The sequence below is a fragment of the Triturus cristatus genome, chromosome 5_2 (genome assembly GCF_964204655.1).
Source record: "Triturus cristatus chromosome 5_2, aTriCri1.1, whole genome shotgun sequence".
Lineage (NCBI taxonomy): Eukaryota > Metazoa > Chordata > Amphibia > Caudata > Salamandridae > Triturus > Triturus cristatus.
In genome coordinates this window covers 364,081,030-364,369,387 of record NC_140588.1, presented here as the reverse complement: position 1 = coordinate 364,369,387, position 288,358 = coordinate 364,081,030, and the positions used below count along the sequence as shown (strand labels likewise).

The following is a 288,358-nucleotide window of genomic DNA, read 5'->3' as shown; positions in this document are numbered from 1 at the left end:
GCACTTATAAAATCACCAAGGCACTACCGATACACTTGTCTAATCAGTCAGACACTACCTATGCACCCCTTCAATTACCCAGACATTACCCCTGCACTCATACAATCACATAGGCATTGTCGATGCGCTCCTTCAGTAACTCATGCATGCACTCCTCCAATCAACCTAGAACTACACATGCAGTATTTCAGTCATCCTAGCACTAGTGTTGCACTCATGCAATCACTGTGCTACTATGCATGCACTCCTCCAATCACCCAGGAACTACCCATGCAGTCATACATGCAGACAGGCACTACCCGTGCAGTGTTGCATGCACTCAGGCATTACCCATGCACTCCTTCAATCTCCCAGATATTATCTCTGCACTCATATATTCACACAGGCATTAGCCATGCACTTCTTCAATCACTCAAGCACTAACTCTGCAGTGATGCAATCACCCAGGCACTACTTATACACTCATGTAATAACCTAGGCACTACCCTTGCAGTCCTCCAGTCATCCTGGCACTATCCATGCACTCTTGCAATCACCCAGACACTATCCATGTACTTATAAAATCACCAAGGCACTACCTATAGACGTGTCTAATCAGTCAGACACTACCTATGCACTCCTTCAATCACCCAGACATTACCCCTGTACTCATACAATCACATAGACATTGCCCATGCACTCCTTCAATAACTCATGCAGTGCCCATGCAGTCATACAGGCACTAAGGCATCTCTGTGGCACTTACACAATCACTCAAGCACTACCCATGCAGTATTCCAATCATCCACACACTACTACTGCACTCATGGAATCACCCTACTACTACTCATACACTCCTCCATTCACGCAGGAACTACCCATGCAGTCCTACATGCATCCAGGCACTACCCATGAACTCATCCATGCACTTAGATATTACCAATGCAGTCCTTCAATCACTCAGACATTACCCCAAGACTTATGCAATCACACAGGCATTAGCCATACACTCGTTCACTAGATCATGCAATACCCCTTTAGTCACACAATCACCCAGCCACTACCTATGCACTTATAAAATCACCCAGACACTGTGAATACACTGATCTAATCACTCAGGCACCACCCATACACGCCTGTATTCACCCAGGGTCTTATTTATGAGGCTCCTTGCACCTCCAGAACCGCACTTTTTGTGACGTTCTGTGGTGCGGAAGCCTGTGTGGAATTTTTCAGGCAGCACTAAGCTACTATTTTTGGCTTAAGGCTGCTTGATAAAAATCAGTCCCTTTAACGCAGTGTTCTGTGTTGAAGGGGCGTGCATGGGGTGTTACTGGGGGCATTCCCAGCAATATCCATGGCTTTTTCACATTGTCACAGATTTACAAGAAATCGTAATTCTGAGGCAGGGCCAAAAGCGTCAGTGAGGCGCATCAAGGAGAAATATCTTTATTTCTCTTCATTTTTCCTCTTTCTATGTGTGCTGCATTTTGCAGCACACATAGAAACAGGAAAAAGCCTCTTGTGATTATTTTTGTACAGAAAGGTTTCCTTTCCTGTACCAAAAAAATCATCCCCTCAAAGCAGGCACCATGGTGCCAAGGTGCCTGCGTTGGTGCACTGCAGCCCATTGTGTACTGGCGGAGGGGAAAAGGACAGGAATGTGCCGTATCTTATAGATACGGTGCATTCCTGCCCTTTTGTTTGGCTATAGGGCAGCACAGGAGGAAGTCCTGCTGCACTGCCCTACGGCAAAACTTCATAAATGAGGCCCCAGACATTACCCTTGCAGTCATGCAATCACCCAGGCACTACCCATGCACTCTCCCAATCACTCAGGCACTATCTTTACAGTCCAATCATCCAGGCACTACCCATGCACCCATGTATTCACCCAAATATTATCCATGCACTTTTTCATACAACACATACACATTTGTCTTTTTTTAACCAAATAGGCGGTTCTAACGAGAACCCTTTTTTCTTCTTTTTTTGTTTTATATTTGTTTGTGTTTTTCTAACTCTTTTTTGCACTTTTTTGCTGTTTAAAAAAAAAGAACAAACAACAGAATAAAGTGATAAAACAGTTGTCTAAACTTTTGCAATTTAAAAAATCATTGCAAAAAAAGAAAATTAGCAGTGGTGGCTTTGTGCATCAAAAACAATGGTGTTGATGGACTATTCGCCATAACAGAGAACTTTCTTGCATTTCACGCATCTTTGCTTCAGACCAGCAAATTCAGGCCTAATATCAGGTCCTCTGCTTGAAGTTGTAGAACCAGTTGAAGTACTAGGTCCTGGTTGTTGGTCATCTTGCTGGGCTTGTTCTTCCAGCTCTCGTCTTCATAGCTCACGTGCCAGCTGACGAGGATTAATTGTTTGAAGGTGTTTCAGCATAGAAGTACCACACGAGTATTTTTTCTCGGCGCCCCGAAATAATATATGCTTGCAAATGCTGCAGGTCACCTTTCTCGCATTGACCTTCTTTTCTCCATCTGGAAAAGTGAAGAAGGCCCACACGACACTCTGCTTTCTTCTTCTTGTTAGTTCCTCCAACTCATCTTCTTCACCATGGATGTCAACAGGTGGATTAGAAGATGCCATTTTTGTTGTTTATGAAAAAACACCAAAACAATAGAGCAAGAGCAGTAAACACAAAAGGTGTGTCTCCTGCCAATGTTCTTGAAGGAATGAGAAATTTGGGTGGGGTTCTGTAACTTGTAGATTCAAAAGCTTCTTAACCAATGAAAGTCTTTCTTTTAAAATCACATGGATTCGCGCACCGAGCTCGCAACGAGCGACAAGCGTGCACCCGTCGTGAATAAAATATATTTAACAATAATGTATCTTTTTTCCAGTTACAAATATATGATTTTTATAAATAAATAAAATAATCTCTTGCTATAATATACATATTAAACTAATATACATGTACTTTTAAAACTTAGAAATTTGCGATGGATTCGCGCACCCGGCGCGACCTCCAGAACTACATGCGTGACATTACGTGGGGTCGAAATTCACGCTCCCGTCGCTTACCGAGCATGCATCCTACACGACTTTACCAATATGGCAGCTTGGATTCGAGCACCCACTGAGATAGGTACACGAATGGTACGCGAATCCACTTTTTATAAAATAAATGAATAAAAATGTATATTTATATTTTAGAAAATATTACATTATTTTTAGAACAATTAAAAAACTAATAAAAAATATTTTTGGGACATTTTCTTAGAAATTAGCATTTAAAAAACCTTTGAAATTCACTGAAAAAAACATAGGTTTCAGGGAAGTTATAGTTAGATATTAGCATTTTAAAAAACCTTTGAAATTCACTGAAAAAACCACAGGTTTCAGGGACGTTATAGTTAAAAATTAGCATTTAAAAAACCTTTGAAAATCACTGAAAAAAACATAGGTTTCAGGTACGTTATAGTTAGAAATTAGCATTTTAAAAAACTTTGAAATTCACTGAAAAAACATAGGTTTCAGGGATGTTATAGTTAGAAATTATCATTTTAAAAACCTTTGAAATTCACTGAAAAAACCATAGGTTTCAGGGACGTTATAGCTAGAAATTAGCATTTAAAAAACCCATAGAAATTCACTGAAAAAAACCAAAGGTTTCAGGGACGTTAGAGTTAGTTGGACATTTCACTCGTACAAAACCAGAGAAATTTGGCCGTTAAAGTTAGTTGAGCTAACTATAACTCGCGTTCCCGCAATGCACTGCTGATGACATTACATATTACATAATTCATGACATGGTCAGTGACATCACTGCTGACATCTCTGATGACATCTCAAATGACATCACTGATGACTTCATCCATGTGATAATCTGATGCACATCCTCATACCCTAATATAACCTTTGATTCACCCACTCTAAAATACAGACTACCATTTTCTAAACCATAGACACACCAATACCAGTTACTTCATACCCACTCACTGATTCTTCGGTCTTAATACACATCCACTCATTCACCCATATAGTCACTCATACATGCAGTCACTCATCAATACAACACTATCATATGCACTCATATACTTATACAGACACTCACACCCCACCACTCATCCATAGAGTTACTCACACACCTAGTCAGTCATGCAAAGAATCAATCACACTCCCATTTGCTCACCTATACAGTTATACACACACCACCTCACCATATAGATACTAGCACATACTTACTCTCTTATACAATCACTGATACAAGCACACACTCATCCATACAGCCACTCTCACAATCACTCACTCTCACATATAGTCATTTATATACTCCAACACTCACATATGCTGCCTTTCACATATCTAGTTACTCACACATGTACCACTGAGACATCCATTCACTCACTAACACACCCATACACACACTCACCCACCCACACAGCCCTTCACACATACAGTCTTCAACCCATACACCCATTGGATCACCCACTCACACATCTATGCACAGAGTTACACGCCAACCACCTACCCACACAGACACTCAGGCACCCATACAGATACTCAGACAAACAATCAATAACCCATATAGACACTCATGTAGCTACTCACCAACCCATGCAGTCGCTTACCCACCAACTAACAGACTGATACAGACATTTACACAGTTTAGTCACTAACCCATGCATTCAGTAATACATGTTTAATCACTCACTTATACAGTCAGTCACGCACCTACTAAATCATCCATTCAGACACTTATACACCCACTCATTCTTTAATACACCTTGTTATATATATATATATATATCAATAGTGCATTCTCCATGCATCCACCTTGCTTTTGCTTTCCGGCGGGAACAAAGGAGAAACGGACCCTCGCGGCTCAGGCAGGAAGATTTTTATTTCAGTAAACTCTCCCTCTGCGACGCGTTTCGAGCACTGAGTGCCCTTGATCACACAAAGAACTTATCGTCCGCCATTGTTTTTAACTATTGCATCGTGGATCACATGACCATCACCAACGGACATAGTAGAAATACTTCCCTTAATACAACATTGATTGTAGCGAGGTTGATGTTACATTCATTTGGTGAATCAATTAATTTTTTATGATCACTTGTTGACATTTCTAAAATGCAATTTTGTGAAGCATATCTTAGCAGGTTATATAAATATATATAAATACTTTAAAAAATATATATAAAATATTTTATATAAATAATTATTATAAAACCATTTCAAATAACATCAAAGGGCATTGCCGCTTGTAAACATAATCAATAAATATGTAAACAGACTACTGTGCAAAATATAGCAAGATGTGCAAACTTTTCCAAATTTAAATTGCCCCTATCCCTGCTTTTGTGCACCAATATGCTTCCTTATTTTACATAACTTTATTTCTGCATAAATGCTTAACAGATTCGACCTCGTTAATCAACTTAATGTAGTGAATTCGAATTTCTAAATAATGTCCGATTTTGCTTCTTCTAGCTACTATCAAAACAGTGAGTTAACTTTTTTATTTTCTTTAATATATTTTTATGTGTGATCAAAATTTAATTTGTACACACCACTCACTGTTTATTGCTATATCCCTTTAATGTGCAAAAAACAATTTTTATGGATCATATAAAATACAAAAAATATATATATTTTTTTTTAAAAGAGTGAAAAAATTATTATTATAGAGGGGAAGGATGATGCAGTGCTTGACTTATAAAATGCTAAAAAGATAAACAAATAAATGAATAAGTGAAATGTATACCTATCTAGATCCATGACTTTTCGAAGAACTGGGTACTCATCTAGTAAGCTTAATCAATTAGAACTTGATGCATCAAGGTTATCTATTCCTAGACATGTTATTACACCAATATCTCATTTATGTATCATTTATAAGTAGTTGTACATGTCTTCAGTGGTATTCAACCCATTTGGACTTTTGCTGTCCAGTTCTAGAATCATGCGCGTTTCTAGTTTTCTTAAAAGTTTCTCTCTATTGCCTCCCCTACGCAGGGGGCTTACTGCATTAATAACATAATATGAGAGACAACTCAACTCATTGTTGTGAACAGATTTAAAATGTCTAGCGACTGGATATGCACTGTCATTGTTCACGATTGCTCTGAGATGCTGTAGAATTCTGACGTGCACCTGCAGCTTAGTGCTACCCACATAGCGCAAGTTACAAGTGCACGTCAAAACATACACAGCATACTCAGTCTTACATCCAAAACTACCTTCAATCACGACAGGGATATCGGAAAAAGGAGTTTTGTAATGAGTTGTATTAACGCCAAATTTGCAGGCGCGACATGATGAGCATTTATAAAAACCTGCTTTGGGTTTAAGCCATGTTTTGGCCATGTTGAGTTCCGGACTTACTTTTACTATTTCAGTTCTCATAGATCTAGATTTCCTATATGTGATGGTAGGTAACTCAGGTAATCTACTGCTGAGAACCCCATCAGTGAGTATAATGGGCCAGTTCTTCTTAATGATTGACTTTACTCTCCTCTCTTGTTTACTAAATGTAGTAATGAAGCGTGGACTCTCTTCTTCATTAATAACAGTTAGCTCTTTGGGGGTTAGTAAAGATTCTCTGGGTCTATCCTCTGGTTTTTTCAAAGCTCTTGAGAGGGTAGAATCACTATATCCTCTCTCTTTTAGTCTCACTATCATGTCTTTAGAACATTTCTCATATTCCTGTTGGGAGCTACAGATACGTTTGAGTCTTAGTAGCTCACCAAACGGGATGCTCTCAATCAAGTGTTTGGGATGTTTACTACTAGCGTGAAGTATACTATTCCCAGCTGTAGTTTTTCTAAACAATGTAGTTTCTAGTATACAGTTGTTAATTGATACTTGTACATCCAAGAAGTCCACTTTGTCTCTACTAATGTTGGATGTAAAATTAAGATTACTACAGTTGTTGTTTAGTGTGTCGACAAACTATTGTGCACTTGCCTCATCACCATCCCATACACAAAAAACATCATCAATAAATCTCAGCCAGTGATGGACATGGTGTATACTGGGTATATTCCTCAGGACTTGTTCCTCCCACCAGCCAACATGCAAGCATGCGTAGCTGGGGGAGAAACAAGATCCCATAGCCACGCCCCTTTCTTGTTTCCAGGTATCTTTGTTAAACATAAAGAAATTCCTAATCAAGCTTTCTTCATCGCGATACAGCCTACTAAAGGTAAAAATAAAAGCATTAATTAACAAATGAACTTGAACTTACTCAAAGTGAAGCACTTTTAACATATCACGGACTTCAAATCCCAGTGAACATCTGTGAGGCGCTACAACATGACAACGCCCACAGGGGAGCTTGAAATAAAAAGAGCCGGAAATATATTGATTATGTTTCTCGAGTCATTTGTGCAGCCCTGGAAGAAGAGGTTTCGACCTTGAAACGCGTTGGCAGCTAATTCAAGTTGAGCGTGAAGGCAGGCATGGAAACTTACAGCCGGAGGGCAGAGCGTTGTCGAGTGCATTCCCAATGCTAAAGGCATTTTGTTTGATTCATTTACCCTACACGGCGGCCTGGTCGTGGGGAAAGCACCATCGTCTGCAGAAAGAAGAATGTGATTTTCAGCAGAACAAGGCCGGAGTCAGGGACCTCTTTGAAACTCCGTGGCACAGCGCTCATTCCTAATCAAGCTTGCTTCATCGCGATACAGCCTACTAAAGGTAAAAATAAAAGCATTAATTAACAAATGAACTTGAACTTACTCAAAGTGAAGCACTTTTAACATATCACGGACTTCAAATCCCAGTGAACATCTGTGAGGCGCTACAACATGACAACGCCCACAGGGGAACTTGAAATAAAAAGAGCCGGAAATATATTGATTATGTTTCTCGAGTCATTTGTGCAGCCCTGGAAGAAGAGGTTTCGACCTTGAAACGCCTTGGCAGCTAATTCAAGTTGAGCGTGAAGGCAGGCATGGAAACTTACAGCCGGAGGGCAGAGCGTTGTCGAGTGCATTCCCAATGCTAAAGGCATTTTGTTTGATTCATATATATATATATATATATATATATATATATCTCACAAAAAAGCACCCAACTTGAAGAGCCACGTACAAAGTGTCATGTTTTATTCCATAAGGCAGCTCAGCAAAACAGCTTCCATGCGCCCAGAGTTTAAATCACCAGCAGATCCTTACGCGTTTCAGGCGTCCTCGCGCCCTTGCTCACAGGTGCTGGCAGTGAGGACAGGCTGCATTACAGCTGCGCGAGGACGCCTGAAACGCGTAAGGATCTGCTGGTGATTTAAACTCTGGGCGCATGGAAGCTGTTTTGCTGAGCTGCCTTATGGAATAAAACATGACACTTTGTACGTGGCTCTTCAAGTTGGGTGCTTTTTTGTGAGATATTAAATTGCGGCCTACCCAGGTCGCGGAGAGCCCTCCCGCGGATGTGCGGGTCCGGGCGCATGTATTTGTCTGCGCACAACGGAACAATGTGTCTTCTGTCAGGACATTTCCAGCTCTCCAACAACCTTCATTCGTTGCAGTAACCTACTGAGGTAACATTTTGATGGGGACTATGGCGGCAACACTTACCTTCAACCTGAATTGTCAATAATATTAACTCAATATACCAGCATGCATTGTGCATTGATACGCCCACTATTTGGAACTAAGGATGCTGGGTATATTAGAGGTGTAATGCAGCCTGTCCTCACTGCCAGCACCTGTGAGCAAGGGCGCGAGGACGCCTGAAACGCGTAAGGATCTGCTGGTGATTTAAACTCTGGGCGCATGGAAGCTGTTTTGCTGAGCTGCCTTATGGAATAAAACATGACACTTTGTACGTGGCTCTTCAAGTTGGGTGCTTTTTTGTGAGATATTAAATTGCGGCCTACCCAGGTCGCGGAGAGCCCTCCCGCGGATGTGCGGGTCCGGGCGCATGTATTTGTCTGCGCACAACGGAACAATGTGTCTTCTGTCAGGACATTTCCAGCTCTCCAACAACCTTCATTCGTTGCAGTAACCTACTGAGGTAACATTTTGATGGGGACTATGGCGGCAACACTTACCTTCAACCTGAATTGTCAATAATATTAACTCAATATACCAGCATGCATTGTGCATTGATACGCCCACTATTTGGAACTAAGGATGCTGGGTATATTAGAGGTGTAATGCAGCCTGTCCTCACTGCCAGCACCTGTGAGCAAGGGCGCGAGGACGCCTGAAACGCGTAAGGATCTGCTGGTGATTTAAACTCTGGGTGCATGGAAGCTGTTTTGCTGAGCTGCCTTATGGAATAAAACATGACACTTTGTACGTGGCTCTTCAAGTTGGGTGCTTTTTTGTGAGATATTAAATTGCGGCCTACCCAGGTCGCGGAGAGCCCTCCCGCGGATGTGCGGGTCCGGGCGCATGTATTTGTCTGCGCACAACGGAACAATGTGTCTTCTGTCAGGACATTTTCAGCTCTCCAACAACCTTCATTCGTTGCAGTAACCTACTGAGGTAACATTTTGATGGGGACTATGGCGGCAACACTTACCTTCAACCTGAATTGTCAATAATATTAACTCAATATACCAGCATGCATTGTGCATTGATACGCCCACTATTTGGAACTAAGGATGCTGGGTATATTAGAGGTGTAATGCAGCCTGTCCTCACTGCCAGCACCTGTGAGCAAGGGCGCGAGGACGCCTGAAACGCGTAAGGATCTGCTGGTGATTTAAACTCTGGGCGCATGGAAGCTGTTTTGCTGAGCTGCCTTATGGAATAAAACATGACACTTTGTACGTGGCTCTTCAAGTTGGGTGCTTTTTTGTGAGATATTAAATTGCGGCCTACCCAGGTCGCGGAGAGCCCTCCTGCGGATGTGCGGGTCCGGGCGCATGTATTTGTCTGCGCACAACGGAACAATGTGTCTTCTGTCAGGACATTTCCAGCTCTCCAACAACCTTCATTCGTTGCAGTAACCTACTGAGGTAACATTTTGATGGGGACTATGGCGGCAACACTTACCTTCAACCTGAATTGTCAATAATATTAACTCAATATACCAGCATGCATTGTGCATTGATACGCCCACTATTTGGAACTAAGGATGCTGGGTATATTAGAGGTGTAATGCAGCCTGTCCTCACTGCCAGCACCTGTGAGCAAGGGCGCGAGGACGCCTGAAACGCGTAAGGATCTGCTGGTGATTTAAACTCTGGGCGCATGGAAGCTGTTTTGCTGAGCTGCCTTATGGAATAAAACATGACACTTTGTACGTGGCTCTTCAAGTTGGGTGCTTTTTTGTGAGATATTAAATTGCGGCCTACCCAGGTCGCGGAGAGCCCTCCCGCGGATGTGCGGGTCCGGGCGCATGTATTTGTCTGCGCACAACGGAACAATGTGTCTTCTGTCAGGACATTTCCAGCTCTCCAACAACCTTCATTCGTTGCAGTAACCTACTGAGGTAACATTTTGATGGGGACTATGGCGGCAACACTTACCTTCAACCTGAATTGTCAATAATATTAACTCAATATACCAGCATGCATTGTGCATTGATACGCCCACTATTTGGAACTAAGGATGCTGGGTATATTAGAGGTGTAATGCAGCCTGTCCTCACTGCCAGCACCTGTGAGCAAGGGCGCGAGGACGCCTGAAACGCGTAAGGATCTGCTGGTGATTTAAACTCTGGGCGCATGGAAGCTGTTTTGCTGAGCTGCCTTATGGAATAAAACATGACACTTTGTACGTGGCTCTTCAAGTTGGGTGCTTTTTTGTGAGATATTAAATTGCGGCCTACCCAGGTCGCGGAGAGCCCTCCCGCGGATGTGCGGGTCCGGGCGCATGTATTTGTCTGCGCACAACGGAACAATGTGTCTTCTGTCAGGACATTTCCAGCTCTCCAACAACCTTCATTCGTTGCAGTAACCTACTGAGGTAACATTTTGATGGGGACTATGGCGGCAACACTTACCTTCAACCTGAATTGTCAATAATATTAACTCAATATACCAGCATGCATTGTGCATTGATACGCCCACTATTTGGAACTAAGGATGCTGGGTATATTAGAGGTGTAATGCAGCCTGTCCTCACTGCCAGCACCTGTGAGCAAGGGCGCGAGGACGCCTGAAACGCGTAAGGATCTGCTGGTGATTTAAACTCTGGGCGCATGGAAGCTGTTTTGCTGAGCTGCCTTATGGAATAAAACATGACACTTTGTACGTGGCTCTTCAAGTTGGGTGCTTTTTTGTGAGATATTAAATTGCGGCCTACCCAGGTCGCGGAGAGCCCTCCCGCGGATGTGCGGGTCCGGGCGCATGTATTTGTCTGCGCACAACGGAACAATGTGTCTTCTGTCAGGACATTTCCAGCTCTCCAACAACCTTCATTCGTTGCAGTAACCTACTGAGGTAACATTTTGATGGGGACTATGGCGGCAACACTTACCTTCAACCTGAATTGTCAATAATATTAACTCAATATACCAGCATGCATTGTGCATTGATACGCCCACTATTTGGAACTAAGGATGCTGGGTATATTAGAGGTGTAATGCAGCCTGTCCTCACTGCCAGCACCTGTGAGCAAGGGCGCGAGGACGCCTGAAACGCGTAAGGATCTGCTGGTGATTTAAACTCTGGGCGCATGGAAGCTGTTTTGCTGAGCTGCCTTATGGAATAAAACATGACACTTTGTACGTGGCTCTTCAAGTTGGGTGCTTTTTTGTGAGATATTAAATTGCGGCCTACCCAGGTCGCGGAGAGCCCTCCCGCGGATGTGCGGGTCCGGGCGCATGTATTTGTCTGCGCACAACGGAACAATGTGTCTTCTGTCAGGACATTTCCAGCTCTCCAACAACCTTCATTCGTTGCAGTAACCTACTGAGGTAACATTTTGATGGGGACTATGGCGGCAACACTTACCTTCAACCTGAATTGTCAATAATATTAACTCAATATACCAGCATGCATTGTGCATTGATACGCCCACTATTTGGAACTAAGGATGCTGGGTATATTAGAGGTGTAATGCAGCCTGTCCTCACTGCCAGCACCTGTGAGCAAGGGCGCGAGGACGCCTGAAACGCGTAAGGATCTGCTGGTGATTTAAACTCTGGGCGCATGGAAGCTGTTTTGCTGAGCTGCCTTATGGAATAAAACATGACACTTTGTACGTGGCTCTTCAAGTTGGGTGCTTTTTTGTGAGATATTAAATTGCGGCCTACCCAGGTCGCGGAGAGCCCTCCCGCGGATGTGCGGGTCCGGGCGCATGTATTTGTCTGCGCACAACGGAACAATGTGTCTTCTGTCAGGACATTTCCAGCTCTCCAACAACCTTCATTCGTTGCAGTAACCTACTGAGGTAACATTTTGATGGGGACTATGGCGGCAACACTTACCTTCAACCTGAATTGTCAATAATATTAACTCAATATACCAGCATGCATTGTGCATTGATACGCCCACTATTTGGAACTAAGGATGCTGGGTATATTAGAGGTGTAATGCAGCCTGTCCTCACTGCCAGCACCTGTGAGCAAGGGCGCGAGGACGCCTGAAACGCGTAAGGATCTGCTGGTGATTTAAACTCTGGGCGCATGGAAGCTGTTTTGCTGAGCTGCCTTATGGAATAAAACATGACACTTTGTACGTGGCTCTTCAAGTTGGGTGCTTTTTTGTGAGATATTAAATTGCGGCCTACCCAGGTCGCGGAGAGCCCTCCCGCGGATGTGCGGGTCCGGGCGCATGTATTTGTCTGCGCACAACGGAACAATGTGTCTTCTGTCAGGACATTTCCAGCTCTCCAACAACCTTCATTCGTTGCAGTAACCTACTGAGGTAACATTTTGATGGGGACTATGGCGGCAACACTTACCTTCAACCTGAATTGTCAATAATATTAACTCAATATACCAGCATGCATTGTGCATTGATACGCCCACTATTTGGAACTAAGGATGCTGGGTATATTAGAGGTGTAATGCAGCCTGTCCTCACTGCCAGCACCTGTGAGCAAGGGCGCGAGGACGCCTGAAACGCGTAAGGATCTGCTGGTGATTTAAACTCTGGGCGCATGGAAGCTGTTTTGCTGAGCTGCCTTATGGAATAAAACATGACACTTTGTACGTGGCTCTTCAAGTTGGGTGCTTTTTTGTGAGATATTAAATTGCGGCCTACCCAGGTCGCGGAGAGCCCTCCCGCGGATGTGCGGGTCCGGGCGCATGTATTTGTCTGCGCACAACGGAACAATGTGTCTTCTGTCAGGACATTTCCAGCTCTCCAACAACCTTCATTCGTTGCAGTAACCTACTGAGGTAACATTTTGATGGGGACTATGGCGGCAACACTTACCTTCAACCTGAATTGTCAATAATATTAACTCAATATACCAGCATGCATTGTGCATTGATACGCCCACTATTTGGAACTAAGGATGCTGGGTATATTAGAGGTGTAATGCAGCCTGTCCTCACTGCCAGCACCTGTGAGCAAGGGCGCGAGGACGCCTGAAACGCGTAAGGATCTGCTGGTGATTTAAACTCTGGGCACATGGAAGCTGTTTTGCTGAGCTGCCTTATGGAATAAAACATGACACTTTGTACGTGGCTCTTCAAGTTGGGTGCTTTTTTGTGAGATATATATATATATATATATATATATATATATATATATATATATATATATATATATATATATATATATATATATGTATGTATATATATATATATATAACACACAGTCACTGGATGATGTCATCAGTGATGTCATTTGAGATCTCATCAGGATGTCACTGACCATGTCATGAATGATGTAATATGTGACGTCATCAGCAGTGCATTGCGAGGGCGCAAGTTATAATTAGCTCAACTAACTATAACGGATGAATTTCTCTTGTTTTGTACGAGTGAAATGTTCAACTAACTATAACGTCCCTGAAAACTATGGTTTTTTTTGTGAATTTCAAAGGTTTTTTAAATGATCATTTCTAACTATAACGCCCCTGAAACCTATGTTTTTTTCAGTAAAAAAAAGAATATATATATATATATTTAAATATATTAACTAAAAAAACAACAATCACTGGGACATTATAGTTAGGCTCAGATTTCACTCATATAAAACAAGAGAAATTCAGCAGTTATAGTTACCTGAGCTAACTATAACTTACACCCCCAAAATGCACTGTTTATGACCTCACATAATACATCACTCATGACATTGTCAGTGACATCACTGATGATATCATTGATGACATCTCTAATGACATCACTCATGACATCATCTAATGATTCTGAGTGTTTTCTAAAAGTTTATGAGTGTAAAACATATATACTAAGGTACCACAAAAGCTAAATTAGTATAGTTTGTGTACTACTAATGAGTGATTCCATTTTTAAACATTGATTATGGGAGTGTCTGGGTAACTGTGTGTATCTGTGTGTGTGTGTGTGTTTGTGTGGCTGTATGTGTGAGTGTGTGACTGGCTGTATGGGTGAATAAGTGGGTCTGTGAGTAGCTGTATGGGTGAAGGAATTGGTATGTGAGAGACTATGTGTGAATAGCTGTATGGGTGAGGGAGTGGATATGTCAAGGGCTGTATGAGTACATGAGTGGCTGTATGGGTGAGTGAGTGACTGTGAATGATTGTGTGGGTGAGTGAGTGAGTGGGTGCAGTAAGTGGTGTATGAGTGAGTAGGTATGTGAGAGACTGTATAGGTGTGTGTGAGTGGCTATATGGGTGGTTGAGTGCATGAGTGGTGTAAGGGTGAGTAAGTGGGTGTGTGGTTAAGTGAGTGTGTGAGAGAATGTATGGGTGAGTATATGCGCATCCCAGCGACTGGAGTACATATTATTATCTGTATGAGTAAGTGAGGGGGTATGTGAGTATTTTGCTGCATGGGTGAGTGAATGGATGTGTGAGTAGCTGCATAGGTGACTCAGTGTCTGAGTGGTTGTTTGGGTGTACAAGTTGGTGTGTGAGTGTCTGTTTTCATGAGCGAGTGGGTGTATGGGTGAGTGGCTCTGTCAGTGGCTGTAGAGGAGAATATGTGAGGGTATGAGTAGCTGTATGGATGAGTGTGTGGTTGTGTGAGTGGCTTTATGAGTGAATAAATGGGTGTGTGAGTGCCTCTATTAATGAGTGAGTGAGTGTGTGAGTAGTTATATCAGTCAGTGAATGGGTATGTGAGTGAGTGTGTAGGTGAGTGGGTGTGTGAGTGGTTCTGTTGATGATGTCATGAGTGATGTCTTTGAGATGTCATCAGTGATGTCACTGACCATGTCATGAGTGATGTAATATGTGTGGTCAGAAGCAGTGCATTGCAGAGACGTGAGTTATAGTTAGCTCAGGTAACTATAACTGTAGAATTTCTGGTTTTGTACGAGTTTCTTAGTGCCATTTTCTAACTATAACATCCCTGTAACCTTTGTTTTTTTCAGTGAATTTCGAAGGTTTTTTAATTCTATTTCCTAACTATAATGTCCCTGTGTCAGGTCCGTACCTCCAATTAGGATGTATCCGCACAGGAGCAGAGTGACGCTAAGTTCCAATGCCCTTCCCAGAACTGTTCCTGCTAGGTTATATTGGGATTCCGTTACAGGCAAGTTCTAAGGGGGGAAAAGGGGTAGGGACAGAGAAGAGACAGCTCCAAACTCCGCCTGCTCTGCTTCGTCGTCTTCTTCTCTTCACTCGGTCAAGGCTAATACATATACAATTTATCAATAGCTGTCAAATACCTTGAACCTTCTTATTTTAGACTAAGGGTTACTTATCTTATCAGGAAGGTGTTTGGAGCTTGCCCCTCTTCTTACTTCTCTAGTATATCATATGTGTGTGTTAGAGAAGTCTTCACTCAGCTCACTGCTTTCTTTTTCTTTTTTTTTAGATTTCTTCAGCTCCGGATTCGGCACTATGGTGGAAGAGAGAGATTTGGTGAGTATGAGCTCTTTATATCTAATAAATGTGTGTGTGTGTTCTTTTCTTTCCTTTCTACCAATTCTACTCACTGAGACGAGCTAAAGTGGAGCCTGATATTAAGTGACAATTATTCTTAGTTCCTTCGTTAATTTAGCAGGCTCTGCATCACCAGCAACTGTATCGCCTTTCTGGAAATCAGAGATCTTTTTTTTGTTTTTTTTGTTTATACTTTTGGGCAGCAGAGGGCGCTACAAGTATGTGCCGGTAATTCTTTCACAAATGTGGGGTTTGGTTTATGCCCGCGTTCTGGGAACTCTCGCGGTTAAGCGGTTCGAAGTGAGAGTGAGCTCGCAGTAATATTCTGGCAATAAGGTGATTAAATTGTAGATGCATACAGAAATGCTTGCGTCTCTTTACTTATTTTCACAACGAGGTTGCTTTACGTACCTCAGAGTGCTTCAGAGCGTGCGTTAATAATTTGACCTAAACTTCCTATTTAACGCTACCGGGAGATAGTTGGTGCTGCGTTTGATATATCTCTTTAGCTATCAGCCCAGCAGCCAATCATCAACCAGAAAAATCTACACAAAAACAAGGAGAAGCAAAAGTGCCAACGAACGAAACAGAAAAGAGACCTCTTCGGAGCAAGACGAGAGCAACCTAGTGGTGAATATCTCAAAAGTTGACTTAACAAAAGCACAAATTGCAGTCTTGAATAAAGGCACATCGTATGTACCAACGTATTACAGTAATATTGCAGAGAGTGAAATCGCTTTTTTCAAATTTGTCAGAACATTGAAATTGAAATATTTCTTCAGTACCATTGAATCTCCTATATCTACAATGGAAGATAGTTCTTTAAAGGAATTCAAACCCAAAAGTTCCTTCTGTTCCCCGATTTCACACAAATCTATTGACACTTTTGAAAGATTGGTGAAAGCAGACATGAACAAAATCAATTTTGGCAAGAAAATCAAACAAAATTTCAGCAATAAAGAATGGAGTACTCTTAAACAACTATCCAACAATCAAGCTCTGATGTTTTCCAAAGCCGACAAAGGAGGGGCTCTTGTGGTCCTTGATACAGATTTTTATGAACGAAGTGTAATGGAACACATCACGGACAGTGACATATACACCAGACTTGACCATGATCCTACTTTGAGTTACCAAGGTCTTCTTAATCAAATCCTCACACAGGTGCTAGAGAAGGGCTGGATCAACCATAAGACCAAGAAATTTTTATACACTATGTATCCTAGACGTCCAAAGTTGTATATGCTGCCAAAAATACACAAAAGTTTGACAAAACCACCCTTTCGACCTATAGTGTTAGCATGTGGTTCTCTTTCTGAATCCATTGGCAAATACTTGGACTATTTTCTACAGCCTATCGTGCAACATCAAGTATCGTATCTCAAAGATACAACTGATCTTTTGAATACTCTTCAAAACCTGAACCTTGAACACATCAATGAATGGCACTTATGTACCGTGGATGTTACCGCTTTGTATACCTCCATACCACACAGTGATGGTCTTGATGCTATTGAATGGGCATTATTGCAGCATGACAATATTAAGGCTGAAAAAGTGTTTCTTTTAGAATTGCTGCATTTTGCGTTATTCCACAGTTATTTCGAATGGAAAGGCATATTTTATGCCCAGAACAACGGCACTTCGATGGGCTTTACGGGGGCACCCTCGTACGCCAATATCTTTATGTCCAAACTTGAACATGATCACATCTTACACAATGAAACATGGTCTCAACATCTGATCTTATACAAGCGTTACATTGACGACATATTGATAATTTGGAAAGGCGACCCCAATCTTCTTGAAAACAACATTGGCGATCTCAATTATATTCACGATCGTATTAAATTCACCTATACGATCAACAAACTTCAAATCAATTTCTTAGATGTATTGATTCAAATCCACGAAGGTCACATCAAAACCAACGTATTTATCAAAGCCACAGACAGAAATAATAGTTTGCACTTCAGAAGTTTCCATCAATTTGCACTCAAAAAGCACTTGCCATATTCTCAATTCATTCGGCTAAAGAGAATAACTTCTGATCCTCAAGATACTGTAGACATCATTCATAAATTTTCCGATAAATTTCGAGTAAGAGGATATCCAGATCACATTCTTGAACAAACTTGTCAAAGATTGGAAACTGTTGGCCGTACTGATTTATTAACATCCACTGAGAAACCATACACCAACCGCCCTGTTTGTGTCTTAAAACATTCTACACAATCGTCATTGATCAAATCAACCATCATAAAACATTGGGACATCATACAAACCGAACCAGATCTCAATCATCTCTTTCCGCAGCGTCCGATTTTTGCAATGCAACGATCAAAAAATCTCAAAGAAGTCTTGTCAGAGAAATCCACGGATCCTAAAACAACATTCAAAGGCATGCAAAAATGCATGAATTGCATACACTGCAACAATGTAATGACAGGCGCCCTTTTTTATCATCCAACGAAAGGGTATAAAATTAATTTACAGCACTCAAGCACCTGTGACACTAAGAACGTGATTTATGCTTTGAAATGTCCTTGCGACAAAATTTATGTAGGTCGAACTGAAAGAAAAGTCAAGACACGAATAGGAGAACACAAGAGCAACATTCGACTGATGAATGAGAAATCGTCAGTAGCATTGCATTGGAAAGAAGCAAGGCATAACATAGCGCAACTGCGTTTCACTATTTTAGAAGTGCAAAAACCCACAGGAGAGCATGATCCCATTAAATCATTGGCACGTTCTGAATTTTTTTGGACCAAAAAATTGCAATCTCTCCAACCATTGGGATTAAATGACAGGATTGAATTTAGTTGTTTTTTGTAAATAGAACTTGTACGTGACATACATTTGCTGAACTTCTTGCTACTTTTTTTCATGATGAACTATCAGCATCTTTATTAGTTTTAGGCTGTTTGATCCTGCGTTTCTTTCAGCGTTTCTACTCATTTCCGCTCTCTATGTTCATCACAAATCACGGTGACCCGTTTTCTATTTTTATGGTTATGGGATCTTTAAATAGTCACGTTAATTCACGCTACGTAAACGTCCCTGGCTGAGAAGCCATGCACAATGATTACACTTGGTAAGTTCGCTGCGCTCTTTAAATTCTTGGCGTTTTTGCGCGTAACCTCACTTTACTTGGTGAGTTGGCAGTTTAATTGTGATTTGCACTATATTTAAGCCGGTTGAGCCTCAGTAGCAATCATCTTTTTTACTTCGTGTAATCTATGGTAAACACTCCGTGTTTTCTATGCTTGAGCCACTGTTTTTTATGATTTCCATGTCTTTATTAGTCACGTTTTGCTCACCGAGTTGTAAGATTACATCACGCTATCGTGTTTCTTATCACTCATTTAAACGTTTATTAAGGGCACATTTGTATCTTCACGCACACATCAATGTTAATAATGGTTAGCAGCAAGTACAGACTGTCATTATGATGTGAGGACCGTTTGGTAAATTGCCTTTTTTGTTTATTTTTCAGTATGGATGAAATGACCCCTGACGAAGGGTCTGGATTTGACCCGAAATGCATTGGGTTTTGATGAATTATGTCATTTTCGGATGATTTGTGTTTGTTTCACACAACTTGATTCCAAATGAATCAGATTTGCATGGAATTAATGCAATAAAAAGTTTTGAAAGACTGAATACCCGCTCACGAGCGTTCATAACTAAACTCCAATATTGGTTTATCTGAGTGGTAGCAACATTGTTTGCTGTGTTAACGTGCTCACACCAGCAGGAGAGACCTTCTCTTCATGCACTTTCGTTCATATTCATCTATGTGACGCTTTGGACAATCGTCTTGGTGTTTAGAGCACAAGGATAATATTATTTAAAAACGTTTTAACAAAAGAGTGCACGTTGGCATCTATATAGTATATCTCCCAAAGCCTCTGATACACTTCGAGCGTGGCCACGGAAGGCTCCGATAGACGCGCTCGAGTGTTTCTGTCAGTTCTTAAACCTTGGTTTTTTGGCGGCTCGAATGATTGAGGAGCCAGCGAATTTCTACTCTACTACAATATTACAGTGCTGCATGTAGAATGCTCACGCACACCCTGTCAAGTTCAGAAAAGGCTTCCCTTAGCAATTATCTTTTGGCTAGAGGAACGCCTAAACCTTTAGTAGAGTTCTTTTAGGATTTCTTTTTCTTAATTCACTACTAGGTGTTTACATCTTTTCCTTCAGAAATATTCCTCACAGAATCTTTTCTCTTTAAATAATTCAAGAATAAATGTGCTAACCTGGTTCTGAGAGTGTAGGTAGACCGGCGAAACTAACCCCGTTAATTCACGACTACCCTGACTAACTTCCACGACGCTTGGGTAACAGGTGCTCTTCCAGTGAATTATTTGGTGAAGTGCGCAGTGGAATGTTGAAGCACACTTCTCAGGCAGTTAATGCTTGGAAGACTAGACTGCTAAACAGCAGTGTGCTGTAGCAGGGTCAGGATGTTTGGCAGCCATGTTGAAATTGCTGCGGTGCCAACAAGCACTCCAGCTAAAGGGACTGCTTGCTCTTGGGTGCTTTTGCAGCGGGAAAATAGTAGCCACAGTGGAAGTAGAGGGAGGAAACCTCCCGTGATTCCTGACAGTACCACCTCCCAACGGGGTTTCCTCCTGTCTGGGTTTGGTAGGGAATTTGGCATGGAAAGCTTTAATTACTCGGGGGCATGGACATCAGAACTCTTTTCCCAGGAACGTTCATCAGGACCATAACCTTTCCAATCAATGAGGTAGAAAAGTTCATTGTGAATGAGTTTAGAATCTAGGATTCGTTTAACTTCGTACTCTGCCTCACCATGAAGGGTCAGGGGGTCAGGAGGGGAAAGTGTACACAACCCCGGGTGAATTGGTTTCAGAAGAGATACATGAAAGGCAGGATGGATTTTGGTAGAACCGGGAAGGGAGAGTCGATAGGTGACTGGGTTAATTATCTTCTCAATTGGATATGGGCCCATAAAACGGGGTTGGAATTTACGGGGGCCCTTAAGTTTGAGGTTTTTAGTACATAACCACACTAAGGGCCTCATGTAGGAAGCCAAATACCGGTCGGTAACGGCCGAAATTCGGTAAATATCCCGTTACCGACCGGTATTTAGGCATTTGCTATGTAGGGGGCTGATTTCTGGATTCGGTATTTACCGAATCGGAAATTAAGAAATCGGTAAAATACCGATTCGGTAAATACCGAATCCAGAAATCAGATGTAGGGAGCACTCTAAAGAGTGAAAATCAGTATTAGAAATTCGTTATTTACCACCAAATACAGGTTGGTGATAAATAACGAATACCTTGCAAAACGCAATATTTTGCAGATTTAAGAGTGCCATGTGGCAGACATACATGCCCTTAGGGCATGTATGTGCGCCACATGTGCACACATGCAAGATTCAGGGGTGCAACAGGGTGTCAATGTGACACCCTGCCACCCTTGAATATGCTCCCCCCATTACCGAATCGGTATTTACCGAATCGGTAATGAGGCATACCTTCCCATTGATTCCTATGGGCCTCCAGGCCCATAGGAATCAATGGGAAGGTATGCCTCATTACCGAATCGGTAAATACCGATTCATAATTACCGATTTTTTCCGATTCGGTAAACTTTACCGAATCATTACCTACATCACATTTACCGATTCATAAATACCGAATCGGTAAAATTCGGTATTTATGAATCGGTAAATGTGAGGCTACCTAATTATGGCCCTAAATCCCCTACATGAAGTCCAGGGTGTTGTCTACGTTTTCCGTCAGCAAAGTGTTTGTAACAAGCCTTCGCAATTGACAAATTCTGGGTCACAGAGTGATGGATTTTAGATAACTGACGGGCAACATCTTGAACAGCAGGGATGTTAATATCATCAAAATTCGCATAGGAATTAGGATGTCTGCCTGAGTTTATAAAGAAAGGGGAGAAACCTGTAGATACGTTAAGGGCGTTATTATAGGCGTACTCTGCAGTCCATAAATGGTCAGGCCAGTCCCCTTCCTCATCTAACAAATATAGTCTGAGATGTTGTTCTAGTTCTTGGTTAAATCGTTCAGTCTGACCATCAGTTTCTGGGTGAAAACTAGTGGAGTAAGCATGATAAATATTGAGACCATTGACATAAGCCTTCCAAAATCGTGAGAGAAACTGGGAGCCCCTGTCTGAAATTAGGACTTTTGGAATCCCATGAAGGCGGATGATGTGTTGATTAAAAAGTTGGGACAGTTGTTTGGCAGTAGGTGTACCCTTGAAGGGAACGAAGTGTGCCATTTTACTAAAGGTGTCAACAACTACAAGAATGGTGTCATAGCCATGGGAGGAAGGTAAATCAATAATCAAACCGAGTGAAACCGTGTGCCAAGGATATGGGGGAGTGGGCATGGGTTGCAAGAGACCTTTAGGGGGTTGCCTATCCGATTTTCCCCGTGCACAAAGTTCACAGCTCAAAACATAGTGGCGAGCATCCCGGCACATAAATGGCCATCAAAAACTTCGCTTGAGTAAATCTTCGGTTTTTAAAATTCCCTTGTGACCAGCCAGAGGGTTATCATGACATTCCTGCATAGCTTTTAACTGAAGTTCCTTGGTGGGTAAATATAGAGTGCAACCCTGGTAGGGAAGGCCATTACGGATGAAACGTTGCAGATCTTCTGAAGCCCAAGTCTGCATCTCCAAGTCCGACATAGAATTTCGAACATACTGCTCAAAGGGTTCCAATGAGATTGTTCCGATGAATTTATCGTCGGGTATGATTTGTTGATTTGCGATGATTGGAGCTTGATTTTCCGTATCCAGTCTAGAAAGAACATCACCTTTCCAGTTTTTTGATCCCGGACGAAAGGTGATAACGAAGTCAAAGTCCGCGAAGTACAGAGACCAACGTAATTGACGTGGCGTAAGTGTACGGGCAGATCGCAAAAATTTGAGGTTGCGGTGATCTGTGAATACCGTTACAGTGTGTTTCGCCCCCATTAAGTAATGCCTCCAATCTTTGAAGGCATCCTTGATTGCCAGGAGTTCTTTTTCTGTAATTGTATAGTTGCATTCCGCAGGATTGAGTTTGCGTGACCGATAAGCTACCGGATGCAACTGTCCCGTGTATTTATGCCTCTGAGAGAGTATGCCTCCGATGGCTATGTCTGAAGCGTCGGTTTCCAAATAGAAGGGCTCAGAGGGATCAGCATGGAGTAATACTGGTGCTGTAACGAAACTGTTCTTCATCAACTGGAATGCCTGTTCAGCCTCTTCGGACCACTGGAACGGAACGCCTTTCTTCAGGAGACGAGTCAGAGTTAAAATCTTAGAAGAGAACCCATGAATGAATCATCTGTAAAAATTGGAAAATCCGATAAAACTTTGAACTTCCTTGATACAGGTAGGAGATTTCCAGTCAGTAATTGCCTTCACTTTCTGCGCATCCATTTGAACGCCATTAGGTGATAACACAAAGCCCAGAAATTCCACTGTATCGGTGTTGAACAGGCATTTCTCCAATTTTACGTCTAGAGAGTTCTCTCGAAGACGTTGTAAAACTGCTCTGACCTGATCATGATGTTCTTCTGTCGAGTTCGAATAAATCAGAATGTCGTCGATGTAAACTATAACACATTGATCGATGAATTCACTTAAGACATCGTTGATGAAATACTGGAAGGCTGCGGGTGCGTTACAAAGACCATACGGCATTACCAAATACTCGTAAAGTCCGAATTTGGTTCTGAACGCGGTATTCCATTCGTCACCTTCTCGGAGTCTAATGAGATGGTACGCTCCTTGTAGATCTAAGCGAGTGTAGATTTTTGCTTCCTTTACTTGGTCAATCAGAACTGAAATTAGAGGTAATGGGTATCGGTTTTTGACGGTTATCCTGTTGATTGCCCTAAAGTCAATGCAAGTCCTGAGATCCCCCCCTTCTTCGGAGCAAAAAAAAGGGGGGAAGAGACTGGGGACTGAGACGGTCTAATAAATCCATTCTCCAGATTTTTTGTTAGGTATTCCTTCAAGTGGATATTTTCCTTCTCTGTTAAGGCGTAAATTCTGCTGCAGGGTAGGTTCGCTCCCGGCTCCAGGTCGATTTTGCAGTCATAAGGCCTATGGGGCGGTAGGGTCTCGGCCTTGATTTCATCGAAGACATCTGCAAAGTCTTGATAAGGTTCAGGTATTTCAGTCAGTTGAATCACACATACAGAACTGCCAGTAGAACATAACTGCGTAACCGCGCTGGTTACTGTAGGGTCAGTCAAATTTTCGAAACAATGCCTTGCACAATATTCTGAATTTAATTGAATAGTTCGGGCTCCCCAATCAATCAATGGGTTGTGTTCAGTCAGCCATGGAAGGCCTAAGATTAGTTGAAATTGAGGTGCGTCTATTAAGTCAAACTGTAACATCTCTTGATGTCCTTCAATTGTAGTCATAAGTATTAATTCAGTGTGACTGGTAATAGGTCCTGAAGTTAACTCTGTGCCATCCACTGCATGGACCTTTTCGCTTTTCTCTTTTTGGACAGCTTGTAATCCTATTTGGCCAGCGAATTTGTGGTCGCAAAAGTTTCCTGTAGCCCCAGAATCAACCATGGCATTTACTCCATTTAAAATTGTACCCCTGAACGTTAGCTTTACAGTCATTACCAAATGGGGTGACGAAACTTGTAGTGTGTTTGCCAATTGGTGACTTAGTGGAGTTGTTGTTCCATTCGCAACCACAGGTCCAACTCCGCTTACCTGTGGTGCCTCTAGTTTCCCTTCTCCTTTGTCGGCAATTTTGGTCTTTTTAAGCAGCTCTTAACAAAATGCCCACTTCCGCCACAATATAAACACAGCTTATTTAATCTTCTTTTTTCCTTTTCTTCCTTAGAAAGTGGACCTCTGACTACTCCAATCTGCATTGGCTCAGTTCCTGAGGTACTCTCTGTGGTCCGTGTAGTTTCAGTTTTGACGCGGTCGAAGCGAGGTACACTTGGTCTAAACTCCCTCTTTCGATCACCTCTCCATTCACTTTGCCTATAATCAATCTCTAGGGTTAAATCTACCAATGCAGAAATGTCTGTGGGACGATTTGGAATTTGTGATAGAGCGTCCTTCAGCTCCTCTCGCAATCCCCTATAAAATACTGCTGCTTTTTTATCTTCGGGCCAGTTGGTCTCTACTACTAGCTTGTTAAATTGGGCTAGGTAAGCCACGAGTTCCCGATTTCCCTGTTTCAACTCTAACAATTCATTGTCAGATGCCTGAGAGGCTGTCCTTCGGGCAAAAATTCGAAGAAATTATTTCTTGAAATCTTCCAAGCTATATAATATTGGGTCATCCTTGGTCACCAATGGCATGGACCATGAGGCGGCGTCTCCGCTAAGGTAGGATAGGATGAATGCCACTCTGGACTGAGCATCGGGGAAAATCGTGGGGCGACACATAAAATGGAGCGAACATTGCGTTAAAAAAATGTGGGCCTTTTGTGGGTCGCCATTAAATCTCTCAGGAGGGGCTAGAGGAATTACTGGGGACAAGGAGTGGATGACTTGAGTGGGGGCAATGGTCGAAGTACTTGGGTTGAGATTCTATGTTCCAAAGGGTGTGGTACCTTGACTTGTACCTGGAACTGAGGCTCCTGTTTTAAATGTTATGATCTCCTGTCTTAATATTTTATTTTACTCTCGGACTGCCTCCAAGTCTCTTTGTATGTTGCTCAATATCTCCCCTAATTTCTTTAAATCTAATCCTTCCGTCATTCTGCTCGGGTGCTTATAACAACGTGGGCACTTCACTCTGTCAGGTCCGTACCTCCAATTAGGATGTATCCGCACAGGAGCAGAGTGACGCTAAGTTCCAATGCCCTTCTCAGAACTGTTCCTGCTAGATTATATTAGGATTCCGTTACAGGTTAGTTCTAAGGGGGGAAAAGGGGTAGGGACAGAGAAGAGACAGCTCCAAACTCCGCCTGCTCTGCTTCGTCGTCTTCTTCTCTTCACTCGGTCAAGGCTAATACATATACAATTTATCAATAGCTGTCAAATACCTTGAACCTTCTTATTTTAGACTAAGGGTTACTTATCTTACCAGGAAGGTGTTTGGAGCTTGCCCCTCTTCTTACTTCTCTAGTATATCATATGTGTGTGTTAGAGAAGTCTTCACTCAGCTCACTGCTTTCTTTTTCTTTTTTTTTTAGATTTCTTCAGCTCCGGATTTGGCACTATGGTGGAAGAGAGAGATTTGGTGAGTATGAGCTCTTTATATCTAATAAATGTGTGTGTGTGTTCTTTTCTTTCCTTTCTACCAATTCTACTCACTGAGACGAGCTAAGGTGGAGCCTGATATTAAGTGACAAGTATTCTTAGTTCCTTTGTTAATTTAGCAGGCTCTGTATCACCAGCAACTGTGTCGCCTTTCTGGAAATCAGAAATCTTTTTTGTTTTTTTTTGTTTATACTTTTGGGCAGCAGAGGGCGCTACAAGTATGTGCCGGTAATTCTTTCACAAATGTGGTGTTTGGTTTATGCCCAGGTTCTGGGAACTCTCGTGGTTAAGCGGTTCGAAGTGAGAGTGAGCTCGCAGTAATATTCTGGCAATAAGGTGATTAAATTGTAGACGCATACAGAAATGCTTGTGTATCTCTACTTATTTTCACAACGAGGTTGCTTTACATACCTCAGAGTGCTTCCGAGCGTGCGTTAATAATTTGACCTAAACTTCCTATTTAACACTACCGGGAGATAGTTGGTGCTGCGTTTGATATATCTCCCAAAGCCTCTGATATACTTCGAGCGTGGCAATGGAAGGCTCCGATAGACGCGCTCGAGTGTTTCTGTCAGTTCTTAAACCTTGGTTTTTTGGCGGCTCGAATGATTGAGGAGCCAGCGAATTTCTACTCTACTACAATATTACAGCGCTGCATGTAGAATGCTCACGCACGCCCTGTCAAGTTCAGAAAAGGCTTCCCTTAGCAATTATCTTTTGGCTAGAGGAACGCCTAAACCTTTAGTAGAGTTCTTTTAGGATTTCTTTTTGTTATTTCACTACTAGGTGTTTACATCTTTTCCTTCAGAAATATTCCTCACAGAATCTTTTCTCTTTAAATAATTCAAGAATAAATGTGCTAACCTGGTTCTGAGAGTGTAGGTAGACTGGCGAAACTAACCCCGTTAATTCGCGACTACCCTGACTAACTTCCACGACGCTTGGGTAACAGGTGCTCTTCCAGTGAATTCTTTGGTGAAGTGTGCAGTGGAATGTTGAAGCACACTTCTCAGGCAATTAATGCTTGGAAGACTAGACTGCTAAACAGCAGTGTGCTGTAGCAGGGTCAGGATGTTTGGCAGCCATGTTGGAATTTCTGCGGTGCCAACAAGCACTCCAGCTAAAGGGATTGCTTGCTTTTGGGTGCTTTTGCAGCGGGAAAATAGTAGCCACAGTGGAAGTAGAGGGAGGAAACCTTCCGTGATTCCTGACACCCTGTAACCTTTTTTTTCTGTGAATTTCTAAAAACTTGTAATTGTTATTTCCAAAGTATAGTGCAACCTGTAACCTTTGGATTTTTTTACTGGATTTCTAAGTTTAAAAAAAAAATTATTTTCTAACTCTAACCTGTAATCTTTGAAAGTAGGTGTGTGAGTGGCTGTATAGGCTGGTGAGTGGGTTTGTGAGTGGCTGTATGGCTCTGTGAGTGGGTGTCTAAGTGGCTGTATGGGTGGTTGAGTGGGTGTGAGAGTGACTGTATGGATCTATGAGTGAGTGTGTGAGTGACTGGGTCAGTGAGTCGATGTGAGAGTGGCAGAATGGGTATATGAGTTGGTGTCTGAGTGTCTGTATGGTTGTATCAATAGCTGCGTGAGTGACTGCATCAGAGCGGAACCTCACCTGCCCTTTTAACCAACAAGAGTCCACAGCTTTGCACAAAAAGCATACCCAACTGGAGCACTTTTTACTGCTTAATTAGTAATTTCTACCTTGTAGATAAATATCTACTGCCTAGTCTACACTACAGCTGTGTAATGGAACACAAGGAAACTTCTCCAGTGACCTTGTGTGCATTTTGGCATTGTGATTGTTTCTCATTCGTCTACATCCAGAAATATGTGATAACATGAATCCTTCAATAGAGAAGACAGCGAGACTAGAAAGAGGTAAATCTCCACCAAACCATGGTACTTCCTCTCTACATGAAGCAAGTGCTTGTTTGTTTGGTGGAGATGTCCTTATGTTCTAGGGCATCAAGTATGCAGCATACATTTCTTCAGCATTAGGATACAGATGTGCCCATAAGGCTTTTCCTTTCCTTTCCTTTTATTTTATTTTTATTATTATTTGCAAATTAGTCGTAAAAAGTTTCGATGCGTATATTCTGCTTCCGTGGATATTCGCAAAATCAGTTTGATTCTTGGAAAGTCTAAAAAACATATATACACATATTGTAATTAACGTTTATGATCAGTAGTTTACTAATATAACATATGAAGTGAGATTTTCCTAATTCATTTTATGGTCGAACACTGTTTTATTCTATTTCCTGTAATTGCAAATATGTCGGCATTCGCGAATACATCGGCCTTCACAAATATCACATGAATATGGAATTAAGAGATTTTACTGGACAACACACTCTTCATTATTCTAGAAGGTAAGTCCCCATCCAGTTTTTTTCTTTTTCACACTTCCAGTGGAGAGATTGGTACTCTCTTCTATTTTCCAATACTGGAAGTGTATTTTGAGGTATATTTTGTTTTGATTTAAAAAATAAAATGGCATCTGATGGAAGTGAGCAGCAATAGCCACACCCTTAAGAGGACAATTCTTCTAATGAGAAACCCTCAGCAAAGCAGCAATCCATCACCTGGGATTTCTTTACTATCCACTCTGGGGAGAGAAAAAACAGTGGCCAAGCACGTGAAATGCTCATTGTGCGAAAAGACTCTTTTCAGGGGAACATCTAAAAAGTACTCCTGTGGGACTACAAGTGTGTTCACCAACCTGAATACACACCACTGCAAGGATCTGAAAAGAGCGCAGAGGGAGCGCAGTGCAGGAGATCCATCTACTTCTACTGTAACTCCAATAACACTGGGAGAGTCAGTTCCCATCGAAGTGGAGCAGCATCTCCCAGAGAAGTCATCAGAACTAAGAAGAATAGGGACAATGTAGAGTTCTAAAAAGTCCTCACAGCGGGGGAAGAATTGGTTGCTGCAGTTCTGGGGCAGCAAACAACCACACCTGTATTTTTTTCATATTTATTATTGGGAACATAACACTTACTACCCTATTTTTGAGTTTATTCAGATAATATTTTTTTCAGTTGCTATTTTACAACCCCCAAAACTAAAAGTAATTCAAAAACTAAAAAATATATAAGTTCTGTTAAAAAAACAAACAACAGAAAGGTTGTTGTTAGAACCACCTTTCATGGTTTAAAAAAAGATAAATTGTATGCATGTATATGTATAAGAAAGAGTGTGTGAGTGCCCGTATGAGTAACTGAGTGGGTGTGTTGGTGGCTGTATGAGTGAGTGACTGGGTGGGTGAGTGTCTGTAGAAGTGAGTGACTGGGTATGTGAATGGCTGTATGGGTGTGTGAGTGACTGTATGAGTGAGTGACTGGGTGACTGCGTGGCTCTATGGGTGAGTGGGTAGTGAGTGAGGGGCTGTATCAGTGATTGAGTGGCTGTGTCAGTGGCTGTATGAGAGAGTAGGTATATGGTTGAGCGACTGGGGTCATGAACAGCTGTATGAGTGATACTGGGTGTGTGAGTGGCTGTATGGGTGACTGAATGGGCTGTATTAGTGGCTGTATGACTGAGTGACTGGGTGAGTGAGTAGCTGTATGACTGAGAAACTGGCTGTGAGTGGTTCTATTGTTGATGGAGTGTCTGTGTGTATGGTTTTATAAGTGATTGAGGGCTCTCTGAGTGACTGTGAACGGTTGTATGTGTGAATGACTGTATGAGTAATTCAGTGGGAGTGTAGGTGCCTATATGACTAAGTGGATATGTATTTGATTAGCTGTATCAGTCAATGAATGACTCTGTCAGTGACTCTTTGGGTAAGTAAGTAACTGTGTGAGTGCCTATATGGGTAAGTGAGCGTGTGTGTAAGAAGCTGTATGGGTGAGTGACTGTGTTAGTGTATGCAGCAGTGTGTCTCTGGGTGTCTCAGTGTCTGCATCAGTGTGTGTCTGGGTGTGATAGTGTATAGAACAGTGTGCGCCTTGGTGTATCAATGTATACATAAGTGTGTGCCTGGGTGTGTCAGTGTAGACATCAGTGTATGCCTAGGTATGTTACTGTATGCATCAGTGTGTGCTTGGATGCATCATTGTATGCATGAGTATGTGCCTGGATGCGTCAGTGTATGGATGAGTGTGTACCTGGGTGTATATAAAACAGTGCATGACTGGGGAGTCAGAGGGCCTGATTATGAGTTTGGCAGTCCTCCTGTAGGACTGCTACCCACCATCGCTGCGCTACCAGGAGGACTGCTGTCAGGAATCAGTTAAACGCGGTCACCATTACTCACAGGATGAAGAAGAGAAATCGGAGATTTGATTGTAAGTTAATCGTTAAACCTTCTATGATCAATCATTGGAGGGATATATAAATATTGGAGAGGTGAGATTGTTCAAGATGGCCACAGCGTTTCATTGTAGCTGCCATTGTTGTGAACTAGGAAATCTCGTGAGTTTTTATGTGAGAAGGATTGTGTATGAACGTTCCTTGGTGCATTTCAATTGAGAACTCAGTGGAGTAGAGCGTTAACGGTCGTCCTCTTCATGTTACCTAAGAAAGAGGGTGAACCGTTAATTTGTACAATCAGCAAATCGAAAGTTTCTCCTCTCGCAAATACCTCGCTTCCAACTAATCAATAATCCAGTAGTTAGGAGTAGTGCCTCCTTCTGGAGTGAACTCCATACTTCTCTTGCTCCAGTATGAGAAGTGTCTCTTTTCTGAGGAGAATCCAGGCAGTTTGTTATCCTGAGCACGGTGGCAGTGAGTAGTGTCTCACTTCCAAGATGACTCTTGAGTCCAGTGAATGTTTCGTCTTGCAGCAAGGAAGATTCTTTAGTTCCGGTGAGCAGAGTTGAATACCAATGGTCCATTCTCAGCTTATCTGGATTCACCTCAAGGAACCCATGTAGCGCTTATTAAACTGTGACAGCAGATCCCTAAATTTCTGCTGCAGCTTTTGAATATCTCTTCATTGTCAGTAAGAGCGCTTGCTGTTTCTTGTTTCGGCAAGTCAAATTCCCTTATATCCCTTGAGCGTTCTTTCCTCTCTTTTCCTTTCCTCATTTCCTTTTGCAGATTTAGCTCTACAAATGGCAAGCTCTCTCCAAGAAAGATTAAGACATTGACTTAAGATAAGAATTGCTAACTCCAAGTGCATACCAATTTGTTGTTTGAACTATATTCCATTCAGAATTGTTGTAGTATCTACTCCTCACTACAAAAATAGAAGAGAAGCATTTAACTCCTAATACTCTGGTAGGGAAATATTGTAAGATACTATAATAATATAGATTCAATAAGATTGTCATCGCAATTCAGAGTTGATCTATATGCTGTCTCCTTTTTTCTGTGCATTAGGTACTCTCCTCTTACTTCTGAAACCTGCCGCTGTTTCTACCTTCATAGAAATAGCTGAGAATGAAAACCCAAACCAGAAGGTGTCAGAACAGACGGGAGTTGTCTCTTCTCTATCCCCATCCCCTTTCCCCCTTTCTGGTGTGGTCTTGACCAAGAAACCTTTAGGGAGATATACTGGTGAGAGGGCATTGGGAAATGTCTCTTCTGCTCTGTGGAGAATCAAGGTACCTGACAGATTGAAGTGCCCATGGTTCCTCTCCACCTGAGTAGCAGAAGCAATTAGTTGAAAGACCTTAGGGGAAATGCTGGAGGTTATTCAGAGAGAATTAGGGGCAATGAGAGAGAAAATATAAATTTGAAACAAGACATAGTGGCTTCACTTCAAGAAACTATTTTGTTAGCACAGAGAGTAAACATATCAGTTGCAGAAGGTTCCATGACCAAGTCCATACCATCCTCTTCCACCCGTGAATCAAATCCCCAAACTGTAGCACAGGTAGTTCATACTGTTTCCTCACCTATCTCTCTAGCCCTTCTAGAGAGGTTTAGTGGAGATCCACAGAAGGCCCAACTTTTCCTTATGCAGTGTTCATTTCATTTTATCTGTCACCCAACTCTCTTTCCTGATGCTCAGTCTAGGGTGGCCTTTATTTTGTCATACTTAAGTTGGGATGCAGCAATTTGGGCTATGCCTTTAGTGACCAGGGATGACCCCTTCCTTTAAGACTTTGAGTGCTTTAAAACAGAGTTCTTAAGAATCTTTGACAGGCGAAAGATTTCTCAGGCTACTTACAATGAATTATTGGAGCTATGGCAAACCAATCGGGATTTGGTAACCTATTTGACTCAATTTGATAAATTAATAGTAGAAACAAACTGGCTAGAAGAAAAAAGGGCAGCGCTTTTTTATCGAGGGTTACATGATAAAATCAAAGACACCGTGGCACAAATTCCAAATAGGCATACTAGGTTCTCTGCTCTAGTAGATTTGGACTTGGAAATTGATTTTCGATGGTTCCAGCATGAAGGAGAAAAGAAATAAGAATTCAGGCTGAATCTCCCTAGATTTGATCGGTTCAGATCTGATGTTGGGAACAATTCTGCAGTCTCTTCTGAATTAGACACACAGATGATGGACGATTGCAGAGCAAATCAAACATTCACCCCCAGTCAAGAGATCTGGCTTAAATCCATTGTTCTTTTGCTCACCATGCCACCCCAGTTTAGACCCAGCCATATGCAAATAAGTCTTGACCCTGTGCCTCATGGGAACAGTCCAGCCCGAACTGCCAAGCCAGGTCCTCCCTGGACTGGACACAAGCATCCTGGGACCGGTTTCGGGGCATCACCCCTCATCAGCCAGGCTAGCTTTTTAAGTGAGAAGGATTGTGCATGAACGTTCCTCAGTGCACTTTAATTGAGAACTCTGAGGAGAGTAGAGCATTAATGGTCGTCCTAATCATGTTATCTAAGAAAGAGGGCGAACCGTTAATTTGTTCAATCGGTAAATCAAGAGTTTCTCCTCTCGCAAGTACCTTGCATCCAACCAATCAACACACCAGTTGTCAGGAGTAGTGTCTCCTTCTGGAGTAAACTCCTTACTTCTCTTGCGCCATTATGAGAAGTGTCTCTTTTCTGAGGAGACTCCAGGCAGTTTGTTAACCTGAGCACAGTGGCAGTGAGTAGTGTCTCACCTCCAAGATTACTTGAGTTCCAGTGAATTGTGTTTCGTCTTGCCGCAAGGAAGACTCTTTAGTTCCGGTGAGCAGAGTTGAATACCAATGGTCCATTCTAAGCTTATCTGGATTCACCTCAAGGAACCCACTTAGCACTCATTAAACTCTGACAGCGGATCTCTGAACTTTCTGCTGCAGCTTCCGGATATCTCTTCATTGTCAGTAACAGCACTTGCTGTTTCTTCTTTCATCAAGTCAAATTCCCTTTCCTTCCTTGATCTTTCTTTCCTCTCTTTTCCGACCTTCTTTTTCTTTCCTCTGTTCCTTATGCATGTTTGGCTCTACAAGTGGCAAGCTATTATAGAACAAGAAAACCTAGGGATTCAACAACTGTGAGCATCTTTCTCTCCAAGCAAGATTAAGACATTGACTTAAGATGAGAATTGCTAACTTCAAGTGCATACCAATTTGTTGTTTGAACTATATTCCATTCAGAATTGTTGTAATATCTACTCCTCACAACAAGAATAGAAGAGAAGCGTTAATCGCCTAATACTCTGGTAGGGAAATATTGTAAGATACTATAATAATATAGATTCAATAAGATTGTCATCGTAATTGCAAGTTGATCTATATGCTGTCTTCTTTTTCTGTGCATTAGGTACTCTCCTCTTACTTCTGAAACCTGCCTCTGTTTTCTACCTTCATAGAAATAGCTGAGAAGGAAAACCCAATCCAGAGAGTGTCAGAACAGACAGTAGTTGTCTCTTCTCTTTCCCCATCCCCTTTTCCCCTTTCAGGTGTGGTCTTGCCATAGGAACCTTTGGGGAGATACACCGGTGAGAGGGCATTGGGAAATCACATCTCTTCTGCTTCTGTGGAGAATCAAGGTACCTGACAACCGCCAAGCCTGTGGTGCACCCATCCGCCAAATTCTGAGTTGAATCCTGGTCGGGCGGGCGGTGCAGCCGCAGTCTGCTAGGCTTATAGGAGAGCCTAACAAGCAGACCACCACCGTGACTGCGCCTATAGCATGTTCCTGCACAGTGTGGCATGCACCATGTCATGCATGCCACACTGCAGAAGAAAAGGTTCAAATATAGGGGGACACAACGTGTCCCCCCGCATGCACCCCCATGGGCAAATTCGCCTGGGGGCCCTGTTAGGGCACCCTTACATGTATGTTTGCCACCCTTTTCCCGTCATAAACTGGGCAGTGGAAATGATGGAACTCTGAATATGCTTGGCAGTGCTGGCATCAGCACCTCCAGCATATTCCCTGCTTCTTTCCACACCGCCACCGGATCCTGGATCCCGGCGGATGCTGTGGTCCTGTGGCGGTCTGACGGAAATCTCCAGATGAAAATGGAATGAGGGAAGGTGCACGTCAAAGCATTGTTTTTGCTCCGAGAAATGGAGTGAAAACAAAGCTTTGATTTGCAACCCATGGTAATTTCCATCAGTGTTTGTGGTGAGCAAAATCTCATAAGGGCATTATGTGGGATTTTGGAAGGTTTAAAGGAAATAATGCTCACTTCCTCATCAAGTTCATATATAATTTTGGGTGGCATTTTTTAACTTACCCTTGGAGCCTACCATAGATAGGCAATGAATGCAGAAATATAGAGTTTGTAAGGCATTGATATCAATTTCAAGGCATCTGTCTCTGGAATATATCCAGAGATTGTATATACATTATACTAGATGGAGTTTTTTGTTTTACACCTTCCCTCAGAAAAGTTATTAAAGAATTAACTACCATTTGGTCAGTAAACCCGGTCTTCTTTAAGCTAAGGTTACATATACACAGTCTAGTGGAATCTGGAATCACATTTATTTCAATTTCGCATTTGACTCTCCCTAGTCCATCTGGAAAGTTTTGGGTGATTCGTCAAGCAGGAGCCAAGAAAAAGGTGATCCCAAAACGTGTTTTGCCAAGCAATTTCCCATAGGGGTTTGCAACATGACTACAGTACGAACCACTGATCTGAATTACACCAAATTTGACAGAAAGCTTGCTCTTGGTCCAGAAAGAGCCCTTTTTAGGTTTCACCTGCGCAACGCTTGCGCTGGTCTTGTGAAATCTCTTGGATTTAATATATATTAAAAGGGAGCTCTTATCAGCTCCCAATACCGAATTACTGTGTTTATTCGCTTTTGTATGGAACTTTTTTTTCTTGTAAACTTTCCCAGGCTGCACGCATTTACAATACTTCTACTAAAGCTGTTCACACTGTTTAAGCCCAATTCACTGTCAAGATAAGATCTTTTCCTACGGAAAAGGCAGACAGCTTCTAACAGTGTGTTGGAATGCTTGTTTTTTTATGACTTAGTTGTGTAAAGCAGCTGCTTTAGCCTTCAAACGTTTGTGGCATTTCCTATTCAAGCCTCAGTATCTTTCATTGGACTTTGTAGGCATTATCGGATCGATTTTTTTCAACTTAATATATTTGGTAATTATGATCAAATTCTGAATGTTGCAATAAACATTGCACATTGAAAATAAAGTTAATGTACAAGAGCTAGTCTATATTTTACTCTTAAACAGGCAGTCACAAGTGCAGTTATCTAGCAAGCGCTAGGATCATGATTTTAACAGTGCAGCAGGTGCAGTGGCAGCAGGATCAAAAGCTCCAGGCACCCCACTAAACACCATCATTGCTAGATTTTACTACTAAAAAGGCAGTCACAAGTGCAGTTATCTTTCAGGAACTAGAACCATGATTTGAAAGGTGAAGCAGGTCACAATTGCAGTTACCTTGCAGTTGAAAAGGACTTGATTTAAATGGTGAAGCAGGTGCAGCAGCACCGGGGCCAAAAGTTGTAATAGCTCTTCTAAACACCAATTATTGCTATATTTTACTACTGAACAGACAGTCACAAATGCAATTATCTTGTATTCCCTGGGGGCATGATGTGAATGGTGCAGCAGGTGCAGTGGCACCGGGCCCAAAAGTTGTCCCGACTCCTCTAAATACATAATATTGCTATTAGGTCAATTTATTCTATTACTTTCCTCTTTCATATCATTTTTCTAAATGTTGTTATTACTTACCCGCTCTATACCACTATTAATTGCACAATATATTACCTTTTTTTACATAAAAATGTATAACACTTTAACAGACTTTCTGTAACTTATATTGTACAAATACTCAGCAAGCTACAACTTGCAACAAAAAACAGCATATTATTAATCACATAGGCGAAATCTAATGCATTTACAAATGCTTGTTGTAATTTGGTATAAATCCATTCTTTACTTTTGGAGTTATTATAGAAAAAAGATTTAGAGATAATTAGAGATGCGATTCCTCAGCGGATCCAGATAGATCTCTTGGTCACCTCTGATTGGCTGCCAACAATTCAACCAGGTGATGTTGGCAGCCATCTTGAGACTCGGCACTGAGCCTGTGTCCCCCCAAAAATGTAAAAAACAACAAAAGGGGGAGGGTAAGAATAGCCTGACCCCCTAGGCTTGTGGTGGGCTCCATGGCGTCTGCTCCAATATCTTTGGATATTCAAGAGGTTATTTTTGGGACTCTTTTCTGACAAGTTGTCAATAAGTGGTTATCCTAAAAACGCTTTGAATATTCCAGTTGCCCTTAGTGTTTAACAAAGAGCAAACACTAAGAGGCCGATTCTGATGCGGTCGGAACGTCTCTGACGGTTGATTGGAGACGTTCCAACCGCATCGGAATTGGCTGTTCGGATTCCTTTCTGACCGACCCATTTTGTCCAAAAGGAATCCAAACTGGATTTCCGAATGGCTTGTAACGGGCTCGGAGAACCCGGCTGCCATTCCGAAATCCTCCATCAATCCCTCTCTTTCCGACTGACGGACTCCGATGGAAGATTTCCCCAGCCTTTCTGTGCTGGCCTTCCTGACACAGAAAGGTTGTCTGAATCCTACTTTGGGGACCCCAGCAGGGCCCCCATCGGTGCAAGGCCTCCGAAAGGCGGCCTAGGGGCACCTATGTTGCCCCCCTCTTGATCCCTGCAATCGGTGGCAGGCACCTTGAGGTGCCTGCCACCAGGTGCAGAGATGAGCTGCACCTCTGCTCTTTGCAATGAGAACATGCATTCCAATCGGAATCCATGCTCCCATTGTAAAAAAAAAAAGATTGCGACCAAACAGGGTTTGGTCGCATCCTACTTGCGGGGCGGGAACAGACGACAGGAGGTCATTCGGTTCCAGCTCCCAACCGATGTCAGACGGACTCTGGTCCGTCTGACATCGAAGTCGGCCTCTAAGTCCGCTCCCAGTGGGCGGAAGCATGAAATAGGCTCCCACCGACTGGGAGCAGACTTTTCATCTGTTTGCCTGCACGCACTGAAGTGGATGAAAAAATCCTCTCGCACGCAGGGAGCAGCATTCTTAGCTGCTCCCTCTGGGCAGCCTGCTGGGGTTGCGGGGGCATCAAGGCTCCCCACCACAGCCCCCAGCAAAGACACAAATCACTGGGAGGGCTGCAGGGATTAAACCATTTAATGGCCAGGTGCCAGGGATGGGATCCCCGTGGCTAATATTGGGAAGGGGAGTGGTTTAAGGAGCACATGCAAGTGTATCCACTGAGTATTGGCATATTGATTGAAAGCACTTAAGATGTTGGGTGAAGCGATTCCCGCCATTGAAATGGTGGATGCACAATTATGAATTTGGGCGATTCCCTTCTGTATGACTATTTAAAATGTAAGAATCAAAATGAACTGCTCCAACCCGCAAGGTCTGTCAGACTTTTCTTTTCATGGTACTGCAGACAGTTAACTTAACCTGTTTGGAAAGCTGTATTTAATAGATGCCATAAATAGCCTGGAGCCAAAATTAATATGTTACGTGGTAAAAATAATGGAATGTATAGAAAAACAAAATTTAGTTAAAATATGTTTTAGCAATGATGTTAAGCGAAACATTTAAAAGAAAAGAAGTTAACAAATGAAACTATTCTGAAGTACCTGGATACTCTCTCAATGTTGGGCAGTCCAAGCCTGCAGCATCAAATACTTTTACTTCAAAAGGATGATAATAAGAACACACTTAACATGGCAACAAAGCCTGATTAAAATATTAGGACTAGTTTTTGTGGATTATTTTGGAAAGACAAGCACTTTGAATGAAAAGATAACCAATTCTTCAATAGTTAAAACAAAATGATCCACTACATTTTTGGGTCTGGCCTAAAGACAACTTTAGCTGCCTTGCCAGAATCATGCTACTCAAATTATGCTCCCTCCCACCACATCACTAAGTATGGGTCAATGAATCAGCCCAGTTCAGTCACTGGATGCTTTCACTTTGAGTGACTTCATTTTTTCCCTAGCACAGATGTGTACCTAAAAATAATTTCCCAAGAACAGAACTTTTAAAACACTGTACTTCCCAATTACTACTAGTTCTTATGTATAGTAGTGTGCCAACAACTATTTCTGTAACACTCAAGACATTTGTTGTGAGTTACAATGTTCATTTGTTTGTTTATCCCATACAAAACAAGCACAATTCATTAAAGTAGCAAAGGTGTGAAGGACATTTGAAGCAGTGCATCTGACTAGAGAGTGACATTTAGTAACAACTTGTATTACTGCAGCTTTGTGATAGATGTGTTAAGCAGATGCTTTTACCTTCGGAGGGAAACCTTTCACTTCTGTACCCCGTTAATTTTTACTCACTCCCTGATATTGTGTACCCCGCTCTGTTAGGCACTTCGGTGTTTGGCCGTGCTTTTTCCCGCTGCTGCTGCCCCTGCGGCCCCGCCTACCGATCCAGCCCGCTCCCACCCCCTTCCCGCTCCCGCTCCCGCCCCATCCCCTTCTTATGGCAACCGCTGTGCGGTCACGTAGCGGACACGTGCAGTGGGTGCGCCGCTGGCGCACCTAAGGCGCACCTGAGGCAAGCCCGTCTGCGCCCGTCTGTGCCTGGACCGCGCCCGGTGCCAGAACCCCTGGCCCCTGCAAACGCCACAACACCTGACTCCGCTACGATGCCAGCACCCTCCTCGCACTCAACACCGGACGAGAACACACCTGCTTTCAGGCTACCCCAAAACACACCCATGAACCCTTCTCCTGCCGCAACTGCAGCTTCACCTGCACCAGAGCCACCAATCCGCCCACCAGGGCAGGACCCAACCACCTCCGGTGCATACTCCTGAACACCCGCTCCGCACGCAAACACGCTGTCGAACTCTGGGACCTGCTCGACATATCCTCCCAAGATGTCGCCTTCCTGACAGAGACCTGGATGAACGACTCCTCGGCACCCATCACGATAGCCATTCCGGATGGCTACAAGATCACCGGCAGAGACCACACCAATGGAGTAGGAGGAGGAATCGCCATCGTCTACAAATCCACCCTCAAAGTCTCTACCAATGCCAATGACACCCTCAACCCCGCCGAACACCTGCACTTCCAGATCCACACTGACCCCAACACCACCCTCAGAGGAACCCTGATCTACAGACCACCCGGATGCCGACCACAGTTCAGCGACGCCATCGCCGACTTTGTCAGCACGCACGCCCTCACCTCCACGGACTACATCCTCCTAGGAGACCTGAACTTCTACCTCGAAAACAACAACAACACCAACTCCACCACCCTGATCGCCAACCCCGCCAGCCTCGGACTTCAGACAGCTCGTGACAACGCCCACCCACTCCGCCGGCCACACGCTGGATCCCATCTTCTCTGCAAGCTCCTACGTCTCCTTCAGCCACACCTCTGAACTCCACTGGACCGACCATTGCTGCATCCACTTCACCTTCCGGAAACCCACCTCGCACCACCGTACCCAACAGATCCCAAGCTGCTGCTGAAGCAAAATCACCGTAGACCAACTAACCACCACCCTCGCCCGGAACCCACCCACCGACCTGGCCGCCGCCGCCAGCAACCTCAGATGCTGGAATGATGACTGCGCAACACCCTTGCCCCGGTCAAGAACCCCTCTAACAGACGCTCCAACAGCAACGCCAGCTGGTTCACCGCAGACCTCCCAAACAAAACTGCCGAAAATTGGAGAAGAAATGGCGCCATGAACAGACACCGGTGAACCAAGCAGCCCACAAAAACGCCATGCGCCAATACCATCACCTCATCAGATCCGCCAAAAAGACCTCCTTCAAAGACCGTCTCGACAACAATGCACACAACAGCAAAGAGCTCTTCAACATTGTGAAAGAAGTCTCTAACCCCAGCTCCAACACCAACGACATCGCACCATCGCAAGACCTGTGCAACTCCCTTGCCTCCATCTTCCACCGCAAGATCACAGACATCGACGACAGCTTCGACATCCAGAACACCACGGCAGCCAACGACACCTCGGACCCGATGACCACCGCCCACAGCGACCCCCTGCTCACATGGGCTAACATCAACAACGAAGATACCATCAAAATCATGAGCACCATCCACTCCGGCTCCCCGTCAGACCCATGCCGTCACTACATCTTCAACAAAGCCAGCGCCACCATTGCACTCCACCTCCGCAAGGCCATCAACATCTCCTTTGAGACCGCGACCTTCCGAGAGAGCTGGAAACACGCCGAAATCAACGCCTTGCTCAAGAAACCCAAGGCAGACCCAAGGGACATCAAGAACTTCCGGCCCATCTCCCTGCTCCCGTTCCCGGCGAAGGTCATCGAGAAAACCGTCAACAAACAACTGGCCCACTACCTCGAGGAGAACAACATCCTGGACCCGTCCCAGTCTGGGTTCTGCAGCAACTACAGTGCCGAAACGGCCCTCATCGCAGCCACCGATGACATCAGAGCCCTGCTGGACAACGGTGAGACCGCAGCCCTCATCCTCCCGGACCTCTCAGCCGCTTTCAACATGGTCTGCTACCGCACCCTACGCACTCGCCTCCACGACACAGGAATCCACGGCAAAGCACTGGACTGGACCACCTCCTTCCTCTCCGACAGAACACAGAGCGTCCGCCTCCCCCCCCTTCCGATCCGAAGCATCCAAAATCATCTGCGGCGTACCCCAAGGATCATCCCTCAGACCGTCTCGACAACAATGCACACAACAGCAAAGTGCTCTTCAACATTGTGAAAGAACTCTCTAACCCCAGCTCCAACACCAACGACATCGCACCATCGCAAGACCTGTGCAACTCCCTTGCCTCCTTCTTCCACCGCAAGATCACAGACATCGACGACAGCTTCGACATCCAGAACACCACGGCAGCCAACGACACCTCGGACCCGATGACCACCACCCACAGCGACCCCCTGCTCACATGGACTAACATCAACAACGAAGATACCATCAAAATCATGAGCACCATCCACTCCGGCTCCCCGTCAGACCCATGCCCTCACTACATCTTCAACAAAGCCAGCGCCACCATTGCACTCCACCTCCGCAAGGCCATCAATATCTCCTTTGAGACCGCGACCTTCCGAGGGAGCTGGAAACACGCCGAAATCAACGCCTTGCTCAAGAAACCCAAGGCAGTCCCAAGGGACCTCAGGAACTTCCGGCCCATCTCCCTGCTCCCGTTCCCGGCGAAGGTCATTGAGAAAACCATCAACAAACAACTGGCCCACTACCTTGAGGAGAACAACATCCTGGACCTGTCCCAGTCTGGGTTCCGCAGCAACTACAGCGCCGAAACGGCCCTCATCGCAGCCACCGACGACATCAGAGCCCTGCTGAACAACGGAGAGACCGCAGCCCTCATCCTCCTGGACCTCTCAGCTGCTTTCGACATGGTCTGCTACCGCACCCTACGCACTCGCCTCCACGACACAGGAATCCACGGCAAAGCACTGGACTGGACCACCTCCTTCCTCTCTGACATAACACAGAGCGTCCGCCTCCCCCCCTTCTGATCCGAAGCATCCAAAATCATCTGCGGCGCACCCCAAGGATCATCCCTCAGCCCGACCCTGTTCAACATCTACATGGCCCCGCTCGCACGCAACGCCAGACTGCACGACCTCAACATCATCTCCTACGGCGAAGACACACAGCTGATCCTCTCCCTCACCAAAGACCCGCGGACCGCCAAAACCAACATCCACGAAGGAATGAAAGCCGTTGCTGAATGGATGAAGAACAGCCGTCTGAAACTGATCTCGGACAAGATGGAGGTCCTCATCCTCGGCTCCACCACCTCAGCCTGGGACGACTCCTGGTGGCTGACTGGCCTGGGCGCAGCACCGACAGCCACCGACCACGCATGCAACCTGGGATTCATCCTCGACTCAACACTCTCCATGACCAAGCAAGTCAACGCCATCTCATTCTCCTGCTTCAACACCCTCCGCATGCTCTGAAAGATCTACAGGTGGATCCTCACCAACACAAGGAGAACGGTTACCCAGGCTCTCGTCAGCAGCAGACTGGACTACGGAAACGCCCTCTACTCAGGAGCATACAGAACGCTTCCGCACGCCTGATTCTTGACATCCCTCGCCACACCCACATCACACCCCACCTCAGAGTCCTGCACTGGCTCCCCGTCAACAAAAGGATCACATTCAAGCTCCTCACCCACGCACGCACAAGGCACTCCACAACACCGAACCAACATACCTCAACAGACGACTCACCTTCTACACCCCAAACCGCCAGCTCCACTCCGCAGACCTCGCCCTTGCCACCGGCCCCCGCATCCGAAGAACGACCACTGGTGGCAGATCGTTCTCCTACCTCGCCGCCAAGTCCTGGAACGCCCTCCCCATCCTCCTACGGCAGACCGAAGACCTTCTGACCTTCAGGAGGCTACTCAAGACCTGCCTGTTCGAGCAGTAGCTGCACCCACCCCCCCCCCCCCACAGCGCCTTGAGACCCTTACGGGTGATTAGCATGCTCTGTAAATGCCTTGATTGATTGATTGATTGATTGATTGATTGATTGATTGATTGACTGATTGATTGATTGATTGATTGAAACCTAGTCAAGTGTGGAAGGGCTGCAGCCTTGTTAAAGACTTCATGCTGTTGCTTCTGGTTCGAGAAGGAAATCTACTAACTTTGAGGTACAGTTTCAATACAAAAAGCCAGGCCTATTTGCTTTGTCAGTGCTTGTTTAAATGGTGGGGCCATATCAAATATCAAATATGTACAAATGATCTTGATCCGTTGTAGGAAAGTGCCTCTTTTTTTACTGTCTGGGTATACTAGCATGTTTGTAGGACCCCCTCTGTTTCCTCACCAACACACTTTTCATGGTCGCACAAATGTGGCGGTGTGGAAATTCGAAACATGCTTTGCGGGACCCCAGCGGCACCGCCAAGCATATTGAGGCCTCAGGACTGTCGCGCATCTGCCAGGGAATGGTGGTTGGGGTGGTCCCAGGGCAGCATGACCGCCCTAGTTGCAATAGCGTGGTCAGCAGACTGCCGTGGAATGCCAGACTCATAATAAGGCTCTTATGGCAATCTGAAAAGTATTTATGCAGTACAAAAACAGTATTAAACTTTAAATGGAAAACTATAAAAATCGCAAACCAAGTTCGAATACCCGAACGAAATGTAATAAAGAAATATTACATAAAAATGACAAAAAATCCAATAAGGGGAACTGGGACAAAAAAAATTAAAGTTTAAAGAAGCATAAAATTGATAATGATAATCAATGGTTGCGGGTCCTAGGCACAATTTGACACTGGATACACCAACCAGGTTTGTACTTGTCAAAGATTTTACCTCTTGCCTTTCGTCCTTTAAGTCCACCAAAGGAGTACACTTCCAAACCTCCAACTCCCACCAGGACTTCAGAGGAGGCACTTACAGATTCACAGGGTGCCAGACAGAGGCAAAACAGAGGGCCCAGACCAGGTCCACTATCTACTGGTCAGCTGGGCAGTTGCAGGAAAAGGCCTCTTGTAGCTTGTTTTGTACCTGTAGCATTAATAAAAGGTCAGTCTTATGAACCTGGAGTCAACTTAATTGTTCGGAGAGCATGAGAGAGCAGGTTCAGTCTTTCATGGCTCATCTCAGGTTGCAGACAGTAGGTTCAGTCCTCTTCTGATCTTCCTCAGGGCCAGGAGTGTTCTGAAGTGGGTGCCTGGAGATGCCCCATTTCTGCCTAGCACGAGCTAGTGGGTGGAAATAACTCTTGGGCACGCCCTAACCGATGGGGTAAAAGTTCCCAAAGCCCACCCTACTCACTTTGGGCATTTTTAAGATGAAAGAAGTTTTCTTACACATTCCCAGAGACCACTCAACTCACTTTGGGCATTTTTAAGATGAAAGAAGTCTTCTTCCACATTAAGCTTGAGTTCTGAGGGCTAGGTGTGTGTGGGGAGTATACTATGGTTACCCTAATGTCCCCCCACATCTAACCCTAAAATTTACTTTAGGGTCAATCACTGTAACCATAATAAACCAAGAGACAGATGTCCGGTAGAACAAAGCATGGGTTTATCAGCAGCCATACAGTGGATACACAAAAAACTTTTATTTGCCCTTTGAAGTGCACCCCAAGAGCTACATACATTTAACACCATCAGGCCTGTCAATCAGGATCTGACACTGTAATGTCAAAATGAGGCCACTGTGATTGGCGGGTGCCCGGCTGGGGGAAAAGGAAGAGCCCTGCCCAGGTGTCAACTAACATTTGTCTTGCAAAAGGGGAGACCTCTTTGAAGTGTACCCCAAGTGCTATATGTAAAACCCAAATCAAGATTTCATCCATCACTTTTTGTATACTTTAGTGTGTTGCCCTAGGTGGGAAAGGTATGCCCAGGTGTGGGTCCCGTTCATACTGTGTCACTGGAACCAAGCTATACCCAAATGATGAGCCCATATTAAGGGCACAACCAGTTCTGGGTTGCTTGTGTACTGGTTCTGAGAAGACATGGCATGGCAGTTCAGGGTGGGCTGTTCCCACTGAAGCGGGGTCACGACTGATTTGCATATAGCTGGAACCAAACTGAGGTGACATGGTGTGCAAAATAACGATGGACTGGGATACAGCCCGAGTGTTTACCAGTGGCTGAAAATAGCATTCCATCATCACTTTTTGTATAATTTAGTGTGTCTCCTTAAGTGAGATGGGTATACCCAGATGCAGATGTGGGTCCTGTGCACTCTGTGTTAATGAAACCAAGCTATATCCGGCTGTTGAGCCCACAATAGGGAAAACCCGGTCCTGGGTTGCTTGTGTTACGGTTCAGAGAGGACCTGATCTGGCAGTTTGGGCTGGACTGTTCTCATTGGCGCAGGGTCAAGAGTGATTTCCATATGGCTGGGTCCAAACTGAGGTGACAAGGTATGATTACCAGTGGCTGAGATTAATTCAAGCATTCCTTCAATCACTTTTTGTAATACTTTAATATGTAAAGCCCCGGCAGAACTGTTAAGCAGGATTTCACATTCAATACTTTCGTGTTGACGATGAGGGATCCAGTAACGAATTGATATATATCATATGGTGAATAGGTAATAGCACATTGGTAGTGGAAGGACCATCGTAAAGACAAGTGTTTCTGTCCTCCATCTTGTGGTTAGCAGTACACGGTAAGTCAGGCATAGTTTATTCTGTCTGTCTGAGAGCTGCAATTATTCAATTTCATTCATTTGTGAAGGTGTAGGAAAGTAGGGTCTGCTTTCATGGTTACCCCAACTTTTTGCTGATGTCTATATGTTTTTTTGACTAGTCTGACTGTGATACTGCTAATCAGGACCCCAGTCACTGTGCTTCCTCCCTGAATTCGACATGGTAAGTACTTCTGCATCTCCACAATTGGCTACTGGTGTACCCCTATAGGTCCCTAGTATATGATACTGAGATGCCCAAGGCATAGGGACACCAGGGGTCTCCCATGGGCTGCAGCATATATTGTGCCACCCATGAGAGACCACTCAAACTGTGACTACAGGCCTGTCATTGCAGCCTGTGTAAGTTGGTGCTAGCACCACTTACGCCAGATATACATTTTCCTACAACTTAGGTCACTACTCTTAAAAACTGTAAGTCACCCCTAAGGTAGGCCTTTCAATCCTGAAGGCAGGGTGCTGGGTTATAAGTGAGTGAGTGCCCCTGCATGAGCAGGACACCACTACAAACCCTGGAGTCAATTCTCTCGGTTTTGTAAGTGTGATCAACCATTTGATACATATAGTGGCCACCCGTCATTACGCTATGGCTAACTATATAGTGGCGTACCTGGGCATGTTTGATATCAAACATGTTAGAATCACACCCCAACACTGTTACTGGTGTTGGAGGTATGAGTCCATGCACTGGGGGGCTCCCCTGAAAGCCCCCAGTACGGTAACAGACTTCCAGGGTCTGCCAGCAAGCTAGTGCACGATTCTGCCCACCTGCTGTTGAGCTGAACTCAAGCAGGGGAAGGTAGAACAATAGGTTTCCTGTCACAGGGAGGTGTGACCATCTCCCAGACAGGATTAGTGTATTGGGCTGGGGGGGGACTTGCCACCACCACCAGACTGTTCATTTGGTGCCCTACTTGCATACTCCAGCTTTAAGCCAGTTCAGGGAGCCCTTGGATCCCTCTCCGCCATGAAACTGGACAAAGGACATGGCAGTATCCTCCTCTCTGTCCAGCCCCTCCTCTGGGAGGGATCGCTGAGTCATCCTAACCCCTTTCTTAGGGTATAACAGGGCTTACCTGTGGGTGGGACCTCAGATTCGTCCAAGGACAAGACTCAAGCCTGAAACCACGTCACTCTTTGACCGTCTGGACCCTTGTACTTCGCTAGACTTTGCCTGGAACCAAGACTACATCACAGAAGACTCCTGCTGCTCCTGGTCCCGCTGTTCTGCAAGATTTCTTCGTCGTCTGTGTTTCATCCAGGAACTTCTAACAGACCTGTGGGCATCAAGGACACCCAAAGTAATCCCTTGGAGTGAAGGAGTAACTCCCCTGTATCTGCAGGCACCGCAACGTAGTTGACCAGTCTGCTGCTCCTGATGTCCCCCGGACTTTGAAAGGTTCAGCAACACATGTCATTGATCTGCAACGACCTCGAGGCCTGACTTGTCCTCTCTGCAATTTTGAGGCCAGTATCCCTTGTCAGAACCGCTGGGACCGAACCACTGTGCACCGCGTCAACTTGCTTTTACCAAGGCTTGTTGGATCTGCACTCCAAAGATCTTCGGGCTACAAGAAGCTCTAGCATCCAGCATCTCTTCCTGCCAAGATCACCGTACTCTCCGAATCTTCTGCACCGTGGGCCTTCGTCTTTGGTGAGCTTCTTGGGGTCCCCTTGTAACTCCTGTACCTTTGGCCTGTGTGTCCTCTCGAGGATCTTCTCCTGCTTCCTTGGGCTCCTCTGCTTGCTCGGGCCCGCTCTGACACTCCTGCTCTTGGGGAGTCCCTTGGACCTTGCTGGCCCCAACATTGCTCCTTCATCATTTTCCACACCTGTTGCAGCTGCCAAGGCTTGTTGGTGTCTCACTGGACACCTACCCCCTGGTGTTTGACTTCCGACGTGGGACAGCTCATGCACAGCTCCTTTTCTCCCTCAGCATTGCCTGGTCCTCTCAGTTGCAGCAACAAGGTCACCATCATCACTTCTGCACCTTCCAACATCCATGGGTATTGCTCTTCCGTGCCTCCTGGTCACCTCCGAGTGGCGTAGACTCTGTCCCCTCTGCTTCCAGATTCTTCTTTTCAAGAAATCACCCTTATATTCCACCAGACTCTTGCACAGTCTTCGCCAGCGGCATCTTTACTTAAATCCTCCATTGTGGTCCACGGCAGTTTCTGACATCACTTCTCACCTATGCACCCGGATTCCCTGGTGTAGGTATCCTGGGATATCCACGGGTAGGGTGAGTCTCCAGCCTTCTGTCTTCCACAGAGTTTCTCTAGGGCCCACTGGGAAGGGTCCTTCTTCTTCAAAACTGCAACTGTGACTTTCCTTTGATGTATTGAGTACGTGGCTGTGTTTCTGCTCTGCACACAGCCTCCTGGGGTTGCTGGGTACTCACCATGGGTGGTTCCTTGTGTCCCCAGCTCTTCTGAGTCTTTTGGTCAAAGTCCGGACTTCAGTCATAGTTCACATTCCATTTGTTTAGTATAGCCCTCTGGAGACCACTGTGTATTGTACTTACTTACCTTTTGCAATTGAAGTGTTGTTGTGTATTTGTGTTGATATCTTCGGGTAGGAGATATACCAATGTGTTATGAGTGTTGTGTAATAAATAGACATACTTTTATATATACACTGTGTGGTTCTTTATAGTTTAACCAACACTACATGATTACAACTGGTAAAACAAGCTGCTTTTACTCCTTCTGGATAAGCCTGAAGGCTGCTCTCCACAGCTACTCAGAGAGCTTTATATGGTTGTCTAAGACCACTAAAATCACCATAAGGTTTATCTGGATTAGTGCAAGGTGCTTCACTTAAATAAGTGTGCACCATATACTAAGCCGGCCCCCTACAGGAGGTTACTGCGATTTCCCCAATTTGGATTGAGTGCCTCTGGTCAGTCCTCTTGGTATTGTATGCTAGGGGTGACTGTTCCACAGCTCTGTGTTGTGCTGTTAGTAGAAGGTATAACGTTCTGGGTTCTAGCCCAGAGTCAGCAGTTAATGTAATTATCTTGGGAACAACCATGTTTTTATCTCTGTTATCAACTTTAAATCCTCTAGGATGCTTTGAATCTTGGCTGGCAATGAGTTCTAAAGCTTGGCAGCTTTTAACAAGAAAGTAGAGCTCCTGTGGATTTCTTATTATAAGGTGGTATAAGGATCTGTGATGGTAGCCTGGAGTGCAGTGTCCTATGTTGTTTGTACTGTTTAAATGTAATTGTTCGGTGTAGCGGTCCCTGTAGTGGCCCGTTCCCTGCCAAAGTGGTGAGTTGGGCCGGAGAAGGGAGGGAGGTGGGGAGGAGGCGGGGAGGAAAATCAGGGAGAAAAAAAATAATTAGAAACACTTACATGAAAGCCGCCGCCAATGCCGCCGTCTTCTGCTGTATCACACTCTTGATTCTTCTGGGCACAGGCTCCCAGAAAGCACTGCGGCCAATCCTGATGGTACATGAAAGCAGCGTCGTGATTGGCCTGAATGCTGCCAACTTGCACTCCCAGGCGAGCCTGTGCCTTCTCTCTCCAGCCCCAGCAACACAGATGGGGCTGGAGAGAGCTTCACTGCGCATGAGGGTTTAACCGGCCTGAGACAGCCGGTCAAACCCTCATATGCAGTGAAGGGAATGCACTACCACTCCCCCACCAGCAGTGACATCCCCTGGCCCCACCTCCAAGACTCGTATGAGGCCTGGGGGTGGGTCCAGGGGATTAAAATAAAATGATAATAAAACAGGTTTAAAACTTGTTTTATTATTCTCATATTTGAGGTATGTAGCAGGGGGGCGGTGCTTCTTTGCCCTAATGGAGGGGCTGCCGCTGAGCGGTCCTTTTTATTGGAAGGCTCTGTGGATGATGTAAAGAGCTTTCTTTGCACATTGACTGCCTAGCTACAGGTAGACAGTGAAATGTTTATATCACTGGTGTCATTGCTCCTTGGGGTGATGGCGAAGTATTGCAGCATTTTGGATTTGTTGAATTTTGTGTTTAATAAAGCACGGGGCACCAAGGAATAGGCTACTAACGTAATTGAGATTGGAAATCCTAAGAGTGACGATAGACTATAGTTCTTATTGGTATCCAAAGTATGGTAGGTGCTTCACTTTGTTTTCATTGTGTAGAAGGTGCTCCTTGTGACCACATTGGAATGTAGTATCAGGGACAGAACCGAAACCATGGTACCTCCTAGTTTCCGGTTCAGGGAAGACCTGGTTTGGCAGTTTGGGCTGGACTGTTCCCATGAGGCACAGAGTCAAGACTGTTTTGCATATAGCTGTGTCTGAACTGAGGTGGAGAAGTGAGCTAAAGAATGATGATGGATTCAACCCAGATCTGTGAGTGGGGGTGAGCGTCTGAAATGTTTTAGCGCTCCGTCCATCATCTTGCGTTTGCTTTGTTCGCCCTAAGTGAGCAGGGTATGCCCAGACATTGGTCACTTGCTCCCTTTGCCACTGGATTCAAGCTAGCCTGGCTGATGAGGGGTGTTACTCCGAAACCGGTCCCAGAATGCTTGTTTCCGGTTCAGGGAAGACCTGGCTTCAGGGGCTTAACACAGGCCCCCGCAGCACCCGCGGTGCGGGGGGGCCCCCGCGCTCCAGGGGCCCCCTCACAGTCTCACTCAGCAGAACTATCAAGCAACTTGCAAGCTTCAAGTCTCTGCGCCCACACGCACCATTTAATTTATGATTTAAGTTCAATCATGAATTAAATGGTGCGCACGGCGGTGGCCGGCCGCCCACCCTCCCCATAAATTAAATGGTGCGCGCCACGCACGCCACGGCCAGCGGCAGCGGCCTCTCCATTATTTAAATGGTGCCGTTTTTGGTACGCAGCCTCTAATTGGGTGGTGCGCACGGGCACGCTCGGGCGGGGCCACAAGGGACTTTCACTTCTTGCCGCGCGCTGCGCATGCGGTTCGGCAGTGTGGAGGTGGACCATCTGGGCAAAGTACTGATCACTTCAGGGACCAAGAAGTCAGTGAGTGTGAGTGCGGTGCCGGAGCAGCTCCTTCCACCTCGCTGCTCGAACCGCAGTACTGTGTAGTGCAGGTGATCTGAGTAAGGAGGTGTGAGTGTGACCTTTATCAACTCCCCGCCCTGCCCCATCTCCCGCTAGCTCTTCCCAGTGTCAGATTCACCTGTTCACCTGAGCACAGGTGGAGCTGTGGAGGCCGGGGGTACATCTCTGCTGGGGTGAGTCGGTGCCAGGACCCGGGCCACAAGGGCAAATCTGAGGGGGCAGCAGCGTTGGGGCACCGGGGCGAGATGGTGTAAGGCGGAAGAAATATAAAAGGGCAGGTTTTAAAGGTGCAGCCGAATATCTGAACAAGATACAGGTACATGTCTGAAGTGGGTAACTGGGTAGAACTGGGAGAGGCAGCGGGGAGGATTTAAAGTGGCAGAGGGGCAGATCAGAGGAGGTAGATACGCAGATCTGAAAGAGATTCAAGAACCTTATGGAACCCAAAGGGAGTCTGGATGTGAAAAGAGGCGAGGTGTATTGGGTAAGGTTTAAAGGGGCACAGGGCAGCGAGTACAGTGGATGGAATTAAATTGGGGAGTATTTGAGAGTGCTAGGGGTAATACTGATGTACCACAGGGCAGATAGGCAGTGTTACAGAAAAGAGCCCAGTAGTACATGGTGCATCTGAAATGCGCACAATGGCAATTAAAATACAAGGACAGATGTGAAACGGGGTCGGGCCTTATTTTAAGGTGGTGGAGAGGCAAGGACACATTTTTAACGCGGTATTGGGGCAGATCTGAGGGCGCTACGTGACCAGACCACAAATGGATGGATCTGATAGGGGTGAGGTGGCAGCTCTGAAGGGTGCAGGCCCCGATCTGGCTGAAGCCGAGACGTATGAAGAGACCGGGATAGATCTAAGACGGGAAGGGACAAAGCCAGGGGGTGCAGAGACCGATTTCCAAGGGACAGGGCCTCTGGGGGAAGACAGGTTCTCAGGGGTGAACAGGGTAGAAATAGCACTCAGGGGGGCAGGAACAGATGTTTAGGGGGCAGAGACACTTCTCCAAATACCCTGTGGTTAGGGACTTATTTCCAGGCTGAAGGCAGCTCTCGTGGGCAGGAAGAGGTCTTCAGGCTCCGTCAGACACTGACGGAACCCTTAGTTGTTTTGTCCTCACCCCATCTGTGGGTTAGACTAGAGGGTGAAGGGAATGGAGACCGTGCAGAACCCTCCAATAGGGAGTATTCCTGTGAGACAGATGGGGGCACCAGAGGAGTTCCTTGGGTCTCACAAGGGCGATGGCCCTCTCCACGGGCAAGGGAATCAACTTCCTGCTAAGGATCGGCTCTCTGACATTTTTACGGTGACACTTGATGAGGGTTCCGCCCTTCCCAACCTTCAGGATCAGCTCGCCACCCTCAATGTAGCACTTTCCAAACCTGGTACATCTCTACGCACCCTGGTTTCAGTGCCACCTGTGCCTGGCACAGTGTTACTATCCTCGGGTACACTGCTGTCCACCCTGAGTGAAGTGTCACCTGCCCCGGAGGTCCATGGTGGCACGCAGATACCCCTGCAGGAGACAAGCTGCCCAGACCATGGACTGCCACAGAGTCGCTGGTGCCAGGAAGAGTCGCGACCGGTGTGCCTGCAGTGCCCGTGCCAAGACCACCACACCAGGGATCTGGAGTAGAGCGTCAGCAAGATCTGGGTAAGAGGGCATGGAGTTCAGGAGTTTGGCATGGTGGGGTGTTGGCGGTTCTGGGGCAAGGGACATGGGTATGCATGGACAGAGGCAAAGAAAACCCCAGGTTTGAAGCAGACGAAATTAAGAGTGATAAAGCGGCAAGGGGAAAAAGGACAAGGGGAGTGTGCAAGAAGCAGTGTATCAAAGTTAGTGGTTAAACTAGATCACAAGGAGGCTGCAGGGTTGTCTGAGGTGGGACCACACAAGCATCTCAAGTGCAGATACTGGGATTGTAGACTATCGCTTGTGAGTGATGCAGGTAAGAAGACAGCAGGAGGCTTCATAAGGATGTAACAGGGACATATGGGGAAGCTGGAGTTCTAGAGGCAGAATCTTCAGAAGGGCTAAGGGCAGACAGTGTCTTAGTAATGTGGCCAGTGGACGTCTCAGGAGTCACTCTAACTGGGGTTCCCCATTTATTTTATTGAAACAAAGAGAGAGTTAGGATCAACCAATAAAGCCATTCGTTTCAATCGGGATTGTTTTGGAGTGGATCCTGTGTGCTTTTAAATAAAAGTCTATTCCTGATTTCGACTGAACCCGTGCTTCATATTTATTTTTAAAGAGGTCATGCATGGCTAGCATAAAAGGTATTATTTGGCCATAGCACCGTACTTATAAAATTAGGTTATGCAGGTAATATTTAGTGGTTACTTTTAAGATTTTCTTTCTGTTTCTTTTTTTCTCTGACCCGTCAGGGTATCAGAGCGGTGAAAAAAAAAAAGCAGACAAGTCATACGTATAAAATAAGACGCAATCAGTTATAAGTAAGAACAGGAAAACTGCAAGGTAACCATCGGTTAGGTGGATTCATGATCCGGAGTTATCTACATGAGAATCATCCAGCTGCGTTCCTCTGGGTTGTTATTGGAGAAATTTGTTCATTAGAAGCCTTTTCACTTCTTTTTTGAAGGAAGTTGTGGAGGGGTTGGTCCTGATTATGGGTGGCGGTGTGTTCCATATTATAGGGACTAAGCCGGAGCAGGACAGGTTGTAAGTTTCCTTTCTCTTGAGCTTCTGTGAATTCAGCAATAGGGAGTTGGCGCATCTTAAGGAACGACTGCCTCCGACAGTCCTAGTTTATTGACCAGGTACACATGAGTGTTGTTATTTTGTATGCACGATGTGTTGTATGTTAATGTTGTTAAACACTTGAGCACAGAATTTTGACTCAATCTTGTTCATGTTTATTTTTAAAGCCACCATGGCTAGAGTAAAAGGTATTATTTGAACATAGCTAGTTTATTTTCTTGTAGTGTTCTTGCTTATATTTTTGTTTTAATCTGGGAATATTTGGTTTAAGTTACCCTTCAGAAATAGTATTGTACTTATTTTTTTTTTACCATTAATTCACACTCCTCTCCAACACATATATTTTGTGTACGGGATGTGTTAAATGTTAGTGTGCTATATTAATTATATCAATTGTGTTATATTAATATAGGTTTTATCAGGGGCGTAACACAGGCCCCCGCAGCCCCCGTAGTGTGGGGGGGCCCCGAGCAGGGGGCCCTCTCAGCACAGTACTCTGTGGCTGCTCAGAGTTCCTGCATGTCAATGCTTAATTGGTGCCAGTAGTTTCCGGTGCTAAGTAGCACCGACACTTCATTTTCAGAGCCTGCTCTACACTCGATATTGGCTGCTCATTAAATTCACTCGGGTCTCAACGGAGAAGAGCTGATCTCGCACATGATTGTGTGTAAACTATTACAACTTGGACGCTGCAGCAGCCCGCTTTATGAGGCACACACTCAGAAACTGCCAGGGTCCCTGCCTCATTGTAAATTACAGGTCACTCCAATCAAGCGCTCCAATGATGACCGCTTACAAACTATATTATTAGCCCGCTGTGTCCCTACTTGGCAAATCAGCATGTGTGTGCCCTGAGTCGGACCAATGGGATCAGTATTTTCGCCGCGCCCGCCCACGCCTACTGAGCAGCCGCAGCTCTTTTTAACCGATAACATGAATAAAGCAGCGTGTTTCGCAGAAGGCCTCAGAATAATTAAAACGAAAAGGAAGTCCCAGTAAGTAGCGATTTTGTCACATGATTCTAGTAGTAGTGTTTGTGAACTGTGAGGCGAAGCAAGTATGGAATGTCAAATGTATGCTACGTTGCATGTCGCATCATTGTGCAGTAGGTGAGGACTCCCCGTATATTCGCTTGGAAATTCCCTGGACAGTCACAAAGTTTTTTTTGCACATTGTATGTATTATTTATTCGGCCCTCCCTCCGTTTTAAGTCTCTCCTCGCTGTTCGCCCCCTCTCTTTAGGTTGAATCAAAGAGACGTGCGCTTATTTTGTTGGTAATGTTCTACGCGCACCCACCTTTCTGTCTGCGTTCCCCTCTGTCATCCAGAGGCAGTCGCCCACCTGGAGAAATGACACCTTCCCAACAAGCCTCTGAAAGGCTAGAAGAGCTGGGAAGGAGTCAGTCTGGTATTACATCTGTGGTCACAAAACTCAATACTGATATGTGCCTCATCAGGGTACGAGCCCTCAAGTGACGACTATAGTATGTCACCTCATATTACGTAGGATTGGCGGAATCCTACTGCAAGGTCATTAACCTCAAATATTAGTTAAAGAGCCCTACGGTTAATACCAGGCTAAAATGTTATTTTTCCCGCTAAGCTGCAGGGGTTTCGTGTCACCTCACTTGAAAGCCTCAGCATGCAAAAAGCAAAGGCCAACTTTTACTGCCTCAGGTCCAGATGGAGATGTGTGAGGAGAACAGTCAATCTTGGCCACAGAACCACAAGTCTTCCTGAGGCTGTGGCTGAATAAAGCCAAATGTCATGCAGCCTGACTCGGGCTGCGCAGATAGGTAGAACGCAGCAACAACAGATCTGTGTATAAAGTCATGGCTGATACAAACTAAACACATTTTGTTTGCAAACCCAGTGTAAGAAGTGCAGACTTTCCGGGCCTCCGGTTGTTAAACTTGATTGAGGAGCACTGACTGTTGGATATATTGTGCCTCAGGTAGCAGTCTATCAAATGCGTTGCGCTTTAAAATGTTGTTTTCCCTAAGGTGGACTGCCCTGCATGCAAATCGAAAGATTTTGTGATAGATCAAAATGGAACAAGACAGAAAAACTGTGACAAGGGGAAAAAAGCGGGGAGGAGAAGGAACCTGCAAGAGTGAGAAAAAGTGGTAGGGAGAGTTTCGGGGGTGGATTAAAAAGGTATACGGTGGATTCAAGCCTTCATATTCAGATGAACATGTAAAAAAAATGTATATAAGTACTTTTCAAACTATGTAATTTGGCATGGATTTGAGCTTGCTGCAGATAATGTTTGTTTCAATACCAGGGAAATCAACACGAAAAATCCAGCCCGGTAACCATAAAACACTCCACAAGCAGTCACAATAAATGGGCCACACACTGACCTGTCTGACCAGCCCATCGACACTACCTACTTGCCCTGTAGGCTAGTCCCACCCTGGTAGACTTGGCATTCTGCGCGCTGACATTCAGTAGCACCGGCCGTTCTCTTCTAAGTAAAACTTTGAGCCTTGGCACTTACTGTTTTACCGATTGTAATTAAACAATATTTGTATAACCGTGTCAATTGATTTGACTATGCAGTACTTGTATTACGTTTCCAAAGTGCCTGTGACCATTGAGAGCTTAATGGGCCAAGGCTTCAGTCGGTACGGCGGACACAGTAGCCTGCTGTAAAGGGGCAAATCAAAGTAACAGGGTCTCTGGGGTTGCATTGTCAGGGAGTGGGGGTGCAGGTTATTGGAGAAGTCAGGGTCTGTGGACGAGCGAGGGTCCCGAGGCCCTTGAAGTTAGAGAGGACTATGGCGTGTGAGACACCGTGGAACAGTGAGGGTTATAAGAGGAGCCCTTGGAAAGGGGCAGGTGCTTCCTGCCCTTAACACAGAGGCCACCCACCTTCCTCCAATGCAGAGATGGTGTCAAGTGTCCTTAATGCACACATTGTGCTGCTTTTCCATAATACCGATTGGTGGCAGACTACTCTTTGCTACACAGAGTGAGCTGCTTGCCCTTAATGTAAAGACTGCCTTGTTCCCTTTAGCACAGACCTCCATCTGTCCTTAATACATGATCTACATCAAAGCTGCTCAAGCCATACCGGGAGAGTGGAAGGCTGGGGGGGGCACTTTTATAGCAGTGCAGCACTTTTAAAGCACTGCAGAGTTCCTTGTATATCCAACAGTTTTCAGGCAACAATAAATGTGCCAAGATAACTCAGTGGAATGTTGCTTGTGTCACAGAGACCCTTTTGTTACTGTGCAATTAATAAGATACAGTCATGATCTAGCGCAGTGAGCTATGACCTGCCATCAAAGCGCTAGATGTAAACAGCATGGTACAGGTTATAAAGTTAGAGGTCTCACTTGCTGAAATTCAGATCGGGTAATTACATCTGGCTTTCAGCAGTGCCAGTTGAGGATGTGGGTGGAGCCAGTGGAGGAAGTGGATAGAGCTGAGAGAAATGGGTGTGGGCTCCTGGGCTTAATATTTTACAAACTAAGCACTGTCGTGTGTACGCTAACTGTTCAGCTTGGACCATCAACGAAGACAGTGATTTACTTATCAAAGAGGCTCTGTTAATGAATTGATTGTGTCGGTTTCCAGCAATAAGCACGCAGACAGCCCACGTGTCAGGCGACGCTGGTTTTTGTTAGTTTGAAGATTAAGTTCTAACAACCATGCTCTGTAGGACCAGTTGTTTTATGTTTTTTGTTTGTAAAACAAGTCTCTAATTAAATGCTTTTAAAATGAATAGTTATACAGCTCAGATTTATTTGTCTAGGTTTCATTTTAAGAGATGGGTGTAATTAATCGGTCTTGTTAAAACATGAAGTTCATCAGCTGCCGACTCTGGGATCTTTGAATATCCTGCATACCAAGACTTGACTCAATTAAGAAAATAGATAAGCAACTGCCAGGAGATTTCATTCCAACTGCCGCATAAATGACACAGGTGGTCAGTGCGTAGCAAGGGTGCATACGGCCCTAATGCAAGTAAGGAAAACCATCCTCCTGCTAACAGATTGGGTAGTCAAATGCAGCCATTGTACAGTGCAGTGGGCCCCTCACCCCCCTGGGCACTAGTTCCACTGCACCGGCTCCACCAATGATAGCTGTGCCCCTGAGCCTGTTTAAGTCCTCTAGCGCTCTTACAGCCGGCATTGCATACTGCTTGTTTAAAGATGGCTCAGGCCTTCGATACATTTTTGGAAGGTCACTCCTTGTCAACAGGAATGCAGTTTTCCACCTTTAATGTTTGATGTAACAACCTAAGCAATTCCTAGCGTTTTCTTTTATCACATCAATTGACGCTGAAAAAAATGATCTGTATACACTACAGGTGCATCGTGTGCTTTGTAACAGTGGATCAACTAGTAACTTTACCCTTTTGTGAAATTCTGATAAAGTTTGTAGGTACTGTCCTAGGTTGGCATGCAAAGAAGCATCCTGCATTTTGCGTTTTTTGCTGTTTTAGGACCTTTCTTTAATACATGTCTTCTACTGTTACATGCCCATTCTTCTGGGGAAGCTGGTTTGATTTGAGGTGTGTCACATCAGATTATCATATACAGATACAGATTCCCTATGGGTAAGTGGCGTAATGATAGTCCCTGTGGTGCAGGGGGGTCCCCAGAGCTCCAGGTGCCCCCCTACGGCACTGTGGTCCGGAGCATGGGGGGCCCCCTCCATGTAACTTGCAGGGGGGCCCCCTCAAGTTTCGTTACGCCACTGCCTGGCTTGGCAGTACCCATGAGGCACAGGGTCAAGACTGATTTGTATACAGCTGGGTCTGAACTGAGGTAGCGAAGTGAGCTAAAGAACTATGATGGATTCAACCCAGATCTGTGACTGGTGGTGAGCATCTGAAAGTTTCACTTTTCTTGATGGATTTGTGAGTTTTGTACCTTAAAGAGACCAGGTTCATCTGCACTTATGAGCACCTCCTAAGCCTGAAACTAGGTTTGATATAATATAAAGCATCTTGTTGAGCTTCATAGTGGCAAGCATCTAGCAATGATAAGCAAAATGTTTCCTATATGATACACAATTGTTACTCAATGCTTGAAGGTCCATGTAAATTCTATGTATTCTCGTGCATGGCAGATCTTTTGTCATATATTTTTGCTGCAAGAGTTGCTATTTATGAATCTGTGACTTGCTAGTGTGAGTCAATTAGCAAGCGTTGTGGTTGTAGGCTGTGTCAGGCTCTCCAAATCCGTGTCCTCAGGGCTGTGTCGATGCTCAATGGGGGCCCACCTCTGAATCGACCCAAGTCTGGCGTATGTGTATCTACACAGACTTTTGGGGCAATTGAGCGGGGGAAGGAAAGGATGGGGACTGCGGGGAGGGAGACCTGTGGATAGAAACAGAGAAACACTGTGAAGACCTAACTGCTATGCCTATTCTCTATCTCTAACCCCCTTTTACCCCCACCGACCCCCTATAATCCACCCTTTCCTACCTGTAAAGAAAAAGAAGGGTAGACCTGAGCACGTCCCAGGATAAATGAAGGTAACGCCTTCGGAGGCAAGCCAAGGGATTACAGTTTCCTGCCACCTGGTTTCGCTTTCTGCGTATCTTCCTCCTCTATGCGCTCTTGTTCCTGGGTTGTGGCACAAAGGAAACAAAACTACAACAGCAAAGAACACGTTCCAAAATAGGGTATATGGCCAGGAACCCTCGTGAAAGCTCTATGCCCAAAAGAGAGCTGTTTGCCTGTGAGCGCTCTCAATCACTGTCAATGCCACCAATAGTAATAATCAGCGTGTTAAATCTCACACACTCATTCTGTTATGGCTGAAGAAGGTTAGTTGAAGGAACAATAGCCCAATGAGCTGCGTATGAATCATTTTGCGTGTTTTTCTTATTTCCCATAGGTTTCTCAAACACAATCACACCCAATACACAGACAGGGAATAGCAGGCGCAATACCCTCTCTGCATTAAAACCGTTCCTGGTTTTGCCAACAGAGAGAACGCTGCCCATGCGCCTCTACGGGCGACAACACTCCTCTGCACGAGACCGCTTCGAGGGCGCGTCTCTCCCAACAGAGGAGTCAGCGTGACCGGGAACCGCCGTCACCGGTTCGTTGCAAGCAATGGCAGTTCGAAGAGTTTTGTGTCCAAGACACTCTTACCGCCTCAAGGAGTAGCCGGGGGTTTCGATCTGCGTGGGAACAGATACCAGGTATGAATAATCGGCAGCGCCGCCCGGGGCTCGAGCAGCTTTAGTTCCTGCTTCCTGCTCCGCCTCCTCAGCACGTACGCCGTGCCCCGCTATGCTCTCTGGGAAATGTGGTTCCGGGCCGGGAATCCGCTATAGCAGCTAGCGTGACAACCGGCCACGGAATTCCTGACAGAACATTCCCCTTCCTGGGAACGCTAGCTGTCACGCGGTGCCCCAGGGTGGAGGCGGTGGATCAAATGACCACTTTCCTGGAAAATTCTATGGTTTTACATACTTGTCACTCCAGTTTTATGCTCAGGCATTATACAGAGTCTGCCTTGCTAGAGGTCTCGAGACAAAAAAGATGATGCTAAGTGATGGTAATAATGCTGGCTTGATCCTGTTGGATCTATCAGAAACATTTAATACAATCTTTCATTCAATACTCTTTCAGCGGCTCCTGGATATTGGTATCACCAGTAAGGCATGGTCTGGGTGCAAATCTTTTCTGGCAGAGAGGAAACAGCTAGTCTCCACTGGACAGTATCCGTTGGAAGAAAAACCTTCAGTATTTGGTGTTCCGCAGGGTTCATCACTTAGTCCATCATTATTTAATATCTACATGACCCATTTGGTATCTCTTATCAGCTCCTGAGAGATCTCAACTACCTCCTATGCTGATGCTACCCAATTGATTCTATCTCTGGATACAAATTCCTTTGGGTCTGAACAGAATTTTAAGAACTGTTTTATGAACATTATTCGATTAATGGAAAATATCCACCTAAAATGCAGCACAAATAAAACAGATATTCCTTTGTTTGGGAAATCTAATCTGTTCTCCGTCACTATGTAGTGGCTGGATTCCGTGTCCTCAGTGCCCTTTCCTTCATCTCAGTGGAAGTTGCAAAAAACATAGGAGTCAAACTTGAGAGTGCTGTGTCCTTCTGCCCACAAGTACTGTTAGTAACTGGCACATGTTTCTCTTCGATTGAATCCTTTAAAAAGTGTTTTGATTTTCTCTCTCTTGCCACAAGGAAAACAGTGGCTTTTGCACTCATACATTTGAGGCTCGACTACTGCAATGCCTCTGTGTAGGAAATTCAACTGGGTGGTTCACAATTTGGGGCACCAGACTTGTAGTTAAACTTCCCAGGTATAGCTCAGCATCCAAGGCACTCAGAGAGTTGCATTGGCTGCCTATTCATAAGAGGGTTCTACTTTAAAACATTGATACTGTTTTTTTGGGCTTTTCATGCTACTGGCCCCAAATATCTATCTGATCGGTTTTGCCATTATAGGACTCAGAGGACTCTCATATCTTCCAACACTAACTTGCTGAAACTTTCCTCCTTTGAGCTCAAATCCAAAGGAGCTAAATTAATGATGGTCCTAGGATCAAAAAACCTAGACCCATCTTCCTGGTTCGCTCTGGCTCATCACAAATGAAGCCAAGCTGTTCCTTGTCCCTGATGCTTTATGTCATCCTTTCATTTAATTGTTTGATTAGGCCTACTGCCCTTTCTTCTTCTCTGTGCTGTCTCTCCTTTTTCGTCGTTCTTCTTTTTCTGATTTTCATTGAAATTACCTTTTTAAGGAACTGTGACTCAGTCAGCGCCAGGATGCTCTAGTTTGAATGATCGTGGGCTTTAAAAGTACTGTATCCCTTCATTCATTCAGATCGGTCCCCTTTGAAACCATGAATAAACTGGATCCATGAGCAGTACAGGAATAGCGGTTTCAAGGTTAATCCCTGAGTGCCAAGTGGAACGCCCAAGACCCTCTTTTCCATCCCCGAAGGACTCCATTCTTTTAAAGGTTATATGTTTGTTGATTTTCTCAAACTTTTCCACAGCCCGTTTCCACACTGGGCATGGTCAAATATTTACTACCATCAAGGGCAAGAGAAAATCCAAGTCCAGGGTATGAATGTGAAAGGAACTCACCCAAAATTGTTGGAGAGAAAAAGGTTTTGAAGTGCAACTGCACTACAGCATTACATGTACACATGCTTAAACGTGCATTGTATGCAAAAGTAAACACTATGTACATTTGCACACGCAAAAATGCTTTTGTGTGGGCTTTTTTAGCAGGTTCTGCTCCAGGATATATACCGGTTGGATATAATGTAATTAAATCTTAAATATGTAACTTTTCATAGGAAACTTCTGTCAAAATCTAATTTGCAGCGTGTAGGAAACTTGTGCTAAAAAAGTAATTACATTAATTTTCTATTTCCTCTTGGCAGACCTCTGCCACTGTTCATCCTTGCCTTCTGGACCACGTCTTTCCTAGGCAGCGGCGCTCGGAAGAGTAACTAGGATTCCCAAACATAAATTCTATGTGACTTGCTGCGGAGGGCGTTAACACTAACACACCTACGCTTTACGGGAGATATTACTATTGTATCTATATATTTATTTATGTATAGTTTCTATACGCATTGTACTTGAGAAGCACAGTCACGAATGAAATGCAAATAAAATAACGATAGATACAGTAGATACTTCTGAACATCACGGTAAATCATAAGTATACATAAACAATATTTCAGTTAATCAAAAAAGGCCCCAAATCAATGACAATTTCACTTAGAAATAAAAGTGCCAGCCCAAGAGCAAAAACTGAATATTGTTTAAAAATCGGACGCAAATCTAAATTAGGAGAGTGTAAACAAGGGGCAGTGTTTACTGAATACATAACATTCTTATGCCATGGATATTCGCCATCTTTTGTAAGAATCAATGTTATTTTCCCCTTTCATACCGATTGAGGCTCTTCAGCAGATCTACAGAGCGAAATGTATCTCAAAGGTCATTTATGGAAGCGAGATATGGGGTTATACTGGGCAGGAGGCATTACAAATTGTTGAAAATACCTTCTTGAGATGGGTACTCTCTTTACAGCAGATCATCCCTTCGTATGTAGTGCACGAAGAATTGGGGATGGCTTTTCTCTCAGACGAGCTGGCTTTCCGCCCCTAGCTTTGTGGATGAAGATTTGGATCAAGAAAGAAAATGCCGGGGGCGTGGCTAGGCGCCGAGGTGAATGGCCGCCTGATCCCGGAGCTCCGCCGGGACCGTTGGTGTTCCACCGAAATCCGGACCTAATCCGCGCTGCGGGGAGTGCCCTTGGAGCTCCCCCGGCTCCCCCTGACCCAGTGCCCAGGGGGGCGGCTCGGTGACCCCAGGCGACAATTGCACGGCCCAGGAGGGTGGCCGCAGTGGTTGGCGGCGGCCGGACGCCCCGACTCCGGAACTCTGTTGCGGCTCCCGACGCTACTTGAGGCCCCGGCGAGGGCCTGCCCGCTGACGCGCACGGAGCGCTGCCGTCATAGGAGACAGCGGCAACATCGCGGATCGGAGCCGGAGATCATCGGCTTCATCGGAGCAGGTGCGGGATCGCGACTGGGGCCGCGACGGACTGCTTCCCTGGCCGAGAGGAGGACGCCATTTTGCGGCCGCGAAGAAGCGGAGGGAGGCCTGCCGCTGCCTGCCCTACCCTCCGGTGAGACTTCAGAGCGCGCCTGGGACCACGACCCACCTGGCTGCCCGGAGGTGAGACGGAACGCGCTGCTCTTTCTCGGACCCGGCTGGTGGCGGTGGAGACCCTCTTCCCCCTCTCGCTCCCTGGCAGAGTGCTCTGGGCTCCAGCCTCCGTCCGTTGACCCCAGCCCGGATCGAGGGGCGCCTGGTCGCTGCACAAGGAACCACCGGTCGTCCTAGAGAGGGTGCACGCTCGTGACTGGGGCCGTGGCGGAGTGATTCCCGGGCATAGAAGGGGACGCCATTTGTGGACACAGTCGAGCAGAAGGTGGCCTGTTGCGTGGGAGCGCCCGGCCCACTCACCCGGTGAGGCCCACGGCCGCGACTGGATACTGCGCACCGCCTGGCTGACTGGGAGTGGGACGGTGTACTGTAACGGATTCTGGGCCTCTCTTGTGGCGGCGGAGGTCTTCCTCCCTCTGTTGACCCCTGGGCGAGAGCGGTGGGCCAAGGACTACGTCAGTGAAAGCTGGTCGGACCGCGGGACACCTCGGAACTGCGGAGGGCGGTGCCGCTTACGGCCCGCAGGGTGCCCGGACCGCCATGCGACCCAAGAGTGGAGCCGCAACGCAGGCCAACAAGCTTGACCAGTACACAGTAGCCAAGGCGCCACCTTCGGCGGAAAGGGCTCCGAAGGATGATGCGGACCCCGCGGACCCGTCCCTGAAGTCCATCATGGCTGCGATTCAAACCCTGGGCACGAACTTGGAAACCAAGATGGACAAGATCACTATTGAAGTGGCCCTGCTCCGAGCTGACCTAGGGAAAACCACTGACCGGTCAAAGACTAATGAAGTCGATATTAAGGCCCTACAGGACTCGGAGAAGCGGCTTGAGGGCAGGGTGAATGAACTAGTACACCAGCACCGCCTAATGGCCCTGCGGCTCGATGATCAAGAAGGGAGGGCTCGGAGAAGTAATATCCGCGTCGTGGGGGTGGCGGAAGGACTTGAAGGAGACAGTGTGGAGCTTTTCTTGGAGGATTTGATCCTACGACACCTTAAACCCAAGCGTCTCTCGAATCTCTTCACCATTGAGCGGGCGCACAGGGCCCCTATCCCACGACCCAAGCCTGGAGCCATGCCACGGACGATCATAGCCAAAATTCTGAACTTCCGGGACGCAATTCTTCAGGCGGCAAGACAGCACGGTGACCTACGATATGAGGGGGCCACAATCCGGTTCTTTCCCGACTTCACGCTCCAGGTCCAACGGGAAAGGCGCTCCTTCCAAGGGGTCAAGGCGGCGCTCCGCGAGCGTGGGATCAAATATATGATATTCTTTCCCGCCAAATTGAAGATCATCGCCGATGGGCGATCCCTCTTCTTCACCACGCCGGAGGCGGTGCAGGAGTGGCTGGATGGGGGAGAGGCGACGCAGGACTCCCGGAGTGGAGAAGTACAGCGGCAAGATGCGGGCCTGCCTGCACCGGAGTCGGCGTCAGGCCGCCCTGCGGGTGGTGCGCCGAGTCAGCGGTCCTGGCGTTCCAGGTCCAACAGTCCCCGCTGGGGCTCGTCCAGAGAAGGGACGCCACGCTGAGACCACGAGCGATAGCGCTAGAAGACATCAGACAGTAACGTATATCTCACGTGCCTTTCTTTTGAGACTTGTTAACTCCGGGGTACCCTGGCCGCCTCACTGCCTCCATGGGTGGCTTCCCTCTATGGGTGACTCCGTGACAAGGGGGATGAACGAACTGGGACACCGCGGGCGGGCGACCAAGGGGACTAGCCCACGAACTTCCCAAGTTGAGTTTCTCGGTGGGTTCACCGGGGGGGGGGTGGGGCGACAGGCGCTCTGCTAATTGGGGTGGTGGGCAGTTCTAGACCCACGGAGCAGGGGGCAGGGTGGGGGGAGTTGTTTCGGGATGGGGGCCTGGGAGGTCAGGGCCGGCTCCGGGAGGGAGGGGGCTGAACGTCCGGCCTGTTGGGATTGTTGTCATTTGTATGATCTATCATTGTGGGGTGGGACTCAGGGAGGGGTGGGAGTTGGGGATCCTTTACGGTCACGCACATTATTCTCACACAACTGATGCCCGGGTGGTGGGACAAGACACCCTCTTACGACACAGCCATGGCTAGACGGTGGGAAAAAAGCCTTAAGATTCTCAGCTGGAACGTCAACGGTCTAGGGGACAGACTCAAGCGTACTATAGTTTTGCAGTTCCTCAAACGGCACCAGCCAGATGTGGTGCTTCTGCAGGAAACGCACTTACTGGGGAATGTCTGTCACGCCCTCACTAGATATGGGTACACTCTAGCAGCGCACTCAGGTTTTACCACTGGATCGAGAGGAGTAGGTATACTCCTGCGCCGCTCGCTGCCCCTTCATGTAGACACCACCAAGACCGACCCGCAGGGCCGCTTCACGGCTGTGTCGGGGCGCTGGGAGGGCCAGGCGCTTAATCTTCTTTCAGTCTATATCCCCCCAGGCCTACAGGCCCGGGCCTTCGCAGACCTGGGCTCATTCCTGCTATCGCTACCCGAGGGTCGGCTCGTTCTGGGAGGGGATTTGAACGCTGTGGCGTCGGGAGCCCAAGACAGATTACCATCCAGAGACCTGCCCCAGGGGCAACGGTGGCTGCCGGACTTCCTCGAGTCCTTCGGGCTGACGGACGTTTGGCGCCTACTCCACCCCACTGAAAGTAGCTTTAGTTTCTTCTCTGGGGCACACCACTCATTCTCCCGGCTGGACTACATCCTCACCCTGCTCCAGCACGACATGGCGGTATTGGAGGCCGAATTCCTCCCCAGGGGTATCTACGACCACTCACCGCTCCTTGCACAGATTATATTCGGAAGTAGGCGGGAGGGCTGCACTGCGCCAATCAATCCCTGGCACTTGAAACACGAGGTCACTAGAAAACACGTATCCACTTCAATCACGCGCTACTTCACAGAGAACGATGGGTCGGTCGCCTCCCCTGCCACCCTTTGGGAGGCGTTTAAGACTGTGGTGCGAGGCGAAGCTCTGTCGGCCATCGCGGCTCGGCGACGGGAACGTAGCCAACAGACCGTAGCGCTAGAGGAGCAACTTGGGGAACTAGAAAGGGAGGCACCGACCAGCGGCGACCGGGAGCTCAGGCACGCGATGCAGCTTAAGGCGGCAGAGTACAGAGCGCTGGTGTCCCTGGAGGCCCAGACGGTGGCTCGGCATAGAATGGGCAGGATATACGATCAGGGTGACAAAGCCGGGAAACTTATCGCCTGGCTTGAGCGGAAACAACAGGCCAGCAGGGTGGTGCCGGAGTTGCACACTGAATCGGGGAGAGTGCTCACGGAACCCCGGGAAATAGTACAACAGTTCGCCGACTATTACCGGCAGGTTTACAGGCGAGAGTCGGACAGGCCGGAGGAGGACTCCATGGACCTCCTCGCGGACATACGACTGCCTACTCTCTCGGACACGGATCGGGAGGCTCTTGACAGCCCGCTCACCGAGACTGAGCTCCAGAAGGCGATAGGGGACCTCCGTCCTGGTAAAGCGCTCGGTCCGAACGGCATACCCATAGAGATCTACAAACTCCAGCCAGACGTCACCAGTAAGCACCTCAAACTTATGTTCGAGTGCAGTATAACAACAGGGCGGCTGCCCCGGGACCAGCGGTTGGCGACTATAGTGGCGATTCCGAAAGAAGGTAAACCCAAAGACGCTTGCGCATCATACAGACCCATCTCGCTTCTAAACGCGGAACCTAAAATACTTGCCAAGACGCTGGCCAATCGGCTTAAGCCGGTGCTCTCGTCGCTAATCCACCCTGACCAATCGGGATTTATGCCCCACCGCAACACGGCCCTCAATATTAGGAGATTGCATGGGGTGCTAGGGCAGTGCCACAGTCTTCAAGAGGACGCGGTGGTGGTCTCGTTGGATGCCACCATGGCCTTCGACACCCTAGAGTGGCCCTACATGTTCGCAGTCCTGCGCAAGCTGGGCTTTGGACCCCAGTTTATCGCTTGGGTGCGATTACTGTACGCGGAACCCCTGGCGCAGGTGCTGGTAAATAATAAAGTGTCTGAAGTATTCACGCTGGCCAGAGGAACTCGACAGGGCTGTCCCCTGTCCCCCCTTCTATTCGCCCTTTCCCTCGAACCGCTCGCGGCCTGGATAAGACAGGTGGCCACCGTGCAGGGCATAACATGGGCGGAGGGATGGGAGGATAAGATATCTTTATATGCCGACGACATACTTCTCTACCTCTCGAAGCCGCGTGGGTCACTGATCGCGGCGCTGAATATATTGGACAGTTTCGGCCGTAATTCTGGCTTCCGAGTCAACTGGGCCAAATCGCATCTATACGTCCTCCGTGGGGACCCTCCCAGGCTCCCTGATTCTTGCCCTATTCGGGTGGCAGAGGACGGGTTTAAATATCTCGGAGTGTATATTACTGTTGATAAGGCTCTGCTATACGAGCACAATCTCAAGCCGCCACTCCTTCGGCTTCAACGGGAGGCGAAATCCTGGCAGCATCTGCCCCTGTCATTGCTGGGCAGGGCAGCCCTATTTAAGATGCTCTCGCTCCCGCGGTTTCTATACGCACTTCAAAATTACCCGCACCTGGTCCCAAACAGCTACTTCCTAGCAATCGAGGCTGCGCTGCGCGACCTCCTCTGGGCCGGGCAGCCCCGAATCTCACTGGCCAAACTAACACTGGGGTGGTACGATGGCGGAATCGCTCTCCCCGATATTCGCAAGTACTACTGGGCGGCCCACCTATCCGCAATCAACCAAGGGACATACGGGGACGGGAATGACCCGGCCTACGGCATGGATAGATGGCTGCTGCCCGGAGGGAACTATGAAATAGCACTCTACTCTAGACGGGGGGCGCGCAAACTCACCGGCCCGACACTGCATTCGGTACAGCTGTGGCACATCGCACAGAAAAAGCTCGGATGGGCCGGAGTCCTCACGATGGCCACGCCACTATGGGCCTCAGAAGCGTTGGGAAATCTGCGACGCACCAAAGGATTCCGTAATTGGGATCTAATTGGCATCTCCCAAATCAAAGACATGTGGGGACCTGCCGGGGTCCGCTCATTCGCCCAAATGCAGGAAGCCTACGAACTGGCAGATGCCGAATATTACAGATACTTGCAGGTGCGCCACTCCTTGCAGGCGAACATCCCATCGGAGGTCAAGTTGCCGGCAGCCTCCCCGCTCGAGGATAGACTGCTTGACGGACTCCTCGCGGAACATGCCATATCCCTCACCTACAAAAAACTTGTTAACAACCCCCCAGACTTGCTCCTTCCCCTCAGAGACAAGTGGGTCGCCGAAGGGCTGGAAATAGATGAAGAGGAGTGGATGCACGCTTTGGCCTCTCCACGTGAGGTCGCGATATCGGCCAGATTGCGGCTCATCCAATTGAAGATCCTACATAGAGTTTATATTTCTTGCACAAGATTACATATGATGGGTAGGGCTGACACAACGTTATGTAGGAGGGGGTGCGGAGGTGAGGGAACCTTTTTTCACATGCTGTGGGATTGCCCGAAGGTTCAGAGGTACTGGAAGAGGGTGGTGCGGGAGATGGAAGAGGTATGGGAGGTGGAGATTCGCCCGGAAGCCAAGAGGTGCCTCCTCAACACTTGGGAACCAACTGACCTGCCGCCAAAAGGGAGGATCTGGGTGACACTCGGGCAAATGGTAGCAAAAAGGAACATTGCCAGGCTCTGGGGCAGCGCTGTCCCACCGAAACTCTCAGACTGGACCAGCGACATGGACTGGTGCATGCTGCAGGAAAAGACAGTATATGTGGCCAGAGGGTGCCCGCGCAAGTGGGTTGAGGTGTGGTCCAAGTGGAATGATTTTAGGGGGGGAATCTGCGAACCTCCTTCCATTGTGCAAGATGACCCCGGAGATGATTAGACCCGTGTTATCGCGACTCGGGGAGCTGGGAGAGGGGGGGGAGGGTGCTGGCTAGCCAAGGGCACACATGACAACGCAGTGCTGACCGATGTTTCGGGAGGGGGAGGGGGGGGGGAGTTGGAAGTTTCGGCACTTTATGCATCCTGGGCAACCTGACCTAATTTGTGATTGTTCGCTTAACTCTGAGACAAGGGACATTCTTCTCTACCTCACGGTACGTGTACACTCCTTAACGCCGCCATGCCTCCGGGTTGATGGCAGGGGGCTGTGTGATCAGATATACATCCAAATGTGTTTCTCGCGGCCGGCCCGCTGGGTTGTAGGCTCTTTGCTGTGTACCGTAATGTTTCAATAAAGGTTTTCAAAAACTTAAAAAAAAAAATTAAAAAAAAAAAAGAAAGAAAATGCCCTTAGGAAGGACATCCTAAGGGTTTTTACTTCCCTTGATTGCATTAATCGTATTTGTTAGATGAAGTATGTTAGAGAATGTCTATGCAGTTTGGGAAGGACAGACTCATTTGACAATCCACAAGCAATCTGTAAGAGGGATCTAACTTGGCTGAAAGAGAGTTTTTTAAAAAGGCGTATTTGGGATAGAGCGGAAGTAGAGTTGAGAAAGCCCAGCATGCGCAGGTACATTGTATTGAAAACTGTGCCAACTACTGAACCATATCTTTTATGGATTAAAAGTAATCATGATCGCATTTCACTGACTAGATTTCGGCTTGATCCTTTTCATGACCTTTTGGCCCAACCACGCGGCGCTCACAGAGGTCAGTGTCTTCTGCCCTGTGGCTGCGACGGACAGTCTCCACAGGATATGATGCACTTTTTACTGTTTTGTAGTTTTTATGACTTGAACTTCTTTCAAGTGATTCAGTACTGTACATGCTCAGTTTTCTAAGGGCCACTATCAGGCTTAGGTCCAGTTGTGATTAACCTTGATAGTGTGGCCTACTTTTTTAACTCTGTAATTATGGGCCCATAACGGTCTTATCGTACTGTCTTTTGTATATGAGTTTTTATTGACGTTTGTATGACTTTCATTGGTTTTAACTGTAAAAACCAAATAAAGTATAATGATGATGATGATCCCCCTTCATATGCAAACATTATTAAGATGAGTAGCAGAGACAAGGTAATCTTTTGTAAGGGACATACTGCCACATGCCTCAACATAAGGATTTGCGATTCCTAAATAGTGATTTTTAAGGAATCTCTATTTGGGAATCGCAAATCTTTATGCATGTAGGAATCACAAAATGAATTGCGATTCCTAACATTGCCTAATAGCGATTTGCAAATTGTGAATCGCTATTAAGTAATGTTACTCCATTTGTTCCTATGGGTCTATAGGCCCATAGGAATTAATGGCAATGCATTCGCAAATTTTGATTACCAAATTGGTAATCGCAAATTGCAAATGCAATTCCAAGGGTGCCCAGGGCCTAAGGCCTCCCTGATGCACCCCCCCAAAAAAAATAAGTGTACATGTGTGGAGTAAACATATGCCCTTAGGGCATATGTGTGCGCTACATGTCACTTTGAAAAATGCATTTTTGTGCATTTTTCAATGCATGCGCAAATTACCATCAACTTGAAGTTGATGGTAATTAACGTTTCCTAAATGCATAATTCGCATTTAGGAAAGGCTACATGCATCGGCATCAGAGAATCGCATATCGCAATTCCCTAAATGCATTCGCAATTTAAGTAATCACAAAAAATTGCATTACCTAATTTGCAAATTCACAGCTTTTGGTGCCTCAGAAAAGGCCTTTTTGCCCTCCCAAATGGGCCGATTCTGCGAATCGGCCCTTTTGCAAGGGAAAAAAAAGCTAATCAGAGCAATTTGCTTTATCTGAATTTCCTTTCTTTGTGATGTCTCTAGTCTTGCTGTTAATGCAGCAAGATTTATTTCGGACAAAATCGTCAAATACAGTGACTTTAGCGATTTGTTTGATGGCCATACAATGACCTAACGCACACACCAGACAATCAAGTACTGCCAGATTCCTCTGTAGCCTTCATAACATTTTCTTTACTTCAGTCTTCTATCTAGTCGCTAAATATGAGCAGACGAAGGGGCTCAGATCAGGTCTAACAATCAACAGCATTGCATACCTATGGAAACCTAAAGCTATTTTAGATTAAAACCTTCTAGCAATGAAAAGATGATATTCACATCAAGAACCAAGATTTCATAAACATATTGTAACTGGGGTATTATCAGACCATCTATTACTCTAAGTAGCGAAGATAAAGAGTTTCCCCCATATAATGTATAACATTTCATATGACGAGAAATTGCTTTTTCCCTTCATTTTGCCATAGTGATTGGTCCAGGGCAGGGATTTAGAAACAATCATTCCCAAGTATAGGTACCGGCCAACTAATTTAGGTTTTCCCACATTGGGCCACTAATCTGCCCTTAATGTCTTCATTCCAAAGAGCAATGTCATTGTCTTTTCAACATTAATAGTTTAATTCACATGACTGTGTTTTTTAGCTTATATGGTCTGGCTTGACAGCGCAGCTGGCATCAGACAATTATGCAAGAATCACCAGGAGAAGGACTTTGGCTCCACCCACATGCTAGGAGCCAGGAGGATATTTTCATTGGACAGAAGTAGTGGGCTTCCACAAAAAAAAGGCTTCCCCTCATCTGTGATCATTTTGTTTATTTATCTTCCTGCCTGAGCTTGAACTTTCATGGGCACACACATGACATTGAAATAACATTACATAACTTTGTATAGCGCATGTTTACCCTGTCGGGGTCTATTGGCGCTGAATAACAGAAGTTTATTGTTACCCAACTCAATGGTACTCATTTTATTGACCTCAGATGGATGAAATGCTGAGTGGACCCGCCGGGATTTGAACCTGTGACCATGAGGTCGACCACAGGCCCCTGCAGTGGATACATTAGTCCATTGAGCCACCAGACCCAGCTATATAGTGTCTTAGATAACTAGATAATTGATGGTGTTTTTCTCTGGCAGCACCACAGATGGAAGAAGGGTAGTCAATAACCCTACATGGATTTTTAGGTCAGGCCGTACAGTGCAACTGTCACCTGACCTTTCAACCTACACCAATATTATTCTACAGTTATTTTCTTCCACACAAATATATATCCATTCCCATGCTATCTACTTGTAATGCTTCACATTACCATACAACATTCCTTTAAAACCAGACCGATTGGCATTGCCAAATGCTTGTCTTTTCCCTGTAGCCCCCAGTGAAGGGAAGCCTTCACTCGAAGCAGAAACATACAGGTATCAGTCTGTATTTCTTTGGCCACCACTGGTTTCTTTCATTCCCTTGACTGAATGCTTGCCGGGCAGCACTGTCCTCGCACCTCTTGCTTTTGGCTATGGAGATATATAAGTATCAACCAGCTGGGTGTCAACACAGAGGGTGTGTGAAAGGCGCACCCATCTGTGCACCACACACACACCAAGCAGCAGGACCACTGGGCTATTAATCCTAGGAGGATCTCCTTAATTAAAATCTAATGGCATCCAGCCTAGGTATTAATATTATTATTGAGTTCTTGTATAACGCATAGCGACCCATAATGTTTCCCAGCGCTTGGGAACAAGTTCAGCAACCTCGAAATATGACCTAAAATAACCAGTTTTTCAGCTCATTGCTGAAGGTAGCTAAGGAGGTGCGGCCTCTGAGAGATTCAGGGAGAACATTACACAGTTTGGGGCCCAGAAAAGAGAAAGAGCGGCCGCCCAACTGGGCGGGTCTAACTCTAGGCACTGTGAGGCACTGTGAAAAGGGATCGGTTGCTGGAGCGCAGAGAACATTGGGGGGTGACTAGTTTTTGCAGGAACCAAGGTCCTGAGCTTACGTTTCTTTTGTGCATAAAGCAAAGTGTCTTAAAGGTAATGTGCTTTTCCACTGTGAGCCAGTAGAGATCATGGAGAAGACCAGATACGGAAGAGTGTTTGGGAAGCCGGAATATGAGCTAGGCGGCGGAATTTTGAACTATCTGAAGACGTCTGATCACGGTTTTATCAGCCCCCAGGTATAGGATATTACCATAGTCCAACCTAGAAAATATCATGGCCTGGGCGACAGTTCTCTGGGCACAGAAGGAAAGTATCCATAAGATCTTTTTGAGCCATTTCATAATGGCAAAACAGGAGTATGCATTCTTAGCAGGCTGAGGCTTCGTTGACAAGGTGGAGTCCAGCCAGAAGCCCAGATTCTTCACTTTGTTGACAGGTTCAGGGAGTGCTCCCAGTGTAGCAGGCCAGTGTTGGGGACCCCAAAGCTGGGGGTTCCTGTCCAGCACCACGACCTCGGTCTTGTCACCATTTAATTTCAGAAAGTTGAAGTTCATCCAGGTGGAGACTAGGCCAAGGCAGGAATTGAGATCTTACACGCTGGCTTCCTGCTCTGAGAACGTAGAAAAAATAATTTGTGCGTCGTCAGCGTATGCGAACACAGTCAGGTCATAGCTTTCCATTAGGTCTGCCAGAGGGTGGGCATAAATATTAAAAAGCATGGGGCTGAGGGCAGAACTCTGGGGAACTCCTAATGTGAGTGAATTAGAGCTTGACACTGTGTGGAGAAAACCTGGAAAGTGTGATCCATCAGAAAGGAATTTAACCAGGCAAGAGCCATGCCTTGAAGGCCTAGTTGGGCTAATCTGACAGTGAGAATGTCATGAGATACAGTAACATAGGTCGCACTGAGATCCAGCAGAATGAGCGCAGCAGTGCCACCCCTATCCAGGAGACGTCTTAGGTGTTCTGTGACTCCTAGAAGGGCAGGTTCCGCACTGTGCTCAGCTCTGAATCCTTACTGGGAAGGATGGAGGACATTCTGGGCTTTCACTTATGCAGTGATTTGGGAGGTAACATGCATCTTCAATATTTTGGAGAAAATAGGCAGCAAAGAAATGGGTCTATAGTTGGCCCAGTTAGATGGATCCAGGCAGGGTTTCTTTAGCAAAGGAAGCGCTATGGCATGCTTAAAGGCTTTGGGTAAGTGTCCCTCACACAGGGAGGAGTTCAGGAGATTAACTAACAAAGTCAAAAGGTTGGGGGAAGAGGATGTAGAGGGAAACCTGATTTATTAAACTGCAATAGATCCAGAAGACAAGAGGAGTCCTGTTGGAACAAGGATTGTGGTCGGTCCAAAGACTGGGTTGTATTCAAGGGACTTACAGCCTCATGCATCAAGCCAAAATCCAGTCGGTAAAATACCGAATCGCAAAAATCACCCGTTAGCGATTAAAAAATACCTACTTCAAATGCATGAACCCAAAACGTGAGCAAATAACGAATCGCAAAAAATAAATCCGCCAAAATACCGAATCGCTAATAACCAAAATGCAAAATTACCGATTCGCTAAATACAGAATTAGCAGATACCGAAATCACTATTAGCTCCCGGAAAGTGCCAATAGCAAATAACGATTGGCACCCCAATGCAACAACAGTCGCTAATAACGAAAATCCCAAAAATCGCTATTTTGCCAGAGCTAAATAAGGGGAATCAAAACCTGGAGGTAAAGTTTAAAAAAAAAAAAGCGAATCCAAAAAAATTAATTCAACATGTGCTAATGATTGAGGCAATCACAAAACCCTTAAATGTGGCCCAGGAGACCCTGTTGGCTCCCACAAAATGGCTGCCCTCTACGTGCTTGCAAGGAGGATGCGTATCAATGCAGCAGGACAGCGCAGGAGAAGGGTCCAGGAGCGAGTTTTCAGACTGCGCATAACCTTGCTCGGGCAGAATGAGGACGAGGTGTACGAGAAGTATCGCTTCAATCGTGCAATGATCATGCGCCTGATTGCAGACCTGGAACCATTACTGCCGCACCAGACACACCGGACCAATGCAATCCCTGCGCACGTTCAGGTCCTATGCAGCCTGCACCTACTGGCCTCAGGGAGTTTCCAGGGGGTTATTGCGGTGGCCGGAGGCGTATCGCAAAGCGCACTGTCACGCTTCTTCAAGAAATTCCTAGATGCCATGCTGACAATGCTGCACACCCACATCAGCTTCCCCACAACCCCACAGCAGTTGGACCGCACCAAACAGGCATTCTACCAGGTGGCACAATTCCCACATGTAATTGGATGCATCGACTGTACGCATATCCCCATATGTCCACCCGCAGCAAATGAGTACATATTCCGGAACCGCAAGTCATACCACTCAATCAACGTGCAGGTTGTGTGCGATGCCAATAACATCATAACGGACCTAGTGGCACAATTCCCGGGGAGCACACACGACTCCTACATCTTCGGCCACAGTGGAATGCACAGGCGACTAATCAATGGAGAATTTGGAGAATGACTCCTGCTAGGTACGTAAAAATTACGCTTCCCCACACCAACACCACACATGTATGTACATCACCAATGCTAAGTCTATGCTTCTATCTTCTAGGTGACAGTGCTTACGCCCTGCGTGAATACATACTCACCCCATACATCAATCCAGCCACCCCACAGGAACATCGCTACAACGCTGCACACATCAGCACTAGGAATGTCATAGAGAGGACATTTGGGATTCTGAAGAGTCGCTTCAGAATCCTACATAAGACTGGCGGCGCCTTGCTATACAAACCTGAAACATGCTGCCGGATAATTGCTGTATGTGCAATGCTGCACAACATTGCGACCAGAAGGGGGATACCCATAGAGGTGGACAGGAATGACGACCACCGGGATGACCAACCACCCGCCCAACAACGACAGGCACACGTCCCTAACACAGCAGAGGGCCATAGGAGGCGGACATACATCATGCAAAATCATTTTTGAAACATGTGAGAATGAAACATTACAAGTTTGTTTGGGGTGCAACTGTTTAATGCACAGTAGCACTGAGGTTTGTGCAACAAAACTAGCTATGTAAATCATGCTCCAATTGCATAAATTAAAATCAAATGTGCCTTAAACTCACGCCTGTGCATACTCAGTAAGTGGATGTCCATGGTTGCCCCACCATGGTCCTGTATGCATGTTCAACTGTCTAGTGGCGCTTGCCACGTACCCCAAGCCTCCGCTCAGGTGTCTCCAATGCCTCACCACGGCCTGTCCCCGTGGATGCCCGCGAACTGCGGCGCCTGGTGCTGGCCTCTGCCAGTGACACGCTGCTGACACTGGAGGCAGCCTCACTAGCGTCATCCCCCCCCAAAGCTGCAGCACTGCATGTGCTGCTCTGGAAGTGTTCCACAGCAGTGGTCAACTGCACCAGTGCCTTTGCCACATCCCCGCAGAAGTGCCCAAGGTCGACCTGCAAGGACACAGTGCGGCATGCCAACACTGCGGTACTGTTGCTGTGGCGCGTGATAGCCTTAGTAGCGGCAGCGGAACGCAACAATTGCTGTCGGTGCCTCCTCTTCTGGCACTCCTGGCCCTCCCTCATGGCACTGGTGAGCTCTTGTATATCTTCCCTGAGGTGAGCATTGCCCTCTGCCACCACAGTGCTCATGTCCCTGACCGCCGTGCCCATGCCCGTTACTGCGGCAGTCATGGCTCGCATTTCACGAACAAGGTGCACGATGTTGGTGCTGATGGTTGCCATGTGGCGGCTCTGCACGCGCTGTACAGACAGCATCCTCTCCTCAATGCCAGGAGTGTGTTGGAGATCCAGGTTGCCTGAGGAGACCGAACGTTGACGAGACCTGCGCCGCTGTGTTAGCCTGGCGTGGACAGGTGGTGCATCAGGTGGTGTGATGGCGCGCTGACCGTGTCCCGTTTGTGTGGTGGGTGTTTCCATCACCGGCAAGGGCGCAACCTGGGACCTGCGCCGCGGCGCTTTGGTGGCTGTCGTGGCAGCAGCTGGTGTGGCTGGTGCTGGTGCTGGTGGTGCTGGTGTTGCTGGTGCTGGTGTTGCTGGTGCTGGTGGTGCTGGTGGGGTGGCAGGTGTAGGTGATGTGAGGGCATCCTGCGCTGTCTCAAGGTCTGATTCAACCGGTGTTTCGGAGATTATCAGCTGGCCGCTGTCATCTGAATCCCCAGGTGATGCATCTGTGTGTGAAACAGTGCATGGTTAGTGGGATAGTTAGACCTACGTAGTGTTGTACACATACATGTCCCTCTGTGATCCACTAAATATACTGTCTATACCCAGCTTCTACTGATCTGGTGAATGGTTATTGCATTTACCCCTTTACATGCACACTTGCCTCAGTAGACTACAACTCCCATGATACACTAGTGTTAGGAGTAAAGCTGTGTGTTGCAAAGCTGCATGCACACTCAGATCCTGCTGGGGGCCTGGAATGGGATTTACGCTATGCTGGGTATGGCAACAGGCATGCATCTTACCATGGGCACTTGTGGCTGCGCCGGACGTGTCCATCTGGGTCACTCCCACGACGGCTTCCCGCTCAATTGTTCCTTCCACCAGCTCCTCCAGGGCAGTGTTAGCCTGGACCGTGGAAGGGCCGCCTCCCGTTCTGCTTGCGTCCCGGAGCCTCTCTGCTATCCTCTCCTTCGCACGCTTCCGCAGGTCGTACCACCTTTTTTTTAGGTCGTCGATGCTGCGGGGCGTCACACCTACTGCATTCACCCTCTTGCGGATGCGCAGCCATATGCGGCGCTTCTCCGCCTCAGGCACCTTGAGGGACAGCTTGCCGAAGAGGCGATCGTGCTTGCTCGAGACTCCCTCAATTAGGTGCTCCAGTCCCTGTCGGAGAACTCGCGCTTGCGCGCAGCCTCAGCGCTGGATGGGGCTTCCTTCTCCATGGATGGTGTATTTTAGCAGATGGAACAGTCTGTGTGGCTTCAGTCTGCACAGGCAGTCTGCAGTCAGTGCTCCTGTTTGCTCCTCTGTCGATGCAATGAGGGTGGGGCTGCTGTATTTCCTGGTTGGTGATGTCATCTGCACGTTCCCGGTGCGACGCGGTCATTTGCGATTTCGCTAATACCGAATTCGCTATTTGCTAATTCGGAATTACCGAACTCGCTATTAGCTATTCGGAGTTTGCATGCCCCGCTATTGTATATTCGGTAAAAATAGCGATTTTTAAGGAATCGCTAATAATGACCGAATCTGTTGATGCATGCCCAAAAGCGATTCCTTAATAACGATTCCTTATTTCTCGCTATTAAGGAATCGCTTTTGGTTTGCTTGATGCATGTGCACCTTAGTTCCTTGATGGGAACGTTGGGGTATGAACTGGTATTACCTGACTAGTTCATGTAAGTTCCTACTGTTTTCAAGGAAAAGCAAAGGTTTGTTACTTTCTCGACAAAATATCTTCCAGCTCTTCACCTTGGACCTGTGAGAGAGACAGGAGGGAGCGGAGTTGCAGGGGTCTGACAGGTTTTAGACCAATTCCAATAGGGTTTTTGGAAAATGTGTTGCTTTTGATATTTTTTCACAGTAGAAGGAAGTTTTGGAATTTCTACAGTGCATGTGATAAATCGTCAAGAGTGTTTTATATTACTGTCATAACTGTCTACCATCATCTTTTCTCCCTTAACTCTTCGTCTTCCCCCCACTTCTCATTCTCCTATCATCGCAACTCGTACCACTTCTCTAAAGTGGCTTCTCCTCAATGCCCACTCTTTGCCCAAGCACAATACTGAAGTTAATCTTTTCATTAGTTCTCTTCAATTAAATATACACTTTACAAAAGAGTCCTGGATTAAAGATGCATCTATCCTTTACCTAGCCTTGTCATTTGGATACCCAAACTACCATTAATTTTGATGATCATCATTTTGGATATGGTGGCAGTATTGCCATTATTTTCTATGCTTCCCTTCGGATTTCTCTGATCTCCACCCTCTCTTTATAGCTGCAAAACTTTTTTTATGCACCACTTCGTGCTCCCACTAATTTTCAATAATGACTGTGCTTACTTATTGTCTCTACACACCATTTGATTCATTCTTTAATGACCTCACATCCTGATTGCCCCTTTTATTCTCCGTCAATAATAACTTTGAGGGGGGAGGAGCCAAGATGGCGACCGGGACGGCAGCGTAGACTCCTGGCTCCGTGAACCTCCGTATCCCGCACGGATATCCTGCATTAGATCCTCAGCCTGCGCTATGCGCCCGTGTTTGTGAATGAGAGCGGCAACCGATCGAGTGACTCCGAAGTTTCTGGCGGCGGTACTGCCGGAGAAACGGGTATTTGCAATTTGCGGCCTGTGCGGCCCTGGAGCCGGGACCTCGAGTGGACACCTTGGCCGGGTGGCAGTTTAACAACAGCGGCCTTTGGTGACTGGGTGGAGTCGGACTGCCGGATCGGTGCGACTATCGGCCTACATTTCGCCGTGGTCGCTTCCTACCACTAAGCGGAGCGGAACAAGTGCATGCCCGGGGTGGCAGTTCCACGACTTTCCGGTGATTGCCTCTGCCTTCGACGGTGAGCTGCCCGAACGCCGCCCGTAACTCGCCCTGATTCCTGCGGGCTGCTCCCGGATTTTCGCGGGCGCTGGCCCGTGGTGGGGACGACTGTTGCCTGTGACTACATAACGGATACATTTTTGTCTGCCTCCGGAACCCTGTTTGCCAGCGACATGGACCTTGATGCGCTTGCCCCTGGGTCCCGGTCCCAATACGGGTTGGACCTACCCGGCGGCCATCTTATCACGATGAAGTCTACCATCCTGTCCACCAGGTCACAGCAGGATCGGGAGTGTGCGACTCTGGGGAGCGTAGCGGAGCGATCGCAGAGAGCTGTGCTGGGGTACTGTGACCTTCTCGAGGCTCTCGGTGCCCTTCATTCCACCTTGCTTCATGGCGTTTGGGTATTGGGGAGTAGGCTTGATGGTGTGGCATCAGCGTTGGGACAGTTGCGGCCTGCCTGTCCTCAGATACACAGGGACTTCCTGCACTACACTCAGGACGACAATGTCGTGGCCACCCCTGTGACTAGTGACCAGCTGGAAACTCCGGACAGTCTACTATCGTGTGATCGGCTGGCTGTGGGTCTGATCTGTCCCGGAGGTATTGGACCTGAGTGGGGGGGGTGGCCTTGTCCGGTGCGCGGCCCCCGGCGACCCGGGGAAAACTCAAGCAAAGGTTGTCTACTCTGGCTGATTCCGCCTTCCTGGACCTTGTGTGCAGTGCAGATCCTGGGGCAGCACTGGGAAAGACGTTCCTCCATAATGCTGACTGGGTTGGTACTCAGAGACTTCCACCCCACCGGGGTGCGTCGCTTCCTGGTCGTTTTTGGACGCTCCTTTACCGTGTAGCATTGGACATGGCGCCGGGTCGAGGGGTATGCATGGGCGGATTTGCCAAGAGTGGCCAAGGATAAGAATGATCTTTCAGAGGTGGTCGGCTAATAGGCGGGCGGGCTCGGGGTTGCGTGCTCTCATGGTATAACTGTCGGTATAGTAGGTGCAAAATGCTCCCCATCTTTCTTTGACATGGTCGATTTTGTGTTGCTTACTGTTTGCTTTGGGGGAAACATACTGTGCGGGAGGGAGAAGCCGGGGGCATGTTTTGAAGGCCCTCCTCCAGTTTATTAATACTCTCTCTACCCCCCCGTCTGGTGGGGTTCTTTTCTTACTCCTTTTTCCCTGTTTCTTCTATATTTCGGGTCTGGTTCCAGGGCGACAGGCACACTGCTGGGGGGGGGGGCCGTACTCATCTGCAGAGGTGCAGGGTGGGGGGTTGGGGGAGGGGATTCTTTAGTCTTTAATCTCCTTTTTCCATGGCCTCCTTTTTCTTCTCTGATTCTTCTTGTTTTTTCTTTTCTGGGATCAGCGTGGTACACCTCCTTTGTTGTGAATCGTTGCCTTTTCATGTGTGCCACAATTTCCGGGGTGTTCTCTGGGCTTTAGGGCAGGGGACTGCGGGCGCAACTGGGCATGATATTCTTCCGCATCCTGAATTTCCTGTGTCTGCGCCATTGATCCAATAGATTGCTGTTTATTGCTTACGTTTATTATTCTGCCTGCCTCTTATCGCTGTTGGGAAATTGTTCGGCACCTGATCCTTCTGTCTTTTTCCATTATAAAATGAAAACCCTTTTTTCATCCTGGTGTCCTACCTGCGCTGTTCACTGGCCAGGCTATATTAGCATGAAGATTCTGCTCCCCGAGGTGCTGCCTGTGTTAACATTTGATCTCTGTTGCTCTGACTGCTTAGCGGCCGGCCCCGGGGGGTTGTAGGCCCATACTTGTTATTGCTTGAAATGTCAATAAAGGTTTTTCAAAAAAAAAAAAAATAATAATAACTTTGAGGTCTTAGACGATCTTAACATATGGCTGAATGATCCAGAGTGTACTGAAGCTCATCGACTCTCTTCAAACGCTTGGTCTCCAGCTTCTGGTTCCCCATCCTACTCATATTTTTATTTCCCCATGTCAGCCCTAGTTATCCAATCTTCCCAACCTCTCAGTCAATCTGTTGTTGCCTCTCACTTGGACAGATTACTTTGCTGTTTAATTCAGTCTTTTTTGGAGACATTCTACTCATACACCTGTTAATCTCTCAGCTATTTTTCCATCCTCCTTGAGAATCTAGCCTGGATCTAAATTCTAAAATATCACTTTTTAATGACTACAAAGTTTTGCCTTTTGTCACTCTACTTCCACCGTGGCTTAGTATAGTGAGGATCTAGCCAATGATAAATCTCTTGTGAAAAGCTTGAAGGTAATTGAAGGAGACAATGTCTCCCCTTAGACATATTGATTTATGCCAATGCATTATATTCCTATAAGCTGCTCATCATAGAAACACGCTTTGAACACAATGCTGAGTGCACTGACCTAGCTAAATACACTTCTAAAATATACACTTCTAAAAAACTCTTAAAGATTGTGAAGGAATTTACGGCTCATAGGTCTTGCAGTAAATGGTTACCTCCTTTGCTGCTTTGTGTACTAATCGTTCTACTTTTTACTGATAAGATTGAAACACTATGTACCTCTCTAGTTGAACTTCTGTCTTTGCCTTCTACTGCAACTAAGTTTCCAGTATTTAATCCCCTGTCTATTTAATCCACTTTAAATATGAACAAGTCTACTTGATCTGGTTTGCCTCAGCATCCTTGTACTGCCCTTTTTTCCCATTGCCCTAAATACTATTTGTCCTACCTAACTAATCTCTGGTCTCCTGTACCTTCCCAGATTACTGGAAAAAAGGTATGGTGGTACTGGTGCTGAAAAAAATAGGGGCCGACCCCTCCAGTCTCTGCAATTTCATGCCTATTTGCCCACTTCTTTTTCCTGTGAAAATTCTTGAGATTGAAGTTAATCAACAATTAACAGTTTTTTTAAGACAACCACATTCTGGATGTTGCTCAATCTGGATTTCACCCTTTAAATGGGATCCCTGCCATAACTGACACCAGTCATCTCTGCTTGGATGCTGGGGGCAAGGCTGTTATTCTTCTTGACTTATGTGTAGAATTTCCCACAACATTCTCTGCGGCCACCTTTTTAAGTCAAAATCCAAGGTCTTGCTCATGAGTCCCAGACAATTCCTTTTCCTCCTTTCCACTACTTTGCCATCCTTTACACTGCTAAAAGGGCTCTCCTTTCAGCCCCACTCCTGCCCTACCTTTATGTGCTTCACTTGGCTATCATGATTAATTCAATCTGTTTTTCTCTTCTGGTATACACCAACGACATCCAGATTGCTGTCATTCAATAAGAATTTCAATTGTATGCGAGCTGTACGTGTTTTGAAGAAAAGCAACTCCATAAAACTTAATTATAATAAAAGTGAACTTTCATCTTCAGTATGTTATGTTTTGTGAATTTGTAGTGCACGGCTAATCACACGTGAGGGTATCCAGGCGCTAAGTAGAGCAAACCTAAAGTGGGAGGGGAACATCATACCTGTTTCATCTGGAACAGCCATGTCTTGAGGTTCCTTGGGAAGTCCATGAGGGATCGAGTGATTCTGATGTGTTGTGGAAGGTTGTTCCAGGTCTTGGCTGCAAGGTATGGAAAGGATCCTCTTCTGCTTCTGGTCTTCTTGATGCAAGGGAGGTGTGCTCTTGACTGGGAAGCAGATCAAAGGTGTCTGGTGGGTTGGTAGAAGCTGAGGCAGTGGTTGAGGTAAGATGGACTCTTGTTCTCTTGTTATGGAGGGCTTTGTAGGAGTGGGTAAGTAGCTTGAATTCACACCTTTCCTGGACTGAAAGCCAGTGGAGATTGTTGAGGTGTGGGGAGATGTGCTTATTTAGTGCGATGTTTAGGGTAAGTCTGGTGGCAGTGAGTCTGTGTATGACATGGGCTGGGATTCCAATGTAGAGGGTGTTTCCCTTGTCAAGTCTACTTGTGATAAGAGCCTGAATGACTGTTCTTCTGGTATTAAGTGGGATCCACTTGAAAATCTTGTGTAGCATTCACAGGATGTGGAAGCACAATAAGGTGACAGCGTTGATCTGCCTGCTCATGGAGAGGTTGGTGTTCAGGATGATCCTGAGGTTTTTGGCATGGTCCACAGGAGTGGATGGGGGGCCAAGTTCAGAGGGCCACCAAGAGGCGTCCCAGCCGGAGTGGTTTTTCCAAAGATTAGGACTTTGGTTTTGTCTGTGTTGAGCTGGAGGAAGTTGTTTTTCATCCAAGCAGCAACGTTGTTCATGCAGCTGGCCAGGTTTGTTTTGGCGGTGCTGGTTGAGTCAGTAAGGGAGAGGATGAGCGATGTGTCATCGGTGAGGATACTATGCCCATCATCTCCTAGTGTTTGCTTTGTTTGCCCTAAGTTGGTAGGGTATGCCCAGACATGGGTCCCTTGCTCACTTAGTCACTGGATTCAAGCTAGCCTGGCTGATGAGGACTGTTATTCCGAAACTGGTCCCAGGATGCTTGCTTCCGGTCCAGGGAAGACATGGCTTGGCAGTTCGGTCTGGACTGTTCCCATGAGGCACAGGGTCAAGACTGATTTGCATATAGCTGTGTCTGAACTGGGGTGGCAAAGTAAGCTAAAGAATGATGATGGATTCAACCCAGATCTGTGACTGGGGGTGAGTGTTTGAAATGTTTCAGCACTCCGTCCATCATCTCCTTGTGTTTGCTTTGTTCGCCCTAAGTTGCCAGGGTATGCCCAGACGTGGGTCCCTTGCTCACTTTGCCACTGGATTCAAGCTAGCCTGGCTGATGAGGACTGTTAGTCCGAAACCGGTCCCAGGATGCTTGTTTCCGGTCCAGAAAAGACATGGCTTGGCAGTTCGGTCTGGACTGTTCCCATGAGGCACAGGGTCAAGACTGGTTTGAATATAGCTGTGTCTGAACTGGGGTGGCAAAGTGAGCTAAAGAATGATGATGGAGTCATCCCAGATCTGTGACTGGGGGTGAGTGTTTGAAAAGTTTCAGCACTCCGTCCATCATCTCCTCATGTTTGCCCCATACTATGCTGATGCCATGGGCTCCAACGATGTCTGTGAGGGGCATCGTAGACATTGCAGAGTGTTGGGATGAGCGACAATCCTTGTGGGACTTCACAGATGAGTGTCTTGGGTTCTGAGGTGTGTGGGGGAAGTCTGACTCTGTCTGTGAGGAAGGAGGATATCCACTTGAGGGCCAGTACGCAGATACCCAAATGCTGAAGCTTTCTGATGAGTGAGTTGTGGGAGACCCTATCAAAAGCTGTAGAGAGGTGGAGGAGGATAAGTGCAGCCGTTTCTTCTTGGTCAAGAATGCTTCTGATGTCATCGGTGGCTGCAATGAGGGCTGTTTTTGTGCTCTGATGGTGCAAATGCCAGATTGAGAGCTGTATAGGAGGTGATGGAGTTCTAGGTGGTCTGTGAGTTGCTGTTGATGGCTGTCTCCATGACGTTATCTGGAAAAGGCAGGAGGGAGATGTGTCTGTAGCTTCTGAGGGTGTTGAGGTCTGCTGTTGGTTTCTTCAATAGGGGTTGACTTCTACATTTTTCCAGCAAGACCAGAAGGTGGCAGTGGTTATCGAGGTGTTGATGATAGCGGTGAGTGTGGGGAAGATGATGGTTCTTGCAAGGTTATATATGAAGTGGGGCATAGGTCACCACCCCTCCCCACAAGGCAGGACACACCCTCGACTCCATCTTCGCAGGAGGGAACAACATCCGCTTCAGCCACACCACACAACCCCCCTGGACGGACCACCATTGCGTTCACTTCTCCTTCGATAAAGCCACCACCCACAAACCTACACCACACCCTCGGCGAAGGAACTGGAGCAAGGTCACTGAGGAGCACCTCAACTCCACCCTCAACCACAATCCCCCTCCCACCATGACCGACGTCCACTCTGCAGCCAACGAACTACACAGATGGATTGCCAACTGCGCAGAGAAGCTCACCCCCCCTGCAACTCTGAGAGACAGCGCCTGATGAAAGTCACCTGGTTCCCCACTGACCTCCGAGAATCCAGACGCACCTGCAGACATTATGGAGAAACAGCAAAACCCCGGAAGATCGGACTACCTACAAGAACGCCATGACAGAATACCACCAACGCATCAGATCCATCAAAAGGACCTTCTGCCAACTCCAGCAACTTGAAGGAACTTTTCAGCATCAACAGGAATTTACCAAACCCCCCACCCAAGCCGGGGACGTCACACCTTCCCAGTACCTCTGCAACAAACTCGGCTCCTACTTCTATCTCAAAATCAAGTCCCTCTACAACAACTTCAACAAACAGACACCAGATACTGAAATCACACCTACCTCCAGCAACCCCAGCCAGCCTACCATCTCCGCCTGGACCCCGGTCACCACCAAAGACACCACCACAACCATGAAGAGCATTCACTCAGGAGCTCCCATGTACCCCTGCCCACCGCACATCTTCCACAGAGCCACCGCCACCATAGCACCAGAGCTACGACGCACCATCAACACCACCTTCGAATTGGCCACATTCCCCAATGACTGGAAATGCTCAGAAGTCAAGCCCCTCCTCAAGAAGCCCTGTGCAGACCCAACAGACCTCAAAATCTACAGACCCCTCTCTCTTCTCCCCTTCACGGCTAAAGTAACAAACTTCATCGAAGACAACTCCATCCTCGACTCTTCCCAATCCAGAGTCCGCAGCAACCACAGCACCGAGACCACCCTCCTCACCACCACAGACGACATCTGCCCTCTCCTCGACCAGCGCCACACCGCAGCCCTTTTCCTACTAGACCTCTCTGCAGCCTTCGACACCATCTCCCACCGCACTCTCACCACCAGACTCCTAGCCGTCATACAGGGAACCGCCCTCGACTGGATTCACTCTTTCCTCACTGGCTGAAACCAAAGAATCAGACTCCCGTCTTTCCTCACTGAACCCACACAGATCAACTGCGGAGTACCATCGGTCTTCAGCCCCACGCTCTTCAACATCTACATGGCGCCATCGTCAGACAGCATGGACTCAGCATAGTATCCTACACAGACGACACCCAGCTCATCCTTTCCCTCAAGAAGGAACCTGACACCACCAGACTTAGCTTCCAGGAAGAAGTGAAAGATGTCACATCCTGGATGAACAGCAGTTATCTGAAGCTCAACTCGGAGAAAACAGAAGTCCTCGTCCTCGGACTCGCACCCTCAGCATGGGGCAACACCTAGCGGCATACCACCCTCGGCAACCTCCCACTCCCACAGACCACACCCAGAACCTCAGCATCATACTCGACTCCTCCCTCACCATGAACCGACACATCAACGCCGTCTCCTCCGTGTGCTTCAACACCCTATGCATCCTTCGCAAGACCTTCAAGTGGATCCCCCCTGAATCCAGAAAGACCATCACCCACACACTCATAACAAGTAGACTGGACTATGGAAACCCCCTCTATTCCAGAATCAACAATTCCCTGCTCCACAAACTCCAGACCATCCAGAACACCGCTGCCAGACTTGTCCTTGGCATCCCACGATATGAACACATCACCCAGCACCTTCGAGACCTCCACCGGCTCCCCGTCGAGACGAGAGTAACCATCAAGCTACTCACTCACGCCTACAAAACCCTCCACAACACCGGACCCCAATACCTCAACGAAAGAGTCTCCTTCCGTGTACCCAAGAGAGACCTCCGCTCCACTGACCTCGCCCTTGCCAAAACCCCGCGCATCTGCAGAGCCAGAGTGGGTGGAAGAGCTTACTCCTACATCATGGCAAAGACCTGGAACAAGCTCCTGCTCAACATCAGACGTTCCCCCACTCTGCACACCTTCAGGAAGAGCCTCAAGACCTGACTCTTCGGCTGATTCCGAGCTGCACACCTCCCCCCCCCAGCACCTTGAGACCCTCACGGGTGTGTAGAATGCTTCAGAAATCCCTGGTTGATTTATTGATTGAAGAGGGGTCTCCTCGGTAGATGGTATTCATCAGGGCAGTGGTCTCTTCATTCAAGAGGGGGTTCCAGTTGCTTAGCTGCTGTTTGGAGATTAGGGAGGTGTCCTGCTGGATGTTTGTAGCAGTATGCTGTGGGTCGAATGTGTTGTAGATCTTGGCAAACTCCTGTTTGAAGAAGTTTGAAAAGTCATTGCAGAGTGCTTGGGATGGGATGATGTAGTTATTAGCAGCTGCAGGATTGGAGAACTCCTTGGCGTAATGACCTCAACAACTCCAATGGGTGACCAACAGAACTTATCTCTGCCCCTATCCTATGGACATCAGTCTGAAACCCTGACTTCATCTTCGATTCAGCTCTGCGCTTTTAAATATCAACCCTACAAAGTCACCAGCACTTGCTTCTGTATTTTATGGATAACTATAGACAACCTGTGGTTCGGACCCTCACTTTCATTTATATTATTGTAACACCTTCTATCTGGGCCTGTTTGCTGCAGCATCTTGAACTTGTATGAAATTCTGTCACCTAGCTCATTCTTGGCCTTCCTGCTCATTCCCCGATCTCTTCTTATCTCTTCTCATCTTAAAGAGTTTCACTGGCTTCCACAGGTAAACAAACTCTGTTTAAAGTACTCTACTAACATCCTGGTCAGACCGATATTCTCTTCTTCTTTAACCCTCCCATTTCCTACACAGCCACATTGCAGGGATTTCTTTTTCGTTCCTTGCACCCAATCGCTGGAACTTCCTCCTTTAAAGATTTGTTCTACCACTAATCATCTCCTCGTCCATCGTCTTCTCAAAATCGTTCTGTCCTAAAGGTTGAGAGTGGTTCAACAGCTGCAGTTTCTTACCTTAGTCCCACAGCTCCAGACACGTTTGGGTAGGTGGGTGCTCTACAAATACACATATAATAATAATCATTATTTAACAATAGTCCTGGAAGGAGTTAATTTTTCTTTGCAGAAATAGAAGAAATAGCATCTATAAGGCCTGCCACAAACAGGCAAAAAAGAGCTGTGGCCACTATGCAGCTCTCCTTAAATTATGATCTCATGGGTGAGCTACCGGTTATTGGAAACCTCCACCTCTACCTATTTACGACAATGAAGAAGCTTCAAATTGTGTACAAATCCTGGTGGAATGTCTTATTATATAAGGGTGGCCCAGAGCAAATACTTGTCTTTTAGATGCGACACGCAGGGCAATGAAAGTGTTGCAACGATGTTGATGCGATGACGTTTTTGGTGCAAAGAAATAAAGACGTGAAGATCTTCCAGATGCGTTACGCTTCTCCGATGTTGAGAGAAGACTCGACTCGATGCTTTAGCTGCAGCGGCGTCACCCTTTATGCGATGCGACGACAGCAGCTCCGACGGCGGCACGCTTCTCCGTGGATGTGAGGCGCTTTTCTTGATGTGGTGCAATGCGACAACTACGATGGCTGCGATGGCGACACGCGTCTTCCTCGATGCAAGACTCTTCTCTTGATGCGGTGCAATGCGTCAGCTACGATGGCTGCGATGGCGACACGCTTCTTTGGCGTTGCGAGACACTTCCTGGATGATGCGAGACGCTTCCGCTCAATGCGATGCTGCAGCGGCGACACACTTTACGAGATGCGACGACCACAGCTCCGACGGCGGCACGCTTCTCCTTCTTGAGTCGCGCTTCCAGCTCCTTGCGACACGCAGTCCCTCAGAAGGCCCAACAACAGCAGCAGGCACTTCCAAAGAACTCTGGGGAGCTGGGGGTTGAAGTCTGTTGTTCCTGAGACTTCAGCAGGAGGCAAGCTCTTTTCCAAGCCCTTGGAGATCCTTCACAAGTTGAGCAAAAGTACACACAAAGTTCCTTTCTCCTCTCTTTGGCAGTAAGGCAACCACTGCAGGCCAATCCCCCAGGTTCAGGGGTAGTTTCCTCCTCAGCTTCTTCTGGTTCCTCCCTCAGCAGAGGTTCTTCTTGTTTTCCCAAAGTGAACTAAATTCTTGGGATCAGGGTCCCAATATTTATACCCAGAAAACCTTTGTCCTCTGAAGGCAGAGGGGCCGTAGCCCAGTCCAAACCAGTTCCTGAGCACTTTGTTTACCAGACTTCTCCTTTCCTTTCACAGTGCAGGACAGAAACATTAGACGCCCCACAGGAGGTGGAGCCAGTATTGTGGAAGGCAAGTACAGCTCTGGAGTACTTTGTTGACAGGATTCCTTCTCTTCATTTACTGTGCAGGGCAGAGACATCAGCCGCTCCCCAGGAGGTGGAGCCAACATTGTGGAAGCCAGGCACATCCCTATTCAGATCCCAGGTGCAACTCCTCCCACCCATCTGGATGCAGATCTCTCTATTCACCACTGGGACACCTCCCCCTGTCTCCTGGAATTCCCCAGTCCTGTCACTCAAACTTCCGACAAAGGAATACACACAGCCTAGCAGAGGCAGGTTTGAATGGTTAGACAAGAAAATGCCTACTTTCTAAAAGTGGCATTTTCAAACACAGAATGTTAAAACCAACTTTACTAAAAGATGTATTTTATCATCCTGAGTTCAGGCATACTAAATTCGAATTTCTACCATGTTCTCTGAGTCAGTTAGGATTATAAAATGTAATAACCAAACTGCCCATTCTGGCCTATGGAGAACAGGTAGCCTTGCAATAGTGAAAAACGAAAATGGCTGTAATTCACTATTAGAACATGCCACACACACCAGGGTGCATGTCCTAACTTATCCTTACAATGCACCCAGCCCATGGGCCTACCATAGGGGTGTCTGATATGAAGAAAAGGGAAGGTTTAGGGACTGGCAAGTGGGTGCACTTGCCCAGTCAGCATGACAGTACCAGACTGCACGCAGGCTCTGCAATGGCAGACCTTAGACACATGTTTACAGGCTGCTTCTGTGGCTGGCACAACCAGTGCTGCAAGCCCACCAGCAGTATTTGGATTACAAGCCCTGGGCACTCCTGGTGCACTGTACTAGGGTCTGACAGGTAAACCAAACCAACCAATCATGGAATCACAAATCATACATTAATTTACAAAAGGGAGCACTTGCACTTTGGCACTGGCCAGCAGTGGCACAGTGCCCTGAGCAACTAACACCAGCAAAAAATACATGAGGCACAGCAAAAAATGGAAGGGAGACTCACGCCAATGTGCCAGGTATAACAGTGATGCTCCACGATACCAGACAGTGGTCTACAATGTAGTGCCAGGCTCCAATCCAGCCTGTTCCAGTGAAATAGGTTGCTGAATTCCATTCAACTCTGTTAATCATACAATACTAAATTAATCAGAATTCAGGCAAACATATCCATTAATGAGATGAGTCGGTAACATGCTTGATATTTGTGTGAGCCATCTTAATACAAGCTTTGGTCGAGCCACTAGTTCAAGGGATATCTATCAAGCTTTTGGCTTTGTCAATGCTTGTTTTCTTTTGAAATGGTTTTTGCAAAACTGTATTTTTGGGAAGCTGTTGGGCCCTTGTCAATGTAAAAAGAAATGGCTCAAAGCAAAAAGATTTTTTATTTAAAAAAGCACACATTGCCATAATAATCCCTGCCACTGAAGGGAACTACTTTGTCTGTGAAAGTACTCCATGTGGAAGGGAAGAATGCTGCCACTCACAGTGAAGTCAGCCAATGGCTGAATTGGGCTGACTCATTGCCCCATGCCATATGCTGCAGAGGATCGGACAAAAAATGCGAGTGACACAAAAACAGACCAATGGAGGAAGAGGTCTGCTGAAAACCTATATAGCAGGGCCATTGAAATTACGCAACAGAAGAGGAACAAATTATACATCCAGAAAAGACAATTTATGCAGCTTAACACAGCACATTTTGTAGAAGTGATACTTTACTATTATCTTATTTTTAGAGTCAAGATCGTCTGAGCAGAGGTTTCAGGGCTTAATATCATTTTAACACCTAAATGCAGCAATCAGCAAAAGCATGGTGACCAGTCACTGCGTGTTAAAGGGTGTGCCAATGTGCAGCAACATATGTGCCATCTTTTCAGTCACTTTTGAGCTGATTCAGCTAGAAATAAAGATATTTTTGTTAAAGTTTGCAAATTCTGCATGCCATGAATTATGTGTGAAATGTATCAAATTACCACTTATGCAAAAATGCCGTGAATGCAGAATCGCAAACTTCTAGTGACCATGCTTAGGAGTATGTATTTAATTATATAATTTTAGTAAAAACAACATGTCTTGGCTAACGCCAGACCTGAAAATAGCATAATAGTGTCTGTTACCAGGAGTCCAACACAATCACATTCAACACGGAACGTTTGAAAAAAAGGCCACAGCATTCAGGAGCTGCAGGCATCGCTGTACACTCCATCGTTGTAGATCCTGCTACTTGCTTCCCTGCTCTGCTGCCCACTTCCCCCTTTTACATCACATTCACTGGTCCAGGGCAAAGGCTGGGCGCTGTAATGTGAAGACCGACATCACAGTGTAACATGTTAAGGACTTTGGGGCCCTGGGCAAAACAAATATTTGGAACCCACGGTTTGGAAACACTTTCAATTTTATTACACATTTTCCGCTAATTCTCTATCTGGACCGGAGGCTCAGTTTATGCAATAACTTTCCCCATTTACTCCTCAGTAGCCAAAACCAAGGTTATATCGACAAATCCCATTAGTCTTTGTTTTTGTACTTTCAACAATCCAACCAGAGTCCGCCATGTAAAACATCCACCAAGAAAAGCACTTCCTATTTTTTTGCTGCTCAGCAGCCAGATAAGTGTTTTTTCTTTATCTGCTTTATTGCATGTTATCAGCTTTAAAAAATGTTTTTGTGGCTATTTACAGTATGTATGCCTATTCATTCGTTGTTTGTTGGGGACTGCCATTGCTGAACGTGAGGTGGCAGTGTGTCCCTCAGCAGGAGCCTTGTACGCAGCTCCACGCATTGCGGTTGCCTTCTGTAATGGGGCCTTTAAGCCCACATCAGGGGCGTAACACAGGCCCCCGCAGCCCCCGCGGTGCGGGGGGGCCCCCACGCTCCAGGGGCCCCCTCACTCAGCGGAGTCTTCATGGACGCCCGGCCGCCCTCCCCATAAATTAAATGGTGCGCGCAGCATCGTACACCACGGCCAGGCTGCCTCTTCAGTAATTAAATGATGCCGTGCGCACGCCCGCCGGCCTGTTAATTAATTATATAGTTGGTGCGCACGCCCGGGCCCCGGAGGCTGTTCATAATTAAATGGAGCGCGGCGCGGCAGCGCGCGCACAGTTGTTTCCGGCCGCGTTTGCGCCCTGTCTTCAGGGGTTTCCGGCGGCAGCTGAAGATGTTGTGGAAACCTTTTCCCTCTCTACTTGGAGGCCCTGCTGGTTGCCGTCTGTTGGGGACTCCGTACATGTATGGCCGTTGTGAGCAGAGAGGTGAGGGGGCATGGGTTTAGACTCTGCTGTGCTGCTCCCGGCAGAGAGGGGAGCGGCGTTTTTGTTGTGGGCAGAGTGTATCTCTTATTTGTTCGGTGCTTGGTTTAGAGTTTATTGCTGGTTTTGTGAAAAGTTGACGTAATAAATGGCAGTTGTTTTGCCGAGGCAGCAAGTGGTGCTATGGTGTACTTTTTGGGGATGTTTACTTGGCACAACCATATTACAGTTCTGAATAACCTGCTATGTTGTGAATTGTTTAATTCTTCTATCGTGCATTAATTGAAAAACACACGCACCTCTATTAATACCATATTGCTGGTAATTACAATGTTAGTCATGTTAAACGTTCATTGCCAGAACTTTGCATGCCCATTCATATAGCTGCACTGTACAACTGCATATGCCCAGATACTTTGAGCTGCTCAATTGTTATGACTTTTTGTTCTCCGTATGATTGCATTACATTGGATCCTTCAGACCTTTCAGGGGTCTTATGGGGCGTGTATTCAGTGGCACAAAACCAGTGGCAGCAATAAAGCTTTCTCACACCCCTCTGCTTCACTCAAAACACCTGAATCTGGGGCCTGACTTCAGCGACACACAGCCTCCAAGCAGCAAGCCCATGTATCTAGCCTTCTCACACTTCCTCCTTCCCTCACAACCCCTGAACCTGGGGCCTGGCTACAGCAACACACAGCCTTCAGGAAGCCCCCCCAAATAAGGAAACTAGTTAAGTGCTCTTCAATTTCTGGTGCTTTGCTGCAGTTTGAAGGTTTGTTTAGAGTTTCTCGTTGCACAAATTAGTGTCATTTCTTCTATTTATATGTTTTCCCCGTCTTCAATGCTTGATTTTACTTGCAAGAAAGTGTCACTCATAGTTGTTGAATGTCACTCATAATTACACTGAAATTATGAAAATGTCACACATAGGCAATCTGAAACCTTGGCAGCTATGTATTTTATTTCGGATCAGCCGGGCCGACCGACTCGAGGGCACTGGGTGAGGGAGAAGGCCCTGCTGCATCATGCAGTCCGGAGATGGCGGTCCGGTGAGAGGGCCGGTCCTCACCGGTGAAGAGTCACGCCGGTTCAGTAAGCCTGGGGGCAGAATAACAACAGCACAAACTGAGAGGATTGTGGTTTTGGCTTCCAGGAACTGTGATTCAGGGGATTCTGGGAGGAGAGACGAAACGTAAGTCGTCAGGTAACAGGAAAGTGGTGCATTTTCCAGTAAGGGCACATTAGTGCCACACGGTGAAATGCTGTTGCTGTATTTGTAGCAACAGTTGCAGAATGGTCATCCTCACCCGTAGTGAGGGCTGTGTCTGGTAGAACCATTGGTATGTGACTGTGCTGCTGCTGCATCGGGGTTGCACGCACTTTTGCCCACATCGATGTCTACTGTTGACATTATGTCACTGTCTGTGTCACATCTGAGCTTTACTTGACCATTATAGTGGTTCTGGTGATTACTCGTGCCAGACTGGGTTGCTTTTGATTGCAAGCAAACGCCTACTGAGGTTCTCTGCAGATGGCGCATTGATTATACATTCTTATTTCCCGGTAGGGGTGAGCTGTACGCATCTTGTGAACATGCACTTATCTGAAGGTGGGCATTATGTATCCATAGGTGGCGCGTGTGCACACATCACTCCTTTGGAGGTGAGCAGCTGAGCTCTGCACACATTGCCTCTGTATACGTGGTTTTTCAAATTGACACCTTGTGTATAGAGAACGCTCCTCTGTTTATGGACACTGTGTGTCCGCAGCACCCTCTGTAAAGGGAAAGTGGGGCGCATCCTCTTGCTAACGAACTCCCGGGGACCTTTTGTTATTCATAGGTGGGCACACATTGTACAAATCGTTTTTCCAGATGGGAACCTTCGACATTGCAATCATCTGCATATAAGCATGCTGCGTACACAGCACTTATTCACAGGTGTCCCACCATCTGTGCACAGCGCCTATCTACAACCAGGGCCCCTCTACTACATAAGGTGCATCCTATGTACACCGCAACTCCCCACAGAACAGAACCTGCACCGAGAGGGCTTTAGAAAGATAGGGCACTGTACACAGTTCTTCACTGACTCGGACAACCTTTCCAAGGTGAAGGAGGGCCAAATATGAAGAATGGGCTCTCGGGGTGCCAGGGAGGGGTGACTAGAGAGTGAGAGGGGGTGAACACAACAAAGTGATGGCAGCTACAATTAGTCTATCAGCTGTGGGGCTTCCCACCCTTGGTGGCACTTACACAGACTGGAAGGAAGGTGGCAGCAGAGGAGAGGCAGACTGAGCATTGCCCAAGAGGAGGAGGTATCCCCCTACATGAAGGTCATCCAAACTGGGATAGTACAGGAGGACGGAGATCCAGTCCGGGATTTGGAAGTGTGACCGGCGAGGTCTAGACCATGCGTGCATGCAGGATGGCAATCCATGCTGGTGTGAGTGCAGGCTGGGTTAGTGCATAGTGATGGCACACCAGACGCTGCCGGCAGTGAGTTTCGAAATGTACAAATGTTAAAAGTGGTGAGTAAAGAAAAACGGAATTTTGTAAGGTATGGAACTCGTAGAAAGCTATATGAGGTAGGGTAGTTTGGCTAGAGACTAATGAGGGTCTGTTTGTGCTACATATGTAGGGATACGTGCACATTTGCAGGCCCCGGGGGTCTTTTTAGTTTGCAATGAACGTTTGAAATGCCTGTTTTAATTAAAGCATCAGTGTATGAAGCTAATAGTGGTACCCAGAAATTATGTTTAGCTCTCCAATAAAATATACTTACTTCATTGAATGTCTGTTATGGGAGAAACAGTGCACAAGAGACCGCTATATATTCATTGTCGGGTAGGAGTGTTTCACGCTGGCTTTGAATTTTCTTTGCATTGTGATGTTTGTCATTATTCGTACAAAAATGCAAAAAAGGAGAAAAAACAGACCAAGGCGAGACACAGTGAATAAGTAGAAAACACTTTACCCCCCCCCACCCATTACAAGGCACTAGGGTAGTGTCCTTTCATTTCTGATGCTTTGCAGATGTTTTAAGATCTTCTTAGAGCTTCTCTTTGCTCAAATGGATGCAATTTCTGATATCTATGTTTCCCTTGTCTGCATTGTTTGATTTTGCTCGGGAGAAAGTGTCACTCATACTTGTTGAAATGTCACTTATAATTACACTGAAATTATGAAAATGTCACATATAGCAATCTGAAACCTTGGCAGCTATGCAGCAGTGATGGGGCCTCCCAGGCCTGGCACTGTGCTGATACCCCCACCGGGTCACAGCAGCTGACCCAGTGGTGGTGAGTGCAAAGATGCTGCACCAGTGATCCTCTGCACCTGCGTGGGGTCGTGCATCGCCCAGCCCTGTCCCACTTTGCAAGCGTGTTGAAGCCTGCTCTGGTAGTTCAATGAGATTAGTGACTTCTAGGCGCTCGAACGCAGCCCCCTGTAGCAAAGTCATCGACTCTTACAAAACAAGCCATTAGTTTCAAACCTGCCCTAGATCTCGACTGCCACCCGCGTTGGACATGCAAAGCAAAGTCATCATGCCAAACTGTATGAAGGCTCTATACCAACAATTCATGGGCACTGTGCCAACAATGCATATACAAGCCCGAAAACCCATCTAACAAGGCAACACAATCACTTAGAATCTATTTACTAAGGATGCTTATGCCCATGAACACTAGCATAGTAAACCTATATAGGAAAACACAAAGAACATCTCTGCAAACACTGTATATACGAAAAGCTGCCCCTAAATAGGTACTAAATACTCTGTCCGCCAGTAACGTGCATGCCAAAATGTAGGCCTTTGCTTATAGCCCTATAGGTAGCGTAGAATGGATATTTTCCTTTAGCAGTATATCTGTTTGAATGCGAAGGTCTATTCCTTCATGGGCTTATGGTACATACAGAGGCCAGCTATCCCTAAACACCACCTTCAAGAGACAATAGGGCTTTACACACTGCACATATTCACATACTAGAGACTTCTTCACTGCACAAAAACAATCACTGGGGGGAGTGAGGGTCATAACTGAAAACACCATGGGCTCTCACTTACTTCACACAAATAAACATATGGTGTACGGCAAGGAGGGAGCAACGGGGCAGATGTCAAGGATTAGCTTTTAGCAGTTAGTTTGCAAAAAAAAGTGGCAAAATTCAGACGAATGGATGATTTCGGGATGTTGTGTTTTTAGCAAGTCAATGCCCTTAAATCGAATTTGTTAATGACAGAAGTTTGCAACAACCTCGAATATTTTATGGGTTTGGGAATCGTACGTGTAACAGCGTAAAATACTTTAATGCATAAAAATGCCTGTGTGTATAACTCACACACTGGTATGTCACCCGATAACTTAGCACAACTTTGCTTCTAGCAATATGATTTCCAGCCTATATTTAACTGGCAAATAAAAGTGACTTGTACATTTTAGTTAATCTTATAAACTAGGGGTTCAGTTAGCAATTTCACTATGGCTGTCATTCTGAAAATGTTATACTATTTCAAACCCTAAAATCCCTTTGTGCCAGCATTCCTGCCCCGCCCTACACCCCCTCTGACTAACAATCTACTCCTGTGTTTCTAGGCCTCTTCTCTCAGCCTTGCATACAAGGTGCACATGAATAATACTGCTAGGTTATATCATGAGAGAGGGGTGTAGGTGGTAGGCTGGCATGGAGCAAGGAAATAGACAAAGAGAAATTAGGGGAAACACCTTGATAAAGGGGCACATAGAAAAAGTGATTATGAGCGAAAGAAAAATTAAGGATGTGAAATAGCAGATGGGTATATAAAGAAAAACAGAAAGAAAGACTGGAAGGAAAGAAACATGAAAGGAAATAAGGGAGAAAAGGCAGGATGGAAGGGTGAAAGGAATAATGAAAGAATTAATGAATAGAGTAGTGGAAGAATTGATAGAGGAAATGTTGAAATGATGGATGAAAGAGTGAAAGATCAATTGTTTCAAGGGTGAATGAATTGAAGGGTGAAGAATAGATAGATTGGGAAGAGTGAAGGATGAATAGTTTAAATAATGTGTAGATTGATCCATGTATATAATGATTAATGGATGCATGAAAGAAAGGCTATAAATATGTATATATGAAAGGACTACAGTCTTCCGATTGCATCCACCTGTCAGGGATGGTGCTCAGCAGTGGGAGCATGTCCCACTATAAAAATGCAAACAGCCCTGCATCATGGCCACACACAGAGGAAAGCTCACATTCTCAGATATAGTTGCCGTAGTAGTTTATTCAAAAGTTTATTCAAAAGACTGACGTGTTTCTACCGGAACAGTCTTTGTGGTGTTATTTCTGATATTTATATGTGTTGATCGTCTTCATTGCTTAATTTTACTCGCAAGAAAGTGTCACTCATAATCGTTGAAATGTCACTCATAATTACACTGAAATCATGAAAATGTCACACATGGCAATCTGAAACCTTGGCAGCTATGCCCCCAGCAGCCCCCGTTTTCCAGCCTCCAGGGGCCCCATCAGCGCTGTAGCGCACACAGGCAGCACTACACTCTCTCGCCGGCGTTAGTTGCACCAGTGAGTTGCCTCATAACAGTCCTACTTCATAAATTGTACATTTACTGCTGTAGTGTGAGAATGCATTTCATGAGAAGGAATATAAAGTAGGGTTGCCAAAAGAAAAATGCCAGCCATGTGTTTAAAGAGCCTGGAAAGACCTCGTCTTGGCACTAAATAGGGTTATAAATAAAACAGTTTGTAATGTGACTTTTCTGTCTTTGTTCCCTTTAATTATCAGTCATGGATCTCATCGTTCAGGCAGCCCCAGAAGACCATTAAAGTGCATTCTATTTATATTTGCTGTTAGAGGTATGCACAGATAAGTGCTGAAAATACGGCTTTAGGTGACTGCTTATTTCGTTGGTGGGGCAAAGTGGTAGGTGGTGGTCCGGGCCGCTGGGGGGGCCCCCTCATGGTGCTTTGCAGGGGGGCCCCCTCAAGTTTCGTTACGCCACTGGCCCACATAGCTAATTAATGACCACACGGACACCAAGTGTTATACAGTAGAACTGGCCAGGAGCACGAGTGCTCGGCCCCTTTTATTGACAGGGCACCTGACTGGTGACGCCTGTGATGGATGGGTGTAAAGTGTGGTTGAGGCAAAGGGTTAAACACTAGAACGTGTCCAGCAGGACACTACATCCCTCCCAAACTTTAATGAAAAGAAACAAATGAACGTCCAACCTGTAAGAAGGCAAATCAACAATATTCAGCACCAAATGAGTCTCTTCAGGCGATCTGCTGGATGGTGTTAGAAGTCTGGACCACAAAGTCAGGAAGCTGGAATCCACCTCAGCGGTATCGTTCAGACCAGCCTGGTATCGCTGTGTTGGAGTCTATATACAAAGTTCAACTATCAGTGCATCTGGAGCAGTGATGGAGTCCACTCTGGAGATCTCGCAGGCGCTCAGAGTCCGGTGGACGACAAACCTTAGTTGTTGGAGATGATCACGGTACAAGAGGCCTTTCCTTGCAGGCGCTGTGCTTGATGGTCTTTTCAAGCTCCTGACAGCCAAGCAGCTTCTGACTTGCATTTCTTGCCTGGACTCCTCTCTCACTGGAGTCTCTCAGACTTGCCTCTCTTGCTTGGACTCCTCTCTTACTGGAGTCTCCTGGAGGGCCTCCCTGCTGGGCTGCTATGGGACTGTGTGGACTGTGCAGGCTTTGAGTAGGCTGCGCAAAGGCGTCGCTGAGGAACTGGCAACAGGACCCACAGCCAAGTCGCTCAAGTGGCCGCAGAGGGTGGTGTTATCAGCCTGGATGTTCTCGCCGTTAGGACTTGGGTCAGTGCCTTCCTCGGATTGTCTTTAGATGCCCAATCTTCAACTGTGACCTCCATGCTTCCCTTGCCTGTCGTGGAGCTGCTGCATCTCTCCTATTCGGATTCCCCTCTCACAGGCACTCCGTCGAGGCCCTTGCCCCTGGATCGCCACATGACCGCGTGGGCTGTGCGGGCCTTTCATAGGCGCGCTGAGGGGTCGCTGTGGAACTCCCAACAGGGCCACGGCCGAGCCTCGTGTAACCCCAAGGGTGGATGATCCAATGCTCGGGTATGCTCTTCTTCGGCAGGCTTCAGGTTTACGGAGCACACAGTGATGGAGCGGGTAAAATGTTTTCGTTTTATATACCTAATCCATTTATATAAGTTTATATTAAAACAAATAATAATTAATTTTAATAACTAATTGAATGATGTGATGGTACTAAACCAACCTTATTAACCAAGAGAATACACGTGGGAAAGCATTGGCATGGCTAACATAATAAGTAAACTAAGTTTGTATGCATATTAAAACGATAAGTGTTGCTTAGGCAGTGTTAATGTGATTTGCACTTAAATAAACCAGCATTAACGGCTTTGAATGTTGCATATGGCTAGATAATTGCATACACATAAGGGTATTAGCAAGGGAATAACACTGTTTTAATCATTTCCATGTATTAATTACGATTTTGTGTTTCTTTGTTTAAAGTTGACTATTCTGGCCTACCAAAAGATAGCCGCCGACTGAATCCTAACTAAAGTACATGACTTCATCATTTGAACAATGGAGAAAGGCGCCTGCACTGACTTCGTTCGTGTCCTCTCCATGACCTGTCAGACCATGCCCATGAAGACTACCCTGGGCGAGGTGCCAATGTCCCTGAACGTGAAGCAATTGTTGCCAATGGGAAAAATGAACTAACGACATCCACCTATTTCCAACGGACTGATACATTTTTTGACCTGGGAACAGTCTTTCCCATACGCCTATTGATCTTCATCCACATGAGAAAATTTGAAAATGTTTCCTAATGTATTGAGATGTATTCGAATTCAGCCAATCAGTGGCCTGGGAATAAAGAAAATGTTACTGTTATATGTAAATGTTAGTATAAATATTAGTAGTATAGAAAGGGAAGGGCCACCTACATCGCTGCCACTCTGAGATGCTACTCTATGCGACACCCCATGCTGCTCTTATGCTGACGGAAGAGGACGGGACTTTAGGACTGATGAACTTTCTGAGGACCAGTTTTGACTTAGAAAACGACAATTAGCTAGAATAGGTAAATATGACAAAAGATAATATTGCATTATTAGGATTTAACCTGCATTTTAATTAGATAAAGAAAATCATTATTTGAAGAACTGTGTCGGGTGATTATTTCTCTGAAATGGGTATTGCTTAATGTAAGAGTTTAGCGAGTTATCAAATTATAAAACAACTAAATGATCTAATCGACCTCCGGATGGAGGAACTGTTAGGGTAATTCAGTAGATGTGGTTTCCTCTATCCAAGTGAACAGCTGTAGTTCAGGATCTGAGATCCCTCTGTAGGCACGGATAGTTTGAAAGAATGAATGTTGGTGTTATGGGCCCCACCAGCGTGTTATGTATGTGCGTGTGACCGAGAAATCATTCCGTCCGTGGAAGCAGGGGAAGATTTTGTGTTCTGAACTGCACCAGTATTTCTGGTAGCTAGAGATGGTTTTTATTGTTTTGGTTTGATGATTTTGGCATGTATATAGCTTATCGATTATTGATTGGTATTGATGAATGTACTAACACTATATGTTGAAGTCGTATTGAGTTTTATGTTGTCTGTACGGCTTCTGGGAGGTAGGAAGTCGGGAATTGATGACAGTTCCGTAGTAGAGCAGAGGTAAGTGCTGCTTTCGGGAAAGACGGGATTGTGGTTGCCCGTAGGTACACGGAAGAAACGTGTGACAATTGAAGTTGCACGGCGCATTGTCTGGGTTCGATTCGGCAGCATCATTGTGTGTTGCCATCAGTGAAATTCTCTGTGTGAGGAAAGTGTGAATGATAGCAAAGGGTTACCTGTGAAATTTTAGTCTTAGGTACCAGGAAACCAATTGGCATACCGATAACGCTGATCACTGAAAAGGTAGCAGGTGTTCTCTGAGCTTGTTAGAAGGACAAAGTAGAGGTAAGCGCTGCTTTGTTAACGTATGTTATAATTCTGTAGTAGGACAGACTGTTCGCTGTTCTCGGGAAAGGCAGGATTCTGTGTAAATGAACTATATTTTTCTTGCGTGAAAGTGCGTGAATGAAATAGCATTCGGATTAATTGCGGAACTCTGGATTTATTTCTCAGGAGCATTGCGTTTCCAACTATGTGTCTTAATTCTGGAGAAAACAGTTAATTGATGCTTGATAGAAGGGTGAAGTAGAGGGATGCGCTACTTTGCCAACGGACGTAATGATTCTGTAGTAGGGCAGAGGTAAGCGCTACTCTCGGGAAAACAGAATTCTCGTGGGAAAGGTCTTTTGCTATTCTGTGGTTAGCGGAGCAGACAATGGAGATGTTTGTACGTTGTAACTAACAAGTATTGTAAAATTGAAACAAAGTCTACCGAGTAGTTTTGTAAAGGAGGGGTAGACTGGAGACAGGAGTCAGGAGCAGGAGCTGCTGCAGCGACTGCTGACGTCAGGAGGACCGTGCTGGGATTGGACAGCTAGTCAGTGACGTAGACGCTCCAGGATTGGTGCGTTAGTGTGAGTCGCGCAGGGATTGGAGGTTGTAATAGTGACATAGAAGCGCCAGGATTGGTGCGTGAGTAAGAGTCGCGTTGCTATTGGACTAAAGATCGTACAGTTGCAGAAAAGACTAAAGGGTTCACGGAAGATAGGAAGATGTATTATCATTCACCCGAGAAAAAGAAAAAGTCTTTGTTCAGTAAATTAAGAAATTGGTTTGTGAAAGACAAAGAGATTGTGACTAGGGAAGGACAATTACTTTCTCCAGCAAAGACCCCCGCATCCTTCATGGTTGCAAAATATGGGTACCATACTTGCATCTGGTTAGACAATTGGGCAAAGTATACCAAGGAAGATGGAGTTTTAGCGTTTCCAGAGGATGGTTCCTTTAATTTGGCAATATTAAGGAACTTACGGGAGAGGATGATGAGCTTAGATCCGCGGCCTAGGCCTACGCAGTTTGAGGCGTTGACAGAGTGGGAAGATGAGATGCATGAGCGAGAAAAACAGAGAAATGGCAGTAGGTATCGATACATGTTCGGACGGCCAAATGATCGTGAAACTCACTGTGATTGAATGAGAAGGTGGCGAGACGCAAGTATGACTGAAGGATTGTTTCCAGTGAGGACTGTAGGGGAAAGTGAGGGAAGAAAATGCCTAGAAAAGAAAAACCATGTAGAAACCCGGAGGTATGGGGCAAACGAGACAGATGATGATGTCCTAGATGATATGTTTTTCAAAAGCCCACCTCCGTACAGGCAGGAATCAGAAAAGCCTACCGCAGATACACCAGTGAGGGAGACTCTGAGAATCATTAAGGCAGAAGATGTGACTCCGGAGGTAAAGAGAAGGAATTCTCTTAGGGAACGGGGAAAAGAACATAGGGTAGAGAGTGAAAATTCCAGGGAACTAGCAAAAACCACATTAGAGCTGACAGAGAAAATAAGAGAATTGACAAAAAATCTAGAAGCAGTTACTGTCCCTGTGAGAATAAAAGTCCACAGAAGAAGAAATTGCTTGGTACCGAGGTGGGGAATGCCAAGGCAAGTCATCTTGACCACAACAACTGCTGTGATGTGTGCTGGTTTGAAAAATTGGATACACGCGAGTCACACTTTGAGAGTTCCAAATCCAGCAGATAGCATTGGAAAAGAATATTTTGATGAATCAGAATCAAGTGATGAGTCAGGCAATGAGAATATAAAGTCAAAAGAAAATCCTGAAAGGGGGGAAAATGAGCCGAGACTAGTCCAGACTCCAAGAGAAGAAATTTTGAGGAAAAGATTGCAGATTTCAGATGGTTCAGATTCTGGAGGCGAACAAAACGCCAGTGGTGAGCACAGAAAGAAGAAAAGAAAAGAATGTCCAGTCAGAAGTAACATTTACACCAAATGAGAGAGTAGGAGAAGTTCCACCTGAGAGAATATTGGAAAGAGAAGAAAGGACAGTCACAGAGAGAGAGGGACAGATTGCGTAAAACCCCCGAGGAGGTGTAGGGAACTGCAACACACAGCTAGGGATAAGTAGTCAGCAGGAAGATTGCGTGCTGGAGACCCGAGGAGGGACAGAAGTAGGGCTAACACAAGAGGTGGAAAAAGAGACTGTTGAAAAAGAAAAACCAAATGAGACAGAATTTGAAGACAGTGAAACTGAAATACCAGAGAGTCGAGTTCTAAGAAAGAGAACTTGGATTGAGGAAAGAAACAGCAAAGACGGCAAAACAAGAAGGAATGCTAAAGGAGATCTTTGGCCAATTAAAATTAAGAAACTGAGAAATCGATTGACACGAGTCAAACCCTCAGAAGCTGAACAAGTGAATGAAGTAACCAGTCAGCACCCAGAGAAAGAGGGAGAGACAGAAGTGTCTGAAGCAAACAAACGATCGAGAAAACCAAACCAGAAGTATAAGTCACCTGAATGGACGTACGTGGCACTGCCTGAACAAGGAGGAGAGGCAGATAGTCAAGGAAATCCAGAGGAGACTTTACTGAGAGTGGTAAAGGAAGAAGAAACAGAGGAAATCCTGAGAGTTATCTTATCCGATATCGGAGAAGAAGCGGAAGATCAGGAAATTCTGTATGTGGATGACGAGAAGGAAGTGAAAAACGACGAGAGGCCAAGCTGAGTAATTTCAAATAGGTCCTTGTAGAAATATAAAGGACTGAATAAGAAATTGAAGTATTTGGATCACCTGATAAGGTCTTAGCTCTTGTAGGAAAGCTACAAGAGGCGGAGTAGAAGAGGCTAAGTCAAAAGACACGGTTAATTTTAACAAGATGGCTAACATAGATGATAACAAGAGTAGATGTACCTTTATGAGAAGATGGTGCAAGACATGTTGTTGTACAGGACTATTAATGCTTCTTTGGAGCGTACTTGCTCTTTTGATCTTTCAAAGTAACTTTAGATACACTAGAGGGACATACAGAGAATATGACTAACATAGTGAAGAGTTCACAAAAAGTAATTCCAGTTAAAACAAGCACTGAGCACATGCACAAGGATAGGTCTATAACTGATTTTTCTAGCAATGTTTTTTCAAAATTATTGTATGAATATGTAAAAAAAATGGACGTAAGGGATTGCTACGTATGTATGCAATTACCTGCCTCTGTTTCAGAAGGGGTGACTTATCATCACCTCCCAGCAACTTATGGAATAACATGTAGCGTTTTAACTAGTATATTTTATCAAGTAGGGAAACTAGAATATAATTTGTCTAATATAGATAACATTCTTGGACAATTGCCCATGAATAGTGAATTAAATCCAGCTAAAGTTGCTAATGTATTAGGTGAGATTTTTATAGAAACTAAAGAACTAACTTTAGATTATATTTTTAAGAACAATTTAACTTATAGTTTGAAGACAGAAGAGAAAACATTTCTGGATATGGTTGAAGAGAGGAGATTGAAAATACACAAAAATGCTGATGGACACAAGGAAGGGGAAAACATTTGGGAAATAGATGGAAAGAAGGAGACAAAGGGTGATGCTAGACCAACCATAGCTATAGATTCACCACAGAAGGGCAAATTATGCATTATGAGAGAAAGATCCCAATATGATTATTATTATATAGGGACAAGTGAGTGTCATGGCACATATTTTATTGCATCTGGATGGGGATTTAGAGGCGGAGAAGATCCAGTTGTCCCTGGACTGTACTATATTTGTGGGAACAAGGCTTATTACAGGTTGCCCGACCATTGGTATGGCACATGTTATGTTGGCCTGGTCTTTCCAAAGATCTTTCACATGGATAGAGTAGAAAATAGTGGACCAAATAACCTACTAATGCGTAGCAGAAGAGAGACCTGGTTAGAAATTGTAGGTGATATTTTTGGAGCCTTGATACCAGCAGTGGGAATATCTCTGAATGCAAATAATATTCGGAAGTTGTCCACCATAGTGGATCGCTTATCAACAAGCACAGCTGGAGGATTTCTCTTGGTAAACACTGAACTGGTTGCCATGCGTGCTATGATTATGCAAAATCGACTTGCCCTTGATATCTTATTGGCAAAAGAGGGTGGAGTCTGTGGAATGCTGAAAGTTCAACATTGTTGCACTTACATTCCTGATGAAAGCAGAGATCTAAAAGTCTATATTAAGAATATTACAGAATTGCATGATGAAATAAAACCACTGGCGGTTGAAAGTATCTGGACTAGAATTAGTAATAAGATGGCTGCTATTAAAGCTTTCTTAGGTAAATTAGGTAGTACTATAATAGGGAAAATATTATTTCCATTAACATGTGTGATTTTCGTATTATTAATACTTAGATTAGGATGTATGTGTTGTAGACGTAGAAGAATAAAAAGAAGGTTAAACGAGAAACTTACAAAAAGAAGGAAAAGAAACCAGAAAGCGATCTTAATGAAATAGAATTGGAGGAATGGAAGGAGAGTATGTATGACAAAACCAAAAGAGAAGATGAAAGGGAAACAGAATTTTAATTGCGCAAGAAAACATTTTGAATTTCCGTAAAAGGGGAAATAAATTGATTTTTTTGTGGGTTTTGTTTGTGGTGATAAAATCACCAAAGGGGGGATTTATGGAGCGGGTAAAATGTTTTCTTTTTATATACCCAATCCATTTATATAAGTTTATATTAAAACGAATAATAATTAATTCTAATAACTAATTGAATGACGTGATGGTACTAAACCAACCTTATTAACCAAGAGAATACACTTGGGAAAGCATTGGCATGGCTAATATAATAAGTAAACTAAGTTTGTATGCATATTAAAACGATAAGTGTTGCTTAGGCAGTGTTAATGTGATTTGCGCTTAAATAAACCAGCATTAACGGCTTTGAATGTTGCATATGGCTAGATAATTGCATACACATAAGGGTATTAGCAAGGGAATAACACTGTTTTAATCATTTCCATGTATTAATTACGATTTTGTGTTTCTTTGTTTAAAGTTGACTATTCTGGCCTACCAAAAGATGCCCCGACTGAATCCTAACTAAAGTACATGACTTCATCATTTGAACAATGGAGAAAGGCGCCTGCACTGACTTCGTTCGTGTCCTCTCCATGACCTGTCAGACCATGCCCATGAAGACTACCCTGGGCGAGGTGCCAATGTCCCTGAACATAAAGCAATTGTTGCCAATGGGAAAAATGAACTAACGACATCCACCTATTTCCAACGGACTGATACATTTTTTGACCTGGGAACAGTCTTTCCCATACGCCTATTGTAGATCTTCATCCACATGAGAAAATTTGAAAATGTTTCCTAATGTATTGAGATGTATTCGAATTCAGCCAATCAGTGGCCTGGGAATAAAGAAAATGTTACTGTTATATGTAAATTTTAGTATAAATATTAGTAGTATAGAAAGGGAAGGGACACCTACATCGCTGCCACTCTGAGATGCTACTCTATGCGACACCCCATGCTGCTCTTATGCTGACGGAAGAGGACGGGACTTTAGGACTCTGATGAACTTTCTGAGGACCAGTTCTGACTTAGAAAACGACAATTAGCCAGAATAGGTATATATGACAAAAGATAATATTGCATTATTAGGATTTAACCTGCATTTTAATTAGATAAAGAAAATCATTATTTGAAGAACTGTGTCGGGTGATTATTTCTTTGAAATGGGTATTGTTTAATGTAAGAGTTTAGCGAGTTAACAAATTATAAAACAACTAAATGATCTAATCGACCTCCGGATGGAGGCACTGTTAGGGTAATTCAGTAGATGTGGTTTCCTCTATCCAAGTGAACAGCTGTAGTTCGGGATCTGAGATCCCTCTGTAGGCACGGATAGTTTGAAAGAATGAATGTTGGTGTTATGGGCCCCACCAGCGTGTGATGTATGTATGTGCGTGTGACCGAGAAATCATTCCGTCCGTGGAAGCAGGGGAAGATTTTGTGTTCTGAACTGCACCAACAGAAGGTTCCTGGGTAACTAGCCTCATTGAATTCAGGTTGTCTGGAGTGTTGGGATCCACTCGGGTGGTGCGATGCTCCTTTGACATCCTTGATGCACTTGGATGATGAACATGTTTTTTTTTTCCTTCATTGCGTGGCGTCCTGCCACTCTCTTTCCTTCTTCACGTTCTTCCTTCGTGACGCGGTCTGGTCCCATCTTATTACTTGTCATCACTGACCAGGCCTCTCCGTGTGACGTGCACTTCACATAGACCTCCCTGGTCCGGTCCTACCCCCTAGGACACTGCATTCACTTCGCTCGGTGACCAGACCTGTCATCGCGACCTCCTTCATCCTTACTTCTATCTTCAGATCAATATCATCGGACCCCTTGTCAGGTCACTTCTCTCCCTGACCTCTGGCAGGTCATCTCCTTCCTCTGACCTCTGGCAGGTCGTCTTCTTTGCTACCCTCTGGCGGGTCGGCTTCTTCCTTGCGACCGTCTGGCAGGTCGGCTTCTTCCTTGCGACCGTCTGGCAGGTCGACTATTCCGCGACCCTCTGGCAGGTTGACTGGACAGGGTGAGTCAGGGTGTGACTACCTGGACCCCCACCCTTGCAGGGTGCTGATTCTCGGCTGTAGTTGGTACCATCTATGGTACACCTTCGGCGCAACGTTTTCTCCTTGCGCTCTTTCTCCGTGTGCTTGCTGTGTCGTGCTTCCGCCACTGGGCGCGGATGCTGAGCACTTCCTTTGGTCCCTTTTGAGACTTACTGCTTTGGGCTGTTGTCTTGAACCATTCCTGTTCTTCCAGCGTGTTACTCTTTGATGTCATCAGTCCTGCAATGACCACCCCTGGCCAGTAGGTGTCACTGCAAATCACATACAACCTGGCAGCTTGTCTTTTGAGGTTTCCTTACAGGGTCACTTGTGGGGGTCTTCCCCCTCCGCTTATGCCGTTGCACATTTTCTCGTATCAGCTTTACTGTTCCCAGTGTGTTACTCTTTCCTTTTACTTCACTTGTCATCCTTTTTGGACAAGGATATTGGCTGCCATCCCTGTGGCTCTGAGTGCAGGCTACACCAGTCAGTCCGTCCCCCATCAGCTGTCATCAGCCTTTGCTACTCCCGAGTTGCTGGGTTTGGCCCTTGCACTTTCTCCCTTGCAAAGCTGTCTCTTCTGCACCATGCTTTCTTTCACGGGTGCAATACTCGGAATGGCCACACAATGGCAGTGTCTCTTTATTTCCCAATCACGAGCCTCGGCAGGTTCTCAATGCTGTGGGCCTCGTGCACTCATTCTGGCTATGTCCCAGGCTCATACAGGCCTGCATCGGGACTCCTGTTCGTCTCACACTCACCAGGATTGGACCCCCCAGCTGGGCACACGCTGCAGACTTCACTTCAGTGCCACTTTCACCTCGCAGCCGCTCCGTCGCTTTGGCTCACCTTCCGGTGCTAACTTCACTCCTGCAGTCACTTTGTCTGTGGGTGGGACACCATTCCCAATGGCTGCAGGGTTCCACAGGAGACCTTCCACTTCTCCACAGTGCGTCTTTTCTTACATTCCCTCACTCGCCTGGCGGCCTTCTCGCCGTTCTGCACTTTTATAACAGTTGTTTGGACTGGCATCAGATTGCAGTGATAGGGTCTGCCTCCGCTGTTTTATTCCTGCCGCGGGCGTCACCTCTGACTGGCGCCAGGTATCCCTTCGTCTACCGGTAAGTCTTTGCACTCTTCACTGCGGGTGGCGTAGGGGGAGGGTGAAACACACAGGCTTTCTCGGCGTCCTCGAGTGTGCTGCTCAACTTCTCTTCATTGCTGCACTGGAGCAGCCAGCCCTCCACACTTTCTTCACCATTCTTGCCCCTCTCAGCAGGCACTCTCTCCACCCGGGCTGCGCAGGGGAGGAGGGGGCTGGAACGGCACCCAGTGACTCTTCGGTGCCTCTCTCGCTCTGCACCCGCGTGGGCTCACCTCATGCCACGCAGACTTTCGGATTGTTCATATGCGCGGTGGGCTCCCGCTCCGATTCCCGGATAGGGCCGCGGCAGGTCGATGGCATAGGTCATGCCACGGCTTCGCTGCTGCTCCCACCTTCGCCCACATATACGGCAGTCGCCACCTCTTCTTCCACTTTGTTCACCGCGCTGGGGCATGGGCTGGCGCCGAGGACGGCCAGCTCTCTACCAGGCATCAGTCACTCTTCCTCGCAGGGGGCAGAGGAGTGGGTAGCTACTCCACTCTCCGTCCTCCTTGCAGCGGGCTCACCTTCGGCCTCAGATGCGGGGTGGGCTCCTGCTGACCAGCCACAGCTTGCAACGGCGTTTCTTTTCGCCGCAGCTCCCCGTCCGACCTCCTGACTTCCTGCCCGGTGGGTCGGCATGACCGATGAGGGTGGGCTCCGATCAGCTCGCTCTTCATTCGGGCTTCCTTAGGCTGGTGGCACAGGTCACGCCACAGCCTCCTTCCCTCACCACGCGGTCTCTCCGCATACCATGGCCCGCCATGCCATTGCGGGCACATCAGGTGCGGGGTGGGATCCCGATCACCTTCTCCAACTCACTTTAGGCCCGGGGCTCTTCGCATGCATACTCGCAGGGGGTGCCCTTCCCACGGGAAGCTCTCTCCCCCTTCTTCCCCATCTGCTGGGCTGCTGCACGCACGGGCACAGCCCCCTCATCGCCAATGTAATGTTGGCGGGCCTTTAAGCCCACATAGCTAAATAATGACCACACGGACACCAAGTGTTATACTGTAGAACTGGTCAGGAGCACGTGACTCGCCCCTTTTATTGACAGGTTCACCTGACTGGTGAAGCCTGTGATGGGTGGGTGTAAAGTGTGGTTGAGGCACAGGGTTAAACACTAGAGTGTGTCCAGCAGGACACTACACCTTTTACCACTGCAGGGGGCACAGCGTGCGTGGACTGAGCGTCTGCATTCAGGCATTCTCTCTCCTGCGTGACCTGTCGCCCCATTCCCTGCGAAGGGAACCCAGTCCATTTTGCAGTCTCAAACATACAGACAGTGGTTACTCATTGCTTCTGTCACACTCGTTTGGGCATTTCCCCCGTCAGGTTTCTTTTTTGGCTTCAGCTGAGTATTTGTCTGGCCGCGGAGCGTATTCCATATCGAGCCACAGTAATTAGAGGGTGTATGTGTGTACTAGTCCCAACAAGCACCACTACCTGTAAATGCAAGCATTGATATCGGTACAGGTTTTTCCACCACTCTGCCAACAATAGGCATTGGCCAGTGTAATAATCTGTTACCAATCCTACATGGATGATCAGGGTGTACCTACTCCGCAAGATGCGGTGAGTACACAGGACCTGCTGGTTCCTGACAATATTTATCACCCCCACTCAGTGGACTGGGTTCTCACCAGCACGGTGGTGACCTAAGTGGCTTCCCGCATCCACAAGCCTATGGACAACGAGGTCAGGGGACTGCTAAGGGCGGAGTGCCCAAGACCTTCCTTGAGTGGCAAGGTGGCTTAAACCCCAGAGACTGACAGCGAAATGGTGACCTTTGTCAAGGACCCCAAACAATGGTCTTGATCAGTGCTGGAGATCTGACCAAGACAAGGTCCTTGATGTCCGGGGGCCATTTACAAAGATTTTCAATATGCTAGAGGCAGCCCGTGAATCTGGCGAGCTGATTGACCCCTTCTTCCTTTCCAACTGGGCCCAGCGAGGTCAATGCTTTCTGGGGAATGCCAATTGTGCGTTATCCACAGAGCGCTGATGCTCTTTGTTGAATAAAATTGACCCCAAGCTAGGGGAATTGGCAATCAAGGAGGTCGGGGCAGTGGCAGATGGGGGTCTCTTAAGAGATACTTCCATTAAGGACCTCACAAAGTTTGTTACGCTTTTTTCCTGTCCGGACAGGGCCCATCAGTCTATCTAGAAGGTGTTCAACCAGAAGGTTTTTGGTGGGGCTGCAAAAGGTAGGGGGTGCTCCTCCGGCCACGTCTATAAATCCAACTCTCACAAGTTCCAGAACCGGCGATCCAAGCAAAGGTAGGACCAAAGGAAGCTTGGAGACTTCTACTCCTCACAGGGCAACCATTGAAGTGGTCAAGGTGCCTTCCGAGGAGCCAACTTTGCCCCTGGGGGCTATAACGGTAAGCGATTCCCCTTTTTCCCTACCAAAGGTGGGAGGCACGAAACAATGGTTCCTTTGGACTTTGGCATCGCCCACCAGGGATGCATGGGTACTGCAAATGGTGGAGGGCTTCCACATAGAATTCTGTAGTACCCCCGGCAAGGCCAGGACCCTCGACCCCTAGTTTTCTCACAAGAGGGCAAGCAGGTAATCGAGTAAGAGGTCCAAGATTTGTTACAAAAAGGATGATCACCCCCACAACCCACCATACCAGGGGTTTTCTCGGCAACATCTTCCTGGTGCAAAAGAAAGAGAAAGGGTTCCGCCCTGTCATCGATTTGTGTGAGCTGAACAGATGGGTGGTATACCGTCACTTCAGAATGTAGGGGATTCACATTCTTTGGGATATCCTCTACCTCAATGACTGGCTTGTCAGATTGGACTTGAAGGATGCTTATCTCACGTCTAGATCTTTCCCCCACACCAATGCATTCTGCAATTCATGTGGAGGGAACAGGTCTTCGGGTTAATGTCTCACTTTTGGTCTCTTCTCTGCACCATGGTCCTTCCCCAAGGTGTTCAATCCAGCCATGGCATGGCTTCTAGAGAGAGGAGTCAGACTCATTATTTATCTGGATGACATTTTGCTTATGCATCAGGATCCCGCCAAACTAGAGAGACAGTAATAATTGACAAATATCTCTGCTTCAGCACCTAGGGTTTATTATCAACTGTCAGAAGTCAGAGTTTACTTCTACACAAAAATTGTTTTTCTTGGGATTCAAGATCGACACAGTTTGTCTCCGGCACCTGGTCAGAATTGTTGGACTTCTCTCATCGTCTATTCAGCCAAAGTTTCTGGTGCCTCTGTACTACAGAGTGCTCTAGTGGTTGAAAGCATTGCATCTCAGGAGAGGCTCGACCTATGCCCAGTAGGTCAGTCTTTCCTCAGAAGCGTGGATGGAAATCCGCTGGTGGCTCAACCACATGCAGGCCTGAAACGGCAGGGCCGTCTTTGGTACTAATCCGGATCTAGTCATAGAATCTGACGCAAGCAATCAAGGCTTAAGAGCCCTGTGTGGAGAGGTTACCACCGGAGGACCATGGTCAAGAGACGAATGGGCGCTGCACATCAACTGTTTAGAGCTTTTGGCTTATCACAGCAACTTGCACCGGTTAGTTCAGGACAGCAATCTACACCTGATGGTGTGGAGGGAAGGATTACAGGGGATGCTGAGACATTCCAGGCCTTTCATCACAAGCTACGCTACTCATCAACAGAACTTGGGCCGACTCTACGATCAAGCAATATAGGTCAGCTTGGCGGAGATGGTCACACTGGTGTCTGCGACGGGATCTCAATTCCATGGGGGCAGATGTAGTCCACATTGTGAATTTTTTGGGGGAGTTGGCGGGCTGTGGATTAGTGTAATGCTCAATTAATGCTTGTAGATTTGCCATTTCAGCGGGGCACTTACCGTTGCACGAGGTACTAGCTGGGGTACATCCCCTTGTGTGCAGTTTATTGAGAGGTATTCAGTTGTCTACTCCCCTGGAACCATGCTATTCTGCTCTGTGGGATGTAAATGTGGTTCTGCATCTTTTGTTATCATGGCAAGATCATGAATATCTGTCATGCAGGGAACTGTCTGGTAAGTTGGCGATTCTATTATGTCTGATTTCCTGTAGACAGGTGTCAGATGTGTTAGCGATTGATATCACGGCACACATATTTACTCAGGATTGGGTCTATTTTCTAGATCTAGGAGAACCAAAATGAATTAGAGTGGTGCCTTATCCAGCTTTCCCTCTCACCTCAAACTGTGTGTGATTAGGTGTCTCTGGGCCTATGAGGCCATGTCTGAAGAGTACGATCCTCTGGAGATGAAGCAACTACTCATGGTCGTTAAGAAGCCATTCAAGCCAGTTTCGGTGACTACTATCGTAAGATGGGTGAAGTGGATATTACAGGAGGCTGGCATTGACATCTCCTCCTTTGGCACACATTCTGCTAGGGGGCGATGGCCTTAAAGATCTTCACCTAATGGGGATAATTGGAAGATATCCTCAGGGCAGCAGATTGATCTTCAATCTCTACGTTTAAGACCTTCTCTTTTAAGGCGAAACCTGGAACTGCTTCACTGGTGGTCAGCCAGCTTTAAACTTGCATAATCTGAGCCTCGGGTTCTGACAGAGAATATCACATTTTCTAGCTTTTGTGAAAGAATGTTTCAATTCTATGAAGGACACGGAATTGAGGATTATCCCTTCCAGTTATTCTCTCTCAATCAACAACCCTCCCTCATCTTTACAGATGTGAGGATGAGTATCTTTCTTTGATGTCGCTATTGTTTCATAGCATTGCGCTGTAACCTTATTGTTAGTAATGTGTTTGAGTTTCTCTCTTAACATTGCTTGAGACAGCAGTTTTGAGTCCCTGGTTTTGATTTATTCTTTTTCTATTGTAGGAATGGATCAAAAGCAATAAGTCTGCATTAAAATGATGGAAGGATGTCTATGGCACAAAGAAAGAGGAAGTACTTTTCCTTGGTGGATGTTTTATATGGCAGGCTCTTTGGTTGGATTGTTGAAAATCCCAAAAAAAAAGACTCATAGGATTTGTAGTCTTTAATGTTATTTGATATAACGTTGGTTTGGATGCAGAGCAATAAAATGGAGAAAATTATTGCATAATCCTCGCCTCCATGTCCTTAATAGATTTGAAACTTTCCTTCACGAAAGCTAGGAAATTATATATTTAAACCTTCAAACCTGCATGATACCAAACAATAGTGAACTATACCTTAAACTATTAGAAATTATGTCCCACTAAAACAACCAAAATGCCCTGGCTCGGGCCCCAAAGTCTGAGGCTGAAGTTTGCAGAGGGAAGGCGGTTGAGATGAATCACAAAAGCTGATCTAGAGCGACAAATGTTTTTCCCGGGGGTGGGGGGGGGGGGTCTTGGAAAGCTGGGAGCCCTGATTAATTGCCCTCTTTGCCCATGCCTTAAAACGTCTCTGTGGCACAAACAGCATAAACGTGCACCAAGGAGCACATAAGCAAAAGTGGAGGACATGAGCACAAGTGTTGTAGGAGATGGAGGGAGAACTGACAAATCCAGATTTAACTAGAGGATGAACAGCTTAGAGACAGTTAGTGTGAAAGGACTCAAGAAGAGTGGTAAGGAGGAGAGAGTGGATCAGTATGAGGCAGGGGTAGACAGGGCAAAGACAGAAGCGGAGACCTGCAGAGAGGACGATGGATGGAGAGCTGAGAGGATTGGAAACTTCTGAGAAGAGCAAATCAGCAACAAAGAAAGCAAAGAACTGAATGTCAAGGGGTTTTAGTAGACTGGGTGGAAACAGGCTCTAGAGCAGCCTCGGCCTAGGATTTACTGCAACAGGTGACTAATCTTTGTAGTGCAGTAAACTAAACTGGGATGTCAAGGGGTGGAGGTGGGAAGAAAGAATTAGCGTCACACAGGAGAGACAGAGTTTCTCCACTTAGGATTTTACGTGTACATAACTCTGGGAGAGGTTTGATGCCACAAATAACATATCCAGGAAATGAGCCATCTCACTTTGTTGCATACATCGGAGTTTGAAGTCTGAGGATTTTTTAACATTGGCTAGGTTCTAGGGAGGAATCATGATGGCTGCATAATTGGATGTATTACTTAGCGCCATCAGTCTTGCGCCCCTTTAAAAGTTTTTCTCATCTCCGTAGTTCTTTTGCCCCTTTAAAATGTTAAAACACATCATAGTGGCTGCCAGATGTCCTGGCTGATTTGCTGCTCATTCAGTGACCTGTGGATCAGCATAACTTTGGCTCCTCTCTTTTATGTTTGGACCATGTCATATATACATACACATGGTCTCATGTATTTGTGTGATTTAATATCCTTAACATAATGTAGTGCACTTAAACAGATACAGAAAAAGCATTTACTGTATTATCTCGACATTTATATGAGAGTGTATACTAATGCTTTTCTTACAATGTCATCAGATTGCAGTTCTCATATATATATATATATATATGCACTTCTGTAGTTTGAATAATATTATGAACTTATATTATTGCGTAATGATTTGAATCGTGTTCTGCATTTGTTTTCTAACTGTATATGTATTTATAACCATGCATTGAAACGTGTACTGAGATGCTTGCCACGTTAACTTGAGCAAAGGCCTTAGTATTTGAATTTTATGTTTAACCTTCAACGTGAACGTTTGCTTGGATTGCTGCGTTTTTCTCTCCTCTGCAGGTGCAGTCATATGATCTCATGGATAAAGAAATGCAAATTGTGTATGAGAGATAGTGAGACTCTGGAGGATTCCTTTTGGGAAGGGAGAGAGGCGGTAACGAATAAAGGGAGATTACTGACCATGCTGAATTGAGAGACGCGAGGAGTCTAACGATATTCTGATGTGCAGACCAAAGGAGAAGAGTTTCAAGTGTAGTTGCCAAGTTTAACCGTGTGAAGGTGGAAAGTAATGATACATGTGATATATGATTCTCTAATGTTCTTCTCTGGGTTTCATTGGTGATCACACTTCAGCTTTAGTCAGATTCCCTTTAGACTGGGGGTTACAGACATCTTTGCTTTTCTCTCTTGTGTGCTTTTAGGCTATACAATACTACTGATTTCTGAGAACTGTTACAGAAGTCTCTGTAATGCTGAGACCTTCCTGCTTTACATGATGTAATTAGGGTTTCCCCAATTAGGGTTACCTAGAGTAAACTCAGTTTAGGTAACTTAAATTTACTCATGCTTAGGCAAGAGGAACGCAAATCATATTCTGATCATCAGATCCAGTTTCTCATTTTCTGCGTTACAATTACTGATATTCTTGTATGTTTCCTGTTACTCAGACTTAACTTTGTTATACGATTTGGTCTGCAAATAGTGATTCTGTATTTCTCCAATGTATTTTTGAGATTAGTATACATCGGCTTGGCTTTTAATATGTAAAAATACACACGTAATCTAATTTATCAACTTTGGGCCCTCACTGTGTGGTCAAATTAGTTAGACTGTAAATTAAACTTGTGGATGATGTTAACTCTCTTTTATTTCTTAGACTCCTAAAAATGGTCAGTTGCAGTGACATTAGGACGAAGGGCTCGGTGTTCTAGCACCTGGAAACAGGCAATTACAATGGTTTACTCAGATCTATTCAAAATGAAAATTGGATCACTTGGGAGGAGAGTTAAATTATACTAAACCCCAAAGGAACATGCATACCAGATAAACTTTTTTACAAGGTAAACTTATATTGTTTTTTTGGGGATGTACAGTAACAATAAAGTAGGTATTCCTCGTAATAACATAGAGCAAGTGACAATTTTTATGAGAAAGCAGACCATGTGTCAGTTCAGGCTCTAACATTATGCACAATAATTGTTCAGCCAATAAAGCAGGAACATGTTTTACATTACAATTGCCTTTCACAGACAATGTTGTGTTTTACTTTTATTGTACTAATGTGCACATTCGCTTCTTTTCACTGGTCACCTGCACTGTGCTGTCACGTGGAGCTACTTTATTGTTAATGTAAATCCAATTTAATATACTCAACACAAGTTTACCCAGTCAAAAGGCTAACTTTTATAAATGTTTCTTTGGGGTTTAACACAATTTGGATACCCTTCTAAGTGATTAAAATTTCATTTTAAATAAATCAGAGAGAGAATATTATTACATTATTTCCATTATATTCATTGTTAAGGTGGTTCGTAACCTATATTTAAATAGGACCACCAACACAGGAATAGCTGCATGATAGCTTACTGCGAATAATAATGATTCATACATATGTTGTGCTAGAGTGACAAGTTGCGACTTTTCCTGGCTCTCAGAAATCAACGGGTACTAACTCAAATTGGAAACACAATATCTATTAACACAGACTTTATAGTGGAGACACAGAAGAGAAGGTGCATGTTTGAAAAGGCAAATCACAAGCGCAGAGAAAAGAAGATCCCTAATACACCACCACAATGAACTGGCAAGACAACACACCAGTGAGAAAGGAAAGAAATCCTTACTTGATAGGCTGGAATTTAAGGGCCATACCTAGAGAGGCTAGACCTGTGTGGAATGGCATTGATGGCAAAATGTCATGTGAAGGTACACGAATAGCAGAATGGTGGTATTCAGATAACACATTTTAATAATGTCATGTGGCAGATACTAATTATATAGATAATCTCTTGACATTTATTCCTCTTTCATTGGTATGAGACAGTTTCTGGTTGTGGATAAGGCTTGAAAGGTGCAGGAGCAGGGCAATCGTCTCTGCACTTCAATCTGCTTGCAGCTGTGATACATTACCAGCTGACCTAGGGAAATTCTTATGTAGCATAACAAATTTGTTTTTTAATTTAATGCTGTTTGATAATAACTTTCCATTGTATTACCTGTAGTGTACTGTGCTGTCACCTTAAAGTGACCATGTGATGTTTTAGGGCTTTTTCCACAAAACAATTAAATTGGTTAGGGATACATTAACTTGTCCAGCCTGCAACCACCTGGCAGAGCCTGGACCTACTTCCTCCCACCCCTGTAAGGGTTGATGTGCAGCCTCAAAGTCACACGCTCACAATAGGGTTAGACTGTTCACTTTCCTACATGCATAGGCTGTTTTTTTTACTGCAGTGGTATATGGTTGTTTGAGGTGGTTTGAATACTTCATGGGTGCTGAGTTTGGGGTGGTTTGTATTGTATAAGGGGTGGAAATAGATGTTAGGAGCACAGAATTCGTGGTTATTGAGCCTGCACACAGAAGTAAAAGAAAGATTGCAACGTGATGGTATCAGAGTTATCGGCAATATTTTTTTAGGGCTGACTGTTGTGTTATAATAGAATGAGAAGGGTATTGGTGGTGGGGAAAAGAAATCTTATTTATGTAGGAACAATGCATGTTTGGTGTTACGGGAAACCTTTTTTAGTAAAACCAAATATGAGAAGCTAAATAAGAGATGAGGTGTACAAATGTAGTACAACTCATTTACCACAGCCACAGGAGTGTTATGGTTAGGCCACACTGTACCCTTGCAGGCACACCATACTGTTGTGGATGCAGTGGGGGTATTTTGAAGTAGCCGTAATGCTATTTAGAAAGAGTATATTGTTACCTAGCACATATCTACCAAAAATAGATAATGAGAAGTTCTTTGGAGCCACTGAAGATATTTTACATACATATTTACAATACAGAGTGCTCTGTGTGGGTTACTTCAATTGTAATTATGCACAGAACTAGATAGTTCAAAGGGACATACTAGATCCTTGGGCAAAGCATCACATAAATGATCCACAGTTATGAAACAAATGGGTCTTATGGAAGTATTGAGAATGCAAAACCGGTATGCAAAGAATTATTCATTCTACGCCGGTTCATATAAATCATATTTTTGTATAGATTCTGCCACTGACAGTGAAACACACTAGCGTAGATTTGTAAATGGCACATATTTGGACACAGCACTTTCTGATAACACTACACTTCAACTCCAATGGAAAGAGGAAGGTAGTGTAGTTCTAATACCCACTTGGTGCCTTCAGATTGGAGTTTGGTTGATGCCTCCATTCAGAGATAAAATAGGCAGATCAATCCAGAAATGTTTTCAAACTAACACAGGCGCATTGGGATCGCAAGCAACACTGTGGGGATTCAGGGAGAAATGCATGGACTGAAAAGATCTGAACAATAGGATATCAAAATTCAGTTCTGGGCTCTTGTAATTGAAAAAGAATGGAATAAATGAAATTAGTGTAACTGAACTAATTTGGGAGAAGGAAATATTGTTAAGCATGGACAGATTAGATAAAGATAACTACTGGCAAAATAAAGCACAAAATCACAATGTACGGGGAAAGATTTGGCAGCTGCTGGCCGGGCTGGTTAACAGACAGAGGGTCGGTTGCTAATCCCAGAGATCACATAGTGAGGGTAGCCCTAGATAGATATGTTAGTTTAATTGGTTTGGTTGTTCATTGTATACAGTCTGTTAATAATGTATTACGTTGCTTAGTTGTATTTGTTTACTGATCAGGGCACACTTGCTTCAAAATAGACTACAATAGTTTCAATAACTATACTGTAAACTTCCCTTTTTGTCTTTCTGTTTACTATGGACATTCATCAGTGAGAAACGAAAGGTAATGATCTGTTTCCACAGTTCCCTTGTTGACTAGAGGTTCATGTTCGAGGTTTGCCAAAATCACTTGCTACTCTGTAAAGATTAGGCGTTCAGGTGAGACACTGTGAGCTTGTCAGATTTGGGCCTACAGGTACTGATGTGATAGAGAGACACAGTCGCTATATTTTGACGTCCTGGTGTCCCAAGGAACAGTTCTGCTTCCCAGCAAAATCCCTGCAACAGAGCACCACCAACGATGATCTGGTACTTAGTAAGCGGGTCTACCGAGTAGTACTTGTGAGTGCCCATAGTACCCTTACACCTACCACCGGAGAAGTCCATGGTGTTGAGGATATATCCTCCACAGTATTATAGGAAGCACCTATTTTTTCTGTTAGTTGTTCAAGCTTGAACCTTTAAAATGATTTCCCATATTTGTGTTTGCACTTTGTTTTCATTACTGTTTTCATAATGGCGCGGCCACAGCCGATACCAATTGCTGATAATTACAGATCTGCAGTCTTTGGACATATAACTTTGCATGGCTTTGGCGTTGCAGGCGGTTGAAACCCACTGCAGCTATTGCTTAGAAGTCTTCTATACGTGGGTCAATTTTCCAGCTGTGGATGCTAATACACAAACATTCCATGAATACACTAATTTTAAACCACTGCGACAATACAGAGCATATTTGCTCTTAGATATTCTGCTTTTACATTGGGAACATCAAAATTGACTGCGAGGCATCCTTATACAGGTACTTGCTCCAGTATGCATGGGTCCCCTTAGTAATGAGGGGGTACTTGGCCAGCATTAGCTGGTTATACACCATTCTCTAACTTACAGAATCTCAATGTTATTGAGCTACAAAAATTATACAATGGTCTAGTTAGACTATACAGATGCTTAACTCAGTATGTTTCAGGTACCTTGCTGACTGTTCTGGCAAGGGCTGGCCTGGCAGGGCAAGCACAGTTGCCTGCAGTGCCAACCATACGTCCTGTGATTGTTCATTCAATTATGGACAAAGTTACCACAATTCATGAAGAAACTGCTTTTTGGATTGCCCCAAAAAATTGATCAATTTGAAGCTGTGTTTCCCCTCACGGGACTACAAGACAAGCACAGAATATTGACTATGTGCTTACTCCATGGGATGGTTCCTGTAAAGGTGACTGTGCCAATTGGGGCACAGTCTTTGCTGCAGTCTATATCATCACACATGGTACTCCGTCTATGTCAGTTTTGCCGGAGGTGTTAAAACAAATACAGAACAAACACAAAGCAGCTGCTGCCCTGGATTTTGGGATACAATTAACGACAAACGTTGCTGTAGTCTCCTCAATGATTTTGTCTAACATTAAATAAGATGCAGCTTCAATGGCTTTATGCCAGCAGCTCAAGCAGGTTGCACGAGTCATCCAGGAACGTGAGTTGCCTAAAATTATTGCTGAAGTGTTTACTTCTGTAGGACGCAATACTTTGGGAACTAGACCCAGTAAACTACAACTTGGAAAGCCCAGTTCTGACAGGGATACTACCAAACTGAACTTGGAGTTTGTTAAAAAGCGATGGAACACACACAAACCTAAATAAAAAGTCTAAATCACATGGCGGTTCTGCACCACCGGAGTCTTCTGACAGACGCTATAATTTGCGTGATCGCACACAGTTAAAAGCACCTGATAGGTATCAGCTCTCTGATACTTGTCCTTCTCGTTCCTTTCAAGGCTCATCGGACAAACAATCCGACAGAAGAGGGTGGTCTGACCTCAGGCAGGAAAAGTACGGGAAACTGAAAAGTGATTCACAATGCTCGTCAGACATGAAGATAAAAAATTCCAATTTCAAAAAGTGAAAGTTGCAGCTATAACCACAAAATATGCTACATACACTGAGAACTCTCCTCCTGAACAGGAGGTGAGCGACAACTCTCGTTGACGGCGTGTCAGAGGTCAATATAGTGCACCGGAATCTCCAGGAGTTCCTGGCAACGAGAGCAACTGATAAGTTTGTTACAGTTGAGACTCCAGACAGGGCGTAGCCCCTCCAGAAAGAATATATAATTTAGATGTACATACATAGAGCGCAACATTAAAGTAATATTCTGGGAAAATTTTACTTTATCATACGGAATTCTCTTAGCGGAGGTCGATTGGCCCCCGCAGTTTGTCCAAACATCCCCACAGGGTGAGGATGTAATACTGCCGTCTTTTTCTGCGCTTGTCCCTGATAAAGTCAAACAGGCCTATGCAGCAGAATAGGCTCTTGCCCTAGTCCCAGCTTTATATCCCAATCATATCAGCTGGGATAAGAACATCCCTTATCATATAAAACACATACGGTCCAGCCCACAACTGCAATCACAATATCCCTTTAAATGGGATGCAAAAGCACCAAATATTCACTCTGTTGGAGTACCAGAGAGTAATTGAACGCTGCATCCCTCAAATGAATAATCCACTTTTTTCTGTTTTGAAACTGGATCATACATATTGCATGGTCTTAGACTATAGACATTTAAACAGTTATACACGTACATTTGTACTACAAAATACACACAGTACGGCACTTAGAAATAATATAGTCCATAAAAAAATACAAAACAACCTTGGAAATTCCCAATGTTTTTTTTCAACCAAAATATAGCACTTGAAAGTAGGAATTGGACTGCATTGTTGGCGCTAGGCTATAGGGTATAAAACAGACCTGGACTGTTTGCTGCACGCATAGTGTCAATTCTACAAGAAATTGACTGACGCATTGCCCTATGTAGATGATATCTACCTGACGGTCGATGAGTTCAATACACATTTGGCCAGAGTGGATCGCATAATATTGAGATTCACTGCATTTGGTTCAAGTCCCACTTCAAGAAATCTAATATAGCATTTCTAAGTGTCCTATGTTTAGGTTATGAACTTACACATGAAGGAAAAAGCCTTGCACCACACTTCCTAGAGAAGTGTGCTGTGCTGCAGCCTTCAAACACTCTACAGAAACTGCAATCTTTGTTAAGATTTCTAAATTTTGGCAGAATCTACATACCTGATTATGAACAACACATTAAATCATTGTATGAATTGATTCATCCTGATTTTTCAAGTTCTCATTGGGCATCGGAACACACTCAGATCACACTCAGCACACTCAGATCACTGCAATCCGACTTGCTTGCAACACATCACTTACAAACATGTGTCAATACAACAAACCTGATAATCTGTATAATTGCAGGTGCCATTGGCTTTACTTTATGTCACTTTTACTGAAGGTGAGACAGTGCCTATTGCATATAAATCACATTTATTTTCCAGTGCGGAAATATCTTTTGCCTCAACCGGACAAATACTGACTGCAGTGCAGATAGCTATACTTAAAGAGCAGCCGCTTGCACAAGGGAAATGCAATATTGTTGGTACTCCTGTTACAGCCTTAGAGGCTGATACAAAAGCCATCATTCCAAATGCTAAAGCCCTCCATTCCAGATGGATACAATGGGCAACATCCTTAACAGCTGTTGATGTAGTCTTTGTCTTTGACCCGTCTTTACAGACACAAGAATTCCTTCAATATGGGCATGTTTATCCCATGCCAGCAATATTTTGCCTCTTGAGCAGTATAAATATATGGGGCCCGATTCACAAAGGTAAACTGAGACGAAAGTCTGACTTTACGATTTTCGGTATTCACAAAATGCATTTACGAGCAGTAAAGTTAGACCTTTGTCTCAGTTTTGGTCTCAATTAAACTTAAGACCAAAACTTACGTTTAACTGAGACAAAAGTTTAACTTTACTGCTCGTAATGCCCTTTGTTTTTGGTACAGAGTTTTATATAGCGCGAACTTGACCCAAATCAGGTATCAGAGCTCTTTACATAGCACCAGTTGCATTACATGAGGACAAGTTCCTTTTTGCTAGGCACGGGGAGATTAAGTGATTTGCCTAGAATCACAGGATGTTCAGCGTCATTGCCGAGACTCGAACCCAGTTCCCCAGATTCGCGGTCGACCGCCCTAGCCGTTAGGCCAACTCCTCTCCCAAAAGTCGTATAGTTTTGACTTTCGTCTCAGTTTACCTTTGTGAATTGGACCAAGTGTTCAGCCCAACCTGGTATAGGTACTAAGCAACGATACTCGGCAGCCTGCACCACTGTTCTTGGTGTGATGTTGGACAGAAGATTACTACCACAAAAAACTATCACACAGTCCTTAGGGGACTGTACTGCACAGTTAGCTGAACTTAAAGCCTTGTTACTTGCACTGGAACATACGGATCCCGAATTCCCACACTTATAATGTGTGACTTGTATTATTGTGTTCGGTCTTTATTTTTGTTTAAATTTATTTGTATTGTTTTTATCATACTTTTTCTGTGAAAAATGTCATAGCAAACCAATAGTCATGTCATACATTTCATTTTTAGAGGCAATGCGTTTCAGTACAGATCTGTTTTTAGCGCAGTGTATTACATCATAACTGACAGCTGGTAATGTTCTAGCACAGAACGCAGTGGCATAACAGAATTGCTTGGTGCTTGATGGAGGATCACGTTCTACCATCTGATTACCAAATAGAGCATTTTTATCGACCTCGGCAGCATGAAGGTCTCTATATAGGCCCTGCCAGAGAAAATCTGGAAGTATGCTAAAGTGCCCATTTTTGCCATACACAATCAGTAAATGAAGGCCCACAGGTCTCTTGAACCCCCTGCTTACATGCCTGTGCCAAAGGGCAAAGGTCACCGCCTCATACTAATAAAATCTACTAGGCCCTAAATGATTTTCAAAACATGCTTCTGCTTGCGCTGAGTACAATGAGGTAGCTTGGGCAACCACTTATAGGTCTCCCCCACGTTCGTGATGTTCAACCCCTCCCCACGAATTATCAACTGCTCTATTCAATTTGTGCACGACACTCCTCAGGTTGTCCACAATATTACTTTTAGCGAATTCACTCCCCTTACTGACAAATTCAGGAACAAATTATCCGACGCTTGGGCGATTTTGGGGGTCACCCTCACCCCCAACACCAAGTTCATATCTCTGCGACTTCCCTGACAGACCTATCTGACGCCCTTCCCCATATATCTCTCACCCCGCCATCTCCAGACACGGTTTGCCCCCACCTACTTTACTCTGAAGAACACTCCAATTCCTCCACCCTGTCTGTTCCTCATTTATCTTCTTCTAACCACCCAGGTTACCCCACCTATTTTGCTCCCTCCCCTATTTCTATTAGCGACGGGGAATCTTCATTGGATTCCGTAGTGTTAGTGGCTCCATCTGAGACAGCCTCTCTCCCAAACCTTGAAGTTCCCAATTCCCCCACGCCTTCCCTTTCTGTACGCCCACAGTCTCAGAACGACACAGCACCCCTTTTGAGAGCACTATGGAGTGATTATTTACAAGACCCCGCAGATTCTGTCTCCCGGCCTGATCCTGCACGCCCATCCAATTGTTCCAACTCAATTTTTGGGAATGAACAGTAATCCCCACAATAATATTACGATATACATGATCAACAATCACGTAGTGGGTCTCTCTGACGGTCACCCGTCTTGCTTCCTTCACGTGACACCCCTCACTAGCACAGTTCTTCTCACAATATTTCAGGCACTTGGCATTGACTACAGTCATACCAGGCAGAATACACAATCTATCGCCCCTGCATCTTACACCCCCCTGAGTCATCAACGAGCACCTTGAAACACAAACAAAAATAGTATTCCCTGCTGCACTGCTATATATATAAAAAAAAAATATATATGTATATATATATATTCCAAAGTTGCCCAGAGCTTCAAAGATGCACTCCGAGGAAGATTAGTTCAACCGAACCTTTATTATTCGTCAACAGCATTCCAAGCAGATCTTTTCAAAGTGTCCCTGACGCGTTTCGAGGCAGCATGCCTCTTAATCATAGGGAGAAGCAGTCAGTGCGCGCATACACTACAACCCTTTTAAATGGTTCCTGATTAGCATACCGCTCACAGGTGAGTCTTTTGACAGCATGCTGGGAGTTGTAGTGATTTTAGTCCCTCCAGTGGGTAATTTTCGTGCCTCAAGTGGCTTGCGAGCACTGACCTCGTTATAGCTTCGTTAGTCTTTGTTTAAAACCCTCCAGTGGGCTTCTGTGCGGATGGCTGTTAAATTCAAGACAATCTTCATGCCGCTCACACCAGTACAGTCCTGGCGCGCAGACCCGCCCTTCCTTCACGCGGGTGGTGCATCTTCCCACGGCTGGACGGCCGTGTTAGAAATGTATTCCAAAGTTGCCCAGAGCTTCAAAGATGCACTCCGAGGAAGATTAGTTCAACCGAACCTTTATTATTCGTCAACAGCATTCCAAGCAGATCTTTTCAAAGTGTCCCTGACGCGTTTCGAGGCAGCATGCCTCTTAATCATAGGGAGAAACAGTCAGTGCGCGCATACACTACAACCCTTTTAAATGGTTCCTGATTAGCATACCGCTCACAGGTGAGTCTTTTGACAGCATGCTGGGAGTTGTAGTGATTTTAGTCCCTCCAGTGGGTAATTTTCGTGCCTCAAGTGGCTTGCGAGCACTGACCTCGTTATAGCTTCATTAGTCTTTGTTTAAAACCCTCCAGTGGGCTTCTGTGCGGATGGCTGTTAAATTCAAGACAATCTTCATGCCGCTCACACCAGTACAGTCCTGGCGCGCAGACCCGCCCTTCCTTCACGCGGGTGGTGCATCTTCCCACGGCTGGACGGCCGTGTTAGAAATGTATTCCAAAGTTGCCCAGAGCTTCAAAGATGCACTCCGAGGAAGATTAGTTCAACCGAACCTTTATTATTCGTCAACAGCATTCCAAGCAGATCTTTTCAAAGTGTCCCTGACGCGTTTCGAGGCAGCATGCCTCTTAATCATAGGGAGAAGCAGTCAGTGCGCGCATACACTACAACCCTTTTAAATGGTTCCTGATTAGCATACCGCTCACAGGTGAGTCTTTTGACAGCATGCTGGGAGTTGTAGTGATTTTAGTCCCTCCAGTGGGTAATTTTCGTGCCTCAAGTGGCTTGCGAGCACTGACCTCGTTATAGCTTCGTTAGTCTTTGTTTAAAACCCTCCAGTGGGCTTCTGTGCGGATGGCTGTTAAATTCAAGACAATCTTCATGCCGCTCACACCAGTACAGTCCTGGCGCGCAGACCCGCCCTTCCTTCACGCGGGTGGTGCATCTTCCCACGGCTGGACGGCCGTGTTAGAAATGTATTCCAAAGTTGCCCAGAGCTTCAAAGATGCACTCCGAGGAAGATTAGTTCAACCGAACCTTTATTATTCGTCAACAGCATTCCAAGCAGATCTTTTCAAAGTGTCCCTGACGCGTTTCGAGGCAGCATGCCTCTTAATCATAGGGAGAAGCAGTCAGTGCGCGCATACACTACAACCCTTTTAAATGGTTCCTGATTAGCATACCGCTCACAGGTGAGTCTTTTGACAGCATGCTGGGAGTTGTAGTGATTTTAGTCCCTCCAGTGGGTAATTTTCGTGCCTCAAGTGGCTTGCGAGCACTGACCTCGTTATAGCTTCGTTAGTCTTTGTTTAAAACCCTCCAGTGGGCTTCTGTGCGGATGGCTGTTAAATTCAAGACAATCTTCATGCCGCTCACACCAGTACAGTCCTGGCGCGCAGACCCGCCCTTCCTTCACGCGGGTGGTGCATCTTCCCACGGCTGGACGGCCGTGTTAGAAATGTATTCCAAAGTTGCCCAGAGCTTCAAAGATGCACTCCGAGGAAGATTAGTTCAACCGAACCTTTATTATTCGTCAACAGCATTCCAAGCAGATCTTTTCAAAGTGTCCCTGACGCGTTTCGAGGCAGCATGCCTCTTAATCATAGGGAGAAGCAGTCAGTGCGCGCATACACTACAACCCTTTTAAATGGTTCCTGATTAGCATACCGCTCACAGGTGAGTCTTTTGACAGCATGCTGGGAGTTGTAGTGATTTTAGTCCCTCCAGTGGGTAATTTTCGTGCCTCAAGTGGCTTGCGAGCACTGACCTCGTTATAGCATCGTTAGTCTTTGTTTAAAACCCTCCAGTGGGCTTCTGTGCGGATGGCTGTTAAATTCAAGACAATCTTCATGCCGCTCACAGCAGTACAGTCCTGGCGCGCAGACCCGCCCTTCCTTCACGCGGGTGGTGCATCTTCCCACGGCTGGACGGCCGTGTTAGAAATGTATTCCAAAGTTGCCCAGAGCTTCAAAGATGCACTCCGAGGAAGATTAGTTCAACCGAACCTTTATTATTCGTCAACAGCCTTCCAAGCAGATCTTTTCAAAGTGTCCCTGACGCGTTTCGAGGCAGCATGCCTCTTAATCATAGGGAGAAGCAGTCAGTGCGCGCATACACTACAACCCTTTTAAATGGTTCCTGATTAGCATACCGCTCACAGGTGAGTCTTTTGACAGCATGCTGGGAGTTGTAGTGATTTTAGTCCCTCCAGTGGGTAATTTTCGTGCCTCAAGTGGCTTGCGAGCACTGACCTCGTTATAGCTTCGTTAGTCTTTGTTTAAAACCCTCCAGTGGGCTTCTGTGCGGATGGCTGTTAAATTCAAGACAATCTTCATGCCGCTCACACCAGTACAGTCCTGGCGCGCAGACCCGCCCTTCCTTCACGCGGGTGGTGCATCTTCCCACGGCTGGACGGCCGTGTTAGAAATGTATTCCAAAGTTGCCCAGAGCTTCAAAGATGCACTCCGAGGAAGATTAGTTCAACCGAACCTTTATTATTCGTCAACAGCATTCCAAGCAGATCTTTTCAAAGTGTCCCTGACGCGTTTCGAGGCAGCATGCCTCTTAATCATAGGGAGAAGCAGTCAGTGCGCGCATACACTACAACCCTTTTAAATGGTTCCTGATTAGCATACCGCTCACAGGTGAGTCTTTTGACAGCATGCTGGGAGTTGTAGTGATTTTAGTCCCTCCAGTGGGTAATTTTCGTGCCTCAAGTGGCTTGCGAGCACTGACCTCGTTATAGCTTCGTTAGTCTTATATATATATATATATATATATATATTATCTACTGGCGGTCGCCAGTAGATAGTTATAGTTAGGACCGTGTTTCCATAGGAAATCTGAAAATTCTATTTTGAATAACTTTGGCGCCGGTTGACGAATCCTCGCGAAATTTTCAAAACTAATGGGGCGCTACGCTCCGCTCCTACCCTGAAAGTCGCGGGGTGATTCGTCAAGCGGGGGCTGAGAAAAAAGGGGGGTCCCAAAACGCCTTTTCCCCATGCATTTTTCCATAGGACCTTTAGTCCGAGCTACAGCCCGAACGGCTGAACAGAATTATGTGAAATTTGGCAGAGAGGTAGCCCTCAGGTCAGGGATGTGCCTTTTGCAGGTCTTGTGTAAATCTGTTCAGTATTTCCTGAGAAAATAGCATTTAAATCAATATATATATCTGTGGGCGCGCTCCGTGCGCTTACCGTGCGCTTACGGTAAGCTTACCGTACGCGTACGGTGCCGTGCGCGAGCGCGATTCTGATTGGTTGTTAGATCAAAGTAAACATTCGAATCGGTCGAAACCAGGAAGTATCGGCCGCCATTTTCTGTCTCTCGCACTGAAAAAAAAAGGTTGATAACATGAAAAGGGGGCAACGAAGAGAGTTGCAGACCCCCTAGCGTTCGTCAGGGGGTTCACGAAGGACCAAAAAGTATGAAAAATGAATTTAATAATTTTTTTAAAAAATCGCGGGGTGCGTGTACGGTAAGCTTACCGTACGCGTACGGTAAAAAAAAATTAAAAAAAAAAAAAGAATTAACAATCACATTTAATATATAAATCTAAGGACCCCCAAGAGAGAAAAAACAATTGATATTTTGTAAAAAATGGCGAGGCGTGCACGGTACGAAATGCGCAACGTGGGAGCTCGGTGCGCGAAGCGCTCCGAGTGCCCTCAGCGCGCGCACGGTGCGCGCAAAAATTAAAAATAAATACATAACTTAGCATTTAAAAAACCGTACAAATTCACTGAAAAAACCATAGGTTTCACACACGTTATAGTTAGGAATTAGCATTTAAAAAACCTTGCAAATTCATATAACTTGCGCGACCGCAATCCACAATGTGTCATTTGAGATGTCATCATTGATGTGATGAGTGATGTCACTGACCATGTCATGAGTAAATGTAAATGTAAATGTTGTAGACTTGTAAAGCGCACAGCTGCCCCAGCAACGGGGGGTCCCGGCGCTGTAGACCGCTGGGGAACCCGTCCTGGCTATCCCTGTGAGATGGTCCCTTTCTGGGTATCTCCAAGGTGAAACCAGGCATCCCCGGCATCTGTGGGGGGCCGTTGTAGAGATGAGGCAAGCTTAATGCCCAGAGTTGCTGAGTGTGTTCCTGGTTAGAGTAGGTACCGAGGCGAGAATTATCAAGTCCATTTTGACCCTGGTCCACGACCCTGCCGCGTCGGGAATTGAACCCTGGTCCCTGGCCGATTCTCTGCTTACGGGTCTGCCGCCTCTAACCAGTGAGCCACACCTCTCTGAGTGATGTAATATGTGAAGTCATCAGCAGTGCATTGTGGGCGCGCAAGTTATAGTTACCTGATCTAACTATAACGTGGAATTTCATTGTTTTTTTACGAGTGAAATGTACAGCTAACTATAACATGTGTGAAACCTATGGTTTTTTCAGTGAATATAAATATATATATATATATATATATCACTGAAAAAACCATAGGTTTCACACATGTTATAGTTAGTGGAAATTTTACTGATAAAAAACCAATGAAATTGCCCCGTTATAGTTAGCGCAGGCAACTATAACTCACGCGACCGCAATCCTCTGCTGATGCTAATACTGTATTTAGACACTTATTTGCCCATGTCTTCTTCCATACATTTTTAGCTATACATATATTACAAATATTTGTTTTTCATAAAGACACATATGTCATCAGCAGAGGATTGCGGTCGCGTGAGTTATAGTTGCCTGCGCTAACTATAACGGGGCAATTTCATTGGTTTTTTATCAGTAAAATTTCCACTAACTATAACATGTGTGAAACCTATGGTTTTTTCAGTGAATTTGCAAGGTTTTTTAAATGCTAATTCCTAACTATAACGTGTGTGAAACCTATGGTTTTTTCAGTGAATTAGTACGGTTTTTTAAATGCTAAGTTTTTTTCCCTTATAATAAGCCCTGTACATTTGGTGGCCTACGGCCACCAAAAGCACAGGGGGTGGGGTAAGTGTGGATAGTGTTTTTTTCCATTGTAATAAGCCCAGCACATTTGGTGGCCTTCGGCCACCAAAAGCACAGGGGGTGGGGTAAGTGTGGATAGTGTTTTTTTTATTTTTATTTTTTTACCGTACGCTTACCGTAAGCGTACGGTAAGCGTACCCCGCGAAATTGCCGAAAAAAAAATAAAACCGTTTTTGCACTTGGGGGATGTTTGGGGACTCCCTCAACATGACTATGTGGGAGGGAGTTGTCAAAACAGCCCCTTTACATGTTTTTGGGCTTCCGATTTTAAAAATCTCTCTCAGTGCGAGAGACAAAATGGCGGCCGCCGCTTCCTGGTTTCGGCCGATTCGAATGTTTACTAAGATCTAAGAGCCAATCAGAATCGCGCTCGCGCACGCCACCGTACGCTTACCGTAAGCGTACGGTAAGCGTACCGTAAGCTGGCTCAGATATATATATTGATTTAAAGGCTATTTTCTCAGAATCTACTGAACAGATTTACACCAAACCTACAAAAGGCACTTCCTTGACCTAGGGACTACCTCTCTGCCAAATTTTGAGTAATTCTGTTCAGCCATTCGGGCTGTAGCTCGTTCTAAAGGTCCTATGGAAAAATGCATGGGAAAAACGCGTTTTGGGACCCCCCTTTTATCTCAGCCCCCGCTTGACGAATCCCCCCGAGACTTTCAGGGTAGGAGCGGAGCGTAGCGCCCCACCTATTTTGAGAAATTCGCGAGGATTCGTCGACCGGCGCCAAAGTTATTCAAAATAGAATGTTGAGGTTTTCCTATGGAAACGTGGTCCTAACTATAACTACCTACTGGCTATCGCCAGTAGGTAATATATATATACATACATACATTCTGCACCACCTACCCTTCACCGCCACAAAACCCCATGCAGGCGCTTCATGCAATATATGAGAAAAGAATATTGGGCACTTTGGTGCACAAAACACCAGAGTGGATCTACGTACGCATCCGCCTACTATCCCCAGGCTTAGAAATACCCACCAACTTCACTTCCTCCTGGCCACGAAACCCATTACAGAGTAAAATCATTCTCGCCCTTGCCCGATATAATCTTGAATTCCCTGACTTTCCCCCCGAGGGAATATACAGGGGACCTGAGGAGTTGGATTTAAGGCTACTACTCGCCATTATTATTCTTCATGAGATAGGAGATGAACTTATAAGAGATCGGTATCCCAACTTCCCCCACATTTAGGGTAGAAATACATAAACAGGGCGAGCCCACCCAGTGTATTATATATATATATATATATCAGTGTCCTTCTGAATAGGATACTCAGTTCTACTGTATATAAGGTAACCACTGGCTTTCACATATACTTTATTTTACGACTTGAAAATTGGGACGGCCCAGTAATTTTGTCAAGCTTTTGGCCCAGAAACTCACTTCAGTATAGAATAGCTGACGCCTGCTTTGGTGGCCAGCTCCTTTTCCCTGGGTGCACCCGTATCCAGAACATCGAATTACAAGACGGTATATATGACCGTGTCGTTGAGGGCGTAGAGGGTGAACTCGTACCTGATCTTTACGGAGGCATACGCAGCTACACCACCCCCCAGTGAAATACTTATCTTGCCTGTACACAGTCACAGATCTCATTATGGCGACACCTCTCCAGCACGTCCTGAAAACATTCGGTGGGCAAGAACAGCGCATACTTAAACACTGTAGGGAACTTCATAAACTCACGAAAACCATGCCCCCCCGGCGGATACCCCAGTCCACTATGACAATTGGCGAACAACTACAGAAGTAAGCAAAGGTCTGGAGCATAGCCCGAATGAAAAATTGCCGGCACCCATATTTAATAGAGCAACACCAACCAGCCCCCCCACCCGGGGATGCCCTTCACTCAATCTGATGCACGTCACTGAAGCTGGAGTGACTGAATAACCATATAACTGACACCCTCAGGAGAGTGGCCCTTGGACCTTCAAGCGGCCAAACAGCAGTTCATACCCCATCCCCACCCACATTACGCGCAGAACTCTTTAGAGACATGGAGAAAAATGGAGGACTGTGCCATAATGGACACCCCCCTTTACCGAGACAAACATATACAACTGCCCCAGCAGCTCAGGTCTGCTTCGCAGAACAAGGGACACCCCCACTGAACACTGCCATGATGGATCTATTTGATCCACTACTTCCCGCACCCCAAACCCAAGCAACGACAAATTAATTCCCCCCACAACGCTAGGAATTCCACAATTCAGGCGGTGCCGGGGCAAGGAGGAAGCCTAGGGCAACAGAATTAGAGAGCCTTAGGGTACTGGGGACGCACGGATGTCCAGATGACATCATGTATGATGTCTCTGGCTCTGCTTCCATGCGCAACACCCGAGCTAGCCAGCGTGCCAGCATGTTTCTAAGCAGACCATGCGCCCTGCGAGATAATGGTCTAACACCCAATGAGATAGTGATACTAGGGGAAGGCTCAGATTATGCTGTCAACCCCTTCACAGACGATTTGACAGATTGGACTGAGTCCCTAGCCCCGCAAATGCTCCCATGGCCAAGAGAAGGATCCTTCGAGCCCCAGCATATGGCCACAGCTGTAGAATGCATCCTCCAGGGTGCAGGAGATGAAGATTGGGACTACGGCTACATGAGGGCTAGTCTAAAGATTTGGCAGAAATACGCCAGACAACATGATCTCACACGGCCCAAGGCACTAGACACAGGAGTGACACACCAGATGCCACTATTGTACAAAAAAGCCGGCGACCCACCTGTTTATGTGTCATGGTCCTATGCGTACAAGGAAAACCTCCAAAAACAACTCACCCCCCTTGCGGAGGGTGCGGGCAAATGTATAGCCGCCCTAGAAAGGAGCACTACAGGTAACATCTTAGCGATAGGAGATATGAAAAGTTTGCTTGTATCAATTATGGGCGGAGAAGTGGAGGACATTTTCAAAAGTGTCAGTCGCGGCTTAATAACTATGAATGACACGGAGTATGATGGGGAACCATTCGACAAAATAAGACCACAAGTCTGGGCTAAATTACGGATAAAATTTCCGGATGTCCCGGATATCGGATCCCTCATGTCGCTGACAATGCAAGCGAACGAGGATTCAATTAACTTTATCTCTAGAATGAAGGAAAAGTGGCATCAGGAGTTAGGAGACAAATGGAATGCAACAGGGGGAAATTGCAGGCTCTTCTACCACATGGTTAAAAGGGGACTGCCAGAGGATGTACAAGAAAAGTTAGATGGAGTAGTGGCTATGGAGGCAAAACCATGGCCTGAGATTCAGGACCACATTATACATTTTTGCAAAAAGAGACAGGACCAGGAGAAGAGTAGACAGTTAGCCATAGAGAATGCCGCTGCTAAATTAGTACAACAGAAGCTTAATAAAAAGAAGGACACCCCAGACACCGTCATGTTAGCTGCACCTGTCAATCAGATGACAGCAGTCACCACATTCCCACAGGTTGCCCAGAATGTGCTCACTGCCAACACACAGCCTGCCCCGCAACTAATGCAACAGCCGCCCATGCAATATGTGCAGGCGCAGCCACAACCTGTCATGCATTACATACAGCCGCAGCCCCAGTACAATACATAGCAGCACAACCTGTCTACAGTACAGACCAACAACAGTATTACAACAATAATAGGAATACTGCCAACAGAAACGCAGGCATGCAGGGAAGAGGTAATGGAATGGGACAGCAAAGACTCCAAGTGCAGCCAGGGCAACCCACTTGTTAATATTGCCATAAGGTGGGCCACATACAGAGAGAATTCCGTACTAGACTTCGAGACCAAGGCCAGCAGTCTATGGGTCCCACACAAAGAGCCCCACCATGACCCCAGTCACAGCAAATGTACCCACAGCAACCCCAGATGCTGTATGCCTACACCCAACCTGCCTCACAACAAGTACAGCTTCAAGAACCGGTCATTGCCCAAGCCCAACAGTCGCCCCCGCAGATGCAAGCTCCCATGCAGCCACTGCAGCAGGCACCCACATACCAAGTGGTACCCCAAGCACAAAATACACCACCCCAAGTCCTGGTCACGATAAACAATAAAACATATAGCTTTCTCATTGACACGGGTGCCACGTACTCTTGTATCACAGGCAGACATCGGCCCATTTCAGATCAGTTAGCGGACACACGGGGATTCTCTGGGGCAATAGCAAGGGTCCCTTTCACCAAGCCAGTGCCCATACAAATAGGACACCGTGTGTTGGAACAGCGGCTGCTCTATTATTATTATTATTATTATTAGGAGCTTATAAAGCGCGCTTATACCCAAGGGTGTCCTGGCGCTGAGAAGCTGATCATCCCTGGAGAGCGAGTGTCTAATCCCTAAACAACCAAGTCTTCAAGCCCTTTCTGAAAGAGAAAAGTTCCTCCATTTTTCTCATATGTGCCGGCAGACCGTTCCATGCAGTAGCAGCACCATATGAAAACAACTTTCCTCCCCAGCTGGCCTTTTTTATCCTAGGCACCACTACTAGATTGCCCTCCAAAGAGCGCAGTGCCCTCCCCGGCACATACTGCTTAAAACAGGCCTTAAGAAACTCCGGGCCATTGCCTTTTAATGCCTTGAAGACTGTACACAAGGCCTTAAATTGGGAGCGTTTATGAATTGGTAGCCAATGAAGTTTCTTCATTCCTTCTCGGATTGAGACATGTTTAGGAGTGCCTGTCAATAGTCTCGCTGCCGCGTTCTGCACCAACTGCAGTCTGTACAGGTGTTTCTTTTGCAAGTTAAGGTACAGACTGTTGCAGTAGTCAAGACGCGAGAGGATGAGAGCCGACACAACTAGCCGGAGCCCATCCGTGGGGAGCAATGTTTTAACTTTCCTCAGAATCCTGAGAATGTGGAAACAGGATGAAGCTACACCACTGACCTGATTTCCGAAGTCCAGTTTCTGGTCCATAATCACCCCCAGATTCCTGGCTTTAGGAGTGGGCACCGGTATCTTTCCCAGTACCTCGGGCCACATGGCTGGGGACCAGATGTTGGGATTATTTCCGAATATCATAACCTCGGCTTTTCCAGCATTAAGTTTAAGGCAATTTGCAGCCATCCAACTCGCTATACCTTGCAGACAGTCATGACACCTTACTGTCAGATCGGCTTGGGACCCTCTTTGTACCGATAACACGATCTGCGTGTCATCAGCGTATGAGGTAAGTTGGAGTCCATAGGATCTAATCAAAGCTCCCAAAGGACTCACATATACGTTAAAGAGAGTGGGACTCAAAGATGAGCCTTGCGGGACCCCACAGGGAAGAACAAAAGGTTTAGATCTCTTTGCTCCCACTTCAACACTCTGGGATCTGTCGGCCATAAAAGACTTAAGGAGGTTCCAGGCAGTGCCTTCCACCCCGGCCAGAGCCAGTCGGTCCATCATAACACCATGATGGACCGTATCAAAGGCCGCCGACAGGTCTAACAGAATGAGGATCGCCTCACCCCCTTGATCCACTGCCACTCTGATTTCCTCAGTCGCCTTGACCAGGGCGAGTTCTGTGCTGTGGCCCGCACGAAACCCAAACTGGGTGGGATCTAGGGCCCTCGACCTCTCAAGGAAGGAGGTAAGTTGCTTGTTTAAGGCCTTTTCTAATAATTTTGCTGGTATTGGGAGCCGCGAAATAGGCCTATAGCTATTCGGGTCACACTTATCTAAAGTGGGTTTTTTAATTAATGGTAAAATGGAGGCCACCTTCCATCTCCTGGGGTAGCTCCCTGACGCTATGATAGAGTTAAACAGTGGAGTGAGTGTGTCGGCAATAACCTGTGGACAATTCTGAAGAACCGCCACCGGGCATGGGTCACTGGGGGCTCCAGAACGTATTCACCACACTCTCCGGTTAACCTTTTAGGGCGCGACCTCATGGCGAAGTTAAACATGACTATTCATTTCCATGAGAACGGAACAATGATTTGCTCTGTACCAGGTACACCCTTGGCAAGGATGATGGCACTCACAGTTGATTCCTCCTTGAAGGATCAAATACGAGCTCGCCCTGTGGATGAGCAAGCGTTCTCCACTGCGGTACATATCATTGTAGCTAACACACCAGAACTGCACCACCGCATTGTCCAGCTCCCAAAAGAGTTCCTCTATCGCCCACAGTCCCAAGACTCCCAAATACTAGACAGGATCATGATCTTAGGCATACATGCTCTTGAAATAACACCTACATACGGGGCATTTCTGGCAAGTGACGACAATATGCGCACCTGGGCCTGTGTCATTTTTATTGAGCCTGGACAAATAGTAAGAAGCATTTCAGATGACCAACTCTTTGGCGATCCTGATGAGTTTTCCAAAACAGAGATCATTTACATGAATGAGGTACCCCTCTCAGTGATAGTGGAAAGAAGGACACTCACGGTCACACCCAAATATGACTCCATGCATGAGGCAGACTTAGCCCAAGTCCCGCCACAATTGTGGACCACCAGCCCTAATGATGTGGGCCTCATCCACTCCGCCACCCCATTTAGAATAACAATGAAACAAGGCGCAATATTACCCAGGATAAAACAATACCCACTATCTAGGGAAGTAGAGGAGGGTATTGCCCCTACCATACATGCCTTGCTGGATCAGGGAGTCATATACCCCTGTACCTCTTCCTGGAACACCTGTCTTTTTCCTGTCCGCAAGTCTAAGACCAATCAATGGCGTCTAGTACACGATTTGCGTCCCGTAAACAACATAGTAGTACCAGAGTTTCCCATTGTCCCAGACCCTTCTGTCATCCTCACAAATGTTCCCCCAGAAGCACAGTACTTTTCCGTGATAGACCTGAAAAATTTGTTTTTTAAGCGTCCCCCTCCACCCAGACAGTCAATACCTATTGGCTTTCACATTCAGGGGGGTGCAGATAACATATACAAGGTTAGCCCAAGGGTACTGTGAGTCCCCTAGCGTCTTTAACAGAGTTGTCAAAGAGGAATTATCAAATTTCCAATGTGACAGTACCTTGCTGCAATATGTCAACGACATTTTGCTCTGTAGCACCACAGAACAACAATGTAGGAAAGACACCACTTCTCTGCTTACTACACTAGCACACAGAGGTTACAAAGTGGACAAAAACAAACTTCAATACTGCCAAACAGAGGTACACTACCTAGGCCAATTACTACGAGCATCAGGGAGGCCAGTTACGCCGGATAGAGTTGAGGCCATAAAAAGTACCCCAGAGCCCCAAACTGTAAGAGACATGCAAAAATTCCTTGGTCTAGTCAACTATGTCCGTCAATGGGTCTTTGATTTCTCCACGATAACTGCCCCTTTGCTGAAAGCAGTTAAAGCAGCCAAAGACAGACATAATAAAAATAGATTGGACACCTGAAATGTCAGCATCCTTCAAACAGTTAAAAGATGAAATCACAAACGCACCAGTGTTAGGCTCACCTGACTACATTAAAGAATTCTACCTGTTCACTCACTGCAATGGTCAGGTTATGACTGCTGTACTTACGCAAAAATATCCTATGGGCCATAAGCCCATTGCCTACTTCAGCGGCATGCTAGATTCGGTCATGAGAGGTCATTACCCCTGTGAACAAGCTCTCGCCGCTGCAGCATTTGCCGTAGAGAAAAGCACCCCCATTGTCATGGGGTCCCCGTTGACACTACACTGAGCACGCCGTCTTTGCTATAATTCAGAAAGCCAAGACAACATTAACAACACAAAGAGTGTCAGGATACGAAGTCATACTGTCATTACCCTCTCTGAAATTAGTCAAATGCCACACAGTCAATCGTGCCACATTCTTTGCTAATCCAATTGCAGCCCCAGATGATGACACCCATGACTGTGCCACATATTCTCCAGATGAGTCAGGAGCAGCAAGAGAGGACCTCTTAACAGACAGCACTGTCTATTTTGTTGATGGGTCCTCCACCATTGATCAGGAGACAGGGATCAGGTACACAGTAGTTAGGGCCCAACAACCCGAGTCCTCTGATTCCCTAGATATTGTACAGCAAATTGCATTGCCCCCACACTACTCAGCCCAAGCTGCTGAGCTAGTGGCACTAATTGCCGCCTTGAACCATGGGGCTGACGACCGCATCACCATTTACTCAGACTCTGCATATGTCACATCAACAACACACTCGAGCATCTTGTGCTGGAAAAGGCGCGGGTTTCTCAAACCAGATGGGGCACCTGTATGTCACAAACAATTGCTGGAAGAATTAATAGAGGCACTAACACTTCCAACGGAGGTAGCCGTTGTTAAATGTGCAGCGCACACTAATGGACAAGATTTTGCCTCCAGAGGTAACGCGCTAGCAGATTGGGCTGCCAAAGCTGCAGCCAGAGGCCCCCTACCGGCGATTGAGCCAGATCCTCAAAACATTCCTATCTTACTTGCCCAAGCAGTACCTCCAGCAGAGCAGACAGAAGGAAGCATAGCTCCAACAGTGCAGACAAAAATGCATGAGGATAGTGTAGCCCCAGCACGGCACACAGACATAAATAATGAAACTCATGACACAAATACTCCCTATCACATTGACAACACGCAACAATATGATCACATTGCCCAACTACATCTTAGAGAAATACAAGAAAGTGCACCACCTCAAGAGAAAGAGTTATGGAAGAAGAGGGGAGTACAGCAGGGCCCTGCTGATTTTATTTATAGACAGACCATGTCCGGGAGACCTGTCATGCCACAAGCCTTACTGCAAGTGGCATTAGACCAACTACACTTTTCCGCACATGTTTCCCGAGATAACATGTCCACGACATTGCAGACAGACTGGTCCATTACCAATGCTCACAAATTAATACAGTTCTTCGTTAACAAATGCCCCATCTGTCAAAAATATTCACCAAACCCAACTCTCAAAACAGTCGCTTCCACCATCCCCAAACCCTCTGGCCCCTTCAAGGAACTCCACCTTGACTATGTCGATATGATTGACCGATGCCAAAATTACCGATATCTCATTGTGGTAGTATGCCCATTCTCGCGCTGGATCAAAGCTGGACCATGCGTCCACTGCGATGCCAAAGCAGCAGCCACATTCCTACTCCGCGACATCATTTCTCGCTGGGGAATCCCGGATGCCATTAGGACAGATAACGGAACACATTTTTAAAACACCATATTTTCCTCCCTGACCACAATGCTAGGCATCAGACACAAACTGACATCCGCTTACCACCCCCAAAGTAATGGTATTTGTGAGCGCCTCAACGGCCTGCTCAAGAACAAAATAAGTAAAATAAGTGCCACCATCGGTAAAAAGTGGCTCTACTGCCTCCCACGTGCCCTCTTCTCACTAAGAAATTCTCCAAGTTTGGATCACCACCTCACACCCCACCAGCTTGTCACTGGATGATCCATAAATGTAACTGTCACTCCCACCAGGCCCCAAACTGATAGTGAGTCATCCTCTGAGATTGTTAAAGCAGAGCTCTATGATTTCTTGGGCACACTAACCCGCGCTGCGCAGTTCCTTTCTGCCCAGGAATCCAAGAGGAACGACAAGGGCCCCACCGATCCTGATCTCCCCCCGAACCGTCCTGGGACCCTGATCTTCATCCGGAAGCACGTCAGGCGCTGGAAAGACCCCAAGTTCGAAGGACCTTTCGAGGTGACAGATTCTTCTCCAACTGCCATCCGGATAGCTGAGCTCAAAGCATGGATACACAGGAAGGACGTCCGCCTCAATCCTGCACCTTCACAGCACTAGACAATGGACTAAAACAAGGAAGCGACATACCCATGGTCCCCCTGAATGAAGACAGCGACTTCCCTTCCACTGATGACGAAGACGAGCACACCCACGTGCTGCTCCATGAATATAGCAGCCGTGATGCAAAGCTATGTATTTTTTCAATATTTATGTTATGTATCCTTGTTGGAGTGGCACTAGTAACGTTTAATTGGTATATCTGTTTTCTTGCCGTAAGGAGTTATCCTAATATAGGTAGCATAAAAACTGTACCATCCACTGTTCTATCCACTCTACCAGCGGTCACCCACAACCAGAAGAAAACAACGCATAGCATGTTAGGTCCCAAGCTCCCCGACAGCAGCACTAGCCACACACATACTAGTGGGCATCTCGAACTCTCAGCTCCCACCCCAGGGGACAGAAATATTACAGGGAAAAGAGCTGCCACTATCACAGAACGACAACTTTCCCGCAAACGCCCTTCTCTTCACCACAGAGCCCGCTGATTTGCTATCTCCCCCTACAGAACAAAGCCCCTTGTCCCCTATAAGCCTAAACACCATAAGACATTCCAACATCTTGTAGAGATACAAGAGTGTTTCGGGCCATTACTAGACCTACAGCAGTCAGTAAGAGATCATTCGGTCTACTCCTCCCTAGTAGACAACTCGTGGTACAGGGACATGACAGCAGTAGGGAAATCAACAACGAATGATTCTTGCTACGTGTGTTCATACATCCCCCATGCCGTAGGAGCTGACAGACTACTTTTTCCCAAAGAAGTCCCACCAAGCATTACCAGGTGCCTTCTGCACTTATATCTTTGCCGCGCGCAGGGACAGACCCAGATCAGCAATGTTACAATGGATGGGTATAATGTAAATACCACAGTATGGGACTATACCCCCGTGGTACACGAGGTTCTCACTGAGACAGACGCTTTGAAAAAGGAGGTAGAGAGCATGCGTAAAAAGGACAGCACGGACATGGACATTTATGGACCACAGTTCCTGGAGCAGGGATATATCTCAGTGTCGGTGCCCGACGCTAGTTGTGATAGATCCATACACCGTCGCGGTCCATGTGTCCAAAGACCTGTGCTGAGCCTAGTAGTACAGGTTTACGTAAAGAACAAATGGATCCCTGTTGAGGGCCTAGTGTGTAGAGCAGCCTCCTTAGGCTTTCCCTGCGTGAAACTAACAGATAAAATAGGTAACATTGCCTGGGGTGAGGAGGCGAAGTGTAAACAAATATGGGAGCAGGAATGTGGCAGGTACACTTGGAGTAAGGAAGAGATGTCCGAACCTAAAAGAGCATTTAAACTAAAAAACCCTTCTCTTTGTTACATAGGTAAAGGCTCTGTACCTGTTGGGCGTAACACAGACTGCAGCAAAACTGTCTTCAATAATGATATGCAGTTCGGCACCTCAACGTTGATGGACTACTACTGGGCTTGCGGAGAATGCATCTATCTCCAGCTACCTCCTCAGTGGCTCAGACTATGCTCCCTTGTGACTGTGCATGAAGTCCAACTGGTTGTGCCGGCATCGAACGCCTCCCACATACTGTCACACCCAATGACAGGTGTTGTTACATTCCTCCACCGCCACCGGCGAACAGCTGAGTACTTCGCATCAGAGGCCCTTGGTAATGTTCCTCAGGAGTTCCGCCTCTTCAATGAGGCCCAGTTCTTCTTTGGAGGGGCAACCCCAATATTACAAACTAATGCAAATGCCCGCTGGCTCGAGGTAACCCGCTATGAGGTAATGAAAGCCATCAACAGCACCAGGGATGGACTAAATGCAATCAGGGAAGAACTGCGTCCCTTAAGACTGATGGTTCTGGAACATCGCTACTTTCTCGACATGCTAACAGCTAAAGATGGTGGTCTGTACCATCAGATCGGAAAATCCTGCTGCACCTTCATACCGGGAAACAAGGAGGATAATGGATCAATATCAAGGGCCATTGAGGAGTTGACCAACTTGGGAAAGGAAATGAAGGAGGAGGGAGTTGCCCCTGTGGACATTTTTCCAATGGACTGGTTCGATTTTGGCTGGATGCCCTCATGGCTGACAGCAATACTGAAATTGGTGATACCCATGGTTGGGATTATGTTGCTACTGTAGTGCGTCTTTCAGCTAGGTAGCCATTGCGTCAAAAGGTTTAGCACTAAGATAGTAGGGATGAACTATTCTAGCACAAGGAACTACAAAGTAGCAAAATATGAGGACATGGATCGGGTTCCTGGGGATGGACTGGGTTGCAACTAGAAATGAGCGAGTGACACTAGTCATGAAATACCATCAGCTCCTCCACTCCCCCCAGGTAGAGATACCCTGAGCATAGGCCCTATAGTTGCCCGATATGAATGTCTGCTCGATAAACCAGGTGCAGATTATGCTGAAATACTTGTTAAGCCAGATGAAGACACTGTTGGTCAAGAGGACAGCCCCAGGGCAGCTTTAAGTCTTATGTTAACGACATGCCCTGGATCCCCCCACTAGCGGAAGGGTCTCCGAAATACTCTGTTAAAGATGTGTTCATAAATGAACAAGAGCAGGGAAATGATGGAGGATCACGTTCTACCATCTGATTACCAAATAGAGAATTTTTACCGACCTCGGCAGCATGAAGGTCTCTATATGGGCCCTGCCAGAGAAAATCTGGAAGTATGCTAAAGTGCCCATTTTTGCCATACACAATCAGTAAGTGAAGGCCCACAGGTCTCTTGAACCCCCTGCATACAGGCCTGTGCCAAAGGGCAAAGGCCACCGCCTCATACTAATAAAATCTACTAGGCCCTAAATAATTTTCAAAACATGCTTCTGCTTGCGCTGAGTACAACGAGGTAGCTTGGGCAACCACGTATAGTACAGTAACTTTCCACAACACACTTGCAAGACACCCATACATGCACGTACACAAAGACCAGCTGGAACCAGTTGGTACTTCTTGCTACATTATTATTTTCGAAACCTAGCTTGGCCAAGTGAAACCACAGCCGCAGCTTTGCGATAGGAGCACCAGTCTTAAGTTCCGCTCTTACATATTTTAGGGACATGTACAAGACAAAATGTACAAAACAAAATGTACAAAACAAAATGTACAAGACAAAATGTTCTTTGTTTCAACCACCTGACCAGTTCCGTGTCTTAAGACATGCGGTCAAGCCAACTACGTCAGAAAGTGCGTCAGAACAATGTCATTGTTCTGCATTTTTGGGTATATGAGATCTAGCACCCCAATTAGAAGCCAGAACTCTGCTGCTGTGTCCATCACATGCGTGGGTTCTCCGGCCGGCCGTTTATCTGATTTGGGACTTCAAAGCCTCTTGCTCAGGTGGTACATCCCAATCGAGATAACCTTTTTGCCTTTTTTAATCCTTGGTTGTTCTCGATACTTTCCATCTACACCCAATTCCTTGCATTTAAGGTCTCTTGAAATGTTAATCTAGCATGTGTAGCTCTCTTTAGAAAAGCTTGCCTCTAGGGCTACATTTTCATCTTACATCTTTCTTCCTTGTTTCTCAGTGAAGGGTTGCGCCGGTGGCATGTGCCCACAAGTGAGGTGACCACACCCTAAAGGGACATCAAATATCTCCCTTTATCATGCTTGAAACTGAACAACGTTCAACATTGCAACAATATCAAATAGCTTGCACTCCGTCTACCACGAATCACACAGATCATGCATCTATAGCAACTGTAATTGGCACCTCAAACCTGCCCCCATGCCACCCCAGGCCACCCCCTCCGGTGCGTGTTGCGTGTTCTATGAGTTCCCATGCCCGCCGCCGCTCAGAGGTGCAGGAGGTCCGCCCAGTGTGGCCCAGAGCCGCATTGCCTATTATGTTACTTGTTCGCCATCACTCATAGGTGTGCCTGCCGCTGCCTCCGGGCCCCCCTGCCAGGCTTTGTGAAACTCTGTTAGTACTGCATCCCAGGACGGTGCCAATGGCTGCCTCTGCAATCCAATAGCATCCTCCCGTCGAAGTGCCACACTTTCTGCCTACGCCCAGCACAGCAGGGATTGGTACTAGGCCTGTGTCGCTGGAGGAGTGAGAGACTTCCATTGGTGCGTGAGCAGCCGTTTAGCCACAACGAGACCCAGATCTATGTATCTGAACGTCGTCTTGTGTTTTTTGGAGCTAGGATAGAGCCCCAGTATACAAATCTCCCGTGTCCAGCCCAGCGCTCGTATCGAACACTGGGCCAGACTTCTAGGGACCACCACCCAGTATGCTTGAATAGTTAGGCACGACCACAGCATGTGTAGGAGGTCTGCGCCTGCCTCATTACATCATACGCACTTGGCATCTGCGTGGGCAAAATACTTATTTATTTTCTCTGATGTTAGGTAAGCTCTGTGTATTATGTATGATGTATTATGTATAATGAGCTGGAACTTGGCGTTGCGAGGAATCCGCGTTGGGCTTTCAAGTATACGCCGCCATTCTTTGTCTGTGATTGGTCTTTGTAGGTCTGTTTGCCAATGGGCCCACAGAGTGGATAATGGTGGCAGTGTATGAAGTCTGAACCATTTGGTGAGGTGGCGACCTGTGCCCAGTTCGTGCAAATATTGAACAGTCAAGTGGGTGGTGGGCTCCTGCACTATGCTCCCCCAAAGAGTGCTCAGTGTGTCGGTCACCGCAGCGTAGAGAAGGAAATGACCCTGCGGCAATTCTGTCTTCTACCAGGCTTTCGAATGGAATGAATTGCCCGTCATTGAACAGATCTCCCATTGTGGAAATGCCTGCCCCCTCCCACAGTACAAGTTCGGCACTGGATACTGCTCAATGACGTATGGGAGTTCCCAGCAAGGGGAGAGATGGTGCATATGGTCTGGTCGCACGTGTGATACGGAGACAGTGACGGTAGCATAGATATGCCACGCGCATCGAAGCTGTGAGGGTATGTTCCCTTTTCCATTGGGATGAAAAAATTCCGCTATCTGGGGCTTGGTGCATGCGGGTGCTTGTGTAGCCATGTCTTCGAGGTATCGCGCACTTAACCAGTGTGCCACCCATTGGAGCTGCGCTGCCAAGTAATAGTGCTCCATATTGGGCAGTGAAAGGCCTCCTCGATTGGTCGGTGGACACGTTTTAGCCATCGTCACTCTGCTCCGCGATTCATGCCAGATGAACCGTTGCATGCTTGATTCTAAGTACCTAAATAGCGGCGGGTGGATATGCATTGGTAAGTTTGTGAAATGGTAAAGCAACCGTGGCAGGACTACCATTTTTAGCAATGCAATTCTGCCCATAACCGCTAGCAGCAGGGCGCACCAGAAGGACATCTGTGCCCTTACTGCTGTGATGGGGCGCGTCAGGTTACCTTCCAGGTGGTCTTGCTGGTCCCAATAAATATGAATTCCGAGGTACTGGAATGCTGTGAGCTGCCAGTGCACAGGCGCCCCGCCGATGATCAACAGTGGGTTTAGAGTAGTTTCTGTGAAAGGTATAGACAGGACTTGTCCCAGTTCACTTTCAGCCCTGTAACCGAAGCAAATTCAGACAATATGCTCTCAATTACCCCAAAGGTCTGCCCGACATCTCTGAGGTATATCAGGAGATCTTCGGCATAGAGTGAGACCGCGTGTATGCCGTCCCCCAAATGGATTCCCACTCATCTTGGGTACTACGTAGCACCTCAGCCAGAGGTTCAACATCCTGCACGTATAGGAATAGGGAGAGCGGGCAGCCCTGCCTGGTGCCTCGTTCGATGGGGACCTGTCCCAACATGTGGGAGCCCGTCTTAATCCTGGCCAACAGACGCATGTATAATAGCTGGACCAGGCCATGAACTCGTCTCCCAAATCATATTTATGTAATACGGCAAATAAAAATCCCCATTCTAAGGTGTCGAATGCCTTTTCGAGGTCTAAGACCAGGCATCCAGCATGCGGCCAATGATCCTTTGACTACTGCGCTACCCGGAAGAACTGGCGCAGATTCAATGACGTGCTTCGAGCTGGCACAAAGCCATTTTGGTCGGCATGCACCAGCTGCGGTACCAAAGGGGCCAATCTGTTTGCCAATATTTTGGCAAGTACCTTGTAATCGGTCTTAAGTAGAGCCAGGGGCCTGTAAGAACCGATCAGCTCCACATCTCTATTAGGTTTAGGCAAGGACACAAGCAGGCACTCACAGATCATATCCGGTAATATGCCAGTTTCTTATGCGTTCTGATAAACCGCCAGGAGTCGCGGAGCTAATGTCTGCTGGTAGGTCTTGTAAAATTCACCCGGATATTCATCCGGTCCCGGTGCCTTGCCGGTGGCAAGCAAGCTCATGGCTGCCTGTTCTTCCAGTAATGTAAGCGGCTCGTTCAGTTCAGCTTGCAGTTCTGGCGTGACACGACACAGAGTCAAAGGAGCGAGGAAGACGTCTGCATCCGCCGCCATTGCACACTCTGGTATAATGCGCTGTGAAAGCATCATGGATATCCCGCTGTATAGTGAGCACCGGTCCATTTGTGGGCCGTAACTTCAGAATCAGCATGTGTGCATGTTTTTGCCGGATCATGCGCGCCAATTATCTGCCCGCTCGGTCCACCGCTGCATGTGTGCGCGTGGCATGAGACGCATAATTTAAACAACGCAACCGTTCTAGTTCCACTGTGTGTTGCTGGCACCGGTCATCTATGCATGGCTGCACCGCGTTACCCCGCGCCAGGGCAGCTTCAAGATTAGTCAGGTCGTCTTCGATGTGTTTTATCTTGTTGTTTAATTGCTTCTTGTTGCACCAATTCAGACCCATGCATTTCCCCCTGACCACTGCTTTGCCCACGTCCCACAGGATGCCCACGTCCGCAACTGACCCCACATTATTTGCAAAGTACTCCTCCAGTGCCTCGCCTACTGTCGCTTGGAATGGGGGATCTTCCAGTGCTAGAGGCTGAAGCCTCCATAAACGCCTGCTAGTGCCACTACCCTCCCCTTGCAGTGTCATAATGTGCGGGTTGTAATCCGAATGCGTTTTGCCCATGTAATCTGCACTGTGACACTGCGCTAGCAGTGACGTGCTTGAAACAAAGCGATCTATGTGGACATGCAGCCTATGCGGGTGTGAATAATGGGAGTATAATCATGCCTGCGGGTGGTGGGTTCTCCATAAATCTGCCAGACGCCAGTGACGCAACCACTCCCCCAGATGCCCTAGCATTGGAGGTTGTAGCCGCCTGCGGAAGTGGTGGGAATGATCTGTCAAGTGATATGTCTAAGACCGAATTGAATTCTCCCCCCAGCAACCAGGGAACATTGCACTAACGTGACAGAAGATTTGTCCGCGCGTGCCAAAAAACACCTTGATCCGTGTTTGGAGCGTATATGGAGCCCAACACCATGCACTGCCCATTGAGGCGGCCCTTCACGAACACATATCTACTATATGCGTCTATTACCGACTCCTCAGGCACAAAATTGGTGCCAGGCTGGATCCATATAATTCCCCCCAGTATAGGCCGAGTAACCAGTGGACAGTATTTGGCCCTTCCATCGCTGCTGGAGCCTACGGATGAGTATATCTCGTACCTGTGGGCTGGGGTGTGGATTCCCCTGACATTCCAGGTTTTTACATTAGTGGGTGGCATGGTGGGTTGTCAACAGGCAGTATGACACGCGGCCGGCATGCCGCACGAGGCGTGGGAAAGCTGTATGTCAAAGGCAGCGCGATTGTGAGGCATGCATGTGAGAATCGTAGGTGTAGGAGCTTGCCATTCTTAACTAGGGATTTAAGTAGTAAACCTTGGGGATACAACTGGGAAAGAGCAGAGAGGCAACCTGCATCTGCCCAAACAGGTAACATTGCCACAAGGCAGTTCACAGCTACGTGCGCTGCTTAAAAAGATAGGAAAAACTTAGTAGAAGATGGGGGCGGGTGACGATCTGCTAGGGACCAGTCAAGGAGTGTAGAGAACTGTCATGTTCTCTGGTTTTTGTGTACAGATGGGTGACGCCTTGCATCATATGTGCACTCTTTGCAGCTGGAAATGCACTCACAGCAGCGCCAGCTTCCCTTACGTGCAGCAAGGATGCAGGTCACATGTGCGCAATAGATATACAACACATGTGTACATGGTAACATTCACCTACTTGCGTGATTACAACAAAAAGGATTAAGTGTTACATTAGATCGTCCGCAGTTTGGGGAGTCACATCTAGAAGCGACTACAGGTCTTCATGAACTGTGCACACTGTATGCGAACTGTCCTCACTCATCGACTGTTCGGACGAGGCGTCTGCCTCTCCGCTGTCTCGTCTTGTTCTGAAGTCTGCTGCGGTCTGCAGCGCGTCTCTCCTCTATAGCAGTGCTTGCTCTCGGCTGGGGGCCGTCGGTGCTGGTTACGTTGCTGTGCATCTTCGGGTTCCGCCGCAATGGTTCCTACGCGACCTCGCCTGCGGGGAGGGAACATGAGAGAGTATTTCAAATTTAGGTCAAGCATGTGCTTCTTAACTGCACACCTAGGGCGTAGTCTGGGAAAAAGAGGACGTGCGTGTTGTTCACCTTGACCGCCTCCACTCTCCTGGTTTTACGAAGTACTGCATCCCTGTGTTTGAAATTCATGAGTCGAAACAGGAAAGACTTCGGCCCTGCACCCGGTGGCGGATGTTTTGATGGCATTCTGTGTGCTGTATCCACCGCGAAGAAAGCGGAGAGTGTGCCCTCTGGCATCAGGGATCACAACCAGTTCTCAGTATAGGCTACTGTGTCCAGTCCTTCCATGCCCTTCGGCAGGCCCACCACGCGGATATTATTCCTGCGAGAATGAGCTTCAGCATCATCCATCCTGCGTTCTAGAAGCTGTAGTTTGGAGGCGAGAGTGCGGACCTCTGCAGTTACTTCTTTGGCTGTTGCGGCGATCTCCTTTACCTCTGTAGTTAACTTGTTGACTCTCCCTGCCAACTGCCGATGGTCAGCGTGCAGTAGTGTGAAGTCTGCAGTGACCTTGTCTATTTGGCCCTCGAGCAATGTGCGAGTTTGTGTCTGTGCTACGCTGATCTGCGTTACTGCTTGCAGCACAGGGTCCAATTTTGCCTCTAGGCTGGCGGCTCCGGTTTCTCCTGGTGGTCCGGATTCCTGGTCTGAGTGAACTGCACCCGGCACCGACCGCGCAGGTGCTGATCCAGCGGTGGTGTGCTGCCTACCCATCTTGTCAGAGCAACTGCAGTCGATAGCGTAGAGAACTGCAGCCCCCAAGCCCCTGTCAGCTCCCCTCCAGAGGGCTTGCATGCAAGGGTGCTTTTGCGTAGGAACGCACCAGGTAGGTGGCTGGTTCTCTTGCACCTTTACTCTGTGGGCCACTAGGCAGTGCTGCGGCTTTCTGAGAGTGCCGTGACCCCTGTGTTCAGTGCAGCAGGGCCGTCCCATGCCACTGGTAGCCTGAATGCGCAACCTTCACAGCTCTCCCACCTGTGTCACAGCAGCAGTCTGCAGGGAGGCCTCCTGTCACCTCCGACACCCTATCCAATGTCGACTTTCCGGTGCCCAGTGCAGCGATTGTGTTCGGTCTTTTAACGACAATTTGCATTATTATCACCAAAATGGATTCAAAGATTCTAAAGGCAACGCAATAAAGCATAAATCGCTTTGGGAGAAGGTGGCAGACCATAAAGATGGGTTGTCACAGTCTAATGTAATTCATACATTGAGTCATCAACATGTGAAACCACATGTTGTAAGGAATGTTGGCAGATGAAGTGGCCAAATCTGTAGCTGAGACTGCTACAGTTGCTGTGATTACTTGTTCTCATACGAGGGCGGACAAAGATATACTAGCTGCCGTTAATGCTGCACGCAACAGCACCCCTTTGTCTAGGCGCTTTCCAGCTAAATATACATATCATTTAAGTGAACAAAACATTCTCTTTGTAACAATACCAGGAGTTGGTGATCATTTAATTTCCAACCTAGACTGCAGGCTTGCATTAGTGATAGCTGCACATGAAGGTGTTGCTTCTGCACATGCAGGTGTGGCAGCCACAATTTGATTGCCACAGCAACGTTATTGGTGGCATGGCTTTATATAAGCGGGCCAAAAAATATGTCCTTTGTTGTGACATTTGTCAAAAAATTAAAACTTGTAGTGTGGCTCGCCCACTGCAGACACACCTCTTGATTTCCAACAAAACTTTTGGCTGCACTTATTTGGACCATTGCGGTCCTTTTAATTCAGATGGAGTTATTAAATGTGCCCTACTTGCAGTTGATTCGTGCTCAAGGTTCCTCTGGGTTTGACCCCAGCGTTCGACTGGCGCTTGCACTGTTTTTAAAGATTTGCAAGTCTTTATCAGAACATATGCATGCACTACATTCCATTCAGACCAGGGCCCTGCTTTTGCATATAAGGCTTACAGGGATTTTATGGGTTCCCTGGGTAATGGGCCCCCCTAGGGGGACCTCTTGTGATCCCAGGGGGGGCGCCAGGCTATGGCTGAAAGAAGCATTATGCTGTTAACAGTGCTATGTTTTCAGCAGAAAAAAATGAACAGCAGTACGCTGCTCTGTAATGGGCCATCATTAACATCTTTTGTTATTTATATCCTGACTGGGAGAAGGTGTCAAAAAGGAAGGGACTTCATATATTCTTCAAAACCCCCACCCCATTTCTTATAATCACACTGTAGCTACTTTTACACATTAGTGAGGCCTGCATGACCAGAATAGTATGTTTGCCAATCATGTATTTGATTGAATTTTAAAACAGTTGCAGAACTTAACTGCAAAATGTTAATATGTCTAGACATCTTTAAACATTGGCAGTATAATAGAATAATTGTGAAAACTATTGAGGGTGGGCTCGCTGATTATTTTTCACTTGGGGGGGGCCGCATTAAAATGTTTGAAGACCACTGGTGTAGAGATACATTACTCTTCTCCATATCAGCCCAAGGGCAATTCTTTTGTGGAGAAGTTGAGCCGTAACTTAAAGCAGTCCTTAACAGCTAGAGTATTAGGTACAGGGCGTAGTTGGATCCACCATCTATATGGGGTACAAAGAGCACCTAAAGGGCCTCAGAGTGGCCAGACCCCATTCAAGGTCCAAATGGTCTCAAAATGTACATTCCAGACCTTGACGGTCCAGACATTGTGGCGTCATGCTCTTTCATGTATATGATCATTGTGCTGTCCTCCTGGACTTACAAACCTTCTGCGATGGTCAATCCAATGAGCAGTTGAAGACGTATCTGCCTCCTCAGGAATCAAGGAGAAGCCAGCACCTTCCGGCTGGATTCCACAAGATGGGGATCTTGTTCGAGAAAGGATTGCGATAAAGAAGGAGTTTGGCTCATCATACCGTACACCGGTGCCAGTCCTTGGCATTCAAGGTACAAGAACTGAAATATTGACACCGCTTACTGGTTCTAAAGGCAATTGTTTTCTCTCTATTGATCACATCAAGTTACATCATGTGACCGATTCTAAACAATAGGTCACAATGAGTCCTTGGTAGTTCCCTAACTCCTCTTGCTACCATACAGAAAATTCCTCTGCAGCTTGTGAGCACCATCCAAATTTTTTCTACCCAGCTGAAGGGGGGAGGAGGGGTGGCAGAGAATAAACTTCGGTTAATTCCCAATACCACTACAAATTCCAGCCACATGACTGAAGTGAGTACTGTACTTACAAGTGCACCTTCTGCAGCTGATGTTGCTTATACTCATCCACTCCTTGTGGAATTCACCAGTTCTTTAACTGCACCCGTGGCTCCTGTTTTCCAACTAAGTGCTTCTAGCTATTATTTGGGAACAGATTATTTTTCATCTGACTCCTTTAACAGTTCCTCCGTTATAGATACTCCACCTACACAAGCCTGTGTTTTCTTTTCACTGCTAAAACTTGCTTATCTGGTCCCTCTGTGGATATATGTTGGGATAACACTTTCCTTGGTTTTTCTATTTTTTTGGATTGGATTTGTCACTGTTTTCTGCCATTACCTTTCAGAATGCTCTGCCACAGAACTGGTCAACAAGGTGTTAACGCCTCACTCATCTTTACATAAGTTAAAAAGAGACTTGTCCCTTGTGAACATTTCAGCTGTTCCAGTAACTGATCGAATTGTTTGAAATAAAGTACCCTGTGATATCAGTATACAGACAGTGGCATAAACTAACACCTACACTATTTTGCAATACATTCATTCCCCCTCAACAATCTGTCTCAGACACAGTGGACACATGCCTGACTGTCTTACAGAACACAATCAAATCCACCATAGACGCTCTGGTCCCCCTGAAAAGATCATCTGCTGCCCCCAACGTACACAGTCACCCTGGTACTCCACAGATCTCCGGACAGAAAAAGCCAATGCAAAAAGATTGAGCGTCAATGGCGCAGTACTAAGGATCCCCTTGACAAGGGAAAGTACAAATCGGCTTTAGACTCCTACCACAAAAACATAAAACTCGCTCGGAAAAACTACATAGCCAACCAACTTGAGCAAACAGACAACACCCCCAAAGCCCTCTTTCAAGTACTCAACACCCTCATCAATCCCAAAGCCTGTAACCCGGAAGACGAGCCAACCCAGTCACTATGTGATAACATAGCCAACCATTTTTCACAAAAAATAAACGAAATCTACAATAACATAACCGCCTCCAACACAAGTATACGCCAAAACCTGAATGTTGAACCCGTTCCAATCCCATCCAACTCCCCCACCTTAAAAGAATTCCCTCTGCTCACCATCCATGTAACAGAATCCCTTTTAAGATCTTCCAAATAAGGTTCCCCCAAAGACCTAATACCAGCAAAAATCTCCAGAAGCCTCGCAGCTGAACGGCAGCACTCCTCTGCTCCATTCTCAATAGATCCATCAAGGAAGGTAAGCTTCCCGCAGAATGGAAAGCCGCCCAGATTATGCCAATTAAGAAAAACACCGAAATGCCCCCTGACGTGATATCCAACTATCGACCCATCTCATTACTCCCTCTACATAGCAAAAGGTTGGAAAAACACATCAATACACATCTATCCGCATTCATTGAATCCTCCGGCTGTCTTGACCACTCACAGTCAGGATTCCGCCCCCGATATAGCACAGAATCAGCCCTGGTCGATGTCATAGATGACATCCGAATGCAGGCGGACGCTGGCCGAGCAGTAATTCTTATACTGCTCGACCTGCCTGCAGCATTCGATACCATCTCGCACCAGATTCTGCTGAAAAGTCTGCAAACTATAGGCATTCAGGACACCACATTAGACTGGCTGAGGGACTTCCTTAAAGGAAGAACCCAAACGGTAAACTTAGGACCCTTCCAATCCAAGACTACCTCGGTAACCAAGGGCGCACCACAGGGCTCCTGTCTCAGCCCCTCTCTATTCAATGTATACGTCGCCCCACTTGCAGCTCTCCTAAGAAACATTGGGTTCACCCCTATTTCCTACGCAGATGACACTCAACTCCTCCTATCCTTTGACAAAGACTCCCCCAACATTAAAAGCATTTTTACAGAAGGCATGAAAACCATACCATCATGGATGAGCAACAATTTCCTGCAGCTTAACGCAGGAAAAACAGAACTAATGCTCTTCAAAGACGCAATTACCAGCTGGTCACCTAGCTGGTGGCCAGAAGAACTAGGCTCGCCTCCATCCCCAAAATTAGTGGTTAAAAACCTGGGGGTCCTAATAGACAGCCAACTCAACCTGGACGAGCATATAGTTGCAACCAAACGAGCATGCTTTCATGCTCTTGGCTTGGTCCGCAAGGTCTTTCACTTCCTCTCCCCTTCCACACGAAAAACTCTGGTACACGCTTTAGTACTCAGTCGTCTGAACTTCAGCAATGCTTTGCTGATCTCTGCCAAGGAATCCTCCCTGAACAGTTTACAGGTGGTCCAGAACACAGCAGCCCGCCTGGTAGCCAGTGCACCCTACCGAGCTCCCTCTCTCCCCCTTCTCCACACACTTCACTGGTTACCCATACGCAAAATAATTCAATTCAAAATCTGCTGTATGATGTTCAAAGGCCTAAACCAGATGGGAGCAACATATCTGGCGGACAAACTAGTCAGACACACACCATCACGTACCCTCCGCTCAGGAAAAGGCCTTCTCACCGTTCCACGGATAAAACAAACCAGACTAGGAGGCAAAGCGTTCTCCTACCTAGCCCCTCAACTCTGGAACCAACTACCTTTGGACATTCGCCTTTGCACTAACTATCTGATCTTTAGAAACAAACTCAAAACTTCACTTTTCTAGCACTTAAGTCATCACCGCCATACGTCCACAGAGCGGAGATAACCCATCTGGGGTGATTCAAGCGCTCTACAAATGACATAAATAAATAAATAAATAACTAAATACATTTGCTCGACAGAGATACTACAGAATCCTTATGTTTTTAGGGTTTCTATGAGTGAAGTTAATGTACTTGGGTTACACTCTGATGGTTGGAATGTTGAACTGGAAACTCCATGCTCTCAGAGCTTGAACACTACACTGTTTTCAAATCTGGGGACCTGTATCTACATTCTGCTAATTATGGTGATATGTTCTGTTGCCATCATTATGGACATCATTATTTACATCAAGCTAGTGTTCAACGCACACGTTTAACTATACACAATGGGAACATTGCCCTACTCCCCCAGAAGGGAGCTTCAAAACATATTAGGGTTAAATCCACACATTTTTCTGGACACAATACATTAGATCCGAAATCTTCTTTTTTTTTAAACTTGTCCCTACACAAGCAAAGAAATATATATGCTTCCACAAACCAAGCTAATATATATAGATTTGTTTGTCACACAATTAGCCGTGAAAGGCTATAACTATTGGAGGGATGCCATTGACATGAAATCAATTTGTTAAAAAACAGTTTTACCTCGGCACTCTAACATTTAACAGAAAATAGTTTTTTTAGTAAAGTGATTGAGGATCGACAGATGGCCTATTCAAACTATCCTACATCAGTGATTGTTTTTTTGTCTCATAAGTGAGAGAACATAGGAAATGCGTATATCATTTAGAGAGAAGAGAACATCAAATAAGAGTATTTTTTTATATATGATTTAATATTGTTTGACCCAAGATTCTTTCTTTTTTTTTAGAATACTATATACAGTTCTAACCACAATACATGTGGTTTCAAACAAATCAAAGCACATTATATGTAATTTCAAATTCAATACATAGTTTGAATATTGCATTGGAAGATTCTTCACTTTGAGCACTATGAACAAATATATAAGCCAAAATGAAGGTCCTAATCCTAGAGCCTTCCAGATGATGGCGGTTGGAAAGCAGTCAAAGACAACCCAGTTGGGAAGCAGCCAAAGACAGCCGACATGTGTTTCGTTACTATGCGTAACTTTATCAAGGCTTATTTTTCTTATTGGTAATCTGTGACAGTGAAAAGAAGTTTTGACTCAATTGCCAAAGTGTTTTGTGGAGGTATTTTGTTGATCCTTAATTTTTTATATATTGAATTTCCAACCGTTAGGAAGAGTTATTTCCGAAACTAGGTCAGGCGACAGGTCTGTAATTAATGGACCTGAAAGTATTCGACAGGATCACTTCGAATTTTCAAGCATGCCACTTTACTGGAAGGACATATCAGAGCCCTTGTTGCACCACAACTATTTTTCTAGGTTTTTTTATATATGTCCTCTATGACCCACTCCTATATGGACTAACCGACTCCTGTATAGTCAGGCTTGGAACCTTGAAGGGGCGAATTGAACCACCTTACTCTTTCAGGTCCATTAATTACAGACCTGTCGCCTGACCTAGTTTCGGAAATAACTCTTCCTAACGGTTGGAAATTCAATATATAAAAAATTAAGGATCAACAAAATACCTCCACAAAACACTTTGGCAATTGAATCAAAACTTCTTTTCACTGTGACAGATTACCAATAAGGAAAATAAGCCTTGATAAAGTTACGCATAGTAACGAAATACGTGTCGGCTGTCTTTGGCTGCTTCCCAACTGGGTTGTCTTTGACTGCTTCCCAACCGCCATCATCTGGAAGGCTCTAGGATTAGGACCTTCATTTTGGCTTATATATATGTTCATAGTGCTCAAAGTGAAGAATCTTCAAATGCAATATTCAAACTATGTATTGAATTTGAAATTACATATAATGTGCTTTGATTTGTTTGAAACCACATGCATTGTGCTTTGAACTGTATATAGTATTCTCAATAAAAAAGAAAGAATCTTGGGTCAAACAATATTAAATCATATATAAAAAAAATACTCTTATTTGATGTTCTCTTCTCTCTAAATGATGTACGCATTTCCTATGTTCTCTCACTTATGAGATAAAAAAGGAATCACTGATGTAGGATCGATTGAATAGGCCATCTGTCCATACTCAATCACTTTACTAAAAAAACTATTTTCTGTTAAATGTTAGAGTGCCGAGGTACAACTGTTTTTTAACATATGTAACGGCAGGTTTTCTAGAAACACCTGTTTACCTAACATCCTTGGTAGTGGGATCTCCATGTTACCTTGAAGGGCACCGTAATCTAAACAAATGATATACTAAAAGTAACAAAAACTATGTAAACTATAGAAATTGATGTGCGACTGTCTGAAACCACCAATACCGTTGCGTGATATTATGAAATCAATTTGGGGTACCAAACCATGGCAAGTTCAGGGTACAAATGCAAAAACAGCAGTTGATGGACAGAATGCAGAACAATGTCATACATTCACCCCAGTACACAGATCTGGGCCATAATCCATCGTTTTTTTGCTCACCATGCCATTCCAGTTTGAACACAGCCATATGCAAATCAGTCTTGACCCTGTGCCTCATGGGAACAATCCAGCCCGAACTGCCAAGCCAGGTCCTCCCTGGACTGGAAACAAGCATCCTAGGACCGGTTTCGGGGTGTCACCCCACTTCAACCAGGATAGCTTGATTCCAGTGGCATGGAGACCATGGGACTCACGTCTGAGCATACCCGTCCCACTCGGGATGACAAATGCAAAAACAACGGTTGATGGACAGAATGCAGAACAATGTCATACATTCACTCCAGTACAGAGATCTGGGCCTAAATCCATCGTTTTTATGCTCACCATGCCATTCCACTTTGAACCCAGCCATACGCAAATCAGATCAGTTGACTGGGGGTGAGTGCTTGCAATGTTCAACACTCCGTCCATCATCCCCTTTGGTTTTGCTTTGTTCGCCCTAAGTTGGCAGGGTATGCCCAGACGTGGGTCCCTTGCTCACTTTGCCACTGGATTCAAGCTAGCCTGGCTGATGACGGCTGATTAGCCAGAAACCGGTCCCAGGATGCTTGTTTCTAGTCCAGGGAATATATGGTTTGGCAGTTCGGGCTGGACTGTTCCCATGAGGCACAGGGTCAGACTGATTTGCATATGGCCATGTCTGACCTGGGGTGGTGGAGTGAGCTAAAGAATGATGATGGATTAAACCCAGATCAGTTGACTGGGGGTGAGTTCTTGCAATGTTCAACACGCGGAACCGAACGCCGCCCTAGGTATTTCGGACCTGTCCTCCCTTACAAACTGGCAAGCGGAGAATCTTACGGCGTTCCATTTCCAGAGGCATAACAACCTCTATACTCAAGTAATCTCGAACGGAGTTACTGTGAGTACCATATCACTACACTCACAGCACACTTTAGGGTGTGTGCTGATATTTACACGTGGCCTATACATTACTTTTACGGCCACTCATCAAAATCATTTTTATTATTAATTTTGGTTGGTCCTGACGAAAGCCTCTAGAACCATCAAGAAGGCTTAAACTAGTTGACCTCAGTTACTAGGGATATAAGGAAAATAACATTCCTATTACGTATCCCGCTAAAAAACTCTTTTTTACATTAGTCCTGGGACCCTTATAATTAAAGTTTTTCATAGGGCATCTCCCAGAGACTTTTTTAACTCTTAAATCACTTCACACATAGCACTTCACTTACTGCTCAAAACCCTGCTCCGCTGTATCTCAGGCGTTGTAGCACAACTGGATTGTGCTAGACAATCCAGTTGGGCCCCGATGATGAAGCATGCCACCTACCAGGTAGGTGGGTGAGGGGTTTCTTACACAGCAGTTGTGCTTTTTCTCTCCTTTCACGTTGTTTTCAACAATGACAGCAAAAAAAGTTTGCTTTGAGTCATGAAACTTGTCCATTTTGTTTGATCATATTGTTCAGGGGAAGAGGACAAGTTTTTCTTTTTCCTCGCTCTCTTTTTGTTCTTATTTGATGGATTAAACCCAACATCAGTTGAATGGGGGTGAGTGCTTGCAATGTTCAACACTCCGTCCATCATCCCCTTTGGTTTTGCTATGTTCGCCCTAAGTTGGCAGGGTATGCCCAGACGTGGGCCCCTTGCTCACTTTGCCACTGGATTCAAGCTAGCCTGGCTGATGACGGCTGATTGGCCAGAAACCGGTCCCAAGATGCTTGTTTCCGGTCCAGGGAAGGCATGGCTTGGCAGTTCGGGCTGGACTGTTCCCATGAGGCACAGGGTCAGACTGATTTGCATATGGCCATGTCTGAACTGGGGTGGTGGAGTGAGCTAAAGAATGATGATGGATTAAACCCAGATCAGTTAACTGGGGGTGAGTGCTTGCAATGTTTAACACTCCGTCCATCATTCCCTTTGGTTTTGCTTTGTTCGCCCTAAGTTGGCAGGGTATGCCCAGACGTGGGTCGCTTGCTCACTTTGCCACTGGATTCAAGCTAACCTGGCTGATGACGGCTGATTAGCCAGAAACCGGTCCCAGGATGCTTGTTTCCGGTCCAGGGATGACATGGCTTGGCAGTTCGGGCTGGACTGTTCCCATGAGGCACACGGTCAGACTGATTTGCATATGGCCATGTCTGAACTGGGGTGGTGGAGAGAGCTAAAGAATGATGATGGGTTAAACCCAGATCAGTTGACTGGGGGTGAGTTCTTGCAATGTTCAACACTCCGTCCATCATCCCCTTTGGTTTTGCTTTGTTCGCCCTAAGTTGGCAGGGTATGCCCAGACGTGGGTCCCTTGCTCACTTTGCCACTGGATTCAAGCTAGCCTGGCTGATGACGGCTGATTAGCCAGAAACCGGTCCCAGGATGCTTGTTTCCGGTCCAGGGAAGACATGGCTTGGCAGTTCGGGCTGGACTGTTCCCATGAGGCACAGGGTCAGACTGATTTGCATGTCTGAACTGGGGTGGTGGAATGAGCTAAAGAATGATGATGGATTAAACCCAGATCAGTTGACTGGGGGTGAGTGCTTGCAACGTTCAACACTCCTTCCATCATTCCCTTTGGTTTTGCTAAGTTCAGGGTACAGACACCTTATTTTGAGCCAGCTTAATTCAAATACAAATGATTTTTCTGAGTGACACAGTTCAGCAGACTATGTGTTTAGGACTGACTAAAACTGAAGACATGAATTCATCAAACATTCCTTCCATTGCCCGGTTTAATAATTGGAAACATTTAACAAATTACACTGAACAACAGCTCAATAGTATGTTACAGAATGCCACATTGAAGTCCACACTTTCAGTTCCAAAAGGGTGGTTATTGTGGCCAGTGGACACAAATGGTTATTACGCTCATTTTTTGAATTACGAACTTGGGTTTAAGGCAAGTCGACCTCACCCTTGTAATTCCCATTCTCAACACTCAGGAATAGTCACCACGTATTCCCTAGGGAAATTGTGCCAACCATGGTTGGAACATTCTACACTGTCTGCAGTAAAATAACGCCTTTCCCTCCTTTTGAAAGACATGGGCCTATCTGATTTTTTATTGGGTCCTGATGCTCTGCACTCAAAATGATTTATTTATGCCATATGTAACAAAATTTGGTAACTATTACAAATGGAAGCTGCTGCACATTTGAGACAACTTGATCAAGATTATTTGGATAAAGTGCTTGCTATTGTTGATAATAGTATTAATAGTGGTCTTCTTGCATTTACAACCTGACTAACATTGTGTCATCTGTTATCTGGATTTTACTCTATTTTGTAAACAATGTGTTTTCACTGTATTCCTGTTTGTGTCAGCAAAAATACTTTACACATTGCCTCTAAGTTAATCCTTACTGCTTTTGTGCCAAGCTACCAGAGGTTAAGCACAGGTCAATTTAGTGACTTTTGTGGTTCACCCTGACAAGTATTGTGGCTGTTGCTTGAGTAGGGCTCCCACCCCCCTCAATTAACAATCCAATTTCCCACACCCAGGGAGATAGGCTTAGTAGATTTTATATGTGTATAATGAAGCCCTGCTTATCGGAAGGTTTTCAAAACTGTTGAGGAAAACCTTGGTATTGTATTTCATGAAGGTCGGTAAAAGGGTGTGCAATTTGCAACGCGACCTATGTATTTGGCTGCATCGCAAATTGGCCCTCTGCAGGGGGTGCAAAATAGGTGGCTTAGTGAGTATTGACTCAGTAAGTCACAATTTGCGACCCTCTGGGATTGGCTGTAATTGCTGGAATGAAGGCCTGCAAAGGACAGCAAACCATGGTCATTTCATTTCCATTCCCAAATTGGGAATATTCTGCGAAAGCAGTCAGTACCTGTTAAAGGACAGGTATTGCTTTAAAGAAAATGTTACCCAGACATTGGGGGGAGGAGATTGCTGCTCTGGACCACTCTTGCTACACTCCCCGAGGCAGCCCAATACAATTATCAAAGGAGAAGCTCTGCCATGGCGACAGCTTACCCTTTGTGAATCAGTTACCACCCCAGCTCAGGGGCTGGTAGCTGAGCAGTAGATTGAATCACAGCAGCTGTCAAAAATCATTAGTTTTGACATTTCTGACTCGCAAGAAGGCTTTTGTATATTGTCAAAACCCTTTTTTGGAGTTACTAACCCTACGGTTATCTGAATCGTCGGGTTTGTGAGCAGAAAAGGGCTTTGTAAATCTAACTCATATTTCTTTGTATGCAGATAGTGTTCTACTGTAGATGAGGGAATCTATTAAACTTTCCCACAATGTTTAGAGACTGCTGATGGAAGTGTTTCTGGAATTCAAGTCACTAGTCATGACGCGGACAAAGTGCACAATGAACATATGCTACATGCAAACTGGAGAAGTAAATACGATTTTGGTTGGCCTTGCATATGTCCTGAATGGGCAGAATAGAGCAGCAAAAGATGATCATGGTGCCTAGATTGTTGTTTGTATGTCAGGGTATGCCCATGGAGATCCATCGTTAAAACTATAAACTACTGGATTCATGATTGGTGAAATTATCCTATCAGAGGTGCAGTATGTATTGTTCTGGCAGTGCTCAGACTCTCATGAGAGAATGGGGTATGACAGTATTGGATTTAAAAAAATACTTAATGGAGAGCCATCTGAAGTTCTGACCTAGTTACAGAAGTGGTTAAAGAACTGATCACGCACATAGATCTCTTGTTGCTTCCACTGATACCTAAAACTGGTAAAAGGACGTTTTCCACTCATGTTTGTACTGTATATGGGCCATATCAGTTGAAAACCCCAATTACAAGACTGTGTTTTCCACCCACTTGGGATTTATTTGTTTTTAAAGCGGACTCTGGGTGAAACTCAAACGAGCAAGTTATTTTCAGTGCTACTACAGGAACCAGCATGCTGTAGCAATAGCCACGCCCACTGGGGAGGTTCACTGTGTATAATTAGCAGCACGCTTCACCTGGTTTTTTCGCTGCACCTTCTGTCACTGAAGAAAGGGAAGCCTGAAACGCGTCTGACAGAAACTGCCATTGATTAGTAAAGCCCTTCTTTGTTCATGCCCTGCTGCACATCATTAAAGAAAAGTGCTTGTATTGAACTACCTGGTGGCTCTTCCATAAGGGTAACCTTTGCTGTTGGATATATATATATATATATATATATATATATTCACTGAAAAAACCATAGGTTTCACACATGTTATAGTTAGCGGAAATTTTACTGATAAAAAACCAATGAAATTCCCCCGTTATAGTTAGTGCAGGCAACTATAACTCACGCGACCGCAATCCTCTGCTGATGCTAATACTGTATTTAGACACTTATTTGCCCATGTCTTCTTCCATACATTTTTAGCTATACATATATTACAAATATTTTTTTTTCATAAAGACACATATGTCATCAGCAGAAGATTGCGGTCGCGTGAGTGATAGTTGCCTGCACTAACTATAACGGGGGAATTTCATTGGTTTTTTATCAGTAAAATTTCCGCTAACTATAACATGTGTGAAACCTATGGTTTTTTCAGTGAATTTGCAAGGTTTTTTAAATGCTAATTCCTAACTATAACGTGTGTGAAACCTATGGTTTTTTCAGTGAATTTGTACGGTTTTTTAAATGCTAAGTTACTTTACGCCATTCGTGGCGTGCGCGCCCACTTAACGCAGTTCGTTCCGTGCGCGCACGGTGCGCTTCGCGCACCGTGCGCGCACAGTGAGCACGCGGTGCGCTTCGTGCACCGCGCGCCCACTTTACGCAGTTAGTGCCGTGCACGCACGGTGGGCACGCGGTGCGCTATGCGCACCGCGTGCCCACGTTACGCTAGATGGGCCATGTACGCACGATGCGCTTCGCGCACCGTGCGCACATGGAGGACATATGATGCACTTCGTTTTGAAAGGTAATATTTTAATTTTTCGTATATGTTGTAAGCCATGCACAAATGGTGCCCTTCGGGCACCATTTGCACACGGGGTGGAGAGAGTGTGGATAATTTTTTTTTTTATTATTTTTTTTTAAAATATTTTAGTTTAACTCATATTTTATAAGCCACGCACAATTGGTGCCCTTGGGGCACCAATTGTACCCTTGGTGGGAAGAGTGTGGATAATTTTTTTTTTTTAATAATTTTTTACCGTACGCGTACGGTAAGCGTAATCGGCGAAATTAGCGAAAAAATAAAAATTCCGTTTTTGGCCTTGGGGGATCTTTGGGGACTCCCTCAACATTGCTATGTGTGTGGGAGCTGTCTAAACAGCCCCTTTACATGTTTTTGTGCTTTATATTTTAAACATCACTCTCAGTGCGAGAGAGAAAATGGCGGCCGCCGCTTCCTGGTTTCGGCCGATTCGAATATTTACTAAGATCTAAGAGCCAATCAGAATCGCGCTCGCGCACGCCACCGTACGCGTACGGTAAGCGTACCGTAAGCGCACCGTAAGCTGGCTCAGATATATATATTGATTTACAGGCTATTTTCTCAGAATCTACTGAACAGATTTACACCAAACCTACAAAAGGCACTTCCTTGACCTGAGGACTACCTCTCTGCCAAATTTCTAGTAATTCTGTTCAGCCGTTCGGGCTGTAGCCCTGTCTAAAGGTCCTATGGAAAAATGCATGGGAAAAACGCGTTTTGGGACCCCCCTTTTATCTCAGCCCCCGCTTGACGAATCCCCCCGAGACTTTCAGGGTAGGAGCGGAGCGTAGCGTCCCACCTATTTTGAAAAATTCGCGAGAATTCGTCGACCGGCGCCAAAGTTATTCAAAATAGAATGTTGCGGATTTCCTATGGAAACGTGGTCCTAACTATAACTACCTACTGGCGACCGCCAGTAGGTAATATATATATATATATATATATCATCATAGCTGGACATATACACACACTCAACATCACTTGACACACAAACACTCCAACAAACATGGCCCACTGATAGCACATGCATCCCCTATCATCCAGGTAACCATGGTCAAGTAATGGTGCATTATATCTCTGGGTGGAAGATTAAACATGGGGCCATGTGTGCACCAAGACAGAATATAATGGCACATCATGTCAGCATGATGTGGCCTATTTTCAGTTTACTGATAATGTATTTGTACAGACTCACATACTCTACCTGTGTGTTGACCAGAAGCTGATTTACATTTGTCTGCAATGTAGTGTAAAACACAACAATCACACCATATCATAACTAGCTATCACTCCTGTGACACCCATTCCTGTACCATAAACTAAGTCCACATGCGACTAAAACATACATTAGTAGTCAATTAGTAAGTACAGAAACATAGTTTAACTCACTAACCATTGTCATGGACCTACACACACCATCCACATGAAATAGTCATCTAATGTGAATGGCATTACAACGATCCAAATTGCACTTTACAGGAGGACACAGTGTGTAGACACCTTGCATAAAATGGATCTCTAATTTAAAGGGAGTCCTGGAAGACAACAGGGCCAGAACACAGTCTGATTTGTACCTACTTCAAACTCTCCATGTGGACAGGACATTGAGAATCAGTCTCAACTGGGACTAATGGGTATTGGCACAAAGTGGCATCCACATGTGGCAAATTTGTCATTGGAAGTACTTATCAAGATCCACTGAAGGAAGAGCAATTGGCCCATATCTCTTAAGTCACATTTTGCAGTTTACACATTGCTCTCTGTACATGTGTGGCTGCAGTAACTCATGTATGTAGAGTCAAAACACCTCCAAGTGTATTGACAAGAAGAATCATTTGTACACATCAAATACATATGCAACATACATCTCATTGAGTTTTGTCCGTTGACACACGTGCACAATGGACTTAGAAATCTGCCTAAACTATGAATGCATACAATATCCAATGCAAGGTTTGGCCCTTTACCCCACATTCCTACACAAACTTCATGCGGACACTGACACTCAGCCAATGTAGGTACACAAATCCACACAACATCCCAATAGACTTACCTACTCTATGAACCATATGCTATAATTGTCATACTAACAGAACTGCACTCACACATCACAAAATACACATGAATGACAGTTAACAGCAAGAGCTATGTTTGGACACAGGAATACCAAAACCAAAAAAATCTTTATTCAGCCTCCATTGATAATGTGGCGATATGGAGTAAAACATTTTTATTTAAAGAGCATGAATTTCAAGCAAGTTTGGGATATTTTTAATGAACTATAATTTTCTTGTCACGATAAGTGTTTTATTGTTCAGTTGCTGAATTTATTTGAATTATGGGCTGAATATAGGATGGAGGGTTGTGAGTTAAGAGCATGATGTCCATAAACTCGTGGCAGGAGTAAACGATATGTTGTTGTACATAGGGGGTGGATATCTAAATACTGTGATGGTTTTATGTTATTCTAATTGAAGTTGGTAATGGATGTTTTAACTGGTATATTGATTAATACATTCAATCAGTTTTATTTTTTGGAGTAGACGCCCAACAATTATGTTAATGGTTATATACATGAATTTCTGCATTCTAGATTCCCCTGACGAAGGGACTTTGTTCCCAAAATGCATTGGGCTATTTCAAATAAAGACGTGACATATGGAAACTATGACGCCTCTTGTGCTTGAGTAAACATCTTTGCGCCGCATGTGAATGAGTAAAATGATTGAAAGATTTTGAAGAAATTTGACAAGAAAAGTAACGGCGTAAAATATGGATTAATAGGAGCATTAAGCAAAACAAGTTTTTGATTGATTGGATTTATTCAGTGGTTCGGCTGTGCATCTTGAATTGGCACCAGTGAAGATGCCACTGTGTTCTGTTTCATTGTGCGCAATTGGGCGGAGCGTGAATCAAGTTTGCACGCCAATATAGTTTGAACGGTTAAGCGACTTTAAATGTGGAGTACGATATGGTGTGCATCTCACCTCTCTCTTCTGTTTACTATACCACCAGGCCAGGTAGAATTATTGTGTGGCCACAATAATAGTGAAGACCATTCAACTTGATAACTTTTGACAACACTACTTACAATCGTGTAAATCCTGCTGATGTCCACATCTCACAAGGACAAGCCAGCCTATTCCTCCCTGATAAATATCATCATTCACATATTCGCCAGCTTTGATGCCGTTGTGTTCTACACCTGAATATATCTGCCCTTCTCAGATGTTGGTTAAGCCACATTTCCAGATATTCGATTTATAGTGCAAAAAAATCGATTTATTTTCCTGAAAACATTAATGGCCTTGTAACAACCATCAATGCCATTGGGAATATGTAACTTTCACATCCATGTATTTACACCCCTGTTACCAGCTAACACCTACTTTGTTCGCCACTCACAGACATCTGTTGTTACCTACACATAGTCCAAAACATGGAATCTGGTTAAAATAAGATAGGATGTATCCTGTCACTCACTCATGGTAAGGTGCTATCTGGCTTGTGACATCAGAACACATTTAAGTCTAAATTTGCCAACTGCTACATTGTACAACAGATAGCACCAGTGATGTTTGCTAACTTTTTCACACAGATCAATCACTACTTAACAAGGCCTGCAATTAAACATTGCCTGCTACCTGGGTGTATTGCAGGGCATGTCACAGTCAAGTTCACAAGCATCAAATAACACAAAAGTGTTGTTGTCTCAATACAAAAGCCAGGGCAAACAATGGTATTTGGGATGAACTATGTTGAGCATTACCGAAATACTAAAAGGGTATTTTCTTGCACTTTGTGTCATCATGTGCCAATTATACAATGGAATAGCACTACTGGCAACACCCAGCTTATTTTAGCCTTACATGTCCCAGATTCAAGGGACCTAACCTTGCACCCACTTCTATGGTTGCATATGCTGCATTTTACACATTACATGAGTTTCAATTATTTCAAAATATAAAAATTAGAACGGTGGCTGCAATACATGAACATGCATGGTACTGTACAAAGTTGATCAAGGCACATACTCACCCCCTCCTTGCTGCTGTCTGGCTCTCAACGACCCATCGAAGTAGGCATAGGCCACTGCCAGGATGCGACAAATTAGGGGGGTCAGGGGTGGCGTGTGCCCCTCCTGCCTGGAGATGCCAGGCCAAGTTTGACTTCAGCAATCTTCTTGGCCCAGCTTCTCAGGTCCTGTGACCGTTTTCAGCAGTGCCCACTGTGCTGACGTGCCCCCCAGGGAACAGCTATGTTTACCTTTATACAAGTGAGCAGACTACATTTCTCAACACTGCATCTGTTGTCAAATATGCAGCATTTTCAGATTTAATAACACATCTTCATTTCCTGTTGACACCACCATCTAACCTGACATTGCCCTCAAGTGACTATGCAACACCTCTCACTACACTGTGGATAGGAGAACAACACAGGTGGTATGAAATCTCATAAGTGCTAACCTCAGCACACCTATGTCTTCTGCGGAAGAGAACAGTAGCATTTTGGGCCTGGACCAACACCTAACTTGTATGATTATTTACCAATGATTACACTGTGTCAAGAAAATATTGTTCAACATGATCTACACATGGCCTGAATGAACATTATAACCCATACACTTGGTCGCCTTCCTACATCTGACATGGCTATTGTCGAGCACAGTGATTTGCTATGTGAGGGCTTGTTACATGGCTGGCATAACGCTGATATTACATCATATGTGTGGAGTTGTTGTTATGATTGTATACATTAACAACTTAGCCACATATGCAAATGACAATGCACTTTCACCAATAGAGTTTGATTAGCAATGACAGCACAAGCGTTTTTTTTTTTAAATATGACAGAAAACAAGTCATCAAAAATTATGTAAAACTGATGTGTACATGCCTAACTAATACACCATACGATGTTTGTGGTCAATGATGAGATATGCACATCACAACAGAGATTTAAAGAAGAAGAGTACTGACACACATACAGCAGTGAACGTGTCTATCACATTTACAAACACACTTTTAAACAATGGGCTACAGATTCAGATGTGTCTCATTGCAAAAATCTGCCCAATGTGCATGGTTAGCTGACATTCAAAATATTTATTGTGTCAGAATTGTTCTTACCTGCTCTTCTGGTGTGCCATACAGCTGCTTGTACAGGGGAAGGACCGTGTCTACCAGCATCTTCAGCTCCTCTGGTGTGAAGGCAGGGGCCCAGATCCCTTTAAAGCAAGACATTGTTACTCCCAGAGGATGTGAACAGCAGCAGAGAGATGGAGAGGTCTGTAGAATGCAGTTTCTGAAGGCAAGTGATCTGTATTGGAAAATTCAAGACATATCTAGACCGCATAGGCGGTCAGCAGGCAGTCGAAGGGATAGCTCCGCGTTGGTCACATTTTCCGAACGTCGGCCGATGGGTCTAATTACTGCCTGACACCCGCCTACCATGCAGTTCATTAGTAATGGAAGTTTACCACGTCGGTCTTCACGGTAGGCAGACACAATCAGCAAGCTTCAACTGTCATCATAACAAGTTACAGCCTATGGCTGTGTCCGCCTCGGTTATGAACTGCCTGCTGCGACTTTTGAATGATGGTTCGGTTGGTGCAAAAAATCTTGATAATGTTGCTGTTTGAAGTACAGTACGCCTGGATGCACTATATTGTTAAAGGAGCATCCAAATCAAATGCCCACACTCCCCTAATGAAGTCACGTTGTGAGGACCCTGAAACACTTGTTGGCAGGCTAAACCAACATGAAACTACACCACAGTATATACATTTCCACTTTCCCTCACGCAGTATGAGGCCCATGTCCATTAACAGGTGTAAATACACCAAATAACAGGGTTTAAATCCACTGTCACCCAGTGTGTGATCTATGTAATGGCCAGGTGGAAAGGTGGTGTGTGGCTGATGATGTACAGAATCATTCATTCCCCAAGGCCAATACACTCAAAATTCAAGCAGCCTACTGATGCATTGCGTATGAAAGGAACATTGTAAGTGGTCTTTGTGTACATCTGCATATTAAGAAAGATGTACATTGTCAATGGGTTGTGTGTGTCATTGTATGTGTCATTGTATGTGCAATACAGACATGACAACATGACAGTGTACACCATGTAACCTTAATCTGCATGAAGTGCTGAGTGAAACACAAGATGTACGTTGTATAGATGATGCTATACATAACATGATCCTGCTGTGTTTACAACAAAACTTGCTCAGTCATTAAAAATACCTAAATCATGGGTTCTTGGCTTGTGAGATTTGGACTATGTTTTGCTTGATTTTGCCTAAAAAAAAATCTGTCACTAGTAATATGAGTCTAGTGTACTTTCATTCCTGTGTAACTAAACATTTGAGACATATTCAGAAATTACATGTATGCTATTATATTTTTACAATCTTTTTGTTCAGTGAAATCTGGTTTGTACTGACATGGACTATCGTGTGTGGTTACTTGGTCTTCGGTGTTTGTCTAAGTACATGTTGCTGTGGACATTGTGACCTAACACCTACTGTGTATACACTCCATACATGGGTATCGGGAAGGAGCCGGAAGACAGCCTCCCATCTACAGGCCCTTTCCTGACCTACAAACCATGGAAGAGAGACGTGATCTGCAAATACCGTCTCACTAAAGAGACAATTAATGATTTGTGCCAGCAGTTGGCACCTTCATTGCGATCTCATCGCAACTATCCCACATCACTGACACCTAATGTTAAGGTGATTGCAGTACACATAGAGAGTATTCCGAAAGTGTGGAGGGAGGCCCAAGTTGCGGCCTTACAGATGTCCAAAACAGAAACACCTCTAGACAATGCAGAAGTAGACGATTTAGACCTGGTGGAATGAGCTCGAATGCCTACAGGAGGCTCTTTACCTGCCAGGGAGTAGCATATCTTGATGCACAAGATGATCCATCGTGATAAAGTGTGCTTGTGCACCGCCTTGCCCTTCATACGACCCGAAACAAGGATCTGGGTTTAATCCATCGTTCTTTTGCTCACCACGCCACCCCAGTCTGGACCCAGCCATATGCAAATCAGTCTTGACCCTGTTCCTCATGGGGACAGTCCAGCCCGAACTGCCAAGCCAAATCCTACCTGAACCAGAAACAAGCATCCTGGAACTGGTTTTGGGTGACACCCCTCATCTCTGCACTGGGGGAAATGTTTGACATTGATCAGCATTCTGTCCATCAATTGTTCTTTTTGCATTTGCCACCCTGAATGGGACAGGTATGCCCAGGCATGAGTCCCATGCTCTCCATGACACTGGAGTCAAGCTAGCCTGGCTGATGAGTGGTGATTAATAATGTAGGTCTCCTCCAGTTTTATCATGGCAGCAGAATCTTGCCTTCAGGAGGCCAAAGGACCACTCCACTATACACATTGTCCTACCATGGGCCTCATTGAAGTGGACTTCTCCTGGGGTGACTGGATTCCGCAATGGTGTTAGTGATCATATCTGTCAAACACAACACCTGTACATTGATTGGGTGTAAGTACTTCCTGTATACTTTCTCATTGGCCAGTGGTGGAATCAAAGCAACATGTGTCCCATCAATTGCTCCAATGACATGTGGGCTTTGTCCAAACCCATAAAAATCAGCTTTGATATTGGCCAATTCCCCAGTTTGGGAAACTTGATGTAGCTGTTGATGTGTCTGATCAATACCTGTACTACACCCGAAGTACATTGCTAAACATAGACTGGGACATTCTGAAGATGTAGCACTATGTACTGGAGCAAATCCATGGCCAAGAAACAACAACAAGAAAAGTCTTGAAACAAAGTAGCAGTTGAAGACAGGAGAGTCCCAGAAAATCCGTTAGCTTGTGGCACGCAAAATGGCCGTCCCTCCTCACTTTGGAATCTAAGCAGTAATGCTTCGCGAAAGTGTGGCGGGAGGCCCAAGTTTCGGCCTTACAGATGTCCAAAACAGGAACACATCTAGATAATGCAGAAGTAGACGATTTAGACCTGGTGGAATGAGCTCGAATGCCTACAGGAGGCTCCTTACCAGCCAGGGAGTAGCATATCTTGATGCACAAGATGATCCATCGTGATAAAGTGCGCTTGTGTCCCGCCTTGCCCTTCATACGACCAGCATATCCACAAAGAGCTGGTAATCCTGACGGAAGTCCTTTGTTCTGTCCAAATAGAAGCGAATCGCCCTCTTTGGATCTAAATGATGAAGTCTCTCCTCCTCCTTGGAAGGGTGAGGGGGAGGATAGAAAGTAGGAAGGGTAATGGACTGACCTAGTTGGAAGGGAGTCACCACCTTAGGCAGAAAAGCAGCCCTGGTCCTAAGTACCATCCTTTCAGCACATATGGTCAGAAAAGGCGGCTTTGAACTCAAAGCCTGGAGTTCACTCACCCTCCTGGCCGAGGTGATAGCTACCAGGAAGATCGTTTTAAAAGTTAAAAGTCTTAAAGGACAACTATGCATCAGTTCGAATGACGAACCCATTAATAAAGTTAACACCAAATTCAAGTCCCACTGGGGCATAATAAAAGGAGTGGGAGGAAACATGTTTGTCAGCCCCTTAATAAATCTTAAGACTATAGGAGACTTAAATAAAGAAGGCTGGTCAGGTAAACACAAAAATGCTGACAAAGCCAACAAATACCCTTTTACAGTGGCCACAGCAAAACCCTGCTGGGCCAAATGAAGAGAAAAACAAAGAACATCAGATAGGTGAGCTTTTAAGGGATCAATTGATTTCTCTCCGCACCACTTAACAAATTTAGACCACCTGTATGAATAGACAGACTTGGTGGAGTGTCGCCTGGCTGATAATATAACGTCCACCACGTCAGGCGGGAGAGAAAAAGAATTCAAGTTGCCCCGTTCAATCTCCAGGCATGAAGGTGTAGGCTCTGGAGGTGGGGGTCTAGAACTTGCCCCTCCATCTGAGAGAGGAGGTCTGCCCTGTGAGGTTTGCCTCTGTGGCACGGAAAAAATGGATGGAACTGACGTCATCACGCCAACGTGGTCTTCTTATGGCTCCTGTGACGTCATGCTGAGTCGCGTGCGGAGCCATGACGATGTGACGACCTCGTCGGCGCAGAGAGCTACGAAATATTTCCGGAATGCTGGCGCAGAGGGGAAAGATGTGGGAAGAACAGGGGGTAGACTGGTTTGCATATGGCTGGGTCCAAACTGTGGTGGAGTGACGTCCATCAATTGTTCCTTTTGTTTTTTTCACCCTAAGTGGAAAGGGTATGCCCAGACGTGGGTCCCATGCTGACTGTGCCACTGGATTCAAGCTATTATCAAGAAAACAATGGCTCCTGCGGACAATGGGCAAAACAATCTCAATGTATAAATGCACAATGACAATGCAATGGGTTAATGTGATGTCAGAAAGAGAAGGAGTCAAATACAGCTTTGATTTGTATATCATACACAATTATTTATACAGTATTTGATACAAAAAAATGCATACATGGTAATTCATTAAACTTTTAGTTTTTAGTGAGTGGTGTCCCAGTGAAAAAACAGAACCTAAAAAAATAGTGACATATTTGTGACACATATACAAGGTTTCCTATAGTTCATAAAGACGACCATTAGAGGGTATATATTGCATGAGCAGCGCTTTATACAATGATAAGTGCTGATGTTTAATGGTTCGTTTTTGACAACTGGATTCAAACTAACCTGGCTGATGAGTGGTGATGCCCCGAAACTTGTTCCAGGATACTTGTTTCTGGTCTAGGGAGGACCTGGCTTGGCAGTTAGGGATGGACTGTTCCCATGAGGAACAGGGTCAAGACTGATTTTCATATGGCTGGATCCAGACTGGGGTGGCGTGGTGAGCAAAAGAACGATGGATTAAACCCAGATTCTTGTGACTGAGAGTGAATGGTTGCATTGTTCAGCATTCCATCCATCAATTCCTTTTGCTACTGATGGGGTATGGCATTTATGGTGTCTGTGATCAGGTACCAGATATTGCAGAACAAATAAAAATTGTGTTTCACATTGAAGTTTTCATTGTCTTATGTGGCTCCTCCTAAACAGTGGCGGTGCATCCATTGGGGGCGTTGGGGCGTTGCCCCACTAAGCTGGACGACCGACAATTCAAAATCAAGTATAATAATTCCAGCGCCAGCCAAATTATATTTGCAAATGCCAGCGCACTGAGTGAGAGTGACTGAGCGCGGCAGCGCGCGCCGTGCACTCAGTCGCAGTTTGTGGGTGTGTGTGGGAGTGGGGCTGCCGCTGATGTGGAAATAGTGCAGCAGACAGCAGTGCGCATGTCAAGTTTTGGGCTATTGATGTGGAATCCTGGCCCGAACATGCGCACAGCACATGTGTGTGTGTGTACTACTTATAGCACCATCGACTCACAGACCCGAGGGTGCTTTCATAACGCAGCCCCCCGGGTCTCATTATGGGCAGCGAGTAACCCTGCTCTTAAGCCAATCCTGGCGCTGCTGGCGCAGTGGCGCTGGTAATGCAGCGCCAGGATTGGCTTAGTCTATTCACCGCGCAGCGCGCAGTGCAGCAGCATGGTCATCATGACTCATGGTGCCGTGCGTTTGGCCAATCACACTGCGGCAATGTGAAGCCATGCAGTAGTGATTGGCCATTCCTCAGTCTCTCTCTACGCTGTCGGCACACCACGTCACCGCGCCAGTGCCTGCTGTCACACAACACGAGACGAGACGACACGAGGAGTCAGAGAGAGTCACGAGCACGAGTCGTCACTGTCGGACTCGTCCTACCTCCTGGCTCCTGCCTCTCACACACACAGACGAGACACAGTGCAGCAGCCAGTCAGTCAGTCGAGAGTCAGAGAGCAGAGAGCTACTACTCAGTCAGGCAGTGAGTCTTCGTTCTCCCATTATCCCATATGTAAGTTTTAGTTTTTATCTGTGTGTATAAGGCAGTGCAGCGCTCGGTCCCTTGAATCACAGAGGGGTGGAATGATGGCGAGAGGATTCAGGAAGTGAGTGTCAGGGGTGCAATCACCTGCACCTCCTGAATTACTATAGTCGGTCATTCCTTACTCCAGTTTCCCCTCCTTGGTGGGGGAAAGATCCTTCATGGTGCATGCAGGCAGACAAACCCATCTTTGAAAGGGCTGGGCTCGCTCTCCCTTCATGAGGTGCTTGCTGTATTCCACGCCTGGCGGATACTCATGCTTTTACACTAATCACCCGCTTCAGTGGAGCAGTCTGCTTGCTGTGGGAGTGCCAGTCTGTTGGTGCAAGGGCTGCACTCGCCCATTCCTGAAGTATCACTTCGCATCAAAGGCCTCCTGAATATTTAATCCTTCTCTCTACAAGAGCAGAGGGTCGAGAGTCAGTACCCACATGGTCCATGAGAACGCGCCAGTATGCTAGGGCGGGCTGCCTTCACACACATCAGTGGAGAAGCCTGCTTGCTGCATGCATGCTCTCTGTGAAATACTTAGTGTTGAACGCCTGCTGTGTACTTTGTTATTCCTTCCCTCTAGGGCATGAGAGGGCAAGGTGAGTGTATCTCTGTACTTAACAAAGTAGGAATGTGCACAAATATGTAACTAACGGGCACACTGTGGCCAGTCGCTGCCTGCAGAAATGTCCAGCCGCAGATCTCGTAAGGTGTTTGCTGCCAAACCACAAGCATTCCTGATGCCTGGGGCTTGTATATTCTCTTTTGATTTTGGTGTGTGCTTGCCCAATGCACACAGAAGTCAAAATAAACTATTCCACGTTGCCATCTCATTATTATTTTAATTTTGTGTTAAGTGTTGACCATGCAAAGATGCGCTGTACACTTAAATGTAAAAAAATAAATTAATAATGAGAAGAGAAATGTAAAATCTCTTGCATTTCATCAATCCATTATAGTGTACAGTATAATCCATTTTAATTGCCGCAGAAAGGAATGACCCACAGAAGCCTCCAACAATCAAGTTTTTTGAAAATCTGGAAGTTTGATATAGGCTGTATTACTGTGGACGGGTGCAGTGGGTGGTACTTGATGAGATTTATTCTGTGACAGCAGTAGCGTCACTAAATGCACCGGTGGAAGTTGTCTAATTCATTTCAGACCCCGCTTACATGGGGGTCTGTAGAGAACTGCATAAGTTGAAACTTGGAAGGAGTTACTTCCTGCAAAGGTAGGTCAGTAGCTGCTTTCAGAAAATGACTTTATTTTAAGTCCTGCTTAGAATGATTGGAAGGGATTTCTGTGCGTTTGAAGATAAAGGGGGAATAACTGGTCTCCTATCCAGGCTTTTGGTGTCTCAAATGCTTTTAGAGGTAGACTGAGGATTTAGCATGCAAGAGTATCTTATGTAATTGGAAAGAGTACTCCAAGATCTCGATGCAAAAATGTAGAGAATGGCTATTCTTTATTTATTAGAGGAGCTGATAATGTAGCATTTCTTCAATCTCCATGGAAACCCACAACCGGCCCCATACGGGACAAACTAGACCCCTGTCTCAATAAGATTGAGACACCATGAGTATTCTTACTGATATCTGGTATACTGTCATGTAGTGATGAGATCTTTCTTTATCTCTTTCCTGTTTCCTCTTCATTCTCAATGGACGTACACAAACATTTTACTATGACTATACTGTAATTTCTCACGCTTGTGCTTTCTTCCCATTCTCTTATTTTCCCCATGGAAATCTGTGATATTTGGATATGTGAAGGCTTTGATTTACATGACACCATTGTTCTATATAACTCTGTTTTTATAAAAAAAATGATTTTGAAATAAAAATGAGGTAGAGCTGAGAGTGCTCGCACGTGTCTGAAAGGCTTGTGCTGGACTCATTTCCTCCTTAGAAACACAGGTGTGCGATTATAGCCAGGTTCCCTATACATGATATTATAACCTATAGTACAATAACACACACGCTAAGTCACAACACAGACACTCTCTCCTGTGGCTGCACAAGGCTGGGAAAGTGAAATACTTTATATCTTGCACCTGTAAGCAGTTGACAGGAAATATCTTTCTTTCTTTTCATTGCTCAGCCTATAGCGAGCAAGCCAGCTGTGCCCACTATTTTGCAAAACTAGTAAGTGTGAATTCCTCAAAGGAGTAGACTGCTATCTGCGTCCATTTTGAGAGCACTCCCGTGCCCTTCCAAGTTGGCAAACTTCCGCTACCGGGTATGCTTTGCAGGTGCGGTTTGTCAAGCTTGTCTTTTGATTACTACGGATTATTTTTAGTGAACAAAATAAATCACATTTTTTCTCCATGCTTAAGAAAGAGGCATTCCTGTCCCATGGCTCAGTGATACTCAGAGACATTTACAGAATCGGCCCAGTCTTAGATTCCCTCATCATCATGATGATGAATGCTGCTGCCAGTGCCACCTTCTATACACACTACACAGTCTAGTGGTAGCCTCCCTTCTTGCTTCTTCGTGTTTTTCCGCTGCCAGGTGACTCGTCGAATCACACGGCTGTGCATATCTCGCAATTTCCCGTGCATTCGGATCCGCCGCTGACAAAACTTTCGTCAGCGGCGAATCCGAATGCGCAGGAAATTGAAAGGCACAATATAGTCAGGATTAAAAAATAGAAGCTGCGTTAAGACCGCCGCCTATAATTACTGGTATTCGGAACTTCGGTATTTGAATGTACACGTACATTCATAGACTACAAGCATCAGGCACACACCGCTTGACTCATTATTTATCCTATTCTACCTCCCTTCTTCTGCTTCCTTCTCTTTTTTTTCCTTCTCCCCTCTCTTTTGCAAACCCCTTTCTTTAGCCTCCTTTCCTTTCTCACGGAAGGAACCAGTGGACCACCTTATTTATTTGATAAGATAATGCAGCGCTGCAGGCTGCAGCGCACACCACACACTAGAGTCTTAGATTCCCTCATGAATGCTGCCTGTGCAGTGCCACCCTTCTGTCTACAGTACAGTCTACTGTCTGATGTTGTTGCACCAAGGATATTGTTAATGTTTTTCCTAGAGAGAGATCAGAGTTTTGTGTAATGGAAGTTTTGACTCATGGAAAGGTAGCGCAGAACTTCAGAAGGTTAATGTGCCTGCTGCAAAGAACATGTACCTGATGCAGATCACAAAATGCACATGATGTAAATAGGTCCGTGAGTCACTGCATTTGTCAGAGAGATCATTTTGTTACTTGCAGTTTGTAAGTTGTAATCCTAACATACAACAGTGAGCTATTATTAACTGTCATCTAAGAGCTGCATGCAAACTGCAAGCAGGTAAAAATTGTAGCGTTATGTTTTTTCCCCCCCAGTCTTTGTTTGATTACCCTAATGTTTCAAAAATAAATTGTTATATTTTTATTTTCAGCACCTGGTAAAGCCTGAAACATTAACTGAACCACTACCTAATTTTTGGGCAATTTTTGGACAGAGAACAAGAGGACCCAACCTCCTTTGCTGCTCTTTCATCCCGTCTACGACCCAGCAAACAACAGTGTTAAAGGTAAGGAAACTGATGATATATTTTTTTAGATTGGAATTAGGGCTATGCTTGTGGTCACTGGTCACTCTAGATGGTGGTTGGGGTGGGTGCACATTCTGAAGATTGTTCTCTCAGTGGATAGCATTTACTAATACTGAGCCTTAGCCCTGTGCTTTGGGCAATAACGGTTGTTAAAGGCACTATCTATTCCTTCCTTGCCTTGTTCAAGGCCCTCAAACAGTGTCTTTTGCAGTGTCTTCAGCAACCACTATGGCACACAGAGGCAGCAGGCAGTAAGGCTGTATTTTTAGCAGTCCTGTTGTCCAAAGGGGAGCTTTGGAGATATATTGCGATAATGCACATGATAGATGTATTTATACTGAAATTTGATATTATTGCACCAAATCTTATACGTTGTACTTTGACTATTTGTATTTGTATTTGTAATTGAATTTATAGGGCGCGCAGCTACCCACAAGGGGTCTCCCGGCGCCAGTAGAGTTAATGATTACGCATCGGAGTTGTTATTGAGAGAAGAGCCAGGTTTTAAGGTCTTTGCGGAATTTTAACAGAGATGGTTCGAGTTTCAGTGTAGCCGGAAGAGAATTCCACAACCTGGGGGCAACGCAGGAGAAAGGGCATCCGCCCATTCTCGTCAGTTTGAAGCGCGGAATCAGAAAGTTGCCATGAGCTGATGATCTGAGGAGGCGGGATGGAGAGTATTGTTGGACAAGGGCCTTGAGGTAACCTGGGGCTGACCCTTGCTTGATTTTATGCAGAAAACAGAGGGCCTTGAATTTGACAAGGTTAGCGATACGGAGCCAGTGAAGGTCTCTAAGAAAGGGGGAAATTGGAGATCTCCATGGGACCTTGCAGAGGAGGCGGGCGGCTGAATTCTGTACAAGCTGAAGTCTCCTCTGAAGCTCCAGGGTAACTCCTAGGCAAAGCACATTTCTGTAGTCCAGGCGAGAGGTGATTAAAGCCTGGACCACCGAGTGTCTTGTCCATACTGGGAGCATCCATAAAATTTTACGCAGCCACCCCAGGATGGAGAAGCAAGTGGCTGCCAGCTTAACCACTTGATGTCGCATGGAGAGCGAATCGTCCAGGACAAAGCCAAGATTGCGAACCTGGGTCACTGGAAGGGGTGGTGGGCCCATTTCTGACGGCCAGTGTGCAGGGCTCCAGAGGTGCTTTTGCTTGCCCAGAATGAGCACCTTCGTCTTATCTCCGTTCAGTTTCAGGAGGTTCGCCTGCATCCACTCTGCCACTCGGCTAAGTCCTAGTTTAAGAGCAGATGGAGCGTTTGCTGCGGCCGAGGAGAGGGAAAAAAGGATCTGAGTGTCATCTGCGTATGAGTAGAGGGAGAGACCAGAGTCTTCCACGATGGTTGCTAGGGGTCTCACGTAGATATTAAAGAGCATATGGCTCAGTGAAGACCCCTGCGGGACACCATACGCAGATGAGCGAACAGAGGAGGAAGAGCCGGAAGAAACAACCTGAAAAGTGCGGTGATTTAAGAAAGAGACCAGCCAAGCAAGGGCAGGGCCAGTCACTCCAGCCGTTCTCAGAGCTCTCAGAAGAATGGAGTGTGAGACCGTGTCGAATGCGGCGCTTAAATCTAAAAGAATAAGCGACGCGGTCTCACCGTGATCAAGACGGGTGCGCAGGTTCTCGGTAACCCCCAGGAGGGTTGTTTCGGTGGAGAAGTGGGAGCGGAATCCCAATTGGGACGGATGTAAAAAACCTATAGTCTCCACATGAGATGTGAGATGTATGTTGATATGCCTCTCCAGGATTTTTTAGAACATAGGCAGCAAGGAGATGGGCCGGAAGTTGGCGAGCGTCTTGGGGTCTGCACCGGGTTTTTTTAAAAGTGGCACTACCAAAGCTCTTTTCCATTTATCCGGGACTATAAATTCCCGCAATGAGGAATTCAGGAGCTCTTGAATGATTAGTAGAGTGTCAGGGGAGAGCTGGCGAAGGATGTTCATGGGAATTGGGTCCAGGGGGGAGCCTGAGTTGACCTTTGTTATGCAGGCGAGCAGCGAGTTGGAATCTAGCAGGGGCCATTCAGAGATCTGTGTTTCCTGAGATTGCGGGCTCAGTGAGTCCAGAGTAGAGGGGTCGGGAGGGGGTATGGGGGAGGCTCGGGACAGGGCATTGTAGATGGTTTCAACTTTGGATATAAAAAAGTCAGCAATTTTGTTGCATTCCACTTCCCCTAGCGCAGGTGGAGTGGGGGCGGTATTTGAGCCAGCTAGCTTCTTGACCATAGAGAAGAGGGCTTTCGGCCGGTTAATGGCCTTTTCAATAGACTCTGAGACAAACAGGGCTTTTGCCTTTCGACAGGCTTGATGGTATTGCCTGAGTGCTGAACGATAGGTTAATTTGTCATTCAGGGCGTAGGTTTTTCGCCAAGATCTCTCCAGATGTTTTCATTCGGATTTAGTTACTTTCAGATCGTCCGTGAACCATGGCGCAGGGGCGAGATGCGGGATCGGTAGTCTAGGACGCGGCGGCAGATGGTGATTAATGTTAGAAGTTAACCAGTAGGATACTTTCTGAGCCAAAGAGGTGCACCCAAGAAAGGCTTCTATCATATTGGTACGGACAGCATCGACATGATGAATACGGTAGAACAATTAATTACATGGTCATTCCATGCCCGGCCACTAGAAGATAAACTACATATAAAGAGATAAGGACCTGATCGGCCAGACCTACAAGTTACCCAGGACAGAGGAAAATCTTACACACGTAGATTCTCAAACACCTGGTACACAAAAGCTGATTGGCTTACAGGGTGTCCGTCAAGAAACAAACTGTTCTGCTTCCCCTGCTTGCTGTTTAATGGTGATTTTCCTTGAACAAGAGAAGGAGTGATAGACTTGAAGCATCTGTCTGAAAAAATCAAGAAGCATGCACACACAAGAAAGCATATGGAAAACGTGACAAGACTGGGAATGTTGGGAGACACACCGATTGAGCAGCACATAAACAGTGCATACCGCCAAACAATACAGAAACACAATGAAGCAGTTGATAGGAATAGGCACATACTATCAAAAATAATTGATTGCATTCGTTTCTGTGGTGCTTTCGAACTGGCATTGCGAGGCCATGATGAATCAGAAGATTCCACAAATACAGGAATATTCAAAGGCCTAGTGGATTTAATAGCAAGCATAGACAAGGAAATGGAAGCACATTTAGCAACTGCCACAGTCTTTAAGGGCACCTCTAAAACTATACAAAATGAACTCCTTGAGTGTATGCTCGAAATTATCAGAAGCCATATTGTCCAAGAGTTGCAAAACACAGACTTGGTGGCTATTCAGGCTGATGACACCACTGATGTGGCCACACAAACACAGTCCGTATTAGTCTTTCGGTACCTGGACAATGACAATAATGTTGTGGAGAGGTTCTATGGTTTCACTCATTTAAGAGACTCTACTGCAGAAACCATTACTGCAGCTATACTGCGTCAACTGAACTTCATTTTTCCAGAGGTGCACCAACAAAAAAAAACTTATTGCACAAAGCTATGATGGTGCGTCCGTAATGAGTGGAAGCCTTGGTGGAGTACAGAAAAGAATTAGAGATGTGTACCCTTATGCTCATTACGTGCACTGTTACGCCCACCAACTTAATCTTATTATGCAGCAGGCAGTATCAAAGATCTCCGAGACACGTATTCTCTTTCAGGATGTAGGAGGCATGGCAGCACTCTTCTCACGTTCCCCAAAAAGAACGGAAGCACTACAGGAGATTGTGGACAAAAGGGTTCCAAGGGGATCCTCAACTCGTTGGAACTTTAACATACGTATAGTCCAACTAATATATCAATATAGGGAGGACCTTGTGAAATGCTTTCAAACCATAGAAGCCAATCAAACCTTTGATTTCAAAACTCAAAGTGAAGCCCGTGGCTTTGCTAGAACACTAGAAGATAGAGAGTTTCAGCTCTTTCTGTTTTTATTTCAAGACATAATGTCAGCTGTCGAAAATGTATACAATCAGTTACAAGCACGAGAGATCGATACTGTCTCTGTGAAAAGAAATACCGCTATGTTTGTCGAGCGCATAAGCATAGTGAGAAATGAGGTTGACAATTTAGACAGCAAACTGCCAGAGGCTTCAACTTTTTCAAACCACAGGAAAAACATCACCACTCTGGTCCGAAATGCAAAGGAGATATGTGACATTGTAATTGTGCATGCACAAGAACGTTTTGCCTTCACAAAACATTTGGTGAGTGCCGCATTATTCGAAAGTCAAAACTTTGCAAAATATGGTGAATCCTTCCCTGAGCATGCTCTGCATGAGGCTGTGGAAGCTTATCCTATGCTCAACCAAGAGGACCTCAAAACTGAGTTGACTGTACTGTACTCAATGCCTGTTTACAGAAAGGCCAGAGATGCCAGGTCTTTGCTGGCTTTAATTCATAAACTTAATATGGAAAAGACATTTACAGAGACAGTGGCTTTACTTAAAATTGTCATAACCACTCCTATGACAACAGCAGAGGCAGAACGATCTTTTTCCGCCTTAAAGAGGATTAAGACATTCCTAAGGAACACCATGCTTCAGGAAAGACTAAATGCTTTGGCAATGCTCTCTATAGAAAGCAAGTTAGTTCAAAATATCTCAGACTTTAACGTTCAAGTAATTGAAAAGTTTGCTGCTCTTAAAGACAGACGTGCTGATTTTAGATACAAGAAGTAAACATATGTTGAATGCTGCTAGTTTCCGACCACCTGTTTAGTTGTTTGTTAAATAAAAAACACCTGTGAGGTACTCAGAAATGCATTAAATCTCAAAGTCTGTTATGAAGCTCTGTGGTTATACTGAATAAGCAGCTACCTATGTTATATGACATGATCTCTTTATTACTGTAATAACTGCACTTTCTTAATTGCTTTATTAACCTTTCTGCTTTCTCAAATATGCTTGAAAATGCACCATTTTTCCACTCTTTTTTCAAAATTTTCTCGGGGGAGAACCCCCCGACCCCCCTTAGGTTGTTCGGGCTAGATCGCTACGCTCGCTCGCTATGCTGAATTATGACAATCATTTTACGCCTCACCACTTTCAAATGTCACCGTCCGCCACTGCTCCTAAATAGTTGTTTTGTTGATTGAACATGACAAAATAGGTTAGTGGCATAGATTGTTAAGTGGGAAGTCAACTTGTGATGATTGTTCATACAATTAACTGTGAATAGGTACTGTGGACTAAAGTTTGTATGATACACAGAATCTGTATACCTATCTTGTGGTGCCACGTTTGATTAACTTTGTGGCCCTTAAGTTACAAATTACATGTACTTGTTGACCTAGGTTGATTACTCTTTCATCAGAGTGATCACATGATAATTACAACAATTTGAAATAGATGTCAAAGGCACAACATGAGCTGGTACTGATGTGCAAAGTGTTTTTATTTAACAAACATGGTGAATAAGCGATGACACGCGATATGGATCAGAAAAAAAAGGTTTTAAAAATCCAAAGTCCAACAGTGTACTTCCATCTGATGTGTAACATTTGGTATGAATATTCAACAAAGTGGACGGTTAGCGCGCAAAAAGGATATCAGGTGCGCCATTTTTTACTGACTGGGCGTTGTGCATTGACATCTGACCCTCACTTATCTTTCTTTAGATGACCCACCCCACGTTGGGGGGGACCACAACTGCAGGCTGCTGGGGTGCTGAGGATGCTCCGCAAGGCTCAGCGTCCCTCCCTGTGGCTTGCGCATATGTTGAGGGTACAGATGGAGACGTCACACAGGGAGGGGTACTTGTGTGTGAAAATTCCTGGCGGAGGGTGGTACTGTTCTCCCTCAGCACCCCTATGACCTCGTCCATTTGGTCATTGAAACGCTCAAGTCTCTGTTCTTGGGACACCTGCAGTTGTTTAATGTTCCGTAGGTTTCAAGAAACCTTGCCCATTGATCCCTGGTACCCCTCATAGGCATCCAGTACCCAGGAGAAGTTGGCCTGGGCCTCAGTGGCACCAGCTGTTTGCCGACATGGATCCCCACATCCCCTCCCACCACCCCTAACCCCACAGGCTGGCAGGGTTTATGCATGTACAGTCGAACATGATCCTCCTTCCTCACTGACTGGTTTTGTGTCCGTCAACTCCAGTGTGGACTGTGTTGGTGTGTTGATATTGTTGCCCATGGTTGACGTGTCTGTTGTGGTTGGGGTCAGCTGTGTGCCGGTAGCTGAGGTGGGATATGTCACAGTTGATCCTGCTGGACATGCTGGTGCAGTCTGGCGAACCAAACCTGATGGGCCAGGTTCTTCCTCCTCCTCCTCCTCGTCCAAGGGCACAGGAGAGTCTTCTTCGCTGCGGAGCTCATTCAAGGTTGGAGTCTGAGCCTGTCCTGTTTCTTCAATCTGCATGGAGATGTTCCCAGATCGCACTGTTGGTACAGATATGACACAGTCAGCTATGTGATTATACACTGTACCTCAACATTGAGTAAATGGCTAGATCCCAAAACAGTTTTAGATGGATGATTTGGCACTTATCCCCATGATGTTAGCCTTTATTTGGCATAAACAATGCAACTTTATCATGATGTGGATTATGGTCTTGCTACACCTCTCTGCTGATATGGTCACGTTCTCAAATGTAATTGTGGCATGTCTACTGACATTGACTAGTACCTGACACTCTGTAGATGACACTTGAGGATTAGTGAGCTCCACATCTAAATAATTGGCAGGATATACATACTCATCAATTAAAAATATTAGTTGTTGTTATTCCTGTGTGCTGTGCATGGTCTATGTATTACCAGGCACATTGCAGTAACAGCCTATCCCGAACAGTTTGTGTATTTTCCAGTAAAATGTAGTCATGGTGTGAGTGATGTGATCATTCTTTTCTACTCAAGAGTCTGTGGTACATCATCCTAAGGAGGCATACGTGTTTGTGCATAGCATTGTGTATGCACAACTCAGTGCTTTTTACCTTACACTCCTTAGTAAGATGTGAGGTAAATGCTTTTGAAGGTACATTACAGGTGACTGTTTCTGTGAGCATGTGTTAGAAGGCCTGCTGGGATTTGTGATCAGTGCAGTGAGTCTTTCTCCCACCCAGCACAGCCAACCTACCTGGGCCTATTGCTTCCTGCTAGTGAGGGAGAGTGAAGTGGATAGATAGCTGACCCAGGTGCCTGTAGTTTGGAGTCCAAGACCTGAAAGGATTTGTGGTCAGTGAAGTAAGTCCTCCTCCCATCCAACACAGCCAGCACACCTGGGCCTATTGCTTTCTGCCAGTAAGGGGGAGTGAAGTAGAGAGATGGTTGACCCAGGTGCCTGTAGTTTGGAGTACAAGGCCTGCTGGGATTTGTGGTCAGTACAGTTAGTCTTCCTCCAACCCACCACAGCCAGCCCACTTGTGCCTATTGCTTCCAGCCAGTGAGGGAGACTGAAGTGGGGAGATGGCTGACCCAGGTGCCTGTAGTTTGCAGTACAAGGCCTGCTGGGATTTGTGGTTGGTGCAGTTAGTCCTCTTCCCACCCAGCACACCCAGCCCACCTGGACTTATTGCTTCTGCCAGTGAGGGGAAATTGCAAGGAGAGATGGCTGACACAGGAGATTGTTGTTCTCAGGTGGAGTGAGTGGCTGATGGTTGGTGCCCTCCTTTCCTTTTGAGAGATCTAATCACTTGATGAAGTGGTTAGCATTACATACCTGGTAACTACTTACTCTAGTTAAGGGCCATTTTTTGGGTTGTTGATAGCTGTTGATGTTGTTGCCATGATGAGTTAATGGGTATACCCTACAGCCTATATGTAGATGTTTGGAAAAATGATTGGGTAGTTGTTGATGTTCAGTGCTGGTATACTGGTTGTCAGCATTAGTTATACATCTACAATACTTTGGCCACTGCTTCATTTAAAAAAATCATAATTACAAAACTTGGACCATTGCAGTTATGTGTCCTAAGGTGTCAAGGATGACTTTTGTCTGATGTTTGGTGGTCACTTACAAGATACCATTCCTTCAGGTATTTCAAACAAGCTCTCTGGTGGCAGGATGGCATGCGCCTTCTCCATCCAGGCAGAAAAGGGCGCAAGTGGCACGGGAGGGCCATTGCCAGTGTTGTGCGACCCGATGGTTTCTGTTGACTATCATCTTGACCCTCCTCCTGACATCTTACCACCTCTTCCTGATATCCTCCATTGTACGCAGGGTGCTGGATTCTACGTTCACCTTGTTGACTATCCTGTCCCACATCAGGCTTTTCTGGGTGATGGAAGTTTGTTGGTCTTTCTTGGGTTCCAAATAACTGTGGCACAACTCTGAGAAATTCATCCCCAAGCACTGTCAACTCCTCATCTGAAAAGTGTAGCTGCCTCTTTTTGGTCACTGTGAATTAGGGAGTGTGAGTGTGAAATTGCAGGGGTGTACAAGAAAAGAAAGAACCAAAAATAGTGATGCTATTGCGGTGCATGAGTGTGTGAAGGGTTGGCTGCACTGTTACTGGTAACTGTAATGAGCTCTGTCAGACTCTGAAGGATTGTCATAGCAAAGGACCATGGTCTGGTAAGGTATTTTTTTCTAGGTGGATTGGTAGGTGTGTCTACTCTTTGAATTGACATCAGCTGTGTTGGCTTTTGTATTAGTTGGCATCAGTTTCTCTGATTTACACTTGCCATGTCGCTGACAAGCCACTGTGGAACTGCGTTGGATGCATTATAATCAACTCAGCAGTACAACCGATGCATTCACAGTTTCAGAATCCCTATAGAATAGCCTTTCCGACCGACGCAGTCGTGTAGGACTTGTTTTCGATCGATGCGGTCATGACGCTGTCGGAAAATTTCCTGATGTACATCATAATACGGCAGTCGGAGAGTTTGCGGTTTAGTCTGTCAGAATCTCGCCACGTCGGTCAGATGGTCATTCCGACAGACACCGTAAAAAGCCCCATTGAGACTTTGTGAAACTTTTTGAGTGGGCAAGTTTGCATGTACGAGACATTGCCTAAAAGAGACATGTTGCCTCTGCGAGAATCATTGACTGTGTAAGACAGCTTGCTTCAGAATGTGCCTGCTTGAGGCTTTATGCCTATGTGAGACTCTTCATGTTGTGACTGGAGAGACATAGCCTTGTAATACTCTATATGTGAAAGTGCATTTTAGATGGTTTGCTTTTCAGATTATCCGTCTGGGTAATACCCAATGCCTTTGTCCGATTACCTTTGTGAGTTTCTCTGCCTTTTTGTGACTGTGAGGTCTTTCATGTGATTCTGCAGTACATTCTGTGTGCAACTGCAACTAGTGTATGCCTGAAACTGTATAACTGTGTGTGAGTCAGTGTGCAACTCTGCAAGCATGAAGCACCCTGCATACAACACTTTCTGAATGAGAGATGGGGTATATGACTGTGCAAGGGACTTACTGCCTATAGTGAGACTTAGCATGAGTGTGGCACTGCATCTCTGAAACTCTCCACCTTCGTGAGATGCATTGCCTGTTAGAGATTTTCAACACGAGGGGCTTTTTGCTTGACAAAGATTCCTTTCACACAAAAAGGAGTTAATCCCCACCTGCAGAGTTTTTACTCTGCATTGGTACAGTTTTATAACAGTTCACTATCCCCAAAACTTTCCAGATCTAGGTCTGACAGCAGTGTCAGTTGCAAATTTCAGGATATACTCAGAAAACATCATGACATATTTTTTGCATGGAATGTCCACAATGTGGACTTGTGCATACAGTACAATTCTGCATTGTAGAAAAATACAAGGAAACATTTTACCCTGTTTCAGTTTCTCCTTCCTACTCTGGAAAGATTTACTCCTGCCCTTCACTCATCAACCAACCATTTCCATAGTAAGAAAGCATGTGGAAGCATTTTATGGATGGACACCAGCTCACATTTTTGGGTACTTTAACAAACTTTAAAGGCTAACCACACCTGTCCATACTCCCTCCCTTATATGGCATTTAGTCCAAAAAAATATTAAATAATCATGGGGTAATATTCCACAGGAGTAAAATGATAAATGACTGCAAGGGCACCTTTTGTAAATTACTTCCAGTTGCACATCTAGCTATTTGCGTTTTGTAAATCGTGCTTGGTCTTATCCAGATCTGAGAGATCCTTCATGGAAGGTGATGATCAGAAAAAGTGACAGTGGATTCCACATTCATCTCTTTAGGTTTATTTGGCTAAATCTCTGGAGTTATTACTCGTATGTAGAGTGACCACCTGCCCCAGTCATTTACTCTGGTTTGTTCAGTGGACACTGATCTGATAATGGTGGCCATCAGTCTTCAAAACCAGAAGGAGAGGGGGCGTGGCCAACTGCCGGAGAAAATGGCCACTTGCTAGGGCGGATCCGGCCCCGGCGACCCTTGTACCCTAATTAATCCTGGCATCTATCCGGCTACAGGAGGTGAATTCCTGTGCGCGAGTCCCCAAAGGCGGTGGGGAACAATACCCGCTGTCCTGAACACAAACGGCAAGTGGGAGGGGCAGTCGGCGACATTGCGGCCGGTCGGGGCGGAGCAGCCACGGACTCACATAAGCGAGTGCTTGGATGTGTGGAGGAGGTGGGTCCGGGCACGTAATATATGTTCGTCCCGTGCTGGTGATGGAGCATGCGGACTTCTGCTGGTGGGGGCCCCGACCTACTGGCCAATACGAGTGGGCACATCCGTTGGGCATCTGGAGATTGGTGGAATGCACCGGCTGTCAGTGCGGATGGCGTGCTGGTTTCTCCTCTCCCCCATTGGTCACAGGACTCGACGCTGACATCATAGGGCTTGGTCAACCCTCCCCAAAAAATGTTTTACTTCGCACGAAAGGAGACATTAATCACTGCACTCAGAGCCACTAATGCAAAGGTACAAGAGATGTGGAGGCACTATTCAACAACTGTTTACTCCCCCAGCGGCCTTGATCCTGAGTGCTTCCCCGACCCGGGGCCTTGTTCTGGGGACTATCCTTCGATCCCAATGTGATAAGTGACTTGCAATTGATATACTAGGACATACATGAAAGGCAGGGGGAATGGCGGAGTATCAGCACGCTTGGATGGCCTGACCCGAGGAGACGTGCACTGAGCTACCGGATAGTGGCGGAACGCCGGCCAGACAACTATAGGGCCCAGACGGGGACCCGCCCCCACAAGGTTGGAGTGGGATTTGAGGGGAGCACCGGGGTTCAAGGAAGGGTGGTGCTACCTACCTGGTCTCCCAATAACTATTGCCATCGCAGTGGAGCAGCCTGTGGCGTAGCCCCTTTGACTGGCAGATAAGAACAGGCACCTGAGCATTTCGTCCTGGTACCTAGACCCAAAGGCCTTCTAACGGGGGCCGTGACTCAGCAGGGGGGGAAAGCCGACAGGCCATGTGGTTCTTACTACGGTAGGCAGCGGTGAGTACCCCTTACTGTGGAAGCCCACAGACACAATTCTAAAATGGCGACGATCAAGGGAAGTCGCGGTGCGCACCAGCAAGAGATTGATACATTTGCATGGTAGAAGACACAAGATGGGGGACAGCCAAATCTGAGTTTGGAACAGGACACCCAACAGAAGGCAAGTGAGCAAGAACCACCCTTGCTCCAAGACGTCCTTGCAGCCATCAATGGTGTACGCACATCACTGGAGGGTCGTATTGACTCGGTCGCCACAGACATATCCCTGCTCAGAGCAGATCTACGTAAAATGGACTCCCAGGTGAAGGAGGTGGAGGATGTCACACAAGAACTTGTCGCCAATGCTTCCACTTTGAAAAAACAAGTTTCTGAATTACAACAGCGGATCGAGCTCCTTGTGACCCAACTCGATGACTATGAAGGAAGATCGAGGCGCAATAATGTCCTCATCCTAGGGGTGCCAGAGAGGGCCAAAGGACCAGCAGTGGACCTTTTTGTTGAAGACCTTGTGACTAAGCACCTGCAGCCTAAGTACCTTTCCAACTACTTCTCTATTGAGAGAGCCCACTGCATCCTGGGGGTAGGCCCAAGCCGGGGACGCCCACTCGACCTATCCTGGTGAGAGTGTTTGACTTTCGAGACTGGGACCATATTCTCCAGACGGCCCATTGTGCCCCACCCCTCAAATTTGAAAACAGCATGATCACGTTTTTCCCTGATTTCACCGCTAAAGTCCAGAAACAAAGACGTTCTTTTCTGGAGGTTAAAAAGGCTCTCAGGGATAGAGTAAATCAAATACGCTATGCTGTTTCTTGCGAAACTGCGTGTAGAGGCTGAAGGCAAAAGCTGGTTCTTTACGGACCCTGCAGAGGCAATGGACTGGCTCGATGGCTGGCGGAGAGTGTGAGAGAAGGGACGACGGGAGCGGCAAGAACGACAAGGGATGAAGACGCAGAATAGGCATGAATCCACCCATGACTTGGTAGACCAACACACGACGGCTCGTTTCTGAAATCACCCTGGAAGTTTGAACTAAGACTTAACTGGTGGACAACCACTCTTATGATCAAATTGTGTCGCCTCAACTTTGGGGGAGCAGGGCAGGTTGTGAGATCAGCATGGACCTGATAATATATTAGTGACCAGTATGGCCCGGCTACTGGTGGAGATGGAGTGGGACTGCACCAAAGACCAAGGAATCGTTGTCCTGCACTGCAATGAGTATACTTCACTGTATATAATGATTACTGTAGCTTAATCTATGATTATCCGGGAAGGGGATGAGAGGGGCGGGTAGAGCCTATGTTTTCTCCATTTCAGGGTTGGGAGTGTGACAGGCACTCTGCACTGTTGGGGAAGCGGTTTACTTGATTCCGTTATGCAGGAAGGCAGGGTGGGGGGTGGAGGGAGTTCTGGATGGGGGGTGGTAGTTTGGTTAGTAGTTCTACTTCAGCAACGCAACGCTAACAGTAGGTCAAACCTGATGCTAGATTCACATTCCTGGGTATTTGACGACCTCATAACAGTGTATGGGGAGCATTTCCTCTATACGCCTTCACACAACAATGCAAGCTCAACCTACAGGCAAACACACCATGCGAGCACTTGCAGATTGAACTATCACTGTAACTCCTGTGTGACGGGTGCTCCGCTTCTGATACACAAAGCTTACACTTACATCTCCACTAATGGGGCCAAACCCAGAATAGTCCTCCAGTATCTATAGAGACAGGCTCCCGATATAGTCCTCTTGCAAGAAACCCACCTGATTGGCAATACGTGTAGGACCCTAAACAGATGGGGTTATCAATTGATAGCACATGCGTGGTTTACCTTCGGCTCCCGTGGGACAGGTGTGCTTCTACGGAGGAACTGCCCCTATATGGTTAAGAAAAAATGTATTGACGAACAGGGTAGGTTTATGGTGCTATCTGATTCCTGGGAAGGGAATACACTTAATGTGCTCTGGGTCTATGTCCCCCCTGCACTGTGACAGTCCACCCTACAGAACCTTAGCTAATTTATCCTTGCCCTTCCCATTGGTACCTTAGTGATAGGGGGAGACTTTAACCATACAGTAGAGCAGTGGTTCCCAAACTTTTGACTCCTGAGGAGCCCCATTGAGTCACCACTGGAAGTCGGGGACCCCCAAGCAATTTGCAGGATTTAAATTTCAAACATTAAAACAGTAATTTTAAATAAATAAACACATGTGTGCACACAAAACAAGTACTCTAATTACTAAGGACTTAAGGGGCATATTTGCAAGTCCCTATCGCCATGGGAACGTCACTTTTTGCGATGTTCCTGTGGCAATAGGGGCTTCGCCTTATTTACAAGGCAGCCATAAGCCACTTATTGTGGTTTAACGCTGCCTTGTAAATAAGGCCCCCTTTCAAGCAATGCTTAGCGTGAAAAAGGTGGGCAGTGGGAGTTGCAGTGGGCGTTTCACTCCAACACCCATTGATTTTGACGCTGCCCTCTATTTACAAGGTCAGCTTAAATAGGAGACAGGACCAAAATTAAGACCATGAAAAACCTGGTCTTAACTTGGCAAAATGAGGAGAAATGCCTTAGTTCTCCTCGTTTTTGCTTTTTTCCAACGAAAAAAGCAAAACACCTTTGATTGTATATGTTCAGGAAGGTGACTCTTCCTGCACATAAACAATCTTTAATAAAAATGATGTTTTGTAACTTCCATGTGTGCTGCATTAGGCAGCACACATAGAAGTGACAAAACGGCATTACAAAATTGTTCATGTGCAGGAAGTGGGAAAATAGCATCAGGATAATGATCGACTGGGAGTAAACATATGTTGCTAACTTTTACCATGCAGTTTGCAAGCAGCTCTTTGAAGACAGTTTATAGGACACTGCTAGATTACAAATGTGCCTTATGAATTGCACAGTGACAAAAGAATCTCTGTGACAAAATCAGTAACCCACTGACCTATGCACATAAAATACTTTTTTTTTTAAATGCATTGTACACATTCTTTGCAATAGGCATATTAACCCTCTATGTCACATTAGATAAGTCAAAGCTGCCACTGGACAAAACTCTCATCTCTCTCCAGTAGGTACATTAATCACTGGCATTTTGTTGACACCTTTATAGTTGCTTGAAAACTGCTAATTTTACAAGGAACTTTGCAGTGCTTTTATAACTGCTGCCTGCGGACCCCCTGGGAATGTGCCACGGACCCCTGGGGGTCCTCGGACCCCAGTTTGGGAAACACTGCAGTAGAGGGCTCACTTGACCAACTGCCCCCACATATAAATCCTGGTTCCGGGTCTAAACTGGCTACATTCCTGTTGGTCTTGTAGATATTTGGCAATACCTTAACCCTACGACCACACTATTCACCATCCACTCGGGGGCACATAACAGCCAATCGCGAATAGACTACATGCTCACACACGCCGATGACCAATATGAATTCAGTGAGGCCCGCTACTTAGCTCGGGGAATCTCGGATCACTCCCCTATTTTGTCTAAAATGACGGTGGGTCCCCAATCCAGGTGCATGACCCTGACTATAAACCCATGGGTGCTTAAAATACCTCATATCAAGAAGGCACTAACCAAAGATATCAAATTATATTTTAAAGAAAACGTTGGCTCGGTAACCTCAGCTCAAGTCCTATGGGGCACATTTGGGGCAGTCATAAAGGGAAGAGCTCTTGCCTTGATGGTAGGACACAAGAATGAATTAACGTAATGTATAGATCAACTTGAAGTAGAAATCCTGAGGGGGGAAAAAGGCTTGGCGTGGTCTCCTGATCATGCTACCCAGCAGTTGTTGGCGATCAGGACATTAAATTACAGACAACTCCTCACAGTGGTGAAACAAAAGTCAATCTACCATAAGATCTATGAACATGAGGAGAGAACGGGCAAGCTATTAGCCTGGCTGGAAAAAAGAGAGCAGGCATCGAGATGGGTTCACCAATTACACAGGGGAAGAGACCACTGACCTCAAAATTATCGCAGAAACATTTCCCACCTACTTTGACTCAGTATATACCTCAGCTGTGAAGGTCTCGTCGCTTGCAGTGTGGGAGCTTCTCTCCACTATCAACGTCAACTGCTTATCGCCAGAGGGAAGAGACTCCTTTGAGGGGGAACCCATGGAAGAAGAAATCCAACACACCACATGTGACATAAGTTCGGGCAAAGCTATGGGACCCAATCGGCTCCCGATGTATCCTTTTTAAGTCAACGGCTTCCAAATTAACCCCCTATCTTTTCCAGATATATTTAGAAAGCTATGAGAAAGGGCAAGATCTGGTTAGCCAAGATTGTGGTAATACACAAACAGGGCAAACCAACCAGTGATTGTAAGGCATATAGACCCATCTCTCTTCTTAAGGCAGAAGTAACATACAAGCAAAATTATTGACCAGCAGACTTATCTCTCTGATTACCGGGCTGATACACCGTGACCAGTCCGGCTTTATGCCTGGCCAGAACACCGCCTTGAATTTACGACGCCTGCATGGTGTGCTGGGGGAGAGGTGGCCCTGTTGTCCCTTGACACCAAAATGGCCTTTAACACTATTGAATGGAACGATATGTTTGCGGTCCTGGAAAGAATGGCTTTGGGCCCAATTTCATAAAATGGATCAAGTTATTGTACACCAGCCCGACTGCTGAACCGGCACACATCTAGACAGTTTCAGCTGGGTAGGGGAATGCAGCAAGTGTTCCACCTGTTGCCCCTAATATTCACCCTAGTGCTAGAACCCTTGGAGATTTGGGTTAGGGGAGACCCTCTTTTACCGGGACTCAAATGGACCGACAATCGTGAAGATAGAATTTCGCTCTATGCAGATGATATATTGTTATATATGGCCTCTCCAACATGTACTCCTCATTGTATCCTTCGCATTTTCAGTATATTTGGCAATCAGTCAGGATATACAATAAATTGGTAGAAGTTGCAACTATAGCCACTGCAGGGCCGGCAGCCACACATACCAAGGGAGTATGAAATCCCTGTAGCTCCAGGGGGCTTCCACTACTTAGGAATCTATATAACGTCGGATCTAATTCGCTCTAATGAAGCAAACTTGCAAGGGCCCTTGACGCGCTTTCGAACCGACATAAGACATTGGCGTTCCCTTCCTTTGACTCTCCTGGGACGTGCAGCCCTTTTAAAATGTTGGCGTTGCCTAGCTTTCTTTCTGTGTGGCAAAACACTCCATACAGGGTCCCCGACTCTTACTTTTCCAGCATTGATAGCACCCTGCTGTGGGATGGACAGGCACCGCGTATAGCGATGCAGAAATTATCGGCGGGATGGTATGACGGGGGAATTGCGTTACCTGACCTTAGGTCATATTACTGGGCATCTCAAATCATGGTGATCAATCGTTGGGCTCATGGGGATCGGGGCGACCCGAGTTTCCGCACAGATTGGTGGCTTATGGGACAAGGTGGGTACCACAAAGCACTTTACATGAACCCCAGGAAATTGGGCCTTACTGGACCAACGGAACGCACAATTGAAATCTGGCATGCGGTCAATAAAAAATTAGGCTGGCATAACAAAATTACACGCGTGACTCCACTCTGGGAACCCGAGCAATTGGGCCGTCTGAGTGCTTGCCCCGGGTTCGATAAGAGGGAAGTGATCCATATATCAACACTGGGGGACATGTGGAATTCTAATGGGCTGGCCACATTTGCAGATCTGCAGGAAGATAATGACCTCGCACACACCGAACATTTCGATATGTGGGGGAGAGGAGTTGGCCTAACGGCTAGGGCGGTCCACCTTGAATCTGGGGAACTGGGTTCGAGTCTCGGCAATGACGCTGAACATCCTGTGATTGTGGGCAAATCACTTAATCTCCCTGTGTCTAAAAAAAAATAATAATGAATGCGTCCTCATGTAACGCAACTGGTGATATGTAAAGTGCTCTGATACCCAATACCTTCGGGTCAAGTTCGTGCTATATAAAACTCTGTAAAAAAAAAGATATCTGCAGATCAGCCATGCGCTCAAAACAGCAATACCGGGGGTGGTCCACATCCTGAGGCTTCCCCACTAGAAGACAGGCTGATACTTGACCCCATGGTGAAGAAGGCCATCTCTCTAACATATAAAAAATTGATTAACAACCGCTTGGTTCTTTTAACGCGCTTGCCGCAGCACTGGGAGGGGGATCTAGGTGTGCTAGAGGAAGATGATTGGCGAGACACTCTGGCCTCCCCAAGGGAAGTAGCCATTCCTATGAGACTGCGGCTTGTCTAACTCAAAATTCTACACCGCGTCTATCTAGCTGCAGGAGTTTTGGTCAAAAGGGGCAGGAGGCCTGATTCTTATTGCCTCAGACAGTGTCACCAGGAGGGAACTTTCTTTCACACTATCTGGGAGTGGCCAGTCGCCCAAACATACTGGAAAGTAGTCGCAGGTCAAATGGAGAGAGCTGGGGGAAAGATTGACGATTACCCCAAAACTATGCCTACTAAACGTATATGAGGCCACAGACCTCACCCAGACCGAGAAATCATGGGTTTCATTTGGATGGGCCCTTGCAAAACAAAATATCGCACAAAAATTTGGCGTGGGTGAAATGCGAACCATCAGAGACTGGGTTGCTGACATGGATAGAGCCACGATTGCTGAGATGGATTTTTTTAAACATAGAGGATGCCCCAAAAATGGGATCATCAGTGGGCTGCATGGAATATATACAGGGGTGAAATTTTCCTGTCTCTAACTGTGGAGCTAAGACGCAGTGAAGTAAGGTTGCATGGCCCATTAAATATTGAGGGCGAGATACTGGAATGAAGAATCTTTTTTGTAACAGTATACTGAGAATAACCTACACATATATTATAGCTGATTGTTTGTCATTGATGATCTGCATTGCTGTGCTCCTTGTTATGTTGCCGAATAAAAAAAGGGTTTAAAAACAAAACAGAAGCAGAAAAATTAAAAGAATAACACAGACCCCTACAATTGTTCCAAATTTTCAAAAGTCGCTAAATTATTTTTGGGGGAATCTCCCTCTACATGATACATTTTTGACAAATGTTGATAGGTGATAGAAATTAATTGAAAATCTCTGTATTTATTGTATGAAAAATAATCAGCTCCTAGGACTTTCAATTACAACAAAAATTTAAAAAGTATACCAAAGACCATTTATTAACCCAAGGAAACTAAACTAGGAGATGCGAATGATTAAGAATAATAGCTTCGAACACGAGTAGCTATTTAAGGTTTGACTGTTAAAGTTATAGAAAGTTTATTTGACAAGCACAGACTAAAGCCATAGAACTGCAAAAGTAACATGCCTTGACAATTCTCACACTATTTCAACAACCATAACAGTAAGATTCAAAAGAATAGCTGGATAGCCACTGATAGTTGTAATGATCTCATTAGAATTCTCCCATGCAAGTAATTTTGATTGGACAACGGTAGTGCAACCTTCTGCAGCCTACCAAGATCTAAGATTGCTCCATCAGAGGCTGAAGGAAGTGGCCCTTAGTGACCACCTGGGTTACTTACAATCACCTGCTATGCCTTCCCAAGAATGAAGAGTTGGTCAGACAGTAGAGAATACAAACAAACTTTATTAGCAATACTCTGCAGAGGAGTCCAGTCTGACCTGCACCCTAAGATGTCTGCCGAGGGACTGACCCCCCAACAGCCCACAACACATAATCATTCGTCCCAGAAGCCTCCAACCACGCCCACAGTGGAAAGTTATCAGCCTGGGCCGAACATGAACAAAGGAGGCACAGAAGGATGGGCTACCACCTTCCAGATGGGTACATGCTATCTGCATCTCAAGGTTACCGCGCTGAGTCTCAGCGTCTCCTAATGTGGGAGCAAAGTTACACACAAGGATAGGAATGCGAGGGCTCAATGGCCTATTCATTAGTAAGTCAGAATCCAACCTTGAACAGGGAAGGAAATAATAGCTGAATACAGTGTTCTGCTGAGGCAAGCAATACGAATAATGAGGCCTAGTTCAGACACAGCCTAATGGGGATTGTGAAATACAAAATGGAGTCACACTTGCTAACTGAGGCTTGCGCATCACAAGGATAACTCAGTGGGTTACATAACATGAATGCAAATGGAACATCATTTAGCCGCACACTGCTAACCTACTTTTGCACAGAATAAGTATATAATAAGAATGGGGTTTTTCAAACCTAACAAGGCCTCTCTTAAGTCTGTGGCAAGGCTTGTCACTGGATCAAAAAGAAATAACCAAATCCCTCCTGATCTGAAATCCTGAAACTGGCTCTCATATGAAGCACAGATACAGCTCAAAATTGAATGTATGACTCATAAAGCCCTACATTTCAACACCCTGATTTACCTTGCTCAAAGACTGGAGCTTTCTGATGGCTGCATATCCTGTAGAAGTTCCAGCACCTTACTGTTGAAACCAAAGAAATCCTACTAAAAGAAAACTTGCAACCCAGCCTTCTGGGGGTATCACCTCGAGAATTTGGAACTCCCTGTCCCCTGAAATTGGACTTAACCCCTCAGCGGCATCATTCAAAAATGAAGTGAACGCGCTATTGATTAACAAATCTCTGCCCTAGAACCTCTATTTTCAGGGCTCAATTGTGACTTGTGAGCCTCACCCTGGTCTATTGATCTGCTGTTATGACTGTGTTTTGATCTGTTTGAATTTTCACTTTCCTCTACCTTTTTGTGTTGTTGTTTGCTCTACATGCCTCTTCATTCCTTATTCAATTGTAAAACCCTCAGATCCCCCTCACAGTGGTCATGTTCGCACTATAAAAAATGTTTAAAATAAATAAATATGTGTCAAATGACAGAACTGAGCTCATCGAACTAATTTGACAGATAGACATAATGAATACTGGCAGCAAAGAGGTGAGAAAACTGATGAACAGCTCCAGCTGCAATTACAACCCTGGCCCAAGTGAATTTCTAGTATACATCTTTCATAACAGTTTAGACAGATGTATTATGTGACTCATCTGTTTATATATTTATTGTATCTTAGTCTGTCGAATTCTAGCAAGCTGGAAGGGTTCCATCTTGTTTATAATTCAAAAGAAAGTATGATACTTCATTGAATTACCATTTAATAGCATTGTTGAGTCTTAGTGCACAGGTTAGAGGTTAAGGCGAAAGATCAAATTCCACGCTATCAAACAAGTTTCAAAGTCAACTGTGGTACAGAGACAATTTATTGACTTTGTCATTAATAATCCTTTACTATGTAACACCTAAAGACTCTCTTATACATGCTTCTTTCACTAAGTTGATCGCAATACACATCGGAAGAAACAGGGGGTGGGTAGTCGGTTATCAGATAGTTGGACCCGTTATTGACTTTTACTCAATGCCTGGAAAAAAAGATTGGGAAAACCCAGATTTGAAGAGATTGCATACATCAAGGGCTCAGGCAAGGATGCTTTTTGCTTATCCCCTACTTTTTAACTTGCATATCAATGATGTAATTAGTGTTCTAGATAATGTTAATATACATCCACCAAAGTTAGGGGTCAACAGCTTCCTGTTCTCCATTATGTAGATGATACTGTCCTCCTGCACAGGAATGGAGTTGGTCTCCAAAGGACACTGTCAGCACTGATAAACAAAATTGTAATCTTTGGGCAACAGGAAAACAGCAGGCCGGTGGCCCCTGTATAACTTATTTTTGGAGTGTTATGTTATGTTATGTTATATAAACTTATAAAGCGCACTGTTACCCAAGGGTGTCCTGGCGCTGCACACTGTTTACCTGAAAGAGAGTCCCCCCCCCAAGATTTTATCGGATATTAGGCTGAAAACAGCCAGGTCTTAAAGTTTTTTCTAAAAGTTAAGAGTTCCGTAGCAGACCTTAAATAAAACGGAAGCTCATTCCAGGCGGAGTGGGAGTCTGTCTATATGTATTTAGGGGTCTGGCTACAGAAGGGAGACTGTTTTAGCACTTAACATCATTGATGCTACAGGTCTCAGCATTAAACATGGTTTTTACAAAATTGATTAAAATATTGTCTGGACTGTTATTACATCTAGTTCTTCGGGTATTTGTGATAAAGGTTATACCAACTAGGTCAATCGCTGTTTTAGATAAACTGAACTGATGTGACCCAATAGCGATGGTATAGGACATTATTTTGCCTCTCTAATTCTATAGCACAGGCCCAAGTACACCTTAAATTAGGGTTACAGAAACAAGAGGGAGTTTTTGAATCAGGATTCAGTATCTATTATTTTAAGATCAGGTCAGTGCTTCAAAGTTAATTTGGAGAAATAAATATGGATTAAATATATGTTAAGCCATGAAAAATATATTTAGCAAATTCCCTAGCAAACCCCAAAATGGAATTTTGCATTGTCAACTATGACATTTATACGAAAATTAAAATCACAAACTTAAAGACTATCTTATGATAATCATTTTGCAGCTGTCAAAGCTAAAAAAAAAAAACACAAATGATGAATCTGGAAACATACGAATGGGATCATACCCAATACTAAATTGATTTGCTATTCTCCTTCTAACTGAAATATGAGTATACGTAATTCCTATTTGTAAAGTATGAACATATCAAACCCCCCCCCCCCGAGGGTGTCAAGGCACTGGGAGCCGTCAGGGAGATTAAGTGAGCTATTGCCCAGAGTCATGTGATTCTAAGCTGAGCAAAACTGATCAAACTCATCAAACTGTGTCCACCATGCACCAGAGTCAGGCGCTCTGGCTGCTACGCCACACCTCTCCCTTTGTATTAGGTTCCATTTGCTTCTAATAGGAGAGTTTAAGGTGGGATGGGAGAGGTTAAGTGGCTTATTAAGCTGTATGTTATGCTTTTCCGAAATGGAGACAAGGAAACACTTAGGGACTCATTAATGAGTTTTTGATGAAGGGCAGTGCAGCAAGTCACTTTGCTTCACTGCCCTGAGTCAAAAGGAAATGGCAGGAATACACTGTATTTATGATATACAACGCATTCCTGTCCTTTCCCACTGCGCTGTCGCCGTTTTGGCTGCCTTTGTGCCAACGCAAGCACTTGATGGAGCAGGATTTTGCGAAAGAAACCTGCTCAATTAAACACCCCTATAACATGTACTAACAGTCAGTAGTGGTAAAAGGGAAACAACCTTTACAACGCAGTCATTACATCGCACTACATTTACATAGCAGTCATTACATCGCAACATCCTTTACATCGCATGTCATTACAACGCAGCCATTACATCGCATGTCACTACAATGCATGTCATTACAATGCATGTCACTACAACGCAGGCATTACATCGCAAGTCATTACAATGCATACCATTACAACAGATAGTACCCTTACACAATCCAACACTTACCCTACTGTTGCACTCACTGGAGTTAGAATAGTAATTTTTACCCCTACACTATCCAACATTTACCCTACTGTTTCACTCACTGGAGTTAGAATAGTATTTTTTACCCCTACACTAGAATAGGAATTATTACCCCTATACTATCCAACACTTACCTTAAATGCGATGCAATGGTATGCATTGTAATGGTACACGTTGTAAAGGTATAATGCAATGTAATGGAATGCGTTGTAAAGGTAGTTTCTGAAAATGCGATGTAATGGCATGTGATGTAAAAGAATGCGTTGTAAAGGATGTTGCGATGTAAAAACTGTGTTGTATAGGCATGTATTGTAAATGTATGCGTTGTAACATCATACATTCGTGGTAGAATGACTAATGCACACATATACACTACATGTGGGAAGCTTGCTTTTCAAAATGCATGAACTGACCAAAAATGAATGCGTAAATAACTGGAAATGTAATAATCTTGTGTATAGAATGAATTATTGGGGTCTGCATGGCAAAGGCTACATGTGTATGTAGTAAAAGCATGACGTTTATTGCTTTCTCCTAATAAAATAATGCCGCTTTCTTGCTTATGCTATGCTAAGATAGCCTATAACATGAAGTAGAGTTAAGGTGAGTGGTAAACAGTGAAAATACATTATCACTTAATTAATTAATTTTGGTTTTCCGTTCTTTTAGTAATGGAAGAATCCTCCATGTTGTTAAGTTGCCTCCTAATGGGCAGGTAAAGCTGGGAGCGCGAGGGAACCATGTGACCACATGACTGAAATACTGTGCAAAGGCTGAGAAAGCGTGACCTGGTGGAGGACAGAACAGTTGACAAGCGGCCAATGCCAGTGTCTTCATGGGAACGGAACCCAAAGTTGATAAATGTATTAAATTACAATAAATTGTTACACATGTATCCGTGAGAGAGAAGCTGTATTGATGACTGTATAAAAAAAATTGATTTAGAACAATGGGGTAGTCAAAAGTAAATGATCTCATGGTGGAATGACATCCCACCCCTAGACCTCAACCAATCCCTTAGCCAGAAAATATAAACTTAGCAACTATTGTGGGACGGACATGTAATTTTAGAGTATAAGAATAGGTGCATTAGGGGTGTGGTTTAGCTTGAGGAGCTGCAGATTCCACAAGCTGAAGGTGTCCGAGTGAGGGGTGCGCAGCGGATCGTCGGGTTGCAGAGAGGCCTAGCTGTTCCTGTCTTGTCCCTGACCTAATTCCTGAGTTTTTGATCCCTGACTCTTGTTCTAGGGGTCCACACTGCTAGCTAGGCCTGTGTGGTAGATTTCCCCTTACAGATCTTTTGGGTTTGTATTTGATCTAATTTAGCATTGCAGAAATTATTTTTGAAGTCATATTTCTTGTCTCTGTACCTTCTGTCTCTCCCTCTATCCCTCTGAATCAACAGTTTACATCGATATATATTTTACTTGCATCTGATGTCTCTTCACCTGTCCACTCTTTGGAAACGTATATTTGAAATGATAATTCTATTTGTTATGATTAGATTTTGCTCTCTCTCATGAGGTTTCCAGTGTTTGAATTTATGAAATAATCTATATGACCATTTATTATTACTAGATAAAATTATTAAATCCCACCAAGAGTCTGTGGTTATTTTAGTCAGTCTTATTGATTAGATGTTTTCTTTAGAATTTCCATTGCCATCAACTCTTCAACTAATTAGACCATCGGCCAAGTAGGTGAAAAGTTGATTATTATTCGCTCAGATAACGCAAATATACAGAAATGTTTCAAGTTCAATTTGAATAGCGAGAGTAAACTTGAGGCAAAGTTAACAAACTTGACCCCAGCGCATTAGGGATTTGGGTGAATGAGTATGGGCCAAAGTGCGTGATTCTTAAATATTTATCCCTGATCAGTTTATTGGGTTTGTGCTGGATCACACTCTTGCACCATGGTGCATGGGTGTCTGAGTTGTTGGCAGGATTGTTTTCATGAAGGAAGAGACACCTTCCTGCACAAAAACAATCCACGGAATGCAGCACACATTGAAAGAGGAAAATACTAGGCAAAATAAAATAATATCTTATTGTTATGCATGCCATGGGGAGGCATACAGTTTTGACCCAGTCCCAGATTTACAGAGCCTTGTAAATCTGTGAATGTGTCAAAAATATTACTGCTGCGCGGGATCACCCACTGCAACACCTGGAACGCCTCCCTGATGCAGTGTAAGGCAACACAGCGACTTGCACTGCCGTTGCCTTACAACATATCTACTAGGCCATGAAAAACCACACAAAGTGGCTTTGCGTGGCCTTGAAGATATGGTTCTGCACTCTGCGCCACCTTAGCGTCATAGAAAAGTGACGCACCTGCTGCGCAAGGGGCTTGTAAATAAGCCCATAAATCTCCCTTTGTTCAGAATTAGATACTGAAACGTCCGATTCGTAGACGTCTGACTAAGCTTGCACGGAATCAACTGCATAGGAGAAAATTAAAGGAAATTGTTTATGTTCCTTTAAGGGTATTAACACTCAATTTATGATTTGCTTCATTAAATCTTTAGATCCAACACATACCACTTTAATGAATACCGTTCTGTACGGCGAGTAGTATTGCCACTGAAATAGCAAATTATGTTTTGTACCCTTATTTCAGTAAATGTCATACTGAGTTTGTGATTAATTTATTTTCATGATTCCTTTTTTGTAGGGCTCAGCAAACCTCTTTGATATACTGTATTTGTTATATTTTACACTGTTTGCAATGGCACTGAAGTTACGAAGTAATACATTTCACCAAACTGAAAAACCAGCGAACAGAAACGACTGTAAAAAGCATGCATTGTAATACTCACAATTTAACAGGGAGACTCGTGTTTTTAGTCAAAGGTTGTGCTGTTAGTTTTCTCCCACTTAAAACGTTTTCCATATCAATTGAAAATAGTGGAATAAAGAACTTTCTAAATAAGAGATAAAAGGGGTTGGCTAACGTCGTTTAAAATGATAGTGTGACCATTTAAAATAACCTCAATAGTTATAACGTATTGTTTATAAACTTACTAGTGTTAGGAATACGTATGTAGGAACATGTTTATTTCTATGTTCTGTGAATTTATTTGATCAACGTAGTTAGTAGTCCATTATAAAATCTTTGGATAACAGCATTTCCCCGGTATTTATGTAAAATCCCCATGTCAAAGCAAACATCTGCAGTACCCTGCAGCCGTCAAAATCTGATACTTTACTCGGCTGGCCGCACACGTCGGTCATGTCCAATTTGATGTCCGTACTGAGTCGATCTTTTTAAACTCGTGGTGCGTCAATATAGCAGGTCAAGTCTCATCCTGTGCGACAACTCCTCGTCTTCACGGGGGGAGGAACAGTTAGAGGTAGCCAAGAAGTGTGTGTCGAGGAGCTGGGCTGTGGCGGGGTCCACCTGCGAGTTCCAGCGGTGGGAGCAAATGGGCGCAGCAGGCACGTCCTGCTCCAGATTGTCGCGGCCCTGCTTCTGCAGCTCCTCCAGCTGCAGCTCGGACAGCAGCTGTTCACACGCCATGGGCTCTTCTTGCCCCTCTCCCTTTTGCAGCAGAGTATTCAGCTCTATGTGAGAACTCGCGTTCACAGGAGGCGAGGCGTGGGACGGCTCCTCGCAGCTAAAGTGCTTGATGCACGTCAGTTCCTGCCCCATAGAGTCAGCAAACTGCACACGTTTCTTGAGCTTGTTGTTGCTGCTCTGCTGCTGGAGGTCGCGGCTGCACCAGGCTATCGACCACTGGTTTGTCGGGCTTGCTGAGCGGCTGTCGTCCGGGCTCACCTCCGGACTGGGACTCGGCATGACCATCTTGGTATTGCAGAGTTGGATGATGCACTGCTGCTCCGTGGCAAAACCCATGTTCATCGAAGTACGCACTAGGGAGTGACTCTCAGACGCTGCTCCGACCCGTAGGACTGGGGGGCTGGGCGGGGAGGGGGCGCTGTCCGGTGCTGAATCTGAAGTGGTGTCAGAGACAAGTAATTTCGTGATCGGTGGTGGGTGAACATGCTCAGTTGTGTCAGGGGCAGAGGTCTCTGCACCTTCCGGCACAGCTGTTGCAGCGTTTGATGTCGACAGCGTTGTAGTGCTTGTGAGGCTATCCGTTTTTTTAGGAACTCTGTTAGGGCTAACATCTGGAGGTGGACGACGCCTCCTGCGGCCGGATGAGACCAGAGGCTGCACACAGATTGGGTTGTCAGCTGCCGAAGGAAGAAATGCATTATTACCGTTTAAGACCGGAAGGGCCTCTGGAGGCTCGTCCGGTTTATTCTGGTAATTTTCTGTAAGGGCAGGGTGAACGAGGGTGGTGCTGACGGGCGTCACTTCTTTTGGGGTCGTCGTGGCCTCATCGCGTGAGGGGCTGGAGGCTGGTCTCACCTCAATAGGAGAGGGTGCGGGCGCCGGCGGAGTTAGGTCTGCTTCACGGACCGTGGAATTCACGTAGGAAGGATCGTTTGAAGAGGAGCGCGCGAGGGTGCGGCTGTCCGTGCACGCGGAGCCCTGCGCCAGCTGCCTCATGGCCCGCTCGGCCTTCTGCATGTCCAGCTGTGCCGCCCATTTCCGCAGAGAGTCGACTGCTTCATGCTCTCGGCTCCGATCCCTCGTCTTCGAAGTGCAGGTGTTGAGGGAGCTGGAGCGGCGGGGCTGGCCCGACTCACCTTCTCCGCCCGAGTCGGGCAGCCTGGCGGTGTTCATGGAGCTTCCATAGTTCGCACTCTGCCCATTTTCTCCGCTTGGGTGGTCTGTGAGCACCGCAGGAAAACTGTTCCCGCCTGAACTCCTCGGGCTAGCTTGTTTGGGCGATAAGTCTCGTGATGCCCGGACGTCGCGCCGCCTTCCCTCCCGCCTCGGGGCGATGACCCGACTGGGACCCTGCGCGTGAGATCACAAAGCGGTGTCAGAGGTGACCGGATGCGGCGCGCGGCATAAAGCCTTGAGCGAGATGGCAACATCATCCTATGAAAACGTACACATTAAATGTATGATTGCCAATGCCAATTCGTATTTCGTTGCCACGGGTCTTATCCGCATTTGCTTCATTACTTTAAATTCAACAATAGCTAATTGTAATGTCCCCATAATGTTCCTCTCCTCAAGGGAAAGAAATCACCTAACTTTTCAATATTTACATTCCATATAAAAGGAGCAGGTAGGTAATCCTTGTTAATGATTAAAATATTGTTTTTGAAAGCAAGTTTTAAGGGTTTAGACCGGATTCGTTATATTTTTCCCCTTTTTTTGCATGCAGTGTAACATTTTATGACAAATGTAATGCTTTTAGTTGATTGTATCGTAAAATGATTCTTTTATCTAATGAAGACGTTAACAAAAGTTGCTATCCGTTAATGGAGTCGTGAGAAATGTTAAAGGTTTGTTAGAATGAGAAACCTCATGGGTAAGGATTAATATGAAACATGTTGCTGACGAAACTACAGTATTGGCACTGAGTTTGAATAACGAGTGAGTGAAATAAAAATGTAACCTACCCAAAAATCAGATTAGCAATTTAAAAAAAGAAAATAAGAAAAACTTCTGGGGAATAATTCGTTCACTGAAGGAAGATTTATTTCCGAAAAAGGCTGCTTATATATCATTTATTGAGGTTAAAAACTTGCAACAGTCTGAAGAAAAACATTATACAACCATAATTAGCGGGCTGCAATACAACAGACTTCAAGAAGCAAATGTTCACATGCTATGAGTTTTTTTAATGGTTTTCGACCAAAACAAAGGTTAACGTTCTCACAGAAACATGATCATGTCCCTGATGTATGAACCCTCTGGTTGCATCACTCATGACATGATCAGTGACATCACGGATGACATAATTTACAGAACCACTCACACCCTCATACAACCTCTCATATGTCCACTCACACGCCCAAACCACCACTCATATACTCATTCACAAACCCATTTAATGACTCACAAACACCCATATTAGGTGTTTTCTCCACTGTACTGTACGACACTCCACATAACAACTCTCCACTTGCAACACTGAGCTCTAGGATTTGAAAAACATTTGTATTAAAAAAAATTAAAAACATTAAGATTCAATGAAAAAAACAGAGGTTAAACCTTAGTTATAGTTAGCAAAACAGATTATCCCTATATAAACTAAGTTTAAACTACACAAACTTAAACATGCAAAAGTTATAGTTATAACTTCCATTTACAATTTATCCACCACTTTCAAATTATTATAAGTAGTGGACCTTGTTACACACTCTTTCAGCTCACTAACCAGAAAACACTAACTATAACTCGTCACTATACCACGCAGTGGTGGTGGATACATTGTAACTGAAAGTTATAACTATAACTTTTGAATTTTTAAGTTTGTGTATTATAAACTTGGTTTAAACTTTGTTTTTTAATTGAATATATATCTATAAACACTATATATCACATAATATAACATATGTATTTGTAAAGTGCACGTTTACCCATAGGCATCCTGGTGCTGAATAACAGATGTTTATTGTTAACCAACTCAATGGTACTTATTTTATCGACCTCCGATGGAAACAAGGCTAAGTGGACCCACCGTAATTTGAACCTGTGACCATAAGGTCGAACACAGGCCCCTGTAGTGGATGCATTAGTCCACTGAGCCACAAAACCTATATATATATATATATATATATATATATATATATATATATATATATATATATATATATATATATATATATCACAGAAAAAACCATAGGTTTCAGGCACGTTATAGTTAGGAATTAGCATTTAAAAAACCTCAGAAATTCACTGAAAAAACCATAGGTTTCAGGGGTGTTATAGTTAGCTGGACTTTTCACTTGTACAAAACCATTGAAATTCCCCCGTTATAGTTAGTTCAGCTAACTATAACTCGCGCGCCCGCAATGCACTGCTGATGACGTCACATATTACATCACTCATGACATGGTCAGTGACATCACTCATGACATCACTGATGACATCTCAAATGACATCACTGATGACATCACTGATGACATCATCCTTGTGATAGAGTGGCAGACCTCCTCTCACCCTAATATAACCTTTGATACACACATTCAAAAATAGAGACTAAAATTTTCAAAACAATGGACATACCAATACCAGTTACAACAACCTCTTCAGTAATTCTAAGATCCACATACACATCCACTCATTCACCAACAGTCCTATACAGTCACTCATACATGTACTCACTCATCATATGTACTCATACACCTATACATCCTGTTACACAATGCCACTCATCCATAGAGTTACTCACACACATAGTCACTCATGCTAATAAAGAATCAAACATACATTTACTTGCATATACAGTTATACACACACCACCATACTTACTTCTACGGAAACTTACACATACTTAGTCTTTTAAACAATCACTTATAGAAACACATACTTATTCATACAGGAACTCTTTCAATCTCTCACTCTCACATATACTCACATATATACACCAATAGTCACATATACTAGTTTAAAACATATGTAGTTACTCATAAAGACACTATTGAGACAGTCATTCACTCACTAACACACCCATACACACACTCATCCACCCATACAGTCCTGCACACATGCTGTGTTCAACCCATACAAACAGTGAGTCACTCATTCATGCACCTATGCACTACGTAATACCCCCCACCGAACCATGCAGACACTCAGACTGATACTCAAAAAACCAACTAATAACCTATATAGACACCCATGTAGCTACTCACCAACCCATGCAGCCACTTATACACAAAGTGAGAGACTGATACAGATATTTACATATTTAAACATTACTCACTAAGCCATGTATTCACTATGATACACTTAATCAGTCAGTTACACAATCAATTTTTCAAAAACAAATCATCCATTTAGACACTTATATACCCATTTATTCTTCCATCGACCTTGAGATATACATATATAAAACATATTTAATTTTCAGAAAAACACACATTCACTGGATGATGTCATCAGTGATGTCATCAGTGATGTCATTTGAGATGTCATCAGTGATGTCATGAGTGATGTCACTGACCATGTCATGAGTGATGTAATATGTGATGTCATCAGCAGTGCATTGCGGGCGCGCGAGTTATAGTTAGCTGAACTAACTATAACGGGGGAATTTCAATGGTTTTGTACAAGTGAAAAGTCCAGCTAACTATAACACCCCTGAAACCTATGGTTTTTTCAGTGAATTTCTGAGGTTTTTTAAATGCTAATTCCTAACTATAACGTGCCTGAAACCTATGGTTTTTTCTGTGAATTTCAAAGGTTTTTTAAATGCTAATTTGTAACTATGCCTACAGAGATAGGACATGTGAAGAAAGAAGAAAAAATGCACAGAAAGAAACAAAAGAAGTGCAGAAAGAAGCAACAGAAGTCCTCAAATACGAAGATAAGTGCAGGAAGAAGGATAACGTGCAGAAAGAACAAAAAGAAGAGCAGAAAGAAGCCTTGTTGCAAAATCATCCTGTACCCTCAACTTTTTCAGACGGATACTGGTGGTAACTGAGTCTGACTAACCAGTCCTAGAGCCAGTGCTATGTTAAAAGACACTTAGAATACAGTGAAAACACCTACATACACTAGGGAACATTATGCGTTGGGGTCCCCCTGTGATTAGCATGACCTCCTCTGTAAGCCCCTAGTATATAATAGGGCATGGGGATTAAAACTACCTCTTAAAACAGGCCACAGGGCGTTTTTGCACACGTTAACTCAGGCCCCGTCCCCTCCACTCACCACTGTGTAAACACGCCCTGTGTCCATTTTTAGTTGGGAGATTAAGTTCATTTGAATCCTGAGGGTCCCTAGGGTCCAACTAGCCCACTAGGTACCTCCAGTAAGTGCCACAGAGCTGCGTTGCAGAGAGGTGTAAAAAGTGGCACGGCCTGGACCACCTCTCTGCAATGCAGCTCAGTGGCGCTTACTGGAAGCACTTGGTGGGCTAGTTAGCCCCCAGGGGCCCTCAGTATTGAAGGGAAATTATATCCCCAATTTAAAACGTGCCATAGTGCGTGTTTGCACACGTCACCTCAGGCCCCGTCCCCTCCCTTCACCACTGTGTAAACGCGCCCTGTGGCTGTTCTAAGTTGAGAGATTAAGTCCCCTTGAATCCTAAGGGTCCCTAGGGTCAAACTAGACCACTAGGTACCTCCAGTAAGCACCACAGAGCTGCGTTGCAGAGAGGTGTAAAAAGGGGCTTGGCCTCAGAACACCTGGCTGCAGCGCAGCTCCCTGGCGCATACTGGAGATGCCTGTTGGGGGCGCGTTTGCAGAGTGCTGCACGGAGGGGGCATGGCCTCCGGCACGATGCCAGTCTTTTATTTATTTTAGTTTTTTAATAAGGGGGGCTGTTTGGTTCCCCTTCTTATTCTAATTTATTGGCCCTGATGACCCCATCCCCCAGGGCCAGTCTCCTAATTATATTTTTTTGACCCCAATCCCCAGGGCCGGCCACTGTTTTTTATTATTTTTAAAAAATATATATTTATAGACACACCTAGGACATGCTGGACAAACCGTACGTACCTATCACCATGACGATTTGCGTGATATTCATTAAAAGGCGACTATGCATGCAATGAATCCACGTGGAATGTATTTACACCACTAGTGAAGCTCTGACATGTCTGATGCCCTACCGTGCCTAATCCTGGTAGACACCCTTGTCGTTTATTTATACAAACATGGGTAGCTATTGACGGGCACATTTAATACACATGCACACCAAGCCATTCAAAGGGGATTCGACAAAAATTCGACCAAAACTATGCAAGAAACCCCCCTCACGGTTAATAAAACACACATCCACTGCCGGATGTGTAATACTTTTTATTTTACTCTCTGGAAAGGGGACGAACATCACTTGAGAGTCACAGCGTGCTCCTGACAGAGCCCAATGCTGTGTTACACCCACCATTGCCTGCCGAGTGCCACACACCTCTGTGTTGTATTCCACTAGCTAGTGCATATGCTATGACACTCTCTAGCCCATGTGCACTGTAACACCACCCCGTGAATATGTCATGCCACACTTGTCTTCGCACGGGTTATATTGCCCCATCTAACGTGCCTTTCTCGATGCCTATGTTATAACGCACAGTGCTATGCCATACATATTACAATCTGGGATCCATATCTTTGTCACAGTGCATATGCAACGTTACACTCCCCAGCACATATTTTATATTACAACTTTAGAGACTAGTTAGGTTACACAACACTGCCCTGTGCATATTACACTCCAAGGCGCATATCGCATAGCACGCGCTAGTGCCTGTGCTATCTCGCGCTCTCCAATGAATCTGTCATTGCGCACAATGTATTGCATATTATATTTCACGCCCGGTTCATCTTATATCACACTTTTTGGTGCATAGTTTATACCATACACTATATCTAGTTTTCATTTTCAATCGTGCTCTCAGGACTATGTTCTATATAACACTGTGTTCACCTACCCTTTTCACGGGCATTACATTTTGCGATAGGGGGTGGAGGGTCAGGGGGTGTTTCTGCCAAGTGAGCCCGGAGTCACAGTCACAAACGTCCTCTTCTTCCTGAATAAAAGTGAGATTATGCTGCATACTTGTTCATATTTTAAGTAGTTCGCACAGACACAATGTTTTAAAAACAATAAAGTTCCTAATACCCGCCTTCTCTGAACAGTTAGCTTGCTGCCCCATCCCCTTCCTCCCTATCCTCTGTTGTGTGAATCCATGGACTAGCCTCCTCCCTCCTGCCATGCATGGTCTGATGTGCTGCCACTGCCCTCAATTTAGTATGATGTACCAGTCCACTCCTCCTGCCCTCCATTGCCCAATTCTATGCCCCATCATTGACCTCCTGCTTAAACTCTGTGCTTAGCTTGCTGCCCCTATTCTCCTTCCCCCTGCCCTCCGATGTCTTTGTGCATGCCCCTGCTCCATCCTTTTTGCCCACCATGTCCCATGGACCTGCCACTCCTATCTACTCTGAGTGTTCTGTTGAGCTGCCACTCCCCTCCCACCTGCCTAGCATTGTCAGATGACTGTAACCTGTCCCTGCCACATCCACCCTGCCTGTCCACATGCCATGCCCCTATCCTCTTCCTCCTGTCCTACATGGTCCATTGTACTGCCACACCCTTCTGCCCTCCCTGGTCTGTTGTGCTGCAACTGCTCCTCCTGCCTGCCCCGTGTGGTCTGTTGTGAGGTCCCTTCCCCTGAACTTTCTTGTCTGTGCACAGGTCCTGACCCTCCCTTCTATCCTCCATCGTCCTTTGTGCATGCCCCTCCACCCTCCTTCTTGCCCATCATAGCCATTGTGCTGCCACTAACCCTCCCACTTGCCATGCATGGTCTTCTGTGCTGCCATGGCCCCTCCCACCTTCCCTGTGTGGTCAGTTAGCTGCCCCTGACCCCCTCCCACCTTCCCTCCATGGTCTGTGTGTATGCCATCACAGTCTCACTGTTGCTCTTCATGGTGTGTCTTGCTTCTAGTGCCCATCCTGCCTGACCTCCATGGCTATCTTGCTGCTCCTGCCCTGCCCCCTTGCCCCCAGCCCTACTCCCTCCCTCCTGGCTTGTCTGTTCCATTGTAATGCCCCTGATCCGTCCCTCCTGCCCTTTATGGTCTGTTATGCTGCAGCTTTCTCTCCTGTCTGTCCATTATGGTCAGCTAGCTACCATTGCCTCTTGCCCCTCTGTTCTCTGTTGTCCATGTGCATGGTCCTGTCCCCTCCCTCTTGCTTTCTATGGATTGTTGTGCTGCACTCCCGTCCTGCATGCCCTGTGTGGTGTATTGTGCTGCTGCAAACCCTGATGCCTGCCCTGCAGGGTCAGTTTGGTGCACCTCTCCATGTCCCTCCTGTCCTCTGTTATCCAAGTCCATGTCCCTATCCCATTTCCTTCCATGATCCAATGTACCATACTTGCGAACATTTTGAACTTGGTAAGAGGGAGATTTTGAAAAAAAACTGGGGTATTGATTTTCCCCTTTGAGTTACATTGAAAAAGAGGATATTGTAGACAGGACACAGATCAAATAAAGCCCATTTGAGCTTAAAAACATTGGACGTTTCCTGGCTGAATCGGGTCTGTTGACATGTATGGTTGTACTACCATTGCCTCTTCCTTCTGCCCACAATGGTCTATTACATTGCCACAGCCTTGAAGGAGGGTAGATTTTGTATATCAGGGGGCCCCTGGCCCGTTCTGTCCACACCTGAAGTATGAGACCCTTGTCCTTGCCCTGCCAGCTGCATTTGTAGGCCGTATTAAATTGACCAGCGGGTCCTGTGTTGCTATATAATTATCCTGAGACATCCTTACCACTCAGCCAGCATAAAACCCCTGTGTAGGCCCTTCTGTTCAATATGTAGGCCTCTTTGTTAAATTGACCATAGCTCTGCAATTTTAGTGTATAGCAGTCTGAAGGCAGGTCTGCGAGGCCTTCTGATCCAAACTAGTAGCCCCCACCCTACCCGAGTGCTCCGTGCTCGGTATCAAAGTTCAACATCCCCCTGAAGCTGTCGACATACAGTAGGCTGCATCCTGGACTGGTACTTGCTTCCTGGGCAGGTTTCCCGCTTTTAAGGAAGTGGCAACCGCAGAGCGTCAAGTTAGGAGAACTGAGGAGATTTTATACATGAATATATGGAATTCCCGTACAATACCCATTATTTTCTGCTTGCTCTATGGAACTTACGATAAGCGATTGGCCTGAGAGACTGACCTTTTCACCCAGTCCATTGTCAGCATTAAGTGGGTAAATGACGAAATGTCTGGTAAAATCTGCAGACGAAGCTTTTGGGTAGCGTACGTAGGTAGATGTAGCGTGCAAAGGAGCCCACAAAATGATATAAAAAGGGAGCACCCACAGATATCGACGGACTACCTCGCCGTCTGTATGTAGGTTAACAGGCAGTGCAGGTTTTCCCCAAGAGCTGGGAGCTCTTGTCTTCCTTTGCTTAAAATGTCTTGCTCTGCTTTGCTTGAAGTATCTTATTCTATTTTACCTATATGAAATGTCATGTTATGTTTAACCATTGTTCTCTTTACTTTTGCATTTAAAAGATTTTGTATTGTAATTGCAGGAATGCTTGCTCTAAGAGTAAACGTGAGTGTTCCTAGGTAACATTTTCCTTGGTGTAACTTGTTTCTCATGATGCATTTATAGATGTGTTTTCTCTCTCTCTCTGTCAGTACATTAATTGAGATACAGAGAATATTATGACAGCTGTATGATTATCTGGATTCTGTATTTTGTACTTTATGTCTCTATTCTGCGGTTTCTTTGAAGTTGCATCTTCTCATTAAACTGCCATTGTATTCTGCCTCCAATTCCATGTCTCATATGTCTGTTTTCTTCATTTTTGGAGCAAGCGTTCCTAGGCACCCCGGCTCAAATTAAGGTGCCCCTTTTGCCCCTGACTCACTCTCCTGCTCAGTTCTGTGATGGCTCCCGGGGATCTGGGGACCGCCCCTAGCTTCCTTGACCCGTAATAGATCTTCCCTCCAACAGCCTCTCTTGCAAGTCCTGTATTGTTGGTTTGTTGCCCCTGCCCCCCTTTCCACTGCCCTCCATAGTCTGTTGTGCTTCCACGGCCCTTCCTGCCTGCTCAGTGTAGTTAAATTGTTGCCTTTGCACCCTCCTACCTGCCTTCAATTTTCAGAGTCCGTGCCCCTGGCCTCTGCCTCTCAACAGTATCCTAATGAACAACTAGATTGCTAACATTCTATATTTATTACAAAAGTGTGGAACGCCTGACATCATCTTGATGTAATCAAAACTGTAATACCTAGAGCATTTCCTTTAGAAATTACATATATGAGAGGGTCTTATTGGCATCAAAATTATGGTTAGTGCTCTAAAAGACTAAAATAAGGACATATTTTTGAGTTTTCAAATAGCGACAAAGCACTTTTAAATTATTTGTTATTTTTATGTTTTTTTATCCAGTTGACCACTTGATTAAATGTTGCACTTAGGGGAGAGGATGTGGTGTTACTTCCAGAACTGCAGACTTTGCAACTGGGGAACCAGGTTGAAGTTTCTGCTTCAGCTCGACATTCTGTGATTCTGGTCAAATCACTTAGTCTCCCCATGTCTACAACCAAAATGAATTTGTTCTTGTGTGATGTAACCAATGCTCATGTAAAGCACTCCAATACCTGACAAGTCTGCACTATATAACACTGCAAAAACACAAAATAATAAGTGTTTTGCACACTTCTGTCATTGGGCTATATTTGGGCTACATCTGGGTGATTTTGGGCTACATTTGGGCTCTTTTGTCTCCGGTGGCCATCTTGGGAGATTTATTTGTTATGAAGTTTCCTAATTTCCTCATGTACTGCAGTCTCCTCAGTAGGAAATGCTTTCAGTTTTTTACTTTGATTCCATCATGAAGGTATTCAGATATGTCACACATTTGCCATAAATTCTGAATGTTAGCACTCTAGTTGCTCATTAGATCACTGTAGTAAAACTACTGCACCATGGAAGTCTGCTCCTGGTATTAAAAGTGCATGTTTCAGTCTGCATGTCAGAATGTTTTAATGAAATAGAAGAGGATTTGAGAAGTCACTCAAAATGTGCCCTCATTTTCTTTCTTCAGCATTAATCATAATTTCTATGGCAAAATGAACCTCCTCATTGTGTTCCTTTTTAAATTAAATGTTTTAAGTGTTACCAGTTTATTCCAATCAAGATGGCTTCAGGTGTGCCATACTTTTGTCATAATGAAGACAGTAAGCGCTCTAGTTGTTTTTAAGAACATTCTGGGACATTCTGTCATTGGGCTATACTTGGGCTACATCTGGGTGATATTTGGGCTACATTTGGGCTCTTTTGTCTCTGGTGGCCATCTTGGGAGACTTATTTGTTATGAAGTTTCCTAATTTCCTTATTTACTGCAGTCTCCTCAGTAGGAAATACTTTCAGTTTTTTACTTTGATTCCATCAAGAAGGCATTCAGATGTGTCACACATTTGCCATAAATTCAGAATGTTAGCACTCTTTTTGCTCATTAGATCACTGTAGTAAAGCTACTGCTCACCAGGGAAAACTGCTGCTGGTATTGAAAGTGCATGTTTCAGTCTGCATGTCAGAATTTTTTAATGAAATAGAAGAGGATTTGAGAAGTCACTCAAAATGTGCCCTAATTTTTCTTTCTGCAGCACTAATCATACTTTTTATGGAAAAATGAACCCCCTCATTTTGTTCCTTTTTAAATTAAATGTTTTAAGAGTTACCACTTTAATCCAAGCAAGATGGCTTCAGGTGTGCCATACGTTTATCATAAGTAGGACTGTTAGCGCTCTAGTAGTTCTTTGGAACACTCTGGGAAGCTGCAGTAGAACACAAAGGAATCAACTGACAGTCTCTGCCCTTGTTGGATGTACATGTTTTACTGAGAATGTCAGACTTCATTCTCACATGACTGAGAAAGATAATGTGAATTTACAGAAAATAAGCTCTCAGTTTAGCCTATAGATCACCTTCCAAACCTCTGTGGTAAAAGCATGAGAAAATATTTTTCTCTCAATCATGATATCCCAGCAGAAGGCTTTTTCACATGGTGAAATCACCTTAGAACATACCACAATTCCTAAAATGAGTATGGTACCATCAACAAATGATTTATAATGTAACTAAAGTCTTAAAACCTTCTATTAACTGCAATGCTTTTTAATGAGGTGCTATCATGTATATTGGTCCCAAGATGGCTGCCAACACTTCTTGGATGAAGTGCTGACAGCCAATCAGATCTCAGGATGAGATGTGTGGTTAGGCTCCGCCCACATATATATATGCTTTTAAATGCTATTTTCTCAGGAAATACTGAACAGATTTACACCAGACCTGCAAAAGGCACTTCCTTGACCTTATGGCTACCTCTCTGCCAAATTTCAAGTAATTCTGTTCAGCCGTTCGGGCTGTAGCTGTGTCTAAAGGTCCTATGGAAAAATGCATGGGGAAAACGCGTTTTGGGACCCCCCTTTTTTCTCGGCCCCTGCTTCACGAATCCCCCCGAGACTTTCAGGGTAGGAGCGGAGCGTAGCGCCCCACCTATTTTGAAAATTTCGCGAGGATTCGTCGACCGGCGCCAACGTTATTCCAAATAGAATGTTGCGGATTTCCTATGGAAACAGGGTCCTAACTATAACTACCTACTGGCGACCGCCAGTAGGTAATATATATATATATATATATATATATATATATATATATCCAAAAACAAGGTAGCCCCTTGAGCTGCACTCGAACCAGAGAGAAGGTTACCAGCCTTTAATCACGGTATGGACGAGAAGGTTCGCCAGTATAATGAACAGCCTTTCCTTCGCCTGACGCGTTTAGATGGAATTTCACCATCTCTTTAGAGGCTTTAAGGAAAGGAACGCGCTTGGCGGGCAACTACTTCCGATAGTAATGTCACGCCCCTTATACGTGTTTCCAGTGTCTTATGGGAATCGTAGTGCCACAATTATCACCAACCTTAATAACGGTGCGCTAATTCCTGTTAAATGCAGCCCTAACGTGAGCCCCAGCTTGCCTGCCAGTCCTTGATCCGAACACTCTGTTCCACCTAGAGAGTGGTGAATACACTCCCGTGGCCCCCTGGGAATCGTGGGGTGGTGCAGCTCGGCAGATGGGCGTCCGCCTCAAAATCCAAAAACATACCGTGATTAAAGGCTGGTAACCTTCTCTCTGGTTCGAGTGCAGCTCAAGGGGCTACCTTGTTTTTGGATTTTGAGGCGGACGCCCATCTGCCGAGCTGCACCACCCCACGATTCCCAGGGGGCCACGGGAGTGTATTCACCACTCTCTAGGTGGAACAGAGTGTTCGGATCAAGGACTGGCAGGCAAGCTGGGGCTCACGTTTGGGCTGCATTTAACAGGAATTAGCGCACCGTTATTAAGGTTGGTGATAATTGTGGCACTACGATTCCCATAAGACACTGGAAACACGTATAAGGGGCGTGACATTACTATCGGAAGTAGTTGCCCGCCAAGCGCGTTCCTTTCCTTAAAGCCTCTGAAGAGATGGTAAAATTCCATCGAAACGCGTCAGGCGAAGGAAAGGCTGTTCATTATACTGGCGAACCTTCTCGTCCATACCGTGATTAAAGGCTGGTAACCTTCTCTCTGGTTCGAGTGCAGCTCAAGGGGCTACCTTGTTTTTGGATATATATATATATATATATATATATATATATATATATATATATATATATATATATATATATATATATATATATATATATATATATATATATATATATATGAAAGAAGAGTCCTTCCTGACGAAAAGACCAAAGGACACAGCGGGGGTACCAGGTAATCATTTATTTATCGCAGATTTTGGGCATAATGCATTTCGGCGTTTGGTCATGCCTTCCTCAGATGCCTTTCCTGCCTTGGGTTACGCTCGCTCCCTCTTTAAAATGTCATGCGGTATTCCAAATGATTGGAGTATTCCAGGCCCCGCCTTTATAGTCTGCAGCTGTTGTCCAATGCTGAACGGGCTCAGCCTCCCAGCATGCATTGCAACTGCAGTCCAAAATGTGGAGTAGTGCTTCAATGCACCCTATTAAGCCTTAACAAAAAGAGGGAGACGGCTAATTTGAGCCACGAGAGTCCCAGTAATAAAGATGCAAATGGCCACCTCGGGTCCCCAACGCCTCGACCTCCGGAGCAATTACAAACCAGGCCGTGACGATGTGATACCGCGATCCAGCGTCCCCGTGCAATCACGGACTGCAAATTGCAGCGGTCCTTGTCAGTCATGCTCCCAAGGTGGGTCTTCCAACTACCAATCCTTTGGTGTATCCTGCCACATTGCCTTTACTTGTTGTCGGCCACTTGCGAGACGGGTCCTCTGTTTTGCACGCGCTAAGGCTCAGCTCGTGGAATTTGTATGAAAATAGAGTCCTTCCTGACGAAAAGACCAAAGGACACAGCGGGGGTACCAGGTAATCATTTATTTATCGCAGATTTTGGGCATAATGCATTTCGGCGTTTGGTCTTGCCTTCCTCAGATGCCTTTCCTGCCTTGGGTTACGCTCGCTCCCTCTTTAAAATGTCATGCGGTATTCCAAATGATTGGAGTATTCCAGGCCCCGCCTTTATTGTCTGCAGCTGTTGTCCAATGCTGAACGGACTCAGCCTCCCAGTATATATATATATATATATATATATATATATATATATATATATATATATATATATATATATATATATATATATATATATATATATATATATATATATATATATATATATATATATATATATTTACTGAAAATACCTAACCTGACCTGACCTGATATAGTTAGGAATTAGCATTTAAAAAACCTTAGAAATTCACTGAAAAAACCATAGGTTTTAGGGGTGTTATAGTTAGCTGGACATTTCACTCGAACAAAACCATTGAAATTCCTCCGATATAGTTAGTTGTACTAACTACATCTCACGCGCCCGCAATCCACTACTGATGATGTTACATATTACATCATTCATGACATGGTCAGTGATGTCATGAATGATGTAATATGTAACATCATCAGTAGTGGATTGCGGGCGCGTGAGATCTCAAATGACATCACTGATGAAATCATCCAGTGAATGTGGTTTGGTTCGTTATTTAAATATGTATTATATATATATATATAGCAATTTGCATTGAAGAATGAGTGGATATATAAATATAAATATCTGGATGGAGGATTTAGTAGCAGTGTGATTGACTGTTTACTTGACTAATTTATAGTGTCTCACTAAATATATTGGATAGTGACTAAACTGTGTGAACATCTGTATCACTTTGTCAGTTGTTGTGTATACTGCTGCACCAGTTGGTTACTAGCTACGTGAAAGTCTATATTATTTATTGATTAGTTAACTGAGTATTTGTATGGGAGAGTGAATGTGTGTGTGGTTGGGTGGGGGGGGGGTTGACTGCCCAAAGATATGTGAATAGTTGATTCAGTAGGTATATGAAGTTAAAACTACATGTTATAAAAGTTGTTTGGGTGAGTGAATATCTTTATGGGTGTGGAGTAGTATATTCTGATACCATCGTTCATCATGCGTGTCCTTAAAAGTGACAGGTCCCCCTTTTGTTGCCCCCGCCCCTCGCTGTGTCCTTAAAAGTGACATGTGTGTCTGCAAAAGTGACGTGTGTGTGTGTGTCCTTAAAAGTGACGTGTGGCTGCAAAAGTGACAGGTCTGCGAGTCCTTGAAAGTGCCAGCTGCTTGTCCTTAAAAGTGACAGGCATCAAGCCCGTTGGTGTGTCTGCAAAAGTGACGTGTGTGTGTGTGTCCTTAAAAGTGACATGTGGCTGCAAAAGTGACAGGTCTGCGAGTCCTTGAAAGTGCCAGCTGCTTGTCCTTAAAAGTGACAGGCATCAAGCCCGTTGAAATACAAGTATGTTGCACGGGTTTGTGTCAGAGGGTGAGCATGTGTTGAAGCTGGTGTTAGGTTTAAAAGCAGCATATGGTTAGGGTAGTGTAAATTTGGTGACATGACAGTGTACGCAAAACTGCCTGTGTCTAGGAGGGGCATGCCAGGGTTTGTTCAAGACATGACAAAAAAAAGAGAGAGCCGGGCCATGAATGTCACTGCAGTGGGGATTTGTGAAAAACGCAGGCAGACAGCCCCCAGCCCCTTGGTGACACAGCTCAGAGGGGAGTTTTAAAAGAAGAGTTTGTGAAAAGTAATTAAACACAGATGGAACTGCAAAAGGGTCAAACAAGGAAGCATCTTAAAGTCCTGAAATGTAATTAGCCACATATGTAGGGTCAAGGGTCAGGCAGCCCTAAAAAGGTGCCAGTCCTGATTAGCAGATGGTTCCGGATAAGTTGAACACAAAAGGATGACCCCTAGGACCACCGAAATGACCTTAAGTGCAGAGGCTGCTGCCGCCTAAACCCCCCACCCAAAAAAATATGAGACGTCGTGCATGACAGTAGAGGCCGGTGTACAAGATGATCCCAAAGGTAAGCTCTAAGGACCTGGGGTTGGGAAATGAAACCTCAAACCAATGCACTATTACCCATTAGGAGCCCACTCCCCAAAGGACGGCTTGTATAATTAGCATACCATTCAAAGTATAAAACCCCACAAGCACGTATCTCAAGAACAAAGCACATACAGAGACCACACTTCTGGAACGTTGTATTGGGGAATTGCCGTGGTACAGACTCAGCCAAGGACTTTAAAGGGAATAATGGATCAGAGCAACTTGTCACAGATTGACGCTGCATGCAACAGTTTAAGGGAGGTATGTAAATAAGGTGCTGGATCAGTGATGCAAGCGTATGTTATTTAATGAGTTGGGGAATGTATTTAAGTGAACAAAGCTGCATTTTAAAAGGGGTTTTGGAGCTATGTAGGGCGTTGTTTATGTGGTTTTAAATAATGTTTAAGACACAGTGATATGTTGTTTAATGTGAATAATGGTGTATTTTTAAAAAGATACTTAACGCTATGTATGCTGGTGTTTACGCTGTCTTAATTAATGTTAAATAAGGGTGTTGGTAGGATGCTTAATGTTCTTAATGATGGGTGTAAAGTATGTTTGGAATGTCAAGTTTTAACAATGTCTAGAAGCATTTTTACATAGTTACCCATTGATTTAGAGGCCCCAGAGTCCGCAAAATCAAACCCCTCAAACAATTTAATATAAATAAAAACTGTTTAGGTACTCACCCAATGGGCGCTGTGTTGATAGTTGTCCAAGACCGATAGGTGTGCAATCCAAAATGCCACAAGGCCACGGAGGTGTTCTGGCAGGCACTGTAGGGTTGCTGAGGCTGTGGGGGGCTCGAGCCCCCGTAAGATATAATAAAGGCCACTTAGCCCGCTTACGGCCGGCGCTGCTGGGGGGTCTGGTAAGGGCTGGAGGGTTGCTGGTGGGGTGTGTGGGCCTCGAGACCCCGGGAGATAAAAATAATTGTCCCCGAGTCCGCTTGTGTCCCGTGAGCGCTCTGGGGTGTGTGACAACGACGGGCGATGTCTCGCGGCCCCGTTTAAAAAAATAGAAGGCCCCCCACCCCGGAGTCCGCTCTGATCCATACAGAGCTGCGGAGTCTGTGAGGCCTGGGGTGAGTGTCCAACGGCTCCTAGGGGAGGCGTGCACAAGGCCCGACTTGTTTTAAAAAATTGAAGCCCCGGAGCCCGCAGGGCACCATGCGAAGCGCCGGGGGTAGTGAGGCCATGGCTGGGGACACACCTGGGGGCGATGGCACAAGGCCGCCACTGTTTTAAAACGAAAGACCCCGGAGTCCCCCTCTGCTCCATACAGAGCTCTGGGGGTTTGTGAGGCATGGGATGGGTAATCATGTGGCTCCTTGGGGGTCGCGGGCGCGAGGCCTCCGTTGTTTTTTAAATTTAAGCCCCCGGAGCCCGCTGTGCTCCATGCGGAGCTCCGGGGTAAGTGTGTGCCTGTTTGGGGCTCCGACGGCGCCTGGAGGCGTGGGCGCTGCGACACCTTTTTTTTAAATATTGAATCCCCTAGAGCACGCATGGGTACGGCGTTGCTCTGGGGGGCATCGGGGAGGCATCGGGGCCAATGGGCAGTGCGGGGCGCGAGGTCCCGAAGTATACAAAACATAACCCCCCCCCCCCCCCCCCCCGTGGAGGCCGTGTGGGATGGTGGTGTTCGAGTGCTGCTGCAGCCCCTGAGTCCCAGCCCCTTATGTACCGTGAGGGCGCGCTGGGGTTTGTGGCAGCCGTTGTGCAGTGCTCGCGGCCCACCAGGCAAAAATAAATAAATAAGTGCCCCAGAGCCGTCTTAACAAGGGCCCGGCTCTGGGTCTGGTGAGGCGGTGGGGTGGGCGCTTCATGAGCCCCATCCACGGGGATCCCATTGGCGGCGGCGGTGTCATGGCCGACGGGAGTTCCTTCGAGGCATTTGCGAGGGTCCTCCGCACCGTCAGGGGTGTCCCCTGTGATGACATCACGGAGGGGCGGCCTCGGCCTTCGTAAACGCCTGGTGGAAGCTACCGTGACACCCCCATCCCCCCTCCTTTCCCATCCCAGGGCGTTTACAGATAGTTTTTTTATTTAATTGCGTTTTTATATAGCGCGGACTTTACCCGTAGGTGTCAGAGCGCTTCACAGTATGAACAGTGATGACACATGAGAAGATAAATTACTAGTGAGCATGTTACAAAAGCAAACGTTATGTTACATGAGGCAATAGTGACAAATGTGCAAGTATCACGAGCAAACAATATACACGCCGGAGCTGCTGCTTATTTAGCTTATGCAACTACCAGCCAGTGACAAAGCCTATAGGCTGACCTTATGCAATTAACAACCATTGACAAAGCCAATAGGCCTACCTTATGCAAATAACAGCCCGTGACAAAGGCAATAGTCCTGACAATGGTACTTGTTGTATCATATAGCAGGACACACTGTCAGAAACAGTACATGCAAAAAATAAATAAATAAATGAATATATATATATATATATATATATATATATATTTTAAAAACGTGAATGGACGCCCATAGCTTAAGGGGTTATTTAGTATAAAGGCATCAGATACCATGATTATTGTTTCCTTTGCTTCATGGTTAAAATGAAATAAATAAATAAATGTCCTGGTAACTCCGGTAATTAATACGCATTTTAGAGAGGTCTATATGATTTTGTCTAGTGGATGCCTTGAGGGTGCATCAAATACCCAGATGTTTCATTTGCTGGCTGTAAAGAATGTGTACAAAGCCATAAATGCGCAGGTTTTGTTTTCAATTTAGATTTTTATGCTTTCCCAAACGTTAACCAACCCTTTTAGCTAGGGGTCTGACATGTCATGCCTACAGGTTGTCCACCCATAAACGTTGCAACATGTTCCTAGATAATGTATTACATATACCCTGTGTAAGGATGCGTGTCTCTATGTTATGTATATTTGGGTTTTCTAAGCTACATGTAACTGTAATATCCTGCTTATGAGGTGTGGTTTTAAAACAGCCGTTTTTATATTCAACCCAGATGTAGGACCTGCCAGAATTATTCCTCACAGACGACGAAATGCACGCCCTACAGACAGGTATATGTATTTAGAAATGTCTACTTCGGAGTAGTTTGTTACACCTGTATCTTAGACGCTCTGCTTGTCCAATGGTAGTTCTCATGTATGTGTGTTTTTATAGGTCTGGATCCCGAACTACAAAAGATTCTTGAGGATGCACATCGGCGCGGGTGGTCTCAAGACATGTCTCTGAATGTGCCGGATAACCCTGTACTTACAGGTAAATCAGAAAAAATAAATAAAAATAAAGGCCCTCATTCTTTCAAAGACCTAAGACTGGGGAAAACACAAACGTGAACTATAGGAACGCTCCTCAGTGGAGCATGCTAAGGCCTGGTTTATACTACAAATATGATTATTTTATCCCTATACAGGGTCCCCTGATGTCGTGTTTGTGCAAGAGACGTCGCAGCACCCAAAAGAAAGGCCTGGGAAAAGAAAATCCTCAGCATCTAAAGACGGTCCCCTGACAAAGAAAGGAGCTGGGAAAAGCCGTATAAAAGGTGTGTTTTTACAAAAAAAAAAAAAAGTGTGAAAAACGATCTCTCGGGTTGTATTCAAACAAAGGGGTCCACCGTAATGTAGCACCAGGTGTACTACGCAGGGTAATGTAAACAGCTTATACGGGATCCTATACGGGATCCTTATTGTTCTAATATATATATATTTTTTTTATGTTACATTCTAGGAGCCGTTCAAAAGAACAGTGGTGAAGATACGTATAAGGCTGAGAGAGCGACAAAAACGTTGGCGGATATAACAAAGACTGTGCTGAACACCAGGCCTGCGGCAAAAGGTGTGAGTAGGCGTGTACGCCAGAATAAGATCTACACATACTACACCCACATACGACGGGGAACTGACGCATCCGCTATGTATCTGAACCCTCTCAAGCCCTCAAAAGGGAAGCATATCTCAAGCAAACCTGCTCCTGCGAAGAAACAGCTGAACTCATTAACCCAATCAGGTCCTTTAAACCTCAAGAAGAAGTCGTTGGTCGTGGAGTCCCTAGCAGACCCTTTAGACCTCAGCAAGAAACCTCTGACCCCCGAACCCCTAAAGACTCCTTTAGATCTCTCATTAAAAAATGTTGTTAAGCAGGTGACTGAACTCTCTAAGGAACCACCGTTTGTAACGACACCTGCAGAAGCTCTTTTACAACCCCAAACCCCTAAAGTCAACCGGCTCTCAAGAAAATATCTTAAGAATAAACAAGGGGTCCAGGCGTTACAAGTAGAAGCACCGGAAGGGTCCTTAGTCAATCCTGTTACACCGCAGCACCCATCCCACCCTCTGAAGACCTCTATAGCTTCAAAAATAAAACGGATGGCGTCTGTAGAGGAATGCCCCATAACCCAAACCCTGGAACCTTCTGTAGTAGCGCCGTCTGAGTTTAGAGACAATGTGGGTGACAAGGGGAAACCTTTAGGAGCCCCTTATACCGGCAGTATGGTGTGTCCCGAGACAATGACCTGTTCTGTAGACACATTTGCTAGACCGTCAGAAGCAGCGTCCGGGGGGTTCTCTAACACAGACACTGGGGTTTTGCAGCCATCATTTACACATACGCCAGACAACCTCACGGCCACTGCCTTAGACGGTAGCACCCTTTATTATTACGACAGGCATTTACACTCACCGTGCCCCATGTCACCTGCAACCCCGGAGGGTGCATACGACCCAACAAGCCCCTCGGGGTGTGTAAACCCTGTATCCCCCCCAACTATATACACCCATAGCAGTACGGGTTGGGATGATTGGTCAAATCAGAGTATGGAGGTGGCCTCTAACGAGGTCCCTTCACCAAGCGCTCCGGGGTGCTCGCACTGGGATCCTGTTTCTAGGATACCCCCAGGACCTCAGTTACAGAAGGGTGATGGTGGTGGAGGCGTTAGACAGGACACTGTGGTGTTAAAGGATGTTATACAGCCAAACCCGGTATTCATCCCTGCCCCTCCGCAATATGACTCTGTAAACCCTAAACCTGTACTAGACGCGTATGTAAAGGATATACAAATGGCTGTCAGGAAGTTAAAACGCCAGGCGAACACCGCAACCTTAAAATTGGGGTTGGGGGGTAGTGGTGACAGGGTCATGGTGGAGACCCAGCAGAAGATACTGCAAAGGGTTGACATTTGTAAAAGGATAATCCTCCAAACGTGTCAGGAAGCGGGATCGGACATATGGCGTATACAGACGTGACTAGGGCAGCTACACACCCTGAAGAATGCCAGGGCCTCTGGTTTTAACAAAAGAACCCTTACATCAAAATACCTCGGTAAAGTACAAACACTACTGACAAAGTCCCTACACTTCTTACGGTTACTCAGGCGTAAAGAGTACATAGAACACCGTCACACCGTTTCACAAGCTACGTCTGAACAACAGCCAACACTCCGTCATAAGGAACGCATAGATGACCCTCGGGGTGAGTCTGTAGCAGAGGCCGCCGTGAGTTCAGAGCCCCTAGGCACAGCCCAGACTGTTCAAGTAGGCGGGGGCCGGCTACCTCGAAAAGCATGGCCCCGTAAAAAACAAAAATGGGCTAATAGCGCTAAGCAGCGACGGCTTTTAATAAGTAAACTGAAGAAAGCCAGAATATGTGCTAGACGGGTGTTTAAAAGGGGCCCTAAGCCCCCATTGGAACAGAATCCCCAATACGATACTGCAACAAGCTCCCCAGCAAGTCAATTACCTCAAGATGAGGATTCAGAGGTAGTATATTTAGAGAGCGTTAGAAGCTACAGGCGTGATGTAGAGAGATTTAATGCCGTCGAGCACTACGAGGAGTTTAGGTTTGCTAACCTTCACCAGATAAGGTCCTCCGATCAGGGTGTTTTAGCTATACATCAGGCGGTGCAAACGCTCATAGAAAGGTTGTTACGCGATGTGGGTCCTAATGATTTTTTCCAACTACGTTTCCAGGGACAAGGTTTTGACAGTCCGTTGTTCACCAAAAAGAGGTCCCGAGATGTGTTTGACGCTGTGGGATTTTTAGAAAACCTTTTGAGGCTTTTACAGAGTAAGACTGAACTAGTCGCCTATGGCACTTTCCGAGTCATAGCCCTCATTGTCCGGGGTCGTGAGGGGGGTGTTTCCAGACCTTTAAAGAGCGTGCTATACAGTAAGATAATTGGTAAGAAACAACGTTGGCTGCTCGACTTTAACAACGATGCAAGCAACACGTGTCTGGCGGCCAGCATCGTAGGTCTGCTGATGGGGCGCAACACCACCGACGCGGTCATCATGTCTAGAGCGACTGAAGCCCATGAGGTTCTTGAAATACCTCCCGACCGTATGGTCGGCTTTGGCGATATAGGTCTTTTTGAGAACTATTTCTCTGTGACGGTGAAAGTTCTTTATCACAATGGCTCTTGGAAGTACTTTACAACAGGCATCCCTGTGAGAAACAAGACCGTATATGTGCTTCACCACGAAAATCACTTTTACGGGATCTTAAACCTTAAAGGTTTTCTGGGTGTCAAGTATGTGTGCATCCACTGCGACCATATATACAGCACTAAGGACCGTCATCAGTGTGAAATGCACTGTAAGATGTGTCAGAGGGATGGTTGTGTCGTAGATACCGCCCTGAAGGTGAGGTGTCGCACCTGTAAACTGTTTTGTCGCTCTCAAGACTGTTTGACAATCCATAAGAAAGCTGTTAAATGCACCCCTAAATTGGATTGTTTTGAGTGTGGTCGGTATGTGGCATCTGATCACAAATGTAAAGGTATGAAATGCCCCCGATGCCATACGTCTTATGCGGCGGGTACCAACCATCGTTGCTACATGGTTAAAGGCCAGCCCCAGACCAAAACCGAAGCCTACATAGTGTTTGATATAGAGTGTACACAGGAGACGGGTGTACACCAACCTAACTATATTTACGCACACCATCTAACTTCCGACGACAGCTGGGAGTTTGAAGGCCGAACGTGCGTTGGTGATTTCCTTAACACTTTCATTCAAACCAAATTCAAAGGGTATACTATGCTGGCCCACAACTCAAAAGCCTACGACTCATTCTTTATTTTACAAAATATGATTCGTGAAAAGGTGCAAGTAGAACTCATTATTCAGGGTTCAAAGCTGATGTTGTTAACAGTCGGACATTTACAAATAAGGTTTATAGACACTCTGAATTTCCTACCCATGAAATTGAGCAAGCTGCCAAAAGCCTTTGGTTTCCCAGGGTGTAAGGGCTATTTTCAACACTTTTTTAACACATGGGCAAACCAGAATTATGTGGGACCCATGCCAACTCCTGACAGTTACGGGGTTCAATATATGATGCCCGCCGAGAAAGAGAGCTTTCTACAATGGTACTCTGAAAACCGTGAAAAAGAGTTTCATTTTCAAACAGAGTTGAAAGCTTATTGTCAGGCTGATGTAATGATCCTGCGCCAAGCGTGTAACCTCTTCAGAGACGCTGTGGTGGTGATGACTAAGAAAGTCAGAATGCTGAAGCCTAAGAAACCTCAAATGACAAAGAAAAGTCGGGTCTTGAAACCGAAGATGGCTCCAATGATAAAAGAGGTCGAATACATAGACCCTTTTCAAAACATCACTTTGGCATCCATGTGTATGTCCATCTACAAACACATGTTTTTAAGACCTCAAAGTATCGCTCTAGTGCCGCCAGACCTCTATAACGGTAAACAGAAACGTTATTCAACCCCCTCGATCAGGTGGCTCATGTACATCTCTGAGAAGGAAGACGTACATATTCAACACGCCCTGCAGGGTGGTGAATACAGGGCGGGGCCCTATTACCTGGATGGGTACGCTGTAATTAACGGTGTGCCGACGGCCTTTGAATACAACGGCTGTTTCTACCACGGCTGCCCTCAGTGTTACAAGCCCCACGAGTTTAACAAACTTCTGGGTGCCAAATTTGAACACATACACCGACGTACTCTGATGAAGGCCCAGTATGTTGAAAAATGTGGATTTGCTATGAGGGTTCTATGGGAGCACGAGTGGTTAGAGATGTTAACAACCGACACCGAACTCATCTCTTACCTTCAGAGTCGTGATTTACCAGAACCCCTGGAACCCCGCGATGCCTTATTCGGAGGCCGTACAAACGCCATACAACTGTACAGGGCCACGGGTGAGGGTGAGAAAATACACTACTATGATTTCACCAGCCTGTACCCCTTTGTAAACAAAATGAAGGTATACCCCTTAGGACATCCGACCATCATATATAGAGACTTTAAGCCCCTTTCGGAATACTTTGGGCTAGTTAAATGTGAAATCTATCCGCCAAGGCAGCTTTACTTTCCAGTGTTACCCTATAGAGTCGATGGTAAGCTGATGTTCCCCCTCTGTCGAACATGCGCATTGCTTAAAGAGACCGGTGGTTGCAGTCACACCGAGGAACAAAGGATGCTCACAGGGACCTGGTGCAGCATCGAGGTCGAAGTGGCCTTAGAGAAAGGTTACAGGCTCGGGAGGATACACGAGGTGTGGCATTTTAAGAGGACCACGACTCGGCTCTTTGCCCCGTACATTAATCTGTTTCTCAGAGACAAACAGGAGGCCTCAGGGTATCCCGAATGGTGTACTAGTCAGGATGCAAAGCAGAAATACATCGATGACTACTATGCTCACGAGGGTATACATTTACGACCCCATTTGATAGAGGTCAACCCAGCCCGTCGCCAGTTAGCTAAACTCTGCCTCAACTCCTCATGGGGAAAATTCGCACAGCATACAAACCTATCAAATACGACCATAATAACAGATCCGGACGAGCTGTTTAAGTACCTATTTGCCCCCTGTTATGAGGTGTCCAGCTGTAATTTTATCGATGACGAGACAGCGGCAGTGTGTTGGAAATACACAAAAGCATACCCCACAACATGTAACAACATAAATATCTTCATAGCCTGTTTCACTACAGCCCACGCCCGTCTAGAGCTCTACAGGGTTATGGATAAACTCCAGGACCGCTGTCTGTATCACAATACCGACTCGGTGATTTTTCTGAGTAAACCAGGGGATGAAGACCCACCTCTTGGGGATTATCTGGGTGATTTGACCAGCGAGCTCGATAAGGGTGAGCATATAATAGAATACGTTTCGTCAGGACCTAAGACCTACACCTACCGCACAAACATGAATAAAGTGTGTATGAAGGTCAAAGGTATAACCTTAAATGTCAGCAACACCCTAAAAATCAATTTTGACAGTCTAAAGAATCTGGTGCACGAATACGCTGCTTCAGCCGATTGTGAAACTGCTAAAACCATAGTTGTGAACCAACCATGCATAGTCCGATCCAAAAAGAAGTGGGAAATTAAAACGCAGCCCTTACATAAAACCCTGCGCGTTGTTTTTGATAAAAGGATCCTGACAGCGGACTATAAAACAATCCCTTATGGTTATTAGAGCCATTAGAGAGACACCCCCCACACCATGGACACCCGTTTGCAACATCCCTTCTCCTGCGTGTTAGCAGGCCCCTCAAACTGTGGTAAGAGCTATTTTATAAAAAAGCTCTTAGAAAATGCGCCCTCTGTTTTATCCCAAACCCCTAATAACATTGTGTGGCTATATTCCTGCTGGCAGCCTCTTTATACAGCCCTGTCCCGTAGTTTCCCACATATCCGTTTTATAGAGGGTATACCAGATAATCTCAACGATGATGAGCTACTGCCACCGTCCTATATAAACATGATCATTGTCGATGACCTTATGCGTGAAGGGGGTGATCATCCGGAGTTAGAGAGAGCTTTTACGCAATATTCACATCATCGCAATCTAAGCATATGCTACATTGTACAGAACTTGTTTTACAAGGGCAAGAACAGTCGGTCTATAGCTCTCAACGCTTCATACCTTGTTTTATTTAAAAACCCCCGGGACAAACAACAAATAGCAGTCATAGCTAAACAGATGTACCCCGGAAACACACACTTCTTCATGGAGGCCTTTAGCGACGCTACGGCAAAACCCCATGGCTATCTGCTGGTCGATTTAAAAAATGAAACTCTAGAAGACTATAGACTGAGGGCTGATATTTTTCCCCCCGAGCTACCAGTCGCCTACACTCCAAAGACCAGACCACGGCCCCATAAAAAGAAGCTTTGACGTGTTTTAGAGACATTTACACACGGACCTTTATAATATAAGGTGGTGACCATGTCTGCCCGGCTACGCCGCAATCTAGCTCTCCTGAAACTGCTTGTTACAGCCAGTCCTCAACACAGAAAAGCCATCCTGTGCGCTGCTTCTGACGACTTAGTGGCTGCCATTTCAGAAATAGCCCTAAACACCCTAAAAGGCAACGTCCCTATATCAGGGAGTCAGTTACAGGTTCTGAAGAAGAAGAGGAGTCTTATCAAGAAGCTCAGTAATAAAAGGGCCTCACTCATTACAAAGAAGAACCTGGTGAAACAATCTGGGGGTTTTATAGGTAACCTGCTGGGGATTGCTATACCGGTAATTACAAGCCTCCTCTCGGGACAGTAATGGAGCATGCCACAAAGATGTATTTGGTTCCTAAACAGCAAATGGACCACCTGGGTTCTTCCCCAGACAACGCGTGGGATATACGCAGAAATGAGACTCTGCGCCTGGATGCTGAAATTAAAGACATTTTGAACCGCACTGATCTAAACCCCTACGACAAGGCAAACCTTTACACCAGCACCCTTAAAAACTTTTTAAGTTACTACAACCAGTGGAATACTGAGAAAAACAAGCTGACTCTATATACCCCGGACTCTAAACAACCTGCAGCCCCTGCGAATACCCCTCAACCCCTACAACCACCGCCGGACCTTGCGTCAGCCCCAGATCCCTTTGTTGATGAACTCTTAAAAAACATAAGTCAAAGACATAGAGGTGCAGCGCAAATGCTGATGAGCAAACTGGCAACTTCTAAAGACCTCGCATCCTGGAATGAACGAGGCGAATTTCTCTACAAGGGACAGCCGGTTGTAGGGTCGCACATGTACGACCTGGTTAAAGGGCTCACGCACCCGAAAATGCTAACGTCTCAAAATGCCCCGCGTGGTTGGGATCATTTTCTGCGAGCCGCTGCTGAACTCAACATCCCTTCGACGCTCATTGGTAATAACGATCATCGCCGTATGTTTGAAAGTTTAAAGATAACCCTCCCACCATCGCCACCCGCCTCTGAAGGCCTACGGATATCTCCCTCTTGGACTACCCCTATGACACCATCTACACGGCGAAAAAAGCCTTTGTCCATACCCCGTACATGGATTCATCCATAATTTTTAAATGTACCTATTATGTGTCTGATTTTCTTCATATATTTCTTCAGCAAAGTTTGTCAGTGTAATGCACAACTGTAATAAACACTTTTATAACTTTACAACCGTCTCAAGCGTCTTTTTAAACCTTTTTTAAAAATAAAAAAAAGTGAAATACAAAGTCTGAATGCTTGCTTTTTAAAAACAATGTCTTTTATTGTAGACGTTCATCATTAAGCACATACAAGTTATAAACCCTTACAATTTTGACAAGCTACATATTCGGTTCTAGCAGGTCTGACCGAGGCCCTTGTGTTTTCTTTTACATATTTCGTAACTAGACTATCGTTGTTAACAAGGTCCCTCGAGTATAGATTTAAGAAATTTCTAAATGAAATACCCTCTGACATTTTACTGATAAAATAAATACAGTGTTCACCGCATGTCATGGCTACCGAATCCTGGACCCTCAGTTTATTAAACACCACTCGCTCCGCAACTTTTTTCACAAACTTGAATATGGGCTGTGTATATATACGGTGTTCAGGGAACTCTGCTGTACTGTCAAACACGGTAACCGTGTCGCTATCTATAAACACTGCGGCCCAATGTGTTCCACTCTTGTAATGCGGATCGGTGTTAAAGACCAGGGTGCATGGTCTTTCTGAGCCTATTTCAGCCGGTAGCCCATCGCTAGGGAAAACACCTAAAAAGTATTTCCGAGCGTATTTATGCCGACTTAGGAAGTCCCGTATCTGCACAGTGTCCATTTCACAACTGTTTTAAAGATAGTCAAACAAAATCTGTCTGGCGTGGTTGATCTGGATGAGGCTGTCGAACACTGAGAATACGATCATTATCACATTCGCAGGTAGAGGGTTAGTAAATCGTATTTCAGCTTTTAGATTCCCATTTTTGACCAGGTTGTAGTGCCCACCATCTTCCATGTCGGGTGTCAGGTCAAATGCGAACAGAGTGTATCCAGTCCCATAGCCTTCACGTGACACGGCTACACCGCAGTCCCTTAGATGTTTCCCTGTTATTGAAACCAAACCCTGATATTCCCGGATATAGTTGGAGGTTATAAAACAGGGTGTGTAGGGTTTTGCAGGAATCACATTGCCCTCATGGACCAGCGCGGCGTAGTTGATGCTGTAGTGTTTAAAATTGAAAGGGTTTGAGGCATAGGTGCCGCTAAAAGCTGTATTGTCCACGAATCCGATGATGATGAGTTTGGGAAGTTGCCCCAGAAATAAATTCTGCTGTTGGGTTAAGCGAGTCCCTGCTGGAATACTAAACACCTTCAAACCCACTCTTTCAACAGCGTACTTGGCGTTCGATATTTGTAAAGCGTCGGCGTGCGCTAACCTGACACTAGGTGACACTTTCACTCTCTTTACAAACAGGCTCGCTGATAGTATGTCCAGTTTGTACTGTTCCGCATCGCCACTGATGAGGCAGAATGAGTCCTTGTTGCGAGTGAGTTTGATCTTAAGATCAATTCCGTTGATGAGCAGTTTATCTTGGAAGAAGAGGTCTGAATGTATGCGCCCCAGGAGGTCAAAGGGGCGACTGCCGGCTGCAAACCCCGCCCGTTTTACAAAACCCCTATTGGCACCGTCCAGAGCCGTGACTTCGAACTGTGCGTGTGTATCCCTGTAGAAGAGCCCAGTTGAAAGCTGCGTGTCAAGGGCGTCGCTGCTGTAATTTAGAATGCTCTCGAGGTAGGCTCTGTAGGCGTACATGTTATCGTTCTGTGTGATGATTCGATCGCCCAGGGTGATGTCCACCTGGTTAAACATGGTCGCTAGGGGATAAGCGATCGTCGCCACTCTAGCGGCTGCTGCTATGTCGGACCCATCCGCTTTTACGATTTTACACACAAGATGCAACAGTGTGTTGTTGAGATCCAAATACATATCCGTGGACCCCGACACACAAAACTCTATAGGGGCCAGAGGTGTCAATGCTGCTAAAGGTGATACCTCCATGAAGAAGCTGTTTTCGATGCTCGTCTGCGTTGGTTTTAGAGTGAACAAGTCTAGTTCGGATTTGGCGCACTCACCAGATGCACAGTGTACGAAGGCCATGGTTTAGTTTACGATGCTTTAAAAAATATTTACTTTAGAGCCGTTTCTCTTCTTCTTCGCAGCTCTCTTCCGTCTTGGAGCTCTTCTTTTCTGAGTGCGTTTTGAAGAGCTCCGTCTTTTTTTATAGGGGGCCGGGGGGCCGCGTAGTCTCGAAGCACGACGCTTCCTTTTAACACTCGCGCGTGGTGTGTACAGCAACCCCGATCCTTCTTGCGGCTGTTTGTTCATGCGCTCTGCAACAGCCGTAGTAACAGAACCAACCACATCCTGGGCAATGCTCGAAGCCGCTGCCTTAACATGTGGTTTTGCAATTTCATAACCTCTTCTCAAGAATGGCATAGCTCTTCTAAACAGACTCCTGAAGAATCCCCCTAAACCAGCCCCGTACATAACAGGCGACCCTTGAAAGTACGGGGGCCCTCCATAACCGGCTTGGTTTCTGTAATAGTCCCTGTACATAGACGGGTCCCCGTATGTTTTCACGACCACCATGATGCCTGATTAATAGCCGCTGTCGCGTCTCGGTCTTAAATGAAGCTTAACAATAACTTTCCCGTATTTAAAGGCCACCGGCTCAGACTGATCATCGTAGATCATAATTGAAATAGTGTCAAAATGGTTTTTAGAAACTGCGACGTAGTCGGGTTTATTAAATTGAATATTGACCATCGTATTATTTTCACCCTGTACGTGGACCCATCTTAGCAGCGGCGCGTAACTATCCCCGGTCCTCTGGGCCTCTACTATATCGCTATACACATAGAGCGTGTAGAAGCCTCCGTTAATATCGGGACACGTGTGATCCTGTTCCGCCAGACTTTTCGCATGCAACACAGTGCCTAAGACCCTTTTTAATTTACCGGTGCTGTTAAACGTCGTGCCTCGACTCGGGGCTTTAAGAAACACCTTCCTTCTGACGTTATCTAGAGACAGATGAATATTCGCATATGATTCGATGCCGGCTATGGATTTGTTGATTGCATCGACAACACTTGCAACGGTAGGGTAGTAACCGTACGGTATGCCAGCGTGCATGTTCACATTGTCCTGATCACGCTTTATGTAAAACTTAGCTTCACTAGCTGTAAATGTATTCCAGGTTCTAGGGTATTGGATTTCTGTTAGGGCCACCTCCCAATCCCCTTTCAGGTCCACCGGCTTAGCCAATTTCACGGTGTATTTAGAGATCTGATTGTCGGGGAACATGGCCTTAGAAGCGTTGGATGGTAGGGTAATATAAAAGGGCGTTGTCTCCATCTTATCAGCTGTTTTTTTTCAGGCGGTCCTTAGCTCACACACCTTTCAGGGAGCTGGCCAGTACCCAACTGTTAAATTTATCAGGCCATCCCCTCCATTTGACATACGCCTGGCTGTTAACACCTCGACCTTTCCTCTTGAGAACCTTTTCAACCCTATACACACGGTTCGGATCCTCCGGTATCAATTGTAACTCTTCCTTGTAAAAGATCCCCGACACAGCTTCCCCTGCGTAGTCCTTTAACCTGTAAATATACAGCCCTTCTTTAAGCTCCACACGTTCCACTATAAATATTTCATCGCTAAAAGTTTGTTGGTAGCCCTTCGTGAAGATACCTTTCAATTTTGAAATCCTCACGTGATCACCTTTTTTAAAAATGGGTTTCTTCACCTTTGTAACAAAATTACGTCCATACACGGTCCTCCAAACAGCTAAGGAATTACTAGGGGTGACCTCTACGGGGGATGTTTTGATGGTCCTGTGATAACTGGCATTATATACATCTAAAAATGCTTGTAGAACATCCACGTATCTGTAGGTGTTATGGGCTGTAAAATACCGCCACATCTTAGACTTTAAAGTTCTGTTAAACCGTTCTACAACTGCTGCTTTTACCTCCGTGTGGGTTACAAAATGTTGAACACCATGGTGGTTTAATAATTTCTGAAATGTCTTGTTTAAGAATTCTTTACCAGCGTCTGTTTGTAGTTTTTGAGGAATTCGACCCTTCCCGAAGATGACTTTAAAAGCGGCCGTGACACTAGCACCACTTTTATCGCGTAGCGCTTCTGCGTAGGCGTACTTGGACAGCACGTCTATGACTGTTAATATATAACAGGCGCCGTTGTTATGTTTTGCGACATCTTGAAGGCTGATTATGTCCGCTTGCCACTGATAATCTATTTGCGCATTAACGATTGTGGGGCGTCTCTTAAAACGTCTTCGGGCCTGTTTATGGAGTGAATACGCCTCTTCTCCCGATAGCCACGTCTTGACAAGGTCTCTGCTTACCGGTTCATTTTCATCTACAGCCCTTCTGTATAGAGCTTCGACGCCTCCATAGCAACCAACACCCTTTGCATCATAATAAAGTTTTCTTAACCGAGCCCTCGACATGATAGCATCTGTTACAACAAATGAAATGAAAGACGCTTGTTTTGTGTAAGAGCGTTTTATTTAAAAAACAATACTGTCAAGACCTGTGCAAAAGATACTTTACATTTTCACAGTAATTGTCATAAGTAATGATTAAAACATAGCCACCTTAAGGTGTGACACTCCGCTAGTTTCTTCGAAATACACGCTATCATTTCACATTACATAAGACCTTAGTTAAACAGTCTTCGTGGGGCCAAAGACCCTATTGTTCTATTTTTTTTATAAATATTACACATACGTCTTTCTATGAGTCTTTCTATCAACTTTCTGTCAAAAGCAGGACACAGCTCATACATAGCAGGTAGTTTTACGCTCGGGGCATAACCATGTCGGATATCATTGATTGCTGCTGTCAGGATCCTCAACATATCGGGGTGTACATATTTCCTTTCAGGGTGCATACCGTACACCACCCTTAGCAGTTTATACACCTTGTACGGGTCTAACAAACCACAAATATAGCGTATTGTTCTTGTTCTGTATGATTCGCACAAACATTCGTGAGCGGCCTGCTGTGGATCATTAATTTGATGTCCGTGACAAAGGCTGTAATAGTCACGCTTGACACAGTTTAGTATCACAGCCGCTGCAAAACCCTTAACTTCTCGCCTCTCATAGTAGGACACGCCGTCGTCGTCCTTATCACAGGCATCGCTCTTAGAGCCGCAAACACACTTGTCGCAACCCTCACGGTTTTGGCATGTGGAGCTTTCAGCCTGTTTTGAGCACCACAGACAATTGAAGATTACATTGCTCGCTTTTGCAGGCCTCCACTCTGCCGCCGGTCCTTTTGGAGTTTCTCTCTAAGGTTCAAAAGTAGAAATGACAGGCCATTAGTCGCAGAAACAAAATACAGCAATTATGTAGTTGACTGTTCATAAGCTTTTCCTACTAACCTCAGCATGTGCACAACCCTCGGCGAAGGCTCTGAAATCTTGAGAGTCGCTAATGTCCTGCGATGCCCCCTCATCCTCGACGCTTGTACCTGGCTGCTGCAGAACAACCTCCTCAGCAGCCATATCCTCCTGAGGGCCCATGTCTTCATAGACGCTCGTGTTAGACGGTGTTTCAACTTCTTTACCATAGTGCTTTATAAAGTATGTGCATCCGGCTGGTTTTGTTCTCTATGGGGTCAAAAAAAAAAAAAAAAAAAGAAGGACGATTGACATGCCCGCAGTTGAAGACATAAAATACAGCATTTTGTAAATGACTGTGTATAACATTTTTATTTTTTTATTGTTTTTTTTTACTAACCTCAGAATTTTCACCGTCCTCGGCGACGGCTCGGAAATCTTGAGAGTCGCTAATGTCCAGCGATGTCCCGTCATCCTCGACGCTTGTACCAGGCTGTTGCAGAACAACCTCCTCAGGCTTCGTATCCTCCTGCAGCTCCAGGTCTTCATAGACGGGTGGGTTAGGAGGTGCTACAGCTTCTTCAACTTCCTCCATGTCCACGAAACCGAGGCCAGAAAACACGCTGCCGCTACATGAGACCTCACTCTCGCTGCTGGCGTCCTTAATCGGAGACATCCTGCATAAACACTCCTTGAGACTGAGTTTTTGCACCCCCCGACAAACGTCAGTACCAAAACCAGTAACGTCGCAGCCCATATCCTTAGGTGTTTCTGGTTGAGCATTCTCGTCCATTACCAGGGGTGCTATGCTATGGTAATATCTATCGATAGTGGTCTGGGAGCCACCCCACATCGGGCTTTTGACGAGCGGGTTGTATCTCTTCATATTGCTGTGGGAACCTTTTCGTCTTCAAGCGGCTGGTTGCTGTACAAGGTTCTTAAGGAGGCCTTATATGTATCCTAATCAGATCCTAAAAGGGCGTACCCTTCTACACCACAACAAGGACATACACACCTCATAGGTCTCTGGTTCGCTGATGTCTACATAAGAAGCAACGCCCCAAGGTGGCCCCATGGGACCGTTGAACGCCTACATCCACCCTGATGGGCTTGAGACCTGTCACTTTTAAGGACAAGCAGCTGGCACTTTCAAGGACTCGCAGACCTGTCACTTTTGCAGCCACACGTCACTTTTAAGGACACACACACACACGTCACTTTTGCAGACACACATGTCACTTTTAAGGACAAGCAGCTGGCACTTTCAAAGACTCGCAGACCTGTCACTTTTGCAGCCACACGTCACTTTTAAGGACACACACACACACGTCACTTTTGCAGACACACATGTCACTTTTAAGGACACAGCGAGGGGCGGGGGCAACAAAAGGGGGACCTGTCACTTTTAAGGACACGCATGATGATCGATGGTATCAGAATATGATGAGCCAATACATGTCTCAATGGTACATGTCCAACAAACTAGGAAAATAAAAGCCAGTGTATGTGTCAGTTGTTGTATATAAATGAGTGTATATATGACTCAGTGATTGTATGAGTGACAGTATGGATAACTGTATACTTGTAATAGTGTTTTTATAACACACTAAGTATGATTTATTATCTATATGAATAGATGAAGTGGTGCTTTTATAAGTGTATAGGTAAGTAAAAGTAAGTATGATCCATTGTTTGCATAAGTGAGTAGGATGACTTCATAAGTGATTAGGATGTGTGCTGGTGTGTAATGTCGATATAGGTGTATAAGTGATAGTGTTCTATTGATCATTGACAGCATGTATGAGTGAATCTATAGGTAAGTGATTAGATGTATGTATAGAGCTAGGAATCACTGAGGGGGTGTTTAGAAACTTGTATTGGTGTGTCAATGGTTTTAAATCTGGCACTCTGTATTTTACAGTGAGTGATGAAAGGTTATACTAGTGTATGATGAGGTGTATCTGATTGTCACGTGGATGATGCCATCAGTGATGTCATTTGAGATGCCCCATCCCCCGGGGCCGTTTAAATTTTATTTAATTTTTTTACATTTTTAGGAGGGGGGCTGCGTGGCCCCCCTCCCGGGTCACTACTGGCCCCGGGGACCCCATCCCCCGGGGCCTGGCCATTTAGTTGAGGACCGTGGGGGGCTCCCAGTCCCCCCACGGTCCCAACCGGCTCCCCGCTTCCTGCGGGAGCCGGCATTGCTTTTCCACATGGGGAGCAGCTAAAATGCTGTTCCCTATGTGGAAAAGCAATCGTCTTTGCTTCATTGAAGCGAGAGCAGGTTTCCCTGCCTCAAGGCTCCCGCCCTGCCATTGCAAACAGCAGTGTCCCGGGGGTGGGCACCCCGGGACACTGCAGGAGCCGGCCCTGTGGGGTGGCGGTCCCCAGGGCCATCTTTGGCTCCAGGAGGGGGGCCGCGCGGCCCCCCTCCCACTTAATTTAAAGCCCCGGGGGGTGGTGGTCCCCGGGGCTTGGGGGTCCGTAACGGCACTTCCTTGAACCAACATCTAACTCCCTGCCAAATTTGGTGTAAGTCTGTTCAGCTGTTCGAGCTGTAGGTGTGCCTCAAGGTTACTATGGGCATTAACATTACAAACGCAACTTTATTTCAGACCCCAAATTCTCGGTCCCTACTGCTCAGATCACACCCAAGCTTTTCATAACAATAGAACCCGCCTTGACACTTTTTGGGGGAGATTTAATGAAGATTGGTCAAACGTCGCAAAAGTCATAGCCAAGTCAAAAAATGTTTTTCTTATGGAAATTAGGTTCCACCAATGAAATGACCCTTCCAGTAATTTAAATACACATTACCTTTGATGATGTTGTAATGAGCACTGAGGAAGGCTATGTGCTGAAATGCATTTGCTCTGAATAAATCAAAGAATGTCCCTTGAGTGCTTTGTTCCTGCTTTGAGCCTCATATTTTCTACGTGACTCACCCTCACGCTATCAGGAGACAGCACCCTTCCAGAGTTCGGCAGTTGGGTGAAACCTGGAGCTTGAATTTAATGTCTGCCAGAACCGCTGTGGCTGAAATGTGATACCATCCCATCAACTCAACGAGTTGCCAATTATTTAATTGTGGTAATGCAGTCATACAGACGAAAACCTGTGGGACTTGACACTATTCAAAAACCACAGCACCAGCGAGGGACGGACAGACTGATTATAAGGCACCTCTGTTTGGGGGCACTATGGCTGTCATCTTACAAAGGACTGTGTGAATTCAGCCTGCATGTGAGGTACATCATGAACATTTATTTTTTCTATTTTTTGCAAGAATAAATGCTGTACTGTCTGTGAGAGACTTCATAACCAAAAGAAAACAAAGTAATTACCATCTGGTTAAAGGAAAGGAAGAACATGCTGACATGGCGGCCAGGAGCACCGGTATTTGCACTATAATTTTGATAGTCCTTTGTCATTTGCCATTTTTAAAAAGGTCCACCAATGAAATTACCCTTTCAGTAATTTAAATACACGTTACCTTTGATGAAGTTGTAATGAGCACTGAGGAAGGCTATGTGTCAAAATGTATTTGCTCTGAATAAATCAAAGAATGTCCTGTGAGTGCTTTGTTCCTGCTTTGAGCCTCATATTTTCTACGTGACTCACCCTCACGCTATCAGGAGATTGGACCCGTCCAGAGTTCGGCAGTTGGGTGAAACCTGGAGCTAATATATATATATATATATATATATATAAAACCTACTGGTGTCTCGCCAGTAGGAAGTTACAGTTAGGCTTAAAGTTTACATAGGAAAATCTCTTTTTAGGTCTCGCCTATGCAGCGCGCATGAGCTGCTTAGGAAAAAGACCTTTTGTAACGATTCGCTTTTGAGGCCAAAAACGTGCACGCGTTGAATTGCTTTCAATGGCAACGCGTGCACGTTTGGCGATTCCCTTGCGGGAGTGAGCAGCAGCGCCATGTGTTAGCAATTATTGCGCTTGCTCCCGCAAGGGAATCGCACTCCCCTCACCCCGCCCACTTGTTAACCCGGAGTACTATTTCACTTTCGCGGCCGCGGGCCGTGCTTGTGTTTCAGCGCTTGTTATTATTTGTATTACTTCCTTCTCCCTTCTTTTTTCGTTCATTCGTGCCTTCTATCTATCTTACTTTTTTCTCTGTTTTCTCTTTTTTCTTCTTTGCATTCTACTTACTCTTATGTTTTCACGCTCTTATTATTTCTTCTCAGTTGGCTTCTCTCTTTATCTCTGTATCAATGTTTGGCCCCCAGCACCCCCACCAACAACTGCTTCCTGCTACCTTCTTTCTTGCAGTGGTATTTATTCGCTTGTGACCTCGATGCCACGGATCAAAGCTATCAATGGCATGGCACAGTTGGATCAGTCCGTGGGACCCCCGCTGACGCTGAGTTAGTGGTAGCTTCCCTACTCCCTTGTCACTGACCACCAATGCCAGTCCCTTATAGTCCCCCACAAGTGCCAGCTTGTCATTCAGTGTACTAGTGCCAGGATCTCACACAGCTCACCAGTGCACACCACTACCAGCTCTTCGCAATGACGACCAGTGCCCTTTCTCACAGCGCCCCCCAGCGATAGGCCCGGCCACCGTCTAGCAGGGTCTGTTTTTCCCGCCCAGACTCAGATAAGTTATGGCGGTACCGACCAACTTCCAGATTTTCTGACGTCAGAGGTCTGAGGTGAAGCTGCCGTGACATCAGACTGTTCTAAAGTTTGCTTCGGTTGAAGTTTCGGGAGTTGCCAACTTCGTTGACGGGGGTCCAAGCCACGGCCCCTCCCAGACATCATGAAGCCGACGCACCGCTGGCCGGCATTTCAAAAACCTCACTTTTTGGACTCAAGGGGGCGCCCTGTCCTGCATCCCGGCAGTGATCACAGCCACTGCTGGTGATCGCGTTACCCAAACTCTTTGGAACCTCATTGGCTGCCTGCCTGGCTTTGAACGCTGGCCACTTGGGCGTCCTTGAATATTGGGCCACAAACGAAAAGCAAAGAACTATTTCTGGGCACAAAAAGGGACACTTTCAGACTGCACACATCCTTAATTAGGAGAATGACACCAAGGCTTGGTAGGAAGTGTTACCAATGGTATTTTAATTTCCATTGTTAATTGCACCGGGGATATAAATCTGCCCTGTGAGGGCAAACCTTGGTGTGGTGGTGGAGCTTACACCAGCAGTATCTGCACTCATGGAGTAAAAAAACCAACTGGTTAAAATACGACCATCGACAGAGGTCAAAGGTGAACAATAGTGACCCTTTAAGAAGCCCTGCTTCCATAACCCACCACATATGACCTCTTCCCCTGCATGTTATCAAATACGTCTTACCCCGTCTACCTTGGTACATGTGCACAAGATTACATGGTGCTCGCTGTTGTCTAGTTGTTGACCTTTGACCCGGGAGGCCGAGGTTCCCAACCAAGCCCCTTCATCTGGAGATCACACTGTGCAGGACGGGGCTGCGCGTCACAGTTTCTTATTTTAATGATGAGGTTAAATTGAAGAAACCTGTGATGTGCGCCTGGGACTATCCAATCATGTTCTCACCCATTGCGTAACTATACCTGTTATTTACTGAATTCATTATTTTGTGACGTGAACAAGATTACATTAACAGCACAAGGGCAGAAACCTAGAAACCAGAAACCTACCGCCAGATTTACACATCTGTAGGTTAGGCAGTGGATGGCTTCTTATTAGTCTGGCACTGCAGTGATTGTTTTTGTGTTTTGAGACGTATGATGAGGTGTTATGAAGTTAATTTTGCTTTAATCTAAATATATAAATCGGGCAAGACGTGTATTTGCAGATCTGTGCAGCTTCAAAGTACACAATTCCGGAAGTAACTTGTATTTACCAATCTATCCTCGTTGTAGCTGTTGTTTACAGAGGTACGTTAACGGACGACAGGTTGTATCGCTACTATAGGTAATATTTGCCTACCGTCCTTATAAAATGCTTGTTTATGCCAGGTTATCTTACCTCCTAGTTTTAGAGGAAAATATTCAGTGGTTAAGTAGGCGTTCAAGTAGAAACTATAATGGTCATGTGGAGACTTCAACTATAAACTGTGTTGCAAAATCTCACTGTGCCTGTTTCACAAAGATGTTTACTTAGTTTACACGCCGGGTGGGCGTTTCCGAATATGCCCTCATTGTGGACACGGAGTAACATTCTCACTTTACAAAAATGGTTCATCTGCCTTCTCTTCGAAACATATAACTCCGCCTCCTGCACACGTGCTGTGATAAGCACCCCATGAGATTAGTAACGCTAAATCCATTTTGATTGAATCACTTGAAGTAACTTTTAATCCTTATTTTGTGACTGCTACCAAAATTCGGCAGTTGAATGTTTTTTAATTCAAGCTATTTGCCAATTAAAAAGGTTTTTCAATTGCTTTTTTTTAACGAGCTGTTAATGGCTTCTGCCAGCTTAAAGGAATTTGCTGCAGTTTTGTACATAGGTTAGAAAGCTAGATGTAGCTAGATGATTTTCGAATAAGGTAAATAAAATGGCATTAGTATTAGTACAATGTCTAACCTAGTAATTGCTGCCGTGAAAGGTTCTGTAGAGTCAGCAGTAGCATGCAATTTATATTGTATTTATTGAACACTATGGACTATGGATTAATTCGTTCTCATTCGAATATTCAATGCAGTTGTCAGCAGGCCGAGTAGTTGTGCTCTACTCGAGTCTTTGTATTGCTTCTTGTGACTGGTCATTGCTTGCTTTCATCCGTTCTCACAGCATGTATTCCACACATGCTTCAATCTACTCTGCTGGTTTGTGTACAGTGTAGTTGGCTATTAACACTGCTCTGCTTTGGGGTGTTTGACATGTGACTTGCAGTGAAAAACTGTCCTATTACCTTTGTATCTCTTTTAAACTGATGCGAAACATAATAATACAAACTTAGTTATTATGCAATTAACAATTTACCGAAAAGAAAGTTCGTAATTTTATTCGTGGTAGATTTTCATTAGTTTCACCAATTTTTAAGAACCCCTTATATAAATAGTCCCAATATGGAACAAGCATTGGCATAGCGAATAGGTCTCGCCTTTGGTACATTATAAGTGTTTAGCCATGCAACAGTTGATGTTGTACCAAGAATATTGTGCTGCATAATTAAATACTTGTAAGGTCCCAAAGGCGAGACCTATTGGCTATGCCAATGCTTGTTTGTTTTGCCACATCTTTGGCGCTTCTTGACGAATCTCCACAAAACTTCCTCTTTTTGGTTAAGCTGCTGTGTTGAAAGTTTTAGGGTGATCTGTCAAGCGGGGCTGAGAAAAAAGTGGGGTCCCAAAGCGTGTTTTCCCCATGTTAAGTCTATGGGGATTTTTCATTTTTCGAACATGACTACAGCTCGAATCGCTGAATGGAATTTCACCAAATTTGGCAGAAAGCTAGATGTTGGTTGTGAAAGCATGATTGTTGTAATTTCGTGTAAATCTATCTGACTTAAAGAAATATAGCTATCTGTGGACGCGAGTCCTTGCAGTGGACTTGCAGATCCTACTAAAGTTTGATTGGCTGCTAACGCTTCAACCAGGAAATGTTGGAAGCCAACTTGGGACTCGGCTTGAGAAGTCAAGTCAAGTCCCAGGAAAAAGTAAAAATAAAGAAAAGGGGAAGGGTAGGAATACCCTGACCCCACAGGGACCCAGCTGCGTTTTAAAAGAATTTTAAAATTGTTTGCCTTGGATGCACAAGTGAATTTGCAAATCCGCTGCACAATTAAAAAAAAGACGTGCAATCTCCAGCACGTCTTATTTTAAAGCCATCGGGTGGGCCAAATCCCGGGGGCATGAAGAAGGGGGCTCCTGGGGCCCCCCTCTCGGGCTCATGTAAAGCCCCGGGGACCTCCACCTCCTGTAAACAATAAAAATGTGGGTGGCCCACTCGGCCCCCCTGCTGCCCTGACTACTGCCACCTCCCTGGGGCACACTGTTTTTTTTTAAAGAAATGCAGGGGACAGCTATCTCCCCGGGGCACGTTATATAGAAATGTGTGGGGACCCGCTCGGCCCCCTCACTGCCCAGGGGACCGCCACCTCCCAGGGGCCCAACCATCAACTCTCATTTAAAAAAAAATAATGCGGGTGAGGCCTCCCCGCAGCCCTGGGACCTCCACCTCCCCGGGTCACAACCATTAAATCATTAAAAAAAAATACAGAGGAGGCCCTTTGGGCTCCTCATGCAGCCCTGTGATCACCACCTGCCCGGGGCACAAAATCAATAATGAAAGGGGTCAGTGGCGGACCCCCGGCCCTGGGGACTACCACCTCCTTGGGGCTTACTTTACAAAGGAGGGGGCCCTACATGTCTGCAGCTCCCTGGATTCCAAAGCAATAATGGGTCCCACAGGTGGCTGCGAGCCTGCAGTCCCCAACAGAGAGGCCGGGCTTAGGGAATGCAGTCCCTGGGGCCAAGTTGGCTCAGGTAGGTAAACCGCGCTGCCCTCCTCCCCTTTTAAAAAAAACATATATAAAGGCCTGGCCCCAGGGGATGGGGCCCCGGGGCCGAAATTGGAATATGTAAAAATAAAAATATAATATAAAGGACAGGTTCTGGGGGATTGGGTTCCAAGGGCCAAAATCGACCCTGGGAAGGGGGCTGCACGGCCCTCCTCCCTTTTTTTGTAAAAAAAAATTAAAAGGGGCAATCCCCTGGGGATGGTCTCCCTGGTGCCTAAAACGGTCCAGGGAGGGGTGACATGCAGCACCCTTTTCTAAAGAATACAAACTCCACCACTCTGCAAGTGCACCTCCTGGCGCTCTGCTGTTTGGATGATGAAGTCCACTTGGCTGCTCCTCCAGTAAGCCCCACACAGTGGGATTGCTGATAGGTGGTCAGAGTCCACGCCCCCTTTATCCACCACTCCGCAAACACGCCTCTTGGTGCACTGCTGGTGGGGGAATGAGGTTCCCTTGCCTCCTGAGGGCCTCAGGACAAAAGTGGACCTCTACCCCAAGCAGCAGTGCACCAGAAGGCATGTTTGCAGAGTGGTGGATAAAGGGGGCGTGGCCTCTGCCAACCACTAAGCAATCCAGCTGTGTGGGTCTTACTGGAAGTAACAGGTGGGCTAGTGGGCCCACAAAGACTCTCAAGAACCAAGGGGGCTACCGAAAACCTTTCAGAAAACCCACTGTGTGGGACTTAATGGAGATAACAGGAGGGGTAGTTGGCTCCCAAGGACCCTCAATAGCCAAGGTGATTTCATCCCCCTACTAATAGTGCACAAGGAGGTGAGTTCGCAGAGTGGTGGAGAAAGGGGGCATGGCCTCCTACCAGGTCTCAGCAATCTTGCTGTGTGGGACTTACTGGAGGTAACAGCAGGGGTCGTTGGCCCCAAGGACGTCCTTGGGGGCCAAGTACCCCTCCTATTATCTCCAGTAAGTGTCCCACACAGTGGGATTGCTCAGAGGTCTTCCTAGGGCATGCCCCCATTCTCCACCATTTCACAAACACGGTTTCTGGTGCAATACTGGTTGGGGGATGAAGTCCACTATACTCCTGAGGGACCTTGGGGCAAAGAAGCCCTCCTGGTACCTCCTGTACGTCCTACAGAGCGGAATTCCTGATAGCTAGTCAGAAGCCTGCCCCCTTTCTCCACCACTCTGTAAATGACTCAACAAGCACTAGTAATGCATCAGTTTCGCCTATGTAATGAATAATAAGCTGTTTCTATCAATCACCATTTGGGACAAAGGAGAGAGCTCCCTTACAAGTATCACGAGAGTGGAGCAAATGTGGCACAGCGGGCAGAGCTGCTGATCCGAGAACTGGAGATCCCAGTTCATAAAGGTTGTTTTTTCCAAGATCTTCAGATTGGTCAGATTAGGATGTGTGCCTATACAATTAGATTTTACTGAATAATAACTAAAATAAAAAATAAAATAAAAAAATATTTAAAAACTGTTGGTTTTGCTACATTTCACCATAGACCAGGGGCTCAGAGCCAGCACCATAGAAACATGAGCATGATGGCAGATATTTTCCTTAATTAAATGTACACATAAACATTTCATCACATAGCCTCTATTAAAACATAGCATTATTAGAATCAAAGATTAAAATCCCAAGTGGGATAATTTGTCCCAATGGAGAAAAGGCATGTGTGATGTAAAAAATAAAATTTGAATATTTGAAAACAGTACCTGTTGGCTTCATAATATTCCCCCAAAATAAATAAATAAATAAAACCAGCTCCAACATCATAATGAAAATGGACTCTGGCCCAGGAGTGTGTAATACTAAAAAACCCCGAACCGACCAACTGACCTGAAACATCTTAATGTGAACTTTTAGCTCGAACTAGTAACAATTGAAATCTGGAAATGTTGCTTCTCACATACATCTGACCACACTTTACTCCCTGAGAAGTGCTAGGTTTTTTATGTCATGCAGAACTTGTTCTCCGCGCTTTGAGCCCAATACTTAGCACACAGTGTGAATGAAAACCCTTTTATATGATGTAAACAAATCACTTCTCACAGATGCCTAAATAAATACATGCATGTTGTATTGCAATCTTTAAGGTTTTCAAATGCTGCAGACATTGAAGGCATAGATAGCCCTATGTGGTGGCTTACAAGATCTTTCATGGCTTATTTATGTGTTACCTCTCCTTACTCAAACTTCCTGGGGTGACAACTTATTGTTCATGGTACTCAACAGAAAATCTAAATATACAAAAATGTCTCTATTTAACCACAGAACAGCTTTAGATCAAGGGGGTCGGTCAAAGTGAATAATATTGTTTTCCCTGTATTTTTTGTGTGCTCAGTGGCTTACACTTTCGTATCCCATATCAACTGTTTAAAAACACAATTGTATAATTTCCTATGGATGCCGTTCCACAAGCAATGCAGAATAACGGGCTTGACCACAGACTAACCGAGACAAATGTTCACTTACCATACAACCAACCAAGAAGGAGGGGGTGGTAGCTAATGCCTTTGGTCCCACACTAGGCAATTCTGAGGCTACAGAATGAATTTCAGAGAAGGGAAACCAATCCCATTTGATGAGCTGTGCTGACCTGCTGCCACAGCCAGAAAGGCATTTGAAATGCTTAACTGTGTGCCACTTGCTCAAACTGGCAGGAAAGTAAATGTTGGCTTACAATGGACTCCATGCCATCTACGGTGGGAAGCCTGTTTGCTGAGGAATCTGGATTTAAACTTGAGGTTCAGTTTATTCTCTCGAGCTTAGCTCCTATGACCACCAGTCATCCATCCCCTTACAGAGATTTAAGCGAAGTGACACCTCCACCCTCACCCTAGTCCCACTCCTTTGCCCAATTAACCTCTTCAGTGCCCATGACGAGATAGTCTCGTCATGGAGCACGGTCGCGCTGTGCCCATGACGAGACTATCTCGTCATGAACCCCACCCACTAATAAAACGCCCGGCACAGGAGGGGGAAAGGGCGTGGCACAGAAAGGGTTAATCTAACATCCTTGAGATATGTAAACACTGTTGCATACTCTTTGTACCCACACAGAGGAAGGAGAAGCTGCCTAACAGCCAGAGCTGCAGGCTTTGGAACTGGGGACAGGGTTTGAGTCCCAGCTTGAGCTCAGCATCTTGTGATCCTGGGCAAATCACTAAATCTCCCCGCACCTTAAAAAAAGTAATTTGACCTGGCTCCAAGTAAAGCGCCCTTGGTCCAAGTTAGCGCTAAACAGAACTTCAAAAAAATAAATAATATACATGTCACCCTCTAGTGGCTAAGTCTCCACTGCATATGATCTCCAAATACAGTGAAAATCGTCACAATACATATTCTAAGCAGAAGCGGTGCTTACTGCAGGATTGTTTATGTCTGTGCTTTTTTGACATTTGAAACCTAAGCATGTTTCCCAAGTAGATATGCTATAGAAAGAGCAGCAATTAAGTGGTTAAATTTAAGACTTCGGAAATATGGGACTTGGGGATGGAATTGTAGCTCACCGCTTGATCAAAGTGTGAGATTCCATGAAGATATTGTAATGCTACTATGATCCTATATGTGAAAATATAGTGATTAAGAAGAGGCTGAACAACAGTATTAAATGCAATATAAACAAACATTTGTAATGCATCAGTTTCACCTATGTAATGAATAATAAGCTACTTTTCTCAATCTTCGTCTGGGACTAAGGAAACAGCTCCCTTACAAGCATCACAAGAGTGGAGAGGATGTGGCGCAGCAGCCAGAGCTGCTGACTTGAGAGCTGGGGATCCCAGCTCGAGTTTTGGCGGTGCAACATCCTGTGATTCTGGACAAATCACTTACTCTCTTCTGATGATAAGTGGCGCTATATAAATCTGTTGCAAGACGAAAAAGCAGAAAGATGCAGAATTTTATGCAAAAAAAGTTTCACCAAAGCGGATGTTAACAGTATTTCGGCAACGGGAAACTGATAGGAGAAGCAGACAAGGAGCAAGCATTGGTAAATGCAGGAAAATACTACAGCCAATAGAAATGAAAGAAAAGTAAGTGGCAAGCACAGGAACCAATGAAAAGCCGGAAAAGAGAGGTGGCGGAATGTAAGCCCTTTTTAAGTTTATATTAAAAACAATAGATTTCACGCTGTGCAGTCGAAACCTAAAAAAAAAAAAACTGAAATTCACTGGAAAAAAAAACAAAGGTTACAGGGTTGTTCTACTTAGGAATTGCCATTTAAAAAAACGTAGAAATTCACTAAAAAAAACCCAAAAGGTTACAGGGACATTGGAGTTAGGAAATAGAATTTTTTAAAAACGTAGAAATTCAATGAAAAACCAACAGTTTCAGAGATGTCATAGTTAGGCTGACGATTCACACATATAAAACCAGAGAAATGCAGTTATTATATTTAGTGAGCTAATTATAATGCCCCGTGCAATGGACTGCTTATGACCTTACATATTACATCATCAGTTGTGAGTTATAGTAAGCTCACTAACGATAACGGCTGAATTTCTTTGGTTTTGTATGAGTGAAATGTTAGCCTAACAAAAATATCCCTGTATCCTTTGTTTTTTCAGTGAATTTCTAAGTTTTATTTTCATATTCAATTTTCTAACTATAAAGTCCCTATAACCTTTGGTTTGCAAGAATATATATATATACATTTAGAGGCGGATTTAAACACTCAGCAGTTCTCTTGGATTACCCACAGTTCCCTACAATCGTGGCGGAAAGGACGGCACAGCTGATGCCAGTATTACGGAGCAAGCTTACAGAGGGGCATACCGGAAGCCTCAAATCAGAAGACATGTAGGGAACGGTGGGTAATCCAAGAGAACTGCTGAGTGTTTAAATCCGCCTCTGAAGAAAGAGCGTGGACGCTCTGAAACGCGTAAGGCAAAATGGACTTAAAAGGCAGAGCTGTAATCCTGTTCCTTGCTAATAAATAGTTGTGAAACCCATCGGCTGGAGGAGTGCGTCTCTATTGCAGGGCATCTTCGGAAGAGATATACACGGCAGGTCCAGCCGTGAGAGGTCGCACCACCCACGAATGTGTCAAGGGTTCGTCTGCCATGAATCAATCGTGGCGGAAAGGACGGCGCAGCTGATGCCAGTATTACGGAGCAAGCTTACAGCCCTGAGACCCACTGGAGGGTAGGAATTGGTCAATAAAACAATTTTAAACACACACGACCACTGGAGGTCCAAAATTATTATGGAATGCTAACTACAAGTTCCGACATGCACCGCAATTAATTCTATTAAGAGGGGCACACCGGAAGCCTCAAATCAGAAGACATGTAGGGAACTGTGGGTAATCCAAGAGAACTGCTGAGTGTTTAAATCCGCCTCTGAAGAAAGAGCGTGGACGCTCTGAAACGCGTAAGGCAAAATGGACTTAAAAGGCAGAGCTGTAATCCTGTTCCTTGCTAATAAATAGTTGTGAAACCCATCGGCTGGAGGAGTGCGTCTCTATTGCAGGGCATCTTCGGAAGATATATATATATATATATATATCTATATATATCTATATATATCTATATATATATATATATTCACTGAAAAAACCATTGGTTTCACACATGTTATAGTTAGCTGGACATTTTACTGATAAAAAACCAATGAAATTCCCCCGTTATAGTTACTGTAGGCAACTATAACTCACGCGACCGTAATCCTCTGCTGATGCTAATACTGTATTTAGACACTTATTTGCCCATGTCTTCTTCCATTAAATTTTAGCTATACATATATTACAAATATTTTTTTTTCATAAAGACACATATGTCATCAGCAGAGGATTACGGTCGCGTGAGTTATAGTTGCCTACAGTAACTATAACTGGGGAATTTCATTGGTTTTTTATCAGTAAAATGTCCAGCTAACTATAACATGTGTGAAACCTATGTTTTTTTCAGTGAATTTGCAAGGTTTTTTAAATGCTAATTCCTAACTATAACGTGTGTGAAACCTATGGTTTTTTCAGTGGATTTGTACGGTTTTTTAAATGCTAAGTTACTTTACGCCATTTGTGGCGTGCGCGCCCACTTAACGCAGTTCGTTCCGTGCGCGCACGGTGCGCTTCGCGCACCGTGTGCCCACGTTACGCTACATGGGCCATGAGCGCACGATGCGCTTCGCGCACCGTGCGCACATGGAGGAAATATGATGAGCATCGCTGTGATAGGTAAAATATGTGTTAGTTTCATTGACTAATAAGCCATGCACAAAAGGTGCCCTTCGGGCACCTTTTGCACAACGGGGTGGGGAGAGTGTGGATATTTGTTTTTTTTTTTTTAATTTATTACCGTACGCGTACGGTAAGCGTAATCGGCGAAATTTTCGAAAAAATTAAAATTGCCTTTTTTTACCTTGGGGGATCGTTGGGGACTCCATGGACATGGCTAGGTGCTTGGGAGCTGTCTAAACAGCCCCTTTACATGTTTTGGGGCTTTGTTTTTCAACCCCCGGTCAGAGTGCGAGAGAGAAAATGGCGGCCGCCGCTTCCTGGTTTCGACCGATTCGAATGTTTACTAAGATCTAAGGGCCAATCAGAATCGCGCTCGCGCACGTCACCGTACGCGTACGGAAAGCGCACCGTAAGCGCACCGTAAGCTGGCTCAGATATATATATTGATTTAAAGGCTATTTTCTCAGAATCTACTGAACAGATTTACACCAAACCTACAAAAGGCACTTCCTTGACCTGAGGACTACCTCTCTGCCAAATTTCAAGTAATTCTGTTCAGCCGTTCGGGCTGTAGCTGTGTCTAAAGGTCCTATGGAAAAATGCATGGGAAAAACGCGTTTTGGGACCCCCCTTTTATCTCAGCCCCCGCTTGACGAATCCCCCCGAGACTTTTAGGGTAGGAGCGGAGCGTAGCGCCCCACCTATTTTGAAACATTCGCGAGGATTCGTCAACCGGCGCCAAAGTTATTCAAAATAGAATGTTGCGGATTTCCTATGGAAACGTGGTCCTAACTATAACTACCTACTGGCGACCGCCAGTAGGTAATATATATATATATGTATATATATATATATGTATATATATATATATGTGTGTGTGTATGTGTATGTAAATATATATGTATATATCTATATATATTTTTTCCACCAATCGCCACAAGCTTTCTAGGATGCACTCCCAGCCGACTTCAACTCTCCAGTCTATTCAATGCGGCAACCAGCAGCTTCATTCCGGTCTTGATTTTGGGTGCCGACGAGTTTTGAGGCATGTAGCTTCTTCTTCTTGGGCAGTTTCAGGTGAGTGTACAGAGGGCTCCGCATGCCTTTAATATCCCAGCCCATTAGGCGCTGCTCAGTGCTTCATTGTTGTTCAGGGGCATTCTGGGAAAGGTAGTCCTTTCTTAAGAGCTGATTGTACCCCAAGTGGGTTCTGTGACATTCAGTTTGCAACAAAGTATTTTGGGCGGGGATATTAAAGCCTGGGAGTGTGTCCTGGAAAGCTTGTGGCGATTGGTGGAAAAGTATATATATATATCTATATATATATATATACATATGTATATATCTATCTATCGATATATATATATATATATGAGATATTAGTCGAACTCCCGAACCGCCGCCGATGAGTTCTTTCCGGCTGACGAAAAAGTAGCAAGTTATTCAAACTTGGGGTAGCCAGTTAACTATCTGACACCTACTGGGAAAACATCATGTAAAATCCGGCGGCTGTGGCGAAGGACATGGGGCCATTGGAGTGGCAATACAATGATTTGGACATGGGTCTAACGGAACATCAGAGCCACCCCATTGGCCCGGTATCAACCAATGGCAGAAGTGGACACAGTATAACTGTTCAATCATACACTGTGTACCATGGACAAGCTTCACAGTATTGAGAAGGCGATGAACGCCGAAACGCGTCTGCTGTTAATAAATAAAGCCAAAAATTATCCTGCGAGTGCTCCAAACCGTGTTCAAGTTGCTGTGCAGCAAAAGTGAGGCCCCACCCTCACTTTAAGGAGTAAGCACCCGCCCTGTGTTCGGAGTTTGAGGTGGGAGTGGTGTTGGTGAGAAATTAGTCGAACTCCCGAACCGCTGCCAAAGAGTTCTTTCCGGCCGACGAAAAAGTCGCAATTTATTCAAACTTGGGGTAACCAGTTAACTATCTGACACCTACTGGGAAAACATCATGTAAAATTCGGCGGCTGTACCGAACAACATGGGGCCATTGGAGTGGCGATACAATGATTTGGACATGGGTCTAACGGAACATCAGAGCCACCCCATTGGACCGGTATCAACCAATGGCAGAAGTGGACACAGTATAACTGTTCAATCATACACTGTGTACCATGGACAAGCTTCACAGTATTGAGAAGGCGATGAACGCCGAAATGCGTCTGCTGTTAATAAATAAAGCCAAAAATGATCCTGCGAGTGCTCCAAACCGTGTTCAAGTTGCTATGCAGCAAAAGTGAGGTCCCACCCTCACTATAAGGAGTAAGCACCCGCCCTGTTTTCGGAGTTTGAGGTGGGAGTGGTGTTGGTGAGAAATTAGTAGAACTTCCGAACCGCCGCCGATGTGTTCTTTCCGGCCGACGAAAAAGTTGCAAGTTATTCAAACTTGGGGTAGCCAGTTAACTATCTGACACCTACTGGGAAAACCTCATGTAAAATGCGGCGGCTGTGGCGAAGGACATGGGGCCATTGGAGTGGCGAAACAATGAATTGGACATGGGTCTAACGGAACATCAGAGCCACCCCATTGGCCCGGTATCAACCAATGGCAGAAGTGGACACAGTATAACTGTTCAGTCATACACAGTGTACCATGGACAAGCTTCACAGCATTGAGAAGGCGATGAACGCCAAAACGCGTCTGCTGTTAATAAATAAAGCCAAAAAATGATCCTGCGAGTGCTCCAAACCGTGTTCAAGTTGCTGTGCAGCAAAAGTGGGGTCCCACCCTCACTATAAGGAGTAAGCACCCGCCCTGTGTTTGGAGTTTGAGGTGGGAGCGGTGTTGGTGACATATATCTATATATATATCTCCAAATGAGAAGCACCCAACAGTGAGGGCGCCACACACTGTCGAGTTAACTTCCTTTTATTTTGCAGGACCAGCAGGGTTGACAACATCACTTATTACAGCTTGTAAGTATGCCAAAAGTATCAAACGAGTTACGGGCATCACCTCGCCCTTTATCACTGGTTCCGGCTTATCTGGAGAAAGAGCAGCAACAATCCCAATCGCACTTGCGGTGGATTTTGTAATACCGCTCACGTGGGCGTGTGCACTCTTTGCATTGTGGTTATAGGAGTTCTTAAATCAATAGTATTCCATAGTGGATGCCGCAATGTTCTCAGTTATTAAAGTTTTAAAATACCTCAGTGGGTAGCTGTGAACACTCAATGCCGTAGCTGTGCATTATTAAAGTCCAAGCAAAGCGGACAATCCATTCCTGATGCCTCAATGCGCTGGAGCCGCATAGCTGGCTTCACTGTTGGGTGCTTCTCATTTGGATATGTTAACGGTCAGCCAAGGTCGCGAGGGCGCCTTCCTCTTCCTGTCCTGCAGTTTCCTCCTTGTGTTTTGTCCAGACCTTGGTCATTTTGGCTTTGCACTTTAGAGGGAAAGCATCACTCTTCTTTTGTCTGTTATCTCTGTCTCATCATTCACCATTGGCAGTTGAATTCTTTACTCTTTTTGTAAAATCAAGTAAGCTCATTGCAGTTCTTTGCAAAATGTGTGTTGGCAGGCACCACCATTTTTGTTCTTTCTTTTTTTCAATTTGGGATTGTTGCTGATGGCCTGGAGTTTAAGTTAAGGATGATGCAAGCATGTTCTTGCGAGATGACGGGATAATGGGCGTTTGAATAGTGGAGGGCTGGGATTAATAATATTTTGTCAAACTTTGTATTCCTACTGTAGTGTGTTTTACTTTTTGGGGCCTAGACGTGGATTGTTAGAACTGGGGATCACTAGTTGGCTAAGGCAGTTGCCTTAGTCCAAATAGGGACCCTTGCTTCTAGTCAGGGAAAGGAGGCACACCCTCTTGATAACCCCTGCTCACCCCCTGGTAGCTTGGCACGAGCAGCCGGCATATCTTCAAGGCAATGTGTAAAGTATTTTCAACCACACTCCCAGTGACACAGTGATAACACCACAAATGGACACCACACTGATGTATGAAAATAGCGGTATCTTTATCAAGAAGAAAAATACAGTAAGACCACACGATAAAAATCCAACATATGCGTATTCGTAATATTTCACTTTGACGGTTATTAGGCCAACAAACACTTGTAGGTTCTTGCGGTATCAATGAGCAGTTCACGATGTTCAAATGCAGTCCTAATGCAATGTAATGCAGTTCGTAATGCAGTCCGTATTCTCAGACTATGCAGTTCGTAATGCAAGAAAAATGCAATCCTCAATGAAAGTAATCAGGCAGTTTGTAATGCTAGAATAATGCAATCCTCAATGCACGTAATCAGGCAGTTTGTAATGCAAGAATAATGCAATCCTCAATGCACGTAATCAGGCAGTTCGTAATGCAAGTATAACGTACTCCTTAATGCAAGTAATAAGGCAGTTCGTAATGCGAGAATAATTCAGTCCTCAATGCACGTAATCAGGCAGTCCGTCATGCAAGAATAATGCAATCCTCAATTCAAGTAATACGGCAGTTCGTAATGCAAGTATAATGCACTCCTTAATGCAAGTAATAAAGCACTTCGTAAGGCGAGAATAATTCAATCCTCAATGTACGTAATACAGCAGTTCGTAATGCAGGAATAATACAATCCTCAATGCAAGTAATATGGCAGTTCGTAATGCAGGAATAATACCAGGCCAATTGATGCAATTAGTGCGGGCACCACTAGCCCCCAACCATAGACAACAGTCCTGAACTTCCGAGGGCGGCCCCGGTGTGCCGGGCAGGTCCAGGCCACTCGAGGACTCAGCGCGTCTAACGCAATGCAGCGGAAGAGAGGCCCCAGGCCACACACGCTTGCGGCTCCCGACCGGACTCCAAGCCCTACCTGGGGGATGCGTTGCCTCGCTCTCTCTCCCCGCTCGTCAGATGTCCTGCTGTGCTCTACCGATGTCGACGCAGCTCCGATGCAGGCGGCACTGAAGCCGGACAGGTTATGGCGCTGCCTTCTCTGTTGCTGACGATCTTGGGCAGATTCCTCTTGTGACCAACGATCACGATTACCTCACAACTTCCCTAGCTTTACAATATCCTTCAACATGTTGCGGCTCGGGCCGGCGGCGGCGATCTTGATCCGCAGCCTCCGTTACAATGACGGTTCAGGCCACAAACGGCTACACAGCAGGGTAGACAATGAATCACGCTGCGGGGGTACTGCAGTCACGAGGCACTTTCCAACTAGCACCACAGACTCCCACAGCAGTCTCAGGCTGCACAGGTACATGCACAAAGCATCGTTGAGACTTGGTTGGGTTTTGGGTCACACAGATCCGGGCAATGCTTACGAAGGTCTCAGGCTGCAAAAAGTACACGCACACAGCACCGCTGAGACACACTTGGAAACTTTGATGTTCCTGAGTTTCCACAACAGGGAGCCATCTCTCCTCGGGCCCTTGGGGACAAGTTACTTTGGGACAGAGCACACAGCAAAGTCCTTTCAAGCCGGGGGACACCGCACACAGCAAAGTCCCTTAGCCTCTCCTCAGTTAAATCAGCAAACTGCAGTCCAGCCCCAGAACACACAGCAAGGGTCAGTCCTTTTCTTTAGTCTCTTCAGCTGTTCTTCCTTGGTAGAGGTTCCTCTTGACCACGAAGTAGTTTCAATCCTTTTCAGTCTTGATCAGTCCAACGTTCAGGGGTTTCAACTCTCATAGTTATACCCCTAAATGTCTTTGAAGTCTTTGTGTTCAGGGGGCACTGACCCCTGTCTAAATCAGTTCTGGGAGTCTCCCTGCCAGTGGCACCTTCTTCCTTTGATAGTGGGGGTCTGGTTCCTCAATCACTCAGCAGGACATGGAGCCATTGTTTTATGGCAGCAGCCCAGGCCTCTTCACCTCCAGGGGCTACTCCTCCTCCCTACACTCCAGATGCAGGTCAGCCTGTTGCTGTCTCACCTACCCCTCCCCTGGGCCAAGACGCTTCCCAGATCCTATCACATTCAAATCCAGACAGTCAATCCACAACCAGGCAGAGACACACAGAATTGTTGGAACAAGAAAACCAGCCACTTCTAAAAGCGTGGTTTCTAAACATGCAATTCAAAAACTACCGTCACAAAAAGATATGTTATTAAATTGTGAGTTCAGGCACACTAAACTTCACCTCTTCATCTTAAGCCTATGCGAAGATAGGCTGGAAGCATATTACACAGCCTTTATCATTCTGTCCTATGGGCAAGATGGCCTTCCAACAGTGAAAAACGAAATGGAGAGTATTTCACTGTCAGCACACGGTACACACCTCAGTACATGTCCTACCTTTCACAGACACTGCACCATGCCTAGGGGGGGTTACCTTGGGCCTACCATAGAGGTGTCTGATGTGCATGGAAAGGGAAGGATAAGGCCTGGCAAGTGGGTGCACTTGTCAGGGCAACATGTCAGTTAGCAAACTGCGCGCAGGCACTGCAGTGGCAGGCCTGAGTTCTCTTTTCAGGGCTACTTATATGGGTGGCACAATTAGTACTGCAGGCCCACAACTAGTAAAACAAATATACCAATTATAGATAACCAATTATCATAACACTTTATACAGAGAGCACTTGCACTTTGACACTGATCAGCAGTGGCAAAGTGCCCAAAGCATCTAAGCCAGTAAAACGCAATCCATCACACCATCAAAATAGAGGAGGTAGAGGCAAAAAGTCTGGGGTAACCACGACAAGAAATGCCAGGTCTAACACGTGTCCCCTCCAGCTGAAAGGTCAGCAGAACTACCTACCCTCATGGGAGTTTTCATCACTAAGGCAGAAAAATCTGGACAGACCATCAGCATTGGTGTGTTCTGTTCCAGGTCGGTGCTCCACCGTGAAGTCCATCCCCTGTAGGGAGATGGACCACCTCAAAAGTTTTGGGTTCTCACCCCTCATCTGCATCAACCGGTCTGGTCTGAACCGGGAAGTGAGTCGCAAACAAGTAGGGCCTCAGCTTCTTCAGCGCCCAGACCACAGCAAAAGCTTCCCTTTCAATTGCACTCCACCTCTGTTCCCTGGGAAGTAGCCTCCTGCTAATGAAAGCTACGGGTTGGTCCAAGCCCTAGTCGTTCAATTGTGAGAGTACTGCTCCCACACCATGCTCTGAAGCATCTGTCTGAACCACAAATTCCTTGGAGAAATCAGGCACCTTGAGCACGGGCGCCGTGCACATGGCAGTTTTCAGGTCATCAAAAGCGGTCTGGCAGGCATCAGTCCAGATCAACTTCTTGGGCTGTTTCTTGGAAGTCAGTTCTGTCAAGGGGGTAATAATGGTGTCATACCCCTTCACAAACCGTCTGTTATACCCAGTGAGTCCTAAAATGGCCCTCACTCCTGTCTGGGTCTTGGGGGGTTCCCAAGACAGAATGACATCAATTTTTGCCTGTAGGGGTGCCACCTGGCCGTTCCCTACCTGGTGTCCTAAGTACACCATTGAACCCTGCCCTATCTGGCACTTACTGGCCTTGATAGTGAGGCCTGCCCTCTGCAGGGCCTTCAGCACTTCACAGAGGTGTTGCAAATGTTCCTCCCAACTGGAGCTGAACACAGCAATCTCATCCAGGTAGGCGGCGCTGAATTCCTCCAGCCCACACCAGCACCTGGTTAACCAGTCTATGGAAGGTGGAAGGGGCGTTCTTCAACCCAAAGGGCATAACCCTGAACTGGTAGTGCCCCTCTGGCGTAGAGAATGCTGACCTTTCCTTGGCTCCCTCGGTCAAGGCAATCTGCCAGTACCCAGATGTCAAGTCAAATGTGCTGAGGTACCGGGCAGCTCCCAGCCAATCCACAAGCTCATCAGTTCTGGGGATGGGGTGAGCGCCAGTCTTTGTGATTGCATTGATCTCACAGTAATCCACACAGAACTGGAGTTCTGGGGTAGCACCGGGCGCAGCAGCTTTTGGCACAAGGACCACTGGGCTAGCCCAGGGGCTGCTGGATGGCTCAATCACCCCTAGCGCAAGCATCTTGAAAGCCTCCTCCTTGATGCTGGCCCTGACCTTATCAGCTACTCTGTAAACTGTTTGTTTTACAGGCAGGCTGTCTCCAGTGTCCACATCATGGATGCACCAATGGGTTACTCCTGGGGTCAGGGAGAACAGGGAGGCGAACTGACCCAATACCTGGCGACAGTCCCTCTGCTGTTCCTGGGTCAGAGTAGGCAAGAGGTTCACCCCATCCACCGACCCATCCTGCTCCTTGGCTGACAGGAAGTCAGGGAGAGGTTCGCTCTCCTCCTCTGCCCCATCATCTGTAGCCAAGAGCATGGTCACATCAGACCTCTCAAAGTGGAGTTTGAGGCGGTTCACATGGAGAACCCTCAGAGGGTTCCTAGGAGACTGCAAGTCACCCAGGTAGGTCACTTCACTCCTGCGCTCCACCACCTCATAAGGCCCAGTCCACTTGTCCTGGAGCGCGCAAGGCTCCACTGGCGCCATCACCCACACTTTTTGTCCAGGTTGAAACTCGACCAGAGTGGCATTCTGGTCGTACCACTGTTTAATTTCTTCCTGGCTGGCTTCCAGATGTGCATGAACGAGTTGCCGGAAACGCCTAGTTTGGTTCCTGAAGGCCAGCATGTAGCTATATACATCCTGGGGGGGTTTACTAGGAGCCTTCTCCCAGCTCTCCTTCACCAAACTCAAGAGTCCACTTACAGGGTGATCACACAGCAGCTCAAAGGGATTGAACCCTAAGGACTTCTGTGGCACCTCTCTGTAAGCAAACAGCAGGCATGGTAAGAGGACGCCCCACTTACACCTCATGGATTCCTCAAGACCCATAATCATGCCCTTCAGGGTCCGGTTAAATCTCTCAACCAGACCGTTACCCTGGGGGTGGTAAGGCGTGGTGAACTTATAGGTTACACCGCACTCCTTCCACAGAGATTTCATATACCTAGATATGAAATTAGTACCCCGGTCAGACATCACCTCTCTGGGGACTCTCACGTGGGAGAAAATCCCCATCAGTGCACAGCCCACCACGGGGGCTGTCACTGTCCGGAGACGGATGGCTTCCGGGTACCGGGTGGCATGATCCACCAAGACCAGGATGAACCAGTTGCCCATGGCTGTGTTCAGATCCAGAGGCCCCACAATGTCAATGCCCACTCTCTCAAAGGGGGTGCTGACTACAGGGAAAGGTTGGAGGGGAGCCTTGCACTTCCTCCCACTCTTGCCACTTGCCTGGCAAGTCTGACAGGTCCTGCAATGAGTATCAGAACTCTTGCCCATTTGAGACCAGTAGAAATGGGTGACAAGCCTCTCAAAGGTCTTGTCCTGCCCCAAATGTCCTGCTAAAGGCACATCATGAGCCAGCCCCAGTTGGAAGGCTTTGAAGTGCTGGGGTACCACCAGCACACAGGCTGACCCAGGCTCAGCAACCTTAGGCTCGCTATATAGGAGATCATTCTCCCAGTAAATCAAATGTGACCTGGACTGATCACCTGCTGCCTGGTTTGCTGCCTGTTCCTGCAAACCTACAAGAGAAGGGCACTTCTTCTGATCCTCACAGAAATCCTCCCTGGAGGGCCCCCCTCCTGCTGCCATTCGGTCAGCTCAGGTAGGTCCCCCAGTTCAGCTACTTGCTCCCCCGTAGACTGCAGGGCATCCCCCTCAAGGTTTGCCTCCTCCTGGACCGTGGGATCTTTGGGGGCCAGTTTCCTGCACCCCCTGCCTCTTCTCTTTAAGGCAGGCACCTGGGCAACTGTTTCAGGCTCCATGTCCTCTTGAACCCCTTTACTGGCTACCATAGACCGAGTGGTCACACAAGCCCACTCAGGCAGACCCAACATCTCCAAATGCCCCTCGCGCTCCACCTCCTTCCAGGGGGATCTCTCCAGGTCATTCCCCAGCAGACAGTCTACAGGCATGGATGGACTTACAACGACCTTCAAGAAACCTGAGACCCCCCACTCAAAGGGAACTAGCGCCACCTTGCAGAGGCGCACAGAGTTGTCTGCTGCAACCACAGGGTGAAGTACATTGGGAATTACCTGCTCCTCAGACACCCACTGACACCTGCCAGATGTCAAACTGGCTCCTGTGTCTCTCAGAGCCTCCACCCTCCTTCCATTGATGGTCACCCACTGCCTGTACTTCTTAGTATTCTCTGGCAGAGAGGCTTCCTGGACCATCTCTCGATCTCCTTACAAGACCAGGGCCATAACTGCTTGCTCCTCCCCATTCCAAGGACTCAATTCCTCCCCCAAAGCTACACTCACTAAACCCGTTGTTGGAGCACCAGTGGGTGCAGGTGGTTTCTTGGGGAATTTAGGGGCAATGTGACCCACTTCTTTACAGAAATAACAAGTAGGAGGACCTCTGTGGTCCCGCTTGCCCTTAGGGGACCAAGGCCTCTTAGGCTTGGGGGACTGGGACCCTTTTACCTGGGAACTATTTTGGGGCCCTTTAGAGAACTCCTTGTGGTTACCCTTGTCCTCCCTCACCTTCTGCGGGGGACCCTGGACACCTCTGGTATTGGTACCTCTAATCCCCTTGTCGACCCTGGTGCTGGTCCAGCGGTCCGCCTCCTCAGCAAGCTTACCGGGATCAGCCATCTTACTGTTCAAAAGATGCTGGCGCAGCTCTGGAACACACAGACTACTCAAGTGCTCCCAACTAATTAAATTGCATAAGCCCTTAAAATCAGTTACCTTGCTGCCCATCATCCAACCATCCAGTGCACGCCTGTACGCATTCACACACTCAACCCAAGTATTGGATTCCTGTTTCTTGAAGTTCCTGAACTTCTGTCTGTAGTGTTTAGGAGTGAGCCCATACCTGAGGCATAAAGCCTCCTTCATGTTGGCGTAAGTCAGGGTTCACACCCTCTCTAAAGGTGGTAAAACATCCCTCCCAGAAGCCTCAAAATGTTTCCATAGGCCCGCCCCCCAATGCTTTTCAGGCACCTCATTCATCCTCAGTGCGATCTCATATGCTGTGAACCATGCATAAATATCATCACCCCTCTGGTAATCTCGCACTAAGTCTTTGGAATGCATACCTTACCCGCTGGCACTGGTTGTGTGCTGCCACCATTCGAACTGGACTCCACTTGTTTGGCCTTAATGTGCAGTGCCCTCATTCTTAACTCATGAGCAAAGAGAATCTTTTTCTCCTCCAAGGCGAGAGTGATCCTGCTCTCCTCTGCTCGCTTTTCACTTTCAATGAGCAGCTTTTTCTCATCTGCTTGAGCCTTCAGTTTCAACACCTCCAACTCATGCGCTCTGACCCTATGGTTTTCCTTCAGCTCCTCTGGGGAAAAACTCCGCCCTGAATGGTCACTACCAGCCCCGGATGGCTGGCCTTCCCACTGGCAAATCCTGTATGACAAATCCATTCTCTGGGTCATCCTCATCCACCTCCGCATCACATGTCTCTTGAGCCTCTTTGGCTTCCCACCAGACCCTCAAGCCGTTTGCAGCTCCTCCTTCTTGGTACTACTTTTCATGGGACATCCCAAAGCTCTGCAGAATTGCCTCAATTGATGAACTTTGTAGGTAAGCAATGCCTCAATGCCGAAATTCCAATTCTGCAGCCTCACTGGCTACTTGACTCCTTTGAGACATGATGTGTGGCTTAAAGGTCACTCAAAAATAGAAGCAAAATTCAAAAACATGGTATGTGGTTGTGTTGTGGTCTGCGCTAAAACCAGTGATGTACACCAATCACTGTGAGTGAATTGCAAATACACATTCAAATCCCCTACTGCTGACCAACAATGTTAAAACTGGGGGTCTCTAGTTGGCTGAGGCCAAGACCACATGATAACAATCCAACATATGCGTATTCGTAATGTTTCACTTTGCCGGTTATTAGGCCAACAAACACTTGTAGGTTCTTGCGGTATCAATGAGCAGTTCACAATGTTCAAATGCAGTCCTAATGCAATGTTATGCAGTTCGTAATGCAGTTCGTATTGTCAGACTAATGCAGTTCATAATGCAAGAATATTGCAATCCTCAATGCAAGTAATCAGGCAGTTCGTAATGCTAGAATAATGCAATCCTCAATGCACGTAATCAGGCAGTTCGTAATGCAAGAATAATGCAATCCTCAATGCACGTAATCAAGTAGTTTGTAATGCAAGTATAATGTACTCCTTAATGCAAGTATTATGGCAGTTCGTAATGCAAGTATAACACACTCCTTAATGCAAGTAATAAGGCAGTTCGTAAGGCGAGAATAATTAAATCCTCAATGCACGTAATACAGCAGTTCGTAATGCAGGAATCATACAATCCTCAATGCAAGTAATACAGCAGTTCGTAATGCAGGAATAAAACCAGGCCAATCAACGCAATTAGCATGGGCGCCACTAGGCCCCAACCACAGACAACAGTCCTGAACTTCTGAGGGCGGCCCCGGTACTGCCGGGTATGTTCTGGCCGCTCGAGGACTCAGCGAGTCCAAGCCTTACCTGGGGTTTGCGATGTCTCGCCGATCTCTCTCTCTCCCCGCTCGAGGACGTCCTGCTGAACGCTTCCAATGTCGACGCAACTCCGATGCAGGCGACACTGTAGCCGGGCAGGTTACGCGCTGCCTTCTCCATTGTTGATGATCTTGGGCAGATTCCTCTTGCGAACAACGATCACGATTACCTCACAACTTCCTTAGCTTTACGATATCCTTCAGCACGTTGCGGCTCGGGCCAGCGGCAGCGATCTTAATCCGCAGCCTCTGTTACGATGACAGTTCGGGCCACAAATGGCTACACAGCAGCGTGGACGATGAATCACGCTGTGGGGGCACTGCAGTCACGGGGCACTTTCCAACTATCACCACGGACTCCCACAGCAGTCTCAGGCTGCACACGCACAAAGCGTCGCTGAATCTCGGTTGGGTTTCGGGTCACACAGATCCGGGTAATGCTTGCGACGGTCTCAGGCTGCAAAAAGCACATGCACACAGTGCCGCTGAGACACACTTGGAAACTTTGATGTTCCTGAGTTTCCACAACAGGGAGCCTGCTGTCCTCGGGCCCTTGGGGACAAGTTACTTCAGGACACCGCACACAGCAAAGTCCTTTCAAGCAGGGGAACACAGCACACAGCAAAGTCCCTTAGACTCTCCTCAGTTAAATCAGCAAACTGCAGGCCAGCCCCAGAACACACAGCAAGGGTCAGTCTTTTTCTTCAGTCTCTTCAGCTGTTCTCCCTTGGCAGAGGTTCCTCTTGACCACAAAGTAGTTTCAATCCTTTTCAGTCTTGATCAGTCCAACGTTCAGGAGTTTCAGCTCTCATATTTATACCCCTAAATGTATTTTCAGTCTTTGTGTTCAGGGGGCACTGACCCCTGTCTAAATCAGTTCTGGGAGTCTCCCTGCCAGTGGCACCTTCTTCCTTTGATAGTGGGGGTCTGGTTCTTCAATCACCCAGCAGGACATGGAGCCTTGTTTTATGGCAGCAGCCCAGGCCTCTTCACCTCCAGGGGCTACTCCTCCCCCCTACATTCCAGATGCAGGTCAGCCTGTTGCTGTCTCACCTATCCCTCCCCTGGATCAAGACACTTCCCAGATCCTACCACATTCAAATCCAGACAGTCAATCCACAACCAGGCAGAGACACACAGAATTGTTAGAACAAGAAAACCAGCCACTTCTAAAAGCGTGGTTTCTAAACACGCAATTCAAAAACCACCTTCACAAAAAGATGTGTTATTAAATTGTGAGTTCAGCACACTAAATTCACCTCTCCATCTTAAGCCTATGGGAAGATAGGCTGGAAGCATATTACACAGCCGTCCTCATTCTGTCCTATGGGCAAGATGGCCTTGCAATAGTGAAAAATGAAATGGAGAGTATGTCACTGTCAGGACATGGTACACATCTCAGTACATGTCCTACCTTTCACAGATACTGCACCCTGCCTAGGGGGGTACCTTGGGCCTACCATAGGAGTGTACGATGTGCATGGAAAAGGAAGGGTAAGGCCTGGCAAGTGGGTGCACTTGTCAGGATAACTTGGCAGTTAGCAAACTGCGTGCAGGCACTGGAGTGGCAGGCCTGAGTTCTCTTTTGAGGGCTACTTATGTTGGTGGCACAATTAGTGCTGCAGGCCCACGAGTAGCATTTGGATTACTAGCCCTGGCACACATAGTGCACTTTACTAGGGACTTTACTAGTTAAACAAATATACCAATTATGGACAACCAATTATCATAACACTTTATACAGGGAGCACTTGCACTTTGAAACTGATCAGCAGTGGCAAAGTGCCCAAAGCATCTCAGCCAGTAAAATGCAATCCATCACAGCATCAAAATAGAGGAGGTAGAGGCAAAAAGTCAGGGGTAACCATGCCAAGAAATGCCGGGTCTAATATGGATGTATTTGTTAATTTATTGTTCACATTCTCACTGCTTCTCTGCGACATCTATTTTATATTTTTATTATTTTAGGAGCTTGTGGATTGTTTTGTATTTATGCAGAATGTCTGCTATTTATTTTGTCTGCAGGTGCCTGTTGGTGACTAGGTTTGGGGTGGGTTCATGACTTTAGGCCCATGTAGCCAGACACTTTCCTTGTTTTTCTTCAAATTATAAAAGTATGTGACAGGGTAATTGTTGCCCTCTGCTGTCAGTCATTGGACATTTCTAAAGTTTATTTTAATATTTTCTCACTGTTTCTATTTTACAGTGCTGTTAGTATATTTGTATCTTGTTATGTGTACTTGTAAAGTGCACTATCACCCAGGAAGGTATGCTGGCACTGTGCAGGCATGTGTGCCTTGCCCTGCTTATGGTAGCTTGGTTAATTGAAAATCCAGGTCTTCCGCTTCTAGCAGAATTTAAGAGGAGGGGGCTCTGTTCTGGAATGGGAGGCTGTTAACAGTTTGGGAACGATGTAAAAGAATGCCCATCCTCCTGATGTGGTTCTGTATGTGAGTGGGATGTGTGTAATTAGAAGTCCTGTGGAGCAATGGTGTCCGGGTGATTGATGGAAGGCACTGCGGCTGTTCAAGTAGTTGAGGCCTAATTTGTGTAGTGTCCTCAATGTGTTCGTGAGGAGATTTAAATGAGCACGTTTGTGTATTAAGAGCCAGTAGAGCTCCCCGAGGTGTGGTTAGATGTGAGTTCTGTGTGGGAGTGTTAGACCTAACAGCCTTCGGTGTGGTCTTCTCCCAAACCCTTTGCCTTTTCCACTCCTGTTTGCTGAAATTTGTTTTTGTTGACCTTAGGACTCTGCACTTTACCACTGCTAGACATTACCAAAGTGCTTGTGCTCACTCCTTTAAACATGGTAATATTGGCTTTCACCTAATTGACACATTTAATTTACTTATAAGTCCCTTTTAAAGTGGTACTACTTGTACTCAGGACCTGTAAATTCAATGTTACTTGGGAGCCTGGCACACTTATTGTGCTACTCACTGTGTGCGGTTTCACGGCACCAGATGAAAGGGTTAGCCTGCAGACTCCTACAAAAAGGGTCAGAAGGATAAGAAGCCAGTCACATAGTTCTAATATGAACTCACTGGATGTCTCCCAATGGAAACCCCAGTATGAATTCGGACTGGCAATCGGACAGAGGCAACACCATATCCGGCACCCTATTCTCACAGGCCAATGGCAACTTAAGCATGACCAATGTGTGCCCCTCCGGTGCTCACCTACCTCCAAAAGGAGAACACTTTCATGTCCAGTGAGCCAGAGGGAGCTGGAAGTCCATACCCCTCTGACATCCCAGGGTGTCACATTAGTTATACTACCCCCTAGCTCGAAAGAAAAGGTGCCAGATTCCCCAAATACAAGATTCCAACAATACCTCGGAGCACCAAGGCAGCACAACGTGAAGCGGTACGAACCCTAGACACAGTGGCACAAATCCATCGGTCCAAAGGACTCGATCTAGAAGACCAGAAATCAGAGCCACCACCATCAATCTTAAACCCCGTTTCACCCACATGTGATCTGACAATAGATTGTCCAGTGGCAGGGAACTTTACAGCCTCCTTTCTTCAAAATTTAGGGCAAAAGATAGAAACAACTTTGGAGTTAACCCCAAAACTGCTTGGGCTATTCGAGGAAGCAAGGCATACACAGCAAGAAAGTAAAACATCTAATGATAACGAAAAAGAAGACTCGCAACTGAGGACCACAAATGAAGTACATAACTTCATAAGCAGAGCCCTATTATAGCAGTCCACGAAGAAAATGGTCCAAATAGACCTCTTGCAATGGATAGTACTCCACCTAGTCAGCCTATGTAGCAGGGTGGAGGCACTGGAAGACAAGATGGTCAGGAATTTGGATATCAAACCCTGCTCATGTTCTTGCGCAACAGTCATCGACCAGTGGGCTACCCTCCTGGCGATCCTAGGGGACATAGTAGAGTTAGCCAAAGGGTGAAGGGATACATTGACATCCAGAACTACTGTGTGCCCAATAGCACCTTGCAACCATCGCCTGGCCCCACGCGAGAAGAAAGAAGCCTCATCAAGCCCAAAAGCAATACAAGGACCTGAAAATGACCGTGCGCAAAGGCCCAGGTGCCCTGCGAATGCGCCTGAAGCTACATCTGGACAATTGAGGGCCAACAACCGTGAAAGGGATGTGCCCACAAGGGACAGCCAAGATTTAGGAGCTCCAACCCCTTTAGCCAAGCTAGAAGCCCCCCTATCAAGGAGAGCAAAGAGAAAGTTGAGGAAACAAAACAAAAAATCCAAAGCAAAATGGAGGCAACTGCAGCCACTCATCAGAAAACAACCGATTTCACAAGTTGAAATCGAGGACAGACAGCTCTACCCAGTTTTCACAGTTAAACAGGGGGTTAAGTTAGGGGCTTCACTAGGTTCATCACTTGGAAAAATCCAAGGGCAGGTAACTTCACCAAGTCACAACAACACACAGGGTCCCTTGTCCCTCGCTAGACCAAGCATAAAACAAGGTCCCAAAATAGCAGCAGGATTACGCCTCGTGAAGGTGGACGCCAGCACCCAGGCAACGGCGCCCATTTTACCAAAGAATACCAATGCAACAAGCCCGGAAGGGTCCACCACGCAACCTCATCCAGGAATGGAGAGGAAGGCAAGATCACCAAGCATATTAGGAAGAAAAGCCGACAACCAACAAGGCAACAGGACTAGGATCAAGGAACAGGAGAAGCACCAACCTCAGAGGTAATTACGAACATCTATGAGGTGGTACTCACTCCTAGATAGACTGCATGATATCTGCAGGATATCTTGAACAGGAGCAATATCCTTTGCCTATTCAAACATGTAGCCTTCCTGGAACAAATTCAAACCGAAGACCTGGAACTGGTCAGATTCTTGAAACTTCAGGAGGACACCCATGATGACTCAACCCTAGTGGGATCTAGGCAAAAGAGACTCCACCATCCAGTCCTGGGCAAATCACAACAGCTAGCTGAGTGGGGCATAGAAGCCCAGCCCCGGCAAACAAAATACCCACATGGCCTCGCGGAGAATAATGGAGATAAGGGGGCCTGCTCAGTCCTGCATGGTACCAACAGCTACACAGCCTGTTGCAGCAGACAGATCATCCTAAGCTCCCCTTTTAAAATCAGGGACACATGTTGCAATAATCAACAAGCTGTGCACTCAAGTATGTGTGCCCTAAATCCTGCAGGAGCGCAAAGAAGGCAGCAGCATTATCCCTAACAAAAGCAACAGTCAGTTCAGCGGGGAGGGGGAAAGAGATGAAAACCCAACCTATCAACAACTTACCATAATCTCATGGCACATTGCAGGGATCAGTAAAATCACCATGGAAAAACTTACACAGGATTACCTAGCCAAGAGTGACATATTATGCTCCAGGAGACATGGGCCTTGTCCTGTACCCTCTGGCAGAGTATCATGTAGCAGCTACCAAACAGAAAATCTTTGGCCGGCCATCTGGAGGACTCTCCATTTTTTAAAAACATGGCTGCAGACTCGTAGCTGCGGAATTACAAACAAGTACACCAGAGTCCCAAGTCCTACTGATCAAAGGCCTGAATTTAAACTTCAACCCCTTCGTCTCCTGCTAATAAACTGTTACATCAACCCAGCACAGACCAAAAGGAAAGATTTTATGGACTCCCTGACAAGAACATCTGATGACCTCCTAACCAAATATAAAACTCATCAAGTAATTATAGCGGGGGTTTAATTTGAGAGACTTAGATAAAATGAAAACCATACTCAGGTGTAGGGGTCGGGCAGAACCCCTTTTCACTCTTTTCAAAAACTATAAGCTATGCTCAACTCACTCACTAAAGGAATCCGGTTCTCCCTCCTGGTGCCCGAAATCAACCTTCTGGAATCTTTCGACAATTGACTAAATTTTAGAAATCATCGCAGCTAGACTTTGAAGTTAAAGACAGGGCAGAAAGAGATCACAGGCCCCTAAGGGCCACAATGCAACTCGTAGTACCAACAGCAACCACCTTTCATTCAATAGGTGAAACAATAGGAGAAGAGAGGCACAACGTTCTCCAAAGGATAAAATGGTCCGCAAAAATTGGAGACAAACTTCTAGCATGGGTGGAGAACAATAAGCATGGCATTAATCTACCAAACCAAGTATCACCATTAAAAAAAGTGGGAGAACATCGTAGGAGATCTCCAATTAGACCTGGGGAATATACCACAATATATCCCTGTAGACTCCTGGAGCCCCACACCACTCGAAGCACATAATCAAGTGCAAACGTGCTTTACGAAGGGCCCTGGAAGCCAAGAAAAGAGGGCGAATTCCAACTGATGGCCCTCCCATAACAGCCCTGAGGTCAGCTTACAAAAAAAAAGTTTGGAAGAACACAAGAGAATACACCGAAAAGGAATGTCTCAAAGTGTTCTCCCTGATGAAAGAGAAGAATCACACCAGGCTGTGGAGTCACATTAACCAGCTGAGTAATCAAGGAGTCTCAAGGGAGAGTGGGGTCGCAGAACGAGACTGATCAAGCCATGTAAAACAACTATACTCGACTGACTCTCTGGACAAAGGTTTCACAGATTTGATCATCTTATAAGCGGGGTACTGCAGGTCAAACCACGCTAAACAACAGTACTTGACTGACTCTCTTGACAAAGGATCCATAGAATTGAATAGATTGGATGCAGGGTACAGCATGCCCTCAGGTACGTCAAAAAAAGCTGATACAGTTATCAAGACCATCATGAAAATGAGGAACGATGGACCACCAGGGCCAAACAGGATCTCAGCACCAGTATTTAAAACAGCATCGGATTTTTGGGGAGCAGTTTTAACACTGCTTTTTAACAAAACTTTTTTAATAGCAAGGAGGCCAGACTCCTGGAGAGGTTCCATACTTTTTCCTATCTTCAAGAAAGGCGACCACTCTAAGCCATCAAATTACAGGCTTGTCGCTCTTCTCGACCTAGAAGCAAAGGCCTGCACTCAAATACTTTTGAAGGACCTGGAGTCTTGGGCACAAGAAAAAGGCATAATTCCTTTTTACTAATCAGGGTTTAGGTTATACTTTTCAACCATGGATAACATATTAGCTTAGACTCACTAATCAACACAGGCGGTCAAGAAGAAGAGCCTCCTATTGTTCTGCTGTTTCACTGATTATAGCACCGCTTTTGAAAGGTGGACCGCAGAAGGTTTTGGTGGAAACTGACCACATGGGGGATTCCACCAAAATTATTAAAAGCAATAACATCATATATATGAAGATACTTGGGTTTGGGTCAAAACAAGTTCCAACACAGTGACCTCTAAATATCCTACAAACAATGGACTCAAACAGAGCTGTGTATTGGTCCCCCTCCTGTTTAACCTCTACACCGCAGACCTGGGGGCCGTTCTTCAAGGTGCCAGCCTAGTATCTCCAAGGCTGGGCAGAGCAAGGCTCTCAGTCGTAGAATATGCAGATGATAAAGAAATAATAGAGCACACTAGAGTGGTCCTCCAGAGAGCCTTACATGCTCTGGATTGCTTCAGCCAGGACAACCATCTACTGGTTAATCAGGGCAAGACTAAGGTAGTTGTATTTGGGAAACATCATCACAAAAGGCAAGCCCCCTGGCATCTGGGAGAACTGCAAATTGGCACAGTAACATCCATCGAAAACATATTAGTACTAAGGCCAACAATGTCATCTATTCATTGAAACAACTGAGCCATCATCTGTTGAGTCCATCAGCTGAGTAAATACTGAGGGCCCCATGTATCAAGCATTATTTCTTCACAAATGGGCAGAATCAAGCTGTTTGTAAACGCAAAAAAATGATTTTCAGATGTAGCAAACCCTATTTTGTGATTCGGTAACTTGTTACTGAATCGCAAAATGGGTTTGCGATTCTCTATTAGGAAGGGGCTTGCTTAGGTCGTCCCTTCCTTATACCGAATTGCATCCATATGTATGAATGTTTTGCGACCGAAATGTGGTTGCAAAACATTCGCATTTTACCACCTACTTTAAGTAGTGACCTTTCCTGCCAGGTAATAGGGTCAGATCGTCCCATGGAGGGATTCTTGGCTTCACACCACACACACTTTAGGCACACAGAGTAGGGTTCGCATAGTAGGAGTACGCCTGATTACTGACTTGTTTTATATGCCTGCATACATACACTGTTTAAGCACAATGGTAGAACTATAGCTACTATTTACAAAGAAATTGAAGGGGTGGCACGTGGTAGGGGGGAATCGCTTTAAACCGTTTTTTTTACTGTAATGATTTTAATTAATTGAACAGTTAATAAAATATTCATTGCTCATTCAACTATTCAGTTCACACCTGTACCTGCAGAGGCACCTCAGAAAGTCTGCCTTGTACTTCAGAGGACTGCCCTACTGCTTAAAACCTGCTTTGTACTTCAGAAGGCTGCCCTGCTGCTACCTGAGTACCCTGCTGCTTGAAGCCTGCCATGTACCCTTATAGGACTGTCCAGCTGCTTGAGACTCTACTTGCTGCTTGATCCTAGGAATTACAGAGTGAGTCCAAGGGTTAGTTGTCTGCCCTCCTGTTCTGAACTACAGGGACACAAAAAAAACCATTAACTATGAACCCGCAGCTGGACCATGCTTGAAGTGAGTCCTACTTCCCAAGTGGTTCCCTACCAGTCCTAGACTCTTGGAAGTGGTGCTAAAGGTGCACAGAAAAGTGGCCTGAGAACCAGCAGAAGACTAGGACCTACATGCTTGTCGTCTGTCCAAGTTGTCGGTTGGCCTGAGTTTGCGGTAGTTTCGGATACATTCTTCTCTGCATCAGCAAACTTTGTCCAGCAGTTCCTCTTCAGAAGGGTATCTGGCCTGTGGCGCCCTCATTCGCTACATCCTGCAGCTTCATACTGCTGAAGATTTTGACTTTCAAAAAAAGTGACAAAGCCCAAATGTAGAAATCTTCACTGCGACTCTGTTCTGCAGCTCCTTGACTAAGACACTTCCTCCTTGGACACTGCCAGCTTCCTTGCCTCGTTAACATTACCCTCTCAGACATTTTCCTTTAAAATTTCTTCTAAGTCCAAATGATAACTGAGATCAGGCCCAATCCACCTTGTGTATCCAAAATGCGCTCCACTGTGGTCATTATTAACTTTTGGCTTTGCCCTGTCATTGCGCCACTAGATGTCTGTGTTTGGAGCTTCGATCTTTTAGGCTCTATTTTTCACTAAAAACTTTACAAATGAATAACTCTGGTTCTACTGATTGGATTTAATTAATTTTGGTGTCAATTTATTTATTACATTTTTCTCTAATTTTCCAAATTGGAGTATGATTGTTCTTGTGTTGTTGTTTCACTTTATTACTGTTTGTGTACCTGGATGGATTGGGATGGGGCCTCAGTGATCGCCAAAGGTAGAGATTAATTCAAGCATTCCTTCCATCACTTTGTTTTTGATGCCCTAAATATGGCAGGTATGCACAGATGTGGGTCTTGTGCTCACTGTGCCACTGGAATCAAGCTATACCTGGCTAATGAGCCCAAAATAAGCACAAAACCGGTCCTGGGTTGCTTGTGTTCCTGCTTAGCAAATACTTGGCCTGGCAGTTTGGGCTGGGCTGTTCCTGTTGGAGCCGGGTCAAGGCTGACTTGCATATGGTTGGGTCCAAACTGAGGTGGCGTGGTGGGTGAAAAACAATGGGTTGGTATAAGGCCCAAGTGATCGCCAGTGGCTAAGACTAATTTAAGGATTCCGACCATCACTTTGTTTTTTTTTTTGCCCTAAGTTTGATGGGTATGCCCAGTCCTGTGCTCACTGTGCCATTGGACTCAAGCTATGCCTGGCTGATGAGAACATAAAGGCCAAAACTGTTCCTGGGTAGCTTGTTTACCAGGTCATGAAGAACCTGGCCTCTTAGTTTGGGCTGAAGTTGTCCCATTGGAGCAGTCTCAAGGCTGATTTGCATATGGCTGGGTCCAAACTGAGGTGGAATGGTGGGTGAAAACGATGGATTGGTCTGCGACCCGAGCGATTGCCAGTGGGCGTGATTAAATCAAGCATTTCATCCGTCACTTTTTTTCTTATGGCATACTTTCTTAACACATTGCCTCTAAGTTAAGCCTGATTGTTGTTTGTGTCAAGCTACCAGAAGGTTAAACACAGGTTAATTTTGTGAATTTTTGTGGTTCACCCTGATAGGGATTGTTGTTGTTGCTTGAGAAGGTCTCACACCTTCCTCAACCAAAAACCGTATTTCCTACAGGGGGGTTGAGGATGAGTCTGGCTGCCGAGTTCTGGATGGTTTGTGGTCTTCTGGTGAGTTGCCTGATGATCCCTTCATAGAAGGGTTCCCATAGTCCAACTTGCTGTTTACTAGGACGTGAGTGACCTTTTTTCTAGTGTTGCATGGGAGCCATTTCAAGTTCTTCCTCAGCATCTTCAGGGTGTAGAAGCAGGATGCAGTGATGGTGTTGACTTGTGCGGTCATGTCCAGTTTGCTTTCGATGATGATTCTGAAGTTATTGGCGTGGTGGCTGGGTGTGGGCCAGCCAGCCACCAGGTGGAGTCCCATGGTGAGGTATTCTTGCAGAAGATTACTACTTATGTCTTGTCAGTTTTGAGCTAAAGGCAGTTGGCTTTCATCTAGTGAACAACTTTTGTCATGCAGGTTATGAACTTGTTTCTTGTGTTGGGGGTATTGTCCAGAGTGAGAATATGAGTTGTGTGTTTTCTGTGTAGGGAGAGGATATTGATGTTGCGCGAGGGAATATTTACCAGAGGGATCTTGTATGCATGTATCCTGGTTACATTTTCTTTTACATTATGATTGCTGCTTTACAGGTGGTGTAATAAGGCCCAAATATGGGCCCAGTCATATTTTGGGTGTATATTTGAGCAATCCTTTCCCTGTATTCTTGCACATTTTAGTTGCTGGAGAAGGGTGAGCGGGCATCAGCAAGGGTATGGCAGGCATTTTCCATGCTTCTTTGCTGGCCAAGTGGCAACCAATATTTTGTGGAACTGCTGTGTAAGGCTCATAGGTACCTATTTTTGCTTTTTCCCATGCTGCCTCCTTTGCCAGCCATGTGGAGACCACCATTTTGTGGAGCCATTGTGTTTCTGTGTGTGTGTGTCATAAGTGACCATTTTGTATTTGTTCTCCATGCCTCCTTCTTTGCTGGCCCTGTGTGTTTCTGATTAGTATTCTTTTTAATCTACTTTTAAAAGCCATTTTCTAGGAGCATTAACATTAGAAGAGGCAGATTTCTTTTTTGTTTATTTGTTTTAAACAGCACTATGCGCATACTTGCCAACATGGGATAACTCTTACCCATGTAAGATATGGCCCGGGCACCAGGATTGGTGTTACAACCATAGAGACGCGAGTCATTTCAGACTATTCTGGCCGCAGTATTTTCATTTTCTCCAGTTGGACAACAGCCTGTAATAGAGACTCAGTATAGTATACTTACAACTGATACTCATTTCGCTGTTAATACACACATTTCGTGTTCGAGTTACTTATTGTACTGACAATCATGTGTACTATTAGTTTGAGGATATGTATTGTACATGCATTGCATTTGTATTGTTGCTGAGCGCTTTGGTTATTTTTACCTCATTATTATACAGATTGTGTATCCTTTGTTATACTAACGTGGTCAGGAACACCCATTCAAGTATGGCCGCCAATGTAGACTATTACATTGTCCTTCCTCTGGTTTCAGAGTTCCGATCTGATGCTATATAATACACTTTTGTGTTCGTGCACTTTGTACACAGGATCAAGGCTGCGGATGCAGTCGAAACGCGTAATGGAATAAACTTGTTTTGCACCAGAACACCGGACTGTGTGTCGATTTCCTGAGAGAGAATTGACTGGGATTACTTTGGGAAGGATATATATGAATTTTGTTTGTGCTCCTTCTGCCACCCCTCGCCCGAGGCAATTGGATCGCTAATCGCCGGCGGAGCGCACCGGACATCAATTTTCCAAGTTTCTCCACTAATGCGGGTTATCTCACTAGGAGTTTGTGTATTTTTGTTCAGTTACGCGTTTCGCCTGACACAGCAGGCTTGCTCACACTGAATTGTGGGACAAACACAAGAGGAGGAAAAGGAGGAATATCAAACGTAGGGAAAGACGTCGAGCAAGGCGCAAGCGAATCAACGCGTCCTCAATACAACAACAACAAGAAACCGGCAAGAAAGAATTGGAAGCAGAAATAAATTCTAAATTGCCCAATGAAAAATCTGTCATCAATCTTTCTGAAGTCACCCTAAGTGAGGCTGAACAACAATTGCTATCCTCGGGATTATCATATTGTCCTGAATCTAGTTTCCAGTATACACAAACTAGGGTGGACGTTTATAAATATATACGGAAATTAAAATTGAAAAAGTTTCATAGCCTACAACAATCCAAATTAGCTCCTATGATTCCGAGTTCTGGAATGCAAGCAGTGCCTCAACCATTGGCTGTATCAGATACTGCCCTTCTGTGCAACATGCAGGCTCTAGAACTGAATATATCTCCTACGTTGGATTCGCAAAATATAAACCAAATCTTGGAGCAACAAGCCATTGCAACCAATGCCACCATTATTTCTGGTCTAAAATTAAAATCAATTTTCATCCCTATTCTACCACGTGATTCCATTGACGTATTCAATGAAGTGGTCCTAAACTAAATAAAAAAGCTCAACCATAAAATCTGGGTTACTTCTAAACATCAAAAAGCACGCCAGCATCAGTATCATCAATTGATTAATAAATTACAAAAAAATGATTCCCTCATCATAAGAAACTCGGATAAAGGGGGTAATGTGGTGCTTTGGCTCAAGAACCTATACCTGGAAGAAGCTATGTTCCAACTAAACGACCGGTCGTGCTACAAATTAAGCAACAAATTAACCATACTAGCAGCACAGAATGAACTTTTCAAACTTCTATTAGCATGGAAGAGTGCAGGACTTATCAACATGGATGAATAAAAATTCCTAAAAAAGGATTACCCTGTCACGCCTGTCATCTACTTCATCCCGAAGATTCACAAAGACATTAAGAAACCTCCGGGAAGACCCATCATCTCGGCTAAACAAAGTCTGCTGGAGAATATCTCTATATATATTGACTCATTTCTACAGGAGCATGTTAGAGCCCTACCATCTTTCATACAAGATACCACAGATATTTTAACAAAAATCCATGATTGTCAATGGTGTAATGACTATCTATTAATAACTATAGATGTTTCAAGTTTATATACAAGTATACACCACAAGGATGGTATGCGAGCTCTAAAATACTTTTTGGACAGGCGCCCAATCCAGTTTTTTAATCATAACAAAATGTTAATAGCTTTACCTGAATTCTGCCTGAACAATAACTTTTTCCTCTTCCAGAAGCACATCTACCACCAAAAACGAGGTGTGGCTATGGGGGCAAGTTTTTCGCCCAGCTACGCCTGCCTCCATTTGGGGTGGTGGGAGGAGGAAATAGTACACGCCCTACATGAGGACATTCTCAACAAACATATAATCAAATGGGTCAGATACATAGACGACCTGTTTCTGATTTGGCATGGCAATACAGAAAGTGCAGAAGCTTTCATTACCAAACTTAATGACAATGACATAAACCTACATCTTACATATACCATCAGTAAGCAATCGGTTTACTTTTTAGATGTTGAGGTTTTTATAAATAATGACACACTGGAGATTAGATGATATCGTAAGCCGACAGCGGGTAACACCATCTAGCTTCCATCCAAAACATACCATACACAGCATTCCGTATGGGGAAATGCTGCGTATACGTAGAATTTGCAGCAGAGACGAGGATCTTGTCCTCGCACAAGAAGAGTGCAAAAATCGCTTTTTAGCGAGGGGCTATTCCATCCACACAATCTCGGCAGCCATAAAGAAAACCAACCAATTATGCAGAGATGATTTGCTGAGTCCCAAACCCAAAAATGAACTTTCTTCTTACTCTAGTAAACACGCAATGGAGCTTTCTAATCCAAGACTGATTATGACATATAACAAAAAAAGAGATGCAATTAGTCGTGTAATAAGAAAGAATTGGCATATAGTGCGCAATGATCCAATAATTGGTGAACATCTCTCGACTAATCCTGTCATTACACACAGAAAAGCTCCATCTTCAAGTGATTTTCTAGTCAAAAGCAGTCCAGAAATCTCTGTGAATAAGAATTGGGTAACTGGCCCCAGAGGTTTCAAGAAATGTTCCACATGCAAAGCTTGCAAATTGGGTTTAAACAAAAACATTTTCAACCCCTTTCAAATCAGCTCCTATCACAATCTCTAAATCGTTGTCATGCAAATCAGAATACGCAATTTATGTGTTAGAATGTGCTTGTGGATTGAAATACATTGGCAGTACGAAGCTGCAAGTCCACAAGCGAATTCTCCAACATACTAGAGCTATTGCTAACTCAGATCCGAGCTACCCGGTGGCCCGCCATAGGAAAGAAGTCCACAACAGCAATGTACAAGATCTTAAATATTATGTTGTGGACTCTATACCACCCTTAAGGAGAGGGGGAAACAGAGAGGTTCACTTGAGGAAATTGGAGACAAAATACATTTTAGAGTTCGATAGTAAAAATCTGAATGGTTTAAATACAACGGAAGATCTGCATACCTGGCTCTAAAGTTATAATTCACAAATGGGGGTTACCAACTATAAGTGCACATTAGTGATAAATAATAGTTGGTTTTGATTAATGCCATCCCAATCTCCAATCAGGTGTTCTTTGCATCCCAGCTCACTCCTTGCAATTCAGTTTTCATTCCCTGTTTTTTAAAAGGAATATGATGTTTTAATCACCCAAAATGTTTTTTTAACTGTTTTTTTAATTTTAAAACAGTTCTAAGCACTTATGCACTTTATCTAGGTGTAGCACACTATTTCACACTTTATAAAATCTAACGACCTTCAAACTATACCATTGGTTTATTGATATGGGACAACTGAACATTTTCGAAAATAGAGAGCAATTGTAAATAAGGTTACATATAACTGTTTCCAATTTGAGTGTTTTATTTACAATTTCTATCGAATGTCCACCTTATTGCTCTCTTATTTCTCGTCTTATTGTTAGCAATCATAAGTTAACCAATGTACTATGTGCCCATGTTTTATCAATGTATAATAAGTTTTTATTAACTATTGTTATAATTGATTTTAAAAATGGTAATTGGCACATTAATACGACTTGGAACTAGTATGATAGTGACATTTATTAATCTGTTGTATTTATACAGTCATTGAATATGTTTACAATCCCAGTCTTGACGCAGAAATATTCACATATTATTTTTGCATTTGTACTTGTATCCGCATTATGCTGTGAATTGGTATTTTAAACGACAGACCTATAGTCTGTCTTCATGGTCGTTTATCTGCACTTGCACTTTAAAAAGGGAGTAATGGATAATGGCATGTCATGTGATCAAGGGCTTGTGAGCCCGAAACGCGTCATGGCGGCATTTCTGCACTAAATAAACAGAAACAGCACTAATGAATGGGCGTCCGTTTCCTGCTTGAAAGCTTCTTTCTACTTCGAGACGTTCATAAGCTGGAGTTTGTTTTCATATATATATATATTCACAGAAAAAACCATAGGTTTCAGGCACGTTATAGTTAGGAATAAGCATTTAAAAAACCTCAGAAATTCACTGAAAAAACCATAGGTTTCAGGGGTGTTATAGTTAGCTGGACTTTTCACTTGTACAAAACCATTGAAATTCCCCCGTTATAGTTAGTTCAGCTAACTATAACTCGCGCGCCCGCAATGCACTGCTGATGACGTCACATATTACATCACTCATGACATGGTCAGTGACATCACTCATGACATCACTGATGACATCTCAAATGACAAATCCTTGTGATAGAGTGGCAGACCTCCTCTCACCCTAATATAACCTTTGATACACACATTCAAAAATAGAGACTAAAATTTTCAAAACAATGGACATACCAATACCAGTTACAACAACCTCTTCAGTAATTCTAAGATCCACATACACATCCACTCATTCACCAACAGTCCTATACAGTCACTCATACATGTACTCACTCATCATATGTACTCATACACCTATACATCCTGTTACACAATGCCAGTCATCCATAGAGTTACTCACACACATAGTCAATCATGCTAATAAAGAATCAAACATATATTTACTTGCATATACAGTTATACACACACCACCACACTTACATCTACGGAAACTTACACATACTTAGTCTTTTAAACAATCACTTATAGAAACACATACTTATTCATACAGGAACTCTTTCAATCTCTCACTCTCACATATACTCACTTATATACACCAATAGTCACATATACTAGTTTAAAACATATGTAGTTACTCATAAAGACACTATTGAGACAGTCATTCACTCACTAACACACCCATACACACACTCATCCACCCATACAGTCCTGCACACATGCTGTCTTCAACACATACAAACAGTGAGTCACTCATTCATGCACCTATGCACTACGTAATACCCCCACCGAACCATGCAGACACTCAGACTGATACTCAAAAAACCAACTAATAACCTATATAGACACCCATGTAGCTACTCACCAACCCATGCAGCCACTTATACACAAAGTGAGAGACTGATACAGATATTTACATATTTAAACATTACTCACTAAGCCATGTATTCACTACATCAGTGATGTCATCAGTGATGTCATTTGAGATGTCATCAGTGATGTCATGAGTGATGTCACTGACCATGTCATGAGTGATGTAATATGTGACGTCATCAGCAGTGCATTGCGGGCGCGCAAGTTATAGTTAGCTGAACTAACTATAACGGGGGAATTTCAATGGTTTTGTACAAGTGAAAAGTCCAGCTAACTATAACACCCCTGAAACCTATGGGTTTTTCAGTGAATTTCTGAGGTTTTTTAAATGCTTATTCCTAACTATAACGTGCCTGAAACCTATGGTTTTTTCTGTGAATTTCAAAGGTTTTTTAAATGCTAATTTCTAACTATGCCTACAGAGATAGGACATGTGAAGAAAGAAGAAAAAATGCACAGAAAGAAAAAAAAGAAGTGCAGAAAGAAGCAACAGAAGTCCTGAAAGATGAAGAAAACTGCAGGAAGAAGGATAACGTGCAGAAAGAACAAAAAGAAGAGCAGAAAGAATCCTTGTTGCAAAATCATCCTGTACCCTCAACTTTTTCAGACGGATACTGGTGGTAACTGAGTCTGACTAACCAGTCCTAGAGCCAGTGCTATGTTAAAAGACACTTAGAATACAGTGAAAACACCTACATACACTAGGGAACATTATGCGTTGGGGTCCCCCTGTAATTAGCATGACCTCCTCTGTAAGCCCCTAGTATATAATAGGGCAGGGGGATTAAAACTACCTCTTAAAACAGGCCACAGGGCGTTTTTGCACACGTTAACTCAGGCCCCGTCCCCTCCCTTCACCACTGTGTAAACACGCCCTGTGTCCGTTTTTAGTTGGGAGATTAAGTTCATTTGAATCCTGAGGGTCCCTAGGGTCCAACTAGCCCACTAGGTACCTCCAGTAAGTGCCACAGAGCTGCGTTGCAGAGAGGTGTAAAAAGTGGCACAGCCTGGACCACCTCTCTGCAATGCAGCTCAGTGGCGCTTACTGGAAGCACTTGGTGGGCTAGTTAGCCCCCAGGGGCCCTCAGTATTGAAGGGAAATTATATCCCCAATTTAAAACGTGCCATAGTGCGTGTATGCACACGTCACCTCAGGCCCCGTCCCCTCCCTTCACCACTGTGTAAACGCGCCCTGTGGCTGTTCTAAGTTGAGAGATTAAGTCCCCTTGAATCCTAAGGGTCCCTAGGGTCAAACTAGACCACTAGGTACCTCCAGTAAGCGCCACAGAGCTGCGTTGCAGAGAGGTGTAAAAAGGGGCTTGGCCTCAGAACACCTGTCTGCAGCGCAGCTCCCTGGCGCATACTGGAGATGCCTGTTGGGCTAGTTGGCCCTCAGGGACCCTTAGTATTGAAGAGAAATTAATTCCCCAACTTACAACTCGCCAGGGGGCGCGTTTGCAGAGTGCTGCAAGGAGGGGGCGTGGCCTCCGGCACGATGCCAGTCTTTTATTTATTTTAATTTTTTAAGAAGGGGGCTGTGTGGTTCCCCTTCTTATTCTAATTTATTGGCCCTGATGACCCCATCCCCCAGGGCCTGTCTCCTAATTATATTTTTTGGACCCCAATCCCCAGGGCCGGCCACTGTTTTTTATTATTTTAAAAAAATATATATTTATAGACACACCTAGGACATGCTGGACAAACCGTACGTACCTATCACCATGACGATTTGAGTGATATTCATTAAAAGGCGACTATGCATACAATGAATCCACGTGGAATGTATTTACACCACTAGTGAAGCTCTGACATGTCTGATGCCCTTCCGTGCCTAATCCCGGTAGACACCCTTGTCGTTTATTTATACAAACATGGGTAGCTATTGACGGGCACATTTAATACACATGCACACCAAGCCATTCAAAGGGGATTCGACAAAAATTCGACCAAAACTATGTAAGAAACCCCCCTCACGGTTAATAAAACACACATCCACTGCCGGATGTGTAATACTTTTTATTTTACTCTCTGGAAAGGGGACGAACATCACTTGAGAGTCACAGCGCGCTCCTGGCAGAGCCCAATGCTGTGTTACACCCACCATTGCCTGCCGAGTGCCACACACCTCTGTGTTGTATTCCACCAGCTAGTGCATATGCTATGACACTCTCTAGCCCATGTGCACTGTAACACCACCCCGTGAATATGTCATGCCACACTTGTTTTCGCACGGGTTATATTGCCCCATCTAACGTGCCTTCCTCGATGCCTATGTTATAACGCACAGTGCTATGCCATACATATTACAATCTGGGATCCATATCTTTGTCACAGTGCATATGCAACGTTACACTCCCCAGCACATATTTTATATTACAACTTTAGAGACTAGTTAGGTTACACAACACTGCCCTGTGCATATTACACTCCAAGGCACACATCGCATAGCACGCGCTAGTGCCTGTGCTATCTTGCGCTCTCCAATGAATCTGTCACTGCGCACAATGTATTGCATATTATATTTCACGCCCGGTTCATCTTATATCACACTTTTTGGTGCATAGTTTATACCATACACTATATCTAGTTTTCATTTTCAATCGTGCTCTCAGGCCTATGTTCTATATAACACTGTGTCCACCTACCCTTTTCACGGGCATTACATTTTGCGATAGGGGTGGAGGGTCAAGGGGTGTTTCTGCCAAGTGAGCCCGGAGTCACAGTCACAAACGTCCTCTTCTTCCTGAATAAAAGTGAGATTATGCTGCATACTTGTTCATATTTTAAGTAGTTCGCACAGACACACGTTTTAAAAACAATAAAGTTCCTAATACCCGCCTTCTCTGAACAGTTAGCTTGCTGCCCCATCCCCCTCCTCCCTATCCTCTGTTGTGTGAATCCATGGACTAGCCTCCTCCCTCCTGCCATGCATGGTCTGATGTGCTGCCACTGCCCTCAATTTAGTATGATGTACCAGTCCCCTCCTCCTGCCCTCCATTGCCCAATTCTATGCCCCATCATTGACCTCCTGCTTAAACTCTGTGCTTAGCTTGCTGCCCCTATTCTCCTTCCCCCTGCCCTCCGATGTCTTTGTGCATGCCCCTGCTCCATCCTTTTTGCCCACCATGTTCCATGGACCTGCCACTCCTATCTACTCTGAGTGTTCTGTTGAGCTGCCACTCCCCTCCCACCTGCCTAGCATTGTCAGATGACTGTAACCTGTCCCTGCCACCTCCACCCTGCCTGTCCACATGCCATGCCCCTATCCTCTTCCTCCTGTCCTACATGGTCCATTGTACTGCCACACCCTTCTGCCCTCCCTGGTCTGTTGTGCTGCAACTGCTCCTCCTGCCTGCCCCGTGTGGTCTGTTGTGAGGCCCCTTCCCCAGAACTTTCTTGTCTGTGCACAGGTCCTGACCCTCCCTTCTATCCTCTATCGTCCTTTGTGCATGCCCCTGCACCCTCCTTCTTGCCCATCATAGCCATTGTGCTGCCACTAACCCTCCCACTTGCCATGCATGGTCTTCTGTGCTGCCATGGCCCCTCCCACCTTCCCTGTGTGGTCAGTTAGCTGCCCCTGACCCCCTCCCACCTTCCCTCCATGGTCTGTGTGTATGCCATCACAGTCTCACTGTTGCTCTTCATGGTGTGTCTTGCTTCTAGTGCCCATCCTGCCTGACCTCCATGGCTATCTTGCTGCTCCTGCCCTGCCCCCTTGCCCCCAGCCCTCTGTTTACATGTGCAGACCCCTACTCCCTCCCTCCTGGCTTGTCTGTTCCATTGTAATGCCCCTGATCCGTCCCTCCTGCCCTTTATGGTCTGTTATGCTGCAGCTTTCTCTCCTGTCTGTCCATTATGGTCAGCTAGCTACCATTGCCTCTTGCCCCTCTGTTCTCTGTTGTCCATGTGCATGGTCCTGTCCCCTCCCTCTTGCTTTCTATGGATTGTTGTGCTGCACTCCCGTCCTGCATGCCCTGTGTGGTGTATTGTGCTGCTGCAAACCCTGATGCCTGCCCTGCAGGGTCAGTTTGGTGCACCTCTCGATGTCCCTCCTGTCCTCTGTTATCCAAGTCCATGTCCCTACCCCATTTCCTTCCATGATCCAATGTACCATACTTGCGAACATTTTGAACTTGGTAAGAGGGAGATTTTGAAATAAAAACTGGGGTATTGATTTTCCCCTTTGAGTTACATTGAAAAAGAGGAGATTGTAGACAGGAGACAGATCAAATAAAGCCCATTTGAGCTTAAAAACATTGGACGTTTCCTGGCTGAATCGGGTCTGTTGGCATGTATGGTTGTACTACCATTGCCTCTTCCTTCTGCCCACAATGGTCTATTACATTGCCACAGCCTCTCTTGCAAGTCCTGTATTGTTGGTTTGTTGCCCCTGCCCCCCTTTCCACTGCCCTCCATAGTCTGTTGCGCTGCCACGGCCCTTCCTGCCTGCTCAGTGTGGTTAAATTGTTGCCGTTGCACCCTCCTACCTGCCTTTAATTTTCAGAGTCCGTGCCCCTGGCCTCTGCCTCTCAACAGTATCCTAATGAACAACTAAATTGCTAACATTCTATATTTATTACAAAAGTGTGGAACGCCTGACGTCATCTTGATGTAATCAAAACTGTAATACCTAGAGCATTTCCTTTAGAAATTACATATATGAGAGGGTCTTATTGGCATCAAAATTATGGTTAGTGCTCTAAAAGACTAAAATAAGGACATATTTTCTGAGTTTTAAATAGCGACAGAGCACTTTTAAATTATTTGTTATCTTTATGTTTTTTTATCCCGTTGACCACTTGATTAAATGTTGCACTTAGGGAGAGGATGTGGTGTTACTTCCAGAACTGCAGACTTTGCAACTGGGGAGCCAGGTTGGAGTTTCTGCTTCAGCTCGACATTCTGTGATTCTGGTCAAATCACTTAGTCTCCCCTTGTCTACAACCAAAATGAATTTGTTCTTGTGTGATGTAACCAATGCTCATGTAAAGCACTCCAATACCTGACAAGTCTGCACTATATAACACTGCAAAAACACAAAATAATAAGTGTTTTGCACACTTCTGTCATTGGGCTATATTTGGGCTACATCTGGGTGATTTTGGGCTACATTTGGGCTCTTTTGTCTCCGGTGGCCATCTTGGGAGATTTATTTGTTATGAAGTTTCCTAATTTCCTCATGTACTGCAGTCTCCTCAGTAGGAAATGCTTTCAGTTTTTTTACTTTGATTCCATCATGAAGGTATTCAGATATGTCACACATTTGCCATAAATTCTGAAAGTTAGCACTCTAGTTGCTCATTAGATCACTGTAGTAAAACTACTGTTCACCATGGAAGTCTGCTCCTGGTATTAAAAGTGCATGTTTCAGTCTGCATGTCAGAATTTTTTAATGAAATAGAAGAGGATTTGAGAAGTCACTCAAAATGTGCCCTCATTTTCTTTCTTCAGCATTAATCATAATTTCTAAGGCAAAATGAACCCCCTCATTGTGTTCCTTTTTAAATTAAATGTTTTAAGTGTTACCAGTTTATTCCAATCAAGATGGCTTCAGCTGTGCCATACTTTTGTCATAATGAAGAAAGTAAGCGCTCTAATTGTTTTTAAGAACACTCTGGGACATTCTGTCATTGGGCTATACTTGGGCTACATCTGGGTGATATTTGGGCTACATTTGGGCTCTTTTGTCTCTGGTGGCCATCTTGGGAGACTTATTTGTTATGAAGTTTCCTAATTTCCTCATTTACTGCAGTCTCCTCAGTAGGAAATACTTTCAGTTTTTTACTTTGATTCCATCAAGAAGGCATTCAGATGTGTCACACATTTGCCATAAATTCAGAATGTTAGCACTCTTTTTGCTCATTAGATCACTGTAGTAAAGCTACTGCTCACCAGGGAAAACTGCTGCTGGTATTGAAAGTGCATGTTTCAGTCTGCATGTCAGAATTTTTTAATGAAATAAAAGAGGATTTCAGAAGTCAAAATGTGCCCTAGTTTTTCTCTCTGCAGCACTAATCATACTTGTTATGGAAACATGAACCCCCTCATTTTGTTCCTTTTTAAATTAAATGTTTTAAGAGTTACCACTTTAATCCAAGCAAGATGGCTTCAGGACTGTTAGCGCTCTAGTTGTTCTTTGGAACACTCTGGGAAGCTGCAGTAGAACACAAAGGAATCAACTGACAGTCTATGCCCTTGTTGGATGTACATGTTTTACTGAGAATGTCAGACTTCATTCTCACATGACTGAGAAAGATAATGTGAATTTACAGAAAATAAGCTCTCAGTTTAGCTTATAGATCACCTTCCAAACCTCTGTGGGAAAAGCATGAGAAAATATTTTTCTCTCAATCATGATATCCCAGCAGAAGGCTTTTTCACTTGGTGAAATCACCTTAGAACATACCACAATTCCTAAAATGAGTATGGTACCATCAACAAATGATTTATAATGTAACTAAAGTCTTAAAACCTTCTATTAACTGCAATGCTTTTTAATGAGGTGCTATCATGTATATTGGTCCCAAGATGGCTGCCAACACCTCTTGGATGAAGTGCTGACAGCCAATCAGATCTCAGGATGAGATGTGTGGTTAGGCTCCGCCCACATATATATATGATTTTACTTTTGATTTTCTCAGGAACTACTGAACAGATTGACACCAGACCTGCAAAAGGCACTTCCCTGAGCTGAGGACTACCTCTCTGCCAAATTTCAAGTAATTCTGTTCAGCCGTTCGGGCTGTACCTTGGACTAAAGGTCCCTATGGAAAATTGCATGGGAAAAATGTGTTTTGTGACCCCCCTTTTTTCTCAGCCCCCGCTTGACGAATCGCCCTGAGACTTTCAGGGTAGGAGCGGAGCAGAGCGCCCCACCTATTTTGAAAATTTCGCGAGGATTCGTCAATTGGCGCCAAAGTTATTCCAAATAGAATGTTGCGGATTTCCTATGGAAACACGGTCCTAACTATAACTATCTACTGGCAACCGCCAGTAGATAATATATATATATATATATATATATATATATATATATATATATATATATATATCAAACACAGTTTGCTCAGCAAAACGAGGGCGCACTCTGACACAAGAATCATCCATCAAGCACTGCAGACGCTTTATTCATTACTGTTGCCTGACGCGTTTCGGGAGAACATTCCCTTAATCATAGGCATAATCCCAAAGTCTCGCAATGCTGCAGCAATTAATTTAAATACCCGCCCTCCAATGGGCTCCTCGAATGAGAACCCCAGTGTTTGCTGGGATATGTAGTGCTGCAGCCTACCTTCAACCCAAATGGGATGGGAGAAAAATGTTGCAAACGGCCCTTCAATGAGCCGCAAAATTGTCCATCAGTGCTTGTAATCCAAGGCTTGTTTGTCCCCACCTATGGAGCAGCGGAAAATTCAGCGCCCCGTGGCCCCATGCAATCCGCTGGGTGGTGCGCCCTCCACGCCCTGAAGCCGGCGCGAAAACATCAAACACAGTTTGCTCAGCAAAACGAGGGCGCACTCTGACACAAGAATCATCCATCAAGCACTGCAGACGCTTTATTCATTACTGTTGCCTGACGCGTTTCGGGAGAACAT

At 45.4% G+C, this 288,358-nt stretch overlaps 2 protein-coding genes across 8 annotated transcripts; one reads left to right on the top strand and one right to left on the bottom strand.

Moving 5' to 3' along the window:
* Positions 1–92,422: 92,422 nt before the first annotated feature.
* Positions 92,423–202,107, top strand: LOC146823014 (syncytin-2-like). 6 transcript variants are annotated; one of them, XR_014962119.1, is made up of 4 exons: positions 92,423–92,600; positions 115,913–116,131; positions 177,634–177,768; positions 201,187–202,107. XR_014962119.1 is itself a non-coding variant. In XM_085607199.1 (2 exons), exons 1-2 carry the CDS (start codon positions 92,507–92,509, stop codon positions 142,861–142,863), a joined length of 873 nt encoding a protein of 290 aa, XP_085463325.1. In that variant the 5' UTR covers positions 92,423–92,506; the 3' UTR covers positions 142,864–143,236. The 6 variants fall into 6 exon arrangements, 1 of the variants encoding a protein (XP_085463325.1); XR_014962118.1 differs by having other exon boundaries at positions 115,913–116,138; XR_014962117.1 differs by lacking the exon at positions 115,913–116,131.
* LOC146823013 (uncharacterized) lies at positions 183,177–205,363 on the bottom strand. 2 transcript variants are annotated; one of them, XM_085607197.1, is made up of 2 exons: positions 203,339–205,363; positions 183,177–184,185 (listed from the first exon to the last, which is right to left on the bottom strand). In XM_085607197.1, exon 1 carries the CDS (start codon positions 205,210–205,212, stop codon positions 203,803–203,805), a length of 1,410 nt encoding a protein of 469 aa, XP_085463323.1. In that variant the 5' UTR covers positions 205,213–205,363; the 3' UTR covers positions 183,177–184,185; positions 203,339–203,802. The 2 variants fall into 2 exon arrangements, with proteins under 2 accessions (XP_085463323.1, XP_085463324.1); XM_085607198.1 differs by having other exon boundaries at positions 183,833–184,185; positions 203,544–205,363.
* Positions 205,364–288,358: the final 82,995 nt, after the last annotated feature.

Excerpts from the sequence above, each read along its gene's own strand:
- LOC146823014 (XM_085607199.1), top strand. The coding sequence starts at position 92,507 with ATGTTGTGGAAACCTTTTCCCTCTCTACTTGGAGGCCCTGCTGGTTGC. Across the intron at positions 92,601-142,084 it reads TGGCCGTTGTGAGCAGAGAG|GTAAAGGCTCTGTACCTGTT; the intron begins GTGAGGGGGCAT and ends TTTGTTACATAG.
- LOC146823013 (XM_085607197.1), bottom strand. The coding sequence starts at position 205,212 with ATGAACACCGCCAGGCTGCCCGACTCGGGCGGAGAAGGTGAGTCGGGC.